General features: G+C 32.2%; 33 protein-coding genes, 1 non-coding gene and 3 pseudogenes across 71 annotated transcripts; 26 read left to right on the top strand and 11 right to left on the bottom strand.

Moving 5' to 3' along the window:
- The first annotated feature begins 1,583 nt into the window (after nucleotides 1–1,583).
- LOC113861131 (pentatricopeptide repeat-containing protein At3g05340) lies at nucleotides 1,584–3,616 on the top strand. The gene has a single exon (XM_027493748.1). It carries the CDS (start codon nucleotides 1,584–1,586, stop codon nucleotides 3,537–3,539), a length of 1,956 nt encoding a protein of 651 aa, XP_027349549.1. The 3' UTR covers nucleotides 3,540–3,616.
- A 469-nt stretch (nucleotides 3,617–4,085) lies between these two features.
- On the top strand, nucleotides 4,086–5,861 carry LOC113863313. The gene is made up of 6 exons (XM_027496849.1): nucleotides 4,086–4,367; nucleotides 4,444–4,559; nucleotides 4,652–4,731; nucleotides 4,815–4,898; nucleotides 4,993–5,101; nucleotides 5,327–5,861. Exons 1-6 carry the CDS (start codon nucleotides 4,164–4,166, stop codon nucleotides 5,466–5,468), a joined length of 735 nt encoding a protein of 244 aa, XP_027352650.1. The 5' UTR covers nucleotides 4,086–4,163; the 3' UTR covers nucleotides 5,469–5,861.
- Nucleotides 5,862–7,336: 1,475 nt separating this feature from the next.
- On the top strand, nucleotides 7,337–11,684 carry LOC113863720 (kinesin-like protein KIN-14S). Its single transcript, XM_027497397.1, has 11 exons — nucleotides 7,337–7,403; nucleotides 7,964–8,115; nucleotides 8,242–8,338; nucleotides 8,435–8,698; nucleotides 8,848–9,127; nucleotides 9,512–9,673; nucleotides 9,907–10,122; nucleotides 10,212–10,249; nucleotides 10,477–10,640; nucleotides 10,729–10,842; nucleotides 10,944–11,684. The coding sequence occupies exons 1-11, from the start codon at nucleotides 7,337–7,339 to the stop codon at nucleotides 11,682–11,684; spliced, it is 2,295 nt and encodes a 764-aa protein (XP_027353198.1).
- Nucleotides 11,685–12,690: 1,006 nt separating this feature from the next.
- Nucleotides 12,691–14,662, top strand: LOC113861130 (microtubule-binding protein TANGLED). The gene is made up of 5 exons (XM_027493747.1): nucleotides 12,691–12,771; nucleotides 12,986–13,128; nucleotides 13,601–13,665; nucleotides 13,893–14,506; nucleotides 14,543–14,662. Exons 1-5 carry the CDS (start codon nucleotides 12,691–12,693, stop codon nucleotides 14,660–14,662), a joined length of 1,023 nt encoding a protein of 340 aa, XP_027349548.1.
- Nucleotides 14,663–17,891: 3,229 nt separating this feature from the next.
- Nucleotides 17,892–23,603, bottom strand: LOC113861282 (mitogen-activated protein kinase kinase kinase NPK1). Its single transcript, XM_027493994.1, has 17 exons — nucleotides 23,319–23,603; nucleotides 23,039–23,080; nucleotides 22,800–22,865; nucleotides 22,599–22,709; nucleotides 21,989–22,069; nucleotides 21,828–21,905; nucleotides 21,638–21,720; nucleotides 21,050–21,134; nucleotides 20,878–20,978; nucleotides 20,479–20,518; nucleotides 20,244–20,300; nucleotides 20,090–20,139; nucleotides 19,781–19,928; nucleotides 19,473–19,703; nucleotides 19,025–19,359; nucleotides 18,867–18,934; nucleotides 17,892–18,067 (listed from the first exon to the last, which is right to left on the bottom strand). Exons 1-17 carry the CDS (start codon nucleotides 23,601–23,603, stop codon nucleotides 17,970–17,972), a joined length of 1,959 nt encoding a protein of 652 aa, XP_027349795.1. The 3' UTR covers nucleotides 17,892–17,969.
- A 1,645-nt stretch (nucleotides 23,604–25,248) lies between these two features.
- LOC113861281 (aminopeptidase P2) lies at nucleotides 25,249–31,221 on the bottom strand. 3 transcript variants are annotated; one of them, XM_027493992.1, is made up of 13 exons: nucleotides 30,832–31,221; nucleotides 30,636–30,761; nucleotides 30,446–30,565; nucleotides 29,973–30,248; nucleotides 29,629–29,801; nucleotides 29,178–29,432; nucleotides 28,680–28,831; nucleotides 28,005–28,195; nucleotides 27,695–27,803; nucleotides 27,423–27,577; nucleotides 26,784–26,876; nucleotides 26,130–26,210; nucleotides 25,249–25,632 (listed from the first exon to the last, which is right to left on the bottom strand). In XM_027493992.1, exons 1-13 carry the CDS (start codon nucleotides 31,099–31,101, stop codon nucleotides 25,555–25,557), a joined length of 2,079 nt encoding a protein of 692 aa, XP_027349793.1. In that variant the 5' UTR covers nucleotides 31,102–31,221; the 3' UTR covers nucleotides 25,249–25,554. The 3 variants fall into 3 exon arrangements, 2 of the variants coding, with proteins under 2 accessions (XP_027349793.1, XP_027349794.1); XM_027493993.1 differs by having other exon boundaries at nucleotides 25,412–25,632; nucleotides 26,130–26,173; nucleotides 30,832–31,158; XR_003504180.1 differs by lacking the exon at nucleotides 25,249–25,632 and having other exon boundaries at nucleotides 26,134–26,210; nucleotides 26,784–26,883; nucleotides 30,832–31,158.
- Nucleotides 31,222–33,132: 1,911 nt separating this feature from the next.
- On the top strand, nucleotides 33,133–36,712 carry LOC113863007 (protein AUXIN RESPONSE 4). The gene is made up of 2 exons (XM_027496368.1): nucleotides 33,133–34,478; nucleotides 36,002–36,712. Exons 1-2 carry the CDS (start codon nucleotides 33,288–33,290, stop codon nucleotides 36,263–36,265), a joined length of 1,455 nt encoding a protein of 484 aa, XP_027352169.1. The 5' UTR covers nucleotides 33,133–33,287; the 3' UTR covers nucleotides 36,266–36,712.
- Nucleotides 36,713–42,602: 5,890 nt separating this feature from the next.
- On the top strand, nucleotides 42,603–49,135 carry LOC113863959 (probable linoleate 9S-lipoxygenase 5). The gene is made up of 9 exons (XM_027497766.1): nucleotides 42,603–42,804; nucleotides 45,439–45,728; nucleotides 45,826–46,066; nucleotides 46,311–46,649; nucleotides 46,786–46,871; nucleotides 47,039–47,146; nucleotides 47,287–47,591; nucleotides 47,886–48,149; nucleotides 48,310–49,135. Exons 1-9 carry the CDS (start codon nucleotides 42,621–42,623, stop codon nucleotides 49,061–49,063), a joined length of 2,571 nt encoding a protein of 856 aa, XP_027353567.1. The 5' UTR covers nucleotides 42,603–42,620; the 3' UTR covers nucleotides 49,064–49,135.
- A 1,616-nt stretch (nucleotides 49,136–50,751) lies between these two features.
- On the bottom strand, nucleotides 50,752–66,458 carry LOC113861467 (DNA polymerase zeta catalytic subunit-like). 2 transcript variants are annotated; one of them, XM_027494295.1, is made up of 25 exons: nucleotides 66,137–66,458; nucleotides 65,902–65,984; nucleotides 65,592–65,646; nucleotides 65,257–65,306; nucleotides 65,035–65,147; nucleotides 64,818–64,860; nucleotides 64,578–64,646; nucleotides 63,928–64,035; nucleotides 63,625–63,796; nucleotides 63,406–63,497; nucleotides 63,138–63,313; nucleotides 62,909–63,056; nucleotides 60,285–61,887; nucleotides 58,984–59,124; nucleotides 58,215–58,513; nucleotides 57,362–57,504; nucleotides 56,608–57,199; nucleotides 56,097–56,243; nucleotides 54,940–55,215; nucleotides 54,276–54,383; nucleotides 53,635–53,840; nucleotides 52,976–53,279; nucleotides 51,350–51,961; nucleotides 50,888–51,020; nucleotides 50,752–50,847 (listed from the first exon to the last, which is right to left on the bottom strand). In XM_027494295.1, the coding sequence occupies exons 1-25, from the start codon at nucleotides 66,435–66,437 to the stop codon at nucleotides 50,822–50,824; spliced, it is 6,000 nt and encodes a 1,999-aa protein (XP_027350096.1). In that variant the 5' UTR covers nucleotides 66,438–66,458; the 3' UTR covers nucleotides 50,752–50,821. The 2 variants fall into 2 exon arrangements, with proteins under 2 accessions (XP_027350096.1, XP_027350095.1); XM_027494294.1 differs by having other exon boundaries at nucleotides 50,847–51,020; nucleotides 58,984–59,128; nucleotides 60,289–61,887.
- Nucleotides 66,459–66,836: 378 nt separating this feature from the next.
- On the top strand, nucleotides 66,837–71,700 carry LOC113861569. The gene is made up of 5 exons (XM_027494483.1): nucleotides 66,837–67,533; nucleotides 67,785–67,902; nucleotides 68,364–68,716; nucleotides 69,070–69,168; nucleotides 69,435–71,700. The coding sequence occupies exons 1-5, from the start codon at nucleotides 66,950–66,952 to the stop codon at nucleotides 70,735–70,737; spliced, it is 2,457 nt and encodes an 818-aa protein (XP_027350284.1). The 5' UTR covers nucleotides 66,837–66,949; the 3' UTR covers nucleotides 70,738–71,700.
- Nucleotides 71,701–72,231: 531 nt separating this feature from the next.
- LOC113861129 (pentatricopeptide repeat-containing protein At4g20770-like) lies at nucleotides 72,232–74,574 on the bottom strand. The gene has a single exon (XM_027493746.1). It carries the CDS (start codon nucleotides 74,572–74,574, stop codon nucleotides 72,232–72,234), a length of 2,343 nt encoding a protein of 780 aa, XP_027349547.1.
- A 1,256-nt stretch (nucleotides 74,575–75,830) lies between these two features.
- LOC113861630 (sucrose nonfermenting 4-like protein) lies at nucleotides 75,831–85,051 on the bottom strand. Of its 3 annotated transcripts, none has more exons than XM_027494585.1 (14): nucleotides 84,820–85,051; nucleotides 84,380–84,733; nucleotides 84,120–84,207; nucleotides 82,531–82,713; nucleotides 80,677–80,784; nucleotides 80,151–80,210; nucleotides 79,912–80,001; nucleotides 79,281–79,415; nucleotides 77,861–78,005; nucleotides 77,614–77,787; nucleotides 76,893–76,956; nucleotides 76,719–76,788; nucleotides 76,515–76,632; nucleotides 75,831–76,407 (listed from the first exon to the last, which is right to left on the bottom strand). In XM_027494585.1, the coding sequence occupies exons 2-14, from the start codon at nucleotides 84,502–84,504 to the stop codon at nucleotides 76,316–76,318; spliced, it is 1,452 nt and encodes a 483-aa protein (XP_027350386.1). In that variant the 5' UTR covers nucleotides 84,505–84,733; nucleotides 84,820–85,051; the 3' UTR covers nucleotides 75,831–76,315. The 3 variants fall into 3 exon arrangements, with proteins under 3 accessions (XP_027350386.1, XP_027350387.1, XP_027350388.1); XM_027494586.1 differs by lacking the exon at nucleotides 84,820–85,051 and adding an exon at nucleotides 83,629–83,674 and having other exon boundaries at nucleotides 84,380–84,429; XM_027494587.1 differs by lacking the exons at nucleotides 84,120–84,207; nucleotides 84,820–85,051 and adding an exon at nucleotides 83,629–83,674 and having other exon boundaries at nucleotides 84,380–84,481.
- A 4,358-nt stretch (nucleotides 85,052–89,409) lies between these two features.
- Nucleotides 89,410–94,683, top strand: LOC113861876 (DEAD-box ATP-dependent RNA helicase 35). Of its 3 annotated transcripts, XR_003504363.1 has the most exons (3): nucleotides 89,427–91,416; nucleotides 93,971–94,071; nucleotides 94,409–94,683. XR_003504363.1 is itself a non-coding variant. In XM_027494963.1 (2 exons), exons 1-2 carry the CDS (start codon nucleotides 89,599–89,601, stop codon nucleotides 91,363–91,365), a joined length of 1,629 nt encoding a protein of 542 aa, XP_027350764.1. In that variant the 5' UTR covers nucleotides 89,444–89,598; the 3' UTR covers nucleotides 91,366–92,613. The 3 variants fall into 3 exon arrangements, 2 of the variants coding, with proteins under 2 accessions (XP_027350763.1, XP_027350764.1); XM_027494963.1 differs by lacking the exons at nucleotides 93,971–94,071; nucleotides 94,409–94,683 and having other exon boundaries at nucleotides 89,444–89,688; nucleotides 89,827–92,613; XM_027494962.1 differs by lacking the exons at nucleotides 93,971–94,071; nucleotides 94,409–94,683 and having other exon boundaries at nucleotides 89,410–93,133.
- Nucleotides 94,684–106,396: 11,713 nt separating this feature from the next.
- On the top strand, nucleotides 106,397–110,528 carry LOC113862736 (annotated as a pseudogene).
- Nucleotides 110,529–112,230: 1,702 nt separating this feature from the next.
- LOC113863429 (putative protease Do-like 14) lies at nucleotides 112,231–117,449 on the bottom strand. Of its 3 annotated transcripts, XM_027497006.1 has the most exons (12): nucleotides 117,341–117,449; nucleotides 116,824–117,183; nucleotides 116,613–116,734; nucleotides 115,654–115,865; nucleotides 115,196–115,277; nucleotides 114,941–115,083; nucleotides 114,609–114,760; nucleotides 114,396–114,520; nucleotides 113,436–113,647; nucleotides 113,150–113,231; nucleotides 112,907–113,049; nucleotides 112,231–112,315 (listed from the first exon to the last, which is right to left on the bottom strand). In XM_027497006.1, the coding sequence occupies exons 2-12, from the start codon at nucleotides 116,996–116,998 to the stop codon at nucleotides 112,309–112,311; spliced, it is 1,455 nt and encodes a 484-aa protein (XP_027352807.1). In that variant the 5' UTR covers nucleotides 116,999–117,183; nucleotides 117,341–117,449; the 3' UTR covers nucleotides 112,231–112,308. The 3 variants fall into 3 exon arrangements, 2 of the variants coding, with proteins under 2 accessions (XP_027352807.1, XP_027352808.1); XM_027497007.1 differs by lacking the exon at nucleotides 115,196–115,277 and having other exon boundaries at nucleotides 115,713–115,865; XR_003504539.1 differs by lacking the exon at nucleotides 112,231–112,315 and having other exon boundaries at nucleotides 112,994–113,049; nucleotides 113,150–113,336.
- A 1,265-nt stretch (nucleotides 117,450–118,714) lies between these two features.
- LOC113863428 (acyl-CoA-binding domain-containing protein 4) lies at nucleotides 118,715–127,096 on the top strand. Of its 5 annotated transcripts, none has more exons than XM_027497002.1 (18): nucleotides 118,715–119,065; nucleotides 119,769–119,839; nucleotides 120,106–120,169; nucleotides 120,267–120,341; nucleotides 121,809–122,003; nucleotides 122,129–122,206; nucleotides 122,408–122,503; nucleotides 122,637–122,703; nucleotides 123,237–123,298; nucleotides 123,534–123,673; nucleotides 124,002–124,128; nucleotides 124,205–124,319; nucleotides 124,655–124,743; nucleotides 124,890–124,973; nucleotides 125,062–125,244; nucleotides 125,710–125,850; nucleotides 126,254–126,313; nucleotides 126,668–127,096. In XM_027497002.1, the coding sequence occupies exons 1-18, from the start codon at nucleotides 118,907–118,909 to the stop codon at nucleotides 126,854–126,856; spliced, it is 1,995 nt and encodes a 664-aa protein (XP_027352803.1). In that variant the 5' UTR covers nucleotides 118,715–118,906; the 3' UTR covers nucleotides 126,857–127,096. The 5 variants fall into 5 exon arrangements, with proteins under 5 accessions (XP_027352803.1, XP_027352805.1, XP_027352804.1 ...); XM_027497004.1 differs by having other exon boundaries at nucleotides 118,723–119,065; nucleotides 125,062–125,194; nucleotides 125,711–125,850; nucleotides 126,668–127,022; XM_027497003.1 differs by having other exon boundaries at nucleotides 118,723–119,065; nucleotides 125,062–125,220; nucleotides 126,668–127,022.
- A 971-nt stretch (nucleotides 127,097–128,067) lies between these two features.
- LOC113863427 lies at nucleotides 128,068–133,336 on the top strand. Its single transcript, XM_027497000.1, has 2 exons — nucleotides 128,068–129,243; nucleotides 130,276–133,336. Exons 1-2 carry the CDS (start codon nucleotides 128,331–128,333, stop codon nucleotides 132,612–132,614), a joined length of 3,252 nt encoding a protein of 1,083 aa, XP_027352801.1. The 5' UTR covers nucleotides 128,068–128,330; the 3' UTR covers nucleotides 132,615–133,336.
- Nucleotides 133,337–135,749: 2,413 nt separating this feature from the next.
- On the bottom strand, nucleotides 135,750–140,754 carry LOC113863431 (putative protease Do-like 14). The gene is made up of 9 exons (XM_027497008.1): nucleotides 140,650–140,754; nucleotides 140,302–140,478; nucleotides 140,096–140,214; nucleotides 138,938–139,149; nucleotides 138,661–138,742; nucleotides 138,403–138,545; nucleotides 138,008–138,128; nucleotides 136,983–137,075; nucleotides 135,750–135,940 (listed from the first exon to the last, which is right to left on the bottom strand). The coding sequence occupies exons 1-9, from the start codon at nucleotides 140,744–140,746 to the stop codon at nucleotides 135,824–135,826; spliced, it is 1,161 nt and encodes a 386-aa protein (XP_027352809.1). The 5' UTR covers nucleotides 140,747–140,754; the 3' UTR covers nucleotides 135,750–135,823.
- Nucleotides 140,755–142,878: 2,124 nt separating this feature from the next.
- LOC113860756 (putative protease Do-like 14) lies at nucleotides 142,879–147,233 on the bottom strand. 2 transcript variants are annotated; one of them, XM_027493260.1, is made up of 11 exons: nucleotides 147,165–147,233; nucleotides 146,971–147,070; nucleotides 146,080–146,190; nucleotides 145,821–145,997; nucleotides 145,608–145,729; nucleotides 144,653–144,864; nucleotides 144,346–144,427; nucleotides 144,062–144,204; nucleotides 143,743–143,863; nucleotides 143,503–143,595; nucleotides 142,879–143,126 (listed from the first exon to the last, which is right to left on the bottom strand). In XM_027493260.1, the coding sequence occupies exons 1-11, from the start codon at nucleotides 147,177–147,179 to the stop codon at nucleotides 143,010–143,012; spliced, it is 1,293 nt and encodes a 430-aa protein (XP_027349061.1). In that variant the 5' UTR covers nucleotides 147,180–147,233; the 3' UTR covers nucleotides 142,879–143,009. The 2 variants fall into 2 exon arrangements, 1 of the variants encoding a protein (XP_027349061.1); XR_003504039.1 differs by having other exon boundaries at nucleotides 143,078–143,126; nucleotides 143,743–143,799.
- A 446-nt stretch (nucleotides 147,234–147,679) lies between these two features.
- On the bottom strand, nucleotides 147,680–148,214 carry LOC113861127 (probable histone H2A.5). Its single transcript, XM_027493745.1, has 2 exons — nucleotides 148,023–148,214; nucleotides 147,680–147,910 (listed from the first exon to the last, which is right to left on the bottom strand). Exons 1-2 carry the CDS (start codon nucleotides 148,212–148,214, stop codon nucleotides 147,680–147,682), a joined length of 423 nt encoding a protein of 140 aa, XP_027349546.1.
- A 1,143-nt stretch (nucleotides 148,215–149,357) lies between these two features.
- LOC113861124 lies at nucleotides 149,358–153,875 on the bottom strand (annotated as a pseudogene).
- A 744-nt stretch (nucleotides 153,876–154,619) lies between these two features.
- LOC113861122 (formin-like protein 11) lies at nucleotides 154,620–158,711 on the bottom strand. Its single transcript, XM_027493741.1, has 5 exons — nucleotides 157,468–158,711; nucleotides 157,033–157,223; nucleotides 156,639–156,871; nucleotides 155,762–156,432; nucleotides 154,620–154,944 (listed from the first exon to the last, which is right to left on the bottom strand). Exons 1-5 carry the CDS (start codon nucleotides 158,709–158,711, stop codon nucleotides 154,620–154,622), a joined length of 2,664 nt encoding a protein of 887 aa, XP_027349542.1.
- A 9,413-nt stretch (nucleotides 158,712–168,124) lies between these two features.
- Nucleotides 168,125–182,228, top strand: LOC113863898 (respiratory burst oxidase homolog protein B-like). The gene is made up of 12 exons (XM_027497666.1): nucleotides 168,125–168,516; nucleotides 171,176–171,323; nucleotides 171,621–171,669; nucleotides 171,874–171,987; nucleotides 172,259–172,690; nucleotides 172,819–173,205; nucleotides 180,444–180,539; nucleotides 180,640–180,755; nucleotides 180,837–180,939; nucleotides 181,200–181,258; nucleotides 181,398–181,909; nucleotides 182,004–182,228. Exons 1-12 carry the CDS (start codon nucleotides 168,234–168,236, stop codon nucleotides 182,108–182,110), a joined length of 2,406 nt encoding a protein of 801 aa, XP_027353467.1. The 5' UTR covers nucleotides 168,125–168,233; the 3' UTR covers nucleotides 182,111–182,228.
- A 9,117-nt stretch (nucleotides 182,229–191,345) lies between these two features.
- LOC113863896 (respiratory burst oxidase homolog protein B-like) lies at nucleotides 191,346–197,957 on the top strand. Its single transcript, XM_027497665.1, has 12 exons — nucleotides 191,346–192,073; nucleotides 192,715–192,874; nucleotides 194,331–194,379; nucleotides 194,619–194,732; nucleotides 194,948–195,376; nucleotides 195,508–195,894; nucleotides 195,987–196,082; nucleotides 196,185–196,300; nucleotides 196,413–196,515; nucleotides 196,647–196,720; nucleotides 196,865–197,379; nucleotides 197,474–197,957. The coding sequence occupies exons 1-12, from the start codon at nucleotides 191,578–191,580 to the stop codon at nucleotides 197,581–197,583; spliced, it is 2,649 nt and encodes an 882-aa protein (XP_027353466.1). The 5' UTR covers nucleotides 191,346–191,577; the 3' UTR covers nucleotides 197,584–197,957.
- Nucleotides 197,958–198,669: 712 nt separating this feature from the next.
- Nucleotides 198,670–200,235, top strand: LOC113862676 (heavy metal-associated isoprenylated plant protein 35-like). Its single transcript, XM_027495793.1, has 3 exons — nucleotides 198,670–198,926; nucleotides 199,012–199,087; nucleotides 199,313–200,235. Exons 1-3 carry the CDS (start codon nucleotides 198,858–198,860, stop codon nucleotides 200,227–200,229), a joined length of 1,062 nt encoding a protein of 353 aa, XP_027351594.1. The 5' UTR covers nucleotides 198,670–198,857; the 3' UTR covers nucleotides 200,230–200,235.
- Nucleotides 200,236–205,061: 4,826 nt separating this feature from the next.
- LOC113862675 (cell cycle checkpoint control protein RAD9A) lies at nucleotides 205,062–209,015 on the top strand. Of its 4 annotated transcripts, XM_027495792.1 has the most exons (10): nucleotides 205,062–205,187; nucleotides 205,475–205,594; nucleotides 205,954–206,062; nucleotides 206,667–206,918; nucleotides 206,995–207,107; nucleotides 207,294–207,358; nucleotides 207,654–207,904; nucleotides 207,974–208,130; nucleotides 208,452–208,492; nucleotides 208,574–208,764. In XM_027495792.1, the coding sequence occupies exons 1-10, from the start codon at nucleotides 205,083–205,085 to the stop codon at nucleotides 208,711–208,713; spliced, it is 1,353 nt and encodes a 450-aa protein (XP_027351593.1). In that variant the 5' UTR covers nucleotides 205,062–205,082; the 3' UTR covers nucleotides 208,714–208,764. The 4 variants fall into 4 exon arrangements, 2 of the variants coding, with proteins under 2 accessions (XP_027351593.1, XP_027351592.1); XR_003504475.1 differs by having other exon boundaries at nucleotides 207,031–207,107; nucleotides 207,974–208,492; nucleotides 208,574–208,672; XR_003504474.1 differs by having other exon boundaries at nucleotides 207,974–208,492; nucleotides 208,574–208,672.
- Nucleotides 209,016–216,624: 7,609 nt separating this feature from the next.
- On the top strand, nucleotides 216,625–218,033 carry LOC113863717 (annotated as a pseudogene).
- Nucleotides 218,034–220,128: 2,095 nt separating this feature from the next.
- On the top strand, nucleotides 220,129–230,058 carry LOC113861721 (ATP-dependent Clp protease proteolytic subunit-related protein 3, chloroplastic). Of its 4 annotated transcripts, XR_003504314.1 has the most exons (15): nucleotides 220,129–220,543; nucleotides 220,710–220,811; nucleotides 221,031–221,153; nucleotides 221,313–221,372; nucleotides 223,012–223,108; nucleotides 223,196–223,269; nucleotides 223,918–223,971; nucleotides 224,065–224,148; nucleotides 224,253–224,379; nucleotides 225,124–226,514; nucleotides 226,592–226,669; nucleotides 226,758–226,900; nucleotides 227,019–227,089; nucleotides 227,381–227,476; nucleotides 229,734–230,058. XR_003504314.1 is itself a non-coding variant. In XM_027494717.1 (10 exons), exons 1-9 carry the CDS (start codon nucleotides 220,241–220,243, stop codon nucleotides 224,346–224,348), a joined length of 993 nt encoding a protein of 330 aa, XP_027350518.1. In that variant the 5' UTR covers nucleotides 220,144–220,240; the 3' UTR covers nucleotides 224,349–224,379; nucleotides 225,089–225,468. The 4 variants fall into 4 exon arrangements, 2 of the variants coding, with proteins under 2 accessions (XP_027350518.1, XP_027350519.1); XR_003504315.1 differs by lacking the exon at nucleotides 229,734–230,058 and having other exon boundaries at nucleotides 220,145–220,543; nucleotides 225,849–226,669; nucleotides 227,381–228,733; XM_027494717.1 differs by lacking the exons at nucleotides 226,592–226,669; nucleotides 226,758–226,900; nucleotides 227,019–227,089; nucleotides 227,381–227,476; nucleotides 229,734–230,058 and having other exon boundaries at nucleotides 220,144–220,543; nucleotides 225,089–225,468.
- On the top strand, nucleotides 225,932–230,059 carry LOC113861722. 5 transcript variants are annotated; one of them, XR_003504317.1, is made up of 8 exons: nucleotides 226,064–226,514; nucleotides 226,592–226,669; nucleotides 226,758–226,900; nucleotides 227,019–227,089; nucleotides 227,381–227,529; nucleotides 228,738–228,830; nucleotides 229,734–229,774; nucleotides 229,913–229,923. XR_003504317.1 is itself a non-coding variant. In XM_027494720.1 (8 exons), exons 1-8 carry the CDS (start codon nucleotides 226,086–226,088, stop codon nucleotides 229,931–229,933), a joined length of 972 nt encoding a protein of 323 aa, XP_027350521.1. In that variant the 5' UTR covers nucleotides 226,064–226,085; the 3' UTR covers nucleotides 229,934–229,968. The 5 variants fall into 5 exon arrangements, 2 of the variants coding, with proteins under 2 accessions (XP_027350520.1, XP_027350521.1); XM_027494720.1 differs by having other exon boundaries at nucleotides 227,381–227,476; nucleotides 229,913–229,968; XM_027494719.1 differs by having other exon boundaries at nucleotides 225,932–226,514; nucleotides 227,381–227,476; nucleotides 229,734–230,059.
- Nucleotides 230,060–232,604: 2,545 nt separating this feature from the next.
- LOC113863263 (tafazzin) lies at nucleotides 232,605–237,808 on the top strand. The gene is made up of 7 exons (XM_027496786.1): nucleotides 232,605–232,852; nucleotides 233,017–233,135; nucleotides 233,224–233,289; nucleotides 233,374–233,571; nucleotides 233,958–234,076; nucleotides 236,599–236,704; nucleotides 237,038–237,808. Exons 1-7 carry the CDS (start codon nucleotides 232,618–232,620, stop codon nucleotides 237,587–237,589), a joined length of 1,395 nt encoding a protein of 464 aa, XP_027352587.1. The 5' UTR covers nucleotides 232,605–232,617; the 3' UTR covers nucleotides 237,590–237,808.
- A 667-nt stretch (nucleotides 237,809–238,475) lies between these two features.
- LOC113862640 (F-actin-capping protein subunit alpha) lies at nucleotides 238,476–242,250 on the top strand. Its single transcript, XM_027495735.1, has 10 exons — nucleotides 238,476–238,704; nucleotides 238,787–238,902; nucleotides 239,069–239,158; nucleotides 239,656–239,720; nucleotides 240,270–240,431; nucleotides 240,562–240,640; nucleotides 240,734–240,811; nucleotides 241,078–241,152; nucleotides 241,242–241,277; nucleotides 241,734–242,250. Exons 1-10 carry the CDS (start codon nucleotides 238,596–238,598, stop codon nucleotides 241,839–241,841), a joined length of 918 nt encoding a protein of 305 aa, XP_027351536.1. The 5' UTR covers nucleotides 238,476–238,595; the 3' UTR covers nucleotides 241,842–242,250.
- A 1,239-nt stretch (nucleotides 242,251–243,489) lies between these two features.
- Nucleotides 243,490–246,576, top strand: LOC113862924. 6 transcript variants are annotated; one of them, XM_027496227.1, is made up of 7 exons: nucleotides 243,490–243,744; nucleotides 243,833–243,877; nucleotides 245,323–245,448; nucleotides 245,539–245,700; nucleotides 245,781–245,894; nucleotides 245,991–246,084; nucleotides 246,219–246,576. In XM_027496227.1, the coding sequence occupies exons 4-7, from the start codon at nucleotides 245,665–245,667 to the stop codon at nucleotides 246,383–246,385; spliced, it is 411 nt and encodes a 136-aa protein (XP_027352028.1). In that variant the 5' UTR covers nucleotides 243,490–243,744; nucleotides 243,833–243,877; nucleotides 245,323–245,448; nucleotides 245,539–245,664; the 3' UTR covers nucleotides 246,386–246,576. The 6 variants fall into 6 exon arrangements, with proteins under 6 accessions (XP_027352028.1, XP_027352024.1, XP_027352025.1 ...); XM_027496223.1 differs by adding an exon at nucleotides 244,130–244,336 and having other exon boundaries at nucleotides 243,501–243,877; nucleotides 245,556–245,700; nucleotides 245,778–245,894; nucleotides 246,219–246,508; XM_027496224.1 differs by adding an exon at nucleotides 244,063–244,336 and having other exon boundaries at nucleotides 243,501–243,877; nucleotides 245,556–245,700; nucleotides 246,219–246,508.
- LOC113864102 lies at nucleotides 244,111–244,297 on the top strand. Its single transcript, XR_003504706.1, has one exon. It is a non-coding gene; the product is annotated as a small nucleolar RNA snoR127 (small nucleolar RNA).
- Nucleotides 246,577–247,887: 1,311 nt separating the features above from the next.
- LOC113862890 (heparan-alpha-glucosaminide N-acetyltransferase) lies at nucleotides 247,888–252,717 on the top strand. 6 transcript variants are annotated; one of them, XM_027496166.1, is made up of 14 exons: nucleotides 247,888–248,270; nucleotides 248,624–248,644; nucleotides 248,882–249,023; nucleotides 249,147–249,228; nucleotides 249,604–249,680; nucleotides 249,780–249,895; nucleotides 249,973–250,090; nucleotides 250,553–250,669; nucleotides 250,773–250,864; nucleotides 251,408–251,474; nucleotides 251,550–251,631; nucleotides 251,747–251,838; nucleotides 252,073–252,216; nucleotides 252,357–252,515. In XM_027496166.1, the coding sequence occupies exons 1-14, from the start codon at nucleotides 248,107–248,109 to the stop codon at nucleotides 252,501–252,503; spliced, it is 1,461 nt and encodes a 486-aa protein (XP_027351967.1). In that variant the 5' UTR covers nucleotides 247,888–248,106; the 3' UTR covers nucleotides 252,504–252,515. The 6 variants fall into 6 exon arrangements, with proteins under 6 accessions (XP_027351967.1, XP_027351968.1, XP_027351970.1 ...); XM_027496167.1 differs by lacking the exon at nucleotides 248,624–248,644 and having other exon boundaries at nucleotides 247,888–248,235; nucleotides 248,886–249,023; nucleotides 252,357–252,717; XM_027496169.1 differs by lacking the exon at nucleotides 248,624–248,644 and having other exon boundaries at nucleotides 247,888–248,221; nucleotides 248,886–249,023.
- Nucleotides 252,718–253,347: 630 nt separating this feature from the next.
- LOC113862891 (26S proteasome regulatory subunit 6A homolog) lies at nucleotides 253,348–257,409 on the top strand. Of its 2 annotated transcripts, none has more exons than XM_027496172.1 (10): nucleotides 253,348–253,536; nucleotides 253,695–253,811; nucleotides 254,365–254,472; nucleotides 254,642–254,833; nucleotides 254,930–255,121; nucleotides 255,536–255,654; nucleotides 255,767–255,854; nucleotides 256,261–256,380; nucleotides 256,461–256,601; nucleotides 256,836–257,409. In XM_027496172.1, exons 1-10 carry the CDS (start codon nucleotides 253,429–253,431, stop codon nucleotides 256,911–256,913), a joined length of 1,263 nt encoding a protein of 420 aa, XP_027351973.1. In that variant the 5' UTR covers nucleotides 253,348–253,428; the 3' UTR covers nucleotides 256,914–257,409. The 2 variants fall into 2 exon arrangements, with proteins under 2 accessions (XP_027351973.1, XP_027351974.1); XM_027496173.1 differs by having other exon boundaries at nucleotides 253,409–253,536; nucleotides 253,699–253,811; nucleotides 256,836–257,244.
- Nucleotides 257,410–265,400: 7,991 nt separating this feature from the next.
- Nucleotides 265,401–270,713, top strand: LOC113861502 (E3 ubiquitin-protein ligase RFI2-like). 3 transcript variants are annotated; one of them, XM_027494353.1, is made up of 7 exons: nucleotides 265,750–265,847; nucleotides 266,445–266,610; nucleotides 266,733–266,914; nucleotides 267,700–267,758; nucleotides 268,931–268,956; nucleotides 269,047–269,431; nucleotides 269,660–270,614. In XM_027494353.1, exons 2-7 carry the CDS (start codon nucleotides 266,535–266,537, stop codon nucleotides 270,135–270,137), a joined length of 1,206 nt encoding a protein of 401 aa, XP_027350154.1. In that variant the 5' UTR covers nucleotides 265,750–265,847; nucleotides 266,445–266,534; the 3' UTR covers nucleotides 270,138–270,614. The 3 variants fall into 3 exon arrangements, with proteins under 3 accessions (XP_027350152.1, XP_027350153.1, XP_027350154.1); XM_027494351.1 differs by lacking the exon at nucleotides 266,445–266,610 and having other exon boundaries at nucleotides 265,401–265,847; nucleotides 269,660–270,713; XM_027494352.1 differs by lacking the exon at nucleotides 266,445–266,610 and having other exon boundaries at nucleotides 265,401–265,847; nucleotides 266,733–266,902.
- A 1,229-nt stretch (nucleotides 270,714–271,942) lies between these two features.
- Nucleotides 271,943–273,471, top strand: LOC113863045 (60S ribosomal protein L22-2). The gene is made up of 3 exons (XM_027496427.1): nucleotides 271,943–271,998; nucleotides 272,277–272,527; nucleotides 273,059–273,471. The coding sequence occupies exons 2-3, from the start codon at nucleotides 272,298–272,300 to the stop codon at nucleotides 273,201–273,203; spliced, it is 375 nt and encodes a 124-aa protein (XP_027352228.1). The 5' UTR covers nucleotides 271,943–271,998; nucleotides 272,277–272,297; the 3' UTR covers nucleotides 273,204–273,471.
- The last annotated feature ends 6,438 nt before the right edge of the window (nucleotides 273,472–279,909 follow it).

Here is a 279,909-nt window from a genome sequence, read left to right as displayed (position 1 = left end):
ATTAAATAATTTTTAAACAAAAGTTAAATTTTATTAATTCATCTTTTCTTTCTTCTCCTAAACATGACATCTAAATATCGTTGCCAAATGTGAGTAATAATCATTGCAATTGTAAATCGAATGATACACTCGTGCAGTCACTATAGATTGTATTCTTGTAAAGATCGGATAGTAAGCAAGTTTGGAATAGCTTAGAAACGGCGAGTCAGGGAACATCATAGCGTTACTAGATAAGCGGATGAAGCTGGTCTCATGGTTTCCCCTTGCTTCTTTGGCATGGTCAACAAATAACTCTTCCCTCAACTCGAACAAATGGTGCCACAAGTTGGGCTCCCATATCTTGAATTGCATAGCGGCTTATTAGAGAATTATTCCTTTGCCAATTCATATCTGTCTCACTAGCTGTACCCAACTTCTGTGCCAAGCATGGCCTGCCCCAGCAAGACCTATAATAAAAGGAACCAAACCCCCCCTCAAAGATATGCAATCTTAATCATATTACTAATATGTTTTCAAAATTCTTGCTCACTTCAATGTTAGAATGTTTCTTCTAAGACCATCTCATTGCATTGCCATTAACCATCACATCAAAATACTATTATCACCGTCCAAGGTCCAACAAATAGACATTAACTTTATTGTACTATAGGATCATATTAATTTTATTAATAGATAACAACATAAAATATTGTTGATAATGTATAAAATGGAACTATTTCTTTTTTTATATATTTTTAGTAAAAAAATGGACTATGTTATTTATCTAAGTATTTGTTATTATGCCCATTAACTTAAAAGGACATCTCATACTTTTTTAAATTAATGATTATAATTATTCTAACATCTTAAAAATTTAAAAATATTTATATATTTTTTAAAAATAGACCACTGATTACCACTATATATTATACATATTGAATATAATATTAATGATCATAATTATTTCATATATGAATAATATATAATATCTTTTTAATTTTGAAGATACTATAAAAATTACTATTTTTATAATACTTTTAAAAAATATTTTTATTATTACATCACTTATCTCAATTTTCTTTTTTTTTTATTTTTAAATTGTACAAAAAATTTATATGAATTTATTAAATAAAGAAAATTTCTTAAAAATATTACTAAGTGAATGATCAATTCAAAAAATGAGAAAGTTTTATCCAAAAATATTTTTTAGTTTTTATAAATAAATAAATATTTTAAAGTTTTTTACGATTATTATTTATTTTTACTAACTATTGAATAATACACATTTAAATAAATCATCATATGCATTTAATAGACAAATTTAAAAAAAGAAAACTAAAATCAAATTTAATTATATTATAAAGAGTGAAAACTATACAAACTTGATAAAAATGCATTTATCTAACTCTAGTCTCTTCTTTGAGCCGAATCACAAATCCTACTTTTTTTTTATTTCGTATTCCTCCCAAAAAACGAAAATTGCAATGAGCATGTTTGTTTTCCATTTTAAAACGACCCAAACTAGTTTTTTTTAATCCGCAGGGTTTAGAATTTTTCAGTTAACGGTGTCCTCTCCATCCTCCTCCTTGTTTTCCCTTTCATGGATGAAATCCAGATGGAAACTCAATTCTCATCTCCCTTCTATCAATATACCCTTCAACGTGAAGGCACTAACTTTTCAAAACCCACTTTCTGCAACCTCAAAATCTGTCCTCAACCATGCTGACTTGAGTTCTCTTCTCTCGGTTTGCGGCAGATATGGAAACCTTAATCTTGGTTCTTCCATCCATGCCCGTGTCATCAAGCAACCCCCATCATTCCATTTTGACAACTGCCCCCGTAATGCCCTCTTTGTTTGGAACTCACTCCTCTCCATGTATTCTAAATGTGGTGAACTGCATGATGCCGTTAAGCTTTTTGATCATATGTCTGTAAAAGATACCGTGTCATGGAATGTAATGATTTCTGGGTTTTTAAGGAACATGGATTTTGATGCGGGTTTTAGGTTCTTTAGGCAAATGAGTGAGTCAAGGACAGTGTATTCTAAATTTGATAAAGCAACTCTGACTACAATGTTGTCAGCTTGTGATGAACTGGAGTTCTCTACTGTAACAAAAATGATCCATGGTGTGGTGTTTGTTGGTGGTTTTGAGAGGGAAATTACAGTGGGGAATGCTCTTATAACATCATATTTTAAATGTGGGTGTTGTGGTCAAGGAAGGCAGGTTTTTTATGAGATGCTGGAGAGGAATGTTATAACTTGGACGGCAGTGATTTCTGGCCTCGCACAGAATGAATTTTATGAGGATAGTTTGAGATTGTTTGCTCATATGCGTTGCGGGGCCGTGATTCCTAATGCTTTAACATATTTGGGTGCACTCATGGCCTGTTCAGGTTTACAAGCACTGGTGGAAGGCTGTAAAATTCATGGCCTGCTCTGGAAATTGGGAATGCAGTCAGATTTATGCATTGAAAGTGCTTTGATGGATTTGTATTCAAAGTGTGGTAGTTTAGAAGCAGCTTGGCAAATTTTTGAGTCTGCTAAGGAACTTGATGAGGTTTCTTTAACCGTAATACTTGTAGCTTTTGCTCAAAATGGACTTGAGGATGAAGCTATCCAGATATTCTTAAGGATGATAAAATTGGGGATTACAGCTGATGCCAACATGGTTTCTGCCATTCTTGGTGTATTTGGTGTTGGCACTTCTTTGGCTCTCGGTAAACAGATTCACTCTCTAGTTATAAAGAAGAACTTGAGTCAGAATCCTTTTGTTAGTAATGGACTCATAAATATGTACTCCAAGTGTGGAGATTTGTATGACTCGCTCCAAGTCTTCTATCAAATGACTCAAAAGAATTTGTTTTCGTGGAATTCCGTGATTGCAGCTTTTGCTCGCCATGGGGATGGTTTCAAAGCACTTCAATTTTATGAAGAGATGAGAAAAGAGGGTATAGCACCGACACATGTTACATTTTTGTCTTTGCTTCACAATTGCAGTCATACTGGCCTAGTTGAGAAGGGAATGGAGTTTTTGGAATCTATGACTAGAGATCACGGGTTAAGGCCCCGGTCTGATCATTATGCCTGTGTTGTTGATATGTTGGGCAGGGCTGGACTTCTTAAAGAAGCTAAAAATTTTATTGAGGGGTTGCCTGAGAATCCTGGCATACTGGTTTGGCAAGCATTGCTTGGTGCTTGCTGCATACATGGTGATTCTGAGATGGGAAAATATGCTGCTGATAAACTCTTTTTAGCAGCACCAGATAGCTCAGCTCCTTACGTTTTGATGGCAAATATATATTCTAGTGAAGGGAAATGGAAAGAGAGAGCACATGCCATTAAGAGAATGAAAGAGATGGGAGTAGCAAAAGAAGTGGGTATAAGTTGGATTGAGATAGAAAAGAAAGTCAGTAGTTTTGTAGTAGAGGACAAAATGCATCCGCAAGCTGATATTATATTCTGGGTTTTGTCCGGGGCATTGAAACACCTGAAAGATGAAGGCTATGTTCCTGATAAAAGGTGTATTCTCTATTACTTGCATCAAGATAAAAAGGATTAATCTCTCTCTGCATTTATTCTGACGGTTCATTATCTAGTAAGAACGCTATTGGCTATCGGTGTTTATCCCTAAAATTAGCTAGCCTAGAGCTTTGTTTGTGTCGTGTGAACATTTCATCTGCTACAGGAATTTTATCTTCACATGATTATATACTATATATGGTTGCATGACCAATATTAAACTCCTCTTATGGTATCACATTCTCACTCAATATGTTTCTTCTCCCGCGTTCAACTATCATGAAGCGTTATACTAGGGAAGGGTTATGGATGAAAAAATCATACATCGAATGCCACGGCCAATCCTTTGTTTCGGTATTTGCAATTTGCATGAAAGAAATCCCTAATTAATCCAAAACTATTCCGTTGACTTATATAGAAGCAAGCTTGGAAAAACTAATTATAAGAGAAATGTTCATTTTTAATTTTTATAAAAATTATCATTAAAATAAACTTACTTAAACCCACACATATTGTTGAAAAAGGTATAGTTCCCAGCCATGTTTTCGCTATTTTCTTATTTCACATTTTCCTACCACAAAGTTCAATTAAAAATAAATAAATAGAAGGAAAAGAAAAGGGGGAGTGCAACACGCACCTTGCGACCACAAAAATAGTAGCGAGAATGAACAGCTTGAGCATAATGACAACCTACCCGTTTGGAAATGGCACTCTTGCGTTGTTTCCGAAGAACAAATCAATAGCGAGCTGCAGTTGCAGTTACAGAGACAGAGACGATGGTCCTCTATCAACTGCTTCAGCTTACACCGTCCTTGGAATCCATCCTCACTCTTCCCCCGCCGATATCAAAGCCGCTTTTCGAGCCAAAGTACCAACGCCATCTTTATTATTCATTTTTCATTCATTCATTCGCCGATTGAAATTCTCTTCTCTTCCTTGCGAAGGTGAAGCAGTTCCATCCAGACCACAATAGAGATCCCAATTCTGATACTATCATTCGTCGCGTAATTCAGGCCTATCGGCTTCTATCCAATTACACCCCTTCACAATTCATTCAAAGGTAAATAAATATATAAAGCTTCTCTTTTTCTTTTTCTGAATTCCAATTTGCTAGATTTTTATCATTCAATTGATTCCCTTTTTCGTTTATAGTGAATGCTTAGATCCTTTTGACACACCCGAGTGTGAAGCTTTTGATCTTTTCGTTAACCAGCTTCTCTGTGTCGGCAAAGGTACCATTACCATATATCACAACTCTGTTATATGTGTCACATTTATTTTTCATTACGTTAATTTAATTTAAATTTTTATGCAGCGTGTTCTAATTCCTGTGTGGAAAGAGCCCCTCATGCTTTCACCTATGACTCTTCAACTGGAACAGCACGTGCATCTTCTCAAGGTTCTCTTTTCATCTGTCAAGTTTTAAATGTGTTCTTCAAATAACATGCGTTTCATAATTTTATAAATACTGCTATTCTCTTTAAATATTTAAGGTCATGGGGAAGATTACCAAGTTCAATGTGCGGTTGGACAATGCCCTAGAAATTGCATTCATTATGTAACCCCATCACAAAGAATTCTCTTGGAGGAGCTACTTGATAGGTAACCTCATCCATCCACCAAACCCTTTCTTGTTGGGCTGTGGGATAATTTATCAGATTAACCGTCCTCATTATTGATGTATTGTTTCTCATATAAAACTCATAGGATACAAGGTTGCATGATTTTCCCATATATCTTCCTTTAGCATATGACATGCCATTAATTTCTGGAGTTTAATTTGTTCTTTTCGTTGATTTCTTGTTTCCATTTGATTGATGTTACCAGTATAGTGGATGCACCCTATGATACATCAGCTGAGGCAGACTTGCTCTATTCACTTATAACTAAAGCTAGGTTTGAGAATAACCGATATCAAAAGCCTAAGAAGCAACCTAAAGCTTCAAGCGAGCATGTCGATTGGTTTTAACATTTATGGGCCTATAGCACTGTGATTGGTGAGCCATGGTTTACAATACTACTACCACTAGAAGGCATAGCTATTTCCTAGATATCAGATGCTATTTTCTCTCAAGGATTGGAGCCTTATACCTCATTTCTTTGAAACATACGAGAAGAATATAAGCTACTTACAATTTCTGATGTTCTTTGTTTTATTTTATCTACCCCCTTTTTATATGATTTCAGTAAGGGATGGAGGAAGCAGGTAGGGGTGTCATTTCATAACACAACATATCTTGCAGTGTTGCAATGCAAGATGCCTGTTTTCAATGTATAAACAAGTTTATCTAACCGATGACAAATTAGAAAAGTACTTGTATGATTTCTACTATTTTTTTATTTTTTATTTTTTATGTCTTTTTTCGCACACTCTCTTTTACATGCATATGCCTTTGAAGTTTGAACTTTGGAATGTGACCTACCTTTCTAAGCTACTTTACAGTATAACTGGGAATTAGATTTTGAAATAGAAGAGAGGTGACCCTAAATATTTTTAAATTTAATTAAGAGAGTTAATAATATATATATATATATATATATATTCTTACCCCGTTTTTAGTGTGTATTTGCAATATTAATCTAGAATATTATAGAGGACTTTTTACTTCGATCTCTATTCTTTGTTTACCTTCAAAATTTTCATTATAATTCACTTGTTTAAATATTTACAAATAAATCCAAAAGGGTCAAATAACAAATGCATTTTCTTGTGTATTTAAAAATTTTAAGATAAATGTTAAAAGTTATAAAAAATATATTTTCTAATTAGCGTTGTCTTCAAACATTTTTTTAAATTTATCATTCTATCTATCCATTATTGTTATATAGGGAAATTTTCTTTTTTGTCTCCAACTTTGTCTTTTATTTTTCAAAATTCAATCATTTGATTCATTTCTTTATTCAAATAAAAAAAGTATAAAAAGGATAATAGTATAAATATAATTTATTCAACAAATTTCAGTTACAATTGTTTTCAAACATCGCAATTTTCCATTTGGCAATTACATTTGTTTTACAATAGATATTATAAATTTATAACCCACACGAAATCATCTCAATTATTACTATTATTTATTTTATCATATAAAATATATAAAAATAAATAAATTAACTCATACATATTGCCAATCAATATTAAATATTTGGAGAAAAATATGTCATCTATAATAATTTTATCCAACTTAAACAAAATTACTTATTTCAGCAAATATAAATGGTCTAAACAATATATATTTATGGATGATAACACATGTATCATTAAAATTAATTGTTTATTTAAAAAATGATTATTAAATCATAATGTTCAACTATTATGTATCGTGTGAAACCAATTAAATCGTGATAATATTTTACACATTTTTTTCTTGATCATTGGTCCAATTGAGTTATTTATTTGTAAAAAAAAAATTAACTTTGAGAAATTAAATTCTGAAAAAAAAAAAAGTGGTGTAGAAAACAAATTTTGGATATTTGTGTTGTTGTCCATTAAAATTGAGTGAGGCCCAGGCCCAAATAGTTGGTAGATTGAGTTTTGTAGCCGTTACAAATCCTTGTCCGATCCCAAAATTCAAACCCTTTCCTAAGTTTCCTTACCGACTAATGACCGTTGCTTTAACCACTCTACAGCGAAGCAAATTAGCAAAACTCTCTCTATCTCTCACGCGCTCACACACACACACACAGCTCAAAGACACAGTGCTCCTCTCATCTTTCTTTCTCCTTCAAGATCTGCGTTGTCATGGACGGTGCTCACTATTTCTCTCATTTCCCTTCTTTCTTCTAATTTCCCTTTCTCTTTCAGGAAATTTAACACATCGCATGCTTCTTGCAGATCCAATGATTGAGATGCTCACACAAAAATTTAATCAATTTGTTATTCACTGTAATTTGAAGCCCTCCTCAGGTTTCCATTCTTTTACTTCTTTATTATTATTATTTTATATTGGTTTTTTTTTTCAGTTTTCGACTGAAAAGAGAAGCTTATAGTCTAAATGTGTTGGTAATTGTTGGATTTTTCGCTTAATTTCAGAATCGCAGCCAAACATGGAAGATAAGGCTTGTGAAATAGGTTTGTCTTGGCGTCATTTAGTGTGTTTTTATGTCATCATTTATAATTTATTTTATTATTTTTTTTGTTTGATAAAATACACTATGCAAGATTATTTCTGAGACAATTCTATATCTTCTTGCTACTATTATAATCTATTCAGGAATGCATGCAACTTCTTTTTGGTTGAATCTTTTTGTTCAAATTTTCTAAATCAGTTTCCGCTTTTATATATTCATGCATCATGTGTGAATGTGATTAAAACCCAGTATATATTTAAAAAAGAGAACGTGATTTTGGGTTAAGATTTCACTTCTATCCCAAAAGGTAAGAAAGAAAGTAGAAGATAGACACAGAAAACTGGTTTCCATTTTGCTTCTGCCGTCTGATTTTTTTGGATCTTGGTGTGTCATCAGATAATGCACCAGCGCAATTCAATAACGAGACCCCTGAACCTGACAACAATGATGAGAATAGTATTTCCAATAGAATCCATGAAAGTTCTCCTGATCAGGGTCATACACTCCCAATATTGAAAAAGGTTCTTGACTTGAGTACCCAAGTTCAGGTAAATTTTGAATGTTAGTCATGTTTTGATCAAACAAGAATTAAAATCCATCCAAGTATTACTTCCGATCAAATTCCTTCTGGTTATTGCTTTCGTTGATGTTGGTTTTTATGCATCATGTATCAGAATTTGAAGAAACAACACGTAGCCCTATCTGATCAAGTAAAACTCACTATAGAGTCATTTCCAGGCCTGGATGTTTTGAAGTCTGTTCAGCTACTTGGTAAGGCTATAACATTAACCAAAAATTCAATAATAATGATATCTGGCTCCTTACAATTACTTTATACTGGATGTTTATGTTTTTGTCTGTCACTAGGTGCTGAATACGAAGTCTTGAAGAGAAAGTACCTGGAGGAGTCCTTTGAGCGTAGGCGGCTTTACAATGAAGTGATTGAACTGAAGGGAAATATCAGAGTTTTCTGCAGATGCAGACCATTAAATCAAAATGAAATAGCCAATGGATCAGCAGTGTCTGTGGTCAATTTTGAGTCTTCTCCTGATGAGCTCCAAGTCATTAGCTCTGATTCTTCTAAAAAGCAATTTAAATTTGATTATGTATTCAGACCTGAAGATAACCAAGGTACACGAGAAATTAAAACTTTTGCTGGTTAAGTGTTTTTTTAGGGTTTAGGGTTTAGTTTTTTTTTAAGCAGGTTAAGTTTTTTTTAGTGGGTATTTTTTTCTTATGCTGGTTCATGATTTATAATGTGCGGATTATTTATCATGCAGAGGCTGTTTTTACACAAACAAAACCTATCGTTACGTCCGTATTGGATGGGTACAATGTTTGCATTTTTGCATATGGTCAAACTGGAACTGGCAAGACTTTTACGATGGAGGGAACACCAGAGCACAGGGGAGTTAACTATAGAACCCTGGAGGAATTATTTCATATATCTGAGGAGAGACGTGGCATAATAAAATATGAATTACTTGTTAGCATGTTGGAGGTTTACAATGAGAAGATAAGAGATCTCTTGGTGGAAAATTCAGTTGAGTTTACTAAGAAGTGAGTTCTGATTCAACTTTAGCTATACTCTAATAAGCTATATAATGTAATTAAGTTTTCACTTTTACACTGTTTTACATGAGGCTAATGTAAGAAAATCTGAGTGCGGAACACATGTTGCTTTTGCAAGATATACTATAAAATTAACCATAATTTTTCTGAAAGACATTATTTACTTTAATTGATTATCTCTGTACCTATCTATCTTCTGTGGTAGCATAGTTGGGATTGCAAATAGCGGCTACTAACATAATGTCTTAATCTTCTTTTCCTCCCCCTCCATGGTCAATCCACTTCAGCGTGAAACTTTGATGTTTTAACTGTTTCTTACATGACATTATTGAAGTGGAGAACATATTGTAAGCTTTATCTAATAAAATGTAGGTTGGAGATAAAGCAATCTGCAGATGGAACCCAAGAAGTCCCAGGACTTGTTGAAGCTCGTGTTTATGGAACAAAGGATGTGTGGGAAATGCTGAAATCTGGAAACCGAGTCAGATCTGTTGGATCCACCAATGCTAATGAGCTTAGCAGTCGTTCTCATTGGTATGTTTGGTTCTTTTGGATAAAATCTGTGTTTGTTCATTTTATATTTTTTAAGTGCTTAAATAATTCAAATAGTAAAAGTAGCAGATATTTTACTTCAATATTGACAGGCATGATTCTTTGTATCAGTAAGTGTATTTCATCATTTGAATGAAATTATTGGGAAAGCCAGGAGTAGATATTACTTTTCATCATTGAAGATGATGACACTGGTGGTTTTATTTTACATGTAGTTTGTTGCGAGTGACTGTTTTGGGGGAAAACGTAATCAATGGCCAGAAAACAAGGAGTCACCTTTGGCTAGTAGACTTAGCTGGCAGTGAGCGTGTGGGGAAAACCGAAGCCGAAGGAGAAAGACTGAAGGAATCTCAATTCATAAACAAGTCTCTATCAGCACTTGGTGATGTAATATCAGCCCTTGCATCCAAATCAGCCCACATACCTTACAGGTAATTCACTTTTATCTCTCATCCCTAACATACTTTCCTACATTAAGGATTCTTTATCTCATTACTATTTGTATATTTTTTTTAAATAGGAACTCGAAGCTCACCCATATACTCCAGAGCTCTTTAGGTGAGGATTCATTTCCCAGCATGATGTGCTCCTTTCTGAACAACTCCTCAATGATTTTATTTACATCTAGTTCTTGGTGCTCTTCATAACTGATATTTTCATGGATTGAAAAAAAAAAAAAAAACATTAATTGGAATTTCAATTTCATAGCTGTTTTATTATTTTGAAAGGGCCCTTGGTGAGTGAATTTTCTCTATTAATGATGTTGATCTGGGATTGAAATGCAGGAGGTGATTGCAAAACTTTAATGTTTGTCCAGATAAGTCCAGGTGCAGCAGACTTAACAGAGACACTTTGTTCTTTGAATTTTGCCACACGTGTGCGAGGAATTGAGAGTGGCCCAGCCCGCAAGCAAGCAGACCTCACTGAACTGTATAAGTACAAGCAAATGGTATGCTACAATGTCTATCTTTTCTTTTAATAAGAGCAACAGTCTTTCTTGAAACTGGTTTTAAAATTGGGAATTTCATCACAAACAGGCAGAAAAGCTCAAACACGATGAGAAGGAAACTAAAAAATTACAAGATAACTTGCAGACAGTGCAGATGAGACTTGCTACCAGAGAACTCATGTGCCGAAATCTTCAAGAGAAGGTATAACCCATGACTGCTGTTATACATGCTATCATTAACTTAGAAAAGGTTTCATTCATTTTGAAAATATTATTCATCAAATGTGTGGTGATTCTTAACAGGTTCGGGACCTTGAGAACCAGATAGCCGAGGAGAGAAAAATTAGACTGAAGCAAGAAAGTAGATCGCTTGCTGCTGTTTCAGCTCAACCTTCAACAATGTCATCGTTAAATCACACAGCAGTTCAGAAAGCCACAAAGAAGCCACCACTGGATCCTTCAATAAGACCCCCACTAAGAAGAATTACTAATTTCTTGCCTCCCCCACCTGAGAGAAGGCCCTCACGTTGCTCTTCTGTAGATGGAAAAGAAAACATTGCCAGAACAACCTCGATGACTACAAATACACAAGTTGGCCTTATGAAACCAAGAAGAAGGGTATCCATTGCTGCAAGGCCCCCACCTGCACCATCAACAACACAGGTCTTTCAGCCTAGAAGGCGAGTTTCCATGGCTACACTCCATCCTGACTCAACATCTGGCATGTCAACAACTCCACTTCACAGCTCCTCTCAATTCACTTGTGCAAGCAGTGTTCAGCAATCACTGATAAGGAACCAAAGGAAAGCTCGATATTCAAGGTTGTTTGCTCCATTGCCAGAAATTAGAACTTCAGTTGAGACAACACCAACGTTGATGAGGAGCAGCAGTAAGTTTGCAGGCAGTCCAACACAGGTCGCTTCGCGGATGGCAGCTAAGCATCCAACTGTCCTTGCACTGCAACGAAAATCTTTAGTGTGGAGTCCTCTCAAGCAGAGAGGCTTGAAAAATAGTAGCAGAAAGTCATCAATCTTGCAGGCTTGAACTTGGCCTTCCACCAAAATGCATGATCTTTGTTTTCTCAAACACCAATAGCAAACGCCAGAAAAGTGATCAATCAATCACTATCACTCTTGCTATCTCGGCCTTCACCGAAATGTTGGCACTAAATTGATTCCTCGCGACAGAAAAAAATCAAATTGAATTTTGATGATCGAAGTGTTGGTTTTGTAAATTGAAATTATTTTCTTCTATAAACTCTACATTCCTATCATCGCCTTATACTTCTAATACTTGTTTTTGTTCATTCTAAAATCAAATTTTTTGGTGCAGTGTCACTAGTTCATGTTTTTCTCATTTGTGCAGCGCCCCCCACCCCCCCCTAAAATATAACACTATTTCGCACCCGTATTAGTGCTCGATTCAACTTTGGCATGCTCCAAATAATGTTTCGACCAATAAGAATACAACTTTAAATTTTTTTCATTATATATCATTGAGCTCATGTACAAAAAGCCATGATCATAAAACAAACAACCATTTGTTTATTCATTTCATTGGTCTTTGTGATATTTAATATTGTCAAATCAATTGATTTTTGTCCCAGATTTGATACAGCTAATTTAGTTCTTAATATTAAGAACTACATTAATTGATCCACATTAAAATTAAAAATTAAAATAAGTAGTTATTAGAATTTTGAATTCTTAGAAGGGCTGAAATGATTCATATTACTAATTTCAAAGACTTTTTTTTGGTAATTTTGAAAATTAAAATAATCAGTTATTGTAATTTAACGACCTTCTATTTGAGAAAAAATAAAAGCGTTGAGTCAAAAGTGATTTATTTTTTTCAAAAAAAGAAAACAGAACGGTTCAATAACAATGGTTGCCAATTGCCATCGTTCGCTTTGGATTGACTCCCGTTGCGAAAAAAATGGAAGAGCGTTACCATCAGTTAATTTTTCTAACTTATGTTCATACTTCGGAATCCAAGACAGAAAGAAATTGTGTTTGCTGCGAAACAAAATTTTTAGACCCACCTTTCAAAGATGGTTGAAACAACCCCACCACAGCGAAACAAAATGTTTGCTGCTCTCAATCCTGTTCTGATCGAAGAAACACTCAAGAAGGTAATTAATTTACATAGGTAATTACAATTAGTGTGTGTTTAGTTTGAAATCAAGTAAAATTGATCTTGATTCATTAAATATGATTAAGAAGAGTATATAAATTAATCTGAACTATACAATAATTTCTTTTTTGAAGAGTGAAAATTATTTTTTCATACTATAACCAAACCTGTCCTATATCCTCTCCACTACCCTGAAAGTGAATTCTTTGAAGGTGGATCGATGCTTGGTTCGGCTACAAGAACTTCAATTCACGGTGGCCGGTGGAACGAAGGTGGTCTCAGGGGTAAGTCTCAGTCCTGGCGGCACCAGAGGGTATCTCAGAACCAGTCTAAGGTGCAAGCAAGAATCAATCAGGTAAATTTTTGTTTTTGTTACATTCTAATATATAAAATTTTACTGCTTCTCACTAAGGTAAATTGCATTCACAATTTTTTTACGTTTAAAAAAATTTCACTCAACCTGAATTCATATAATTACATAAAATATTAGAGATAATTTGTACAAGATACACCACCTAACATGTGATCAACTGATAAGAGTCTCTTTCTGCTCAACCTTTGGTATCGAGTTTTGTTGCCTATAATGGTAAGTGAACATGATTAATTTTGGTGGAAAATACTAGGTTGTTAAACAAATTAGATGAAGTTTGTATAAACTAAAAAAGAAATATATATATATATATATATATATATATATATATATATCAAATAAAATTTCATTAATCATCAAGCAATATGAGTGTAATTTGTCCTTGTATTATGATTACTGGTAATAATCACGTTTTAAATTTGAAATTCATTGTTTCTGTTGTCTCGACATTTTGAAGGATCAAGAATGAAGCACCAAAGAGATCTCCGCAGGGAAAGTTTCCCAGGCTAGTTAATTCAGAAGGTATTGTAACTTGCTCTTTCAAAACCAAAACCAATTAGCTTGTCATGGATGGCATTAACTAAAGAGTTAATATATATCTTATCTTTCTTAATCATATATATTATTTTATCTCACGGTTCTCTATCTTTTCCATCTTATTTCCCACCATGTAATATGAAAGATTGTATGAGAAAATTTTCTCTCAAGTCTTAAATAATAATGTGCAATCACTTGTAACCTTTGTGCAGGTGAGTGGAGGCAAATGTCATTGCCTGCAATGATCGTAGGTGAAACTGTTGGAGAAATTTTACAGGCAAGTCAATTTGCCAGAGAAATAGTTTCAGCAGTTGGTAAAACTACCAACAAGGAGCCAAAAACTCCACCACCCCAATGGTCAAACCAGAAAGTTGACCCTGAAAACACACAACTCAAGGCTAGAAGGAACAAAGAGAAGCAAATTAAACTACGCTATGATTCCCCACCACCTCAACGGGCTCGTTCAAGAATCAATTTCAAAGTAAGAGAATCTGATAAAGAGAATAACAAGTATTTGGCCAATGGGGTATATGCAAGTAATAGGCCATGTGGTAGCAACAAGACAGTACTATTCGCCAACCCTTTATTCTTGTCAACATCTTCTTCACGTCAACAACAGTTTAGCAAGACAAGATCACCTGTCATATTAAGAAACGAAGGAACACAGCACAAGGTTTTGATCAAGTCCCCACCTTCAGCTTCAAAATTTCAAGTCAAAGTCAAAAGCCCACCAAATGTTTATACTTCTTCACCCACAAGACCTACATGTTTGAGCAAGAAGAAGTGTTCTCCAAAGAGATGGGTTCGACCCTTCTCTCCTTCTAGAGTGGCAACAAGATTAGCTTCAAAATTAAAGAGCAAGAAAAGTGATGGGCCAAAAAAATCAGCTCCATCAAAACTATGTCGATCTTTCTCTCCTTCAAGATTGGCAACCAAGTTGGTTTCACCATTAAAGAGCAAGAAAAGCAAAGGGATGGGTTAGTAAATGGAGTGAAAAAGCACCCAGCAAGCATGAACAATGAAAATCCGTGCTCCAAAGAGTCAAATTAAGAACATAAATATATGTTTCAGTTACCGCAATTCTTTGATGTGTCGATATTTGTAATTCCTTTGTTTTCTTTTTTAATCTTTGTTGAGGGCAATTTTATCTCAAATGTCCGAAGGTTATTTATAATTCATGATATTTCAAATATCTTTTATTGAAAATATATAATCGATTATTAATTTATACCTTAGGAAATACAATTTCAAGTACAAAGTATAAAAATTAAAACTAGTATTTCATAATTTTTAATGAATATTATTAATGTTTGACGAAGATGAGACAAATTAGTCAGCGTAAAAGCGTAAATCTATCAAACCAAGCTCGCAGAAAAACATCAACCTGCATTTTTTTGCATTTTTTACTTGTAGGCAGCCATGAAATTATTATTTTTACTTTAAAAAGTTAATATTTTAATATGTTTTCATCCTTATATTTTAATAATTTTTTATTTTAATCTTATTAAATAATTTTCCTGTAGTTGCTAATATTAATTTAGTCTATTGAGAATGTTGTTACATGTCAATTTTTGCTTGACTATTTTAATATTAAAGACTGAAAATATAAATTTATAAAATATAGAAATTAAAAAATATATTTAATTAAACTAAAACAAAACATTTATTAAAATATGAAAATAAAAATATATTTAAATTAAATAAAAATAATATAATTTTAAAATTATTTATTAAAATAATACACTTCAAATAAAGTTTAAGATATTTTTCTTACCGCTAAATTACTTTTTTTACTGCTTAGTACTATTTTTCTTACCACTAAATTATTTATTAAATCAAGTTTTCTATTATATCACAAGATATCAGATCCGTATGCATGAGTAGTAAGAAATCGAGACTTCAAATTAACATTGAGTAGAGAGACACTAGTAGCAACAGATTCATAGTAATCTTGCGCCGCATAGTTCTAATTATTTCTATTTCTATATTACAAAAGGTCATAAAATTGAGGCATGTGTCATTTGGTAGATGAAAAAAATAGCAGCTTTAGAAAATTAAGTTTTAATTTGAATGAAATGTGAAGTGATTAAAATTTTATTTATTTTTATATGAGCAAAATATTAAAAAAAGATTTTCTAAGAGTTTTAAGAGTTAATTACAAATAGAGAAAATATTAAAAAAAATTCTAACTTCGTTTTCTCTCAAACTCTTGGTCAAGCTCTTCTTTCTTTAAATTACAAGTACTTAAATTACTTTCAATTTTTGAAAATAATTGAAGTTGAGAATAGCATAGCAAGGCAAAAAGACTAAAAAGTTAATATTTTAATATGCTTTTATCCTCATATTTTAATAATTTTTTATTTTTGTCTTTTTAAACATTTTTTTTGTAGTTACTAATACTAATTTAGTTTGTTGAGAATATTGTTACATGTCAATTTTTGTTTGACCATTTTAATATTAAAGACTAAAAATATAAATTTATAAAATATAGAAATTAAAAAATACATTCAAAGAAACAAAAACAAAAAATTTACTAAAAATTCAAAAAGGCAAAATATAACAGCTTTAGAAAATTAGGTTTCTGTTTTCACAGTACAAAAGAGCATAAAATTGAGGTATGTGTTACTTGGTGGAAAAAAAATAGTAACTTTAAAAAATTAAGTTTTAATTTGAATAAAATGTGAAGCTGTCTCAGAAAAAAGAATGTGAAACCGTCATCAAAATTTTATTTTTATTTTTTATAAGAAAAATATTAAAAAAAACTTATAAGAGTCTAGAGAATTAATTACAAATAGAAAAAGTAAGTTATGAATAAAGAATGCATTAACATACGGTATATTAAGATTAAATTAATTAGTATAATTAATTTTAAATATTGACTCTAAATATTTTTTTTTCTATTGTCTATTTTTATTTATTATTAAAAATAAGCCTCAGTTATAAGTTGTTATAAGTAAAAACAAGATTTAAGATTAAAAGAGAAAGGAAGCAATGACTTACCAAGGCGATGATCAGTCATACTAGGACGACTCCTAAGAGAGGCAGTAGTGGAGAATTTCCTGCAATGAGTGAAAGACTGACAGAGTAATGCCACGTGGAGGTAAAAGGCCCACGGGTTATGAACTTCTTTTCCTAGAGAAAAAGCAATGACGATATCTAAAAAATAAGTATTGACTAACTCTGTGCTATCAGCTGCAGTAAGAAAGAAGATACAAACTTTATCCGGAATAATTGAGCGTAAAACATTTGTAGGTAGTCAAAATACAATTAAAAAGAATATTGTAAAAGCATTTTGTTGGGTCAACAATGAGAGACGAAAGTTAGGAGAGCAAATGAGATTCATTAATCTCAAATCATATATTTTTTTTAAAGTAAAATAATTTTAAAAAATAAATTTTTTTATATTATTTTTTGAAAGTTGACAAAAAAAACTTAATAACTTAAAAATAGATTTTTATATATATTTTTTAAAATTATATTTTAATTTAGAAAAAAAGAGTTAATCACCTAAAAAATTTATAATTAGAATGTTTTGATTTAAAAATGATTCTTTTTTATTTTTTATATTTTTAGCACAAAGATAAAAAAAAAGAACAAAAATAAAAAGAAAAGAAAGAACCACGTACAAAAAAGAAATGAGAAAAAAGAAATAAAGAGTAAAATAATAAAAAATTAAGATCAATTTTTTGCAGTATCTATCTCTTTTTATATTTTTATGTAAAAATTCTGTGTAAAAAATTCTCAGAAAAATATTTTTTTATATTTTTATGTAAAATTCTGTTTAAAAATTTTCTTCTAAAATATTCTCTCAAAAATATTTTACTGTAAAAGAAATGTGTCCTTAGGTGTGTAGATTAATCATTATTTATAGTAAAATTAGTATCTAATAAAAGGAAACTATATATTTTTTACACCTAAATTATTTTGATTCTATTCTATATATCTTTAAATTAATTAAAAATTAAAATTAAAATTATTATTTACAAAACATCTTTATAATTTATATTGATTAAATGTCTTTTTAATTTCTCTTTTTTATTTTCTAAAATTTATTATTTAATAAAATTTGCCACAAATTCACAACCAAAAGACAGAAAATTTTCAAGCAACGCGGGTATAAAAAGCTTTACATGGCACAAAAACACAGCATGTGAGATATTTCAAATGGTAAAATGGACAAATTGGATATATAACATTAACAATCTCAACAAAACTGCAGTAAAACGTGTTTGCAATTCCAGTGGTTAATAAAATCCATTCAGGAACGCAGGAACGCTCTGACGAATCTCTTATTTGCCTGGAGAAGCAAATCTTGTCCGCTCCCTCTGTCGATGTAAAGCTCGATCCTTTGGTGAAGATGTCTTTCCTCCCATCTGGCGCATCATTTCTGCAACGTTGTCCAGGCCACATGTAAATAAATCAGTCATACCATAATTTGTCTAAGTTAGCCTAACAAAGAAATAACTTTATGACATTAAAAATTGTATCAATCTCATTAGTTCACTTAGGATGAGATTATTATCCTATGTGACTTACAAAAACCCGTTATACCAAATACTACTGGCATATTATATTTCGTTTTGCTAAAGTGTTTTTTCAGTTATGCATAAGATAAAGATTTGGAGCCTCTCCATGCTTCTCGCTTACATAAAATTGTAAAATTTAATACTGTGCCGAGAAGCAAACAAGCAAAAAAAAGAACCTTAGTAAAACATCGATTTAATCCTTAAAATTGACACTTACCAATCAATTTGATTCTTCATATTATCAAATTAATCAATTTAATTTGACGTCAATCATAATTTTTGGTCCTTCATGAATCAACTTGATCCCTGAAATTGATACTACTGACCAATTTGATTCTTTATATTATCAAATCAGTCAATTTAATTTTTGAATTAGTGAAATACTGTGCAGTTGGTATTTGAACTTAACAACTATCAACCTATTTGATCCCTAATGTTAATGACCAAATTGGCTAATATAAACTAAATTCAGGACCAAATTAATTGGTGCACGACAAAATTAGGATCGAAAATGAATGATAATTGCAAAATAATGAAACCAATTGACAGGCCCAAATGCAACTTATCTACGAATATTAATTTCAAGAATTTTTTTTAGAAATTAAATGACTAGAAATTTTAGAAATTAATTAGACATTTTATTGTTAACAAAATTCTAACCTCGTTTTCTCTCAAGTTCCTGGTCGAGCTCTTCTTTCCACTTTTTCTGTCTTTCAGAAAAGTTTAAACTGCAAGTACAAGGTATAAAACTTAAATTACTTTCAATTTTTGAAAATAATTGAAGTTGAGAATGCATAGCAAGACAAAAAGAAACAGACCTTGGGCTACTGGGCTCCTGCTGGGAGTCAGCTATCAGTCCTTTCCATTCATTATTGGGGGATGCTGGAATATCCTGCGAAACATAGTTATTTACATGGCCAACAGTTGATGAAGACCTGCCATTACTTCCAGGACTGCCAGCATTGTCAACGGCTTTAGATGGAGTATTAATTGGTGCCCGACTTGGTGACCTGCTTTTAGGAGGTAATTTCAAGTATTTTCGAGCCGCATTATCATCACTTGAGCTATCAATCACATTGGGAGAACAAGATGTATTTAAACTGTTGTAAAACTCTTCATATAAAGGTGTTTGCAGTTTTTTCAGTTCCAGAGCCTGCCATAAATGCATACAGTCATCATTATGACACAGCAGTTGGTTCTTAGTAGACTTCAAGATTAATGAAGTTACAGCAGAACAACTAACTTGATTCTAACTAAAAGCAATACCTTCTCGTCTAAAAAGGCTTTAATTTTTGACTCTGTTAATTCATCATCTTCCTCTGACAAAGATGGCACACCTTGAAAGGAAAAATCTTTCTGCACGTTATCAGCCCCCGACTGATCTGGTGGCACGTAATTTTCATCGGTGCCAAAATTAACTCCTCTATTTTCCAGTTCTGGACTTGCATCAAATTTACACCCCCAATCATCAGAGGGGTCAGACATCGGGTTGAAGCTCTACATTAAAAAAAATTCTTGGAAATCATTACTCATGAATTTCATATTGAATAAAACAAAGACATGAATGCAATCACCTCAATATTATTTGACATCAATGATTTGAACTTGACATCACTCTGCGAGAACTCTTGGTCATCAATCTCACACATGTCATCATCATCACTCATTCCCCACAACTGTTTATTTCCCGAGTCCTGAGGATTTACTGTCGAGCAAACGAGGCTACATAAATCACAAACATTTGTTAACCAAGATCATATGACCATTTCACTTGCATCAACAAATAATATACAATTAAAAAAATAGCTCCTCCATAATCCATATGTTACACAGAAAAAACTGCCAAATCTTACAAGTCCTAGAAAGAAATTTTCAACACTTACAAAGATTCAACATGTGGGACACATGACGGTGAAGAAGCTTCAAAATTTTCCTGACAGATGGGAAAAGTAATTTTTCTTAAAAAGTGGTTTATAAAAGATACATGCAAGTTGCAACAGCATTTTAAACCTCTCTCGAATTCTACATACTACGTACCGTGACATTAGAAGACAGAGAAAGAGAATTCATATGTTCCCCAGTAACAAAGGGATGCTGCAGCAAATATCAAACTTAAGTTAATTTTAGGGAGAAGTGAACATTTCATGCAAAACGCTGATAATAATAATTAGACTCTAAACGTAATCAATAGCTTATAGCAGTATTAAAATTGCTACTCAAAATGTTCTAGCTTTCATATGTGCAATCTAAATAGAAATGCCCATAGAATCACCTGCAGCAGTTCTGATGCTGATGGCCTCAAAATCGGTTCCCTACAAAAGGATTATATAGTTATACGAGACATTTGTAATCTAATAATGAACAGAAGTCTGAAAGGGAAGCATGCTACGCATATTCTCTCTCTCGCAGGCGCGCACACACAAATTCAATATCGGAAGTCCTCTTTTTTTGAAAAATTAGTTGATAATACAAAAACATGCGCAGAATTCTTTCTCCCACAATCCCGTTCCCACCCCCACTTCACCCAAAAAAAAAATCAAACTAAATAATTTTACCAGGATCAATTTTCCATCATATGTTTTAAGAGATAAACACTAATTGGGTACAATGAAACACACAAACTAGGAATTGAGGATACAAGCAAAGCAGGAGAAAATTAAAAGTAACATACTTCTGCAAACATTTTAGCAGAAAATCTTTTGCTGCAACGGATAGATGCTCAGGGATTGGTGGATGAGACTTGGTCGTCCCTATATGGAAGAGAGCAGCAACCTGAAAGTCCATTTTTTTCAGTAGATGTTTAGAGAGCATCTAAAACACAATTTAAGGAGTATATGAGATACCTCTTGTTGATATTGCTGACTCCAGGGAGGCTTTCCCGTGGCCATCTCAATCACAGTACAACCCACACTCCATATGTCAGCAGAGCTGAAAACGCATCAACGTATGAAATTAAAAAAATATTTATTTAACTTCAAATGAAACACTGTTACAAAAAGATATTATACACATACGTAGAAGAACGTAAATAAATCCAAGCAATGCCCCAAGTGGTATATAAGAATCACCTAATTGAATTTTGAAGGTCTTTTACCTTGAATTAGTACATTTCATTCATTTAAATCATATAACTATCTCTACTAGACAAGGAAACCAATAATAACCCTGCTTCAAATTGCTTAAGACGAGAAACTTTAAAAGCCTAGTTAACCTATGCGTCTTGCTGAGAATTCCTTCCTGTAACTTTTTCGATATCCAAAAGCAAAGACTTCTATTTTCTAACAGAAACCATCATTTTATAATTAAGCCAGTTCTAATACAACTCTAGATATACAACACTGTTACATAGAATGGTCAGCACTTGGAATCATAAATAGAGTCTCGATTACAATACCAAGTGTAAAATATGTGAAGAGGGTTAATGTCCTTACAAGCTATGCCCAGTCTGGAGAATAACTTCGGGAGCCATCCAATATGGAGTACCCTTCATGGACTTGGCACCAGAAATTGTGGCCTAGATCAAAACAATGCACTCTTTATCAATGCAAACAGAAGAGGCCTCACAAAGGTGAAGGCTTATATTATACATAATAGTAGAGCAACAGATAAGACTAAGATTACCAGCTCAACGACTTGTTTGGATGCCCCAAAATCTGCTAGTTTTATGCACCCTTTATTATCTACAAGAATATTGGCCCCCTGAAATTAATTTATACTAGAACATCAGCCACCAAAGTGAAGAAAGCTCAAATACATATCAAAGAGATGGTAAGAAAAGTCACCTTAATGTCTCTGTGCATGATTCCATTTTTGTGCAAGTACTCAAGTCCAAGCAGCAACTGCTTCGTGTAAGTCCTTATGACCTGTTGAATGAATGAATTGGTGGAAATAATGTCAGATAGAATTACCGAAGTACATCAGTTCAGCAGCTAAAACTTAAGTGTGTTCGGTTGAACTGCAAAAAATTAGATTATTTCAATAATCAATTATTGTGATAATTGATTATACAAATTAAGTGTTGGGTTTGGGTATGTTAGATGAAAAGTAGTTTTAAAAATAATCTATTCTGTTTAAATTGTATAAAGTAATATTTTTTGTAGGAATTAAATCACAAAAAAGTAAGAAGTTGTGTGTAAAAGTTAGTTTTATATTAAAAAATATTCAATTATTAAGGATAAAATGAAAAATAAAAGTTAACTTGAAATAAATGGATAACTTTTAAGCACAAGCTCTGAAATTTTGCTTATCTTACACTAGTTATCTCCTTTGTTAAAAAGCTAATAAAAAATTATAACCCTGAATTTCTAATATTTACTAAACCAGAATGAATAGTATTTTTTAAAAAAATTTCGTATAATCACAAAAAGTAATTCAATCCAAATACACACTTACGGCCTCAGGGAAAGCCCCAAACTTCCCCAACAGGGATGATATTGATCCACCAGGAACAAACTCCAGGAGAATATTTAAAGTGTCCTCTTCTCTGACTGTACCCAAATATCTCTACAGCACAAAAACCTATTCTGTCAATAGATGGTTTGGGCGAACTAATTGGCTTGACAGTATCATCCACCAATAGAGTAAAATACTCACAACAATGTTGGGATGCGAAAGATCTTTAAGTAATTTAACTTCTTCCTCAAGCTCCTTTATATGAGCCTGTTAGCAGCATGAGAAAACATTCATCAAACAACAACTCTGTTTATTATTAGGAACTGTATACACGACTAACGAACATTTGTTATCTACAAGTTACAACAATTTACACATCAAATTGCCTTGATCGATGCAATTAGAAGTAGGTGCCAACAAAATTTAATCGAACAACAAACCTGTGCCTTCTCCTTCGAAGCACTACTTGCCGCAATCAGAACCTAAAAACCAGACAAGAAAGCGAAAATCAGTTCAAGCATTAAAGCTAAAACCACAACTAGTTCAAATAAAAGTGAACCGCAAGAACAGACTCGAAGAAAACAAGAGAATATATAACAAAGTCAAATTCCTAATAATCAAGCAAAAGCAGAAATAGATAACTAAGAACTGAACTCAAATTAAAATATGTATATAGGAATGAAGGTAAATACGAAACGAAAGAAGAATGAAGGAATTGACCTGTTTAACTGCAAGAAGCTCTCCGGAATCGAGATTCATTCCAACGTAAACTTGGCCAAAGGCACCGCAACCGATTAACTCCCCCTTGCGCCATCGGATCGGAGGCGCAGCGTCCTTAGGAATGGAAGGAGACGGCGGCGAGGGTTTGGAGAAGACTCTGGAATTTCGGATACAGTAATTGATCTTATCGACAAGGCTTCCTCCGACTCCGAGCGAGGTTTCTTCGTTTTCCGGTGAACCACGAAATACCAGTGATCGGCGAACTGATCCGAAAATGTCTTGCATTTGTGATCTCTCTATTTCTGTCTCTGCGAGTGAGAGTGAATGAAGAGCGATGCGAATGCGAGAGACGTTGCGTCGGCAAACACAGAACTGAACTATACAAATAGAAAGGAGAGTGAGAATAGAGGGAAAAGAAAGGAAAGGGGGTCGCCGAGATCACTTTTCAAATTTTGGGTCAGCTGCAATATAATTAAAATAATTTAGGGACCATTTTGTTAATTCTTCGATTTTTTCGTACTCGTTAGTTAATTTGGAGTATTTTTGTTTCCTTTTCACCCCTTTTACAGACACTATGTCCACTCTTTCTTAATGTCATCATTATTATTGACTTGACTCCAATTTTACTGCTTCACTAATTTATTTTCCATATTTTATTTTTATCCGAAAAGACAGCAACGAATATTAATTGTATAATAGTATTAAATAATTACAATTAAAAGTTATTTAAATCACATAATTATTTAAAAAACTCATATAACTGCTTTAAAAACTTATGACTTATGTGTTTAAATATTTTTTTTTTGCTATTTTATTATATAATTTATTTCTTTTGCGGGTAAATCCAATGATTCCATACTTGAGATAGGTTAATATTTAAGTTGTTATTGTGAAATACTGTATTTAGGTGTCAGTTGCGTCATTTTATTAATTTTGAAATATTACGTTGTTCAATATCTAGTGTGTTCTTATTCTTATGGCCCATGAATGTACGCAATAATTAAATGTATTTTCTTTAATATAAAAAATGCTAAAATACAAAAAATATTACTGAGAAGGTTTTTCTTTAAAGCGCTGAGAAAATTAGAAGGGATAAGTATTTTATATTTGGATTAATTTATTTTCAAGTATATTTTTTCAATAGTTTATTGCTAGGACTAGAGCTTTTTAAAATTTATTAAAAAACATAAAGGTACTTACGTGAAAAAAGTTTCATTGAAGCTCTACGAAATGAATGCTAAAATTGAACAAGATGAAGAAGCAATCCGACTAGTGTTACCAAAAAAATTACCGGTTGATCGAATGTCAATCAATCAATCCAACCGTAGAATAGCAGTGGCAGTGCTAGAGCTTTAAAAAATGATGTTTTGGGGAGGCATATTTAAGAAATTCAAAATAGTTATAAATTATCGTATTTTAAGCCTTTTAACTACGTCCTGCCCCCTCAATAGATCAATTGCAGCCATAAAATCGTATTTCGTTTAATTCTTGAACCGATAATTGTCATTGTCCCCATTTACACGAGTAGAAATTTGTGGTTACTGAGTTTTTCTAGTAAAAAGAATGTTTACTTATACTCTGGAAAAGCATAATTTCATACAAGTTGGGTCATAATTCATTTTGTTGGCAACAAGGTCCATGAATTTTTATTTTTGTCTAAAAAGTTAAGCTTCAGTTATTGATGACAAATTTATATATTAACAGGCCCAAATGCCGGACCGGTGCATACCAAGAAAAACCACTCTCCAACGCCAAAAAAAAAAAAAACACTTTTTGGTGGAGCAATTGAATTTGAATGCCAAAAGTATCTTCGACATCATTAGGGTCCATAATAATAGCATCAACTCAATATGCGCAAGTGTACTGGTGTCTGGAAAGTCTTCATATTGTTCTATTGTAATTGATACCATGGAAAGAAAGAAACTATAGACTTTATATCATTACATTTTTATAATTACTAAAATGAGTTTAATTTTAATACACTATCATCTAATTTTAAAATAACTACGATAAAATTCAATAACTTTTAAAAATATGATGATCTATAATCAATTGGTTGATTATGTGTAAAAAACTTTAACATCATATGTATGATCAAATTCATGTAGTTCTTATTGACAAATTTATTCACAGCCTTACCTATATGGATTTTGTAAGCTACTGTATATAGACAAACAGGCGAGGAGGCAACACGCCACGAGAACCTCAAGTACCGTAGCAATCAACATGAAAATCATTAAATTCTCTCATGGATGATAGGTCGAGTGTTGTTCCAAAGCCATTGGCGAGCTGAGCCATCCAGCAATGGTGAAACCTGTGAAGCATCATATCATATTAGTTACAAAACAATCAACAATACAAGATTATAGAGTAGAAAATTGAGTGGGAGTAGTTATAAAAGGAAAAGCAGCAGCTGGAGGGTGTGAGAGTGAGGGGACTGGCTGAACCGCATAATGCAGGACTTTTTGCAGTAGTTCTTTCAGAGGGGGGAAGGGGTGGTTCCGTGAACACACCAAAGAGAGGGTGGTCTGGTCAGTCAGATAAGATAAACACAAGCATGCTCCATCACCTTTAAATATTCTTAATCTTAAATTTCTGAGTTGCTTTGGCATTAAAATTGATATTTTAAAGAAACCCAAGACCTAGGATCAGACAGGTAATTACAAAAGGCCCACACAGCATCCAGAGAGAATGCAGTTGTGTAAAGGATTAGGGGAAAAGGACTAAGTGAGAATCAGAAGAACAAAAAGAAAGTCAAGCAACAAACTAGAAGGCAAATTGAATGTTACTAATTAAGTCAAAGCAAAATACCTTTTCCCAGACTAACGAGTGGTAGTTGTTAAGCCAAACAATTTCTGCGGCCGAAAACAGAGACAAATCAACCAATTTAATCTGCAGTATATGCCCAGGTTAGTAACAGGGTATGAAAGAATACATGGCTAGGAATAGAACATTCTCAAGTTCAGGTGAAAACTGAAAACATCAAGTCCTCAGATTTAAAATGAGCAGCCAATTCCAAGTAAAGATGAAATTTCCCATGAATACTTCCAGCAACGCAGGTACGGAAATAATAGATTAGTTCTAGTTTTCTTTACTATTTTACTTGTGCTTGTGTTTTATACAGGATCAATATTCTTTTAAAAAAAGGTTTCATAATTGATTGACCAAAAAAACCCTTTCACAATTTGTTGTCCCCCATCAAATAGGCCTTGACGAACTCTGTTGGTCTAAAGATCCCCTCCTAAAGAAAGGACTTGCCACTAATATATTAGTAGAAAAGCATAATCAGATCCAAATTTATGGGAGAATAAGCTATTTTACTGCCTAGTGCACTTGAAACATCCTGTATCTCCTGATGTTGAACTACAACAGGAGTTTTGTCTTTCAAAAACATCACCCCAAAAAAAAATAAAAAAACACTATCAACTGCAGCAAGGTCAGAATGACTAAAAGGCAACAGCATACCTGAATTGGTACATATGTAAGTTTTTCAAATCCTAGGTATTCGATTCCTCCAAAACGATTTGGTGTCTCAACATTTCTCACATACAGGAGATTCTGAAAGCTAAAAGAGTGTTATCATCATGCAAGCCAGAATATAAGACTAATAAAATATTATTTTAAAAGTTAAGCAGAGAAAGAAAGGAATAATGACATGTGTAGAATGTATCCTGGCATATTCTGTTCAACAAGTGAAGGTATGAATATTGAAATATATAAAAATCATTAATCAAGTAATCCACAGCAAGCCTCTTAAGACACTTGTGATTGAAGGAATGGAAGGCTTTGCAATCCATCCATGAAAGTTGAAATTACCACTTCTTAACCAGCAAGACAATCTGGAAAATAGCAATCAAGCTTCAAAAGATCCCAAAACACAGCTTCTTTCTTTAGAAAGTCAGAATACTTCTTGGAATTACTTGCACATGCTTTCAACTTACCTTAGGTGTAAAGGATGAGTTTTTAAGGAGATAAAATTAATATGACTAATAAGTAATAACAACACCTAATAAAACTAGTAGACTGCTTATCCAAACAATCCAGAAACATTAGGAGCTAAGGGTACCATTTTACAGCATGTAAGATAGCTGAAGAGAACATTACCTCAATCCGAATACCAAAGGCGTGGTCTTCATAATAGCCAGGCTCATTGCTAACCACCATGCCATTTACTAGAGAGGTCAAATTTCCATAACGGTGACTAATACTTTGAGGGCCTTCATGGACATTTAATGCAGCTCCTACACCATGCCCAGTCCCTAAATAGATAACATTGAGAACAAATATTCAATCAATCAATAAATTCATTAATTACATTTGGTTGATCAAGAAATAAATAACAGGCCTCCACTTGAAGTACAGAAGTAGGAATATACCATGCCTGTAGTCAAGTCCAACTTTCCAAAGAAAGGAACGGGCAAACGCATCCAGCACAAAACCAGGGGTATTTTCTGGGAAAATCGACTGATCAAGAGCTATATGGCCCTGCAATTAGATATATGAGTTTAGACAAACAATTGTTTTAAGGCCAAATATTTAAAAGAAAGGAATTGTACACATACTTGAAAGCTCAAAATGAATAGATTTGCATGTTTAACACGGTAACCTAGTTGCTGAATTGTACAGGATACTCTAGTGAACAAAATGCAGAAATAAACTCTGGGAAAAAGCACACATGCGAGATACCTGCAAAACGCGGGTAAAACATTCTTTCTCTCTTGCTGTAGGCACACTAAAATGAACTGTCCGTGTTATGTCAGTTGTGCCATCAACATATTGAGCACCACTATCCAATAAGAATAATTTATTGGCATGCACAATACTACAACTCTCTGGTTCTGGTTTGTAGTGTATGATGGCACCATTTGGACCAGAAGCTGAACCAATGAATTAACAGGTTATAGCTCAAAACAGAAGAGGAGTCAAAATGAAGCCAAAGAAGAAAACTAAAAATACTAAATGGAACTACTGGTATTGGTAAACGTATGTACCATGAAGGAATAATAGGTACATAATTTCATAGAATTACCACATTCTTTGACATAGAGTCACTAAATGGTGTTCCTTTGCAGTCTGTATTTTTAGCAGTAGTTGTTTTAAAGTTTTTTGTAATTTCCCTAAAATATTTGACTGATAAACAGATCTGTGGAAAAATCACAGCAGTATCTTTTCATGTTGTTTTAAATTTTAACCATAATTTAGTGAAAATTTGTCAAAAAACTCTGCCTATAGTCCCATAGCCAGTCCCAAGCCTAGCTAAGGGATAAGGGTTGTGTTAGGCTTTTGACAACCAACATAAAATTTGTCAAAACCTATAGATAATTTAGTTAAAAATAGATAATCATCAGTCTGCCACAGTACCACTTATTGTTTCAAAGCTATTATCCAGGAAACCAGCTTGTTTTGAGCGAAACTCAAGAAGTTTGTCTGAAACTTCTACTTCTGTTAATATCCTATCCTTAGTAATTTCTGTCTCTAGCCAATCCCAGAACTGAGCAAGGGCAGCAGCATCCCTGGAAGCAATAAAGATGCACAATTATATATATGGTAAAGCAAGCTTCCATATCTGTCTCTTATATGAGAATTTAATTTCACATTCTTATCAATACGAGTCACATTTCACTAAAAAGAATTAAGAATGTATCAACCCACTAACATTTGCATAATAAAAAGAAGAAATTATAACCTCTCCCTCCCTAGAAAAATCATGATTCAACAAACAAAAGTCCGGTGCATGGCTTATCTAGGACATTATATGGTCTCTATATGCAAGACATTTTGAAGAAATCATTAAAATACAGAAATCAAAACATGCAAAAACATCAACATTTATAATCACGATGGGTAAAATATGGTAACCTTAAGTGACAATTTTGCATTCCTTCTAACTCTGCTTCATTTTTTATGGCCTTTGCCAGAGAAACAGGAGAGACTTTATGAACAGCAAAGGGTATATCTGAGTGATCAATGGAACCATCAGAACCTTTTTTCCTAGTTTTGTGCCTACTCTCCTGATTCTGATAATATCTGTTGCAAGCAGCCTCATAGGCATTTACAATAGCAGCATTAACAGATGAAGTATCCAACCAAAGGGAAGCACCTCGTGCTGCCAAACTGAAAGAAAATCAAGCTCAGTTCATCAAAGCCATGCTGCTTTTACAAACAAAGTAAGCAAGTATAAGCAACTGACAGAATGAAAGCTACCATTTTAGAAAGCCATCTTGACCAATCTACTACAATATTCTGAGACATTTCCAGTATAAAGATGCAAAAATTGGGAGGGGCATAATAAATGATTCTCCATAATTACCTTTCAACTTCAGATATAATTGAATTGTATGGCCTGATCTCTATGTTTGCTCTCTTCAACAGTTCACTGACCTCTTCAGTAATTTTGGAATCGTCAATAAACAACTTTGCTCCATTAATCTCCACAATCAAGTATGCATACGCAACAGGTGAATGAGGAATATCACTGCCTCTCTTCAAAAGGAAATGTAAACAGAGAACAGTTGGAGAAAAAAGGAAACCAGTAAGTTACTTATGTTAGATGCAAGCAATTTGAATAAGATATTGAAAAAAGGTTTTAAAAGATCGGCAATTGCATATAAATAACCATCAGTACATAAGGTTAAAGGTGTAGAGATACACTACCAAGTTCAACAACCATGCAATCTCATCAAGCATAGAAATTACAATTGCAGACGAACCAGCATCAACAAGTTCTGACCTCAAAGATGACAATTTAGATGGTACATCCAAACCAGCATACTTTAAGCTATGCACTCTAACCGGCTTATTTGGAGACTTTGGCCTAGATTCTTTCCATATTTCATCCACAAGATTAGTATTGTACAAGTAAACGAGCTCATGGTTATTCTTAGAGATGACCCCCTTAAGTTCCTCTGCAGCATCCGATGTAAAAAGAAACTGCCTCCTTAACAATACGGAAGATAACACCCAATCAGGCACACACACACACAAAAAGAAAAAGGGAATATACAAAACAAAAGACTTTGACCAGAATGTTAACGATTTAGACAGCAATTAGAAAAGATAAAAATGCATACAATACAACATTGTTCACATAAGAAAGTGCATATATATGACTAGTATTCATTACTGACGGGATCAATGCCAACTCTAGCACCCGGAGGCAAGACATGGTTGAGCCACTCGCTAGTAGTAGGGACTCCTGGATTTCCAGCTCGCATGAGAATCCAATTGGAGTTCAGTTGCTTCTCCGCCTGCAAGCAACAATTGGAGTTGAGTTGATAACAACAAAATGAAAAGACAATTGAAAAGAGTTACGAAAACCTGCAGAAAATATCTGCCATCTGTCCAGAGAGCAGCTTTGTCCTTGGTAACGACAGCAGTTCCAGCACTGCCAGTAAAACCAGATACGTAGGCTCTCCTCGAGTAACATTCAGCAATGAACTCGCTCTAAAAAGTGTATACAGAATCACATTAGTATTTGTTTAGCGGAAGAAAGAAAGAAGGAAGCGAAGAAAACCTGATGAGCGTCGTGCGAAGGGATGACGTAAGCGTCGATGTTGACTCCAGGTTCGGAGAAGAGGTGTCGAAGAGCGATGAGCTTAGGCTCGGCATCGAAGTCGGCGCGAGTCTTTCTGATTTGAGAAGAGGGTTTCACTTTGAAGGAAGCGCAGTTGCGAATGGGGAAGAAAATGTGCCTCTGAGATTTGAATTTGAAGAAGATTGGGTTTGGGCGTGAAAGAGAGAGAGGGAGGATTGAAAGAGTGGGAGCAACCAGTGCTCGCTGCATAGTCACAAGTGTTCAGTTCAGACTCAGAAATGGAAGAACCCGCGCTCTAAAAATGCACGTATATTGCCCCGCAATGCCAATGCCAAATACTCGTTTTCTTCTCTTCGGATAACCTTCTGTTATGAAGTTCATCCTTTTGTGGTAATTTTAACGGTGTTTAAAGATTAAGAGATTTGGAATAATCATATTGTTAATGTTTTATTAATTATATATAATAAATAATGGAAAAGTGGATTTGAGAATGTAATTACTCGTCTTTAAATCTGAACTTACCCTGTAATGAACATTAACTGAGATGTAATTGGATTTAAATTTTTAATTTGTCTCTTCTAAACCTTACAGGAGTGGAATTAGGGAGAGCTAAACACGATCTCAGCCTCTCCTGATTACAAACATTACTTTTGGCTAACTCGTATTTTATCTTTGCCAACCATAATTTTAGTTATTCAAAATTTTTACTCACTAAATTAATCTATTCTTTTAATGAAATAATATAGTAGCACATACAATCTTGAGGGATTTTTATTTTTACTTTCGTAGTATTCTCAATATTCAAATATTATTTAAATTTTAACTAATGACATTTTTTTTTAATTTACAAATCTTAACATTAAGACGTCAATTAAGACTCAATTTATGTAAGTTTGTAAAAAATTTCTTCCAAGAGAATAAAAACAACATAAGTAATAAATAAAATTCTTCATAATTTAAAAATAACTTAATAATTAAAATTTTAGTAGAATTAAATATTAATAATTTATTAATAAATAAATAAATTTAAATTAATTTAAAATTTTTTAAAAAGTTTAATTTATGTCACTACTCAATTTTTCACTCATACAAATACATATAAAAAAAATTATCCAAACCTAAATAAAGTCACATGTATTATCACTTGAATCAAATCATTATATTTATTTCGATGCTGCATAATCTTATATTAATTTTGAAGTTGATAGTATAAGTGTTCTAAAATATTATTTTATCTTCTAAAATATTAATATTAAAAATTTGAAAAATAAAAAAAGGTTATTCAAAAATTTGTTTGTAATTATTTATTATTATTATTATTTTTAAATCGTGAGTATTTTTTATAGAATTTTTTTTAAAACAATAGAAATAAAAATATAAAGAATGGTTTTCTTAACTGGAAACAATCTTAAGTTAGTTTTAAACAGATAAAATATCATTTAATTTAGTCTAAAAAATAATAACATATTAAAATTAACCCATGAATGTAGAATTTGTTATTTATTTTATTGTCATTCCTTAACTGTGTCTAGTGAAAAAGAAGTGATGGGACACAATAATATAATTTAACACATTGACATATTTTAAAATAAGATAATTAAAAAATAATTTATTTTATTTTTAATTGTAATTTTTAATTGACATTATTATGAATATGTTACGTTACACTTAGTATATACATCACTATTTGTAAAGCAACATAACAAATTTGAATAATAAAATAAAATAGACAATAGACGTTACGTTAAAAAACTAATTTTAACATGTTAGTATTTTCTAATTATTATTTACTAGAATAATAGATAAGAAAAGAAAAAGTTTACATTCGCTTGGTAAATCAATTGGATGGCTAATGATCTTGTCAATTAAATTATTTGAATAAAAAAATTACTAAAAATGTTTAGTAAAGGAATTAAAAAAAAACACTAACTTGAAAGCACTGACTTGATAATAAAAGTAATCTATGGTTTTATAAGTTAGGAAATGTTTTTTATTTTCATTTTTTTCACCTCTATTCATTTCTAAAAACAACTTGTTATTCACTCTTAATTAATATCTTCATTTTCAATAAATTATATAAAAACAATTTTCTTTAACTCTCTCAATCTTACTTTATTTAATTTTTAATATATTTAACCCTCTCATTTTTATTTTTCATATTTCCTCTTTTTCTATTCTATCTACGATGCAAATCAGAATGCTAGTTAGGAAGTTGTGTTTATTTTTCTCAGTACTTTTCTTTTACGTCATAAAAAAAATATTTCATTCTACACTGACCTCGGACTCAGACACACGCACTCACTCACTCTGGCAATGACCAAAACAAAAGAAAAAAATCACACTCACCCATTAACCACGCAATGATGATGTCCCCTTAACCCGCGTGATCTACATTCAACTGCGTTGTAACCATACCCAAGCTTGAAGAACCGATCATGGCGATCATCACAGAAGAACCGGACCAACAAGAACCCACACACTCACGCTCACAGATCCCACCAACTAATCCTCGCGAACCCAAATCACCCTCAACCCCAACACAGCCCCCTAACAACACATTCTCTTTCTGGTTCTACTTCACACTCTGCGTCTCTCTCATCACTCTCCTTTTCGTCTTCACCTCTTCCCTCTCCCCTCATGACAGCAAAACCTGGTTCCTCAGCTTACCCAACTCCCTTCGCCAACACTATTCAAAGGGCCGCACCATCAAGGTGCAAACGCGGCATAACCAACCACCCATTGAAGTTTTCACCGTCGAAGAGGGTCCCACAGCTTCGGAAAACGTTGTCATTGTACACGGGCAGGGTCTCAGTTCATACTCTTACCGCAAAGTTACAAACTTTTTAGCTTCCAAGGGAGTGCACGTGGTTTCTATTGACCTACCCGGAAATGGTTTTTCCGACAAGACCGTGGAAGATTCCGTTGAAGGGGTGAACGGGATTTTTGGGAGGTTTTGGTACGTGTACAGTGAAATTCAGGAAAAGGGTATTTTCTGGGCTTTTGATCAGATGGTGGAAACTGGTCAGATTCCGTATGAGGAAATTGTAGCTCGGATGGCTAAGAGGAAGGTGAAAAAGGCTATTGATTTGGGTCCCCAAGAGATGGGAACAGTGTTGGGACAAATTGTTGATACCATGGGGCTTGCTCCTGTTCACTTGGTGTTGCATGATTCAGCTTTGGGAATGAGTGCCAATTGGGTTTCTGAGAAGCCTGAATTGGTGAGAAGTGTGACGCTTATTGACACAGCAGCTTCTACCGTGGGTGCTTTTCCCATTTGGGTTCTGGAGTGGCCTCTGATTAGGAACATGGTTTTGGGGTTTTCTTTGGTGTATACAAAGGTGGTGAATTTGTGCTGTTCTAAGAGGATTGGTGTTTTGGATGTGGATGCTCAGAGGGTGTTGTTGAAGGGAAGGGATGGGAGGAAAGCGGTTGTTGCTGTTGGGAAGAATTTGAATTCAAGCTTTGACTTGGCAGAGTGGGGTGGTTCTGATGGATTGAAAGATATGCCAATGCATGTGATATGGTCTGCTGGTTGGTCTGAAGAATGGAACAGCGAGGGTGATCGGGTTGCAAGTGCACTTCCACAGGCCACTTTTGTTGGACATTCTGGAGGGCGGTGGGCTCAGGTGACCGCAAGATTTATTGCTTCGCTTATCTTATTTTACTTATCTTGCACAAGCTTCCGTCGTTGTGTGTGATTTTATTTTGTTATGTTTTCTGTCATGAAGAGATCGTTTGATTGGATTGAAATGGATGCCTGGAATAACATTCGAATTGAGTGGTTTGCTCTGAGAATTTAGGAATTCTAAAGCAGTTATGTTCTTCCTAGTTAATGAGCTGGTTTGGTACTCCTGTTGTTCTTAAACCTTGATCAGATGCACGTTAGTTTCATTGTTAGATTTTGTGATGCTGTGAGATGTTACCATGCTATGCTACCATGATCTAAACTTACCTGAAAACTCTTGCTTCCGATACTTCGATTGAATTTTATTTTAATTATTCAAGCTGCCATCAAATATCGATTTTACTTTTCAAAGTGACTATACACTTAGTAAAGAAGCTGTCAACTATCAGCTATGTGTACATTTGAGCTGGTTTGTGTTGTTTTCTGCATGATCAGTTTATGTGGATTTTTTCTCCAATCTGGTGCAAAGCACGATGTTATGATCTCTAGTCAATCAAACTTGGTTGGTAGATTAGTGCTTTTGGATAAGTTTTATCAGCAACGGTTAAAAAGGAATTGAGGAACCAAGAGTCAACTATTATGCTTAGATAATAAATTACTTAGAGTAGTTGATATGGTCCAATGCATAATAAGATGGTGCGATGCTGGAATCATGAACTCCAATTTGATTAATCTGGCCATACAAACCTCCTCCTTTTTTGTATCCACAGAGGGTTTGCTGATTTTGAAGTTCTGGTGAAATTCTATATTGTTTTTCAGATATCTGTCTGTTGTTTGTCTAATCTGGATAACAAGTTTGTTTGCTGTGTGTTACAATAAATTTTTTTTTCCTTGCAAGTTCCCCCTTCCCGCATATGTATTAATACTGTATGTATATACGAATGCCTATTAAGATCTGGTGGGGAACACATCCAGGATCAGTTGCTTCCTGAGAGTGGCAATGAACATTCTTTACTAATGAAGTGATTATCGGGAAGAACTTAATTGGTCAAGTTTCTCTTCTACAGTAACCTTGTATTCTTGTAATATAAATTCAGAATGAGAACATAACATTTCCTTGCTAGAATTTTGTTTTCTTGAATATATCTGTTTCTTATCTTGTGGACTTTCTGTATAAAATAACACAAGTACCATGCAAATTTTTTCCCTGTAGTAGATTATTCATTCACATTTCAATGAGGAATAAGCTTGGTTCCTTTGGGAAGAGAATTTCCTAGTAGGATATCTGAGGGACGGGGAAGAAATATGTTGATGAGCTACTAAACTCTGTTTTTAGCTTTGCTTGAAGATGCAATAAGTGAAAGCTTCGGACTATTGCCTCTTCCTCCTGATTATTTTAATATACTGTCCACTCATACTATTTATTTGTCTTTCTTTCTACATCATGTAAATTACCATTTTTCCATGTGATGTCAATCTTCTTCCTTTTACCATTGAAACTAATCCAATTAACTGTGATCTCAGGAGGATGTAGCAGTTGAGATAGCTGAACAAATTTCTCAGTTTGTCTTGTCTTTACCAAAGACTTTTAGGAAAGTTGAGCAAGAACCCATCCCAGATCACATACAGAAGTTGCTTGATGAAGCAAAAAGTAATGGTCACGATCATCATCTCCATGCTCATGCTCATGATCATGATCATGATCACAATCACTATGGTGATGCTCACATTCATGGAGCTAATTATATGGATGCATATGGGCTTGGTCATGGACCTCATGGTTGGTGAGAATGATCACAGGATTGTATGTCACTAACGTTCACATAGTACTCTCTGCTTCACCTTGCTCATACGTTGCATTAGTTGGGAAGCTGAAGCTCATACGATAGAGTTCTTGCCAGCTAAAGCCTACATGTTGTATGTTATTTATTTTAACTGTTTTACATTTTCAAAATTGCTGAAGGGTGAGAAGACTATGCTCTAAAGAACGATTATGCACGAGAAGACAATTGTTCTAACAAAAAAACTAATTATGTCTTTGAGCTGATTGCTGTCGTATGGAGCTACTTTTTGTATTTGGATTCTGAAAGATGTTTGATGAGAAGAAATTTTAATCAATGTACTTGAGATATTTCAGTTACATAGATGATTGTGTAATACTTGATACGTTAATTAGAATATCATAGTAAAAGTAGTAATATGAAAATGCAATATAATCAATCCTCCATATATTTTCTAAATGATTTCCTTTTGTTTGGATATTGTAAATTCTTATAGTTAATGTCAGTGTAAATAAAGCTGAATTTTACCGGTTAACTATATGAATGGGTGTGAATCAGTTTGAACCGGTTACAAAGCAAGTTGAACCTGTGTGAATTGGTTTTGAAAACGGATCAATGCCCATTTGTAATTAAGTGTATTACATTTGTTGCATGCTGACATCCTTCTTAATTGTTTTTTATGCTTTTGGTATGCATTGGCCTTTGGTACTATTATTGTTGTTTATATTGTTACTATTTTAATGTTTTAACAGGTAATGAACATAAAGCGTCTGAACAGTATGATGAGAGATCATGACATAAACTTTAGGGAAATGTTATTGATCTAAGTTCTGATATTCTTAGCAGAACATGCTTTATTGAGCTGGATGTCTACTTAAAAAGAGAAGTAGCAGTGTTGTATCCAGTTCATGTACTAGACAGCAAAAGTAACTTTTTTTAGTAAACTAAAATTTATTGATAAGTGATGACAAGTACATGGTGTACTTCTGCCCTTATACAAATAAATACCTTCATACATAGGATTATAAATATCACAAGCTAACAATTTTCCCATTGAGGGCTGGTCCCTGTATGAGATCCACAGAGAAAACAAAAGCTGGTCCCTGTATGAGATCCACAGAGAAAACAAAATCCACACAATCATCTTGCTGATTTATAGTATGGCAACTCCCACTAAAGGACATATATGGTTGAATAACCATGTTAGGCTAAAAAGAAAGCATAACTATCAATTAGAATAAAAGGCTAAAAGTAAAGGTAACTGATTTTAGGAGTGTTCATAAATTGATCCAATCAAACGTAAACTGTAAAAATCGAATTGAAAATCAAATTGACAAAAAAAAACATGTTTTTATTGATTTTGAATCCAATTTTAAAAATCGATCCAATCTAATTCAAATTAAATTTTTGTATAAATGATTTTATTTATAAAATTAACTTTTTACAGCATTACCATAGTCACAAACAGCACGGTATAGATTAAAACATCTGTAGCATTTTCAATAATAATAATAATAATAATAATAGTAGTACACTCTTTAATACATATTTTGTGGGTAATCGATTTTTTTAAAATTCAAAATAATTTCAAGGACGCAAACACACAAAAAGAGATATAAAGATGTTGATATATAATCCTTTAGTGTAAATACAACAAATTGCATTTTCTTTGTCAACACATAATGGACATGGTTCATTTTAATCTTCAGCAAGTGGGTAAAACTATACCCTTGGCAAATAACTTTGTTAATTTTTATGAGTTCTAGCCTTTATATATATGTTTAAAAGTTTTATTAACTAATGTACATTTCTATGAACGTTGTTTTCTAATAAGTTTATTATCTCACATGTTTATCTAATTATAAATATATGTTAATTATGAGAAAATTATGTCCTTACACCCGTTAAAAGGGAATCCGTACGCAATTAGCCAAAGAGTGGCCAACAAAGTAAAAAAACTATATATAAAGACACACGATAAGTTATTTGTTATAGCTACTTACTATTCACGATTAAGAAAACCAAATGACAGAGAAAGAAAAAACATCAACGGTACATTCATCCCTGTTACTTCATAGTTTTGCTATCACATGCGCATGTAATATAAAAATATTGATAATAATAAATAAAAATATAAAAATATTTTAACAATTAATATATTTAAAATAAGTATTTTTTATAATTTTAAAAAATATTATTATTATTTCTTTTACCGTAAGAAGTAGATTAGAAGTAAAGGAGCTAAAGATAAGTGAAATTTGGGCACGCATCAAATTAATTGGGAAATTTGCGTGAACAATGTTTAGCCACAAAATATACATATCGAGTTTCAATATAATGAAAAAGTGGCAAAGTTTTGCACCTTACCTAGACCCGCAAAGAGAGAATGACATTAATTAACTAAACTATGCCAAGCTATCTTATGTACGTGTGTGAACATTTACTTAACATTTGGTGGGCTTTCTAATTCTTGCACCCTGTTATTTAGTGTGACATTGATTGATTGATTGTTGTTTTCAGCATTAAAGTTGATGCCAAAGTTATTTAAAGCAGAAGCAACAGATAAGAATTTAATGTATGTTGGTATTCATTCATTGTAAATTTTCATTTAGCTTGTTACTCATTGTATAAATAATAAATAGGACTTGAGAGTTTCCATATAACTCATTAGTCATTAATTAGTTAACTCTATATATTGCATGTTATTGTAAAAATATTACAAAAGTTTTTCTTTTTTATTTAAAATATTGAAGACAACACACATGATAGGATAGCGATAGTTCTCTACTTCTTAATTCGCTTTCAATTTCTCTTTCATTTTTCTCCACAATTTTTGTTTCAACATTTCTTTTTCTTTTTTTTATTTGCATTTTATTATCTCTTTAAATTTTCACAAAGATTTTGAGGTCAAAAATTAAAAAAACAAGGTGTTTTGGATTTGAAAACAGTCCAAAGTTCTCTTGATTAGTAAAACGAAGGGGAAAAATTATAAAGGAAATTGGTATGATATAATAAAAACTATGCTAAAAAAATTGTTAATTTTATAAAAAAAATCAAAAGTGAGAGAAAAAATAATAGAAACAAATGAATAAAAGTGAAATTATAATTTTACTTTGAATATAATATGTCATTTAAAATGAAATAGTCAAAATATATTAATCCATATAATTAAGGTTATTTTAGTATTTTTCTTAAAGATGAAGCTAGCACATGGTGAAAAGTATAATCATTGTCCCCGTAACTAATTAAATCTGTTTCAAAGAATTTTAGCCTCATTTTCATCTTTATGAAAAAAATTTATTCCAATTTTACGGCTTCAAATGAGACAATCATAGTTATGAGAATCAATAAAGACCTATTAAAGACAAAAGTTTAAAGGCATTGGAAAGGTTTTAAGGACTAATAATAAAGACAAAAAAGATAAATAAATACTTAGAGAAAATAATTATTGTTCTATTTGAAAAAAAGTTCAATTTAAAATTAAAAAAGTTCAAAATAATCAATTACATATACTTAAAGAACCTGTATTCTAATGTACTTCATTAGGATTTAGTTACTATGTTTAGTTTATTTATTTTAAATTTTTATTTAGTTTATTTATATTTGGACTTGTTACAAGAAACCCGTTAAGATTGTGTTTGTGTTGGTTTATGAGCTTAGACATATATAAGCTCTTGTAAACACACTTTTAATTAGTTTTGAATATAATTTGAGATTGGACACTCTCATGAGAACGTGTGACTCTAGATTTTTGAGTAAGCCAGTTTTCTTTGATCTTATTAAGAGACTAAGACTCTTGTGATAATTATTTTTTGATTTATCAATTTTACAATTGTGACGCCATTCTCTATTTCTATTTTGTTTTTATATTTATTATTTTTTTCTTGTTTTAATTTTTATTTATATTTTAATAATTTTATTTTTATTGTGTGAAATTTAATTTAAAATCATTTAATTCGATAATACAAACTGTGATTGTCATTACACAGTAAGTATCTCTAAATTTAGGAAAAAGTTATCATCATTCAATCACAAATTCAATGTATGTTGTATTCATTGACAATTAATATACTGTAGGATTGATTCAACATTAAGCTTTACATAGACTAATAAAAATGCTTTACGAAACTTTTTATAACTTTATTTACTCTTACCTTTTAAACTTTTTACAATTTAAATCGAGTCAAACACTACCAAAGCGTTTAGTACAAAAATTTCAGTAAAAAAAATAAAAATTTAGTTATAAAACGTAACATATATATACCATGTTTTTAGAGATTTTGATTTTAATTTTAATTTTTAAAAATATATTTTAATATTTATTTCTCTTAATCCCACATTTTTCAACAATGACGTAACTTATTAAGAAGTTTGTCACGTGTTGATTTATTGTTGAAACACATCATCATTAGATAAAAAAAAATGTTAAATTTTAACAATTAAAGATTAAAATTTGAAAAGTTAATATCCCATAAAATATGAAAACTAAAAATATGTTAAACTTAAAAAATATAAATTATGTTTATCCATGCTTGTCCCTAGACAATTAATTACATGTAAAATACATATTAATGATCTAAGAATTTGTAACCACAAATTTCATAATGAGTAGCAACTCTCCTCTACGTATTAAACTTTTAGATTGAAAACCAAACAACTAATCAAACATTTTTCAAAACACTTTGACAAAACGATGTGTATGATCATTAATATTATTGCCTGTGTATAGAAGGAAGATTCAAGCATCTCTATAAGGGAAGGACCCAACTATATATAAGAAACAGCCATTGCTCTTATTAATTACTGTAAAAAGAAATGAGGCAGCCACTTAGTTGAAAGGGAAAACCAACCTAAAAGCTTCAAAGTCTTACACGTACTGTTTCAAATCAAATCAAATCAAAGCAAGTTATTAACCCGTTTGATTAAAACCTAAGCCAACAAGCCTCAAGAAATTTATTAATTAAGTTAGCATTATTAGCAATCAAAATTGAAAAGGATTACAATTTTCAAGTATAGATATGTTGGAAATAAATTGATTGATGATATATGACTAGTTTGTTGATTTATACATGTATAATATAACATAATATGTCTATGCACAAAAAATGTAGTTTTTCTAATCAAACACGCAACATTGATCCTTGTTATACGAATTGACATTATAATAATTGGAACATGATATTCATGTAAACATTTTCTATTGGTTTCGAAAGGAAAATTGTGATGTTGAACAAACCAAACCTTCATTGATAAACAATGAACTATATATATACAAATTGTGCAGATTATATTAGTAAAGATGCAAATCGGTTAATATCTCCATATATAATCAGCCAACACATGACGATGCTGCCGTATCGTGCCTACCCTAATCACGAGTTGAAAGGTATAAGATGATAAAAAAATTAAGAAACAAATGAAGAAATTAAAGAAGAAAGTTTAGTTGAAGTGAAATTTACGCAAATAAAATAAAATAAAATCATATATTCACTTTAATAAATAGGAAAAGGAAAACTTATTGTTTTTTACATCCAAATGATTGGATATAATCGAGCACACAATGTTCTTCTACTCATTTAAATTTTTTTTCATTTGATACAATTCTCAAAGAAAATAAGGAGTGTTGATCAATAAAGAATAACTTCATTGAAGCTTGAAAATTTCAATAATATCTTAAAGTCTTCATTGATGGGAAGAGGGGCTAATTGCCAGATGTTAAAGTAATTTAAAATAATATAATAGTCGAGAAAAATTCATATGCAAAATAGTAATTATTGTAAAAAATTGCAAATTGATAATTAAATAACACCATAATATTAGTGACTTAGTCTATATCTTTCAGCGAGCCGCCAACGAGCAAAACATTTGAAAAGCGACCGAGATGATAGAAAAAGATAGATGGAAAATTTGAAAAGAAAAACGTTAATGTTATATACACGTGTGCATGTATACTATGGATTTGTTAATTTTTATTTATCAAAATGTTAATAAATTATAATTATATATTTTTAAATACATTAAAGATGTAACTTATATGTTTTTTTTAAAATCAAATTATCATGCTAAACACAAAGATGGATCCTTTTATATACAAGATATGTCCTGTTTAAATTTTGTATTTTATTTTTAAAAAAAAAGGCATTACATTGAAAAAGGAAAATAGAAGAAATAAAAATGAAGTGGCTAGTCTTGTTACGTAAGAAAAATAGCCATCGGAAACACATAGGTTGGCATCTATCCCTTGGGTCTATAAATACAGAACTTCATTTACAGTTCACGTCACAAGCGTTAATTTGATCGGAATTGGGATCTTCATTGTTACTTCTAACGAATACATTAATTAGGTGTTCTTGAAAGAAAGAATGGAAGACAAGTTTGAGAAGAAGAAGAAGAGCGATGGCAGCATAAGAGGGACAGTGGTATTGATGAAGAAAAATGTGCTTGACTTCAACGACTTAAGTGCTTCCATCCTCGATCGTCTTCACGAGTTTCTCGGCAAACGCGTTTCTCTTCAATTAATCAGTGCCCTTCAACTTCACCAAGCTGGTTCGTATTTACTCTTGCTTCTCTGTTTTTCTATTACATTTCTCTTCTTTCTGGTTTGTCTGCGTTAACGTTACCACATGAATAACTCTAATTCAATTAGCTGAAATATTATATTAAATTTTGTATTGGTTTTTCTATTTCATTTCATGAAATTTTGTTATTTATTTAATCTTCTCTGGGAATAATGTAATGGTAATATTTTTTTTAACATGGCTCTTTCGTGTGTTATGGAGTATATTTTTTAGACATGTATCTATAGAAAAAGATAAAAAAGAATTGTTATTCTTTTTATCATTTTTATTTCATATTATTTATCTGAAATAAAAATTTTGAACCATGACACGATATTTTTATATCTTCTCTATTCTTATGCTCTGTGAAAGCAGATCGTTAGTTCTTCTCCCATCTCTATCTGCCCATTTGGTTTCCAACTCTTGTCATCAAAACATGAAAGAATCTAATGCTGAATTTCCCAAGTCGTGACTTGAACACTTCCACATTAGTTTGTTTATAATCACAAAAATCCAGAATATTTCATATACTTTTATTTATTTTTTCTTCATAATTTTGAAAAGGACGTTTTATTTTCCTTCTTCCAGAGTTCAAGAATCAAGGTCATTCACTTAAAAAAGTGTTTTGATAAGCATAAAAATTAAAAGCAAAAAAATATTTATTGTAACTTTTAATACAAATTATTGATTTTTAATAATTATTTTAAATAAATTGATCAGTAAAACTGATATTTTATGACAATCCCTCGACAATAGAAGAATTAACAAAGAGTATGCTAAATAGTTAGAATGTTGTCAATATAAAAAAGGGAGATTTTTTCCTTAGTTAGAAAACTGCTTTTTATATATTTTTTTTAAAAGCAAAACATATATTCTAATTAAAATGTATTGTTCAGATTAATTTACGTACAAGTCTCAATTTTATTCAATAATTCAAAATAAATTTAATTACAAGTAATTTTGTTCAACTTTAAAGTAAACGGACACAAATTTTAAAATTAACCACCAAGAATAAGCATGTTGTGAAGGAATTTTAGTACTCTTTATCACTTTTGTTTAGCAACTTACATTATTTTAAAAAAAGTTGACAAAATGAATTTGACAACACGTGTAAAAATGGAAAAAAAAATTACATGAATTTAATAGAGCAATGGACTAAGTCAGTTATATTAAATAAATAATGAACAAATAACTACCAAAATTAATGATATGAATTATAGATTTATATAAGTATATTTTATAAAATAGAAGTAGTCAAGTAGATGCGAACTAGATGTGAAATAGATGCTGTTACATTTATCTATCCCAAAGGTCCAAACCTATATATGTTTTGGGCCAAATGTTATCTCTTTGGAAATAATTTTTACACCCACCTCTCTTTATTCATATTTTTTATTTTGAAAATTTAGTTTTGAAAGTGATTCATAAATTATTTTTCTAAAATTAAACATCTGAAATGTGTTAAATTCTCTTTTGAAATTTATTTATAAATTACCTCTAGAATTTTATTTTTAAAAATAAAAAAAGTTACAGCGAATATGAATAATAAAAATAGAAGGTGTGAAAAGAAATTTTCGATTTCCTTTTGCTGAAGATAGAAAAGTGACGTGTTAAAGGGAAGAAAAAGTTGGTGTGTAAAGATTGAAAACGGAAGAAAAGTCAAGGATCCCGAAAAAAAAAAAAAAAGGTATTGAACGAAAAAGTTTGTACGTTAAAAAGTGAAAAATAAATTATTTTTTACACCGTTTTTTTTATTTACATCATTTTTCTTATTATTTTTAAAAAATTTTAATTTTAGAAATAATATTTAATAAATTTTAAAATTAAATTCTGAGAAATATTTTAAAACTTTTCTAAAATAATATTCTTCTGAAATTAAATTTTAAAATAATTAAAAAATAATGGTGAAAACTTATCTCTACGCACAGACTCTACTAAAAATTATCCAATCAACTCTGATGGCATCTCTGCGTCGGCAACACTTTTTTTTACGCGTCACATTTTTAAGAGAGAATTATATTGAACTTCACCCAAATCAGTGATAATTATATTTACATTTTGCTTAATTGAAAATAATACTTTTATTTCTTATTTATTTCTATATTATTCTTACATATTCACACCCTTTATTTTTTTTAAATTAAAATTATGCATAACTTATTTTTATAATTACATCATGTAAGTAAGGTAGGTATGTCTTATAAAATATAAGAGGATATAAGTATAATTAATGCTAATTTTTAAGAGGATAGTTTTTTTTTATGATTCCAGATCATATCACGCAATAACATGTATGTAATTTATTTATTTTTAAATTGTAAAATTTAAATATATGGTATACTATGAGTCGTTAAAACCACGTAGTTCTGTACTACTTAATATTTTTTTTTTTCTTAAGAGAGGTTTGATTAATTATCTCTATTTTTAATCTAGATTCTAGTGCTTAACATGAGACATTTTCTTAAATGTTAGACAAGACATTTTAGGTGTTTTTTTTATGTTGAAGATACGTGTTAAAAAAATAAGTGAGAAATAAAAATAATAGTATAGAATATTATATACGAATGTTAATTTTTTTGTGTGGTCTAAATAATGGCACTGTTTTTGGTCACAAATGTTGAAGGGAATGACATGAAAGGAAAACTTGGGAAGCCTGCATATCTGGAAGACTGGATTACCACAATCACACCCTTAACAGCTGGTGAATCTGCATTCAAAGTTACATTTGATTGGGATGAGGACATAGGAATACCAGGAGCATTTTTAATAAGAAACAACCATCACAGTGAGTTCTACCTAAGAACCTTGACACTAGAAAATGTTCCAGGCCAAGGTACCATCCACTTTATTTGCAACTCTTGGGTATACCCTGCACATAAATATAAAAAGGATCGCATTTTCTTCAGCAACAAGGTAATGCTACAAACATAGCTATCAGTATCATGCAAGGACTTTAAGCGCTTTAAGTATCATACTAGTTACATATTTAATTACTACTAATGTATTGCAGACATACCTTCCAAGTGAAACACCATTGCCACTTCTTAAGTATAGAGAAGAAGAACTAGAGAATTTAAGAGGAGATGGAAAAGGGACCCTGCAAGAGTGGGATAGAGTCTATGATTATGCATTCTACAATGATTTGGGGGATCCTGATAAGGGTCCACAATATGCTCGTCCAGTTCTAGGAGGGTCCATTGAATATCCCTACCCTAGAAGGGGAAGAACTGGTAGACCACATACAAAGTCAGGTTAGGCTTTTTTTATATTGGTTATTTAGTTGTTTTGCTATTCAGTTAAATATGTTTAAAATATAAGTATTTTTTTTTACAAGATTTGAACAATCTAAGAAATAAGTTTGGCCTGATTCATTTTTAGTATCATTAGAGTCTATTTTTATTGAGAATATTTTGGAAAATAAATTTTAGTCCTCTTGTTGTATTTTTAAATTTCTGATCTGGTGTTGTTTCTTTATTCAACTATTTTTTTTTTCAGATGTTAGATCTGAGAGTAGATTGAATTTCGCCATGAGCTTGGACATCTATGTTCCAAGGGATGAAAGATTTGGTCACTTGAAATTGTCAGACTTTCTTGCTTATGCACTGAAATCCATAGTTCAAGTTGTCAAACCTGAGCTAGAATCTCTATTCAACAGCACCCCTAATGAGTTTGATAGCTTTGAAGATATATTTAAACTCTATGAAGGTGGGATTAAGGTTCCTGAAGCTTTAGTTAACAATATTGTAGATAAAATCCCTGCTGAGATGCTCAAAGAAATTCTTCGAACTGATGGTGAAGGGTTCCTCAAATTTCCTGTGCCTCAAGTGATTGAAGGTACTTTTTAACAATTCTTATACTACTCACATTAACACGTTATCATTGCATGAAAAAGAACCTAAAAGGGTAATGTGTTTTGTGAATTGTTATTGTATGATAAATTGATAATGACAATCCTAATGATTTGGAGCAGAGGATAAGTCTGCATGGAGAACCGATGAAGAATTTGCCAGAGAGATGCTAGCCGGTGTGAACCCTGTTATTATTCGTTGCCTCCAAGTATGCCTAATGGTTTTAGCCTTAACATTTAGAATCAATTGAATTCAACTAAAAAAATAGTATATTTATTATAATTATCAAGTTTGTTTTCAAAACTTAGGCTTATAGTAGCTCAATGGATAATTGACTGTATTTTTTCCATGACAATTATCCAATATAAATTTCAGGAATTCCCACCAGCAAGTAAGCTGGATCCTGAAGTCTATGGTGATCAAACCAGTACAATAAGGGAAGAGCACATTGAGAGCAACATGGATGGGCTCACCGTAGATGAGGCAATTTTCGAGTTTGATATAAAATTGTGTTTAGATAGTAAAATATTATGTGAATTTAACCAGAGCTTTGTAGTCAAAGTCAATTCTTTCTTTATTTGATGGCCTTATTCTTACTGTTAAATCTGTATTTGGTTAAATAGGCAATCAGACAAAAGAAGTTATTCATCTTAGATCACCATGATTCACTAATACCATACTTGAGGAGGATAAACTCGACTTCTACAAAGACTTATGCAAGCAGGACAATTCTTTTCTTGAAAAATGATGGGACCTTAAAGCCATTGGCCATTGAGTTGAGTTTGCCAAAACCTGAAGGAGATCAATATGGTGTCACCAGTAAAGTTTACACTCCTGCTGAAAATGGCGTTAAAAGTTCCCTCTGGCAGCTGGCTAAAGCTTATGTAGCAGTAAATGACTCTGGTTATCATCAGCTTATTAGCCACTGGTATAACTTTGTCAATTAAGATAAAAAAAAACAAACACAAACGTAGTTAAGCTTTTACGGTTTTTCTAACGTGCTCAAGGACACATGTTAGAAAGTTAAAAAGTAAAATATTTTTACTAAAAATGAAAACATTTATCATCTCAAAATCATAAACATTCAAAACATACTTTTTATGGTAATCTAGAACATTTATTAGAATATATTTAATGTTTCTTAACATGTGCTTCGAGTACAGATTAGAAAAACCGAATCTTTTTTTGGAAATAATTTCTTATATCTTCCAATTTGTGACAGGTTGCATACTCATGCAGTGATTGAGCCATTCGTCATAGCTGCGAACAGACAACTTAGCGTGCTTCATCCTATTCACAAACTATTGCATCCTCATTTTCGTGACACCATGAACATTAATGCACTTGCGCGACAAATCCTCATCAATGCAGGTGGCATTGTAGAGGCAACCGTTTTTCCATCTAAGTACTCCATGGAGATGTCATCTGTACTTTATAAAAATTGGGTTTTCCCTGAACAAGCATTACCCGCGGATCTTATCAAGAGGTAAACCACACATGCATAAGAATAACATTGCTCTAAACATAAACTTATCCGATTAGCAAACGTATCATATAACCATAACTTATTTGGATGACATGAAAATAGAATAGAACAAAGAGAAACTTGTGATGTTAATGAGCTGATGCATAGTTGCTTCTTTCAGAGGAGTGGCAGTTGAAGATTCAGGGTCTCCATATGGCCTTAGACTTGCGATTGAGGATTACCCTTATGCTGTTGATGGGCTAGAGATTTGGTTTGCTATAAAAACATGGGTCCATGATTATTGTTCCTTTTACTACAAGGAAGATGATACAGTTAAGGAAGACACAGAACTACAATCTTGGTGGAAGGAATTAAGGGAAGTAGGTCACGGTGACAAGAAAAATGAACTTTGGTGGCCAAAAATGCAAACCCGTGTAGAGCTGATTGAAACTTGCACTATCATTATATGGATTTCTTCTGCTCTACATGCATCCACCAACTTTGGACAATACCCTTATGCAGGTTTCCTCCCAAATCGTCCAACTATAAGCCGTAGATTCATGCCTGATGAAGGAACTGCAGAATATGATGAACTTGTGGCAAATCCTGATAAGGCTTTTCTGAAAACAATCACAGCACAGTTGCAGACTCTTATTGGCATTTCACTGATAGAAATATTGTCTAGGCATTCTTCTGATGAAGTCTATCTTGGACAGAGAGACACTCCTAATTGGACATCTGATATGGAGCCATTGGAAGCCTTTGACCAGTTTGGAAAGAAACTGGTAGAAATTGAGGAAAGGATCATAACATTGAACAATGATGGCAAACTTAAAAACCGAGTTGGACCAGTTAACATTCCATATACCTTACTTTTTCCTAGCAGCAAAGGTGGACTCACTGGCATGGGAATTCCCAACAGTGTCTCGATTTGAAAGGGCTTGCATGTTCTCTTTTACAAGCTTTTGAATTCAGATTTTAGCTAGTATATCTTTATTCTGCCACTATTCTGCTTAAGGATACTTCAAATTTGTCAATTTCCAATCTTCTCTGTATGTTGTTATCGTGAATAAAAAAAGTAAATAATATTTAATATATTTTACTGAGTATTTATTATTGTTGTTGTATAAAGAAAACTAAAATGAAAAAGTAAAAGTATATGCTTAGACTTTTAGAAAATAAAACATCCTCAGAAAGGTAAAGTTTATTAAGGTAACTTAGTTAAGTTTGATGAAAAAAAAAAGATATAAAATAGAGTTTAAAAAATGCGAGTTTTGTTGATTAAGAGTTCTAGTTAAATAATAAAAAATATTTAAAATTATGTTAAGAATGTATTGGAAAATAAAAATTACGGTAAGTATGAATTAAAATTATTTTTAATAGTTTTTTTCTTTCATTATCTAACCATTCTTCTAAGAATAATGGCTACTGTTTTTTAAAATATATTATTATAATAAGTTTGAAGAGAATAATATATGCTTTAATAATAATAATAATTTAATATTTTATTTAGTGATCATATTATATTACTGTAAAATTCAATATTCTTATATCATTTAATGATTTTTTTATAAAATATAATTTTTATACACTAATTATAACTATTAAATCAAATATTGCAAAAATTTGGTGATAAAATACAATCAAATTATTCTTATTTATAAACATTTCATAAGGACATATACTTTAATCTTAATGTATATTGGTGAAGCACTAAATAATTTCATATTAATATTTTTTTATAAATAAGATTTATATGATTAAATTTTAATTGAAAAACAATTTATAAAACTAATAAATAGTGCAAGGACAATTTTGACTTATATTCACAACCAAAAAGTTTTGACCTGTATCGATTAGAATTTATTTCATTTCTAATTTTATCATATTTTTTATAATTTTTTATAATATTTTTCTATTATGGTTGTATTTTTTAAATATTGTTTTAAATAATGACTTACTTTCAATTCTTTGCATTTTAATAATATATTCATTATTTATATTTATTTATTTAATATTTCACATTGCTTTATATTTTAATCTTTAAATAATATACTGGAAAAAGTACTTAGATTATAATTACTTGTCTAATCTTAGTTAAGGTGAAGTAAAAGGAAAAACAAGAAAAAATCAATTTAATGCGAAACCCGCTGCATATATTCTCCCTTCGAAAAAAAGATGCTTTAAAGGAAAGCAAAAACCATTCTCGCTTCCTAAAAGCATTTTATTCAAAGATATTTAGAATTTCCTTTTTTTTTTTTTAATTCACATTTAACAGTTCAATATCTTCCCGTATCTTTATCTCTTCTCATCTCATTTATTAATAATATTCACATAACATCATCTTTTCATAACATCATTTTTGTTTTAAATAAATAATTTTAAAATTATATAAAGATATTTTTTAATTTTTAAATAAAAAATCTTTCACATATTTCAGAGTATATAATTTTAACAAAAAAAATTCGACCACCATGTTTTATTTCTATTGCTGTGTGCGTTGCAGATAATCGCACGAATATTCACCCCATACAATACACTGGTGAAAGAAAATTGAAAGAAAAAAGAAATGAAAAATATAATAAAAAATTGCTTGCGATGCTGAGTGCAGAGACGAAAACATATCAGCATGAATTAACTTAGCTTTACATTTGATTGATTACAACAGAGCAAAATATTAAATTTGATTTGGCTTAAGGCAAGGAGGAGATATACAATTCAGAACCATTCCATTGTGCAGCTCGGGTATAAGCCTTTACCTGCGGCAATATGGGTGGCAGCTAGCAGTTCTTTCTGAACTTTTCGCCTCTCATAGAACACCAAGCATGAAATGGACGTGCACTTCACAGCATTTTCGAGAAGCCTATCCCCGCCTCCACAGTGGTGACATATCTACAAGAAAAAGGAAAAAATAAAATAAAATCACAAAGCATCAAATTTAAGGGATTTACGGATAGGAACAAGAAAGACGACGTTGATACAATAATACAAACTTCCATCAAACCTGACCTGAGGTAGCATAAGTTACAAACAGAAAATCTAATGCAAACCAAAACTAGAAACTAATGAGACAGTAATGAACAACCTATCATATTCAAACAAATTTCACCCATGCATGAAATAACATAAACAACTCATTAGCAAGAGAAAGAAAGGATTAGAGCAACAGTCTCTAAAAGAATCCTTAAAACACTAAATGAAAAACATAGAAATATGCTTACAGCAACAAGATGTTGCATCTCTTGCTCTAACTTTGAAGTCTTGCCAATAACTGCTGCCGCAGAAGCTACTTCATTTTCAGAACATTGATTGCATAAATGGGCTGATGCCTGGACCAACCCACCACACAGTACACAATGTTTTGAAAGATAGTAATAATCAATTCTGGTTCGATGAATATTTGGATTGAATGTATGCTTTGTAGAAGCTTCTCTTATGGAGCGGGGCATATCTGAAAACCACTGGTTCAGGTCAGCACCAATAAGCCCAAATACCCGCTGTAAAGCGGGTATTATTTGTTTATTAATGTAATACAAATCATTTATTCTAAATGGGGAATCAATTGCCAAAACTTCTGATGGATCCACAACCATATCAACCAGGCGGGCTCCAGGCTCTCCATGGATTACAACATAAGGTACTCTCTCAGCATAACGTGGTTCTGCCCTAGGGTCAACCCTCATTGCCTTAGTGGCCACAATTGCAGCAGGAGGAAGTGACGAAATTCTTGCACTGTAGGTACCCAAGCGAACCTCCTTTGCAAAGATAAAATCTTTAAGGGAAAATCTGCCAGAAAGAATTCTCTTCCACTGACGTTGCAAATAAGCCTTCACCTGTAGGCAGGATTAAAAAGTGATAAGCATGAATTCAGATTTAACCAATATCGTAATTTTTCAGATGAAATATACAGAATACTTAATTGAAATTCAATTGTTTCTTTGCATCTTTTCTTCCTTACAAAGAAATTGTTTGAACAAGGGGGGAGATTAAAAGGGCATGAATCTGACTGGAGAATCCCAGCAGAGAGACTTTCCACTAAGTTTCCATTATGAAATTTTCCCCAAAAAATATACTCCACCTCACAAGACAACGAAGAAATATAGGGAGATGTAGACCATTTCAGACTGAGTGCCTCAGGTGTTATATGTGTTAAAAACGTTTATAATGTTGTACTGCACAATGATAAGACTTGCAATGCTGTATGGAACTGAATTGGGCAGTAAAAAGTCAACAAGAGAATAAACTCAATGTAGCAGAAATAAGAATCTTTGCATTGGATGAATGGACATACTACAACAAAATAGGATTAGAAATGAATGCATTAGAAAAAAGTTGAGGTGGCACTTATTGTAGAATAGATAGTACAATCTCGCCACAGTTAGTTTGGGCATGTGTGGAGAATGCCTGTAGAAGTCCTAGTATGGAAAGTAGATCAGATCAGATGGAAGATGGCCTAGTAGTTAGAAGCAAGATGAGACCATAGAAAACTATAATCAAAACAGTTAAAGGATTTAAAGGTCAATCTTTTATCTTTAAACATGTTGACAACAGATTACTATAGTGTCAATTGATTCATGTAGCTGACCCACCTAGTGGGAAAGGGTATTGTTAATTCTCGTGGTATGCAAGTGAGCTGAAAGTGAATTTCCATCCTCTTTCGAGTAATGCCGAGTGAACAATACATCAAAACCTTTCTATAAAACCCAATTTTAACTCCTCCCTCAATTTTTTACCTTATTTTCCACACAATCAAATATGCATTAGCCTATATTGGGGATATCATAATCATTTTTAAACAACTATTGCATTCAATATATAGGAAAGATGCAATCTGCTAGCATTTATACCTCCAATAAATCTTGATGCTCAAAATAGAGTCTCAAAGACTGCTCCATAATCTTTGCAACTGCACCACATGTGTCCCTGCGTACTGTCTCAATACCTTTAGCATCAAAACCAGGTTCAATTTGATCAGGGCGTTCATAACTGTAGCCAACATATCGTTTTTTAGTAAGGAGGAAACACGGGTGATAAACTTTCTCCATCTTCAGGGTGACAGGACTAGGATTCATAGCAGTGATAGCAGAAGCAATCTCACTCCCAATTTGGAAGGACTCTTTGATGGTGCGTCCTTTAAGCAGGACAAACATACTGCAGAAAATACAGACACCTTAATATTTTGTCTTTTTCTTTACAGCCCTGACACTTTACTAATCATTGCTTGATAAAACAAAAACAATCATGAATCCTATTTTGAGTTTTCCCTTAAATTACTCACCTGTCCTATTTTGAGTTTCCTATTTTGAATTTTTACCAGACAAATACCCCCAGTCAAACTTTATCCAGACACATACAAACCCTGTAGGTGCTAGGTATCCTCTTGTTCCAACGAAAATTTGCAAACAGAGATCAGTGTACTATTGAAATAAGAGAGCTGAGTATGCTTTGGTCAAATCTCAGGAGAGATCATTGCAATTTACTCTAATTAGTGATATACTAGTGTTACCTGTCAGTATCTCCATAAATAACTTTAGCATTCCACTTTTCCTGTAGATTTACAAATGATATAGCATTTTCCAGTGTACTACGGCCACATTGAACAATACTGTCTGCAAGTTCTGCACAAGGCATGCGACCACTAAATCCAGCAGCAGTGTAACCATATGTTACATTTGATATGAGCTTCAAAGCAAGCTGTCTTGCATTATATATCTGACAAGAAAATTGCACTACTTGGTAAATCCTTTTAAATTATGCATATAAAAGAACCATATCCTACATCACACAAAGCAAACACAATTAAATTCAGCCGTAACCTATGAAGGTAAAAATATTTAGCATGCATTTGGTCGGAAAATTTTCATAAAATTTCTGTTCTATTTTTTAAAAAGATTCTGATGCTTTTTGGAAAATTTTCCAGAGTCCAGATCAAAGGAAGAATCATAATTTACTTTTTTTTTTTTTGGTTCTGGGCAATCAAAATTACAAAATAGAAAAAAAGAAAAAAGATGCTTTGAGAAGAACATAGATTCTAAACATTTATAATCATATGGACATGGTCTTCAGTTCTTTACATTTTATATTAATAGTATTGAATAAACTACTGAGCACAATTAGAAGACATTCAATTCCTATTCACATCCATACCCGCTGAAGAATTTGCTCTGAAGGAGCCAACTTTTTTATTGCTTGTTTTACCATTATTCGAGTTGTTAAGATTTCCTCCAATAATCGGGGCAGTACACCTCTTCGAACCTGTATGACAGTAAAGTTAATCCATTCTCTTCACAACGGATACTTTAAGGTATACATGAAACATTAATTGTGCCATAAAGATACAAATAAAGTATATAAAATCAAATTGAGTTGTTGGCAAAGGTTGATATAACAATTTGCTGAATAAAGAAAGACAAACAATGCTTCCACTACTCTTGATGAAACAGAATGCTGTGGGTATGGTCTTTGGGATTAGGAAAGTAACCAGCTAAACCAAAACTGGCCCCATATTTTCAGCAAGTTACAGTTCTGAAAATATATGTCCTTCATTCAATTTCATTAAAGCTCAATCTGTACAATGAAATAGAAAAGAGATGGACGATTGTGGGTAAAGAATCAAGGCTACTCAATAGAAACATCAAGATTAACTGAATTACAATGATCTGCTAAAGAGAAACTAGCCCCACATTTTACAGTTCTGACAAATCGACCATCTTTGGCATTCATTCAAGTCCAGGACTCCAAAATATATATAGGGGTGGGTCAAGACATCATTAATGACTATTTATGGGGGAAAAAAGATTGACTGAATTACCTTGGAAGGCACAAACATAACACCATTTGGAGTGAGCAATATTTGATCTTTTAAACCCTGCAGAACGTGTTGCTCTGGTGAAAATGAACTAACCCCAAGTGTGTTGGCCTTTGGTGGCACAACTTTACCAAGACATGTGCAAAAGCATAGATTGTATGCAATTATCATGGATGGATATAAAGACTGAAAGTCAAGTACAACAACAGGATCTGAATAAAATCCAGACTCTGGTTCCATTACTAGGGGCAGGCACTCCATGGCAGGCTGAGAGGCAACCTGATTGAAAAAAAGAGTTAAAATGCCCTTGGTTACTGGTGAAGTAAACAAACAATAAATAGACCAAAAAAGAAGCTCCGGAATAACAAAAAAAAACTAAGGAAAAACTTGATAATTAGAATACTAGTACATACTGAACCTATTTCAATGGGTAAATAACAACAAAAAGAAAAAAAAATGTTGCCAGAGATATAAACTTATTGTACAAAATGATTTGGTGAATTCTATTATGATCCCTGGTGATGCACTGAACACAAAACCCACCCAAGAACAATTTTCGTATTTTATAAATTTATCACATTCAATCTCTTTTGTCAAAACTAAAAGAGCACATCTAGAAAATGGTTGGCCTATTGCATTCAATATTAGTAATAGACATGTTATCCTATGACCACCATGTCAGAATCCATGCTTCATATATTATTATCAGAGCCTTCCACCATGTCTCTCAACTCTAAAGAGCAATGCAGGTGGTGATATCAGCATTGCAATATTCAACCAAGACTAGTCAAAGTACCAGTGCATGGCTAGCTTGCTTGGGCATTGAGGCTACAGAACATGGTAGGATGCTAGGATTCAATCACAAGGTGGGATTCCTGTACGAGATTATAAAGGCTTTAGATCTCCAATTACAATGGTTGCTTTTGTAGTATAATTCTTCCAAGGTTTTTATTTAAGTCCTAAAAACATCCTCTCTGCTTGCAAAGGTAAGGATGTGTACATTTACCTTCACCAAACCGCACTAGGTGGGAGTCTCATGCACTGGACAGCACTTTTATATAGTCTTATTATGATTGGTTTATGACAGCATTACAAACATCAAACATCACAATCAGTTATATGTGATAGAAAAGGAGAGGATGGGACAATTTTGTGAGAACCTGTTGATTTCCAGGTGAGATAGCAAGATAATTTTGTGAATGGGCCAACCTCAGAAACATGGATTCAACACGGTATTGGGAGCCTCGAGAGAGAACAGAGAAAAAGTCTATGCCAAAGACACGAGCAAGTTCTGCTGTTCGATTCACCTGCAGCAGAAAAATAAATAAGAAATAAGGAATGCCAACAAATTAGTGAACAAGACAAAGAAAATGTAAATGCTACTTATTTTGGACCCCAAAAAATAATTTAGCTAATTAAGGAATCCAAGGAGACATGACTTCATAAAAACACAATAATCTATGTTAGCAAGAGAACCTTAAAATAACTTGTGAGAAAACTCAAAAGTATGTGCAAATAATTGCAAACATATGTTTAAAATTTACGCACCCACACAAGCCTGAAAAATAGATTTTGGTAGTATTATAGCCAAAATGTGAAACCAATCCATGTGCATTAAATAGCTGTGAAGAAAACCCTTATTTTGGCAATAAACTTATTATGATCCTTTACCATATCAAGTTGGTTTAATATTTCAAGGTTCAGCTTTGCTCTCTCTATAACATATTTGATACACTGATATCTTGCTCGTCCAGGACCACTTGAAAACCATTTTGCCAGCACCTTGTGGTGAAATGAAGGAATTTTCCGCCTCAATACAGCTTCAGCTACAGCTTCAACTGTATATAAGTTCAGCTTAACTTCTCCACGGATCAATCGCCACATGTTAAGGACAATTCTGCCTCCTACATGAACTCCGCTAGCATGTGTTCGTCCCCACTCATCCTCAATTATTGAATTTTCTTGCATATAACAATCTAGAGTAGGGGAATCATGGATGTCCAGTCCCAAGGTATCTTTTTCAGATGCTTTGGTATCTTTAGAAGCAATCCAAGACTCAGATGGAGTGCGAGACAGATTATTAAGTAATCCTAAACCAAGATGTGATGCCCTTTCTGCCAGAAAACCAAGAGAACTCCCTTGAATATCCCAACCCATCAAAATATCCGGGTCAGATGAAGACACAATCTTTATAAATTCTTTCAACATGTGCTTCTCATCAGTGAAGACCAACATTTTGCAGCCAGATAGACCATCAAAACTTCTACAAACCAATGAAGAATAAACATGAATAGCAATTTTTGAAACATAAGATTATCCTGTAAGAGATCTAGTAGTGTATACTGGTGTACAAAATTTGTCAACAATAGGAAAACAATCAAGAAAGAGAATGAGTATCCAAAGATACAGAGAGACATCACCATACCTCTGAGAGGGTACAGATTTACTATGCAAAAGAACAAGAACTTCAACAATAGAATCACTATCATTCTGAAAACCAAGAGCTACAATGTTGATGCCATCAAATTGAGGATCAGGTAAAAGGTCTCCTCTAGATTCTGCAAGAATCTACCAGAGTAGCAGTCAAGTTAGACTAATTTGAGAAACAAAACTACAAATTCATTTAAAAACGACAACAAAATAAGCTTATTTAAAATTTTAAAATGTAACTCAAAGATAAAAGTCCAGAAGACCTGTACTTTTAAATAACAAGCAATAAAGGCCAAATGGATTCCAAAGTTCCTATTATAAAAAGATTCGGGTCAATAGTTACAACTTACAAGTATTAGTCTCAGACTCCAGGTAACAGTGACAAGTACCTTTGAGTTTTTAACTCAATATCAATAAAAAATAGTGGATGAAATTTTGGATATGGAGAACTATGACTAGCAAGCTGATTTGATAACAAAAGCAACATGATCAACATAAAGCATCTAATAATAATAACAACAACAACAATAATAACCAGTAGTAAAAGAAAAAATCAAATAAAAAGAAATCAACAAGATTGTTGGTTGGTTATCAACATCAATTTCAAGCATGATCAGTAAGAGGGATTGGTGATTTGATGCTTGTGTGTGGATGCTTGAGAATGTGTTCATTGTCACCAATGTTTAAGAATCTACCAAGACAAAAATTCTTTTAAACATCTTATACCTAAAATAAGGTATTCAAATCAGAATCCAACATGCAAATTTGAGACATAAAAGAATTTTCAAAGTTATACACAAATTTGCTGCGAAAAAAAAAAAATAGGACATTACAATCGTCTCTCATACCTCTGTACTAAGTAATGTTAGTTGCTGTCCACAGCCAACACTAGCAGGGTCACGAAACCCAATTTGACTTAGAGGGGTAAGACCTGATTTTCCATCAGGGCCTGATATCTGAGAAATATCTTGTGAGCCATCTAGCCATGCTTTCGCTCTTTCTGTTTGTTCTTCACCAATGCATGGAAGCTTCTTTTCTGTATCAGCATCTTGATACAGCTTTTGCCTAAGAGGAGGTTCAGAAGCACATTTAGGTATATCCTTGTCCTCAGCATCAGTTTCTTGATGCATTTGATCAGGAACATGCCCTGATGAGAGAAGATTAGTATAACCAGATTCAGGTATTACCTTGTCATCATTATTAGATTTATGTGGATAGTTTTGTTAGTCTTAGTCATATGTTTGAGTTCTGTATCTTTAGATTTATGTGTTATTTTTTAATTTTCTAAAGCTGTAAAAAATTAACAAGCTCTCTTTAATTCCTAAAATTAAGAGCAGTGTCTAAATAAGACATGAACTTCTCCACCTTTAGGTCTCTCTTCCTGTTAACAATAATCAAATGGCTGAAGAAAAAACAACATTTTGCCAGAAGATTTGCCAATGAATAACTCATACACCAATTTGAGATTTCAAACTAGGTTTTTCAAAAAAAAAAAAAAAAAAAACTGTGCCCATAAGATATAAAGGCAATTTTTTCCTTCAGTGAATTTCAGAGAAAATAATATGGGTAAAAACAAATCACCAATCAGGTATCAAATGCGGATATTTAAGTAGATACCTTTTTCTTCACAAAATAGCCATCTATGCACAGTAACCGCAGAAGGAGGCAAAATATTTGGTGTTAATAGATATAAGTAAGAGCCATCATTTTGATAGTGAGTGGTGACACCCTTTGTCCCTTTAGATGTAAGGGTTTTAATTGGAATATGCTTATTGCCAATTTCCATCTCCTTTTGGGAAGCCCTTGCACAAACAGGAAGAAAGACATCCAGAGCATTCCCTTCAAGAAATAATCACAAGCTGGTGTGAAGTTTCATCAAACACCCAGTAAGATCAGACCAAAGAATATAGAAGACATAACAAACTAAAATAAAAAACCATCACAAAGCCCCATCTCAGTACGTGGGATCAGCTACAAAAGAAACCAACATTGAGTGTAGAAATGTCATAAAATGCCTTACTTCCTAGGTCAATTAAGCCACCACAATTCATCAGGACAATAGCGCAACTATACATGTGTATATGATTAAGATGAACATTTAAAAATGAAATTCTCCAATACCATGGGGAGGGGACCATGAAACTGAGAACTTTGTAAAATTTTGCTACCCTCACGACTCATGAGTTTCTACCAGATATTAATTATTAACATTCATAATACTATTTCCACATCCAATGTTTCTGCTTCCACATCACTTTCATGCCAGACCCATGTGTCTTCCAGGTTCCAGCAAAACCTGCCAAAATGCAGTCATCTGGCGTTGAAAAGAAAATATTTCTATCAAGGATCATTTAAAATGTTAAATCAAATCCATATAACTCTGCCTATGGTCCCATAGTCAGTCCCAGCCTAGGTAAAGGAAGATGGTTGCATTAGGTCTTCAACAGCTATATATGGATAGTAATTTCAAATAAATCACCATCCAATTCAAACAATGAAGAGTGAGAAGTCAATACATAAAAGGATATCTGCTATAAATTTTTATTAAATGGTTAGAACTCCAGAGAGCTTGAGCAAATCAAATGAAAAGCACTATCTCAGATTGCTTTGAAAGTGTTGTATACTGGCCATTTCAAGAATGGCAGTTTATGTGCCCTCCGAAAAAAAAATAATAAAGACTAACCAAGCAAGAGAGAGGCTCAAATACTTAACAAGGCATGAGACTGAATCACATATTCACCCAAATGCCTCTGGAGAAAAATATACCTAAAAAAACCCATTCAATGTATATAAGAAAAATAGAGACAAATCCAAATAAGGGAAAAATTTTGGGAAAATTGGGTTAAAGAAGACAAAGTTAAAACCTGGCATTTCATCAGAGTTGTCATCATCCAAATGTAAATGGGTATTAGAGGTGGTTGGCAAGGACAAATTACTTTCAAGATTCTTATCAGCCAAGCGGTCATCCCCTGTGGTTATTTCAAAGAATTTCATGGGATTACCCTTCAGGTCAGTGGGTTCAGAGCCAACAGTCTCGCATAACAACTTTTCTCCCAACTTTGGATTATCCATTTTTTTGCTTAACAATACTTGCACGTCACTTGCAGCACTTTTGCCCACAGAATTCTCACAAAACTTCACCTGATCATCTCGCACAAAAGATATGCTCCCATAAGAACTTTGATCCATGCAATTATATTTGCCAGACACTTTATCATTGATGAATGAGCTCTGCACACTACATGAAGTAGAAGATTCAGTTTGGTGACTCCTCTCAGGAACTCTGACTTTATAATCAGCACCTGTTATCAACTGAGTGTCTAAAAAGGGATGAGGGGACGCAGGCTTTGTAAAAGCTGCACAAACCCTAAGATCTTCACCCCTGCAAGTCACAGATTGATCTGTGGAATCAATAAAATATTTTTCAGGCTCATGGAGGTCTGGTCCTCCATGCATTAAGGAAGAACCTTCATTAGTACAGTTCCTCAACACCATGCTTGCTTCTAAACCCTGCATTTCATGTTGACCAAAACACTCATCTTTTGGCTTACTAGCTTGTAAAAAACTGCCGCTGCCAGCTGGAAGAGGCAGTTTGTTACACATCAAATTATCATGATCACTAACAATTAGATCACAGTTCTTCTGGAGTTCTGTTTCTTCTTCATCAGTTTGCTTTGTTTTCAAATCCAGTTGTTTTTGCTGAAGGCATCTATTTGGTTCCTCATGCCTGTCTAAAAGAAGCTTTTTAGTAGTTTCAGCCTCGCATTCAGTTTGTTCAACTTGATAAGATCGCTTTCGCCTCATCATATCTCGCAAAGAGCAGTTTACCAATCTATATACTTCTTTTGAATCTGAAGCACCTTTGTCCATATTTCTTTTAATATAAGCACTATTTCTCACCTCATTTCTGTTTAAGTAATCTGAATGAGCAGAATCTCCAGTTGCACTTCCAAATGGATGAGTTGCAAGTAAAGTGACATGTTCTCCATCTTTATTAACCTTATCAGTCATGGAAAATGGCAAAGAGCCCCATTGTTTATTCCTTTTATCTTTACTAAGAGTACTTGTGTCAGTATTGTGCAGTACATGATACTCAGAACCCCTTTTGTATTCACTGCTTATCTCTAATGGAGAAGAGGTTCCAGTCAGACTAGAAGAGGTTCCAGCCAAACTAGCATGTGGACTTGAAAATTCATCATCATTTGAACCGTCAACTTGGGGTAACATACTGTTTGATGAAGCTTTGATAGGAGAATTGTGATCAAAGGAACTAGAAGGCTTCTCCTTTGCTAACTCCAACTCAAGCATATCATCAATTGAATCTAGAATATCCTGACACTCCTTCTGGGACTCACTCTCATAAGCCATATTAGCTTCCTCCAGCACCTTATGAATTGTTGCAGAAGGTACCAAGGGAGTCAAGATCATTTCATAAGCAAGTTCATCATCTGAGTTTATATCCTCTGCAGCTTGAGATGTTGCAAGCCACTTAAGGAGATTTTGTGCTTCCTTATCCGCAGCCTAAAAAGCAGGAAATACAGAAATGCAAGAGAAAATTTTAATAGCTAAAAAGAAATCAAAGGTTGAATTGTGGCATGATAAATCCAACAATCCTTTTGGCTCCATTTAGCCAATAGATATTGTTCTTGGATTATTTTAAAGAAAATAAATAAATAAATTTATATGTGAGCACATTATTTTCTTATTTCTTTAGGTTCTTCTGAAATTTCTAATATTTCACTATAAAGTATCCTTATACAGTTTAAGAAAACTAAAAATAGTACCCCAAAAATGCATATATTAGTAAAAACCTAAAGAAAATATTTCCTGCATAAAAAATTTCAATAATCCTTATTAACTTTAATTAAGGAGGGTAAGCATGCACCAAATCATTGGGTTTAAAATGTAGACATATTAATGCATGTGAATGTGCACCAGCAGGACAGTAGCTTTGGTTAAATTCAAACAATTTTAGTAATTAAGATCTAGACAATCAGCAATATAAAATATTAATGAAGGTAGGTTATGTCAATATCTAGAAGTTTGTTAGAATTTGAATCTATCTATTTTTAATTAATTGCATTTACAATTATTTTGTCTTTCCTATTTTCTCTTTAATTCGCTTGATTAATTGGTTGCATTTAAATATTTAAGTTGTAATTATTCAGTAATTAATAGTGGAATCCCTCTAGATCTAGATATAATAACTCCTTATATTACTTGACAATAACCATGCACCTCTGGCTCTATCAATAAACCAGTCCTTCTGAATAGATCTTCCATGAGATTCTGACTACATGTAGAGCAACTGATCACAAGAAGATATATTTTGAGAAAGGGGAGGGAGGAAAAGTGCTCTTGCAATTTGTAGGTAACCTATGACATACATAGGGAGAAACATACATGCATACAGAGAATCCATGAAATAAACACCACACATCAATACCCAATCCTCTCAAGATTATTTTTCCTTAAAAAAAGTAAGGCATAATTATGAAAATATTTGTATGCATGGAAGATAAATCATGGAAAAAGCCATTGCCTTTATGTCCAACATTCCAATAATTTCAGATGATTGCATTTCACCCAAAGTCAACAATTTGGGATTTAGGTCAGTTCCTTCCTCATGAAATTTGGCATTTTCACATAATGAAGCTGGTGGTGATGCCGAGCCTATTATGTCTGTTTCTCTGCAACAATTCAAGGGTTGTTATGCTTCACTTGTAAGATTTACTAAATTTTCCATCATGCAATAATGGCTGCCTACAAACCTCAGTTCCTTCTCAGGAGTACAAAAAAAAGAGGTTTCAGCTTCACTGCACATGTGAATAAGTTTTCTCTCAAAGTCAAAACCAACAGATAGCAGTTTCATAACATCTTCTGGAAGTGGTTTACCAGGATCAGAAGGCATAGTAGCCTTGTGAATCCCAGTCCGTTTCTGCTGTTCCTGAAATAATATGAAGCAATTAATTTGGATAAAATCTAGACAACCTATCATGTAAGGTGAACATATAGAGAGACAGATTAACAACAGGTTACCTCCCATATTGGTACAAGTGACTGAACCATGTAGACATCAGAGCACGTTTGTGAGAGAGATGAATACATTTTAAACTGCTGATTAAGAATCTCTGCCACAACAGATACATTTTCATAATCAGACAAATAACAGTAGCAGAAGACACCATTGCATATTTAAGTATGCATGTGAGCATGCACATTTGTGGTTGTGTCAGTATGTCCTGAAACCAGACAAACCATTTACAGAAGTATCTCCTTCAAGCTCACATATGCTTTGGCGTTTAGGACAGTGAGCATTATCATTTGACGAAGCACCAAAATCACTTGGAGGTGGCCACATCCAATCAGATGGTATCACAGAAGACATCCACAATTTTGATTCTAAACATGCATCTGCACCTGGATCTGCCTAATCAAAAGATTGAAATATCAAGTATAAATAAGGGGCGTATATCACTAAAACAGATAACAGTTTGATAATTAAACAAGAAAAATAAATTAGGGGGACTTTGAAATCTGAAAGCATGCAAGTCAACACACCTTTCTATGCTGGCTATCAATATTTAACTTCTTGCAAGTGGGTATGGGATGGCGGAACTTCAAATTTGATAGGTGCAAATGGCCCATGCCATATAAGTTATAATCAACCTAACACATTGAAACAAGGTTTATTTATCAACAAACATGAGACAAACTTAAGCAAAAATGTGCTAAAGGATTTTGCAAGTAGACTATGAGGCAAACAAATGAGAGAACAGTGATGGACAAACATATTCAGTTGATCAGTTCACATAAAACTCAAGCAACCATAAGAAATGGCACAAAATTAATTGAACATCACCAGAAAAAATGTCACTTAAAATGAGTACATGATAAATCAATAGTTTTTTAAATGCATCAAATTCACAAATAATATAATGTCCAAGCGCAAGAGACTAGCTGGATATTCGAGACCCATCCAAGCTAATCCAAACCATATAATATATAAACAATAAGAAAAAAAAAACATAAAATCAGATTGATCAAATTCAGCGTAGTAGGTGAACGCTGCCAGATACATAAAATTCTGGGTGTGTATAATGCCATGTAAGAAAAAGAGCCTAACTTAATCAGAAAACCATCTTATCATGTTTACTTACACTTTAACTACAATATGCTTCAGATGTAATAAATTATACGAAAGCACATACCAGAAACTGAAGAATAAAGGGTATATGTGATTCATAAGGCTGTAAACTTTTATCAAGAACAGCACCAGCCTGAAAAGGAAATGTCAAGATGAAAGCTAATTTTTTGTATCATCAAAGTAAGCTGTACTAATTTCAATAAGGACTTTCCACTTGACTACAAAAAATTGAAGCATTCTGAACAAATTGATAACTGAGGTACAAGCAGCAAGCTAAAGTATATGTAATGTCCAGAAATTGTACCAAGAGAAGATTAGCTGCACGGGAGACATCTTGAGGATAATATCTAATTGCCAGTCAAGGCTTACCCTTTTTTGGGTAAGAAGGTAATTCCCACAATTTAAGCATGCTATCATCCTCTCTTGCACATACAAATGGCACATGCATGCTGCATAACTGTGCTTGTGAAAAAATATTGCAAATAAAAAAAAAAATGTATAAAATATCTGATAGTGGATACAGGTATATCTTTACAAATAAATCCTCAAATGAATGATAGCCATAAAATTTCTTTGCTCGTACAAGGCTGCATCCATGGACATGCTGTCTCGTTGAACCAGCACTGCCTTTAAGCTGTAGAAGTTGCAACCAAATTTGAAGCACATTTCTAATTTGAAGACAAAAGAAGAAGAAAAAAAACATAAAATAGAGAGTACAAAACATATTCTAACTCATGCAATACCTTTAAGGCTTTCTCAAGAGAAGCAGCTACGTTATAGGTGTAAGCATCACCTGTGCAACATTAAGGAACATATATCCCAAGTATCAAGTCAATAAATCAAAATGTGAGATTTTTTAAAGCATAAAAACTGAAGAAAATTAGATAAATCAAAAACATCATCCGGATGGTTAAAGTTGGCCTACAAAGGAAAAAGAGAAAACAAAAAAAATGGAATTGGCACACAATATAATAAAAAAACTTGAAAATAAGTAACCTACTAAAATCATGAGAAAATTGAAATCAAATAATTTCAAATATATGAAACAGGGGCAAGCCAATACGACTTGCTTTATTACCTTGGTCAGGCAGAAGTGGTATGTCTGAACAAGGGACATACAAATAAGGTAAAGCCTACAAAGAAAAATACGGATAAACAATTTAACTTTAACCATAGTAATAAGATATGAAAGATAAAGAAGCAGTAACAACTTTGCTTATTCCAAGACGGTAAAACTCTGATGTTGCATTTATGATAACAAAATTGCCAGCACCCGAACTCAGAGAGGTAAATCACAGGGAAGTAAATACGAAGCATAACTAACTACACATCTTGTTTCTCAACCAAAACGATTTAAAAGACAAAAAAAAAAAAACGTTTGATCTTACTCTATGAATGTGCAAGCAAGTTTTCTGGCCAGCAGGAGTAGAACCATATACTCTTATTACAGGCACCTCGTTCACCTTTTCACCTTATTATAAAAACGAAGCAATGAAACGCAACAACTTAATAGGATAAACACTGAAACTTTGAAACGCAGAATGAAACATAAATTGTCGTTTGTTCTTAGGTAACTCAATTTTACATAGAAAGTGAAAACACTTAGGGTTGCTGGTGTCGTACCATGGAAGCTACTGTAACAGATATCGGTGCCTGGGATTGGCGGTGCCATGTGATAGTCGATGGAGACAATCCGAACACTGAAAATCTCTGAATTCGACCGTGAATCTGTCATTTTGTTTTTCCCTCGCTTTTTGCAGAAAGCGTTCGGTGAATGAGGGGTGAGACTTGAGAGTAATTGAAAGTGGAGGAAACTTTTTGGCGCTAGGTAGTTGGGACAAGTTTTCAACTTCAAAGGCTTCTCCCTCACGCTTAGCTTTTTATTTGGAATCGGGCAGGCCCATTTCGGCCTAAAAATGATCATCAAGTTCAATTTTCGGCCCAAACAACTGTGTTATGTTAAAATGCCAATGTATTAAGTCAGGATTAAAGTATTGATAAAAAATTTAAAAAATATATTTACATTTTTTAAAATTTGTTATATTATTTTAATTTCTCGTGATTCCTGTACTTATCGGTAAAAAAATCAGATAAATATTTATTAACTCTTAAGGAATAATTTGCCCGAATATTTACTTAAAAATTATTATACATAAAATTATCGGTTTAATTATGTTTTTATGAATTTAATTTTTATAAAAATTGTTTAGATTTAATTTTTAATATTTTTATTAATAACTAAGTTGTGGTTAACGAAAGTATGATTGATTAATTCTGCATTATTATTATTTTAATATATTTTAATAATAATAGAATTGAGGTTAGAGGTGGAAGCTTTGACGAAATGAATGTAGGGTTTAAGCTTGGGAGAGTGGGGGCATGGAGGTTTGAAGTTTGCAGGCAAGTGTGTAAACTGCACCTCTTCTGCTCTGAACAATGGCTTATGGTCCTTTCTCTCTTCTACTAACCAGACGCTTCTCTCTCTCTTCTTCCATAAACCCTAAACTTTCAATCTCACTCCTTCACCTTCTCAGCAAACCTTTTTCTACCTCTTCAGACTCTGCCTCCACCACCAACCCCAAACTTTCTTCACTTTCCGCGCGCCTCAGCTTTGTCTTTGACCAAATCGATGCCATCGAAAAAGAGCGCTCCCAAAAGCACGAAACGCTTCAGCGCATTCGAGCCTGGCGCGAATCCAAAATCACTCAACCCCCTCAAAACGAAGCTCAATCGGAATCGCCAGTTTCCGCCGATGAAAATCCTATCCCTTCGGAGCCGATGAAGAAGGAGGTGGAGTTGGTGCACCCGTGGCCGGAGTGGATCCAATTGATGGAGAGGCTGGTGCACCAGAATTACTTCGACCACAAGAGGAGCGATGAGGATAAATTAGTCCACGACTTAGGGTTCAATTCCCCCGAGGTTGCGGATGATGACGTTGCTGGATTTGATCTCACTAAGGATTTTAAGAGCGTTCACGCGGCGTGTCTCAATTTTGGGAAAGACCGTTTCGATATATTGAGGTTTGTGCATTTACGGGACTTGAATTCGTTGTTTGTGTTAAAAAAAAAGAGAGGGGGGGGGGGGGAACTAATCCAAGTTCAATTTGCGATAATGTCATGTGTTTTTAATTGAGTAGTGTGGCAGAATAATGTTATGGCTGTTATTGCTGTGTTTTGCTGAGTATTATGTCTGTGGGGATGTTGGCCATTCGGTGGTGGCTTTCCACGTGCTACTATCCATTACAAATACTGAAACGGGAGATTGATTTCAGGTCCTTGTCGAGGAAGGATATTCAAGTTTTGGTTGGTTTTGGATGCCCCACTGTGGACAAAAAGGTGGTTTTCTCTGCGAAACTGTTAAGGAAGCATGCTCACCTTGATGAAGGAGATGTAAGTGTAACACATTTTGTTCGGTGTTGGACATTACGGTTGATTTCTTTGTTGCTTCTTGAGATGTGTTATGGCAATTATGGTTTGTGAATTCTGAAAGTTTCTCTGTCTGAGCTCTTTGATTATGTCTTCTTGGGTACAAGTGTAAGTGAAGAGGAAGTATAGTTGAGATGTTGGAGATGGGAGGCTGTTCAATCTACTCTGCTAGTGTACTGAGATGTTTAAATCAGTATCTGTGTGTCTATGTTTGTGGTTGGTGGCAAAGAAACTCAGATTACTTTTATTCTGCTAGCATCCTTTTTATCCCTCATTCACTCACACACATCACTTTTTCTTTGTCAGACCCCCCTCCACCCATTTCATGTCTCTCGTAGTTGCTCTAGTTCTTCAATCTATAGCATACGTTACTCATCATTTGAATTTATTTTGTATTTTTTGATGAAAAAACTCATTGATATCAGGTCTGTAGTTCCTGCAGCTTGAGAAACAACTGTGAACGGGCATATCTGCTAACGAACAAAGAGGATGAGGCACGGACTATTGATGTCATGCGGATGCTACTGACTTTTGGTTTTGATCCTGTTAATGGATCAGTCCTCAACAAGTCACTTCTAAAGCAGAAGTCTGTCAAAACAGTGATTCGTAAATTGCTTCATGAGGTTGTCAAGCTTAGTTCAGTTCCCATTGATCCAAATCTCCCTCCTCCTGTGATTAAAAAGCCTCCACCAAAACCAAAACAACCTCCCCCTCCTCCAAAGAGACGCATTGGACGGGATGATGTCGAGATGAAAAAAGGGGACTGGCTATGTCCTAAGTATGCCCCCCTGGATCTCTCTGATTTACTTGCTATGATAGTAATAGTTTTACACCTGGCTGCTGTTGGTTTCAAGTGAATTTTCCATTTGAAAACTCCCTTGTTTTTTTTTTCTTTACCATTTTATCATGCTTGGTAGTACCCTTTGAGCCAGGTGGATTTTATTTTTGGGCATACCCCTGAATAGGCATCATAATGAGAATTTTTTTTTAATTGTTCCTTCTTCTAGTAAATGAATATAATAGGATTAGACTAGGAAATCAATTATTTATGAATAAGTTGCTATTGAATGCATCACATATATACTATTTGATTTTTTCGGCTATTGACTGAAGATGCTGAATACTTCTTAGGTGTGAATTCATGAATTTTGCCAAAAATACTGTTTGCTTACAATGCGATGCCAAGCGTCCTAAGAGACAGTTGCTGCCAGGAGAATGGGAGTGTCCTGAGTAAGTTAGAGTCCTTCACTTCTACAATTACATTTCACTCTCTCTCTGTCTCTCTCTCTCTCTCACACACACACACACACACAGATGGCAACTATAATAATCATATCTGAAGTTTAGGACATGAGTGTAAAGCATGCTGTTTTGATATACATAATACAAACAGCATGCACAATTATGTTCCCAAAGATTCGCAAGGCTTATGTTTCCCTTGCAGCATCTTTTGCTAAAATGCTTTTAGCTTGACTTGTTTATTTCTTATCTGGCAGGTGCAACTTCTTGAATTACAGGAGGAACATGGTATGCTTTCATTGCGAGTGTAAACGCCCACCTGATGAATTTCTGGAGAATAAAATGCAAGATAGAAAACAGAGTTCCAAACCTAAGTTAGATAAGATGGGCAGCCGGCAAGAGGTTTCCAATGCCTGGAATTTTGACTTTGATGACAATGAATCAGATGGTGCAGATGTTGCTGCTTTTGAGTATGCTGATACGCATGCTATAGATGAAGATTTTCCTTCAGATAACCTTGCCCCACATAGAAATCACAAGGAGTGGGAAGATGATTTTGAGAAGAAAAACAGAGCGCAAGGGTCCCCCGGTGGAGAATATACTAATCCTGGTCTTTCTAGACCTAGAATAGGGTTTGATGATTTTGAGGATGAGGATGAGGATGATATAGATTGTTATGAATTAGAAACTCAAACTCAAAATAGTATTACAAGAATGGAAGCATCTAAAAACAATTTTTCAGAAGCTGAAGACTCTTCAGAGTTGGAAGATATTGAAGATACTAATGATAAAATGTATGCTCGTAATAAAACAGCTTCTGGAAGAAGTGTACGATCCCGTTCAATTCGCAAGAATACCTCTTTCTCTGGATCCAGGGATGATGAACTTGATTTTGGTACAGATGAACGGTCCATTCTTTCCAATTTCAAATCTGACCATGTTTCTGCTGCTGATGGAAAAAGAAAAGGCAGAGGTCCAACCAAGAAATTAAGCTTTGGTTCTGAATCTGATGAAGACCTTGATGCTGGATTATACTCAGACGAGGATGATGACTTAAATGAGGCATATTCATTCAGAAAAAATAAAGGGAATAAAAGTGATCTATCCAGACAAAATAAGGGAAATAGACATGTTTCTGGCAGAAGGAACTTTACCAAAGACAGAAAGTTGGGATCTGTTGGTGGTCGCAATGCAAATATGTTCAGGGATGATTTTGATAGATCATCCCGGCAGTCTTATAGGAATGGTAGGGGTTCTCAGAGGAATGACCATAATTGGAAGGGTTTTGAAGATTTTGATGGATCATCCCGGAAGTCTTATAGGAATGGTAGGGGGTCTCAGAGGAATGACCGTAATTGGAAGGGTTTTGAAGATTTTGATGGATCATCTCGAAGATCTTATGGTAATGGCAGAGGGTCCCAAGGTAACACCCGTACTGGATCATATCAACAGTCTTATGGGAATGGTAGAGGGTCTCGAGCAAATGACCATAATAAATATAGTACGGATGAAAATGGTTTTGGTGAATTTAGAAACAGTAGGCGTGTAATTGAAAGATAGCACCATAGCTCCATGAACGAATATTGGTTGCTCGGTTTGTTGTCGCACATAACTATTGTTGATTGCCAAACCAAAATGTGGCACCAGCCTCTAAAGGGTTCGGTATTTATGAGATCATTTGATGTTAGTTTTGCGGAAATGACTGGAAAGCTTAATTAAACCTTGGAGATTTTCCCCCCTCTAACGTACCTATGCCTAGTCATTTAAATAAATAAATAAAAAGTAACGGTTCTTGTGAATTGACTATAAATATTCAGTTAGGCGACGATGTTATGTCTTCTTAATGCTATCAAGGTCAACCTGCCATGTAAGTGGCTGGGCTCTACCATACTAGGTTCATCCAATGTATGGGCCGCGAATATCAGCGATATCTCTCTTATTCAAATACTCGTCCCGCCGATTGCAGGGTCTACTTTCTTAGTAAGTTCTCAAAAACAATACTGTTTGTATAAAGTATGCCTTTTCGAGAATCACCCGTACAATTGTGCGGGATAATGAATACCAAAGTTGTTTAGGTAATATTACCAACGGTTTAAGTAGTTTCACTTTTACTTTTGTTATTGCAGCTTAATATTCTCAATTTTTAATCCGCTAAGTAATTAATATATCTTTCATTGTATTTTTTTCAACAAAATTGCTCAGGGTATATCAAGCATGAAAGGGAGGGGGAGGGGGGGGGAGAGAGAGAGAGAGAGAGAAAGTTACAAAGGAAACAAAAATGATCATTTGCAGAATGTTCTCTCTTAAATTTCTATCCTAAAAAAGCATACAAGGGCAGCATCCAAAGTTGCCCCTCCAACCAAGGACTCTAAAAAGTACACAGGTCAAGAAGGCAGGGGATAAGCTCGGAGACCAGTGCAAATAGAACAAAGGAGTCCCTTTCAATGCTGTTACTACTAACGCGATTCCTTTTATATAGAACTTTTTTTTCAATTAATTTTATAAGCGTTACCCCTTCCATTTGACCTCTCCATTGTATTACGGGAAATGAAGGGGTTTACAAAATTGACATGCACAAATAATCAACATGTAACCATCTATTACAACAAAAAGTGTCTACATAATAGAGACATGAAAGGTGTCAATCGCCAATAGTATTGCAGCCTATAGGACATGATATTCCTGCATGAGAAGACTCCTTAAACTGTAAAACTGGTAGTTTTTACACTCTGTCTTTCTAAATTAGCATGACAGTAATTTTTACGTGATAGAGAAACCCGTGTTACATGAAAATTTTCAATGGACTTAAACGTTTTATTACCTCACATCTCAAAAATATCATCAAACTGTAGTTTAGTAAGCATCCAATACGATTTCCATGATAGTTGTCAACGAGTAGAATATAGGAATTTAATAAGAGTGACTTTAACCATTATTAACTTGGTGATAGTTTCTCTCTATAACTAGAGCTCATTTCTATAAGTTCTGTACAGAGGTGATTTGATTTCAACAGTCATTATAATGAGATCTTATTTCTTAATTGGTCATATAAGATTATTGGTGGTTTTGCAGAACAATTTGCATACCATTCTTGCACTCGCTCTGGCTATAACCAGGTTCCTTACGGACCTCGCTATTGCTCATTAGCTCTCTAACAACATGTGCATCATCCCATCTTCCCAAAGAAGAATACATGTTAGCAAGAAGCACATAAGAGGCAGAATTCTGTGGGTCTAGTCGATAGAGTTCCTCAGCAGCTCTCTTTGCTAAGCTCAAGTTGGCATGAACACGGCATGAGCTTAGCACAACCTCCCATACAACTGCATCATCCTTGCAAGGCATGGTATCTAGAATGACTTCTACTTCATGGAATCGCCCTGCTCTGCTCAGACAATCTACAATACAAGTATAATGATCCAACTTTGGCACAACTCCAAAATTTTGAGGCATGGCATTGAATATTTCGAGTCCTTCATTGACCAATGCCGAGTGGCTACAAGCAGTTAAAACAACAACAAATGTGATATCATCAGGTAGAATCTCACCAGATGAAATCATGTCATTATAAAGACATAGAGCCTCGTGACCATATCCATTTTGTGCATAACCATGTATCATTTCATTCCATGTAACAGTATTTTTACCTGGCATCATATCAAAAAAACATCTGGCACCACCTATATCCCCACATTTACAATACATTTCTATGATGGAACTCCCCACAAATATGTCATCTACAAAACCATCTTTTATGATCTGAGCATGAATCTGTAAACCTTGAAATAAAGAAGAAAGTTTTGCACAAGAACTCACTACGGTGGCAAAGGAAAACTCAGAAGGAAAAAAGCCAAGTTGTCGCATCTGTTTAAAGAAAAACAGAGCATCTTGTTCAAGAGAATTGATTGAGAACCCTGCTAACATTGAGTTCCAACAAACAACATCTAGTTCAGGCAGTTTACTGAATACATGTTTAGATAGCTCCATTTTCCCACATTTTGAGTACACATTAATGAGACTACTAGCGACATACACATCATCATAAAATCCAAACTTTTGAGATACAGCATGAATCTGTTTTCCAGCCTCAAGAAGTCCCAATTCAGCACATGAACTGAGGATAACAGCCAAAGTAGTTCGATCGGCACGTTGGCATTGAAACTGCATTTTCCTAAACAATTTAACTGCCTCTTTGTGATCTGCACTCTGGTTATAACCTGACAGTATAGCATTCCATGAAGTCAAACTTGGGCAAGGCATGCAGTCAAACATTTGACGACCAGTTTTAACATCCCCAGACTTGACACATGCTGCCAGCATATTAATATAAGTAACATCATCTGGTTCATATCCACAACACTGCATTCTCTGAAGATACTCTGCAGCTTTCTCACTGTTGCATCTGTTCCCATACCCAGCTATCATTATATTCCAAGAAACAACACTGCGCTGATTCAAACTAACAAAAACCTTCTCAGCACTGTCCATGTCCCCAACTTTTGCATACATATCAAGCAAGGAATTGCTTAAATGGAGGTCTCTCTCAAATCCCAGTTTAATTGAGAGTGTGTGTACTTGTTTTCCTTGTGCATTCATTGAGAAGCCATGACAGTAATCACAGGAACCAATATCTCTTTCCTTGAATCCTCCTTTTGCACAGACACCCAATATGCTGGACAATGAGACAGAGTCAACATGAACCCCTTTTCTCAACATGAGTCTAAACAATTCTGAAGCTTCCTTAACTTGATTTGTCTGCGCTAATCCACTCATCATTGTAGTAAAAGTAACCTCATTTGGCTCAGGAATGTCCCGAAAAACACGAATTCCATCCCCATTAAGCCCACACTTAGCATACATGCACAAAAGAGCATTAACCACATATATATTACTCTCAAGACCAGCCTTGACTACAAGCCCATGATTTCTCCTTCCACAATCGGCATCCATTAAAGCACCACATGCACTAAAAACAGTAGCAAATGTTATATGGGAGGGTTTAACTCCTTCTAGCAGCATTGAATCGTAGGTATCCAAAGCCTGGCGTTCATAGCCACACCGAACCATGGTGCTAATTATGGTGTTCAATGACACGGTGTTCCTTTCAGGCATTTGCAGGAACAAACGACACGCGTTTCGCAAATCGGTGGCTTTGCAATATGCAGCCAAAATCGCGTTCCAGGAAAAGATGTTCTTTTGAGGTAGTTTATCGAACACGTGGTAGGCATCGGCAATGTAATCGCACTTAGAATAGAGTTCGATGAGGTTGTTAGATAGAAAGGTGTCAGAGAAAAGGGAAAGACGGAAAATGCGAGCGTGAAGAACCTTTCCGGCTAGTAGAGCTTTGTTGCTGATGCACAATTGCACTAAATTTACCAAATTAGAACTCTTTCTTTCCATCAAAATCACAGTTATCGTACCCTACCACTTTATACCAAAGGAAATTTAACGTTGTACTGAAAGAATGATTGTGACTTGTGTTGCAGTTACATGTGATGTCGTTGTTAGGTTCACTTGGTCGTTTAAAGTAGTTGCTGACTATTTTATAAGTTTTTTTAAACAAATGTCTTGAGGTATTTATTAAGAGTTTATAAATAAACAATTTTTATTAAAATTTTACAATAAATCTGAATTGATTATATTAAGAATAGTTGAGTTTTTCATGCAATCAAGTGTGGTTCATGTGAATTCAAAATATTATTTAGTATGTAAAGTGTGGCGGGATACCACTTTATTCCATGAATTGCTGTATGTAAATTTAAGAATGTTTTGGCAATGAGTTTTTTTTATCTTGCCTATCAAATCATTATATTAATTACAATGTGTATAGCACATACTAAAATATCAACATTCAAAATGAAGAATTTGGATGACATGCTAGAGACAGGATTTAGGTATCAACAAAAGTTTATTTTCGTTTTCTACACAAACCCAACAACATGGCAATAGGTCCACAAAGCATGCTTATAGCAAGAATGCAATGATACAAATTACAGTAAACATGTAGAAAAGTAGATAGCTTAATTTCCAGAGGATGTTTGAAATAATCGAGCTTGTGCTGCATTTGGTGACTCAAAAATTAGAAAGGAAACAAAAATTGAAGGAGTGGAGTGGAGGTAGTATTTTGTTTCGTGAAATAGCAAGCTAAAAGAAAAAAAAAGTCATGACATTGTTTTTACTCTTAATTGTTTGGTAAATTAAAATAAGAAAAAATGGTATACCTACTGAAAATGGTAAAACAAAACCCAATCCTCTTGTTCCACCCTCGAGAAAAATCAAAAGCTACAATCGGGTGATTATAGAAACCTTAACTTCTGCTGCTTTAGACCTACAGGATATAGAGACTGGGCACGCTTAAAGGTGCGGAAGGATTGTTTTTAAAAATTAATTTCCCATCAGAATTGGAACCAAAATTTGTCTGCAAAGATCAAAGACAAATGTGAAATTCTCTAAGCTTACTCGGCAAGTGACGCATTTTAAAGAGGATGCTATGTCATCCCGATGCAGTAGTATTAACTTAAATCCTACTGATTATTAATTTATTGAAAGAAAGTATTATATTTTTATAGGTTCATGTTCTGCCTTTTCATTTACTACAGTACTTTCTATTTAAGTTAAATAAGGCAATAAAAATATCATTACTCTTCAGTGTAATGCAAGTGACTGCTCCACGTACAAAGCCATAATGAACTTGTCAGCAGAAATCTGGAGTTGTAGTGATCTGGAAAAAGAAGACCCTTAATTTACGAGGATACAACCAACCTACAGTATGCATGCTGCATACGGCTATATATTTCATCTTTTCCGAGTCTTTATTTTTATTTTTTTTTCCCACAGTTTCTCCTTGATTTCTATTAGCACTGGACACACGCATTCCAGATGTGCCGGCACACAGGAGAAAACAAGATGTTAAGATGTTTAAAGGAGAAAAATGATCCTCAATTTACAGAATTTTCTCTCTTAAATTTCTATCCTAAAAAAGCATACAAGGGCAGCATCCAAAGATGCCCCTCCAACCAAGGACTCTGAAAAGTACGCAGGTCAGGAAGGCGGGGGATAAGCTCAGAAACCACTGCAAATAGAACAAAGTAGTCCCTTTCAATGCTGCTAATACCACCGCTATTCCCTTCATATAACCCAACTACCCTAACAAGAATCTGAACACGTCAGTTAAGGAAATAATCCCTTCCACGCGCTTGCTGCCAGCCTCCACAACCACAAGTCTCCTAACCCCTGCAAAGTGAAGGAAATCGATTAACAAAGAAACTACTTCATTTTTTACACTTTCCCTTCCTTCTAAGAAAGGACAAGGAACATCCAGTAAAAAAAATATATAATACCAGGATTCGCCAACCGCTCAATCACTTTGTGCAACGAGTCAGACCTCAAACACATATGACATCTGTGGCCGTTGTAAAGCCCATGAGGAGAATTTGCATCTTGTCCTAAAAGCAATGCCTACAACCATATGTGCAAATATTTAGACTGGGTTTCTACTAACAAACGAGACGAAACAAATGTATTGTCCATCACATAGTAATTACCTGATGAATACTAATTTCATCGAGAGATATCCGTGCATAAGCTTTATCTTTTGCCAATGCAGTAATATCGCTGAGAAGAAAATAATAGGCACATATCATGTATACTTGAGGAAAGTATACACACGAGAATCACACAAATGGACAAAAAAAGGGGGAGAAAAAAAAATATACTACCTTCTTGAATATATGTCAAGCAATGAATCATTATCATCCACAATTGGTATTGAGCTAACCTCAGCTGCAAAGAGAGCATATTTGTTAAAAAGAATATAAATCTTTGTATTTATTGCTTTCAGTATAAATACTATATAATGCTGTGTAATTGACACAGATTCCAATACACTTCTCATTTCTTTTCCTCTCAACAATATTCACTTAGGATGCAGAAACGCTAGACAAACAATAATACTATGCAAGTATTCTGATACTGCATACTAAATCATGAATAAAAACATTTCAGTTCCCATGACAGCACTGAAAGCTATTCACCAAATATTATCCCTCTTGCCAGAAATAAAAATAATCATCATAAAAAGTGTTTATGAAATGAAACTTTAATTTGGAAAATTCTACGTGAAACACTGTACCACTTTGAACATTGGACAGACGAAACATATTTTTTGACATTTCAGATTTGAGTCCCAACATGCAATATTTGTCAAACAAACTGATTGTTTCTATTGATTCAGTGCACAAATGAAAGGTTCATCATGAATACATGAACCTCCGCTTCAATTCTGTGTTACCATTCTTCATTTTTTTATATTACAAAATGTTGCTGAAAGAATGCCCATAGTGACTTGGAATTTTTCACGAAAAATTGTGGGGGGAAAACCATAACTCAGCAACTAACCAGAACAAACACATTGATAACTTCAAACAGAAGAATGACCACCTTGAACAAACATCAATAGAGCAGCACTGAGAGAAGCATTTGGCCTCAGCATTGCAAGTGGCTGCCCGTTTGGTTCCCCAACTTTAGGCACCCATGTACCCAAAGGTATTGAACCAACCGGGAGTTGCAGAATGGGCAAAGAACTAGAGGAGTGCTTAAACTGCCTGCATATACCTGAAAATTAAGTTCATACATCAGCTCCAACTTCCATATCATTTATCAATAGCCAATAGACCTATAAGCTTACATTTTAGTATTCCTGATAGGGAAGCAAGATGTAGCAGTTGAGGAAATGAACCATCCTCTGAAGAAGAATGGATGATAGGGACGGTTGAAACCTTGTTTTGCAAGACCTTCAAAGCCACTCCTTTTAGACATTCGTGGGGCCCAGCCTGAAGATTAAAGATTAGAAAAAAATAAGAAGCAAGAAGTTCAATCACAAAAGACTGGAGTTAACCTCCAGTCCTTTTATAGACAGAAGGGGAATCTATAAACATAATAAGAATGATGTACAAGGCTAAAATGCATTTTCTTTAACATATGGATGCAAAAGAAGCCATTAAGATTTATAATAAACAAAATGATGAGCAGGGTAGAGGAAAAGGAATAACAGATAACTATGAGAAGGAATGAGGCAGAAGCATGGCCTATATATTAGAAAATCACTTGGAAAGCTACTGCTGCAAATCTATAGACAAATACAAAAAGGACAATGGTAGCTGACCAGTTCACTAAAAAATAAGTAGTACTTTTACGGAGGATAATGGAGAAAAAACACCTTAGAGGACCCATGGAAGAGAAAACTCAAAAAGAAGAAGAAGTTGCCCAAAAGGCTAAAACATACAATCAGTAACTGATTGAGTGATCTTTTATTTAGAGAAAAGTGTTGTTTCTTGAAATCACTTTAAGAGGAGGGCAGGGGACTTCTGAATATTGAGCTTTCTCTAAAAGCTCAAACTTTAAACTTAAGAGAAACTCTCTAAAGTAAGTATAACACTTTATAGCTTCAACAAAAAGCTCATCCAATGATCTCAACACCACAGTTTCTAGTCGCTGACTCACTGGAAGAACTAGAAAAAAGCATCAAGATACAAAGAAAAAACTAACAAAATAATCAACAGCAAAATGTAAGAAAGAAATAGGGAAGTCATGTGCCAATTTGAGGACCAAAAAACTGATACAGTACTCCCCATACATACTGCAACATGTGTATCATCCCCCTTTGACACTTCCTATTATATGTCTATACAAACATTTTAGACATACAAAACCAAACTTTTGGCTTTAAACTCTAGTATGATTCCTATAATATGTAATATCTTGTTGCTTTTTATTCACGTGTTCAGTTTGGTTCAGTACCCATTGTTTGGCTTGAAAGTCCCAGATCATGAACCATATTGTACAATTTTTCTTGCAAGTCAAACCAAACGAAGCCATGCATTAAATCAAAAAAGTAAATTGAACCAGTGGTATATACCTATATCTAAATGTCTTACAAGATATTTATATTGTCTAATACTCATCAATCATGTTGCAAATGCATTCCTGAAAATGTCACAGCTTACAACCCTGAACATATAAAAAGTTGACAACCTTACACAATGTGAAATTGGAGGAATAACTTACGAAACATGAAAACTTCATCAGAACTGCTCATGACCACTTACATGAACAAATCGCCAGGGATATGATCCACCATTATTATCAAGTGTTCTGCATCGCTGTAATTTTCCCTCTTTCCAGGCTGCTATAGTATGAGTCTCAAGTTGTTCTTGAGTCAAATTTGAACCATGATTCCCCAGCTGAAATTACACTTGTTACACAACTATTGAATTCACAGAAATATGCATCATGCATTGCATTATCAGAGTAGGCTATGAATCATATATTAGATACTGAAAAGTAACAATGAACAATCAATGATGACAACATGAAGGTTCATAAACCACATCTAACAACAAAAGCATCAAAGAGATTCCAGAATGCAAACATTTTCAAGGCTCTTCCCCGTAAAAAAATAAAAAATAAAAATAAAAAAATAAAATAAAAAAAAAACTCTCTTGAAAACATTCTTATATAAACCCAAATTATCTTATAGCAGTTCCACAAATGTTCTATCATTAGCCTAAAATGATGATGACAAGATTCTTTTTAAACTTTTCATTTTTTACTAGTTGCTAAGTATTTTTAATCAATTTGTAACCAGATGATAAGTAGCTTAAAATATCAACCCTATAAATTATGACATTTACCAAAAACTGGTACAGGAGAGTTGCATAAACGTTTTATTTCACAAACCTCTTTCAGTATTAGGATGAAGTCCATTGCACTAAGAACTCCAACAAACTGACTCCTGCAAAAATCCCATAGAGGAGCCATAGACATGCCCTGAAAGTTTGCGTTACAATACATATAAGGTAAAACTCAACCATGCAATGGACAATTCATACTGGACATACATTACATGGACATGGCCCCTCATATAAATTGGGAAAAAAAATGCATAGAAATAAGTGGAGTAAAAAGGGAGGGAATACCTGTTCATAAAGAACATGAAATGCTTGCTTAACTGGTAAATTTATATCCAAGGCAATGACCTGCAATTATAAAATAGATATCAAGAAAATGAGCTAAAACAAGTTTCAAATTCTTATTGCATGGTGGGGAAAAAATAGCTCAATTAGGGGTTGTTTGGTTTCCAAAACAATAACTTATTTACAAAATGGTTCCTTCTGTTTATTCTTCTTATTTGGTTTCTCTAAATATTACAAGTTTTTATTAAGTTTCTCATTTTAAAAAGACTATATGAAAAACTCATTATATTTATGAAAAGCAAATGAAAAACTTGTAATATTTAGAGAAATCAAATGAAAAATCTCATAAAATTTAAAGGGGCCAAATGACAAAGAAAAAATGCAAGGGAACCATTTAGTAAAGAAAAATATATTATGAAGGACTTATTAGGAAAAAAATTACAAATGAAGGACTAAATGAGAAAATTGCAAAAATTTTAGGAAGCAAAAACTCCAACCAAAAAAATTGACAAGATAAGAATATTCAAACCTTCCCCGATTCAGGAAGCAAATCATATGCAGTATGTGAGGTTAGGAATACAGATATACGATGGCGAGAAGCCTCCAGATCAGACACTGACATCCTTGGATTAGCATCCTGGTAAAATTTTCAAGTAGTTTTTTTATGTTGCATACATTTTAAGACTATAAGGAATCAAGAATTATGGCATGAAATCTGACACCATTTGAAATGAGATTATATGCAAGAAAAAATACAATATATAATTTCTCAAAGCAGAAAGAAGACTCCATTTCCATACTTTTCAACATCATTTTTTTTTTCATTTGTATTGAAATATTATTAAAGGGTGTTATGAATAACTAGAATAGACGTATTAGAATTAGGATTTATTTTAACATTATAATAATAGGCTTGGCCCAGTAAAGTTACATATGTATTCTTATAAATATAAGAGTCTCTACACATTGTAGAGTATCCAATTCCAGCACACTAATTTCTCTCTCTCTATGCTCTTTCTCTCTTAATCTCTACAAAGGAGAAGAAAGAAAATTTGCACACAGATACATGCATAAAGAAGGAAAAAGTACAATATAACCTTCTAAGAAAAGTACAAACAAAATCATGAATAGAATAAGGTTCTCTAATCTTTTTGTACTTCTATGGTAAAGACAGTGTTGAATTTTCACTTTAAGCCTAACTTAATCCCGAAAACTAGCTCATTAAGTAAGGATTGTTTTAGGCTTTTAGCATTTATAAGTTCTTATTTAGCTTAATCTATAGTCGATGAAGGACTTCAACACACACCCTCACTCTCAATATTGGACATCTAGAGCATGGAAATTGTAAATGTTTTTTTTTTTTTTAATATAGTGCTCCATAAGCTGCGGGACCAAGTAAGTTGCCCTAAAAAACCCATGGGGTCACATTAATTGAACTGAAAAAATTCATGGAGCTAGTTTTTTTCTTATTCCAGTCTAGGATTGTCCGATATCGAATCTACAATAGGTTTTGATACTATATTGAATTTAGACTTTAAGCCTAACTCAACCCTAAAAACGAGCTCTTAAGGTAAGGATTGTTTTATCCTTTATAAACTTTTTTTTAGTCATATCTATTGTTAATGTGAAACTTCATCAAATGGCATTAACTAGAACATGGGGCCAAAACCAAAGAGAGGATAGAAAAAAGATTCTATCCCATATTAGAACTAAAGGTTGAGAAGAATTAAAGGGCCAACACAGGACCCACAGCAGTTCATAACTTCGAAATGTCATTCATTCTGTCTTTTCCCCTCTACCCTTTTGTCAGACACAAACACTTCACTGTACCCCTTTTAAAGTTCATTTCAAAATTTAAAGGCAGGTTTCATGACAACAATGCATACAAATAGGACTACAAATGTGTTTGTGTTTATTGCTATGAAATGAATCCCACTTTGAAGACAAGGATGATTAAACCAGCATTAAAAACATAACATTAGCAATGCAGGGAAAAATCCACTCCTAAAAGCCGGTCTGTAAAAAGTGGAGAGCCTCTTTATTAAATTGGAATTCAGCTTCTGCCAGAGCCAAAGTGAGATTCAAGCTCCTGTGTCATTCCTGTCGTAGTGAGATTCAAGCTCCCGTGTCATTCCTGTTGTGTTTGGAAGACACGGGGAGGACAAACCAGGCACTATTGAGTCTACATGAAACTGGTTTCATGTAGACTCAAGTCCACCCCTGAGAGCTAGGTGGCTTAGCATAGCCTCTATTTCAAATGAAATTCTAAGTCGCTCACCCATTCAATCTGGGACTTAAGCCCCTGTGTCAATTAGAATATTATCCAAGCACTTAAATATATGCAACAGCAAAAGGAAACAAAAGTAAGAAGGGAGAAGCTTACCATATGCCTGTAGACATCATTATCAACCTCCATGTGGGATCTACCAGGCATTTCAGTACTTAAGATTGCAGGTAAAATATCTGGCTCTCTCGATAAATAAATAGTATTCACTACTCCGTAGTTCCCGCTTACAAATGGCTGCTGTTCATCATGCCGCCACTCACCATCTACATTAAATTTGTACTGCAAACAATTGAAATAAATTATGCTTGTCAGTATGAATCAGTTATCTTTGCCATATTGTGTTTAGCAGTATTTTAATATTTTCTAAATATCAGAAATTAAGTCAACAAGGTGGATACTGGATAATCATACTAACATTATAAGTGAACACAAAAGGCAAGAAACTAAATACTATATGAATGGATATTAAATAATATCTACTTATTAGCGTAAGTTGTAATGGAAGCTTTCATAAAATTTAACACAAACAAATTTAGATGTGCCAAAAAAATGTAAGTAAATAAGTTCTATCATATTCAATGTTTGTTCCATGATAAAACAAAATACGCACCCAACCTACTGAATTTATTCAATCTAGTTATCAAAATTTTTAGACCTCTCACAATAAGGACATCAGTTCCCAAGAAATGATGGAATACACCCAGACCGATGATAAATCAGTTATATAGCACCACAAATTTTGGTAGAACCATCATAAAATAATTCTTCCCCTTTTCTCCTTTTTTTTTTTATATAAGGAATGTTCTATACCCTACCCAAATCCCACCCCAACCATACCACTAGGGCCTAGTTCAAATGGTAACTCACACATAAAAATTGATAACTGTGTTTTGTCGTATGATTATATAAATTAGAGGAGGGGAAGTGGACAAGCAATACAACGTTTCAATCAATATGCAAGTGTAAAGCTTGATTATGTATGTTGTCTGTTGTTCTGATGTATAAATTAAAACGGGAAGAAAAATATACAAGCTTTCAATTTGACAAACAGGAAAAAGATGGAATCAAAATGAGATGATGTAAAATTTGATAGGTGACAGTTTCTAATCGATATGTAAAAGTATCAGCAATCTAGATCATAATAAATTTAAAGAATTACATGGTACAGCCGAATACATCATTAGTCAAACCTACCATCTAGTTGACCATTCTGTTTGAGAAAACAACCTTGCATGACTTCCTTCTTAGTAAAAATAATGTAAATTACCCAAATATTTTATCATTTCAAATCCAACGATCAATGTTATTTGTTCATTCTTTCCAACAACTCCAATGAGGGCAAGACAACTCTTATGCCCCATGCCAATTTTTACCGACCAGTTAGTAATACAAACTCCTAATGAAAGTCGAAAACCATCACAAAATTCCTTATTTGTTTCTGCAAATTCTAAGTTAAATTCTCAATCACACAACTTCAAGTTTAAAGTAATAAATTTACAAGCTCACTCTTCTTTTTCGGTTTTCATTTTTCTGGCAACAGAGGCAAACATAACTCAACGGGCTCATCCCCATACGCTGATAACCAAATGGCCATCAGCCACGTACAATTAAACAACGTAAAAGTGCAATCATACTGAAGATTATTTCCCCATGTTTCTCAGCTAAATTCACAGAAACCAAACAACCTGATGATATCCCGGCATTAAGCTGCAAATAACTTGAAACACTGCAGGGCATCCCTCCATCGGAGACATAGGTATATGTTCTGACCATCTGCGCACATTCGAATTAACATTGGAAACTAAATCCGATTTCCGAACTTTCAAAAAAATAAAAACAAAAATTTACAAAAAAAAAGTGGAAAAACAATGACAATCACATCATACATCACGTTAAATAACAAAGATCAGAACAGCAACTACCGGTGTAACGAGTAATTGGGTACCTCGTGAAAGAACCACTTAGAAACACCCTTCTTCCCCCATAAGGCCAAACAAAACGCTTCGGAATCAAAATGGGCCCTGAAACTCCACTCCCCTCACTTCCCGTATCTGATACAGAAGCAAACATTTCCCCCAAAAATTCAATACCTAAAACTCAGAGCAACGAATCTGAAGAAGCAACGTCTCTTCCACGGGAATCCTCCACAGCAGAGCAGAGGACCCCCTCTCCTCAACAATCGAACATGCAGTGTACCTTCGCGATCAACACCACACTCCTAATTGCAATACCAAGAAGTTTCACGCACGCCGAATCACGACGAATGTTAATCGAAGCCCCTCGATCGACAATTCAGCACCTGAAAATCAACGAATTACAGTTATGTCAATTATAAATAACAAAAATTAAAATAAAAAAAAGACTAATCGAAAGCGAAAATTTCACCAATGAGTCTGGAGAGCGGAGCACAGAAAATGAGCGAAGAGGAATAAGGTGAAAAGGAGAGAGAGAACAGAGAGAGGTTAGATATGTGAATGTGATTCAGAGATGGAGGGAATGAGAGAGAATGAAAATGGAGGAAGGAAGAGGAAGATGCACTAATTAATTATTTAATTATAAAATATAAAATAAAAATGGCAGGCAGAGAATAAAGGGAGAAGAGAAACAGAGGGCAAAAATACAGTGGGCAGTAATTATTATCTGGTGCTTTCGTTGGACACTCAAATTTAACATTTTGTTTAAAAAGTAAAATTAGAAATTTTCATTATTTAATTTTTTTATAAAATACAAAGTTTATGAATTTCTCAGTTGACTTAAAAAATTATTAAATAAATCAAGGATATTATTTTTTTAGTAATATATTATTTATATAAATAAATGTTAAATATCAAATAACATGTTTATAAATATTCAAATTACATTTAATTTAATATATAATTATAAAAAATATTAAATATATAAGCGGTTGAATTAGTAAAATTAATATTTTAAAAATATTAACTAAAATTTATTTTAAAAAATACAGATAATATATATTAAAAGACGTGTTGCTTACACTCCTCTAAATAATATGTGTACTTAGATTTCACTCATAACATTGACATATCCTAACCTATGTAAAATGTATCGACAATTGAAGTATGCAAAGCATTCTCCCACAAAGTCATTTCGTACTGTTAAAAAACAAATACTTAAACAATATATTCAAATAAATTAGCTATTTATAAATAAGTCAATTTTGGTAGGTAAATTTAATTTTAATAAAGTTGAATTTGAATAGTTTAATATATTTAAAACATCTATTCAAAACAATTTAAATTATATGTTTACATTAAAAACATGGAATTTTAATTGTAAATGTAAAATATATATATATTTCAAACAAATAAAAAATAATAGATTTTGATAACTTGTAACGTTTGACAGTAATTATTTTCGTGTATCATAATAATGACATGGCTTGAGTCTCGTTCAAATTACTCCTTTTTGTCCTAAAATTATAGACATTTTAACTATTTTGTACTTGCTTTAAACCCAATGATATTATTATTTAATAGTTATATGGATAATTAATAAAAAAAAATCAATTAATTTTATAAATTTAAAAATTTAATCATAATGTAAACAATCTTCAGACTAAATAATATTTTTTTTATCTATGTGCATTAACTTTAAAAGACAATAATATTATAATAGAAAAAACACTTAATCTCTTCACAACTATCTCAATGTGGATGATTTTAGCATATGCTAATAAACAAATATTCATTCATTTTTTAATAATGTAATTTAAACCACAAAGTTAAGATTATATGTTTAATTTTGTTTAATATAAAACAACTCTTAATAATCAATACAAGTATAATAAGTAATTGTTTGTTTCTATTAAAGTATAGAAGATCAAACCTAGTATGGGCTGAATTTGATCAATTATAACTCATCTTATTCAGTTGGATGGATTGAAATTTGATACGAAATCGATTGCATTTTTGTGGGTTCCATTTCAAATTTTAACTCATTGAAGCTAAAGGGAGACCAAGTTGGAATAATTTTAGATTTTCTATTTCTCTCATCTTCAAATTTTCAACTTATTTAATAGTAGGAAAAAAATTAGGGATGCAGTTACAAAATCTATATTGTTTATAAAATAAATAAAAAGGGGAGAAATCAACTTCCTTTAATGAATAATTTGCCTTCATATAGCAACTATTGATTGTATAATAAGAGAGGTTGGATGTATAGATGAAAAGGAGAAAATGCATAGACATTGTGAAGTGTGAACCCTAGTACAAAAGGGAGTAAAGTAACAAATATATGAAACTAAAGGGTATATGTATTTATGCTAATATAAAGGGTAAAATGGTATAGGCAAATTTCTAACTCTTTTTATTTTATTGTATTTCAATTCATTCCAACAACTATTGTTGTGTTTGGATATTAAAATGAAATTGAAGTGAAACAGGTGATCTTTAAATTGATGAAAATGTGAAAGAAGCCAATGTATTTAAACAAAATTTAATATCATGTTACCCTATAAATTTATTCTCAAAATAAATGGTGCAAATTTTTTGTGAGGGCAAAAATAATAGTTAAAATTTGGACTATTGTTATTGCTACATTTTATGGCAAAGGCAGGCATATATTCAAAATGCGGATTCGACTGAAATATTTAATTTATATCACTGATTTTAGTTGATCAATCAAATAGAGAAAGTGATTACTATTTCAATTTTATTAATTTGCAGGCTACTGCATTTTGGTTGATATAAACAAAACATACATAATTTTATTATTATTTTATCTCTATTTTATTCGATCTTTTTTCTTTCATTTTCCTTCCTTTTTATTTCACCATTTAATCCAAACAAAATGTAAAATAATTTCTTCAACTACAACTATAAACAATGAATTAATACTTAAGATAACTCATTTTATTAACACTGCTCATGAATTTTATATTGACTTACATATTTTTTAAGGCATGATACGGGTTTAGATACTTTCAATTTTTTTATCTAATTATAAAATTTATTACAATAGAAATTTCCATTTCTTAAAGAAAATGAAGAGGATTAATTTTTGCAAGATATATAGTGAGAGTTTACTTTTATAGCCGTGTTAGGTATTAGAGTCTATCCTCTTATGCACTAAAAAAAACAATAAAAAACTTTTAATTAATATAATTTTTTCTTAAATGGTGAGAATCTTTATTAAGATATTTATAAGCAATAAATGAAGTGAGCCCAAGGTGTAAGGCGTAGCTCTTTTTTTCTCTCTTTTTAATGTTTTTTAATTTTTGCGGGAAACAACAATTAATACAGAACGCGTTATATTCTCATTTAAAATATAAAATTATAATGTTGATAGAAAAAAAAAACTTCAAATTATTATTTAAACCCTTTTAATTAAAACACATGCTAACTATTTTTCTCAAAATACAAAAATGTAATCACAAATTATACTATTGAGTATAGGCCACAAGTTAGGGTGAGAAAGGAAAGCTATAATGTGATAGGGTCATTGATTTAACTGGGAACCAAACAGGCACAAGAATCTGTTGTTTTGTTTTTCCGCTGTTGCCAAGGAAAGGGAAATACAAACTAAAAGGCATAATGGGATCTAATCGTGGGACCCAAAATATTAGTAGCCTGATTAGGAACTTTAATTTTACTTTAGTGCTAATTGAGGATGTGATATTGAACGGACGGTGATAAACTCCTCGTCGAGTGGGACCATAGGATCAAGGACCGTTGACGGGCTGGGGATGTTGCCTACAGCTAAACGTGATTCTCGGATGACATTCTATGATTGCCACACACACATTGCGACATTGAACACTGTTCCTTTTTTAGATTGTTTTTTAGTGGAAAAATAAAAAATAATAAGAAATAATGATAAAATAGGTACTGTGAGGGAAAGCTTTGTTCTCGTAGTGATCTTCTCAAGTCAATTAATTAGGTGAAATTAATTCATTTATACTATCCCATGAAAAAGAAAAGTTATATAAAAAAAATCGCAAAAAGGACAACGTTACTAAATTTAAGTTAGTAGTTATTAAGGATTTAAATAATTTACATAAATTAAGCCACAACTTTAAAATTTTGTTGTCACCCTTTGGCATAAAAATAAACTTTCGATTAATATGTTTTTTTGTTAAATTATCTAAATGATGCATGATATTTTTTCTTAACCATATTCATAGTAAGCTATCAAAAACAACATCTCAACGAACAATAATAATAAAATACTCATTTGATTATTTTTTAACGATTAAATAAGACATATATTATGAATGTGTGAGTTTAATATTTTGAAATATATTTAGTTTTTCTCAAATTTTTATCTTTCTATTTTCCTCCTCGTAATTTCCCCCGTCAATAACAATAAAAAGCCTGTATTTAACAGCAACTCATATTCTTCACAAACCTATTAATCCATATTATTATGAATCACAGTTATTTAACATTTTAATTTTTAACTTTAATATCGTTTTCAAATTATTAAGAGTTGAGTTATTGGGTTTAAACGTAAATGAGCAAGCAAATTTAAGGGAATATTTTTTTTCTTCTTTTATTATTTTTATGCTATTTCTTCTCTTTTATTTTCCAGACTTTTTCTTTTATCTCATGTCTTAAATTTTTATTCATTTTCTTTTACATTGCACAAATTAAGAGTACATTTGTTTCTGTTATTAAAAAAAAATATGTTTTTAAAAATAAAATACAATACAAATTTATATTATATTATATTTTTAAAAATAGAAATTAAAAAAAATAAACTCTAAACTTCTTATTTCCTCTTCGGCTTTTCACAATCGGATTCGTTTTTTCAAAGCCCAATAAATGTGAGTTAAGTATAACATAAATATTCCATTTAGGTAAGTTTGTTAATAAGAAAAAAATTATAAAAGATGATAAAACTATTTTTATAAACTAAAAGTAACTTATTTTTTTTAAAAATATAAATTAATTTTAACTTGTAAAAATAGTTTTAAAAAAATAAAAAGTAATATTAGGTATTTCAGTGTCCGTGTCCATGCACTCCCTAAAATTGCAACTAAACCGTGGATACCGTAATCACATGTCCCCAAATTGAAGTTCATAGTCTGAAACCCTAGCGCTGTGTTCCGTTCTACTGCTACTGTACACGATTCCTACACTTTCTGTGTTGCTACACCCTGCTGAGAGTTGAGAGCATTGACACACGGTGGAATCGGTGGCAATAATGGAAGAAGACGATGATTACGTTGAGTACGTTCCTGTGGCGAAGCGTCGAGCTATGGAGGCTCAGAAGATTCTCCAACGCAAAGGGAAGGCCTCCGCTGCCATTGACGATGATTTAGAGAAGTTAAGAGTCGCCGAAACCAAGCCCAGTCTTCTGGTCAAGGCATCGCAGATGAAACGAGAACAACCCGAGATCAGCGTCACAGAACAGATCATTCAACAAGAGAAGGAGATGATTGAGAATTTGTCTGACAGAAAAACCCTAATGTCCGTTCGTGAATTAGCCAAGGGTATCACGTACACTGAACCCTTGCTCACTGGTTGGAAACCGCCTTTGCACGTGCGAAGGATGTCGAAGAAGGAATGCGATTTGATTCGGAAGCAGTGGCATATAATTGTTGATGGTGACGATATTCCTCCCCCAATTAAGAATTTTAAGGATATGAGGTTTCCTGAACCTGTTTTGAAGAAATTGAAAGCTAAGGGGATTGTGCAACCAACGCCCATTCAGGTTCAAGGGCTTCCTGTTATATTATCAGGGAGGGATATGATTGGAATTGCATTCACTGGGTCTGGAAAAACCCTGGTTTTTGTGTTGCCAATGATCATGGTGGCAATGCAAGAGGAGATCATGATGCCTATTGTTCCCGGAGAAGGTCCATTTGGTTTGATTGTTTGTCCATCGAGGGAACTCGCGAGGCAGACTTATGAAGTGGTGGAGCAGTTCTTGATACCTTTGAGGGAAGCTGGATATCCAGAGCTTAGGCCTTTGCTTTGTATTGGTGGAGTTGATATGAGGTCACAGCTCGAGATTGTGAAGAAGGGTGTTCATATTGTTGTTGCCACTCCCGGGAGGTTGAAGGATATGCTGGCCAAGAAGAAGATGAATCTTGATAACTGTAGGTATTTGACGTTGGACGAGGCCGATCGTTTGGTGGATTTGGGATTTGAAGATGACATAAGGGAAGTTTTTGATCACTTCAAGGCTCAAAGGCAGACTCTCTTGTTTTCTGCCACTATGCCTACCAAAATTCAGAACTTTGCTAGGAGTGCTTTGGTGAAACCTATTATTGTCAATGTGGGTCGTGCGGGTGCTGCCAATCTTGATGTGATTCAGGAGGTTGAGTATGTTAAGCAAGAGGCGAAGATAGTTTATCTTCTTGAGTGCCTGCAAAAAACCCCACCTCCCGTTCTGATATTCTGTGAGAACAAGGCTGATGTCGATGACATCCATGAATACCTTCTATTGAAAGGAGTCGAAGCAGTGGCCATTCACGGAGGCAAGGATCAGGAAGAGAGGGAGTACGCAATTGCGGCTTTTAAGGCTGGAAAGAAAGATGTGTTGGTAGCTACAGATGTTGCATCCAAAGGTTTGGATTTTCCCGATATTCAGCATGTAATTAACTACGACATGCCTGCGGAAATTGAAAATTATGTCCATAGGATTGGACGGACTGGAAGATGTGGCAAGACAGGTATAGCCACAACATTTATTAACAAGAATCAAAGTGAGACAACTCTACTTGATTTGAAACACCTCTTGCAAGAAGCGAAACAAAGAATTCCCCCAGTTTTGGCCGAGCTGAACGATCCAATGGAAGATAATGATGAAATCACAGATATAAGTGGGGTCAAGGGATGTGCATATTGTGGTGGCCTTGGTCATCGCATCCGTGATTGTCCCAAATTAGAGCATCAGAAGAGTATGGCAATTGCAAATAATAGAAAGGATTATTTTGGATCTGGAGGTTACAGAGGGGAAATTTGAAAGGCACAGATCCCCTGCGTACCAATTTTTCTTTGGGCGCTACTGGGTTATGTATTATATCTGCAACTTTTGATCTCTGCATGTGAAACCTGACAACTTCATTATATTCGAAATAGTGCTTTAGATATGTATCAGATTTTCTTTAAACTTGACTGGATTATGTATTATATCTGCCACTTCTTTTTTTGTTCCTTAATATCTAATGAATTTTATTGTATTTTCACCTGTGCTTTTGATATAGTTGAATTATAGTATAGTTTTGACTGGACTGTAGATTGATTTTCACCTTTTAATGCAGTCGTATGATTCATGTTAGAGTAGCATGGTCAGGTGATTTGTCAGGAGTTGATGCCTTCTGCTCTGATAATTGTTTTTATCTTTTCCTAGAATTTGTTATAATCTTATTATTGGACATTGTCACCTCGCAATAGTGCAAATCCAAATTCATTTCCAATGAACTAATGGTATAATATGCTTTAGATTAAGGGGCCCATTTGGATCCTGCCCCGAAGAGCTAATTGGAGCTTACGTCTCGATTAAGAACTTTTACTTCAAAGTGGTGTTTGGGTAGGCTTCCTGTACCAGCATTGAGTCAATGCCATTGAGGCATCTGTTTTGAATTTATATTTGTTTACTGTTGTTGTTCCTAGGGAAAATGGATGAAAGAATAACAAAATGTTAGAACTTTTTCATTCCAGAATCAAGACTAAAAAAAATTGTTTTGAAGTGATTTAGTGATTTTCTTTTTAAATTTTGAGTGTTCTTTATGCGTATATATGGATGTGACACCATGAAAGTGTTCCCCTGCTAAGATGATTCATCCTCCTATTAGTGTTTTTTATCTTGGTCATCTGGATTCCTAGTGATGTGAATATGCAAAATCCTGCAGAAAGCATTCTGGGATAGTAGATATATCATAGGAAGATAAAGTTAGGCTATATAGTATATAATATACGTATTGATATCATCTGAAGGGGTTCTTCCTTGTAACTAGTCTCTGGGGAATTAAATTTTAAGATGTTGTTCATCAGCATAGTAGGTATCGGTGCTATTATGAAATTGGTCATGAGGTCCTGTCCAGCCTTTGCTGTAAATGGTGAGAATGAGTGATTTGTGATGCTCTCTTTGTACTTCTAGTCTTGAATAAGTCTTAAGAATTGGAATGTAAGCTTTATGAGTTCCAAGCTTAATGGGTCTGAACTTCATGGACTGATTGTAATAATAGTATAAAATATAAAGATAATTTTTCAAGTTTCTTTTTGTAGACAATTTTGTGGTATCTGTGATCTGAATTTGTCTTTCTTGATATGGATTCACTTTTATGGCAAAGTACTTTCATTAAATTGCCCTGTAAGTCTTATATTCTATCTGTTTTGAGCTCTAAGTTCTTATATTATTTTCTTTTCCTTGTGATAATGCCCACCAATGATAAACTTTAGGCTGAAACATTGATGTCTCCAGTTTCATGGTAAAATCCTCTATTTTTTAAAATATTGTTGCTGCTATGTGTAGGCCTTGTTTCATATGATATGATTGGTTGTGACAGGCTCTTTCTAATATATATAGTTGGATATTGATGAGATTGCTAAGTAAGAATATTTTCACCACTTTTCCCCTCTTTTTTTTTTGGCTTAGCTCTATACTTCTTTCATTTGCTAATTTTCCATCTATTGATAAATCCCGCATTGTCTGAACAGTCTAGCCTTCAAATTGGATGGAAAAATAAAATATGCTCAGATTGAAAATTTACAGTTTCAAAAGGGATCAAGTTAGCCCAAAAAAAAAGTATGTGTGAAAATATCTTTTCACATAAACATAGATGCACTAGCTGAATAGGCGTAATAAACATCAACTTGCAAATCTGGCCCATCTTTGTTTCACCACAACATCTACTTTTCTCTTCACTGCGATTTTCCATAATACCACCTGTAAGTTCTTCTGATTGAACTTTCAGTCTTAATAATTGTAAATTTTGAGTGAGATGATAAAATTAGTTTTTGGCAAATTCAACTTGAACTTAATATTAATGTTTGGTAAAATCCAACCTTTGAGTGAAATAGTTGGTGCCTTCCTCAACCAACTATTTATTGAGTTAAATAAATTTGTATATGTGTGATCTTGGCCTTTTAAGAAGTAAGCCAAAGAGTGGTTTTGGCAAATATTATACATATGTTCTGTCAATTACAATATTTTTCTACCCCTTGATTGGTAAGGTTCATTGCGATGTGCAGCTCAATACCATTGGAAGAGCACTCCCAGTGCATATAGGTGATGGCTTCAGTGTTGGAAATGTTATGGGGCATGCTTTATTTATTTATTTATTTATTTTATTTTCATCATCTATCTTCTCTTTTTAACAACGTAATATCTGTTAGGCTTCCCATTGCATTGGTAATTCTGGGTGTTAACTCTACTGTTTGTTGGATGCTATCTCTTGTTACTATTGTCACAGCTTTTGTCATTGCAAAACCTGTACTAAATATTTAAATTTAAACAATAGAAGAACAAGGAATCATGAACATGCATGTATCATTCATATTTTTGAGTTTTATGTTCCTGGTCTCTGAAATTTTATTGATATTGGAATATTTATCACAATTTTTAGTCCTAGGTGAGATTCATTCATGCTTTCATGGATGTTACAAAAGCTCTCTGCCTCAAATTCCAGTTTAGTGCAATTAAAAAGTAACGGCTCTATCAAGACTGGTATATTTTCACTATCTCACGTCAATGTCTTATTGCAGTTTGCAACTTCTAATTTTTTACCATGAAATCTAATAATGACTTCCGTTACATTTGTTGTTCTTCAGATATGCACACCACTTTTTCTTTGAACGTATGTGTTATATCTGCAACTTCTGAATTTTGTTCTATGAAATCTAATAATGAATTTCAGGCATTTATACTACTCCTTTTGATATTGTTGAATGATGATATAGTTTATAGATTGTCTGGACTGAATTTGATACTGTTGAATTATGATATAATTTATAGATTGTCTGGACTGAATTGTAGATTGATTTTCACCATTTATGCTGTCTAGGATGATTGACATTGGAACAGCATAGTCAGGAGCGGATGCCTACTCCTCTGGTAATTATTTTCCTTGAACATTTATGTTTATGTTTATGATGAATGTAAATAATTTCTGCATCAAGCAGGATGCAGGAAATCTTTTATGATAATTTAACATTTATTTGTATGGAGAATACTGTAAAGAACACAAAGATGTTCTATTTTAAACTTGAGTTTTGCAACACCATTATAGCAAATCCTAATACCCTCCACCAACTTTTTCAGCACAATGCAAACTCGTCTTGAAATAATGCAAATCCAATATCATTTCCAATGGACTAATGATATTATAACCTGCTACCATGCGGAATCTTGATATCTTGTAGCCGAAATGGAATGGCTATCTAAGCTTTAGATTTTGTACAGATTCTTTTACACATATCAGCCGTCGAATGATCGAAATATGCCGTCGCTTATACTTTTAAAAATCACGTTTACGATTGCAAAATTTTATTAATAATTTATTATCACTAAAACCTTTCGTGTGACGTTATCTTAATTCCTTGGAACCCACGCTGTTGGCGGTTCTTATTCCGATCCCGGAGACAGTTTAAAATCGATGCTGCCAAGTCTAAAAAATTTAGGATGCATTCCCGTAGGGTGAAGCTGAAGAAAATTACTAAGGATTTGGTTGTATAAGTTTGTAACCCCATTTTTCAGAATTGAAGAACTTAGCTTCCACTGAATATGTTTCATAATTAACTATAATCTAAGTCTTGTCTCCTAATGCAAGCTCTGTTAAGTGAACGGTAATCCAAATGGATCCTAAATAATACACAACTTATTCAACAAAAACTGCACATCAATTAGTCGACATGATTTTCCGTGAATTCATAATTTTCTTTTCTTATATGAAAGCTCTTGGGGACCGGTCACCTTCCTTCTTTTAGTCGTTCATTGAAAGAGAAAACGTGACAGGAAAGAGAAATTTGTAAACAAAGGGATTTCAAGCATAAAGAATTAACAGTAACACTATTTTTTTATAACTTAATTTTTACTCTTCCCCCCTTATGTCTCCTTTGTAAAATTTTAATTTTAATAATTAAATATACTGATAGCCCAATAGATTGGCCTTTTACCTATACTTTCTACAATAAAAGGCTTAGTTATGTGGAGCATTACAGAGTTATGGGTGATTAGCATTTATCATCCGATTTCTTTCGACTCAGGCCTTTGAGTTTGGGTCAACTTTTTGGATTAGTACCAGATTTTTGCTTGGATACTTGGTTCCAGTTTTCAATGATGTAAAGTAAAATCTCTGCAACAATTTTGCATTTTCTTTTTCTATGAAATATTATTGGAATGGAATCATTTTTTTGACAAATAACAATAATGTTTTATTTTTAATATTCTCGTTTTTATTTAATAAAACCATCTATTGTCTTCATTGAAAGAGATTGATTTAAAACTATTAAGTAAAGTTAAAATGAAATTTTATTTGATAATTTTTTTAAAAACTATTTTGCTAATAATTTTTTATTCATTTTTAGCTTTAGTTAAATTATTCAATTATTTATTCATTTACTTATTTATCAATGAATTTATTGTGCACCGCAAAAATATTGTTAAATTAAATTTTTAGGATAAAAATTAAAGGTATATTATATGACTATTCTAAATTTAATATTTTTAAATATATATTTTAATTAATAATTATTATTTTATTATTTATGGAATACAGACTTCTTTGTATCTACCCATCTTTTTAAACCCCCATTTCTTTGGTGTAACTGGATTTTTCATGATTGTACCCTAAGACGTAACTTTCAGGGAAGTTTATGATTCTTTAATTAACAGGGGCAAATTTCCAACGTAATGATTTTGACAGTGACAGAGTTATGTATGAGAGGGGTGGGGGCAATTGTCCCCACAAGTTTTAAAGAATTTATGGCAATCCAACTGTATACATATATAAATTGAAGTATTATTGAGCAGTGTTAAAGAATATATTTTGTAACACTTTTTTAAAATATATTTGAAATTATTGATTAAATTTATTAAAAATTATAAAATTATGATATAAAAATATTAAATTAAGAGTAAGAAAGAGTGTAACTCATTTAATTTTTATATTTTTAATAAATTTTAATTGATAACTAAAATTGTGTTACTAGCATTTTTATTGTAGCATTATTATCTCATTAATTTTGTTGAATCGCTTCTCAAATTTTGATAAAATTTGGATTAATTTTAAAATTATGAGATTTTTCAATCATAAAATATCATTTTAGCATTTTAAAAACAAATAAACCAAACTTTAATAAGTTTAAGCGCTAGAGCTTATAAAGAAGTTAAATAAAAAGGTGTATAGAAAATATTAACCTCAACTTGAGTTTAAACATTAAAAATAGTTTTTTTTAGTTAAAAAAACATATTGATCTCACTTTTATGACTTTAATGTAATAAATTAACTATTTTCTGATAAAAGTTTATTATTTGTTAGTCTCCAAACCCAATCTTGAGAATTAAAGTGAAAAAAATAGATAAAATAAATTGAATTAATGCAAAAACAAAAAAGAGAGAGTCAAAGTAGGTCATGCAAAAGCGAATGGTATTAAAATTGAATGCGAAAAGAACAAACTGAAAACATTTCGAGGAAATTTCATATGTGGGAATGAAAAAGTAGTTTGTCTCTCCGCACTTGGCGCCTTTTTAAGTGTAAGTTTGGAGTGTAAATGAAGTGAAGTGAAGTGATGAAAGACAGTGGATACATGCAATACAATGCATTATGGATTCCACCAAGCAATTTCGTTAGGGTCCCATTTCCTACACTTAGCTCACAATCACACTCACATATCATTTCATGCCACTTCTTCCCTTTGTTTTTATCGCAAAAGTGAGAATCCCACTTTTTCAACTATCCAAATGTTTGCTTACATCAAACTCATCATATATGCCACTCAATACTATATGAATTTAAACTACACTTTTTCTACCATCAAAGATGTTCAATTACACTCTATTTCTTTTATAGATAAATAAATGTTACGGTTTAATTACTTTTGTCGTAGATGAATTTCTTGAACAACTATGAAATGTTGGGAAAAAGAAACAACTATGAAATGACTCTGTGTTTTTTCTTTCCCTACAACTTTCATTGTCAATGACAACTAATCTTGAATAGTATTTGTTGATTTTAAGACCCTAGAATTTGAAATAAAGTATCCCTTACTATTGGCTTTAAAATTCTATCTAAAATAATAAAGCTAATTTTATTTGTCGTGTGAGAACTTGAAACTTGTTAAAATCACCTTATGAATTAATGGAGTTGATTCGATAATGCATAAATATGCTTTAATTTTATATTATAAACATAAAATAAATGAAAATGAAGTAAATTTTGGTCATAAAATCGTACGCAAATGATCTAGACATAAGATTATTTAAAGTTACATAATGATTTTAAAAAGCACTTTTTTCTGTCATTAAGCTACACTTTATTGCTGTTTATTCTAAAATTTGAGCACTCGTTCCTTTATAAATTAAAAAAATAAAATTTGAGCAATTAAAATTACACATAAATTAAAAAATAATAGCATAATCAAGCCATTATATTTTCATAAATCAGGGTTGTTTGTGCATGTTTATTAGCTGTTTTATTTGTGTATATTCGTTTTAAAGCTTTAATCACAGAAGAAATAAAACATGACCTTGATTTATTTCTATGCATTAACATTCAAATGAAGCAAATTTCTCGAACCAAAATACAAATAAAATATACTGTTCCAGAAAAATAAAAGAAGAAGGGAAAAAACCACACATCATGCAAGCAAGTAACCAATAATTGCAAAAGACCGTTAAAAGCTACTGAAATTCCCCAAATGATTCTACTTTGTGGGAGTACTGAATATAATATGAGGTTCAATCCAAAAGTATGTGCTCTTTTCTTTTTCATTCATTTTTCTATCTCAAATTATTAATAAGGAATAAAAGGAGGACAGAAAAGAAAAAGGATTTCAAAATTTGAAATAAAAGTGGAACACAAAAGGCTAAAAGTTTAACCATCATTGCACATCCAACTCACCCATCTAGTTTTTCTTTTTATCACTATCTACCAAACGCCAACAAAAAGAACTCTACGAGGATCTAACCATGCCATAAGTTTTATTTTATGTGCAAAAGCAATCTTCATCACCTTCCTCCCCTTTTTACATGCCCAATCACTATTTTATTTTGAGAAATATTTATCATATGCATATTTACAAAAGTGATATACCCTTAAAAAATTGAAAACTAAGAGGAAAGTATAGGTGTTTCTTTCAATTAAAGTCAAGTAAACTTAATTTAATTTGAATATAATTAAAATATACATATAAATTAATTTAAATTATATATTTTATTAAAAAATACAGAAAGTAATATTTTAATTATAAAACAAACAAACCTTTGTAGTGAATAGTAGGTGTTTTTTAGGGTCGCACACCCTTATAAACGGCGTGGACCTAAGAACCTTATTAGGGTTTGGAAATTTGTTAATTAGCTCTTGTCGGCAAATGCATCATTTGAATCAGAAAATCATGTCATGATTTCTGTCTTAATTTATAGTCATATCTCGTGTGTTGATTCATACATAACGTTATATTAAAGCAAGAAAATGATGTACAACTTTATAATTATAAAATGGCTGTAACCCATGATCATGTGATTGACGTATTACTTTTATTTTTCTTTTCCTAATATGCTCACAAGTCCATTTAACCTTTCTTTTCACTTGATTTAATTGTCGATTTTAGTTATATCAGTATTTATAATTAACTTTAAGTATTTAAAGCTTTTTTTTTTTACAAATAATTTTTTTATTATATTTTTAATAAAACTTGCTAATTTTGATTATTAAAATAAAATGTAAAAAGTAAAATATTTATATATTTTTATGTAATTAATTTTCCATAAAAATATTAATTTTAATGTCTTAAAATTAATTCTAAAAAATGGTGTTGATATATTCTTTTAATTATGCTGTGCTTGTCTCTTGAACATTCACATATATGACTGTAAACCAATTGGTACCATTTCTTTAAAAAGGCGAATATTTAAAGATCTAAAACACGAGGAGTTCATGATTAATTGTTTGGCCCTTTTTAGAATAGGAGACAGAAAAAAATAGCATATATATTGTGTACATGTTTGGGGTAATTTAAGGGTGAACCTAACAAGTTATTAAGATTAACAAAGTCTTTATGATTCGTTCTATCTCATTAATTGGATCCAACCTGTTGTTAAGTGGATCTTAGAGAATATTTCGCATGATGATTGATGAATGCGATCTCTAACAATGAAAGAAGATGAATATACTCTAATATTTAAGTCAACAAAAACGTTTGTAAGTATATGAATCGGAGAAAACGAGAGAACAAGTGACATATTTAGAATTACCGCTTTATATACTGATAAGATAATAATTAATTAATATTACTTCTTAATTAAAAGCTTAATGTATTAGAAAAGATCTCTTGAGACTTGAGATTTATTCATATTATAATTTTTAAAATTTCTATTTTCTTCTCTAATTACATTATCTCTGGTGACTTTATATCTCTCTCCATGCATGTACCTGCGAGAAGTGTTCATTATTGAGGAATGAGAAGGAGTGTCCCACATGTACATGTATATATGTACTAAGTGCAACTTCCGACTTAAATTAAAATCTGAGTGATTGAAACTTTTGCTTAGAATGATTGATGAGAATCTTTCAGCCTTAACAATAAGGTTGCCTTTACAGAAATACAGTGATTTCAGGTTAAGAACGAGTTATTCCTTCCATGCACCCTCTCGATATGTGAACCACCCAAAACCTATAAGAAACCAATGGATCAAAATCCTCTAGTGTTCTTAAACAATTGCATGCACATCATAATCTCACTATTAATATCTGTTTAACCTTTTTTACTGTAATATTTTAATATAAATTTATGTTAGTTTAAGGGATCATGCATTTTAAAAAAATCCAGACAATGATGGTATTCTTTTTTCATAATATTTTATCCTTTTATGTAATTTTTTTTGTGACAAAACAATATTTAACATAACATTACTCCAGTATGTTCTATGATATGCAGATGATATCTTTTCTCTCTGTTTTAGTAAAAAAGAAGCCATGTTACATGACAAAATTTTAATAAATCGACTATTGAGACATTTGAAAGAATTTACGTGTAGTTTATAAAAATAATTTATAATTTACATACTTTTTAAATTTATTTTAATAAAATTTATAATATAAGTTTTCATGTAAAAAATTATTCGGTAAATTCTTAAATAAATTATATATCCAAATTTATCTTAAAGAATAATTAAGGTTAATAGATTTAGAGTTAAATAATGAATGCCCTATTCTTTGTATCATTACATACAAAAGAATATTATGATTTTTTTTTCCTTTTTTTTTGTTTGGGTTAAGAAAATTCTCGTGTATAAATTCTTTGTAACTTTCTAAACTTTTGAACTATGTATGAGTTTAGGCATTCCATATATCCATATTAATATTTTTGTCTTATTGAAAAAAGAAAGAGGAAATTAATAAGTAATTTTATAATATTAGTTAAAAATTAAAAGTAATTTAAAAAAAAGATATGACAGAGTTATCTTTATCATAATTTTTAATAATTAAATTATTTTAATGAATATCCTCAAACACAAACTCTTACAGAGATTGTACTTGAACGTTACTGTTTGGGACGTTCTTTCAACTTTGTATTGTTGTTTATATGTATAGTATAGACTGAGTCTGCTTTTTATTCCTTATGTCAGCTTCTTCAGAAGGGTCAATAAGGATCGATGATAACAATGCCAACCAATTGCAAATAAGTAATGACAAAGAATGAAAGCAACCAAACTACAAAAATGCCGTTGGTATATATATAACACAAATTTTACTATTATTTAAAATTTATTAAAATTATAAAAATTATGTGAGTTAACTAAACACACAAAGCTCTTACACACCATTGTATTGTTAAATAATGTTAGAAAAAATTAATAAAAAGTTTAAAACATAAAATAAGATATAAAATAAAACACTAACGTGAAAAATAGTTTAAAATTTTCATTAAATGAAAAATAAATTAAATTTAAATTATACTTAAGGATGAATACTAATTTTACCTGCATTTTTTAAAATATTTTATTGGTGGAGGACGACATTGACATTTTCAACATTGAACCACAGTGCCTAATAATACTCCAAGTTTGTCAGAATGCAGAGGGGACCATTCATGCTGGCTAGCTGGCCAAATTCCCACAACATATTTCACCATCTTTGTGGAGTAAAATTTCCTCACAAAAATAAAATAAAATAAATGATTATTTGTATGACTTGTGAACTATCAAAACAGTGATAATTAGCTTCTTCAAAACATATTAATGAATTATTTAGTTCAGGAAGGGAACTAGGAAAAAGTAACAAGGTTTACCCTTTACATGTTTGAATCGAGGAGAGAGAACATTCTTATAATTTAGGATAGAGAGACGAATAATTTGGGTTTTTTATTTTATTTTAAATGATTTATATAATATAATTATTTTTATTAGGATTTTTTTAGATTATTTTATTTTATTATGATTATCATAAATATTTATTTATTCTTTTTGTTAATCTAAATAAATCAAGAGATTTTTTTTATTCATTGAAATAATATATTTTTTAATTTATTTATATTTTCTTCTTCATTTTCCTAGTTCCCTGTTTTACTTATCATAGAGCATGAATGTATGATTACAATAGGCTAAAGACATGGACTTAGAAGAATAATAGAAGAAAAAAAATTTGCATTACCATTATTCAAATAATATTAATGAGTTATATAAAAACTAAATAGAGAAAACTGAGTGGAAGAGTGACAAATGGTTTATTTTGTCAACGAGTAGAAAATAACCCTCCAACCTTTTATTGATTGACAGATATGTTTTACATTTTTAATGATATATATATGGGCATAATTTTTTCACATATAGGTCTAAAAAATTTTATATTTAATATAAATTTTTTATTTAATTTATATTTAACAAGTTATAATTTATTATTTTACTAACCGTTAAATATAAATAAAATAAAAAATTAAAATTAAGTATATATATTATTATTATTATTATTATTATTATTATTATTATTATTATTATTACTACGAGACTTTATTCTTCTTCAAAATACATGAATTTGCAATAATTTAAGAATAATAATAAATTATAACGAGAATTATAATTCTTCTTCCTGTCAAAAATGTTTTTCTTGTATATTTTTTAACTTTAAATTTAAATGAGAAACTTATTAGTTTACAACTTTATACTTAAACATAGTCTTTAGTTTATAGACTATATATCAACATAAAACAGGTCTTAACTGGGATTTGTGCTGCTTATTTACCCATTAATACAAGTGTAGACCCGTGATTGAGGTACAGTTTCAGTTTGAATAATCAAGAAATGAAAAATATCAGCAATAAACTATTTCAACTCCCAGACAAAAATGAACGTTTTCTTTTGCTATTTCAATTTAAAAATTCAAATAAATATTCAAATTTAAAAGTGGCGAATAGTATTTTTGCAGAAAGACAAGTAAAGAGAGATGAAATTAACGTGTTCGATATTGTTAAAGCAGCAGTGAGGTTCCAAAGTCCCATCAATGCATAAAATTTCTTGAAAAAATGGTGCAAAAGGGAATGAAAAGACTATACATACACATGAGTTTGTCACATACTCCTTCGTAGTTCATGCTTCCTCTTTTAGGACCACTAGCAGTACTCACTGGGCTATTTAAGAATCGATCACAATCATTCCAAAATACTAAATTAATGAAAATGGAAATCAAGTAAAATGTTAATGAATAATAACCTAAAAGATATATATTGTGTTAGTCAATTCATCATAAACACGCATTTGTGTTTTTATAAAACTTTAAATTATTTAATCATATAATTTGTAATTTAAATTATGTTGTGATTTATGATGATTCCTTAAATGATAAACTGTTTGATCATATCTATTTTAAATTAAGGAGTAAAGTTCATAATCTAAACCTCTTCATTGATTGATCATAGTTACATCATTGTTGATGAGCTTGAAATTCGATAAAAATATTAAAATAAATATAATTTTAAGAAGTATACTTTAAAAATATATTCTAATATAATATATAAAATTATAAATGTGATTTTTTTAAATAGTGTATTATAAAGTGTACCTTTCTCTTAAAAATATATTATACTTAATAAAATCAGTAAACTTTTATTTCTTACTTACGTTCAAGTTGCAACTTTCTCTTCTATTTATTTCTTTCATATTTAGATTCACATCAACTTTATTCTAACATAAATATATTTAAACACTGTAAGTTGTAATTTTTATATTAAAATGTGATTTAACTTGATTTTATTAAGTTTTTAAATAAATACTTTTCACATATAATTTTTAAAGTAAGGGAGTCAATCAATTAAGTTTTAAACTATATATAAATAATTATATTATTTGTAAACAAAAAAGTAGAAAAAATTTAGAAATAAAGTTAAAACATTGAAATATTAAAAAAAAAAGAAATTTAAAATCACAATTTAGTCTTATCTTTTTCTCCTCAATTTGGTCTTCTATTTTATTTTTAAATAGCTTTGTTATGTCCTTAACAAAAAGTGACACCGATTTTTTTAATCTTGTTAAAACTTCATTATTTAATTAATAATTCCTTTTTTCATTTATCATCATCTTCTTCGTTGTTTACTTCCTCTTTAAGGTTCCCTAAACCACTGAATCAATAACTCAATCACCACCGAAATAATGCACCATTCTATTATCAATAGAAATTAGAAAAATCTACAAGTATCTACATTAAAAAAAAACACATATATTTAACATGGTTGACAAATTTTTTGCATTCATAAATTATAAATATAATTTTATTATTTTATAAGTTATGACCAAATAAAATTTCAAACTTTTTCACATATAATTTTAGATGAACATAAAATATAAATATTTTTTTATAATTTTTGAATGAACAAAATTATAAATTCTCTTTTAACATATAATTACTGAAATTTCCAATACACTTAATAAATAAATAAATATATATATATATATATATATATATATATTACATTCAACTAGTGTAAAAAACTTATAATAAATATTTTTTTATAAAAATTTCCCATTCTTTTATAAATTTTTTGAACGTATCAGGTGGCTTTAACCCAACACAAATTAATATCCTAATTTAGCCAGAAAATTATCCATTATGGCTGTGTTAATAAGTAGAATTCATGCCTTCAAACCGTATCATCTCTTCCCAAAACACCTTCATCAACCTCACTCCCATTTCTCCCTCCATTCTCTCAACTCATTATAGCAATTATATATATATAAACAAACACATGAGAACATCTCTCTTGACCAAATTGATAGTTAGTGCCATTTTTGTTAAGTGACACGAGAATTAATGAAAAGAATAGTGGGAAACTAAAAATTAATGATGAAAGACTAAATTGAGTAAAAAAAAATAAAATAACTGAGACTTTAAATTAATATAAAAGATAAAAAAAATTTGCTAAAAAATAGGAATTCAATAAAAAAACATTATTTAAAAGTAAAATATCTAAAAACATTTATTTTTAAGAATGAACGGTTTCATTTTCTGTGTTAAAAAACATTTATTATAAATTATTTTTAATATTTGTTTAAAACTTAAAAATAGTTTTTAGAAAACAAACTGAAACAAGAACATTTTTTTTTAATCACAAAGATGCATGATTTGATGGAATATTTTCTGAAAGCCTTGATCTTCTTGAAAGGCTAATTTGTATGTAATTAGTGTGTCATACCATTGTCATGCATAGGACAATAAAAAGGTGGTATAAAAAAATATAGTTTTTAACTTTAATAACAAGTTTGTAAAAGTATATTAATTAAATTTATCAATCTTAACTTTTTCTTAAAATAAAGTTACACCAACAGACTGCTAGCAGGCTAATGGCAATTTTTATTTTGTTTGAGTTGAAGGGTAAGGGCACCTTCGGCACAAGATTTTTCATATTATTATGCAAGAAGCAGACGAAAACCTTCGCTCTGCTAATATCTAAAATAATTAATAAAGTTAAAAAAATTTGCAACCGAAGTACCGATATTACCCTTTCAACTGATTAGGACAAGGAAACATTAATCAAGGAAATATTTTCATTTATGCTAGCTAATATCTAGGCAGTATATTGATCATTTGATTAATTTAAGTCAAGATAAAAAAATTATCACTAAAAAAATTCTTCTAAATTTTAATCACATATAGATTCTTAAAGACTCAAGCTCTTAACCTTAAAATAAATTAGAATAGTCCGGCCAACTTATATTTGTTAAAATATTTACCAATTTAGTGTTTATTTAATTTAAAAGAGAGAAAATAATTTTAAATTGTTAAATATTTTTGAAACATATCAAAATTATTTTAAATTATATATTTTTATTGAAACGTGTATTTCATATTAAAAATACAACAACCATTTTTCAACTATAAAATCAACAAACCCTTATATATTTCCAAGTTAACCAATTAATTTTTTACACTTGCACTCTCTGTCCTTCTCTTCCAATTATACTAAACAATTTTATTATTTAAACTTCTAAAAATTAACTCATATTTATACATTATTACTTTTATCCTTTATTTATTTGTATTTTTTCATATACACATTTTTAAAAGTACTCTAAATATTAAAAAAATGTAAAAACATTTATTCCTTATAATGAAACCTTTTTCTACATCAAATTATTTATCACATTTTTAGTGTCTCTATTTATGGGGTGTATAACAAGTAGCAACCTTTATCAAGTGAAGGGCATTCTAATAGTTAATATCAAGCAAAGCCAGGGGCATATGCGTAGCTTCAAAAAATAACAGTGCCATAAACAAGTAAAATAATACTATATATTTATTACAGTGCAAAATTCCTAAACTCATTCTTCAATTGTTATGCTCGCAGAAAATCTGGTGTCCACATCGTAGAGGAGGAGAGTTTCGTGGGTTTTGCTCTTCCTTGGTGAAAACGACCACTAGTTTGGAAACAAAGAGAAGGAGTATTTTCATTGTTCAAATTTTCAATGTCAAACATTACAAGTTGTGATAGTGGAAGCTTCTCTACGGAGAATAACAGAGAAGACGCAGCTGTTAAGCAGCAATTAGAGATGCTTGGGCAGCTTCATAGTCCAAATTCTCATACTTCAACTACAACAAATATTAGCAATGGTTCAAACGCAAATTCACAGCCACCTCTTAAGAAGAAAAGGAGTCTACCAGGAAATCCAGGTTTTTTTTTCTAGCAACTATTTCACTTCCTTAACTCTTTTGTTTAAATATTAATTGTTTAATTAGTCTTGTTTTTCCCTTTATCTATGTGAACATTACTAGATATTAACGTTCTCTGGTTACCGGGGTTTTCGATCCTTTTGTTCTTTTTCTTAGTTTAATGAATTATAAAATTAAAGTGGAAGCTTTATATGATTCATGGGGTCTGCATATATTTTTATAAAATTGAGTATTCTTATACTATCTCTGGTATGTTTATAGTATTCCCTCCTTGTTGATTCTATAATAACGAAATGATGTAGAGTTACTTGTATATTATTGCTTAAGATGGGATGCATTTATTAATTTAATCTCACACATGGGCCTCGCCAAATTTCTGGATAATGGCATGCTTAATTGATTGATTAATTAATTAATATGCTACATGTAAAAGTGGAGGATAATTAAGTAAGATTTGATGAGGCAGAAGGTGTATATGTGGAAGGTTAGAGCTGAGTTTTATTTTCTTGAATCTTCTTTGAAGAGGACAACAAGGATCGTCTGGGGTGTCTTAATTCAAAACTGGATAGCAAAAATGGTTGAATTATTGGTGTAGTTCAAAGAAGCTCAATTATTGCCTGCAGGGGTTTCGCAATCATTGGTGTTCACTGTTGACTTTGCTTCACTGCTGGCTCGATCTCCTACTTTTTTTTTCCCTTTATTTGTTTCACAACTGTTTCAAGTGAAGTACTTTGCATATGAAAAATATCCACTCTTTCTGCCTCCTTTGCTTCTGAGTCTTCTTGACGTGTTTGTTTTGTTTCCATGCGTGGGTGTGGCTCAAAAATGAAAGCTGTGGAAGACTTGAGGGAAATTTTGAATTTTATTCGGATTATATATATCTTTCTCTTCTTTTTCTATTTATGACTTCTCCATGTGAACAGGCAATCCAATATCACACATTTTTCTTCGTACTTTTGAATTGCATTATCTTGAATACTCTTTGGCTTTCTGTCACTTTCTTGACCCATATACATATCCCAATATTAACTTGAAGAAATTTAAAATTAAGTTTTTGGGTTCTCTCTCGGTGCATGTAAAATAACAATTGATGGTAAGCTTCTATATATAGTAGGACCAGGAAACCTATACAGATTAATTAAGAGAAAAGAGAAAAATTGAATGTGTAATATATATATGATATAATTAATGAAAAAAAAAAGTAAAATATAAAAGTGTTGTATGAATAATAAATTTGTTGAATTAATTTGAGTGGTGCTGGCACGTGTACAGATCCAAGTGCAGAAGTCATAGCTCTATCGCCAAACACCCTAGTGGCCACAAACAGGTTCATATGTGAAATATGCAACAAAGGGTTTCAAAGGGATCAGAACCTTCAATTGCACCGGAGAGGACATAACCTTCCGTGGAAGCTTAAACAAAGAACAACCACAGAAGTTCGAAAACGTGTTTATGTGTGTCCAGAACCGTCATGTGTCCACCACAACCCAGCTCGAGCACTGGGCGATCTTACTGGCATTAAAAAGCACTTTAGCAGAAAGCACGGCGAGAAGAAGTGGAAATGTGATAAGTGCTCCAAGAAATATGCTGTCCAATCTGACTGGAAAGCCCATTCAAAAATTTGTGGTACAAAGGAATACAAATGTGACTGTGGTACAATCTTTTCCAGGTAGATATCATCCAACTATAATATATCTATCTATATCAATATGACTTATGAGTTGTATTTGTCTTAATTAATTGCTATTAAATAATTTTATCTTAAATGAATAAATGAAGTTAAGATATTGTATTAAAATTTTATCAACTTTTTTATTAAAAAACATCTCCTTAATCTACAATAAAATTTTATTACAGTAATTTCTTTTCTATCGATCTTTTCATCACATACTCATTTTATTATCTCTTTCTCTCTCTTCTTTTCTTATCTCTCTAATTTATAAAAACTAGTATGCACACTTATTATATAATTATCATTTCTCTTCTGTGCACAATTAAGTTGCATGCAATAGCTAGGTCCCCCAGATCTCCACAAATAAGTGATTCGACTTTGACCACACATACGTTTAGCGGTTTATACAATTACTTATAATCGATGTTTTGTGATATATATATATATAGTTTTGCCATCTCTTTAATTTCATTTTCATAACAATAAATTGGTTCTTATCTCTATCTTCTATGTATTCTATTCCCCACGGCACTGATATGTATTTATATACTTATATATATGTATTTAGTCCAGTCAAATATTATTGTCAGCTCTTTTTATTCCATAACACTTATGTCATATATGTGAATATTTAAAATTTGATATTATGTATATGTATATATATATATATATATATATTACATTTTTTAAATTAAAAGAAATATCTCTTTAAATATATATATATATATATATATATATAAAGTATTTTTCATTTTATAAATCTTTGAACTCATTTTTTGTATCATTAAAAAAGATAAATTATTATATTTAAATTTTTTTAGTTATATATAAAAAAATAATAACATATAGTATCTCATGCAATATTAATTAAAATTTTTAATAATCCAAATAATGAAACTCGACGTAATAGTCATGCATGGTGTTCATGAGCAATATTTTACCTATCAACTACTCAACACAGCTCTCGTGCTCGCCTTTGTTTTAATTTTGTTTTTTTTTTTTATCTTATGTTATTATCTTTTTATTTAATTGATATTATTAGTAAACAAAATTAACTTACTGCATTATTCTCTATGATTGCGTATTTACGAACTGCAGAAGGGACAGCTTCATCACTCACAGAGCTTTCTGTGATGCACTAACTGAGGAGAATGACAAATTCAATGAAGGGCAATTGTCAAAAATGCATAGTTCAAACTTGCATCCGGACCTACTACCAATCCCAAACATAGTTCCATCATTACCAATCAATACCAATCATCAAATTAATAAACACCCATTATCACTCCCTCAAGACCTCATCACTCCAAAACCCTTCAACAATATGGCTGCATTCACGAGAACTCTTTCGTCTTCCTCTCTTCAACTGAGCTCAAACATGTTCGAGGAAAATGGTCTTCAGTTAGCTGCAGGTTCATCACCCCACATGTCTGCCACAGCATTGCTCCAAAAAGCTGCACAAATGGGTGCAACCGTGACGAACAATAACAACAGAATAATGGATAAAAGCTTTGTGACAAGCATGGCACCATCATCACTAGGTGAGGCACAACAACAATCATATGGGATGATGAACCACAACCAATTATATGTGCACAATGGTCAACAAGACATGTCTCATTACAATTTCGATGCGAATGGGATGGATGGTGGTGTCTTGGGAATGAGTGGTTTGGATATGTTTAATGTTATATTGGATCAAAGTAAGGCCTTGTCCAAGATCATAGAGCAAAACAATAGAGGTAGTACTAATGGTGCTTTGCATGGTGGATGTGCAACAATGAATGGTAGGTCCATAAGTGGCACCAATGATATTAATGGAATTACTAATAAAGGAAGTGAGGATGTGATGACTTTGGACTTGTTGGGGATAGGAGGAGGTGGTGGTGGTGATGGTGCACATAGTAATTTCTATATGGCGGTGCCCAGCAGTCAGAAACGGCTGCACGAGATGGAATTTGGAGGAATTGGTCAAACAAGAATGCAAGGTCTGAATCATTTTCGGCAACAAGCAGCATCTGAAGAATAATATGCATGTCCCTTCTATTTTGGAAAGGTCGAATTTTCATCTGAGTTTGGTCTATGAACTAGTTAATTAATTCCTTTTAGCTCATATATGAATTATATATATAGTGGGAAAGCCAAGACACGTTAATTAACATTGATCAGTTTAATTTATCCCTTGATAAGTCAGTGTGGTCCACTCTTTGGGTCCCTTAACTTAGTGTTCAATGTGTTTAAATGGCGAGTTAGAATATTAATTAGTTCAAATATGTACACTGCGACTTCACAGCATTTCAATTTCAATGGTTCCCTTTTTTAGTCATATATCTTATTAATTGGCATGCATGGAATATATGTTTGCGTGTGTACGTGTAGATGTTTGTAGTACTTTTAGACCTGAAAATTAATTGGTAGGAATATTTACACTTTAATTTAAATTGTTTATGAAAAATTTAGTTAAAACTTATTTTTTCACTCTTATATAAAAATACTAATTTCATATAATACATTTTTATATGTATAAATATTATAACATTTAATATTTTTTATAACTTATAATTTTTATTAATTCAATTATCGAATTACAATTATCCATTGCATATCTTGATTAATTATATTTTGTTTTATAATAAAGCAACAAGAAAATTATAAAAATATAATCGAATAATTTTTATTTTGGGACATCTCAAATGTGTTTATGACGTTACTTCAATTAAATTAATTAACGTAAAATTTTATTATTATAATAATATGCATGGTGGCAATTTGTAATATAACTTTTTTGAACAATTTGGTGTAAAGTTTGAAATTATTTATAAAAAAATGTGATAAAAATTAATTTGGAGTAATTTTTATTATTTCTAAACACATAAATTTTGTATGTGTCAAAAATAAAATTTATTAAAAGAAAGTGCTTACTATGCTACTCTTCAATTTAAAAAAGTATTAAATACTCTTTTTAGATTATACTAAAATATTAAAAAATATTTATATATTTTTTAAATATACTACTAAAATCAGTAGTTATGATTATTCCATTTATATAAAAATATAAAATACTCTTTCCCTTTTCAAAGCATCATAAAATTTAACTTAAAAAAAAAAAAAGGCCAAACTTGCGTCTCTTGTCACACATAAAACATACACCAACTTTCATATGTTCTTGTCTGGAACAAATTTGAAAAAAAAAATAAATACAACTAACCTAGTATATTTATAACACTGGCGATTTAATAACATTAAGAATTTTAAATTATTTAAACAAGCAAACAAATTCAACAACTCTAATGCTTTTGCCATTTTTTCCTTTTTGGTAAAAAACTTGAATGTATTTAGAAGCATTCAAATCAAACACATGTTTCGAACAATAGTTAGCATTTTTTTGTGGTTTAAGATTATAGCACATTTGTCAAAGATAACAACTAATCTATTTATATTAAAACAATTTGTAAGTTTTTATTATATTTTTCATCTCTTATTCATTACTTTGACATTTTATATATTATCATTTTTTTATTTTTTAGAAAAGTATAATTGAAAAATATTAACATACTAGAAGATTTAAAATAATGAATAAATAGATGCATAAATTTTCTTGAAAAGTAACAAATAAAAAAGATATAAATAATAGTATATTTCTAATATAAGTCAATAACAAGATTGGGAGAAAGAAACAATCTAACAAATAAGAATTGACAATCGTTGGTTTGGAAATGACAAACAAACTCCAACTGGATTGGAGAGAGCTGTACACGTTCTCAGAACAACACAATCAATCATTTTACTTGAAGAGTGTTGCAATGTTGACCGAAAAACCAAAAAGGAAAAACGTACGAGCATTGCAACTTCCAAGCACCCTTAAAGACTACGAGATAGCAAAGATGCCCTCTCAAACACGACAAATCCCCACGTTTCATCTTCTGCATGCCACAATAAAAATTAAAAATTAAAAAACCATCTAAATAAATATATGTACCAATGGGTATGGTCTATGGCGTTTGAAATGGAGAGTTACAGATTTGCAGAAGAGATAAGGTATTCTAAGGCATAATTAAGATAATATTTGATGTTTTTCATATATTCTAAAAAAATATTATAAAAAATGAAAATAAAAACAAAGTCAATTGCTATATTTTATGATAAACATTTTTATTCACATAAAGCTTTAAGAAAATCCTTTGAAAATGAAAGACAGAAAAGTATATAATTTTAATCTTTAAAATTTTTATTTAATATTAGAAATCAATGGATAATAAATTAATATAATACAAATATTTATGAGATTAAATAATTTTTTATTTTTATTATAATATAAAATTCTATTTTCATAGATATAAGCAATTTAAATAATATCCACTTAAGTACTATTATAATTAATAAACTTTTAATAATTAATATCATAAAAATAAAATTTATCTGTACATGTCTACAAAGCTAACAATATGTCATAACAAACAACTCCCACTTTCGAAACATGCAATAAAATAGTATGGATGAAACAAATCACTTACCGGCTTTTCTTGAAATGCTCTACAGTTTTACACACAAAGTCGATTGGTAGAGAAAAACAAAACCCATCAACATCCTTCACTTTCATGATGTTCAAGCCAATGACTTCTCCATCCATGTTGACAAGTGGTCCTCCAGAATATCCCTATACCATAAAAGCAGATAAAAATATATATGCAAACTGAACAAACATCTAAGATTATGTCCATGAACCGCACGTAACCTAGTTGAGGAAAAAGACATACCACATGACATGCACAATCTGTTTGTATAAACTTTCTTGGCATCCCACTAGAATGCAACTCCTCACTTGTGCGATCAGTGCAACTATGCAGAATATCATCCACGACGTGAATTTCATTAGTCCAAAATACAAACAGGAGCAACATTTTCTTTTAAACACAACAAGCATCATAGTTAAATAATGGGTTACTGCATCAAACAACCATATAACTTTAGCTTCCAAAATCTATCATGTGAAATGGCATAATTTAACAGAAAAGTAAACAGCTTAAAATAGGGGGGACACACCTTACAATACCAGTAGTGGCAGTTATCTCAAGAGTAGGTGGACAGCCCAAGCCTATTACCCAATCCCCAGGTCGGAGCCCACTAGAAGAACCAATTTTTGCTTCAGGTAGTGGGCTTTCAGGATTGATATCCACAATAGCAATATCCGAATCCCGGTCAGCATGTAGCACTCTCCCCTTAAATGTTTTTCCATCTTGCAGAGTGACTTCAACCTGTCAATATTTTAAAATCAACCTTTGTGTTGTAAGATGCGGGAAGTGTCGGGTGTCATAATTTTTCAGAAAAATGTCTAATATATTCATGCAGCCAAACTAACAGGAATGGGAAAATAAAATGTCATACGCACAAAAACTCACGTATGAATAGCCTCAAATGATCAGCAGGTAGAGATATTTTATTAAGAGATTTGCATACGCTAGTTTCTATTAAGAACCAACATTCAACCAAGCAACTACACGGCGAAACCTAAAACTAAATCAGTAATTAAATTGTCACTCTTTAAACTTGATAATGAATTATCATATGTAACAAGCAGAAGTTCGGCAAAACAAACTTATGAATGAAAGAAAGAATCACTTCCATTCAGTTGCGTAGGCAATCAAAACCAACTGAGCTGCAATTAGAAAAGCCCTGTTTTATTCGGAATGAAACAATGGATTTTTAAATCACAACCTAGAAAGTGCTAACTTACCCAAATATACCTAAAGCCACCCTAGCTTTGTGACATTCAAAGTTATGGACCAAGCAAGGACTGTAACATCTTCAACAGAAACTTGTATTAAAAAAATCTCATCACTCTAGCTTGAAGCAGGCTTCATGTCAATGTGATTGAGACATATGTTTGAGATATATCCAACTTGTACAAGATCTCATATTTGCATAACAGAAAGAAATAACAAATCTACCAAAACAGTATTAGAAAAATATGTTTGAGAGAAATATCCAAATATGTAGACATACCTTCCCCCTGCATGATCCTATCATGGATTGAAAATCAACCACATGAGCACTTGTCAAGATTATGCCATCCTTGTAGACAATCGTTCCTGTGCCTCTACTTGTTCCGGTAGGAATACCAAAGAAATCTACATGGTCATTGCCAAATCCTCAGAGTAAATTTAACCAAATGTGAAAATGCAGATGTTGAAGGTAAAAAGATCTGAAATTGGATACCCAGTGGAGCTGTAATACTGACAACAGAAGGCCCAACTTTAGCAACTGCACTTGCAATAGCATGTCTCCCAAAACAGCCATGTGGCTTTGACTCATCACAAAAAGCCCCAGAAGGCTCCTTAGATATGTCAGACCAAGAAATGGGATTGATTCTATAAGAATACAGCCAACGGCCACAAATAAGAATTTGAACAGTGAATCTACACTTCGAAAAGTTACACAAATAAAAATCAGAAAGGCCACAAAGTAGGATTCCAAGATAGAAAGGATCAATAGAATAGCTACTTGCTTTCCAATGCAAATGCAATAAAATATTATTGATAAAAACATACCCACTTTTTTTGAATTGTTCTGTAATTTTATGCACAGCATCAATTGGTACAGCAAAACTGAACGCACGAGCTCCTTCAACTGTCATGAGGCACACACCAACAACTTCTCCATCCATGTTGACAAGCGGTGAGCCGGAACCTCCCTACACCATAGAAGCAGATAAATGCATACAACACTGAATAAGCATAAAAAATAAGATTTTCTCTGTACCACAAGTAAATCTAGTTGAATAGCTTAAAGAGAGAAAGACATACCGGGCTTAATACACAATCTGTTTGTATATACTCACTCGGCATGCCACTTAAATTCAAATCACTATTTTTGCGGTCAGGGCAACTATTCAAAAACTTGTACAAGACAATAACTTCATCAGTACAAAATACAAACAGGAGCTCCTTTTAGCTACTGCACTAAAGAACAGTTCAAAAGACTGTAGAACAGATATCTTACAAATTTGCTTGAGTTACTTGCACTCAGCCTACTTAGGATTATACATACATCAAAGATTTAATTACAATATCTTATTTACAATAATACTAAATAAAAGAAAGAATTTCCTAGAGTATTAAAGTTCCAATACTCCTTCAAAACAGATACTAATTTAATACTATGTCAGTATACCCAACTACAACCATATAGCTTTAACTTCCAAAATCTATCAATGCATGGAAAAATCTAAAACAAAAGAAATTAGCTGAAAATAAGGACACACCTTACAATGCCAGAAGAGATAGATTTCATAAGAGTATTATGATTTCCCAGGCTTATCACCCAATCCCCAGGATGAAGCCCACTTGAAGAACCAAGTTTTGCTACTGGTAGTGGGATTTCAGAATTGATCTTCAAAATAGCAATATCAGCATGCATGTCAGCATCTAGAATATTCCCCTGAAATCTTCTTCCATCTTGCAAAATGACTTCAATCTGAAATATAATTGAATTAACATAAACTTTTTATTGTAAGACCCTCAAGTAAGCGTCCAAAGTCATAATAAGAGAAATGTGGAAATAAAATGCCATATAGACGGCAACTTACTTATGAATAGTCTCAAATTACTTGCATGTAGATATGCTGGAATAAGAGATTGGAAATTCATGTTAACAATATTGAGAACCAGCTATTAAACCAAGCAAGTTCCAGCATGAAGCCTACAACTAAATGAGTACCTTACCTGTCACTCTTTACACTCAATAACAAATCATCATATATGCTTGTAATGAGCTGTGAGCAGAAATGCTGATGCAACACTAAGGTATCCTAAATAAATGAAAGAATCACTTCAATTCAGTTGGTTAGGAAATCAAAACTAAATGAGCTACAGTAAGGATTGCCCTATTTTTGTTGGGAATGGATCAATGAATTATCAAATTGTGACCAGTAAAATGCTAACTTACCTAACTCTTATTTAAGCAACCCTAGATTTGTGTCATGCAAAGCCATAGACCAAGCAAGGACGGTAAAATCTTCAACAGAAATTTATACAAAAAAATTCTATCACTCTGGCTTGAAGCAAGCTACATGTTAATAAACTTGAGACATATGCTTGACATATATCTAACTTGTCCAAGATCTTACATTGTCTCATTTGCATCACACAGGACTATAACAAGTTAACCAGCACAGTATTCCAATTATAAATTTGAGAGATACATCCCAGCGTAAAGACAAACCTTCCCATGGGATCCCCAGTGGCGTTTAGGATCAAACATATGAGCACATGTCAAGATTGTACCATCCTTGTTGATGATTGTTCCTGTGCATTCTCTTGTTCCAGTGTAAATACCACGATAATCTACATGGTCAGAGCCAAATCTTCAGAGTAAACTCAAAGGGACATGAAAACTCAAAAAGTTGAAGTTTAAAAGGTCACAAATTGGATACCTTCTGGAAATGAAATATAAACAACAGCAGGCGCAACTTTAGCAACTGCATTTGCAATGGTATCTCTTCCAAAACAATTACATGGCCTTGACCCATCACAAACATCACCAGAAGCTTCCTTAGTTATGTGGGACAAATGAATGGAGCTGACCCTATAAGAATAGGGCGCAAGCATTCCTACAAATTTTCAGCTAAGCTCAGCTCTAAACATAATACAAACATATACACAAACCCATAAGGACAGACCAGGTTGGTGGGAAGAAAACAGATACTGAGGAAAGAAATGAAGCAATGGCCATGTCAAGGACGAGGAATCCAGTGATTGTAATGATAGAGGGACTTGCGCTGTGAGCAATGCTCCTAAATTTGAAGTCAAGTTAAGACGGAAAAAAAAATAAAAATCAAAACGGCATTTTACAGTGTAGTTAAGGCAGTGTTTCGTCACAAGTCAAAATCTCATTGGAAGGTCGAAAATAATAAAAAAAGAGCGTTAGTTTAGGTTAGGTAATGTGCTCACTGTAACCATTGTCGTTATTGGAGCACAGAAGAGTTGAACCAAAAGCCGCGATCGCCGCAGCTCCAACGACGCAGCTTCTGTGAAAATGCCCAAACATTCTCTGTCGCAGATTGAAAACGAGTTTTAATTCAAGATTAGAAATATAATGCATAAAACAAACGTGAAAATCAACGATACCTGGAAATTGCTCGTCACAGGCGACAGCGTCAAACTTCCACCTTCTTCATTGCAAAGAGGGACGGAAGTAGAGTCTCTGTGTTTCAAAACCTTGCTCGGGGTAGAGTCGTAATTACAGTCACGAAAAATCTTACCAACAAACAGCATTCTTTTCCGTAAGATTAAGGTATTCTAAAATTATTACAATTTATATATTTGAATAATAAAAAATAATTTTAATATAATTTTTATGTTGAATATAAAAAAAAACTACTGACTTATTTTTTTTTTAAAAAATATTATACTTTAACTTTTTTTTTTATATATTATGTATATTTACTTCTGCTCTAAGAATGGTTTTCATACCGTGTTTTATAACTATTGATATGCATATTTATGAATTCTTTGATGCATCTTCTATATTCAACTCTGCTGGAGATATTAGTGACTTTGTTTTCAACCCTTTGTTGATAACAAAAACGAGTTATTGAAGAAACTCTACCCAAAGAACATGTCTTGTGTTCAAATGCTTTTGAGTTTAGATATCATAAGGCTCTGTGATGTCAGTAAAGTAAGTAGTATTACCAATGGAGTAAGAATCTAACTACTATATACAGCTTATAAACACAATTTGATTTTTCTTTTAAATTGTTGAGTTTTTGGCTAAATAGTATTATGAGAAACTCAGCAAAAGACGAAAAATATGTTTCACGACTCTCGTAATAGTGTTTGGAGCAGTTGATACATCAAAAGATGTACCATGAGTAACTCATATAACTCATTATAAAATTAAACTTTTAAAAGTTATGATTTATGTAAGAAAAGAATCATAATAAAATGTACAGTTTTTTTTCTTCAAAAATTATAAAGTTAAAAATGTTGAAACGAAAATTATTATGAATGTTACAAAAAAACCAAATAAAATTATAAATAGATATATTACAATATTGAATTACATTTATCATACATATAAAATATTTTTTTTGAATATTCATTCATATAATTTCAACATGAATAATACTAACAGCATTAGTCAAAAAATTTAAAATATTTTTATTAAAATATATTTTTTAACTAATTTAATGTAATTTTAAATGATTTTTATTATCTATTTGTTCCGTTAGTACGAAAAATTGGGATGATGGGAGTAAAAGACAAAAAACCCAGAAGTGGAGTGCTAAAGACAGATAAACTAAGCGGACTATGTTAAACTTTTGCATCAGAACAGAGTGGATCTATTAATATTTAATGCTAACCTGAAGAAAAAGAGATTGCATTAGCATCCTTATTTTTTGTTCTTCTCAATTCTGTAATCCCAATCCGTTCACGTAATTGTCTTTAATCTATGCATAAGAGTCTGTTTTGTTTCAATTGAACTGAATTGGTGGATCTGAAGCAGCATAGAGAGAGATGGCGATGGCGAGAGCAAGTTCTGGTCTGCAATACCCAGAGCGGTTCTACGCTGCGGCCTCTTATGTAGGGTTCGATGGATCCACCTCTCCAACCAAAGCTCTCACCTCCAAGTTCCCCAAGTCCACGGCTCTTCTTCTCTACAGCTTATATAAGCAGGTACGTTCTTTTCTTCATCATTTCCCTTTACCTGCATTTTCTCTTATGCTAAGTCTATGAATATGGATTTGACATCTTTCTAGTTTTTTTGTTTTTCATTATCTTGTCGGTGATGCCATTACAATTAATTGTGTATCTGCTACTACTTTGCGTCGGTGTTATTGTTGGTAGATCTGGTTTTCATTCGTTTGGTTGATTAATGGGATCGGTGGAATTGAAATGGAAAGGGTTTTTATATGACTCAGTGGTTACTTGATTAACAGTGTATAAAAAAGTCCTGGCCGATTGATTTGCCTTCCTCGAGGGGGAATTAAGCAATTCGAGTAGCGAATTAGGTTAATGTTAAATGTCACATTATCCGTGCTGTGAAGGTTCGACAATGTTTGGTTGCTTGCAATTGCCAGACATTCATAACTCGGCACTGGCCATGGAAAGATTTGTTGGTTGATCTATGTGGTGTTTATGAAATTTTGGTTTTCTGATAAAAGTCTACGGCATCTTTTGGGAGATTCTCATTGACAAAAGCTGGATAGGTCACTGTTTAAATGTGAAGGAATGAACCGATGGTTTATTCATTACTAGTGATTCCAAGAATTCTAGCTTTGGCATATGATTTATTTAGTTATTCTTTTGTCAAATGTGCTGATGTTTTTAAAACGGAATAGCGAAGTTCATATTAATTTTGTAAAACTTGCTATTTCAGGCTAGTGTAGGACCTTGTAACGTCCCAGAACCCAGTGCATGGAAAATTGTGGAGCATAGCAAATGGGCCAGGTTTGTTTGCTTTCAACACACATGCTGCCTTCCACTTTCTTAATGCTGCTGCTATATATCTCCATGACACCTCTGTTCTATATGTATGCGCTTGTATAGCATTCTGGTTTTACCATATATTTATATTATGCAGTTATTTTTACATGGATACTCCACTGTCTTTTTTCGATGTTATATTTAATAATATTATTGTTATACTTGCAATATTGAGTTCATGCTTTCATTATGTTGAGAACGTTATTCAAAGCAGTTAATTATTGATGCAGCTGGAACCAGCTTGGAAACATGTCTTCCACTGAAGCCATGCGACTTTTTGTGAAAATATTGGAGGTTGTGCAAATAATTTATTTAACCATTCTTCCTTAGTATAACTATAACACAGAATGTCAGCTGATTACTTTTTTTTAAAATAATTTCTTTTGTGCAGGAAGAAGATCCTGGTTGGTATTCAAGAGCATCTATTTCTGTTGTAGAAGAACCGGTCGTAGAGGTCCAAATGAATGTGAGTATTATTAAGGCTATGTATATAATAACGAGTCCTATGCTTGCTATGGTGTTTTATTCAAATGGTACAAGTTTCATCTCTACTTATGCTGTTGGCTTGCAATGAGCTTTACTTGTTTTATTCATGTATTGTATTCAAATTTTTATAGAGTAAATAATGAAGGATCAGAACATGGTCTGTATTGGGGTCAAATAATTAAAAAATCTGTTCTTTGGCAAATAAATTTTGGGATATTTTATAATCGCCATTGTATTCTTACTTCCCTTTCACCCACTAGGCATGCACATAATTCTTATATATCTCAATTAATTTAATGATTGAGTTGTAAGTCATATACATGACTCCCATGTTATGGCGTTTACACTTTCTTTGGATTAGAAATGAAATAAAGAGGAAATAAACAGAAAGGAGAGAAATAGAGTAAAAATAAAATGAAAAAACTTGTTGTTTGAATGGGTAGAAAGAAACAAAAAAGTTGTCTTCACTTGTTTGAATGAATAAAAAAAGAAGTGAAAAGAAATAATAAATTTTATACTTACACTTAGGTTCATTTTGGATAAACTTTTTAATAACAGTTTATAAGTGTTAAAAATTAAGTAGTAAAATGAATCAAACCTTTCTCATTAAGTTAAAATAAACTTATACTTTTTTATATTTATTTAAAAGTTTCTCATTTAATTTCTCTAAAAACTTGAAAAGATTAGTTGTTTTTAATTTATAAAAGATTTTTTATTCATTTTTCACATTTTTTCTCTCTTATAGACTTATTCATTAGTTCACACAAATTGATCCATAGTAAAATAATTTTTCTTATACCTTATTATTTTTTAACAACTATTTATTTATTATTTATTTTGGAATATTTAAAATATATATTATATTTTATAAATTATTTAGATTATTTTTTATTATTTTTATATAGGAAATAGTAAAAAAATATTTGCCAATAGATATTGTGAAGAATGACATAACATACGCCAGTTAAATGAGAAAGAAGAATGAAGTATTAGATGAAGGGAGAAATGAAGAACAAAACAATATTTCTATTAAATATGAATGAAAAGGAATGAAAATGGGATGTAGAACCAAAGTATCAGGGATAAAATTGTCATAAACACCCTTTTCTCTTTTTCCTGTACAAAATTCTCTCCCATATAGGTGTGATTTTTATTCTGGTGGGACCAATGGTCAAATTCTAGTAACCAAATGACAGAAATAAGCTATTTCAACTCTATTCTATCTCTCCCATATTCTTCTATCCTATTTCTCTTTAAACAAACAAAGTGTTGGGATTTGATCTATAGTTTCAGGTTAATCAATTAATGTAAGCATGTCAACGTGTCAAGAGAATTGCAACAAGAACATCTTCCTAGATATTCTTATCCACTTTTGTTGCCACTGTCAAAGTTGTAATTTTCACCTTTCTTTTTCTTGCTTTCCAATTCAATATTGCTGGTTTGACAGCATAATTCCAAAGTTGAACCAGTAATTGAGAATGGAAACTCTTATCCAGAGACAAAGACTATTTCCATTGAAAATGGAAGTCTAGTTGGAACACAGGTTAAAGATGTTGTTGTGGAAGGCTTTGGTTGTGTTGGAGTATACGATCAATGGATTGCACCTCCAGTATCTGGAAAATGTCCAAAAGCCCGATATGAGGTATTGGCTCTTGTGAAATCTAAAAATTATCAAATTCCATTCTTCTTAGTCTTTTATTTTCTGCTTTATTAGTTTATTCTCATATAGTTTATTCCTCCCTAATCCTAGTTTGTTTATATGTTCAGCATGGAGCTGCAGTTGTGCAAGATAAATTGTACATATATGGTGGAAATCACAATGGTCGTTACCTTAATGATCTTCATGTAAGCATATGTTCAATGTATCTGTTGCATGAAGTTATGCACTTTGATTAAGTAATAATCTATCTTGTGAGGTTGATTCAAGCCACCAATTTTGGCTAAGTAGTCATATATCTTGTGTTTCATCAATAAGTTTTTTGTAATCTGCCTCTCTGGTTAACTAAGTTATGTTTTTCACTTTGAACTAAATGGAGAAAAATACAGGTTTTAGATATGAGAAGTTGGACTTGGTCAAAGATTGAGGCTAAGTCTGGAGTTGAGCCCCCAATAACTTCAACCCCTTGCGCTGGCCATTCTTTGGTTTGTATTGAACATTAGACTCTACATCATCTACTGCTGTGTTCAATCTGTTTGTTGTTTGTTGTTTGTTGGCTGCTAGTACTAATTCTAGAATGTTTTGGATTTTGGTAATGGAAATGTTTTTCCACTACAGATTCCATGGGGGAATAAGCTTCTGTCAGTTGCAGGACATACAAAAGATCCTTCTGAAAGTATTCAAGGTATAATAATAATGTCATAATGTGTTATTATTCTTTTAGGGGTTGACATCATATCTGTGCATAAATACATGAAGAAATGGGAAACATTCAGAAGTATCATTTAGATTTTTTATTTTTTGATAGGCAAGAAGTTTCATTTAGATAAATCATCATAATATATTCTTATTCAAAATTTATGTTCTTTTTTCATCTAGTAAATTAAAACCATGAATCTGTTACTTCTTTCACTTCAAAGGAAAATACCAATTGGAGGGAGTGATGATTTTTTTGTGCATATTTAAATTGAACATTTAGCTTATATGTTTTGCTAAGTAATTATCATCACTTTTTTAGCCTTGAAATATTTCTTTAGTTGAAAATAAAAGCCTTGTAACAGTTTCCTCATTTCACTGGTTCAATCTATGTTCCATTTATTATGGCCTCCTCCCCCCTCCCTGTTTTGTCATTCCTGTTCTACTCCTGTACTTGTTGTTGTTGAATTTTCTATTGTGATTGCAACTAAGTATCTGCATTACTATTAAATATCATGACAGTGAAAGTGTTTAATCTTCAAACGGCTACATGGTCAGTTCTAAAGACTTTTGGGAAAGCTCCGGTATGTCTTACTTGTTGTTTATGTTTATTAACCCAAAAATCTCTTAGAAACTTTTTATCGCATTAGCAGTATGTGACATGTTGCATTTGCATTTTTTTAACTAGAAATGCATAAGTTGCATGGATTTTTAACAAACAACAACAGTGCCCCTCTCTTTTTCTTTCCTTTTTACATTTTGGAATAAAAATAATTTTAAGGGACTGTTAACTTCTCTTCAATCATGCACATTTTCTAGGTATCACGTGGAGGTCAATCAGTGAACCTTGTTGGGAGAAGCTTAGTAATTTTTGGTGGGCAAGATGCAAAGAGGACTCTCTTGAATGATCTTCATATTCTTGACTTGGAGACCATGACATGGGATGAAATTGATGCTGTGTAAGTATTTCTTCTCAAGCAACCCTTTTCAATCACCCTGGTATCTAAGTTCATGATTTATTTTTGGAGGGGGGGGGGGTTAGGCTTTATATGGTTGTGATTGGTAATGATTTATGTTGTAAGAAAGAGAAAATTTCTCATAAAAACTTGGTTTAGCGGGCATTTTTTGTTTATGCCATGATCTGGTTATTATTCATGATAAATTGTGTTGGTTGTTCTCATCAGTGGTGAATATGTAATATTTGGGTTTTCCATGCCAATCTAATGTGAAAGAGAAAATGAAAAAGAATATCTTAAGAATTGGTGCTAACTAAGTCTTAACTGGCAGTGGGGTGCCACCTTCTCCAAGGTCTGATCATACTGCTGCTGTCCATGTGGAGCGATACTTACTTATCTTTGGTGGGGGCTCACATGCTACTTGCTACAATGATTTACATGTTCTTGATTTGCAAACTGTAAGGTCATTGCTTCTTCTGTTAGGTAATGTACTGGAAAATCATCTCCATTTAATCATTGGTGTGAACTCTGCAGATGGAATGGTCTCGCCCCACACAACTGGGTGAAATACCAACACCACGTGCTGGACATGCTGGAGTGACAGTTGGGGAAAACTGGTTCATTGTTGGTGGTGGTGATAATAAGAGTGGTATGTATTTTTGCTGCTTGCGTCTTGGATTCATACCTTCTGCATTGAGGAATGGTTTTCCACCTTATGAAATATTTCTCAATATCTTGAGCAAATATTATCTGAACTCTATGAGTGTACTAGTCTATGCAGTGGGTCAAACTAAACCACAGAAACTATATTTCAATCTTGCTGTGAAGTTAATTGGTTTATTCTAGGTTCAATTATATATAAAAAATAGATATTGGTTTAATTATCAGTTTAAAAACATTAAAAAATAAATCTTATATGCATGCACATAAAAGTGCCGGTACTATATATGCCTTTTACAGTTTATATTCCATGTTATTCTGCAGGGGTCTCAGAGACGGTTGTACTGAATATGTCTACACTGGCTTGGTCAGTGGTAACTTCTGTTCAAGGACGAGTACCTGTTGCTAGTGAGGTACTTTATCTATGTATTTTAACAAGATTGCATGTGCTGTGAAATCTAACTAGAGTACTAATCCTTGTGAACTCCATACTGTGCTGTCATTAAGTCATTCTTCGAGTGCCATCTGATTAAGATGATTAAAATGTTTCCCATTGCAGGGATTGAGTTTGGTTGTGAGCTCCTATGATGGTGAAGATGTACTTGTATCTTTTGGAGGATACAATGGACATTACAACAATGAAGTAAAGATCATTTTAAAATTTTGCCCTGTTTCTGCCCTTTTTTACCTTGGTTTTATCTTCTTCATCTGATTCAATCTGCTGCATTCAGGTCTATGTTCTTAAGCCAAGCCACAAATCAACCTTGCAATCCAAAATAATTGAAAACTCCATACCAGACAGTGTTTCTGCTGTGCCAAATGCCACAAATGCTACCCGAGATGTGGAGTCTGAATTTGAAGCTGACCATGAAGGGAAAATTTGGGAAATTGTCATGGACAATGCTGACCCAGCAGTATGTATTATTGCAAAGGATGTACATATTTCTGTCTGGTTTTAAGAAGCCTCTTGTTCCTGCGTTAAGTTTTGTTAAAATCTATTGCTTTACTTTCCAAAAATCATCTGTTTGTGAATCTGATTTAACACGACATCTATTTCCCATTTGCATGTCTTTGGCTTACAATCCAAGATCTGAAATTTTGCCATGTTTTTTTGTTTCAGTTTCTGTTCTCTTCCATTTATAGCTTGCAGAGAATGTAGGCTCTATTAAAGTTTTTCTTTATAAAAATCTGCCTGTTTATTGGCCAAATCTGCCATCAAACTATAAAATGTAGCCTCCAGCTTGTTATTCCTGTTAGTTCAGGTCTATGGCCCCTCATTTGTACCCGGCCCCAAAAAAACAAATCATAGTCAGCATTTGTGCCATTTCATTTTATTTTTCCTGCTCATCACTGCTTTTCCATATTTTGATGACATACAGAAATCCAAAGGTGATCTTATATCAGTCCTGAAGGCTGAGAAAGAAGAGTTGGAATCATCACTCAGCAAGGAGAAGCTGCTGGCTCTTCAACTAAAGCAAGAGCTGGCAGAAGCTGAGTCTCGTAATTCCGACCTTTACAAGGTAACTAACTACTTTAACAGGTGAAGTTCCTTTTTCTATTTTGGAACCAGTCAGGAATGGATTCAGGAAGCAAGCACTATATTGGCAAAAGATTAAAATTTTTAATGATCAATGACAATTAAAAATTAGAATTCAAGGGGAACATTCTCTGTTATCTGTTAAGTAAACCAGTATTTTTGTCTGTCGGTCTCTTGGATTAATTGGGTTGAGACCTAAGCAGAACGTGGCATATGGTATAAGTTTAAAAGTTGAATATCTTGTATTATTTGTTGATGGGGTCTGAGCCATGACTTATGAGGGACCACTGTGGAAAAAGGTTTGGTCGTTGTATTTATTATGAGGTCTGAACTACATTGTTCTTAATGCTATGAAAGGTCCTTAAATTTGTTGACTGATAATGTAGGAGCTCCAATCAGTTCGTGGTCAGCTTGCTTCTGAGCAGTCAAGGTGTTTCAAACTTGAGGTATGCATTAATGCTTCTGAGAGTCTTCTCTTGGTCTTTTACGAGTTTGCTTTTGAATTGGATCTGCTGTTCAGGTAGATGGTTGCATAAAAAGTTTTGGAGCAAACATGGTGCATCATTCATCTTATCAATAACAATAACCTATTCATAGATTGACAATTCATCCATGCAATGACAACTTGATTTTCAAAATTTCTTTCTTTCAAAACTTGGTGCCAAATTGTAGTATTTTTATTAACTTATGCTGCTTGTGGGCAAATCATTATAATTTTGTCATTTGTCTCCATTCATGGATGAACGAAGTTGGATTTATTGTTAGTATTATTAAACTGAAGAAAATATTTGAGAACGCAGGTGGAAGTTGCTGAATTAGGTCAGAAGCTCCAAACAATTGGGACATTACAGAAGGAGCTGGAGCTCCTCCAGCGGCAAAAGGCTGCATCAGAGCAAGCTGCCTTAAATGCAAAACAGAGGCAGAGTTCAGGTGGCGTGTGGGGTTGGCTTGCCGGTACTCCCCCAAGCCAGGAATCAGATGATGCGTGAACCTCTTAACCGAATACCAATGCTACATTTGGTTTTATTTAACCAATTTTATTTCCAATACTTATTGTGTATTAATTCAGTTCTTTTTTTAGTGATGTAAATAAGATTTAGCTTCTATTTTGCCTGAAGATGAGGATGTTAGTATGGTATAGTGCATGTTATTTTTGCCGCCATTTTTGCAGACGATTGTATTCAAAGTGAGTACATTATTGAATGAAAATATAGAAATTCTTTTGTTTTGTGAGAGTTGCTCCCTTATTAGAATTTTGATTCAACCAATGATCCTGGTCGGCAAATCGAGAGAGAGGGAGAGAAGGCATTTTCAACGACATCAATTTTTCTTTTGGTACCCAATCTATCCCCATAATTGGATTTTAATTTATTTTAAGATTATTTTAGAATGATCACAAAAGATAAAAACATTGAATATATTTCTTTTGTGTATGATAATTTAAGAGTTTCATTTTGATGGTATGTTTTTATTTCCTAATATTATTTAACGGATTATCACTAGAATTGTAAAATACACAAAACTGGTGATGGAATAATAATAATAATAATAATATCATCGGTGTGTGACCTGTAACATGGTCTGAGTTTCGATAGAAAAATGTTAATTATGATTTGAATAAACGTCCATCTGTTTGGATGTATCTTGAAGAGCGCAGAATCCATTCATGTATAAAATAACTAATTAAGATGCTTTTGTACAAAATCCAAGCAAGGTCTGGGACCAATTAAAAATAACTATAAATATATTTTTATATTAGTTATTATATAAATTAATAATTTTTATTGATATAATAATTCATATAATATAAAAGATGTTTACAATGTAAATATATTTAAATTAAAATTTTAAAATAAGTACAATCTCTTTAAAAAAAAATACAATATTGAAATATACACATCAACACGTAAATTTAACTTTTAATGATTTTTTTATAGACAAAACTTGAATTTTAAAAAATCAGACATATATACACTTCAATTAAAAATAACCTTTTTAAAATATAAAGTGAGAATTTTTTATCTTTAATTTTAATTTAAATATTTACAAATACAATAACTTTAAGTTAACATTAAACAAATTCTCACTTTCATCATTTTACACTTCTTTTAATCTTAAAAGAACCGATTCGAGCATCCGGTGAGATAAAAAAAAAAAAAAAACTCTAATAAATTCGTTTTAATTTATTGGCAATTAAAAAAGATGAAAAAGGAGATGAAAGAAGGAAATCAGGATCCCGGTGTTTGTTGCAGTCCAAACGCATCTCTTGTTCGTGGCGCGCGCCGTGTGTTTATTATTAGGGTTTTATATCTCTTCCTCCCACCCACCCACCCAGAATTCGCATCTCTCTCTCTCTCTCTCTCCCAACCTTAGAAGCATCACGCGCGCTGCGCTGCAAGTGAACTTTTACCTCGCATGTTCTAGGGTTTCGGGAATTTCCCATTTTATTCGATCACACCAGTGATGACCGAATTCCCCTTACAAGACAATGCTGCGGTTACAGGAAAACCCGACGACAACTGTTCCAGCCCGTTAAGTGAGCCTCAAGCTAGGGTTTCGCGAATGGACGCTTCGACGGAAGAGTTTAGGGTTTTCTCCGAGGATGATGGTAATCGTCGAGATTCGGAGAAATTTGGGGGTTCTGATAGCAAATCTCTGTTATCGGAATTCGACGAGTTCGTGGCTGCTGAGAGAAGCGGGTCGAGGGATCTTGGATATGGTTTTGAAGTGGGTGATATGGTTTGGGGAAAGGTGAAATCTCACCCATGGTGGCCCGGTCACATATACAATGAAGCATTTGCATCACCTTCGGTTCGTCGTACGAAGAGGGAAGGTCATGTTTTGGTGGCTTTCTTCGGCGATAGCAGTTATGGGTGGTTTGAACCAGCTGAACTCATTCCGTTTGATTCAAATTTTGCCGAGAAATCGCAGCAGACGAATTCGAGAACATTTTTGAAGGCCGTGGAAGAGGCAGTTGATGAAGCCTGCAGGAGGCGTGGTCTTGGGTTAGCTTGTAGATGTAGAAACCCTGATAATTTTCGTGCCACAAATGTTGAAGGGTACTTTTGTGTTGATGTCGAAGATTATGAGCCAGGAGGGTTGTATTCTGATATTCAGATTAGGAAGGCGAGAAATAGTTTTAAACCAATTGAAACTCTTGCTTTTGTAAAGCAATTGGCCGTTGCTCCACATGATGGTGAACGTGGAGGCATTGGCTACACTAAGAATAAGGCTACCGTTTCAGCTTATCGGAAGGCCGTGTTTGAGCAATTTGATGAGACTTATGCCCAGGCTTTTGGGGTGCAGCCGTTGCGCCCCACTCATCCTAAGAATAATCCACTTGATCAAGCTGTGACTGTGAGGCATCCTCCTAGAGGTATATATATAATGATCCTTTTTGTGTTTCCTCACAGGCATACTGTTGACGATGAAATTGATCTCTATATCCTTGGATTTTTATGGTTATGGAATCAAGCAATTGAGTGATTAAGAAGAAACAAGTCTTACGACTTAATACCTGCCCTTAGATGTTTAAGCACTAGACCCAAGTGACTATGAGTGTTTAGATATTCTTTGTTCCAAAATTTGTGTTGTGGTTAGGTATAGTTGACATAGTGGAGATTGTAGGTCAACATTCTAATATGATAGAAGTTTGAATCATTATGATGTCTGTGCCCAGTCAATGAATTGTTTGATTATTGAGTCTGAAACATTGTAGGTTTTGTCATAAGAAATATGATTAGGCTCGGTTAGGAAGAAAATTGAGGTGAATGAGTGGGCATGCTGACAAAGAGAAGTTTAGTGAGACTGTATTTGGGAGAGAGTTAGAGTAGCTCCTATTGACAAGATGATGCCGGAAACTTGCTTAAGGCTAGGGTGGTTTTGGTGGTGTGAGAACACCACCAGAGGCTTTATTAGGAGAAAAGGATCAAATGGAAGATAATTAGATGGTAGACAAAGGCCAAAGTGATTTTCTGGAGAAACTTCTGTACCATAAATAACTCACTGTGAATGACTATTGAAAAATTGGATTCTTATAAAATCCACTGGCATCATTCAATCCCTGTAACCATTTAGTGAGGTTATGCTTGGTTGTTATTCTTAATAAATTTGAAAAAAATGTTTTTCACAGAACCTTGTTAATATGATTAACTTTTCTTTGTATCTTGGCAAATAGTTACATGAAAGGGGAAGCTTTCTATAATATCACATTAAGGTAACTCGGTTGTCTGTATTTTACAAGCCTGATTTGACAATTAACTTAAGTTTACATGGTGAGCTCTCTTAATTTATCCTTGCATTTATATTAGGATGTTACTTTAGTGGAATGAAAACTTATAGCAGTTTCTCAAGCTTATTCAAAGCTTTTTCAAATGTTAAGGATGCCTATCTTTTCCTTTGTTTCTAGCTCCTTTGAGTGGTCCACTGGTGATAGCAGAAGCCTTGGGTGGTGGGAAGAGTGCAGCCAAATCTGTTAAAGTTAAGGACAATTTGAAGAAGGATAGGTACCTTTTTAAGCGGAGAGATGATACAAGTAACTCTTTCCAATTGGCATGCAAGGAGGAGACACCTGATGCAGCTGCTCGTTATGTATTGCAGAAGAGGACTCCAGTTGAGCTTGTAACGCCGCATAATTTAGAAAAGCATGATGGTGCAGTTTCGACTTCAGATGCTAAAGAAGCTTTTAGAGGTCAGGTTCAAGCAGATTGCAGTGGTCTTACATCTCAAGCCATTTTCTCAGATGCAAAGCCTCATCTTGACAAGGGGAAGGAATATTCTGAAGAAGTGAATCATAGCATTGAACGGGATAATGTTTCAAGTAAAAGCATGGTTAGATCTGATTTGTTTGGTGAATTGGCTTTACAAAACACAATTGATGAGACATCTCAGCCATCACATCTGGAGAGAAAAGTTTCAGTTGATGTTAAACATGATGGGAATGCAAAACTGTCAGGACCATGTGAGGATTTGAAGCCAGGGGAACATGGACTTCTGGCTGTTGCAGATGGAGGAAATGACATGCATCAAGCTAAGAGTGAAAATAATGTATATAGTTCACCAGTTGAAGCAAAGCATCATGAAATTAGTGTGGTGAAAAAGATAAAAGGTCATAAGAGACCTGCAGATGACTTGAAGACTTCTGCTGTTGGGGAGAAAAAGAAGAAAAAGAAAAAGGATTTAAATTTACAACATACCTCAAGCTCTCTGGAGAAGCATTCTACTCCTGGAAAGTCGGTACACCTCTCTGGAAAATTGACAGGAAAAGATGTCTCAGGTGGTTTGGCTCCTAGAGAGGATTTGTCTGCAGAACAAATGCAGGTAGATGTTAATATCCGTAATTTTCCCATGGATACCATGGGAGATGCTAATTTTGAACTGCCGCAACTGTTGGGTGATTTACAAGCTCTTGCTTTGGATCCCTTTCATGGCATTGAAAGAAAGATCCCTGCAGCTGTTCGACAGTTCTTTTTGCTGTTCAGATCTCTTGTTTACCAAAAAAGCTTGTTCTTGTCTCCTCAGAGTGAGAATGAAGCTCCTGAAATTCGTGTTACTAAATCTCCAAGTGTCAGGACATCTGACAGTCCTGATGATCATGCCAGAGCTTTGCCAGTGGTAAAACCTGTAAAACATATAGTTCGTCCTGATGATCCTACAAAAGCTGGGCGGAAAAGGGCCCCCTCTGATCGGCAAGAAGAAATTGCTGCAAAGAGGTTGAAGAAAATCAAGGATTTAAAGGCACTAGCTGCAGAGAAAGCAGGGGCCAACCAGAAAACATCTGAAGCCCGGCGAGACGATAGCAAAGAATCCATGTCCCAGGCTCCATACAAGTTAGGGAGAGCAGACTCAACCAAGAAAGTGGACCGTCCAGCTAAGGCAGTTGAGCCCACTATATTGGTGATCAAATTTCCTCCCTCAACTTCCCTTCCATCTATTGCGGAGCTGAAGGCAAGGTTTGCTCGCTTTGGCCCAATGGATCAATCAGGTTTCCGTGTATTCTGGAAGTCCTCAACTTGCCGTGTTGTTTTCTTGCATAAGGCTGATGCACAAGCTGCATATAAATATTCTGTAGCAAACCAATCCTTATTTGGTAGTGCGGGTGTGAGGTGCTTTCTTCGCGAGTCTGGGGATTCCGCTCCTGAAGTCTCTGAAGGTGTCAAGGCTAGGGTAGATGATGGTGCCAATGAAACACCTCAGGTCAAGGACCCTGCAGTGGTTCATCGCCAGACATCGGTATCATCACTGCAACCTCTTTCACAGCCAATGATCCAGCTCAAATCCTGTCTGAAGAAATCAACCGGTGATGACTCAGGTCAAGTTATGGGTAATGGAAGTAGTAAAGGAAACCCTCGTGTAAAATTCATGTTAGGTGGGGAAGAAAGTAGTAGGGGAGACCAATTAATGGTGGGTAGTAGAAACAACTTCAACAATGCTAGTTTTGCTGATGCTGGTGCACCTCCTGTTGCAATGGATTTTAATAGTAAGAACATTCCAAAGGCCCCTTCTCAACCACCGTTGCCTATTCTTCCCCTTGCTACTCAGTTTACAAAAACTCCACAACATAATTTGCGTAATTCTGAACTGGCAATGGCACCCCGAAACAGTCCCAATTTTATTAACACCGCTGCATCAGCTACTGCAACCACAGTTGATATATCACAGCAGATGATGAACCTTTTGACGAGGTGCAGCGATGTCGTGACTAACCTGACAGGTTTATTAGGCTACGTGCCTTACCATCCACTTTGACTAAAAAAAAATTCGACGTTACACCGTATCATACACAAGAAAAATTAGAGTTAGATATTGTGGATGACTTGCTCATAGAAATGCAAAAAATAGCAGTTGTGCAAGAGGGCGCGAGGTCACGTTGGGGCCGAGAGCAATCCGAGAGGTTTTATTTGATGATGTTTTTGGGCTCCAAAATTGTAAATGCACTCGTATTATCATCGGCGTCTTATTAGCTGCTTTTTCCTTTTCCGCTTTCCTATTGGGGTGTACTCAGTTGATATATCATCGTTAATGGCACATGGATGCTCACATGTACTTCTGTACTCACCCTGTATTTGTATTGTACCTGAGAGGCTTGACCTTATTGCCTACATTACCTTAACCTTGCAACGACCTAAATTTGGAGTCCTCGACTCCCTTCCCTTCCCTTCCCTCTGCTTTCGGGTCCCCATTGCATAAGATTTGATAATTGCGCATCAATTTCAAATTTGACGTCATAGAATGGTAGAGTTTGCTGAACAATAACTATAACCGTATTTCTTTAGTAAATCGCATTACGCGACCTTTTGGAAGTTAGAATGTTATTTTTTAGGTCAAAAGTTAGATTTTGTTCCAAATATAAACATTGCACTATTATGCATGATATGGGCTTCCATGATTTGTGCATGAAAGGCTGCTAGTGATGTAAATAGCTAGTTCATAAATCGAAATAAGGAAAAAAATCGTTTGGTTCGAATTTTGCATTAATCGTATTGGGGGATCTTTTATGTTATAATTCTATTAATAAAAAATAAGGAACACTGTATAATAGTTATTTATTTTATGGTATTCTATTTCATGTTTGCTGAAATGTTATAGGAATGTTTTAGGCCGTGGAGCGATAGAAATTGGTGCAGTTTGCTGCGAATTGGCCCAATAGGTATTGTTAGAAGCAAATGTCCAATGGTGCACCTTCAATTCCCTTGTAGAATGAGTACCTAGTCAGTTCTATACTTTTATTAAAATTTCAGTCATGTGAGCTCTGTTTTTTATTTTTTATTTTTTATTTTGAATATAATCGATTCTCAAGAGCTCTTTCAATTTTAGTTTATTCTGGTTAGTAAGGATTTTGATTCAGTAGTCTTATTTTGAAATGGCAACACATATAACACACTATTTCTTAGCACAATTAGTTATTGACTAAAATTTATTAAAAATAATATTAGTCTCTCATTTTGTCTCACTTTTAATTTAATTTCTCTTATATTTTTTTAATTAAATTTTAACAAATAATATGTAAAAAAAATGTGCTTTTAATTTTTCTCTTGAAGTTGTTTAAATGTTTTAACTTAATTTTTATAATTTTAATAAACTTTAACAAATAATAAAAAAATGTTAAAAAGAATATGTTCTTAGCACTCCTTTTAAAGTTGTTTAATTGTTTTTGCCTGACTTTAATCAATTCAACTTATCACATTACTCTTGTTCATTGTTGATATATAAGTGCTTGATTTGTTTTACCACGATAGGCAAAAATCTTTTATGATATGAAAATTATATACAACTTTTTTGATAGATTATGTTGCTCGAATAGTTTTTTAGTGGACATAATTAGAATAGTAATTAATGTGGGCTATATGACTTAGTTCACCCCGTATAACCATTACATAGTCTTATTTTCTTTTTACATGTAATGTGTTTACTTTGATTTTAAGCTTTAACAGATAATAAATAATTTTTTTTATCAAATTATGTTGTTTCACTTTGAAAATAAATTATATAAAATTAAGAACAAAAATTTAAATTTATAAATATTCATTAATTTTTGTTAAATTCACAAATTATTTTTCCTCATCTATAAATTTTACAAAATTAAGTATCATATATTTATGATTTTTATAACGATAGTGTTGTATTTTTTTTTAATATATTAATTTTTTAATCAATTATTTTAAATATTTTGATAAGAGATGACATTAACAAAGTTTACGAGCATTTTTTTATTATCATTCTTGTGCCTATATTGTAACTTTAAAAACATTTATTAAGTACACAGTGTACTAATTTTATGAAAATAATAATTTAAAAATATTAAAATATGAAAATTTTATAATTAATACTCAAAATAAAATTTTAAACGAATGTAAAATTATGTAAATGTAAAATGTTACTATGATTTAATAATTATCAATAATATAAATAACAATTAGATATATATATATAACTTAATTTAATAATAAATTATTATATTTTATTTAATATTATTTAATAACAATAAATTATTTTATATATTTAATATTATATAAATTTAATTTTTCTTCATCTAATTTTATTTATCTGATAAATTTATAAGTAAAAAATTATATGAAATAAATATTTTTAATAGATTATAATTATATTTTTTAAGGTAGTTAACGTATGGGTTAATTTTAACTTACTTATCCTTGTAAGCTTCTTGATCGTATAGACTTTTCATAAAATGAAATTTTTGGTCCCGTAAAACCTTTTTGTCAATTAAAACTAAATTAGTTAATAACTGTGAGCGTGATAACTTATATATAATTTTGTTTACTTGTATATGCTTTATGACCAAAATTTTGTGCAATTGTTGGATTGCTCTGCTTCTATCGGTCCCCTAAAACCAAGGTCAAAACGAACTATCTTGCTTTGTCATTTTTCCACTTTCTAATAAAATTATATAAATGTAACACGAATTGGAAAGCCAATCTCTGTATGCAATACCGGGGAGAAGAGAAAACTGGAGACAATATATGAGATTGACTTTACCATTGACCCAATGTAGACAATATATTTACATCCACTGTGGTGGAGACATCAGTATATTTATATATGGTTATGCACCAAGAATATATATTTCTACACACATTATGGAGAAGCAAACATATTTTCTGTTTATGTATAAACTTAAGCATTCATAGGATTTACTACCTTGCAATATCTACATGTATGTCACGTTATATTGGGATTTTATATACGATATATTAAAAAAATTCATAATTGTTCATTCGTAAAAATGCAAATTATTTTATTATTTATAATTTATATAAAAATATTTTGAGCTTTTGACTTATTGAAAATGAATAAATCAAACACAAATTCGATGTTAAAACATGACACCAAAACAAACATTTTTTTGTAAACCTAACGGCCTCTTAATATCTTACTATCATCAACCGAAACACAGAAGAAAGCTCACCACCTTAGCATGCGTGTGTCCACAGCCTTTTTTACACATCAAGGTTACGTTCCCCCGGAATCACAGTTAGAGTGACCAATTCATCACATGATCTTTTAACTAGTACCATCATCGGCATCCCAATTTTGTCCCCCAATATTTCAATTACCTGCCATAATTTTATATCTCTAAGATCAGTGAGTTCAATTACACCTCTAAGATTCTCCATTCCAAGAACACAAGTTATTCACGTAAAATATACAATTGTACATTACATTATTTGATAGAATATATTTATTTTTCAAATAAAGATGGAAAAATTACTTCTACAAGCTATATGATGAACGACATGGATGGGCTAAACACAAGGAATGAGGGCTAAAATTGTAGCTTTACTGTAAAAGCGTTTAGGAGCATAACAAATGGCAAAGTAGTTCGACCAGAAAATATACCCATTGAGGTATGGAAAGGTCTAGGCAAGAAAGATATCGGTTGGCCCATTAATGTTCTACTTGAATGAACAGTGAAATATGGAAAAAAAGAAATAGGAGAAAAATAAAATAGAAAAGTTGTGTTGTTTAAATGAATAAAATAAAACAGAAAGAAGAGAACAAACTTTTATTTGTTTGTTTGGATAAGTGAAAAATAGAGTAAAAATAAATAAATGTTATAAAAAAAAATATTATCCAGTGGGACAAGACTCAATTGTTGTATAAAGAAAATTATACTAATTTGAAAATTTTAATTTAGCTTCAAAATATCTGAATTTTATATTATATATTTTTTTAATTTAAAATTATTTAAGTTTTTTTTATTTTATCTTATAAAAAATTGATTATTTTTAAACACCTAAAACAGAAACCAGATTGGGGTGATTTTGTTTTTCTCGAGTCTCACTCCCTATTTCTTTCTCTCCTATACTTCCAGCTATCCAAACAATGGAAAAAATGGTACGATATTATGAAATAAAATCCAATAAAATGCTAAAAGAGTGAGGGGATTAAACTATTTATAAGAAGATATATAAAACTGTGCAAAACATCAGGCTCATGAGTCATATTATATGAGCAAGGGTAATTGAGTGAAAATTAAGATAAGAAATCCACATCTAGAGACATTAAATCACAGTTTGAATGTTTTGCTTACGAAGTCATTTTACCTCAATAACAAAATAAAAAAATAAAAATAAACAGTGTAAAATATGGTAATACCTCGTCCACGCTTTCAACCGGCTTTCCATCAAATTCGATGACAACATCATCAGGATGAAACCCCGCACGATCACCAGGGGACGCAGGAGTTACCTAGTCAAAAACATTGAAGTTGCCTATAGTAACAAACGGGTAAATTCAAGTATTTTGATGCTTGACTTGCATTGGCGAGCACAATGCATTTTATCCTAGAAAAGAAACAATCTTATACTCCCGTACTAAGAATAATTACAGTGAATAGCACATATTAAGGGAAAATTAATTAAGCATTAGCACAATCCCACTCCCAAAACCTGTATAAATTTTCTCCACTAAACAAATTATGCATTGTAGCTCATGATAGTCTCTGTCCTTGGGGGCTATTTCATTGAAGAAAATGTGTTCTGTTTTCTTTTTTTGTATTCATAAATAAATTCAAAATTATTACTACCTCATTTTCACTTCGTTTCCTATTTTAAATATTATACAAGAAACTGTGATAACATATACAAATCTTTAGAAATAAGATATAAAATGCAAGGTAACATTTAGTGAAAACAAAACGCTTTCTCAAATCAAACAGGCCTAAGTTCTTCATTTTCTAGTTTTGTAGTTTATTATTTCATTCTCTTTCACAAATACACAAATTCCATCTAACTTTTTTCTCAATATCCACCCCTAATTCCTTGGTCCCCAGAATTACAGAGAACCACTGCTCAAGAATGCCGGCTACATGTAACAAACAAGCTTGTAACAGTGTGTACTGACCAAAGCTTCAACTAAACAGTCTGTCTGGAAAACTAACATCTCAAAAAAAAAAGGAACATAAGTTATTGCCCAAAGCATTTCACAACAGAAGAGGAAATTTAAACTAAATTCCTTCATTGCCATCGATAACCAGCTTTATAAAAAATTTTGCAACCATGTCTCAAACAAAACTTTAAGATTCCACACAGCAAATCTATAATTTGGAAGAATTACATAAATAAGAATATCAAGGGCCATACAGAAGTAGGATAGATAGAAAAGACCAATAAAAAACATACCATTGGTACAAGAATTCCTTTACTGACGTTAGGAAATGAAGCATCTTGTTTTTTAAGCTGTGCAATAAATATCTCATCAAGATCAAGCATCTGTAGCCCAAGCCAAGGCTGTACTCCTCTCCTAAACAACATTAAATGATGCTTATTGATTTATTCCTCAACGCGGCATAGCCCAACTACTCAAGTATGAATACAAAATAAATCAACAATTGCTTATGGAATATTTGTAAAATATGTTTAAAAATGTGAAAAATTGAAAAAGATTGAGTAATTTACCAGTATTCTCAGAGTAAAACATCATTTTCAAAAGTCACAACACAAATGGCAAGCTAAAATATTATCCTGCTTTCTAAGGCATATGCAACAAAATAACACAAATAAAACCAATAACATACCTACTTTTCTTGAAATGCTCTATTATTTTACAAACGAATTCAATTGGCAAAGTAAAGCTCAACTCATCATCATCCCTCACATGTGTGATGTTCATGCCAACAACTTCTCCGTCCATGTTGACAAGGGGTCCTCCAGAATTTTCCTATACCATAGAAGCAGATAAAAACAAGCAAGCAGACTGACCATTTAAGATTTGGCCTGTAAACCACATGAAAACTTATTTGGTAGCTAATGGGGAGGAAGAGAAAAAGACAAACCGGAGTACATGCACAATTTGTTTGTAAGTACTCTCTCGGGACTCCACTAAACCCCAATTCACTACTTTTGCGGCCAACGCGACTATGCAAAAAATAATGCAAGACGTGAATTTTTTTTTTCGTTAGTCCAAAAGATAACCAGCGGCCCCTTTTTCAAAAACACAAGTTTCACAGTGAAATAATAGATTACTTCACTAAATAGCTTTAACTTCCAAAATCTAACATGTTAAATGGCATAATTTAATACAGAAGACAACAGTTTTAAATAGGGACACACCTTACAATACCAGCAGTGACAGTATTCTTAAGATTAAATGGACAGCCAATGGCTATTACCCAATCCCCAGGAGAAAGTCCAATCGAAGAACCAATTTTGGCTTCTGGTAGAGCAGTTTCAGAAATTATCTTCACAATGGCAATATCTGAAGGCCGGTCAACATTTAGCACTGTCCCCTCATAACTTCTTCCATCTGACAAAGTGACGTTAACCTATAATATAGCTGAAATTTTAATATCAACTTTCAAATGTAAGACCTTAAAACGAGTGTCCAGAATCATGATAACAGAAATGGGAAAATAAAATGCCATATAGGCAGAAACTCACATTTGAATAGTCTTAAATTACTTGCAGGTAGAGAGACACTTGAATAAATGATAACACGTCATGTTTAGAACATTGAGAACCAACCATTCAACCAAGCAAGTTACAGCATGAAGCCTACAATTAAATGGGTGACTCACCTATCATTCTTTACACTCAGTAATAAATCATCATATATTCTTGTAATGAGCAGAAGGGCTGATGCAACACTAAGCAATCCCAAATAAACGGAAGACTCACTTCAATTAAGCTGGTTAGGCAATCAAAACTAATGAGCTAAGATTAGGCATGCCCTATGTTGTTGGGAATGGATTGATGAATTATCAGACTGTAACCAGTAAAGTGCCAACTGACCCAAATCATATTTAAAGCCACCCTAGTTTTGTGTCATCCAAAGCCATAAACTAGGCAAGGACAGTAAAACCTTAAACAGAAATCTATATAACATAATTAAATTGCTCAAGCTTGAAGCAGGTTACATGTAAATGAACTTGAGACATGTTTGACATACATCCAACTTGTCCAAGATCATACATAGATCTTTTTTAAAACATCTTACATAGGGATTGTTTGAAAGTCACAAATTATTTTTATAAATTGTCCATAAGCTCTTCTAAATGAGCCTAAGTTGTTTGCAGCTTTTTCCAATAAGTTGCATGATTTAAATTTATGGCACAAATCATAATTTAAAAAAAAACTTATTTAATAAGCATTTAATTAAACTGTGTCTAAACACAACATAGTCTCATTTGCATCACACAAGGCTATAACAAATTTACCAGCACAGTATTCCAATTATAAGTTTGAGCGATACACCCCAGCAAAAAGACAGACCTTCCCATAGGACCTCCAGTAGCGTTGAAGATCAAACATATGAGCACATGTCAAGATAGTACCACCCTTGTTGATGATTATTCCTGAGCATACTCGTCCCACTGTAAATGCATGGCCATCTATATGGTCAATGCCATATACTCGAAGTAAACTCAGAGACATGAAAACTCAAAACGTTAAAAGTTTAAAGGTGGCAAATTGGATACCTACTGGAGTTGAAATATGAACAACCGCAGGCACAACTTTAGCAACTGCATTTGCAATGGTATCTCTTCCAAAACAATCACCTGGCTTTGACCCATCACAAACATCACCAGAAGCTTCCTTAGATATGTGGGACAAAGGAATGGGGCTGACTTTATAAGAATACGGCGCAAGCATTCCTACAATTTGAGGTAAAGTTAAAACGAAAAAAAATCAAAACGACGTTTAGTTGAAAGAGAAAACAGCATTTTACAATGTAGTTAAGGCAGTGTTTCGTCACAAGTCAAAATCTCATTGGAAGGTTGAAAATAATAAAGAGAGTGTTAGGTTAGATTGGGTTATGTGCTCACTGTAACCATTATCGTTATTGGAGCACAGAAGATTCAAACCAAAAGCAACGATCGCCGCAGCTCCAACTACACAGCTTCTGTTAAAATGCCCAACCATTCTCTGCCACAGATTCAAAACGAGTTTCAATTTAAGATTATAAATAGAATATGGAATACATAAAACAAACATGGATGCATACCAAAAAGAAGCGATGCCTGGAAATTGCTCATCACAGGCCACACTCTTCACTGCAAAGAGCCACCAAAGGTAGAATCGTAATTCCGTGTTTTTTAATTTTTTGGGTGAATGAGTCGTAATTACGATGATAAGAGACAAATGAGGGAACGATCACATGAAAAGCCCATAGCCCGACAACTTAATAGAAAACCTAGTGAAATTCTTTGCGCAGGTGAAGGTTTTGTTAGAACTCGTATTAAAATGCTTTATTCACTGTGGTGGAATAAGAAAGAAAAACGTGCCTCAAAATACGAAGGTAAATAATGCTTCTTTTCATGCTTGTTTGATGGGGGAGAAAAACGTTCCAGTTATGCACCTAATCACATGACTCTTCATCTATGAATTGATAGTGTCACTGTTTGTGCTCAGTGGCTGACATGTTTATCGTTGAGTCCAAGAAACATTTACATGACTTGCAATTTAGCCCACGTGACTGATTGTTTGGTTCTTGAATCTTAATCGGTAGTAATAAGAAATACTTTTAGCCAATGAAGAAAATTGTGGTAAATAAGTTCGCACCCAAGACAATTAGATTCGGAAGAATGCATGCGTAGCTCCTATTGATCATAAGAAGACACAAACTTGCCCAAGGCTAAGGTGGGTTCGGTCATATGTGAAGAAAACAAAAGACGCTATGGGAAAAGAAGTATAAATGGAAGAGTGAAGAAGCCTTGTTAATAAACCTTAGGTTACTCTAAATGGTTTTACTAAAACAAAGTGGTCTTTTATACAATGCAATCAAGTTTTGATCACTTCGATACAAATATTTTCAGTTCATGAAAAGCCTTATTTTTCTTCGAATCTTAAAAAAAAGGAATATTAAATTAGGGTAATTCGGCTATATGCATTTTATATTTTGCACTATAAGTTGAAATTATAAACTCTTGACGTATCAACTCATTCACGAAAGGAATAATTGTTAATTAATGTGGAATTAATATCAAGCTTATTGCTGCTTCTCAAGCTATTCAAGGCAGTTTTGTGTGTCCAGGATAACAAGTCAGCGTTCATATCAAATAAAAAATATAACACTTATCCTCACAGTAATCTATATAGTTTAGAAATAAGTTCTCTTTTTCCATGATTTAAATGTTTAATTTTCTTATTTTGTAAATATCATAAAGTAAAAAATATGAAATGTACAAAAAAAACATAATGACTTGATTTTTAACTTTTACTAGTTATAATATGTGTATGCAAAGGTATGATCAAAATCATTTATTTTTAAAAAATAAGTTGATATAATTAAAATAAATATTAAGCATTTTAATTTTTTTTAAAAAAAGCACATCAAAATTATCATCTTTTAACTTAACTGAGTCTATCAGATATATTTATGGCATACTATTTTTTTATCTTGATAATAAACAGTAATTGGGTATCTTACAAAAATACAAAATGTAAATTTTTTTAGCTTATCATATAAACTACTTCTTGAAATTATTATTATTGTTATTATATCAAAAACTATAAATTTAAAGAGGTTAACTTGAATACACATTTAATTGATAGAAAAAAATATATTAAATAATTTATTCAAAACATGAGACATGTCTTGATATATAGATAAAAATCATTTTAAATTATTTATAATTCATATTTTAAACATAATTTTCTAAAACTAACATAATATTTTAAATTATTAAAAGTGTAAATATACAAAATGCGCATGGTAATTGGGGACGTGCATAAGAAAAGGCAGCAATGCATCAGCAGCCTATCCATACAAATAACTAGGAAACAAAATGCGAAAACACAAACAAATAAGGTGATTCTAATGTAAAATACAAGTTATAATTCTTAAACAAATTATTCTAAGAACTATTTTAAACAAAGATGCTGTTAAATGTTAGACCTCTTTCTAATTATATCATAATTTTTTCTACATTAAAGATTTTTAATTAATTTAAATTTAAAATTTTCATAACGTATTTTTTTTATTTTAAAAAGTCTCTCCCTTTAATTTAACCATATTTAATATAATGCGATAAATAGTTTTATATTAAGATCGTTACATCACCAACAGGCACCTTCCTTTGTGCATGTGTCTACAGCCTTTACACATGGAGATTCGATTTCGCCAGCATCACAGTCGAAGCTACCAATTTATCACAGTAGTTGGTGCGTTTGTGGCTACAGCCTTTTACACGTCAAGATTGGATTCCACCGGGATCACAGTTAAAGTCACCAATTTATCACCTGTTCTTTTAACCAGAACCTTAAAGGGCACCCCAACTTTGTCCCCCATTATTTCAATCACCTGTCATAATTTTATATCTTCATGAGAACATAAACATAAGAATATCATAAATTCATAATGAAGAAATTCAGGTGTCACTTGACAGGCGGTTTTCAGTACAAACAACAATTCAAAGATTCTCCGCACCAACACCACAAATTATTTGTGCAAAATATACATTATACTATTACATTAAAAAAAATTTTAATTAGATTCCAACTGATTCTTTTAAATCATGACTATTAATTTTAAGCTAAGTAAAAAAAAAAGCTTAAACTCGGCCAAACGCTTTCAATAGTGGACTCCAAAGGGGCAACAAATCACTACCAAATGATCCAACTTCAATAACAAAATCAGAATAAAAATTAAAATAACAATATAAAAACTAAGTCACTACCTCCGTCAAGCTTTTAACAGGCTTCCCATCAAATTCAATGACAACATCACCTGGACAGAAACCAGCCCGATCACCAGGGGACCCAGGAGTTACCTGATACATTGAAGTGCCACTGTGATAAATAGATAATTTCAAGTATTCTAATGCTTGCCTTGCATTGATGAATGCAAAGCACATTATCCCAGATAATAAACCACCCATGTAGCATACATAGATAGAAGGGTTTAATTAAGGACATACCATTGGTACGAGAATGCCCTCATTGACATTAGGGAACGAAGCATCTTTCTGTTTAAGCTGCGCAATAATCATCTCATTGAGATCAAGCATCTTTAGCCCAAGCCAAGGCCGAACTACTCTTCTGAACAACATAAAATAATGCTTATTGATTTATTCTACAATATAGCAGAACCAACTATACAAGTATGAATTTCAGAAGAAAATAATCAATATTTGATTTTGGAATATTAATTTCACAAAAGCTGAAAGAATGTAAACAATTTCCAGAAGATAAAACATCAAATGCAATAAAAAAGTACGGATAAAGCCAATAACATACCCACTTTTCTTGAAATGCTCTATAATTTTACACACAGAATCGATTGGTACAGAAAAGCTCATCCCATGAGCGGACGCCGCTTTCAAGATGTTCACCCCAATAACTTCCCCATCCATGTTGACAAGAGGCCCTCCAGAATTTCCCTATACCATAGAAACAGATAAAAACATATAAGCATACTGAACAGATGTCAAAGTTAAAATTTAGTCTTTACAACACATGCAAATCTAAGTGAGTCGATGCATAGATCAAGGGGAGAAAAAGCGGCAGACACAGTGACATACCGCATTAGTTGCACAATCTGTTTGTAAATACTCTCTCGGCAAGCCACTAAAACCCAAATCACTACTTTTGCGGTCAACACAACTAAGCACAGATCATAGAAATGAATTTGATTAGTCCAAAAGACAATCAAGAGCCTCTTTCTTTAAAACGCCACAAACTTCATGGACACAAAATAGGTTACTGCATTTAACAACCATGTAGCTTTAGCTTCCAAAATCTATCATATGAAATGGCAAAACTTAATGCGAAATAATTTGGCTTCAAATAGGAAAACAATTGTTATTGCCTAATTTTTTTTCTTCATACCTTACAATACCAGCAGTGACAGTATTCTGAAGAGAAAGTGGACAGCCCATTGCTATTACCCAATCCCCTGGACGTAGCTTACTTGAAGAACCAAGCTTAGCTTCTGGTAACGGGGTTTCAGAATTGATCTTCACAATAGCGATATCTGAATGAAGGTCAGCATTTACCACATTCCCCTCAAATGTTCTTCCATCTTGCAGAGTGACTTCAACCTGTAGAATGGTTGATATTTTCAGATCACTCATAGGTTGTAAGACCAGGAAACAAATTTCCAGAGCCATAATTTTTTACTTTTTAGATTCATGAAGCCAAAAAAAACTAACGAGAATGTGAAAAAAAAAATTCTATATGTACAAAAACTTGCATATGAATAGTCTAAAATGATAGTAGGTAGAAATATTTTAGCAAGAGATTTACACATTCAAATTAAGAATATTAAAAACCAATCATTCAGCCAACCAACTACAGCACAAAGACTATAACTAAAGAGTGATTCATCTGTCATTATTTTTCATATAACAGTATTACCATCACTTAGTCAAGTTGTATCTAAAGAGTGTTTGTGCAATACTAAGGTATTGCAAATAAATGAAATAATCATTTTCATTCAGGTTGTATCAGGCAATCAAATATAACAGAGACAAAATTTAGGAATACCCAATTTTGCTGTGAATGGATTAATGAATTTTTAAACCATCACATAGAAAGTTGTGGTCATCCAAAGCCATAGACCAAGCAAGAGGCTGTAACACCTTCAACATAAATCTACATTTGAAAGAAATAATCCTATCATTCTAGCTAGAAGCTGGTTTCATGTCAACACAGTTGAGATGTCTTTGAAAAGTATCTAACTTCAACAGGATCTCATATTTGCACCATAGAAAGCTATACCAAATCAACCAACACATTATGGCAATCTTATGTTTTAGAGATAAGCCACAGCATGTAGACAAACCTTCCCTTTGGTTAAACTTCTCGTGCCATGATCAAACACAACATGAGCACATGTCAATATTGTTCCATCTTTGTTGATGATTGTTCCTGAACCTATACTCCTTCCAGTAGCTCCATAGAAATCTATGCGGGGGTGGCTAATCCTCAGTCAACACAAACGGACATGAAAAATTAAATGTTCAAGGTTAAAAGATATCAGAACCAGAGTGAGCACCTTGTGGAAAAGCAATATTAACAACAGCAGGCCCAACTTTAGCAGCTGCATTTGCAATAGTATCTCTTCCAAAACATTCACTAGGCTTTGACCCATCACGGACAGCCCCAGAAGCTTCCTTGGATATGTCAGACGATGGAACAGGACTGACTCTATAAGAATACAGCGCATTTATTCCTACAAATTTTCAGCTCAAAATGTAATACAAACATCTACACCAACATGCATTTGCTGAGTTCAAAACAAAGTAAGCACAGACCAGATTGGTGGGGAAAAGGTAAACATTGAGGAGGCAAACCATGCTGCACTGAATATGTCAACCACAGGGAATCCTGTAATGGCTCAGGGACCCGCACTATAACCGATGCTCCTAAATTTGAAGCCAAATTAGTATAAAATCATTGTCACATCAAATTAAAAGAATATACCATTTCTTAGATTGAGAAATAACAAACCACTAAAGGAAGTGTGAATACCTATTTTTATGGTTCAGGGGAACAGCAAATTTTACAGTCGCAAGTATAGACCCCAAAAGACACAATATTACTAAAGTATGCACCCGTAGAAACAGGACTCTATCCTATGTTTAAGTTTGTAATTTTAATTATAGTAATACATTTTTTATTTTAATTATTTTTTATAAGAGGTAACTTCAATTCTTGTGCAGTTCCCATTGAAATGTAAAATGACCCCGTTTGTCTATACATAACAACGGGTCTTGCAAGATTTCCGAGGCGTAACAACGGAATTTATACAAAGCAGAAAAAAATTGCCTCAGCCTAAGAAGGTTGACAACGCACAGACAAACACTCTTATGCTCCAGGAGTAGAAAGTAATAGGAACTGAACAAACGTAAAATTAAAGTGGAATTTGACTACAAATTTATTTGTAAATTTGTCTGAAAAAAATAAAATCGGAATTTGCTTGAAAATGAAATATACTACTCCGCTAAAACCAAGCATATGCAGATAGACATTAGATTAGTCAAGGAGAGAATCAATGTGAAGTACGAAGAAATAAGAGAAGAGAGAAAACGCATTAAACTAATTGGTCCTCAAGGGACCAAGTAAAGGGAAGTATGTAATATGACTTTATGCTACGTTCACCGAAATATCGAATGAATAAACAATAGAGAGGGATAGATGCTCACTGAAACGAGCATTGTTATCGGAGAAAAAGATAGTAGAACCAAAACCAGCGATGGCCACAGCTCTAACGACGGAGCTTCTGCTAAAACGCCCTAAACTTCTCTGCCACGCATTCCATAACCCATTAAGAGATTAAAAGCGCGTTTCATTTTAACAATTAGATTAGCTAAACGGTGAATAGATCAAGTCGTGGTACCAGAAAATAGCTCATGACCGGCGCAGCTTAACTCTTCCCCGCCCTTCACCTCAACCGAGCGATGAAAACCAACCTTATGCAAAATCACGGGCCGAAGCCCAAGTTACATTAATAGGTCATAGGTCAGTATCAACAAAACGTTGACAACAATACCAAGGCCCAAAAGCCCATGGCCCAACATGAATTTTATTTATTCTCACCTTTCCATTTTTTTTAAGCTAACGTCAGTTAAAATCCCGGGAAAGTGAGTAAACCACCACTGAAAATTCCACATTACAAATAAGCGGTTAACAAATACGAATCACGAAAAAGGCTTCATCTTCCATATATGAATTGAAAAACCTACATTTATGCATCGTCATGTTTGATCGAACTATAGGGTGACCAATAAGGTAACAGAAGTTGCTATTCGGCAACACCACTACAACTAACTAAGAACTGTATATATAGATATATAATCTTCACGAAAAAAGAAAAAGAAAATCTAACAGGGAGATTTTACAAATGGAACACATCTAATTCTTAGATGGAGACTTAGGGGTTGAAGACGTCTCGGCAGAGGCGGTTTTATTCTTCTTAGGCAACAAAACAGGGTTGATATTTGGCAACACTCCACCGCTAGCAATGGTCACACCTTGAAGCAGTTTCCCCAACTCTTCGTCATTCCTAACAGCAAGTAACACGTGCCTAGGGTTAATCCTATTCTTCTTGTTGTCACGTGCGGCATTCCCCGCCAACTCCAAAACCTGCATCGCATTCCATCGCAAAAACTCGTTAGCTTAAAATCTACTTCGATGTTAGGATTTCGACAGTGCAAACACGAAACTTTATTTATTTCGTTGCACGGTGAAGAAGTACCTCGGCGGCAAGATATTCAAGAACGGCGGTGAGGTAGATGGGAGCTCCGGTTCCCAATCGCCGAGAGTAACGACCGTTCTTCAAGTACCTTGTGACTCGACCAACCGGAAATTGAAGGCCAGCTTTGACAGATTTGGAAACGGCCTTCTTTCTCTCGCCTCTTCTTCCACCAGCACCCTTGGTGGCCTCCATTGTTGTGTGATCCGAGAACGAAGCAAAACGGTTCGTTGGGAGGGAATGTGTGGAATCAGATTAATCTCTATTTTGAATTTGAAATTGAAACTGAAATTGAAAGTGAGTGGAGTTAGTGAGAGGAAAGGGCGCGTGGTATTAATACTAACAGTAAATGCCAAATGCTAGAGATCCCGTTTGTCTCTAGGGGTCGGATCCGACGGTTAGGGTTGTGCCACGATGGCGATTTGTGGCTGTCAGATCCAATCTAAAAGATGTTGAAGTTGGAAGTCACTTTTTGCCTTGGTTGCATTGTGGCTAGCTTAATCGGACGGCTGCTTCGTGTGACACGCTGGCTATCCGTGTTTTTGCCTTAGGTCTAACGGTGTTGCTTGATCGTAGTTGTTTAATACAGCATCAAATTACGTCACTGAAGGAAGTCGAATGCTCAACAGTTGCTTAATACCTTCTTCCTTCAAATATTGCAGGCGCCTTTGGACATTTTTTTTAATCATTTTAGACGATGTTCAAAGGTTCATTTTTTGTTTTGCAAGAAAAATATTAAAATTATTTTAAAAAACGTTGTTCATTCAATAATTAAAATAAATGCTTTTAAGATCATACTTGAATAGCAAATATTGCAAATTTAAAATAAAAGCAGGGGCGTATGATTTGTAAAGTTAGAAGAAATTTTTTATTTTTTATATTTTATTAGTGTTTGAAATATTTACAAATATTTTGAATTCAAAATTTATCCATAAATTAAAAAAATTAATTTTATTGTATTGTATACATCCTCACTTTGAATTTAATTTTTTCTTTTTTCTCTTTTAAAGCAAAATTTATCAAGTTTTATATAATTTTTTTTTCGCTTAAGCTAACATAATTTATTTAAACAAATTTATAAAATTCGTTTAAACTAAATTTGTATAAATTTTTTTTGTTATTTTATTCATTTTTTACTTAAATAAATTTATTTTTAGCTAAATAAAAATGAAACTGGACATCTAGTCTATATATTAACTGTATTAAATATATATTCAAATTATTTCTGTAAAATATACTTTATACTATTACATTAAATTTATTTATTTTCAATTAGATACCAACGGATTCATTTAAATTTTGACTAAAATTCTTAAGTAAAAAAAAAAAAAAAAAACCTTAAATTCGGCCTTCAATAGAGAACTCCAAATTGACAACAAATCCTGTGCATGCTTTGGCTACGGAATCATCCTACTTCAATAATAAAATCAGATTAAAAATTTAAAATAACGATTTGTAAAACAAGTCACTACCTCCATCAAGCTTTTAACAGGCTTCGCATCAACTTCAATGATAACATCACCACGACGGAAACCAGCACCATCAACAGGGGACCCAGGGGTTACCTAACCAAAAACATTGAGGTTCCCTTGTAATAAACAGCTAATTTATAGTATTCCAACGTTTGCCTTGCATTGAATGCAAAGCATGTTGTCCCAGAAAAGAAACGATGACATACCTAAAAAACTGAGGATGAACAACCCAGACTAAGAGCAAAATCTATTCACATGGAGAATTACATATTTGTCATAATATTGCTTTGGCAGAAACTGCAGGAAATAAAAGCATTAATATTCCACCTAAGCTTGCTCTAAACATCCATCGCTTTGAATTTACACAAATAAGAATCTAAAGGACCACACAAGTAGCATCCATAGAAAGTGTTAATTAGGGCATACCATTAAAACGAGAATGCCCTCATCGACATCAGGGAATGAAGCATTTATCAGTTAAAGCTGCGCAATAATCATCTCATTGAGATCAAGCATCTGTAGCCCAAGCCAAGGCTGAACAAATCTCCTGAACAACATTATATAATGCTTACTGATTTATTCTAAAATATAGCGCATATTGGAACCACATTCCAAAGCCTGTAAAAAACGCACAAACTATAACTAACAGTGTTAAAAGTAAATTTGCATCCAACAACGTCGTAATTTAAAACCAAACATGCTAATAAAAGAGCGCAACTACGCAAGTATGAATTTAACAAAAAAAAAACACTATTTGATTTTGGAATATTAATTTTCAAAAATGTAAAAAATTGCATACAATTTCCGAGTAAAATGTCACATAAACGCCAAAATGGAAAGATAACAATATTTTACAAATGAAATAGAGCGGATGAAACCAATAACGTACCCACTTTTCATGAAATTCTCTGTAATTTTACACACATAATCGATTGGTACAGAAAAATTCAACCCAAAAGCAGCAGCCGCTTTCAGGGTGTTGACCCCAATAACTTCTCCATCCATGTTTACAAGAGGCCCTCCAGAATTTCCCTATGACATAGAAGCAAATAAAAACATGCCAAGCAGACAGAACAGATATCGAAGTTCAAATTTAGTCTTTATACCACATGCAAATCTAATTGGGGTAGGCGGATAATTCAAGGGGAGAAAAAGAGGAAGAAGTACCGCATTCATTGCACAATCTGTTTGTAAATACTCTCTCGGAATGCCACCAACACCCAAATCAGTACTTTTGCGGTTTACACAGCTATGCAAGAAACGATACAAGAAGTGATTTGATTAGTCAAAAAGACAGTCAAGTGCCTCTTTCTTTAAAACACCTCAAGTTTCACACTCAAAAGATAGGTTACTGCACTAAACAACCATAGAGCTTTGGCTTCCAAAATCTGTCAAATCATCATATGAAATGGCATAACTTATTACAAAATAACTTGGCTTCAAATCGGAATTGCCTAATTTTTTTTCTTCATACCTTATAATTCCAGCAGTGACAGTATTCTGAAGAGAAAGTGGACAGCCCATTGCTATTACCCAGTCCCCTGGACGAAGCTTACTTGAAGAACCAAGTTTAGCTTCTGGTAACGGGGTTTCAGAATTGATCTTCACAATGGCAGTATCTGAATGCCGGTCAGCATCTATCACTATCCCCTCAAATGTTCTTCCATCTTGAAGAGCGACTTCAATCTGTAGTATGGTTGATATTTTAAGATCAGCCATTAATTGTAAGACCGAGAAACAAATTTCCAGAGTCGTAATTTTTAAGATTCGTGTCTGATGTCTTCATGAAGCCAAAAACTAACGAAAAGGGGAAAAATAAAATGCCATGTATACAAAAACTTGCATATCAATAGTCTAAAATGATATGTGGGTAGAAGTATTTTAGTTAAGAGATTTACACATTCAAGTTAAGCATATTAAGAACCAATTATTCAGCCAACCAACTAAAATAGAACTAAAGAGTGATTCACCTGTCATTATTTTGTATATACTGAGTAATAAATCATCACACATTCAAGTTGCAACTAAAGAGTGTTTATGATAGTAATACAAACCATATGAATGAAAGAATCATTTTTATTCAGTTGTGTAAGCAATCATACCTAACAGCTATAATTTAGGAATGCCCTATTTTGTTGGGAATAGATTAATGAATTTTCAAACCATCACCTAGAAAGTTGTGTCATCCAAAGCCAAGCAAGGTCTGTAACATCTTCAACATAAATCTACATCTTAAGAAGAAAGGTATTGTTAACCTCATCTCTTAGGATTATGTTTAAACATCTAAAAGTTGATTTTTTCAAGAAAGAATGCATTTATTGTATTAAAGTTAAAAATATTAATAAACACCTATAATTTTAATGAAATCTTATTATTATTTGTTGCTTAAACTCGGTGTAGACCGAGGTTAGCGTTTTCTTAAAAAAAATCCTGTCATGCTAACTTGAAGCTGGTTTAATGTAAATAGACATGGGATGTGTTTGAGAAATGTCCAACTTTTACAAGATCTCAAATTTTGCATCATATAAAGCTATAACAAGTTTACCAACACATTATGGCAATTATATGTTTGAGAGATAGGCCACAGCGTGTAAACAAACCTTCCCTTTGGATGAACTTATCATGCCTTCAAAATTAACGACAGCATGAGCACATGTCAAGGTTGTCCCTTTCTTGTTGATGATTGTTCCCGAACCCACAACCCTTCCAGTCCTAATACAAAAGAAATCTATGCGGCGGATGGCTAATGCTCAGAATAAACTAAAAGGGGCATGATAAATTAAACGTTCAAGGATAAAAGATACCAAAGCATGTAGCTTCTGGAACTACAATATGAACAACTGCAGGCCCAACTTTAGCAGCTGCATTTGCAATAGTATCTCTGCCAAAACTATCACTTGGCTTTGATCCATCACGGACAGCCCCAGAAGCTCCCTTGAATATGCCAAACGAAAACAGCGACTGTATTCCTACAATATTTCAGCTCGAATTGTAATACAAACATTTACATAACACACGCATATACCAAGTTCAAAACAAAGTAAGGACACACCAGATTGGTTGGAAAAAGATAAACATTGAGGGGACAAATCATGCAGAACTGGACGTGTCAACCACAGGGAATCCTGTAATGGCTCGGGCACCCACGCTGTAACTGATGCTTCTAAATTTGAAACCACATTAGTAGAAAATCAATATCACTTCTAAATTTAGAAATGACATTTCTTTAATTGACAAATATCAACCCACCAAAGGAAGTGTGGATACATGTTTTATGGTTCAGGGCAACAGCAAATTCTACACAATTATAAACGCTCCCTCGAAGACTCTAAATGACAATATTACTAAAGTATGCTCCTGTAGAAACAGGATTGTATCCTATGTTTATGTTTGTAAGAGTTTATTGAAGAAAAAGTTTCTACCAATACATTTTTTATAAGTGGTAACTTCAATTCTTTTGCAGTTACCCATCGAAATGTAAGAAGAGCCTGTTTGTCTATACAAAGCAATGGATTTTCCCAGATTTCCCAAAAAATGCTTTGGCCTAAGGAGGTTGATAATGCACAGACAAACATCCTCAAGCTCCAAGTGTAGAAAGTATAAGGAAGTGGGAACTGGTCAAGCGTAAAATAAAGTGAAATTAGACTAGAAAATTTATATGTAATATTGTCTAAAAACCGTAAAATGCGAGTTTGCTAGAAAATGAAATATACCACTTCTAAAATCTAGTATATGCGGATAGAAAGTTGAGGAAAGAAATATCGAGTATGAAGAAATAGGAGAATAGGCAAAATGTATTGAATTAGTTGATTTTTCAGGGGACTAAGTAAAGAATAGGTAATAAAACTTCATCACCAGAATAACTTTTAACTAGGTTTAATTATTTTTTTTTCTCTTTACTTTGACAAATATATGATTTTAATTTTTGTTAAAATTAATTAAATTTCTCAAATTTTATTTAAATTTATTTATTTCTCAAATTTTATTTAAAACATTTAAATTCTTATTTTTTATTCAAAATTTTGATTAATTGAATCTTTCAAGTTATTACAAATATTCTCTTTCTCAAAATACACTAAGCTTAACATTAAATTTCAGCCAGATACAGAAATAAAATCACAATTTTACTTTTAAAAATTCTTATACAATTTCTTTAAGAACACTTCAAATCTTGTTAATTTTAAAGGGGAGGCATATGACATATAGCTCAAACTATAAGGACCCCACCCTGTAAAGCAATAAATTAATAATAGAGGGTGAGATGCTCACTGAAACGAGCATTGTTATTGGACCAAAGAATAGCAGAACCGAAAGTCGCGATTGCCATAGCTCTAACAGCAGAGCTTCTGCTGAAACCTACAAAACTTCGCTGCGACGCATTCATCTCCCAATAAGAGTCTCTCACTTCAAAAATAAAATTGCATAAAACGATGAACGCATAAAATAACGATACCATGAAATGCACCATGACCAACGACGGCGTCAATCTTGCGCACCCTTCACCTCTACGAGCCAAGAAAAAATAGACTTACGTCAAAATGTCGCTAATGCGGAAGTTACAGAAACAAATAGGTGTGAGATAGCAGGAAACATTCACTACAATATGCCAAGGCCCAAAAGCCCATGGCCCCACAAGCCATACTTTTCATGCTTCCTTTCGTTTTCAACTTATTTCAGTTATTTCTACGTTCGGATTTTCACATGCAAACACAAATCGTTATTCATTTCATTGCATGGCTTAAGAAGTGCCTCTCTTCGTTGGTCAACTTTGTTTCTACATTTATAATTCTTCAACGTAAAAAGAAAAAAATTGTAATTATTTTTTTGTTGTATTATATAATATTAATAATTAAGAAAAAACTAAGCTAAAACTAGGGTGGGCATATAAACAAATTTTTTGAAAGTAATGAAGTTCAATTATCTAATTAAATCCTTAATCAATTCGTTCCTTCACCTTCTTGTCCTCTTCAGTCATTTCCTCAGCCTCCTTCACCATCCTATCAATCCCTTTAAGGCTCAAACGCCCCTTATCATTGGTGATACTGATAAAGAATCAAGGGTTAGTTTCAATCTAATTACAACACTAAGTCCAACCAATTGATAGGTAAGGTAATAATTAGAACCCTGATTAGATTGGGTTAGTACTTTTGGTTTCTTCCCCTCTTTCACTGCTGAGTATTCCACCTTGAATAGCAGCACCAATTGCAACAGCCTCATCAGGGTTGATACCCCTGCTCAGTTCTTTCCCATCAAAGGCATCTCGTATCAGTTGTTTCTCTATCAATTGGATGAAATAGTCCATGAGGCTGTGGTCAAAGTCCTCTCCTCCCAAGTGGGTATCTCCACTAGTAGCACGAACCCAAACAGAAGCAAAGCCGCCGTTATTTTGCTCTTCGCCATTGAAATCGATTGATTCGATTCCTATACCTCGCTGCGTTTGAAACAATGTGGAGCTAAAGCAGCAGAGTGTAGAAATTTATAGTTCATATTACGCAAGTTTAAAGTGATTAAGTTTGCCTTTGTATACGCATAAGATATTTATAAATTTAAACGCATCTTAATATTATAAATTAAATTATAAAATTTATTTTGATTATATAAATACTTATTCGAATTATAAAATTATAAAATTGTTAAAACCTATTAGACGATAAAATATTTGCCGTTTGGATTGAGTTTGTTATAAAACATAAGATGTTTTATCTTAAAAGTAATAAATTGAAGATTATTTTTCTACTAAACTATAAAATAATTTAATAAGTAGCTTTGAATTAATGAGCATCATAAGGGAAGCAAAAGTAGTTACTTTAAATCTGAAAATACAACCTCTCTAGACATATTTTAATTTAACAGGTGACAATTTCAAAAACTTCTGGCAGTGTTTTATATAATCCAAGAAGACAATAAAAAGTTGAGGATTGAGATTCCTTAAATTTAACTTTTCAAACTTCAAGCACGAAACATGAACAAAGTTAAAGAAATTCAAGTGGAATTAGCGCATGAATAACAGACTTATACTGATGAAACAAATATACAGAACTGGAAAACTTCACAAAACGAAAGGTATGATCAAGTAACGATAAGGAAACATGTTTTTTAATACAAAAATAAGATAATAGAAAGCTAATTACTCGAGACACGTGTATACAAAATATATGCATATAAGTTATTTTACAACATTAGAATAATGAAAGTGTTAGCATAATTCCAAATCCTATCATTTTGCATATTATACAAACACACGAGGGTCTCTACTCTGTCTATATAAACCTTCTAAGCTCATTACACACATTATCTAGCATGTCTAGAAAGTCCTTCACGATCATGAAGATTCCAAGTGGATTTGGGTCTTCGTTACTCACATCCCCATGAAAATACTCATTTATTTCCTTCACGCGTGTCAGGACTCTATCTTTCTCTCCTTGCAATTCGTGCACCTTTTTTACTGCATAATTCAGAAAACACTTCATAGAATTTACAAAGCTCTCACATTTTTTATCCTCATGCAACTGCCCCTTCACCAGCTTTTGCATGTTAGCCATTCCATCGGATAGGTTTGAGACAGATCTTGAAAGAACATCTAAGTCAATGGTAGCTGTTTTCTTAACGTTACTTAATTCAGTGCTTAGACCAGAAACAAGTTCAAGTCCTATTCTTTTATATTCTTCTTCTTTTGTTCTGTTTTCACTTTTCTTCCCTTTAATGCTATGATCTGATGAAGCTCTAATTCCTTCTGACCGAACAATCTCCTGAACAAAGAAATGGAGCAATGTGGTTTTACCATCGGTTCCTTTAACATCAGAAAGCTTGAGAAGGGCATCGAGCTTGAATGCTCTGGCACCTCCCCTTATTGTACCAACGTTCATACGGTTTCCCGTTTTGAGCACTGCTTCCAGTAATGTCAAGAAGAGCTTGCTTGACCTTAGTTCCTTGCACGCTTCCTTATGAGACAAATTCACAACATCAGAAACTAAAAATCCCAGGATAAATTATGTTTTTAATAGTCTTTAGTTATTTTCAAATTCTTAAAAATATTTTATTATCACTTGTTAACGTGACATGCGTTTAAATATTTTACTTTGAGACCACTCATGTCACATTATGTATAAACTTTTATTTGTAAATGGTAAAATATATATGTGGGTACCTCTATCGCTGAAAAAGAGTTATTGAGGTGAACAATTTCATCTTCGAAAGTCTCTTCGTAAAGCATGGCTTCCACTCGTTGAAAGGAAAATGGTATGCTTAGCATTGCTCTCACAAATTTTTCGGCTGACCCCAGTTCATTGACGTCTTTATAAGTTAAGAGCTTAGCCTCTTCTTCCTTCGTGGGTACCATTTTCAGCAGTGCCTCTAGTTGTTGCAAAGACAAACCCTTCCCTGTTTTATAAGTTAATTTTTAATAGGATAATTAATTTATCATTGAGTTTAAGGACGATTATCATTTATCATTTCTAACACGGATATTGAATAAGAATTTTCCTTCCTAAAGGTTATTTTTTATCATGTGGGAAATAATGCTTACAATATAGGACATTTACCTTGTATTAGGGCTTCGCAAACTTGCTCAGCTGTCATACTCAGAGCTTTGGAGAGTATTGTTATGTTCTGTAGCCGTTTTGGCTCAAGTACGTGCTTCATTGGTGATGGGCTTTTGCTCTTTGTTTCATCGTTTTTCATTGAATTTTGTAGATTGTAACCAAAAAGTGCCTCCATCATTTCCTCATCCAACCTGATTAAAATTCATCACGTGCTTAAGCTAAGAAATACAAAATACAAATAAACTTAAATTCTCTAAGTTATTAAATAAAACTATATGGTCACGTTAAAAAGAAAAAAAAACACTCTTTTTATCAAATAAATAATGATATATTTTTTAATCTGATGTGGTGATGATCATGTCATATTAAGAGGATCTAATGGAACAGAAAAGTGAAGTAAATGATATTGCTAGTGTTTGTGATTGAAGAACTTACTCAAATGAGCTTGTTTGTAGCTTATCCCAAACCATGATTCGATCTGGGTTAGCTCTTACTTTGTCCCAGTGAAGGGGTTTGAGTTTTGGGAGGGTGTTTCCATCCTTACCCAGTTGTTGAGGTAGTGGTAAAGGTGGAGGTGGTGGAGATGGTGGAGGGTAAGTAGAGGATTGTGGACACTGAAAATAAGTTTCAATCTTTCTTGGCCCTTCCTGTTTGGGACTGAATGGTGATTGGCTAGATTTTACCTTTGAAGTCGATGACAAAATTGAATTTCTTGGGGAGAGGGACAATATTTCATTTAGACTACCAGATGAAGCATTAGAAAATACGAGAATTGGTGAATGTGAATCAACACATGAATGAAAACTTTCGTTATCTGAATCTCCAAAGCAAGAGTTGCATCCATTATATTCGTATTTCACGGACTCCAAATCCTCGTGAACAGAGAGAATTTCCTTTGTGGAAGAACTACTAGCATTTTCATATTCTGGATTAATTACTTCTTGTTCTTGGCATGACTCTATCTCCTTCTCATAAATTGTACATGTTGGGGAGCTATGACTTGAAATGCTACTTTGTGATCTCTCACAAGTTTGTTTCAAACTAAAAATATTTTCATAGCTCAAACTCACATTTCTTGATGAATTTTGGTAAGTACCTCTAGTTCTTCCTTTCTTGCTAAAGAGTGGAATTGTCCTCTTGGGTTTCTTTTTCTGATTTCTGAATTTTCCGCAGACCCAGAAACACCCAAGTGCACAAATTAACGTGGCAACTCCACCAGATACTAAAACAGCCACTAGTGTTCTTTTAACTCTAGCTCTATCTCCATGTTGAACCTTGTTAAGTCGCTGTTTCTTGTGAGAGTCATATCTTGGAGGGTGGGAATGAAGGAGAACATGCAGGGCTGGAGCTAGAGCCTTAGGTTCTGGGTTGGGTGGAGGAGAATGTGATGGGGAAACAAAGTCGGAGTTGTCATAACTTGGTCCTCTTGAGTGGAATCTGTTGAGTCCAAGCAAAGTTCTAAACTTTTCCACCATGAAAGTTTGCTTGTTTTCACTCTCTTCTATTCCTGACATTTTCTTAATCTGGTTTTCATTTTCTTGATGATTCTCCTCGGTGAAATAGATCTTTGAAGGGTCGTGGACATGGAAGGTTTCTGCTGCATTCAACACTGCATGCACAGTCAAAATGTGGGTTCTTTGCAATGATAGGAACATCAATATGGTAACGATGAAAATCATGGTGTGAGCCTCAGAATCGAAAGTTCTCAATCCATCAATGCACCTTTCTCTTCTTTGAAATCTGAATTTCTTTTTGTCACATTAATTTACTTTATCTAATGAGACAAAAGAAAAGCAGATACGGCTGGTGCAGGTTATGCTGAAGAAGATCCAGGACTGTGTCTTTAATGCCACTCCAAGGAATCCACGAACCTGGCTGTTGCATTGGTTCTTTACTTCCTTCTTAGTGCACTCAATCTCTTAGTTCTCACCATAATCAATTCCACCATACATGACACTGTATCTTTCCCTTTAACTTGACTTAAGACTTTTGTCTTACATGCAATTTAAACCCATATATATTGTCACAAATTATATGGAAAGTATAGATTGTCAGTTAAATAATTTTTTATTATTAATATGGTTATAATATTTGAAAAAAAAAATGCTTAAATAAGGGTGATAATAACACTTACGAGCAGCGATAAATTCATTCCATACATGGAAGCTATTCACTTAAGCACTGTAGCCTACTCCCCTTTGGAGTGTTAATTTCTGGATCCAAAAGCTCAGGATATGATAATTGAGTCTTGATCGTTGCAGCTGGGTAAAGCATTTTGGTAGCTGAGAAGTCATCTATGTTTTTTTAAAACTACAAAATGTAGTTCAAAAGTCATCTAATCAAAACAACGTAGAAATGGATAGTGGGTCCCGTTTGTTGGGCTTGGCTAACTCTCTTCGGGTGATTCCACAAGATTTCTCCAACCCCACTAAAGAAGAGAGATGGGCTAGTATAGTAGGGGACCAAGAGTCCTACTAACAAATGTTTATGGATGCAAATATTTTATGATTTCACTTTCAAATGTTTATTGCCGGTTGTTTTCTTGGTTCCAACTTTCAAGTATGTTATATACTGTTTGTTAAGAAGGATGTCGATTTTTTTTACCATTAGAGGAATGTGATTAGACTCCGCTTTCCTAACCTAACCATTTGAGACAATCACACCCATTATATATGATCGAGAAATGAAGGGAAAGGGGATTGAAAGTGTCACACTAACAATAACATGCACATCTATGGATAATGATCTGGTTTTGACATCTACAATTGCCTTCGTGGAAGACCTTGTTCGTGTCGTATTCCCAATTTGTGATGCAATTGCATTCAAGAGGGCAAATCAATTGTATGAAAAAGTCTGAATTGATATCATTTAGACACAAAAGCGTAAGCCTTTCCTTTTTTTTAATTATTGGTTAAACCCATAAGCTCGTATACATATGTTGACTTCATGTTAGGTCTCGTGTTGTTTTTGTCATTATTTTAAAACGAGCCCTGTAGTTATTAATAAAAAAACTTAAAATTGGAAGAACTGAAAATAAAACTTATAAAAATATATTTAAATTAAAAAGCTAAAGTTGACGCGTCGCAAATTTTAAGTATTTACACATTGATAAACTAGGTTGGTGTTTGAAGTTATTTATCAAAACAACTAAATTTGTTAATTACACATTGAAATAACATATTGCAGTGGACTTTTCATGTAATGAAATTCCGAGCATAAAATATAACAAAAGCAGGGTACGTGGGTTAAAACTCCCCAAAAGGTTAATAAATTTTTTTCTTATAAACTAGATAATTCCTCACTTTTCTAGAAATTCAGTGAAACTAATCATACATAACAATGGATGCAGAATTCACCGTTATTTATCTAATCACATGTAGGCATGTTGCAATCAAGAGAATTTGCCAACGAGTTATTTGACGCATTTTGCCGTGGTGGTGACATAACATAAGCTTACATAACCAAGCATCAGCTGCACCAATTTTGGCAACAAATTACAGAATCAAGCCTCGACACCTTCTTTCACATGTAAGACTACTACTTTTAGAAGTTTTTGTATTAACCTCTCTTTTTTTTTTCCTCTTCTACCTTTTCAATAATTTCATTGTTACTTCAAACTCTCAAATAAACTCTTTAAAGTTCTTAATTCTCTAAAATGCCTTACACTACTCAGATTACGGTCTGAATCTCTGAGATTTGTGCCTTGCAAGAAAAGAAAAAAAAAACTTCACATTCCATTTTTTGCTTATCTAGCATGATCATCGTACAATTATTGACTTCATAATAATATACTTTGGTACAAAAATATCTAAAATAAGAACTAGAGAAAAATCACAAATATAAAATATTGTATTTCAAAACAGAACCTAATTATCAATCATCATAAATATAATATGCTTTGGAGAAAATATTTTATATGGGTCGCAGGAGAGTTATTTCTTTCTCTTTTATTTTTATAGTGCTCAAAAACAAGAAAAATATAATGATAATTATTTTTTTCTCTGTACTTTCTCTAGTAACAAATAAACATAAGAGGTCGTTTGAAAAAAAAAAGATTTTGAAAACAAAAAGGGGGAGGTGGTAATGTTAATAATTTTTTTATAATAAATTATGTAAAATAAAAAATTAATGCATCAAATTTATATTAATTTAATATATTAATTATTGATTTTATATCACAAAAATATATAATTTATTAAATTTAAGATTAAAATATGTATTCTCTTTTTTTCCTTTCCTTACAAAAAAAAAAACTTCGTCCCAAATAACCCTTAAATAATTATAATCCATGCCAGGGTGGACAAGAATGCCGACCGAAGAATCACTGCAGAAGTTGTTAAAAAGGTTAGTGTATGAAAAAAAGAAAAAGAAAATAATAGAACTATAGTTTCCTTCAATTTTTTCCTCGTATTTAAAGAAAAAAAACATTAAAAAAATTTAAAAAAACATGAGTCATATTATATTTATTTTTATTTTGATATATTATGAATATAATTTTTTAAACTATTAATTAATTATAAATTATTACAGGCATAACTTTTAAGATAACTATTATAAAATTAATAATTTTTAATAATATAATAATTTATAATTAGATAATAAAAAATATTCTTCACACGGTTAATATATTTATTTATTTTAAATTAATTTTAATATATATATATATTCCATTATCAATCAAGAAAAAAATAAAAAATGCAACTTTTTAAGTAGTTAATTGTTGCAAAAGTTAACACTTTTTGATAACATAATAATTCATGATTAGACGATGACTTAAAAATACAAATAATCTATTTATATGGTGTATACATATATAAATAATCATTTGAAACATGATTGTCTTAATTATCATATAATTAAGTCATTTTCATTTATAAAATCAATATATATATATATTCATTAAACTAATTAATTATTAATTTAATAAATATTGAAATTACTAAAAATGGCCCATGATTTTACTATCAAACCACCAAAATTAGCATACTCAAGGATATACTATACAATTTGAAACAACAGAAAGACGTAGAAGAAGGAATGGTAGAAAATGGAGTGAAGGACAAGAGAAAAGGTTTTGCCATCAAGCAGGCCTATTTCTATTGGATTACTCGTGAACAAGGTTCCTTTGAATGGTTTAAGGGTGTGATGGATGATGTTGTTGAATATGACGAGGATGGAATAATCGAACTTCATAACTATTGCACAAGTGTGTATGAGGAAGGAGATGCTCGATCAGCGTTGATTACAATGCTTCAATCCCTCCACTATGCCAAAAATGGTGTGGATATAGTTTCTGGCACAAGGGTCAAGACACATTTTGCTAGACCTAATTGGCTTAGTGTCTTTAAACATATTGCCCTCAAACATCCTAGCCAAAGAGTCGGTAAGTACTAATGTTGCTCTTAGTTTAATTGTTGAAATTCATATCATCATACCTTTGCTTGACTTATTTTTAATGTATTCAATTATTTTCAGGTGTTTTTTATTGTGGGGCACCCGCATTGGTTGGAGAACTTAAAAGCTTTTCTCTAGAGTTTTCGAGGAAAACCAACACCACGTTTGATTTTCATGCACTGGACTTTTTTGTGTAGCAAAACTAACGCTAATATTTTTTTATGATAGTTCGTTATTTTATTTTTTTTCCAACTGTAACATATTTAGTTAATGAAAATTTAATTAGCAATATACAGTGTTCACACCGAATTCCTGGTGACTGGTGATCTGACGGAGTAATCAAATATAGTCTTGACATTAAGCCAAAGTTTAAATTTTCTCAAAAGGAAAAAAATGCTTCTTTGGCACCCTTATGATTTTCTACTAGGGATGTATTAACGAGAGACATTTAATTTTTCCTTTTGCGGCTATCATAGAGGCTCAAGTGATGGGAAACCACCATACGAGTAAAGATAGAAGCTAGAAAATTAAGAGTGCTGTATTTGAGACACCAGGCCTCTGAGGAGAAAGAAATATGATAAATCAATTTTTCCTCCCCTTTAAAATGGTTTTTTACATTGCTTATATGCTATTTTTTCTTCTTGTAATATTTATTTACACTTTATTTTTATTTTATATATTACACGTAAATTATGTAAACAAACTAAATGGAAAGAGAAAATTCTCATTTTTGTTAATTCTAATACAATCATAAATTGCATATAAATAAACATGGATTATTGGAGAATTAATGACTTAATATGAATTTAAATGTTTATTTTTATAGTTTGATTAAAGTTGCCCCCATGATCCACCCACGCGATTTTGGCTAAAAGATTAAAATAATATATTTTTAAAAATAAAGTACCAAAATAAATTAAAATTTAAACAATTTCTCTGTCTGGGATAAATTTTTGCCAACTTAACACTAGTTTCGTATAAAAGTCAGATGAAACTAATTTTTATTTTTTTTTATTTAAGCATTTTGTCTAAAAGTGAGACGAAACAGTACTTGTTAATTTCGTCTGTCACTGGGACGTAATTGTAGGATGTTGACACGTGTCTTATGTCGGTAAATTCGTCTGAATTTTGGACGAAACCACTGGATGTTGACACGTGGTCCAATCTTGTTAATTTTGTCTTGACATTGGACGAAATCACTTACAAATCGTCTCAATCTTCGACGAAATCATAAAATTATGCAACGTGCAACAATCTTGCCAATTACCCCCGGTCCCTCGCCTGTTGTTGCCCCCAAAAATCCAGCATGCCATTTAGTATATTATGTATGCACATAGGCAACGAAATTGAAGTGTATCCAAACTTTCCAAGACTTGTTCTTCTCCAGATTTTAGATATTTTATGGGTTTTTTTGTTATTAATATTTTATTAAAATTATAATTTTTTAATTAATAAAATAAATAGAGATAGTTAAAATTTATGAATATTTAGTAAATATATTAGTATGAATGTTAAAATGAAAATGTAATTATTTAAATGTTATTAAAAAAATATAAAAGTTAGGAGATAGTTAATATTAACTTGTGTAATAAATAAAAATGATGTTATATTTGTTGTAAGAATTTATTTTATATATGTAAAATATGTATATAAACTATTAAATTATTTATAATATAAAATGATATAAATGTTGTAATATGTTTGTGTATGTTAATAAAGATTTAATAATTTATTATTTATATTAATAAGTATAGTTAAAATTGTTTATTGATATTTATTTTTGTTTTTTATAAATGCAGGATGAGTGAAATTATTATTATTGTATATTGGAATGAAAAAATTGTTGTTGGAAACAAAGGTGTGACATTTGAAGGTAACAAAAAAATAATAAAGATAAGAAGAAGGATAAGTTTTATGAATTTGAAAAAAAAGATTCATGACAAGTTGAATCTTAGTAATAATAATTTCATATCTAGAATAATTTTTCGTTTTATAGTTGATTCAAGCGCTAAACAATATACTGCATTGGATATATGTGATGATGAAGACATTGATTGTATGATTAGTGCGTATCAACAACAAAGTATTACAACTGTTATTGAATTATATGTACAGATTGCATTTGGTAAGAGTTCAAGAGGTGGGTCAAATATGTTGAACTTAAGCTTATCAATGTCACCGCCTAACCTTATGGAAATGACAAATATAAATATTACAGAAGGTATAAATTAAACTATAATTTTAATTTTATTTTATTTTTAATGACTACACATATTGAATAAGTGTATGTATTTTGAAGGATGTGCAGAATTATGCAATTATGAAGATGAAGATGAAGTCAATAGTGATTATGATGACATTGATGAAGGACATATTCTGTTAGACAGCTCATCGGACACAGATGTAGATGGTGATTTTGATTCTAATTTAAATTTACAACAAGAAAGTGTTGGAGGTATTATTTATAAAGTATATTGATTAAATAAATTATTTTTTATGGATGAATATTTACTATTTATATATAGTTGTAGGTGAAATACTTTTTTGGAATATAAGTCCATACTACAATTATATTAATTGGGACCACCCAGACCAAGAAATTGAAGCAGAAGAAATTAGTGATGACAATTCATGGGTTATTGGAGATGCGTTACATGTGGGTTTATTATTTGAATCGAAAGAGGAAGTGAAAAATGCCTTAAAATAACATGCAATGAAAATACATCAAAGTTATTATATTGTTGAGTCAAAATCAACAAAGTTATATGTGAGGTGTTTAAACCATAACAATGGTTGTCCTTGGAAAATAAGAGCATCATTGCTTAAAAATGCAACAAAGTAGAAAATAACAAGGTGTGGGGGTAAGCATACGTGTCTCAACCCAACAATATCTCAAGATCATACCAAGTTAGATTCAGATTTGATTTGTTCATGCATCATTGGTAAGTTTTCCATTAAATGTTATTTCGTGAAGGCTTTTGACAATAAAGGGACTAACCTGTTTTGTTTTTTGTTATGTAGGTATGGTAAATCTTGAACCATCATTGCCTATAAGTTTATTTCAAGAAAGGATGACAAGCCAATTTGGATATAAAATTTCATACAAGAAAGCTTAGAAGGCAAAACATAAGGCGATTGTAAGAATATTTGGTGACTGAGATGAATCATATGCTACCTTGCCAAGATAGTTAAAGTACATGTAATTTCATGCTCCAGGGTTTGTTTATAAGATTGAAACGAAACCATTTGTTGTTGGGCATCAACAGGATAACAGATTTAGAGTATTTGAGCGATTGTTTTGGTGTTTTCATTAATGTAAGGAAGCATTCAACTATTGCAAACCAATTGTTCAGGTAGATGGAACATTTTTGTATGGTAAGTATCGTCACACATTGTTGATTGCAACGACACAAGATGGAAATAATTGTGTACTACCAATTGCTTTTGCAATTGTTGAAGGAGAGACTTTGTCAGCGTGGGAATGGTTTTTTGCAATGATTCGTGTGCATGTGATGACAAGGTATGGTTTATGTTTAATATCTGATAGACATCAAAGCATCAAAAGTGCTGTTGCAAACCCACATATTGGTTGGCAACCTCCTAATGCATATCATGTTTATTGCATTCGTCATATAGCAAACAATTTCAATCATAGATTCAAGAACATTGATTTGAAAAAACAGCTGACGGCAGGTCTAATAGAAATTGACATACATGAGCAATCCCAGTAAATCCCGCAAGCTCAAAATGTTGAAGGATCTCCTGTGGAACACCATCCAAACCAGTTGAAATAAACTGACTCTTCCTAACCTTCAAAATGAGATGTTCCCGACCATCCCAAATATGTTCAGACACATAAATATTTTGTAAGTGTAATAATGAAGGATTCTCTGGTCCTGGATGAATAATACTATTCTGTCCTAAAGATGAAGCCATCTTCAGGAAAACAACATGGTCAAAAAGTAAAATTTAAACATTAATTATACAACAAAGTTAATAACATTGTCTCCTAAAGAATATCAATTTTAATTATTCACACTTAATTTTAAAAAAAATTGTAAATAAAGTTTCTATTTGCATATATTTTAACATTTTTTCAATTATTTGTATTTTTTTACATTAAATATCTAAATCAAATCTTAGTCCTAAATATATGAATGACCTTTATAAATGAGATTTATTTTTTCCTTTTTTTTTTCCATAACTAATTACTTTAAGTTTACTATATATTTTTTTCAACTAATGACATAATTTAAGATTACTAACTTTTTTTATTTTATTGAAAATTATATTATATGACAACATTTTTTATTCTCAAATAATTAGTATCAATCTAAAAATTTTATTTCACTAACTAAAATTGTTATTTCATCATAAATTAAATTATATATTTAAATTTATTTTTGTTAAACATTTAATTTACATAAGTAAATAAAACAATTTCATCATAATTAATTAATAGTCATTACATTATTTATTTTTAATTATTTATAATCTTAAATATTTAATAGTAGAATTTAAATATAAATTAATATATAGTCAATTATAATACATTTATTTTTTTTACTTTTATCATTTTTTTTAATTATCTATTACTGTTTTTTATTCATAAATTGAGTTATCATTTTACATTTTTCCATATTATTTAATATTAAAAAATGAAATTTTTATTTTCAAATTTTTATGTATTCTAAACATCATTTATTATATTATTAATCAACCAATTTTATACAACTATTTTTATTTTTCTATTCTAAATATTATTCAATAATTTAATCTAATGTATTTAATTTATTTTTATTTGTTTTTCAATTTACACCTCAAATTACTATGATAATTTTACATGTAAAATTTTATTTTTTTTACAAATTAAGATTGTTTTTATGTTTCTACAGAATTACTAAATTAAATTAAAATCAATCTTTAATCTAAACTACTCTATCTATATTTTTCTAATCAATTTAATTTGAATTATAAAAAATTAAATTACTTACAAAAAAATAAAACTAACTTGCTATCGATTTTTCCAGCCAACCACACTTTTTCCGGCAATAATAACCCCAAAAACGCTAGCAGTTTGTGCAATGGCGTCTCTCCACTACCCGACCTTTCTTCTCCAGCAAACGTTTGCAGTTTTTCCAAGTTTCTAAGACTTCCAGTCCAAAAACACTCCAAATCGACAATCAAAATGGATAAAATCACAAATCTGTAATGGATTAAGAAAATAACCACTTGCTCTCTCAAAAATCGCTCAAACAAATGGTAATGACTTCCACATCAAATCAAACGGACGAAAGAAGGAGAAGACAATTTGCAGTGCCTGTTCACTCTGTCGAGACGTAGACCAATAAGATAATTTCATCTTTGATTCAGACGAAATATTAAATTCAGAACTTTTTGTTTATTTCTTTTTAAATATGGGACACATGTCATTATTTTAGTAATTTCGTCTTACTCTTAGACGAAATGTTTAAATAAAAAAAATGAAAATTAATTTTGCCTGACTTTTATACAAAACTAGACAACTAGTGTTAAATGGACAAAAATTTATGTAAGACAAAAAAAATTGTTTAAATTTTAATTTATTTTGGTAATTTGTTTTTAAAAATATCTTATTTTAATCTTTTAGCCCGCGATTTTTGGCTCGTCTCACCTTTCACGCGGTACTTTATTATTATTTCAGCGCAACTTTCCCCTTAAGTCTCTCACACACGCTTTCTTTCTATATTATACGCACCAAACTACTGTAGTAGTTGGCTAGAATGTATAATTCAAAAAGCTTTAGCTAGCGATACATCGGAAGAGTGATGGAGATTCAAGAAAAGCAAAAGGAGACAGAGAGCACAAGCGCAGGATCGAAGAACTCGTCGGAGATAACGTTGGACACGGCGTCGCTGCCCAATCCCATCGATCCAGTGAAGTTGAATACGCAATACAGTTTCAACTATTGGGGTTCTCGTGGCCACCGAGGCCTCATGTTCAAGATCAATGGCCTCACTGGATCTAAAGGTTGGAACTATCTCGAGAACCGCTTTGACGAGTGGGCCGTCGATGAAAAACTCCCCAAAAGGCGCTTCGGCCACTGCATAGGTATCTATTCTGCCCCACACAATTTATTGGCTTATTTATTTAAATTAAAATAAAATAAAATAAAACAAAACAATTTTCCTGTGTATAATTTTTTTTTTCTGGTACATCAAAGATAGTTTTGTTTTTATTTTAGATAAAATTATTTTTTTTATTTTTAATTAATCAATTTTATTTAAGAATGAGACGTAACTCTCATTACCTCTGACACTTATGGTAGTTTTTGGTTTAATTATAGGACGAAATAATAAAATTTAAAAATTACACCATCTTTATATAACAAGTGATTTAATTAAATGATTTTATCTCACACAACCTAATATACTTATTTTTTTTTCTTTTTCTACCACTAATAAAATTTATTAGTTCATTATTTTTATTTTTGTAATTTTATAAGTTCTTGGCAATATAACTCTTTTTTTTCACCACTAACAAATATAATTAAAAATATTATATTAATCTTTAACTTTTATTTTTGTTGAACATTTAATTCTTTAGACTCAAATATCATTAATAAATAGTAATAGAATATTGACATATTACGTTAAGTGATACATGATATTGATTATGTGGTAAAATAACGTTGACTTGTTACGTGATACATGATTGATTACGTGACAAAAAACAAAGTCGTATATGGTATAGTATATACTTTTATTTTATTTTAGTCTTTAAAATTATAAATTGTTAAGTATTTTAGTTTCTGAGATTGTCACTAACAAATATTTTAGTCTCTTAAGAGAGAGAAAGAGGAGAATAGTGATGAAGGTTTTATTGAAAAAAGATATGGTAGAGGAGATGATAAAGATGGTTCATGTGGAGTTGTATTTGCAAGATGATTGGTGGCTCTTCAAGAAGGAGAAGGGAAGGAAAGAAGGATTGAGTTGGTGGTGGAGGAAGAGCAAGAGAATGATGATGATGAAAGAGGGAAAGGTGAGAGAAGTTGCAGCCAGAGAAGGCTCGTATTTGAAGGCATTAATATTGATTTGGTGGAAGGGAAGAAAAATTATGAGTTGGTAGGAGAAGAAGAGAAAGCAAGAATTAGCATATGTATTCCTCCAAAGAATGCTCTTTTGTTGATGAGGTGTAGATTTGATCCTGACAAAATGGTAGCTTTGGTTAATCACTTTTGGGAATCACCTGTTCATAAGACAAATATAAAGAAAAAGAACAAAATGAAGAAGAGTGTGTAATCACATTCCTACAAAAATAAGAAGAAACTAAAGAGGATGTGAAGAAAAGTTACAAAGATGAAAGCAAAATAAGCCTAAAAAACAACAAATTATTCTTTTAGGGACTAAAATGTTGGTCAATGACAATCTTACAGACTAAAATGGTCATAGATGACAATCTTAGGGACTAAAATAAAATAAAAACATATATTACACGACATACAACATTGTTTTGTCATGTAATTATCACACATGTCACTTAATGTGACACATCAACGTCATTTTGTCACGTAATCAATGACACGTATAATTTAATATGACTTGTCAATGTTCTTTTACCGTCTATTAATAGTGTCTAGGTTTAGAGACTTAAATGTCCGATGAAGATGAAAGTCAGAGACTAATATGACATTTTTAATTTTTTTAAAGACTAAAATGTATTATGCAAACTCTCTCGATGACTAAAATGAAGATTTAGAGTATGTTTGATTTCTCTTTTAAAAAGAATTTTTTATTTTTTTTCTAAATATAATATAAATTTATACTATTAACATACCTTTAGTCTTCATTATTTTATTATCCCTACTCTCCTAACTTTTCACAATCCATTTCTTTTTTTTTTCTCCACTACTAACATTATTTATTATTTAATTATTTTTATTCTCGTAACTCTATACCTTTTACACAATACAATCTATTTCTTTTTCTCTTTTGTATTGTGTTGAAAATATAAAATTATGAGAGTGAAAATAATTAAATAATAAATAATGTTTATAGTGAGTAGAGAGAAAAAGAAATGAATTAAGAAAAGTCGCTCGAGCAAAAATAATAAAATAACAAATGATGTTGGTGATAGAAAAAAAAGTGAGTCATGTTATATGAAAGTTGTAGAGTTACCGGTCAGAATAATAAAATAATAAATAATATTGGTGATAGAAAAAGAAAGAAAAAGATGAATAGATATGTTGTATTGTGTGAGACAAAATCATCTTATCAAGTTTCGTGTCACACAATTTTTAAATTTTTTTTATTTTATCTTACAATTAGATGAAACTACTTACTAGTGTAAGAAGGTTTCTAAGTTTCTGACTCCTTTTTAAAATGAAATTAGTTAATTAAAAATTAAAAAAATTAGTTTTGTTTAAAATAAAGATAAAACTATTGCTAACGAGATAGAAGAAAAAACTTCAAACAAGGAAATTATTTTTTTGTTATTTTAATTTTCCAATTTTTTTTTCTTACATTCAAGGCTGTATTATTTATTATTATTATTATTTCCAACAGATATTATATGCTGTACTAGTTTAATTGATAAGATAAAAAAATATAAAATTGTCCAAATTAAATAAAATAATATATGATGATAGGAAGATGGACTTTTATCTTATTTTATAATAATAATTTATGCATATTAAATAGCAATATTATGTTATTATATTTATCTATTTACAAACAGCCTGAAACTAAACGGAATCTAACGCTACATGTAGGCATGAACGACTCGAAGAAATTTGCTGACGAACTTTTTGACGCATTATGTCGTCGGGGTGGCATAACTTCATCTTCCATAACCAAGGATCAACTGCGCCAATTATGGGAACGGAGTTTTGATTCAAGGCTTCATATCTTCTTTGATATGTAAGACTTCAATTCATTTTCATTTTCACTTTCAGTAAATTATATATATATATATATATATATATATATATATCACATTTTTCTCTCCTTTTGTTGTAAAATATACATTCTCTTTAATAAAATATATCACGCCGCATAATACATTTATTGACTTTATAATATTACTTTTGTTTTCATTAATCTATCAAGAGAGAAAAAAAAAAACCCATGTTAAGAGATTAGATCATTTTAATTTAATTAATAATATTAAATTCATTTTGTTGTGAGTTGTCCCTATGTAATTTTAATTCATGCCAGGGTGGACAAGAATGCCGACGGAAGAATCACGGAGGAAGATCTTAAAAAGGTGAGGGTTTAGTATTGAAAAAAAAAAAAAAAAAAAGACTCCTGCAAGTGCAGATCATTCTTTCAACTAGCTTTTAAAGTTTTAATTGACTTATTCATTACTTTAACTAATCACATCCTTCAGAGTAGTATATATATGTTAAATTGCTCATCTTACAAGAAACTTGTGGGGATGTGAATATTATTGCATGATTTCACTTTACAGATTATCGCCTACTGCGCTTCCATTAATAACCTTCGGAAAATACAAGAACGTGCAGAAGAATATGCGGCCTCAACCATGGAGGAGTTGGATTCGGACAAGAGAGGATTCATTGAGGTTTATATTCTATCTATCCAACCCCCCCGTCTTGCTTAGTGAAAAATTAATCATGAGTTTCATTTTTCAAAGTTTTGTTTTTCCAAGTGCATCAAGAGTGGGTACACTTATACATGCAATTTTTACGAATTCTTTTACCCGACAACTCAATTATTTAAAATAAGAACGCCAAGCCCGTATAATTTTTAGCTAGATTAAGTTATTGATGTCATACATTGGAATTTTCACCTTTCATTTGTGGTTAAAAAAAACATTATTTTTGCTCATGCAGGTGTACCACTTGGAACAGCTTTTTCTGGAAGCAGAACCAGTACAATCAACTAACATGACCGAAGATGATCGGGTCTTAAGCCAAATCCTGAGTCAAAAATTAATTCCAACCAGAGAGTTCAACCCCATCAAGCGATGGTTCCGAGCAATAACCTGCTTTGTTGACGACAATTGGAAACAGATTTGGATTTTAGTCATTTGGCTTTTAATTTGTGCTGCCCTTTTCATTTGGAAGTTCATCCAGTACAAGCATCATGCCGTGTTCCATGTCATGGGGTATTGTGTCACATCAGCCAAGGGTGCTGCTGAGACACTTAAGTTCAACATGGCTTTGATCCTGTTACCTATGTGTAGAAAAACCATCACTTGGCTAAGAAGTAGGACCAAGCTAGGAATGGTTGTTCCCTTTGACGACAATATCAATTTTCACAAGGTAAAGTGTGTGCATGGATTGATTAATTTGGATGTTGATTTATTTTTCATTTTATTTCAATAATCTACCCATTTTATTTTACTTGATTAGCTTATAATAACTTCAATTTCATCCATCCTTTCGTTTAGATGATAGCTGTTGGCATTGCAATTGGGGTTGGGATACACGCTATTTCGCATTTAACTTGCGACTTCCCGAGGTTGTTACATGCAACAGACAAGGAATATGAGCCCATGAAAGCATTGTTTGGAGGTGAGAGACCCAACAATTATTGGTGGTTCCTGAAAGGGACCGTGGCTTGGACTGGGATAACCATGGTTTTGCTTATGGCTGTGGCCTATATGTTTGCTCATTCTTTGTTTCGACAGAGCAGACTAAAGCCCCCTAAACCTCTCAACAAGCTCATTGGCTTCAACGGATTTTGGTACTCTCACCATCTTTTTGTCATCGTTTATCTGCTTTTCATCATCCACGGGTACTACTTATACCTCTCCAAGAAATGGTACAAGAAAACGGTATGTTTTTAATTATATATAATAATTGTGATTCATATAATCGCATATTTTATTAGACATGTGCTTATATACGTTTGATTAATTATAGCTTTAACTGTTAATTTTTCAATTAATAACTATAATTATTTATTTTAGAAGAGTCAAATAATAAAGAAGATATTTTTAAAATAAAAAGGTATATATTTAAAATAATTAAGGCATACTATTAACACATGTTAAGAAATTTAAAATATAATTATTGATGTCATTTAGTACTAATATACATATCCTAAAAAATGTTTAGTTTTATTAATTAATATGGTAAAATAAATTATTAAAAGTGCACAAGTTATTGTTGTAGTTAGTTGACAAAAGTTATCTCTAATAAATAAAGGTATTATTAAAAATAATTAATACTTTTTTTATATTTTAAAATGACATAAAGTATGGCACCTAATATAAAACAATAGAATAACTTAAAATATTTAACATGATATATCTAATATTTTTTAACATGTGTGTTACTTAGTACATATTAAACAAGTAATTTTCTTAACTTAGCCTTTATGAGAACTTTTTATGAAAATAATATAAAAAATAAATAAAAATATTAAAATAGACTTCTTCTATAAATATTTACCAAATTAAACTTTTTTACTGTTGAATATAGAAATCATGTTTTCGACGACCGAATTTTGGTCTTCTATTTCACATTTTTAAAATAGATTTGTCGATGAAATTCGGTTTTGGGGCAACCGAATTCTAGACATAATTTTAACTTTTTTTGTTTTAATTTTTTTTGTTTTTATATAATAAAAAAATATTATGTAATATGTTATGTTTATATAATTATATATTGTCAAATTTAATAATAAAAAGATTGTTTTAAATAATAAAATAAAATTTATTATTTAAATTATATTTTTTTTATATTATGTGAAAATAAATATTTATATTATGTTAATTTGTGTGAAATAATAATTATATATTTATATTATGTGAAATAATAAAGAATATTATATTGAATATGTATTTGAATTTTAAAAAATATTTATATATCAAATTAATAAAAATAATAAAGAATATTTGGGTTTATATTTATTTGAATATGTAAATGATAAAATATTTTTGAATTAGTATTTTATTAAATTAAAAAAAATTGTATATAAGATGAATAAAAATAATAAAAAATATGATGTAGAAAATTAAAAGTATATTTAAAAGAAATTATAATTCATTAAATATTTAATAATAAAAATAACACATAACACAATATTGATAACAACATTCATTAGTGATTTTCAGTATCACTATCTCCGTAATGATGTCCAGTTTTACAACGAGGATGACGTCTGTTACGTGCTGGATTTCGTCGTTGTGGTTGATATTGTGGAAATTTAGGATGAACTTGTGGAGGATTATCAAGTTCTAGTTGTTGAAATGTAGCTGAAGAACTATCAGGTTCATTAGGAAAATCTGGTTGGTAAAGAGACTGCATGTAACTTTGTGCTGAAGATGGAGTTGTAAAATCAACTCCAAATAAGTTTGTAAAAAAATCCTCTGAAGTTGTTGCAAACAAATGTCTTTTGTCCATTATGTTTTCATGTGGTGTGATATCTAGTGGAGGAATTGATGTAGTCTCGTGATACAATGGTGTAGAAGTCGTACTGGTGGCAAATGTTGTGGTAGTGTTTAACTGTTGGTGGCTTTTCCTTGGATCTTGTAGTAGTGGTGACACAAATAAAAAATAGATAGAATTAACAATGTACCATTCCATGTAATCTCGTGTGTGACATAATGGGCCTAACATTGGATGACTTGTTAATGTCAGGTCACGTCTATTGTTCCACACATCGATCCATTGAGCATGTCTTGTGATCCAATTTTCATCATGTCTTCCTCTCATGTCAATTGTGTGGAGATCATGCAAATTATTGGGTGGACAAGGGACTTCTTTTAAGAGCCGAAATTGTAATTTCACTCTATCTGATTAGTGTCATTTAACAATTACAAAATAAAGGATAGCGGTACATGAAGTCCACATTCGGACATCTCTGTAAGCTTCCATAGGTATTAATGTTTGCAATTCTTGATATAGTGCCCATAAAAACTACAAATAAAATTAACTTTGTTAAATAAGATTATATATAAAACAAAATATCACAAGAAAAAATTAAAATTTTATTTATGAAAATTTACCTGATTAGGTTGAATGTGGTCAAACATTGATCTGTATCCCACACCATCATTATGAGGTTTATTCTGAAAGTTGAGGACTATACTCGTGCTCCATCTGCATACTAGAGAGTATGTTGGTGGATTATTGGAAATTGGCGCAATATATGGCATGCGATACCATACACAGGACATTAACAGTGATGCACAACCACTCATTGTTTTGCTCCCGACTTCTGTGGCCCTGCACATTTCCCTATATAACATAGCTAAACAAGTAGACCTCCAACTATATCTTCTAGCTCTTCTAATATTAGTTAATAAAGCTAAATACATAAGATGAATTTTGTTGCCTATTTTGTCAGGCATCAAAACACCTCCAATCAAACTCAATATATATGCTCTAACATGAGCGTGAACCTACTGTTCAGATGGTTCATTTGGTAATGGTAACATGTTGTCTCTCAGCCACTTCAATTTCACCATAGAGCCAATAAGTGTCTCTCCCTTGACTGCACACATATCTTCCCAGTCAAACATTGTTGGAGCAATGAGTGGTAATTCATCAATACTTAGCCCCAGTTAAAATGCAACATTCTTTAGGGTTATGGTGCACTTCCCTGTTGGAAAATGGAACATGTGAGTTTCAGGTCTCCACTTCTTAACCAAAACTGTTATCAATGCATGATCTACCTTAAGATGCCTTAGCTTTACCACCCAAGCAAAACCAAGTTCTTCAAGTAAAGGAACAATTAAAGAATTGGATTCTGACATTAAATGACAGAAAGATGAAATCATGTTCTCAGTTTTCAGCATTTATTAACAAATTAGTAACATGATACGTAGATCTTGAAAGTCATATTTATTAAAACTTACCGTTCTCCTAATGAAGGCAGACTTGTGTTTGTTTTGCTTCCACAACAACATTTTTAGTAATTGATGCAGGGTTGAATGAAAACATATAGCCTTGATAAACATATTTATAGATAAACTTTGGTATGAGAGAGGTGTATGTGGTGTCATGGAAAGGTCACTCTCACTCGTAAAACGTGTTTGGCAGAGGAGAGAGTTATTACTTGGGAGGAGAAAAAGCTTGTGCATGTAGTGTCATTGAGAGGTCACCATCACTTGTAAAACGTGTTTAGCGGAGGAGAGAGTCATTGCTTGGAAGGAGAGAAAGTTTGTGCATGTGGTGTCATTGAGAGGTCACCATCACTCGTAAAACGTGTTTGGCAGAGGAGAGAGTCATTACTTGGGAGGAGAGAAAGCTTGTGCATGTGGTGTCTTTGGCAAAGGAGAGAATCATTACTTGGGAGAAGAGAAAGCTTGTGCATGTGGTGTCATTAAGAGGTCACCATCATTCGTAAAGCGTGTTTGGCAGAGGAGAGAGTCATTACTTGGGAGGAGAGAAAGCTTGTGCATGTGGTGACATAGAGAGGTCACCATCACTCATGAAACGTGGTGAAGCTTTGAATGAGAGGGAACCCAATGCTACTGTTATAAATAGTCATGTAGGTTGTTCATTTTCTTCATTCACCCTTCTAAGCTTGTTGCTTGTTCTTGTGAACCTACTCCTTCTAAGTTTGTTCATCTTTCACTTGGTTCAATCTCAAAATGTCTTCAATCTATGTCATTGTTCACTCTGATGGTGCCATCAACTAATGTCCTAATGAAGGAGTCACGTTCACCTCACCATCAGCCAAATTGGTACATCTAAATAGAAGAGTGATTCTACAAAGGCTGAAGAAAGTTATCCACACTAAACTTCACCAAGATGAAAATGAAAGGGTGGAAACGATACATTTTTGCTACCCAATTAGACTTGACCCGGGAGTTAGCAACTACATATGTGTTTAGTTGAATGATGATGAGGACGTCGATGCACTCTTCAACATCCATGATTCTAATCAACTTCAATCAGGTATAGAACTATATGTTACATTTGCCACCAATGTAACCCAGGTACCACAACTTTCACCTTACCAAACTTTGGAAACCATTAATCCATTTTTTTCAACTTATGATATGAATTCTGACCTTCAGTCCTACACACAACTTTACACTGGTAGTTTCATATACCTCAATGAAATACCTTCCCAGGCAATTGAAGTAGAGCCCATTGAAGAACATGCTATTGTGGGTCTCCCAACAGAAGTTTTTTATCCTTTTAGCGAGGACGAAGATGAAATAATGTCACAACAGCAGAATGACGAAGAAGACTCTCTCCCAGTTCCAAATATTCGCCTGGAACATTATTTGTTGACCAGCGCTTCCTGACAAGAGAACAGGTGCAAGATGCCATAAACAGATTTCACATTGTCAATCACTGCACTTACAAGGTGAAGATGTGAAGCACAACTAGACTTGTCATAGAATGCGTTCAAAACGATTGTGACTGGAGATGTCGAGCTATATTGCGCATCAAAGAGTAACACTTAGAATAATGAAGCTTGAAGAGTGCCATACATGTGTTTCCTCACTCATTTCACAGGATCATAACAACTTGGGATCACGAATGATTTTTCAAACTATTCATGAAATTATTAAGGCTGATCCATCCACACCCATCACAACTATCATAGCTCACATCAAGTCCACCATGGGTTATACAATCAGCTATAGAAAAGGATGGTTGGGGAAACAACATGCCATTGAAAATATATTCGAAAATTGGGAGGAGTCATACCACAAGTTACCTAGTATGTTGCAAGCAATGCAACTGTATGTTCCGAGTTTCATCTGGAAATTGAGTATACAACCGGCGTATAAGGGTGGCTTGTTAGAGGAGGAAAATGTGTTCTTCAAGAGGTTATTTTGGACCTTCAGGCCATGCATTGATGGTTTTGCCTTCTGCAAACTACTTGTTCAAGTCAATGGAACATTTTTGTATGACAAATACAAAGGGACTTTATTGATGGCAATTGCGCAAGACGGTCGCAACAACTTAATTTCCATTGTCTTTGCTGTGGTTGAAGGTGAAACCAGCGATGCATGGTTCTTTTTTTTTTTTTAGAAACTTAAGGAGGTACGTAACCCTGTAGAAGGGGTTGTGCCTCATTTCGAATCGTCACGAGGCCATAAGAAGTGCATACTCCAGAAGTGGAAGTGGTTGGACGGAAAACAATTCTTTCCATGTCTATTGCATTAGACACATTACACAAAATTTCATAAGATGATTCAAAAATCTTGCACTTAAGAAATATGTCGTCAATATGGGTAATTTTAATTTTTTTCATACTTTAAATTATCATTAATATTTTTTACACTTGTTAATTTGACATATTTTTTTCAGCATATGGGATGACTGAACTGAGATTCTTTTACTATTACAACATAGTAAAAGATAATAATCCTAAAACTGCACAATGGTTAGACAACATTCCAAGGAAAAATGGGCGTTAGCATGGGACAATGGACGACGCTGAGGACACATGACAATAAACCTAGCAGAGTCAATCAATTCGATTTTGAAGAAAACTAGAAATCTGCCAATTTGTTCCATGGTCATGGCGACATACACCTGTTGCAACAAGTTCTTCATTGAGAGAGGCAGGGAAGTAGATGCAATGATTAATGCTGGACATGTGTACTCGGAGGTTGCAACTTAAGCAATTCAAGATGCACAGTTAAAGGCGAACACTCATAGAGTCATCACCTTTGACCGAACAATCACTAGATTTTTAGTGGAAGAAATGGAACATCCAAGAGAAGTTTGACCTGTAAGAAGATTTACAGTACAGTTAGATGAAATGTGGTGTAATTGTGGCAAGTTCCAAAAAGTTCACATCCCATGCTCGCATGTACTTGCTTTATGCTTACACGTACACCACAACTTTGACATCTACATATCTCCTGTTGATTCCTTACAACAAGTTTCTAAGGTATACGAATGTTAGTTTAGAAAACTAAGACACGAAGACTATTGGCCAACCTACACTGACCCAACTTTGTGTCTAAATCCAGAACTGAAAAGAATTTCAAAGGGTCGACCCAAGTCCAGCAGGATAAGAACAGATATGAACATTACAGAACAACAAAATCGTGTAAAAAATTGTTCCTATTGTCACACTCCTAGTCACACAAAGAAGACATGTTCAAACATTGGTTATGCATCTAGTTCTCGCCATTGATTTCTTTTTTTGTACTAGGTTATAAAGAAAAAGGAAAAGCTAACTAAAAAGGACGTTGTATTAATAAATGTCATAGTTTTACTTCCCAAGCAACAGCTCCTTCAATCACTTTTGCATATTAATATTAAAATTTCTCATATTGCATTTAAAATGAAATACTTATTCAAAATAATATTATTATATTAATATTCATAATTCATAACACATATTTACATATTCAAATAAATATATATCCAAACATTCTTTATTATTTTTATTAATTTGATATACAAATATTTTTGTAAATTCAAATACTTATTCAAAATAATATTTTTATATTAATATTAAAAATTCATAACATAAATTTACATATTCAATATAATATTTTTTATTATTTTACACAAATTAACATAATATAAATATTTATTTTCACATAATATAAAAATAAAAATATAATTCAAATAATAAATTTTATTTTATTATTTAAAACAATCTTTTTATTATTAAATTTGACAATATATAATTATATAAACATAAAATATTACATAATATTTTTTTATTATATAAAATAAAATTAAAACGAAAAAAAATTAAAATTATGTCTGGAATTCGGTTGCCCAAAAACTGAATTCCATTAACAAATCTATCTTAAGAACTTGAAATAGGTCTACGGAGACATGATTTCTATACTTCAAAAGTAAAAAAGTTTAATTTAGTAAATATTTATAGGAGAAGTCTATTTCAGTATTTTTATTTCTTTTTTATATTATTTTCGTAAAAAACTTCTTTTATGACTGAGTTTAAATGGTCATAAATAATAAATTTTTATTAAAAAGATATAATGTTCATTACACTTTCACATTTTTAAGATAATAAATTTTTTTTCTCAATGAAAATTTATCATTTTTAGATGTTTTAATTTTATTTTTTTAAAAAGAATTTCTTAGTTTGGTCACACAAAATTTATTGTAACAGACTTGGATGTATCTTGCCATTCCCACGATATTATATGCAAGCGATCGATTACTTGGTGCATTTAAATTTGGATACACAAGACTCCAAATTTTGAAGGTGCACATTTAATTCTTATGAATTCACCTTCTCTCTTTTAATTTTCATTTTGCATTTAATTTACTTGAACGTCTAACATTCTCTCTTACAAAAATTTCAGGTTGTAGTGTATCCAGGAAATGTCTTGGCCTTGTACATGTCTAAACCACAAGGATTTAAATACTTTAGTGGACAGTATATTTTTGTTAACTGCTCAGATGTCTCCCCATTTGAACGGTAAGAGAACATTCTTGTTTTTCTAAAATGAGGAGGGTGACGTTTAGCAAAGTTGAGAATTTTGTTAAATGGTATCCGTAGGCATCCTTTCTTTATTACATCAGCCCCTGGAGATGAGTACGTAAGTGTTCACATTCGAACTTTGGGTGATTGGACATTGCAACTAAAGCATGTTTTTGCCCAGGTGAATTTAGTACAAGACAACCATCTTTCTTTATTGTGAAAATTAACATGCTATTGGGATAATCTTTAGTACTATACATTTCTTTCAATATATTGACATAAATATTTAATTTTTATACTCTAAGATTATGTGACTCTGCTCACGTTGCAATACATATTTATTTTTTCATAAATTCTAAATTTAATACACATAATGCAATATAATTAGTCGAGATCAAGTCACCTTTAATCACCCAATAATTTTTCCTATAATTGATGTAGGCATGTCAACCAGCAAGTGGTGACCAAAGTGGTATATTACAAGGCAACAACATACAAAGGTAAAGCTTTTTTTTTTATGTGGTTTTCAATATGTAACAAATAAAGGATAAGTGATTGAGAAAAATGGCCCATGACTTTACTATCAAACCACCAAAATTGTTTCTTTACTGGTTATATTCAACATGAAACTGATTGCAGAATGCCAAAACTCTCAATTGAGGGTCCTTACGGAGCTTCAACACAAGATTACAAAAACTACGAAGTAATCCTTCTTGCGAGCCTTGGAATTGGTGCCACACCTATGATTAGCATACTCAAGGATATACTATACAATTTGAAACAACAGAAAGACGTAGAAGAAGGAATGGTAGAAAATGGAGTGAAGGACAAGAGAAAAGGTTTTGCCATCAAGCAGGCCTATTTCTATTGGATTACTCGTGAACAAGGTTCCTTTGAATGGTTTAAGGGTGTGATGGATGATGTTGCTGAATATGACGAGGATGGAATAATCGAACTTCATAACTATTGCACAAGTGTGTATGAGGAAGGAGATGCTCGATCAGCGTTGATTACAATGCTTCAGTACCTCCACTATGCCAAAAATGGTGTGGATATAGTTTCAGGCACAAGGGTCAAGACACATTTTGCTAGACCTAATTGGCGTAGTGTCTTTAAACATGCTGCCCTCAAACACCCTGGCAAAAGAGTTGGTGAGTACTTACATGTTGCTCTTAGTTTAATTGTTGAAATTCATATCATCATACCTTTGCTTGACTTATTTTTAATGTACTCAATTATTTTCAGGTGTTTTTTATTGTGGGCCACCCACATTGGCTGGAGAATTTAAACGGCTCTCTCTTGACTTTTCCAGGAAAACCAATACGAAGTTTGATTTTCATCAGGGCTTTTGAATACTTTTATAATAGTACATTTTTTCAGATTTGTAACACATACTTAAGGAAAATAAATTAGTTTATATTAATTTAAATGTGATTGCTAGTCTCGATATATTAATTTAACTTTTAACACTAAGCCAAAATGCTTCTTTCTGTATAAAAGTCTCACGTTAGATGAAATATGGATAAGTTAAAGAGTTTATAACGAAAAAAACTCAAAACACTCATTGATTGCATTACAACAAACTCCATTGCTAGAATTAAGTGTGAATAAAAGTTTATATGTAACGTGGTATCTTCAAATTTTGTTATGTGTATCATATTTAAAAAATTTATACTAATAAAAATAAATGCATGATAAGTTAAAATATATATTAAATTTTTATTTTATATTTTTTTATTTTTTTAATTAATTTTTAGTTTTAAATAAAATATAATTTTTATTTTAAGTAATTTCTATTTATTATAAATAAAAATAATTTAACATAATATATTAATATAATAATTAAATATTAATAATAATAAAATTAAAAATATAAAAAATATATTAATATAATATTATTATTTTATTTTTAAATTTTAATTCGTTTAATTTTAATCGTGTCTTATTTCTATTTAAAGACTTAATTGTTGTTCAATTTGTTTAATTATAGTAAATATAATAATTTATTATTTAAATATATATATATATAATATTTTTAATTTCAAATAAAATATAATTTATATTTATTATAATATAATATATTAATATAATAATTAAATATATTAAAAATATTATTAAGAATATAAAAATATATTAATATATTATTATTTTATTTTTAAATTTTAGTTAGTTTTGTTTTGATTATTTTTTGATTTATTTAAAAATTTAATCGCTCTTCAAATTATTTAATTATAAAAATATAATAATTTATTATTAAATAAATTTATTATTTAAATGTGTGTTTAAATATTATTAATAAAAAATTTCATGTGTCGTACTCTGAAATTTTTTTTAAAGTACCACAAGAGTTTCACATGAGTTATTATAAATTTAACATACTTGAATTTGTACTTATATTTATAAATTTTATTTATTTCAACATTACTAAATATAGTATTTACTTTAAATTCACATTTACAAATCTTTTAACATCTATTTAAACACATACTTTTTCAACTTTTCAAATCTTAATGATAAAAAACTAAGTTTGCTAATATTTAACGAGCTCTAACTATCAAAAAAAATTTCTAATTCAATGACCATGTATGACAATGGTCTTACAATTTTTGGATTCACTTTCACTTGACTTGTAATTAGAGTATATTCTCGATAAATTTTAAATTTATATTATAAATAATTTTTTTTTATAAAATTTAGTTTTTCTGTCAACTAAAATTATCTTTAAAATATGTTTGAGAGAGGATTTTTGGAAGAGAAAGGTGGAAGAACTTGTTTTTATATTTTAAATAAATATATTTAAAATTAATAATTTTTAAAAGTAAAAGATATAAATTAATATAATAATAAAAACTTAATATATTAATAATATATTTATTATTGTAAATAATATATAATTATTTAATATAAAATTATAAAATAAGTCCTTCTCTCTTTTTTTTTTTTAAATTCTCTCCCAAACATATCCTTAGAATATGAGATGTTGGAGTTTAAATTGGAAAAAAAAATAAAAATTTTTAAATTAAAATAAAATTTGATATTTTGGATAGTTCATTTTGAATAGTAAAATATTTAATCAAATCACTTTATAAAAATTGAGTAAAAAGTTAGAATTTGAGAATTTTAAGCAGAAGAAAATTAATGTAAAACTAAATTTGTATAATTAAAAAAAAAAAAGTTAACTATGTCAGAAAAAATTGAAAGAATAAAGATGCACGGGGACCTTATCCTATTATATTTTTAAGCAATGTTTAGTTAAGACTTCTACTTACGATCTAATCAGAATTCTTCGATGAACTCTAATTTATAAATATTTAGCAACATTACACTTTTTTTATTTTTTATTATTTATTTATTTTTATTCCATCACACTATTTATCATTTTTATCATTTCTCTCTCTCTTTTCTTATCTCTATTTAAATGACTAAACTAGCATTTTAGTCCTTGAAACAGTTTGAATCTAGTATTTTAGTTCCTAAGACATTTAAAATATCACGTTAGTCTGCAACTTCTTTCTCTGTTATGCATTTTAGTCCTGACATTAGACCCCGTTAAAAAACAGTCACAGAAGGCTGAGCTGTCATGTTAAGTGCTACATCAGAATCCTTATTGGCAGCAACGACGTTGTTTTGAAAGCTGGCGTGACACAAATAATTGCGAAATGGTGTGTTGTCATTGAAACCTCTTTAGCCTATGTTGGAATATGTGGAGGAGCGGCTAAGGAGCCTGCGACGAGCGAAAGGGAATAGTCTGGCACTCGTGGACTTGAGCCATGGTTACTTCGTTATCAGATTTCACCAGGAGGAAGATATAAGGGATGAAGGCCTGGATCAGAGTACCATGAAAAATAAACAACCTCAATATTTGGTTCTTATCTTAAAAGGTGGACATTGTCGGCCGGAAACAACAGTTAGGGGTACTCTTGAATGTACTATACAATAGGTTCTTAGTGCCCTAAGATCCCAATCCCAGATTGAGTTCCAGTCGCAGAATTGTTCTCAAGCGAATGACTTTTACTCAATGTTCATATAGCAAGTGTACCCATCGAAAAGTAATAAAGAGTTCTTAAATTAAGTTCCCGAAATATCATCCCACAAAGATTGTTTTCCAATTACTAAAAATTTCCTAATTCAACTGTTTAAACTTCAAAGATATGAGATTAATTAAAACAAGAATTTATAAAATTAATTATAAATTAAGAGCAAGGAATACAATGCATGTCTTGGTTAAACTTATCAGAGAGGAACCTAGGGCATATGGATTTTCTTATTCAATCTTTTATGTTATTTCTCTGTTTAATTCTAAATTCGATTTCCTTGTAATTACTAATCATTTATACGAATACTATTAATACTCAATAGTCATGCAATATTAATATTCTTTTCTCTAAATTAACATCCTCAATGATCATGCAAGACATCAATTTAAGAAAGTTTACGAAACCTATGAACTTGTTAATTTAATAACGATTAGAAGAGAAAGATTGGTTTGGTCCATCTAATCCTTTGTCTCGTTTTACCCTATAAATCTATTAATTAACTGAGGTACGGTCGCTTGACGATATAATTAATTAGAATTAAGAAAGAAACGCAATAGGATAAAATCTAATCACAAAACAGAAATCAAATTTAGATTCAAATATCAAAATTCCATAAATTCATGAACAATAGTTCTCATAGCCCTAGCTATGGACTTAGTTACTCATGCTAAAGAAAAGAACTAAAACAATCATAAACAAAGCCATAATCAAAAGAAATAGCAAACTAGAGTATGAGATGTATTCCCGATCTTCAAGTACGATCGCTTGAAGCTCTAAGTCTCGCCAAGTATGTGCTAATGATCCCGTGCTTGAGAGACGAGATAAGAAGTGTATCCGAAAGCCAAAGACTAGATGTAAAAACGGTCTCGCTTTACGATGCCTGAGATCTCCTTTTAATAGGGTTTGAAAATCCTAAAGACTCTTGATAATTGGACTTCTTGCAGATGAGCACGACCATGCAAGGCCTTAAGCACGACCGTGCATAGGCTCGAAGCACCCCCTGCTTGTTGAAAGGGTCTGGGCGTGCTGACTGTTGTGAGGCTCTAATCTTCCATCAATTTAGGCCCAAAATGCACCCAACATCCACTTGCGGCCTCTTTATACCAAACTGCACAATTAATATATAAATTAGTGTAAAATTCAAATAAAATAAAAGTCAAATATGAATATATGGGTTGTAAAATAGGGCCTAATTACAAACTTATCAGTCAACCTCAATTCATTCAGTTAGGATCTTGTAAGTTGGCTTATCTTAGGCCACCGACTGAGATAATGGCTTGAAACTCAGGTAGAAATAAGACCAATCCAAAACCTTGGAAGCAACAAATCACGGGGCGTAAGTTGTTGAATAAGCTGTGGGTCTTGAGGCAAATGTGGCATCTTCTGAACCACTGTAGTTAGGGGGAAAAAACTCATCTTTTTTCAATGCAACCAGAGGGCTCTTAGTACGCTAATGCTACTACCTGCCTAGAGGATGTTTTTTGGTTTATGTCGGCCAAAGAAAGGGCTTCCCTATCATCACAAATAAGAAATTCAATAAGAGAGGATTGTATTTCACCAAAAAAAGACAAAAACTGCATTGAGTGGGGCTTGCCTCAAAATGGCCCTTACAGAGCTTCTCTATCAAGAGCTACTAGTTGGTGGTTGAGGAATAATAGGTTCCGTATAAGCTACATTTCATGGGTGAGACACCTATCCAGTACTTCTGAACTCGTCTTTCATCTACATACATTGGGTCGCTAGAGCCAATAGTTCGGTGTTTGGGCAACAGCCACTCATCTTTGGTTGTAGCTTCGGCACGAATAGAATACTACTTAGTCAAGTAGAAGGGCCAACTTGAGAGGGAGGCAAGATGAGAACGGGTTGAAACTTACAATTCTAAGACCAAGTCAGAGATTACTGGACGTCTTGCAAAGCGACTCGCAACGAGGACGTTGAGACTTTTTGAAAAAAAAAAAGATTTTTTTTTGTGCCACGCCAATCTTCTAAAACGACGTCGTTGCTGTCAAACTGGAATTCTGACGTAACACTTAACCTGACAGCTCAGTCTTCTGTAACGATTTTTTAACAGGGTCTAACTTCAAGGACTAAAATGCATGACGAAAAAAGAAGTTGTGAACTACTATAATATTTTAAATATCTTAGAGACTAAAATGCTGAATTTAAAATCTCTCAGGAACTAAAATGCTAGTTTAGTTTAGTCCCATCTAAATGCATACATTCCATAAAGTGTTTGTGAATATTTTCCTTCATCGATCTTGCCACAATCGAAAACATGCCGTGTGAGTCATTGATTTGTAGAAATCTAGTTCCTGTCCCTTTGCTAATGACAGCTTAAAGATTTGTGTTTCTCTTCCGTACACAACAACTGCGTTTTTAATTTTCTATTTTCTTTCGTCTCCCATGAATTGCATTTAGACAATCCTAATTCCTTAGCTCGGCTCATCTTTCTTGCACTTTGACTTCTAACTAAAAATGGTGCATAATATATCAGTTTTATTATTTGGTGAAACTATAAAACTGCGTGACAGCTATGGTTCAGATTTCAAATGTACGTAGAAAGTTTCAGCTTTAGATTTTTGGTAAAACTTTATGAAACTGGGCCACTAAGATGGAAGGAGGAGAATTTTCAGAATTGAAATTATTTCTCGCACGCACATAACCAGAAAAGTCAAAGTCATACCTGACTTTTCTCGATCGGTCAGCGGATGCGGTGGTGCAATTTTGCCATGCGTGGGTGAAAGTAAAATTGAAACAACTTTATCAAACAACATTTGCATGTTTTGATTTAATTTATTTAAAAAAATAATTGTTCAATTTTATTAAAAAAATAAAGGATTTACTTTTTAAATAATCATGTCCAAGCATGCATTGACGAGCAAGTGTGGTGAATATATATACGAGCAAGATTTTTTTACACTTTTATTTTACTTTATCTAAATATTTTTAATTTATTATTTTATTAAATATAAGTTAAATAAAAAGCTAAAATTAAATGTAAAAAATTTTATATAAAACTTCAAATGTTTGATACAACTTGGCATGGTTGAAATATTGACTTCAAATGTTATCCAAAGACCACAAAAGTACTATATATATTATTAGATTAAGATTATAAAAATACAATATGAATGGCGGAACCTTACGTGAAGCTGCGCGAATTGCCGTTATCTGTAATTTTCCACAAAATGGAACCTGCAGCCTGCGGGGGAGCGCGCATGCATACACATATCCAAAGACTAACTTTTATGGATGTTTGCTTTAACTAATTTTTTAAAATAATGCAAATTTTATATATTGTTTTAATAGTTTTATAAATTTTATTGAAAGATAAAAAGTAAAAAGCTAATTGCTTGAATTAAAAATATTTTGTAAAGTTAATTTTAAAATTAATGATAAGTATAAAATGACATCTAAACATTATTAATTTCTAGTCAATAATTTAAGATCTAGTAATTATATATTTTTAAATAAAATAAGATAATATAAATTACTTTATATTATTATCTGAATAATTTATATTCTAAAAAATTAATGATTTAATAATATTTTAACAATTTAATGACAAGAGTGATTTAAAAAATTGAGCCGAAAAAGTAAAGATAATAGTTTTTAAAAATTAAAATAATAAAATATAAAATATAAAAAACTAGCAATTAAAAATAACGTTTAAGAAAATACTAGTTAATATATCTTTAAAAAATATTAATGATGACTTATTTTAACTACCTCACCAAGTAATTATTTTTATCTAACAAAATAAAATTTAATTAGTTGAAATGTCTTCTCGAACGAGTGAAATAGTGTTAACGGTGCTAACTCCGTCTTTTATTCAGAAACGTCAAATCCGTTATGTCTGTGACAAGAGTAAACAACAGTAAAAATAGCTTAGAATATAAAAATTAGGAGTCAATACTTACAAATATTCTGTGACGTTATCAAAACCGAAGCGATGATATTTGTATGTCAAAATTATTATGTTATCCTGATTTATTTTAAGAGTATAATTTTAATACATTGTTAGTATAAAAAATATTACGAATGTAATTTTTATATTAATATTAAAAAATTAAAAAATTTGTTAATAAACTGTTAATATATTTAACTTAAATTATTATTTTAAAGAATAAAATTATTTTTTTATTTTTCTTGAAAATGCAAAAACGATAAATATTAGAAGGGTAGGTATAACAAGAAAGTCCATAATCAATAAAGTAGCAGTGTGCCTCTATAGTCAAATGATAAACTTTAATATATGTGAGATACTAATACATTTCGTGGAGCTTAATTAGATACTTGTTAGTTAGGTCAAAACTTATCTAACAAAAAATTAATGAAAGAGACAAAAACATGATTAAGTTAATATAAAATTAGCCAGTTTAGATTTACTTGAATGGATATAGACACAACCCCAATCTTATTTAATTTGTCGTTTCTAGTATTTCTAGAATTCACATTTACAATTTTTTCATAAAAATAAAAACGTCAGCAAATGGCAAGCTTAAAGTACTACCAAGTGATGTGTTTTGATAATTTATATTCAATATTCGTTAAGTAAATTCAATTAAAATTCATACATATATATATATATTTAAATACTTTTATGAAAAAAACAATTTCATTATATTATAAATATTTTTAGCTTTAAAAAGCCTGTAATCATAAAATAATAAATAGCAAACCTTTATTGACAATTTCATACTGACAAAATTCACGAGACCTAAACTTTTGCCCATTTGTAATTTTGTTAATTATTTTGCTTCAAATTTCATCGTATGTTAATCTAATATGTCCATTTGTCTCAAATGTTTATCCAGAACACGTGTTTATGCTTCGTACGTCGATATTTTTAATAATCCAACGACTCTGCTGCAACACTTAGCCACAAAATACGGTAAGATTTAAACAAATGATAGTATATATATATGTAGAATTAAAATAACCTGTCTTATAATTCATTTTATAAGAAAGAGACAACGTAATGGAAACATAGGTTTTATACAACATTTTCATTGAAATGTAAAACTTTGGAGGCTTTTTTTTTTGCGGAAAAAATTAGAACACCAAAATATAAGATTTTTTAAAAATAACAAAAAAAAATATGAATTTTTTTAAAAAACTGTCAATTTTTACTTTGAATTTTTTATAATTTTTTTAAAAAATTATCATTAATAATTTTTTATAATTTGAATTTGTTAATAATTTTAAAAAAAGGTCATTGGCAATTTTTTATATTTTAAAATTCATTATAATCTTTAATTGTTTGATGTCTGCATTTTCTTAATTGCACCCATGACTTTTGAGTTTTTGTGTTTCTGTAATTTTTTTTAAAATTTCATATTTCAGTGTAGATTGTTTTCAAATGTCATAAAAAAATAAAGTAAAATAACCTAATTTGGAAACTCTTCAACCAAAAAAAAAATTGAATGAGGAAAAGAACGGTTTAATTGTGAAGAACCATGTTGGCATTAATAAGTATCAAATTTGGAATCCAGTGGCCCCAGCATTGCCGTTGTCCACTTTTGAACAAGGAACAAATGAACATATATTGTAAACAAATTAAGATCTCGAACCAGAAAGCCTCATCCATGCATGCATGTGACTCTCATTCAGTCATTTGCCCCTTTGCAGCAGTTGCCAGCACTTCACCTTTTTCATTCTTTTGCTCGTGACGAAAACCACATCACCATCTTCCTTAAAAGCAGAATCAACACTTCAATTTTTATAATTCTTGTGTCTGGAGGTCTCCATCTATCACAAATGATTGCTGTTCTGTCTCAATGAACTGAAAACTGAAAACGACTTCATTTATTATGCGATATTCCAATGATTCAACCATATAATTTAGTAATTTAACCATATACTTCATTTATTACGCGACATGAAATTCACATACAATAGATTATTGCTGTAGTAATTTTACTGTGACATATTTAATACTGAACCTGACATAAAAGTAACTTATTTTAATTTCACTATCACCAAACCAGTTCGAGTTATCGTGTAACTATTTCAAAAATATTTTTTTCTCACACTTGTACACCTTAAAAGTGACGTTGAGCACACGGATTTCGGGTTATATCTTAGTCCACATAATTTGTCAATGAAACGAATTGATCGATTCTGTGGAGAAAGATCGATAGGAAGGAAAAGTAGAAAACAAAAGAATAGACGTTTATTATTACAAATTATTTAGTGCAAGTACATAGTTAGAGAAAAGTATAACAAATTAAAGTTTGTACATGTACAAAGTTTAAATAAATTGCTTGGTTCTAGTCGAGAGGCAAAAAAGTTGTTGGCTTTTTCTTCATGCAAGAAATTAAGAATAAAATATAGGAGTTAATTCTTTGTTTGAAGAAGCATCGAGGAGGCTTTGAATCCCAACAACTCTACATCTCCGTCAACTAACGCGCTCAAAGCCCAAAGTGTCGACATGTGCTTTTGATTATAGTCCCTCCCATTTTTGACTTCTCCTACCTCTCACACGCTAGTTCTATTATTTCATCACCACTTTCTCCTATATATTCCTCAATACTATTACCCTTTCCCTCCCCAGTTTCTCAACACAACCTCAATCTCTTTTATTCCCAATAACTCATGCAAAATTTAGTACCCTCCAGGAACATTAACACATCAATGCGTAGCACATAATCCATCGAGGGTACAACCGTCAACACCATTATTCTTATTCTCCCTAGCTAATTAAGGTAATATAATTTTTATTTGCTCAATCATAAGCACGACTTTGGAAGAGGGATAGTTGGGTGGAATTCAGAAGAGAAATGGAGATTCAAGAAAACCATGAATCATGGTCGGAGACAGAGAGCACGGGAAGCAGAAGCACGAGAGTGGGCTTCAGTGGGCCTATGAGTGGCCCATTAGTGTCCAACAAAAGGAACAGCAGCAAGAAGAGCGCCAGATTCAAGGACGAGGAGGACTTCGTCGAGATAACGTTGGACGTGCGTGATGACACGGTGTCCGTCCAAAACATTCGGGGCGGTGACTCCGAAACGGCGTTGTTGGCCAGTCGTTTGGAGAAACGTCCTTCGTCGCTCTCGGTGCGCCTGAGACAGGTGTCGCAGGAACTGAAACGCATGACGTCGTCGAAGAAGTTCGATAGGGTCGATAGGACCAAGTCCGGTGCTGCTCGTGCCCTCCGAGGCCTCAAGTTCATGACCAAAAACGTTGGAACTGAAGGTTGGTCCCAGGTGGATAAGCGCTTTGATGAGTTGGCCGTTGAGGGAAAGTTGCCCAAAACGCGCTTCAGCCAGTGCATAGGTATGTATGTTATGTATTCTATTATTCTTCACGCCCCACTAACTTTGCTTACATCACTTACCGACACTTACAAAAAACCACAACCACTCTTTTCTTCCATTTTATTTTTACGTTTAGATATTTCATTATATCTATTATTTTAATCAGTCCTTACTTTCAATGAATATATACATTCTTGACAATGTAAAACAATGAATCTATTTGCTTCATCTTTATGAAAAAAATAATGATTGTTTAGTACATTTTTACGATTTTATTTTATTTACATGTATGAAGTGAGTGTAAAAAAAATCAACACTCTTTACTAAGTGATTCAACAGCATTTAGCCCTCCGTGAAACTGGTCCCGTATTAGCATAGTGCGTGGGACAGTGTCATTCGAAACGCTAGCAAATTAAATATAAAGCTTTTTTAGTATATATTTTTTAACTTGTATAGAATTTACTCGATACGACTGAGTTTGGCCAGCATTGCACGATTGAAAAAGTAGATAGCAATTAGCGCAGTAATTAACATATGCTGTGTTCTGTTTTTTACGACCAAAAACTAGAAGATATAACGGAAATGACTTACATTAGAGTTACTCCAGTGACTAAGGATGCCTTTCCTGAAACTAACGTTGTGGGAGGAAATGACATGTAGGCATGCACGAGTCCAAAGAATTTGCAGGCGAATTATTTGATGCATTATCTCGTCGTCGTGGCATAACATCAGCTTCCATAACCAAGGATCAGCTACGCGAATTTTGGGAACAAATTACGGATCAGAGCTTTGATTCAAGGCTTCAGACATTCTTTGATATGTAAGACTTCACTTCATTTCATTCTTTTTAGGCTGCATTCATGTTTTCGTTTCGTTTCGATTTTTTCATTAAGAATCCAGAATTAGGAATCTACTTGCCACTCAAATTTCTAAAATGCCCTCTAAACTGTAGGCTATCGTCAGAGATTGTGTGACCTAGCCATTATTTTTTGCTATCAAACGTTGACAAAGCAACGCCGCATTTCGTGCCTTTGCATGTGAACCATGCGTCATAATACAATTATTGACTTTATATACTAATCATCGGGTATTTGAACATGTACGTTAAAAGATATGTAATAAAAAATTAATAAATATTAAATTTTATTAAAAAATAAAGTATTTAATATTATTAATATGATTGAATTTTATAATTTTGAATAAAAATATTGTACACAAATTTTTCTTTTATATCATTAAACGTATACTAAAATTTATATTACTATGATATAAAAATAGTTTTTGTATCGTTTGATATCTAATTTTTTATTTTATTTATTTTCTTTTCTTTTTTATTATATTATCTATTATATTTTGTTGTCTTTCTTTCACTCACTTTATATTCATTTATTAGATGTTAAAATATTTTTAAAAATATGTTTAGTTTATACCTATTTTTATCACAAACATTTTGTGACTGAAAAAATATTTTTGTTTTAGTTATTGTCAACAGTCTTTTATTTATGAAATAGATATGAATATCATGTTGTAATAATTTATTTGAATTACATTTCTTTAAGTTTTGGTTTAACAAATTAAAATTCATCTACAATAAAACTCTCAGGGTTAAGTGTTTCTACACCTTTTAGTGTGGAATTATAGTTTTTACTTGGAGGCGGTCAACTTAGTCCTAGCCAAAATATTTTTGATGAAATTAAGAATGTTATATATGAAGTAGCATTAAAGAAAATGCTACAAAAATGTTAAAACTAAAATAAATTTCCTTTACTAAACAGTTTGATCAAACAAAATTTTAAATTAATTAAGTTGAAAATTTTCTTTATGTTGCTAAACAAGTTATATTAACATTATAACAGTTCTACTTGAAAAAATCGTTTATTCTTTAAGAATGTGAGTTATTTTATTCATTGGCCAAGCCTGGACATACTTTACTATACGGTTAGGTGTGGAATAGTCGAGGGTGGAACTACAATGCAATAAGAAATCATCAAATTGAATACACAGAGCTAAAAAAAAGTGAATGAATCAACGGTTGGCCCCTTTGAGAAAAAGAATGAGTCAACGAGTGGTTGGGGTGGGTTGGCTATTGAAAAATCTATGTGAAATCAGCAGCTATTTGAGAAAAATATTATACGTAGGTATATCGATCCAAGTCAAAATAGAAAAATAATTATGAGCCGAATGCCAATATTATTGAATCTAGCTCGAATAGATCTGCACTCACTCACTCACTCACTCCTCATCACTTTTTCCTAAATAATTTTAATTCATCGCAGGGTGGACAAGGATGCCGACGGAAGAATTACCCAAGAAGAAGTTAAAGAGGTGAGGTTTCTTTAATATAATAATTATATTAAATTTATTAAATGACTAGGTAACATGTCTTTTGATATTAGTGTATGTTTGGAAAAAAAAAGTTATATTAAAAGTTTAAAAAGATAAACAATTAGTATTATTTTAAATAAATTGAACCAAACACGAATTATTAGACTGATATTTCATTGAAGTTAATTTTATTTCATACTAGAGCAGATGTGAACATTCTTGTATGATTCATTTTACAGATTATCGCCTTAAGCGCTTCCGCTAATAAGCTATCAAAAATACAAGAACGTGCAGAGGAATACGCGGCCCTTATCATGGAGGAGTTGGATCCGGATAACCTTGGATTCATTGAGGTTTATATTCTATCTATCTAACTCTCTATAATGTTTTGCTCCAAAGCTTAATCATTATGAATTTTGGCTTGGACAATGTTATTTTCATGTCACCTTGTTCATAATAATTTTATATAACCTTCTTTAAAAAAAAATAACAAATTTAAAAATAGATATTTTAACGCACTACCTTTATTTCTTTTGTGGTAAAAATAATTTTTTATTTTCTCATGCAGTTGTATAACTTGGAAATGCTTCTTCTACAAGCCCCAGCACAATCAACCCATATAACCACGGATAGTCGAGTCCTTAGCCAAATGCTAAGCCAGAAACTAGTCCCAACCAAAGAGTACAACCCTATAAAGCGGGGCTTTCGGGCACTAAACTACTTCATTGAGGACAATTGGAAACGAATTTGGGTTATTGCCCTTTGGCTTTCAATTTGTGCTGCCCTCTTCACTTGGAAGTTCATCCAATACAAGCACCGTGCTGTGTTCCACGTCATGGGCTATTGTGTCACATCAGCCAAGGGTGCTGCTGAGACGCTCAAGTTCAACATGGCTTTGATTTTGTTACCTGTATGTAGAAATACCATCACTTGGCTCAGAAGTAAGACCAAGTTAGGAATGGCTGTTCCTTTTGATGACAATATCAACTTTCACAAGGTATGTATGTATGTGCATAGATTAATTAGTTGTTTATTCGAATGTTTATTTTATTTTATTTCAATAAATATATATACATATATATAATTTTAATTAGCTAATAAAAACTTTAATTTTACCTGTTTGTTTAGGTGATTGCTTTTGGCATTGCAATTGGAGTTGGGATACATGCTATTGCGCATTTAACCTGCGACTTTCCAAGGTTGTTACACGCAACCGACGAGGAATATGAGCCCATGAAGCCATTTTTTGGTGATAAGAGGCCCAACAATTATTGGTGGTTTGTGAAAGGGACTGAGGGTTGGACTGGAGTAACCATTGTGGTGCTTATGGCTATAGCTTACATTTTAGCTCAACCTTGGTTCCGAAGAAACAGACTTAAGCTCCCTAAGCCTCTCAAAAAGCTCACTGGTTTCAATGCATTTTGGTACTCTCACCATCTTTTTGTCATCGTTTATGCCCTTTTCATCGTTCATGGATACTACCTATTCCTCTCCAAGAAATGGTACAAGAAAACGGTATGCATGCACGATCCATTTTTACCTTTTCATTTGCTTTAAATAAAATTTTATTCTTATTTTCTGAATTGGGTCACAATTTTTTGGCACAGACTTGGATGTATCTTGCCATTCCTATGATACTATACGCATGTGAGCGACTACTTCGTGCTTTTAGGTCTGGCTACAAAAGTGTCAAGATTTTGAAGGTATTTTAATTTTGAAAAGTTTACCTTATCTCTTACAATTTCATTTTTTTTTTCATTTTTTCCTGTTAACTAAAATTTTTAACCCTCTTTGTTAAAATTCAGGTTGCAGTGTACCCAGGAAATGTCCTAGCATTGCATATGTCTAAACCACAAGGATTTAAGTACTCTAGTGGACAATATATTTTTGTTAACTGCTCAGATGTATCCCCATTTCAATGGTAAGTGAATATTCATGTCCTTGTCATGGTTAATTAATTATTACACATTACAATTAAAATGATGAGAGTGACATTCAATAAAGTTAACAATTTTGTTGCGTGGTATCTACAGGCATCCTTTCTCTATTACATCAGCCCCGGGAGATGACTACGTAAGTGTTCACATTCGGACTTTGGGTGATTGGACTTCACAATTAAAGGCTGTTTTTGCCAAGGTAAATTTTGCACTAGACAACAACATTTATTTTTGGGAGAATATGCTAATATGTAGTGCTGTGCATTTCCTTTAATTTTTTCATGGCATAAATGCTTACTAATTACTATACCATCCATATGATTGGTGCAGGCATGTCAACCAGCAAGTGGTGACCAAAGTGGCCTTCTCCGAGCTGATATGTTACAAGGCAACAACATACCAAGGTAAGCTATTTTTTATCTTGTTTTAAATATATAACAAATAGAGGCTATGTGATCGAGAACAAAGGCCCATTATTTTCTTATTTAAATGCCAAAATTGATTTTTTTATTTTTTACTAATTATATTGCAATTGAAATTAAATATAGGATGCCTAAGCTCTTGATTGATGGCCCTTATGGAGCTCCAGCGCAAGATTACAAAAACTACGAAGTAATCCTTCTCGTGGGCCTAGGAATTGGTGCCACCCCTTTGATTAGTATACTCAAAGATGTACTAAACAACATGAGACAACAGAAAGACATAGAACAAGGAATGGTAGAGAGTGGAGTTAAGAACAACAAGAGAAAACCTTTCGCTACCAATAGAGCCTATTTCTATTGGGTTACTCGCGAGCAAGGTTCCTTTGAATGGTTTAAGGGTGTGATGGATGATGTTGCTGAGTATGACAAGGATGGAATAATCGAACTTCATAACTATTGCACAAGTGTGTATGAGGAAGGAGATGCTCGATCAGCGTTGATTACAATGCTTCAGTCCCTCCACCATGCCAAAAATGGTGTGGATATAGTTTCAGGCACAAGAGTCAAGACACATTTTGCTAGACCTAATTGGCGTAGTGTCTTTAAACATGCTGCCCTCAAACACCCTGGCAAAAGAGTTGGTGAGTACTTACATGTTGCTCTTAGTTTAATTGTTGAAATTCATATCATCATATCTTTGCTTAACTTATTTTTAATGTATTCAATTATTTTCAGGTGTTTTTTATTGTGGGGCACACGGATTGGTTGGAGAACTTAAAAGGCTTTCTCTCGACTTTTCTAGGAAAACCAATACCAAGTTTGATTTTCATAAAGAAAACTTTTAAATTCTTTTATGATAGTTCATTATTTTTTGCACTAGAGCCAGGTAGATAAGCAGCACAGTTGTATTAGATTCATGGAGTTGTATACATGTATAAAAAAATTTCATTCACTTTAATGTAAAGTGAAGTGATAATGTTGTTAACTATCATACCATCACAGAAATCCTCAAATGATTATTTCATTCCCACCCAACTTCACTCTTCGATTTCTTCTCTTCTCTTCTCTTATTTGCGCACGTAAGTTTTTATTTATTTATTTTAACAAAATATTCATCAGTGGCGTTTGTATTGGCAACTTTTGTGGACAATATCAAAGTGTAGAAGTAGGTCAAAAAAATATTATTATGATTTGATTAAATATAGTAAAAGTGGTTTTTTATGTTTTTGCTTCTAATTCAAATAGTATAAAATAGTTAGAGTGTCATAAATATTTATATTATTACTTTTTATTTGTAGCATTTATTTGAAAAAAAAATTTAACATAGTCTTTAACATATTTTTAAATACTTGTTATTATTACAAAAATATAAATAAAAACTATTAAATTACTGATAAAACACTCAATTTTTTTTAATTTTAAATAAATTTCAAGACATCAAGCAAAACATGTCAAACCATGAGTTATGAGTATATTTCTATCAAATATACAAATAATTATTAAAGAAATAAAAATCCACCTTCAAATGGTACGTGGCTGACAAAAGAAGAAAAAGGGGAATTTGCATCAAATGCTATATTGATGTTCCTGACAAGTATCAGCATACAAATCAAATTCATATTAAATTAAAATCAATAATTCCATTATTTAATTAAACTTTAAAAAAATTAGCATCATATACATTTATTAAAAAAAATAAATATCCTTAAATTAGACAATATGTAGCTACCCCAAATTCTTATTTATGGTGTAACTTTTAAAAAAAATTGAATATATTGTTCCTTCCTGTATATTATTATTATTATTATTATTATTATGTGTATAAAGTGAGAGATATATAATTGGTAGTGGTACGAATAATAAATTTCTCTTTTTCTCCCATAAGATCTAGGAATTTTACCGTAGCTCCTTTGTGCCAGCGATATTTCCCCACCCTTTCACAAGGTCCTTTCTTTTCACGAAAGCCTCTCTCTTTTTTTTTCCCGATTTCCCCTAACTCTTTTATATGCTTTAAACTCTTAAAGCATCATTGTTTGCGTTTAAAACATTCTCACCAGTTTCAAAGCTCTCTTCTCTCTCTGTTACACCACTCTACCATATCCAGTTTCTGTCTTTCCAAATGGCTGCAACAGAAACAAAAATTGAAGTAAAAGAAGCAGAAGAGCTTTCAGAAACTCTCCCATGCAAGGTATAGCATTGCTCTCCCCCTTCTCTCATTTTTCTGCTTTACCAATCCTTTACTCCTTCAGATTCTAATCCTCTTTTTCAATCAGAGCTGTGTGTTAAAAGTCTCCATTCATTGTCAAGGCTGCACAAGGAAAGTAAAAAGACTTCTACAAAGCATAGAGGGTAACCATATCCAATACCTAACATCTTTTATTTCGTTTCATTTTTATTTTTTCTCTTTTCCTTTTCCATGTGTAATTTCATTGAAGTTTATCCATTATTATTCATTCATTATGTTTATTTGTTTCCTCCATGAACTGTTCCATATATTTCTAAGCTAGTAGTTATATTTTCAGTTCATTAAAAGCTTGTCTTAACATTATCCTTGTTAATTTCTCGATAAGTCAGGTGTTTATTGCACATCAATTGATTTGAGGCAACAAAAGGTCGTAGTAAAAGGGAACGTAGACAGCGAAACGTTGATTAAGAAATTGCAAGAGACAGGGAAGCGCGCAGAGTTGTGGCCTGAACAAATTGAACTGAAAAAGAAGAAAAAGAAAAAGAAAAAGAAAAAGAAGAAAAAAGGACAACAACCAGAGAACAAAGAGAAACAGAGCGAACAAGAAAGCAGTGAAGAAAGCAACCAAAGCGGCGACGATAACGACAAAGAAGGCGTTAAGGTTGCAGTTCAAGACGCAGCCAGAAATGTCGAAGGTGGCAATATCAAGTTTGGTGAAGGAAGCGTAACGGGCTTAACCGGGGTACAATTCCAAGAGCCGAGGCCGGAGCTGCGGCAAACCGTGATGTTACCACCCGGTTACCAGTCATCGCTGGCCGAAAAAAGGGTTACCATCGCTGCCCCAGGCATTGACGATAACGGAGCACCGAACGAGAGAATCGACGGTGGCATTGGAAGCAGAAAGAGCAAAATCAAGGGGCAAAAAGGGAATATCATCATCAACGGCGACGAGGGTGTTACTGTTGAACACTGCGGTGGTTGGAACCAGATTCCCAGTCATGGGCATGGGCCAGGTCCAGGTCCAGTTACAATTATGGGCCCACCCAATGAGAGCCCCCCACAGCATCTGTACCCCCCGCATTACCATGCACCAGCATCTCCGGTGTGTGCTGGAACCTTCCACACAGCGTATCCTACTACCAGCCGCTACGCTTCAGCGTATTATACCTTCCCACAACCGTATTCGTATACTCACGTGTATCGTAGTGGTGGGTCCGAGTCCGACTCAGAAACTTACGCTTCACCAACGTCTTGTTCATTCGAATTATTCAGTGATGAAAATCCTAATGCTTGCTTAGTCATGTGATGTGAGGGATATCAGTGGAATTTCAACCACCTTAACTAACTTTCTCTTTTTTTTTATTACTCAGTATTAATTGTTACTCCATTACTTTAGTGTTATTTTCGTTATGCTTTCAATTCTGAGTCGGGAATCTCATTTTTCTCTCCCGAAATCTCAAATTGTGAAAAGTTTATGCGTACAACACGTTTGAGCATGGAGTCATTTTTGTAGTGCACGGAGATGTAATAAAAAATTTGAATTATTAGACGGATTTTAGAATCTCAAACGAGTCAACGTTCCTATTTCACTTTACTTTAGTGGCATTGTGGTTAGATGCTTACGAGGTGAATAAATGTATATTCAATCAAGGGTTATACTGTTATATTCATCAAATACCCGCAGATCATTAGCCACATCCATCGTTGGCTTCTTAGGGACGAAAACTATGGACTTTTCGAAGAATTTCTAAAATCAGAATAAGATTCAGCTAAAAGAAAATCCAAATTGGATTAAAATTATACAAACCACTAATAATGCCTTCTTTAAATCCCTGAAAAGCTCTTTATGGCTTTGATTGATTCCCATGTCAAGTTGATGCTTTTTGGACATTCCCATTACCCGAACTTATTCTTATTCTAACATAATGTAATCATAATTCATTGGGAAATTTTCAAAATTCACTGAGAAATTGCTTGCCTTTTACGAATTTTTTTCCGATAAGGATTTAATTGCACGTCAGAGGTGGAATTAAATCGTAACATCAAAGCTCTCAAACTTTAGTAGTAGTATCCATTTAGCATTGTTATGGATTAAAAGACCATAGACTTTATATTATAAAATGATTTTGGTTAAAACTAAATTGATTTGTGTTTAAAAATATTTATTTAAAAGGTAATTTGACATAATATTTTAAAACAGTATTAATAAAAACACTTCTGCATGATTATATACTTCTGAAAATTTTATTACTTTTTATTGAAATATTATTAAAATAACATCATAATTTCGGAATAGATCTTGATTGCTGCAAACGGCAAATGGCAATCGACGACCATAGTGTCCTTAATGTTTAGATTATTAGAATCAATCAGTGTAATTTCATTTCAATGATGTCAGACACATTATATAACATTCGAGGCCATTTTTATGTTGCAGAAAATATTGAGTTGATTAACATCAACCAAACACGATATTAATGGTAAAATTAAGCTAATCACACTCCACTTTCTATCCATTCCTGTTTTCATATTCTCCCGATCATTCTGAGGAACCTGGTTCCTTCTGTGTTCTACACAATTCCAACGCACCTTATCTTTAAGCTTCGCAGCTGCATTCACACACTGGTTCCTGCCGACACATAATAATCGTTTGCTTCAATTGTAAATTGCAAAATGCAAATGTTAGCATGCAATCTTCTCAGTTACCAGCAATCTTTTTGGCGGATATAATGTATAAGCACTAGTTGTATATTTCTTGATGATCCAATACAAAGAACAGCAAGTATTTCATGTATTGTGTTGATGTTTATAACTACAAATGAAATGTACAAATTTAAAATATATAAGAGAAAACTATTTTGATTGATAGAATATTCCTCTGATGGTAATTTATAAATACTTTGTTATGGCTTATTATTAAGGGAATGAAAATTCTACATTGATTGAAAAAAAAAAGAAAATGTAAAATATTGTAATCTTAAATAATTAATTACACTGAAAAAAATGATTTAACTTAATGCCAAATATCAAAGATATGTGCCCAAAAAAGAAGGTAAATACAAAATTACACTACTAGAATTTTACTTATTACTTGCAATTTTTTCTTGCAATTTTTTTCTTGAAAAAATTTCTACAAAATTTCTAACAAATTTGAAGAAATTTTGTTTATTTTCTATGAAAAAATTTAGTATAAAAATTTGCAACAATTTATTAAGTTTCTTATAAAAATTTTTAGGAATTAAAAAGGTAAGAGAAGTTCATAATTTCCTATAATTTTTTTTGCCAATATTTTTATAAAAAAATTGAAAAAAAATTTGCAGCAATTGTTAAAACTTCCTACATTGTTTCTTAGTAATAAAAATGGCAGAAAAAACTTAATATTTCCTGCAAATTTTTGTGTAAAATTTTTTATAGAAAAAATTGTATGTAAATTTGTAGAAAAACTTAATAATTTTATAAATTTTATTGCCAAAATTAGTGTAAAAATATTTGCAACAAAATCTATAAAAAAATATATTTTTCAAATTTAAAATAAAAATATCATTTATTCACAAAAAATTAATTAACTAATTTTCTCATTACAAAAAAATAACTTTTTTAAAATATAAAACAATTTGAAGATACTTATAAATAATTTTAAAAAATTTATATTAATTTAAATAAAAAATATTTTCTATTAACAAAAGATATTAATTGATTTTAAGTTAAATAGAAATTTTATTTTTTTACATGATTTACTTATTATTTTATTATTTATATAAAAAAAATATTTTAACTTTCACATAATTTTGTTAAAATTAATATTTATTATTATTGAAATTATAAGAGAGTATTAATATATATTTTATTAAATATTAAAATAAAAAGTAATATATTATATGTTATATTAAATTATAAAAATAAAAAATTCTACTTAAAAAATAAAAACTCACATTGGAATAAAAGTTCCCACACCTCCCTCCTGCTCACACATTCTGTGTTTTTTTCTTAAACCTCCCTCCCACTCAAGCAGCTCTAGCTCAAGGCCATTTGTCCCAAATCTGTCCAGGCTATTTACTCACATATCTTCCAGCTTCACGTCAAGATTGAATACTAGGTTTCTTTCTTGTTATTTTGTTTTTTCTTGCAATGCTTTTACATTTTAGAAATTTTCAAAATCTATTTTATAATGTGCAAAACCCTACTCGATAATTTCATCCAAATGTGTATCTCATTGCATAAGTATTAATTGCAGTTTGAGGTCTTTGATGTAAAATAGAGATGTAAAAAACTGTGTTCTCACAACTTGGGTTGAGGTATTGAAACATTTAGTTGTTTTATATTTGTCCTTCAATTTTTTGAACTTTTCATTATACTATTAATTTGTTACAGTAAATTAATTATACACAACAATTTTGTGCTTGATTTTGTTTTTCATTGTACTGTTAATTTGTTACAGTACAGTGCTTATTATTCTATGACAATTTACATGTTTCTAGTTATTTTGTAAAAGCGAAATAGGGATAAACCCCAATTATAAGACAAAACTGCAGAATATCAAGGTTATGCTCCTCCCAATTCCCAAAGGCACCAATTCTCTAACTATTTATTAATTTTATTTACGTAACTGACTAACTAATTGTATGTATCAGTTTGATGCAAAACAGACTCAATTAGTTGCCTATTTATTTATTTTCGTATTAGTTATAAAATCTTATATAAAGATAGATTGGTTATTTCTGTTTATTGCCTTTTCCATAAAGTAGTGGATCTGGTAGCTACATTTTCTGAAATGTACAAAAAGGATATATATGATTGGTAGTATGAGATAAAAAGGATTTTATATTTTATTGTACCCCACTTGCCTTAGATTAATGACAGTATGAATTGTTATAAATATTCTTGTAGCTTCCATTTCTTTATGGTCTTTCTTTCAGCATCACAAAATGCACATTTAGTTGCTGGGAGATCTGGGAAACATCTCTTCCTCATGGACGGCGATAATGGAAAGCGTCCTCTGCTCCTGGGTAATGACTAAGATGATTTAAAGTTTATATTAGTATTACTATTAATGAATCAGTTAAACTCATCGGATGCTAATGTTTGTTTCTGTATTATTTGTCAATCTAATTGTTTGTGATGCTACAGGTAAGCTTTACGTGCATTTAAGCGTAAAAGTACCTGTTTAGTTGTTGTAAATTTTTTTACAAATTTGTCTTATTTTCTTAAGAAATTTTTTGTTGATAAATTTGCAAGAAATTGACTTATAGACTTTCTTGCAAATTTCTTTAAAAAAGTAAAAGATATTTGCAAATTTATTTTTTGAATTTTTTTACAATTTTTTTATGAAAAAATTACATGCAATTTTTTTTACAAATTTTTCTTAGAATTTATCTGTAAATTTATTTATATATTTTTTAAGAGATTCTATTGGAAATTATTTTTACAAGAAAGCATCTGCAAATGTATTCCTATTAAAATTTGTAAAAAATTACCGACAGACTTTATTTTTTATAGAAATAATTACTTACAAAAATTTTTTCTGTGACAATAAATTTGCAGTAAAATTGACATGAAATATGTTTTTCTGCAAAATTTTCATAAATTTTTATAAAAAATTTTCAAAAAAATCCTAAAATTCTAGTAATGTTAGTCTTATTCTTAAAGACGAGGACTTCGAGTTGTTATATAAAAATGAATAGAATAATTCTATTTTTTTTTCTTTTCTTTTCAACAAATATTCTTAGTTGCTATCGGAAGAAAGTATGAAATATTTTTATATTTTTACGATAATGTGCGTGTGTATATATGGATGTAAGTATAATATTTATTTTATAAATTATTCTTTTCAAGTTTAATAATTATTGTTTTTATAAGTAATTAATTGTTTCCGATATGCAATCACAAGACCGGAGTTAAACAATTGTGTTCAAGCAAGTTAAACACTCTCATTAGATGATTAAAATAATAGATTTGTTTCTTCTAAAATAAATATATTTATAATAATTATATTTACAAAATATTTAAAGTTAATATTAAATAAAATTCTACTTTCTCACTTAAATAATTAAAAATAAAAATTACAAGCAGCTAAGCACCAGGGAAACGGATTGTGGCCTTCCCGCCAAGGCGCGAATCCTAAATAGGAGCGTTGCGCACTGTGTGGTGTGGTGTCTAACAATGGAATGGACGTTGAGCGATAACGCTCTCAAAACCTTTGCACGATGCATCACTTGTCTCGCACGTGTCGGAAACGAGCTCGCAATTCAAGCCTCGTCCTCTCAGGTAACAATGAAATGCCTCTGCAACTCTTTCTCTTCAACTATGTTTCGCAATTTCTAATTCCAAACCAAATTTCATTTTACAATAACCAGCTTCACAAATTACGCTTCGATTAACGTGCCTCTTTGCTCGTTGCAAATTATATTTTCATTTCTCATCGTTTACTTTCCGGTGAAGCTTTTTACTTCTCGTTACATTTTAGTTAGGGTTTTTCAGGCATAATTGGTACTTTAAAATGAACTAGTGAATTAGTAACACGCTGCTTATTCTGGTTCATTGATTTGTGACAGCTTCTTTTCCACACTATTAATTCCTCACGCTCTGCCTATCAATCCTTAAGTTTCAATCCTGGCTTCTTTGATGCCTATGCGGTTTCCAGTAACCTCGTGCAATGCAGTGTGCTTCTCAAGGTGCGGAATGGTCGTTTCTTAAAGGCTTAAACATGATTTTGGTTCATACATTTTAGTGAATATTTGGTTTTAGTTCCTTTGAACAGTTTTCTTTAGTTCAAGTTTTTGTGAATTTTTGTTTTTAGTCTCTCTTGCTAACATGGTGCGACCAAAAATTAACATGTAGCAGCTTCTTAGTGAACAACGTCAGCAATGAGGATTAAAAACAGAATTTTGCAAAAACAAATTGTTGAAAGGGACAAAAACAAAAAATTTGCTGAAATATAGGGACTTAAAATTGATTTAAAAGCCTTTCTCAAATTTATTGAATTTGAATTGGGTTTGCAAATGAAGAATTCTCACTCACATGCTTTGGTTAGGCTGTTTGTGCTGTTCTTAGGACCCCTATTGCAAATATCGATCATTTGACCGTGAAACTGCCTGATCCAGATGCTTCCAAAGTGCAGTGGATTTTGGATTGCTATAGTGGTACACTACTTATTTAATGTATACACAATCTGGTGGTTGCCCTAAAGGGAACCAGCGGCTGTTATTGGATTTAATTTGGGTTACTGTGGGAGACTAATCGTTTACTTGTCTTTGTAACAAGCTTGATGGTGAAATTGGTTTCTGAACAAAAACTAGTTATATTTTTCCACTTGGTAACTGTTATGATATCAAGGGTGCTTTTAGATACTGATGACGTGGCCTTATTTTTAAGTGGGGCTAAGTGTAACATTTAATGTTAGCTAGGCTTTTTGTGTGTCAATTGCATTCTATATTTGGGTGAGTGGCTTAGGGGTTTGTAACAGCCCCTGACTAAATGTATCTCCTAGAGATCTTCAATTCTATCACACATGAAAGTTCTAATCATATAGTAGCAAAGTTTTCTTAAATAAACTAAAGGGTGTTGTGATAACTTCAATCTTTCTTTGGACTTAAATATCTATTAATAATTTGGTGTACTATGTATATGATGTTAGGCATCTCATCATTATGCTGTTATTTTCTTACCATTCAATAATATATGCGTGTGTGCAGTGCCTTTGATGCTGTTGTGGATTAAAAAGGATGTGTTATTTTTTAACTGCAGGTTTGAGAAAAACCTATTGGATTACTTGCAATGTAGAACCTGACATACAGCACTTGTCCCTTGATAGGCAAAAATTTCCAAGCAACTTTGTTGTGAGACCTCGAGATCTTAACAGGTTACTTGCTAATTTTCAGTCATCACTTCAAGAGATTACTATCATTGCAACAGAACCTGCTTCTCTAGCTTCTGATTCTACAAATGAAATTGGTGGAAAGGCTGTAGAATTTCGAAGTTATATTGATCCAACCAAAGGTAAAGAATAAAGGTGATACTTTTGTAGGTAGCTTTATTGTAAACAGTATATTTACGTGCAAAGATTCAATGGCAGACAATGATACCTTGCTGCACACCCAACTGTGGATAGATCCTAAGGAGGAATTTTTGCAGTATCATCATACTGGAGAGCCAATAGATGTAACTTTCAGTGTAAAAGAACTCAAGGTAAAGTAAGCCAAGTTTTATCCAAGTCTTTTGTTTTTTACTTTTGGGTTGAGATAAGTAGGTTTATTAACTGTTGTTGATATCTGGATTTTTAGTTTTTATTATTTTTTTTATTCTTTCTTTCTCCAATTCTAAGGCTAATTGACTTTTTAAAATGCATTTGATGTTTTTCTCATCAAACTGCAGGCATTTATTTCATTTTGTGAGGGCTGTGAAGCTGATATTCATTTACATTTTGAGAAAGCTGGCGAGTAAGATATATTTGATATCTGACACAATTTATACTCATATTCTAAGTAGTAAGTTGTATGATTGTTGGCATAGCTTTTCCTATGAATATGACAGCATAGGAAATGTGAAAAGATGCGAAGATGGATTTGTCTTATATTTTTAAGTGGAGAAACATGCTACACACACACGTATTGAAATATAAAGACCTCTCTTTTTTTCGTTTTATATAGTATATTTTGGTATTTGATAATTAATTAATTGATTGTTATGTGTTATTTACCGGTATTCTTGTATGGTACTGTGTTTGGCAAGCAGACCTATTCTTATGGCACCTAAATTTGGTTTGGAAGATGGGTCTCACTCAAATTTTGATGCTACCCTTGTACTGGCAACCATGTTAATATCTCAACTTCACGAAGGCACTGCCTCAGAACCTCCTGTTGAGGCCACCAGAACACATGCTCATACTGAAGAAAGAAATGGATCTGACATGCAGCAAGAGAACTGCAGAATGAATGCATCAGATCTTCCATCTGACCACACCCGTATTTGGTCGGACCTCTCAGGTATTTTGAATATTGAGTTGGATATATTTTTTTTTTGTCTAAATTCTCACTTGATTTTCCATTTTGCAGCAAGTGCAGTTAAAAATGTTAGTGTCTTAGAGGAACGGCAGGCACAAGGAGAAACAATTTTGAATGATAATCAGCAAAGAGAGATTCAAAGGATTAGCGCAATACAAATTTCAAGAGTAACATCAGTTGCTGGAAATAATCCCATTGGTTCCAATATGTATCCTCAATGTTACTGTTTGCCCCATTTTGTTAACATTTCTATCATGATTTACTGTCCCCAAAATGGTGTGGCCACAAATGTTATAATTGCTTTCTTTACATCGGTTTCCCGGTTGAATTATCAGAAAGCAGTTATGAAATATAGGATGCTCAAACCAGACCCTAGGAGTGAAACCTTTGATTTGAATTTTAGACTTGTTTGCATGCTTTATTCCCTTTCATTTAAAGCAATTTCTAAGTGCATCCTTCTCACTACTTTGTTGAGGTGGCTGGATTCATAAGTAATAGTTGTTAGTCTCTACCTTAACTGATATCTCAGCTGCCAACCAACTGAAAAGGATCATGGACGAGAGCCTCAAGGTTTGTTAATCAGGCTTGTTAATGGGCTGACCGAATGTTGTTGTTCCTTCAGCAACTAATATAATTAGTACATATCTGCAGATATGACGCGAGAAAACGATCAAGCATTTTCACAACATCACCCCAGTAATTGGGTAGATGCTGAAGAGGATGAAGAAGACGACGAAGACGAAAATGAGCAGTACATTGAGTCAACTCCACCATACTATGAAGAACAGTGATTCCGAGAACTCTGATGGTTCTCCTCCATCTTGGTAAGTGCTTTGGCGATTCTCAAAACATGCTGTCTCCTTCATCTTGAAGATTTTCCCAATTGAACCAGTAACCTATCATTTAAAATGATTGAATAGTCATATATTACTGAGTTTCATGTATGTATTATATATTATTAAATCTTCCAGGCAGAAACACTGATTCTTGTTTTCTGCGCCCATTTCCTTATGTATAGAAATACACATTAATGCGGCATCCCTGTATCATATACATATTTCTTATCCATAATTAATCTTACTGTTAGCTTCCCTTAAAGCATATGTTCTCTGTTTGTTTGTCCTTGAGTCCATTATGAACCCCAGAACTTCTACACTAATCAACGGAAAAATGGATGCCAGTGGCGATTGCATGGTAAAGGGCTCAATGATCCAAGTCATTGGCCATTTTATAACACCCGATGATATATAAAGAACAAGCTAAAGAAACGTTTTCTAACCGATAAATGTTGTGATCCGACAATGAAGAGAGCATTATTTCGGGAATTGGATGAATCTGATGTCTATTTTGAGCATTATGTGGGGAATTTTTTTGGTAACTTTAAATTTAAATTTAATGAGCATGCAAATTGTTACCGGAAAAAAGTGTAAATGATTTTAATTATTATTCTCTTTTTTACTATTTTTTGTGTTATTTTTTTATAATACAATTATTTTGTTTGTTACACTATTTATTTTATTCTTAATAATATCTTTATCCTAAAAAGTATTTTAAAAAAATAAATATATAAAATGATAATTATTTAAAATAAATTCCAATAATTAATAAAACGTTTTTGTTGACAAAATAAAAAAAGGGTTTTATAAAAAGATATATAAATAAATACTTTCTACATCACATTGCAGTTCTTATTTATCATAATTAATTTCATCAAATATTTTTAAACTAATTTATACATTTTAAAATTTTTACTAACAGCTTATAAGCTTTAAATTAGCTTATCAACTAATTGTACAAAAAATAGCCTGGATATATACACCTTATGGATGTCTAACAATTACTTTTCGGAAAAGTATAAATCAAAGTGAGCATGTGAAAGAACGGAACAGGAATATAATATTGGCATTCTAATATTTAAAAAAAAAAAACATTGGCATTGTTATAGTTCGGAAACATTTAACGTCATGGGTCGTTTTTGCGCTGCATATTTTACCAGCTAGTTTGGTTGACGGTTTGGAGGCGAGAGGGCTTGGACCACTCAACACAACACAACAAAACCACCAAACCCATCCAGAAAAGTGAGGTTGTACTACTATTTTAGTTGGATTTCACTATTCAGAGCAAAACTAATTGGACTCGTTCAACGGCTTATGCCAAATTCCGGAAATTCGTAAATTTGACTTTGATTTCTTGATTCATATCTTTGACTTTTTATGTCTCCAATGCTGCTTCATTCAATAACATACTGTTCAATCAAATTATCAAATGGTGAAATAGTATGTATACGCAAACAATTATCGTCATTAATTATAGTGTTTGAGTGTAAATGAACGCAACATTGATTGTGACGAGGTCTGAAAGTGAGGTTGTGATTGGAGACGCAGTCCCCGTTCAGTGAATTAATCAAAGCGTGGTGATTAAAAAATGGAGTATAAGGAACAGTGATTAGAAATTTGTGTCATTTTGTGGAACATTAGATAGAGGGGACGTTTCCCTCAAATAAAATAGCCATTAATTATTTGATTTCATCAGATGGCAGCTGGAAGTGAGAGTAGTTTTGGATGCAACGCGTAAACACCGTCTCCCGAGAGATGCATTGCGGGTCCCCTCTTCTTCAGCGCCCCTCCTCTGTCTCTTGGCAGATTTGGTATTATTATTAGAGTATTGTTTACAAATTTTAAAAATATATACATATATTATGCTTTTATATCTTTAATAAAATAAATATACTTTTTTTAATAAAAGCTTTCTAATTTTCCATATTTAAAATCAACCCAAAGATTGAAACTAACAAAACTCTAATTTTTTTATTCTTGAAAAGTATTCCAAGCATCTTTGGTGAACAATTCCAAGTATTTATATCCTCTCCTCGTCGAAAAGAATTCCAGCCTGTACAGTAATGGTTTTGGGTCAATTTAATTAGGTTGGAGAAATAATCCGTAAAGATGAAACTGTATAATTCGTAATAATAACAGTTTTCATGAAAGTTGACACTATATTTCGTAAAGATGTTCCTAAAGTCAAAACAGCGGGAAAAAAATTTGTAGTATAAGCAAAAAGAAATAAGAGTATGTCTAACGTATGTTTTAGTTTTATCTATATCTCCTCAAGCAGTTGACTAAACCAAAGTCATATTCAATCAAACTGCCTTTAATTTCAATTTGCATGTGGTTTAATAAATCACCCTAGTTTCAATTTCACGTTAACTATTATAAGGATATATTGCATTCTCCTTTTTAAGAGATGTTTATAATATATTCTTCGTTTTATATTCTAAAATACCCACTTCTCTTTTGTTAAAAGTTGTCTGTGTATTACATATGAATTTGTTTTAATATGCATGGTTGATGACTAATGCTAAATATTTACTATTAATTTTGTGAACTTAGAAGATAAAATAAAGATTCTAGACAAATTGTTAAAGCTGAAAAATATAGGCATTTAAGACTTTATTATATCGTCAAGATACTAAAATAGAAATAAGAGAAAAAATTATTTGCTGATAGTGCTGATAATTATACAAAAATATAAAATATCATTACGAAGAAAGTGTATTCATCTTTTAGGGAAAGGAAATGTATAGGTTAACATAAAAAAGAAGAACAATGTAATTTAAGCAATTCTTTTAAGAAGAGAGAGTAGTTCACTCTTTTCATTATTAAGTCTTTAATTTGTCACTTTTTTTTTTTTGCATAAAATTCTCAAATTGCCTTTTTTTTTACTTAAATAATTGGAAATTATGGACATATTTGACATAAAATGGTTTGAAAACTGTTGAGTTGAAAATTTGTTCAATTTTAAAAGGTTTTGTAAGATATTAGGTTATGGTAATAATTTTTTTTTAAAATTACATAAATATAAAGTTTTGATGGTGAATTTTAATTAAGTGGAAATAGATTTTACATGGTTTAATAAGTGTAGGTTTTAGAGTTTTTAAAGAAAAAATGATAATTTGAGAATTTTAAGTAAAAATAAAATAAAATCTCTTGATTGTAACAATTTAAAAACAAATGAAGAACTTATATATATTAATTTAAAATTGATCAGAAACTAAATTAGAAGAAATTACTATCAAGCAATTAAAATCACATTTAGAATAATGGAAAAAAAAAGTATAACTAAACTTATTGTTTTTCCTATACACACTTCTTGTGGAGGTCTAACATAAATGAAGAATTCAAACACTTTCTCCACTCATACTAACTAATGTCTAAATCAGACATTCATGTGTGTCACTGAAGCATTAATTGAAGAGCAGGAATCCTATAGCGTGGGTTGTAATGCATGTTGTCAATTTCTTCTACATAAGTTTTGCCATTTATGCCGCTTAGAAGCTTAACAAAACCTTGTCTCAAATTTTCCACTCTGCACCTAAGGTATGCCTTATATTTCTCACTAATGTTATTATGCCTATGATTAAATTTCAGGTATATCACACTGCTACTAGAGAAGGAAAAGTTCAATGATGTGTAGGTCAGAGTTCGAATACAAAAGATTGGTACGTGGTCGTTTTTTTTTCTGGTAAACTTTCAGATTCATGAGTGCACAACTGTGGAGCCACCTTAAGACAACAAGGGTTTTTTTCTTGGTGCCACTTGCAATCAGTCCACATTATACCTAGACAATTTTGTGCTTTGATGCTCACCTTATGTCTTTTTATTCTTTTTCTACCAAACCAAGTCGAACTAACATCCCTCACTCCCCCTTTCTTCTGGTCAAAATTCCAAAAGAAAGAACAACCCATCCTTAATTTATCATTCTTTTTTCCAAAAATAAAACCAAAATACCAAAATATTTATGAGGTTAAATGTCGTGTAAAATTGGCAAAACTTCCAAGGCCTCACCCTTAAATACGACCACCTGAGAACCATTTTTCTCTTCCTGAAAATTCCCCAAAAGAAACGAAAAAGACAAGGACAAATATAAAAAGATAATGAAATAAAGTTAAACCATAATCAATATCAATACAAAAGTAAAAGCTTGACGTGGTCCAACTCTTAATTAACTAAACATCAAATTGGCACCGAAAAGGGAAAACAAAAAAAAAGAAGGAATGATATTATATATTTTTTCCATCGTATGCAAACTATATATAATATTTGTAACTTTGCCAAAAGCAATAGACAACCGAAGAATAGCTATAACTAATTAAAAATCTGATTGAATATGGTTTTTTTAAACTTTGTTTTACATGTAATTAATGATGATGCATTATACATAATTAATGACCCATTATATATGTTCTGAAGCATCGTTTATTCATCTTAATTTTCAGTATGATTATGAGTATAAGGACGTAGAAAAGGGATGAAACGAGGCATGCCAAACGGGGTAAAGTAAAAAAGCTTCGAACCTAACAGACCAAAGAAAAGAAAACTTGCTTCGGTTATTGGAATATTGAACCAAACTTGAAAGTGGAGGAGTTGAATGTCCCCTTTCATTCTTCCTTCCTTATCTCCATGAAGAAGTAAGCGATTTGTTCGACACGAGTTGCATTTTGTCTACATGCAATAAAATACTTTTTTACAAATATAGTAAAGAATTCAATATTGCATGAATTGTTTTATCAATGTTACTTTTTTCTCCGGGTTGTATTGTGAATTTTTTTAATGTCAGAATTAATAAACTTGGGCAAAATTTAAATCTTTGTATTTTTTATTAATAAAACGACGATATTGAACAAGTTATTTTGTGATGAATCAACTACACCCACAACATGTTAACATTGAAGTTTAACCAGCTATAATGCAAATCTCTAATTTAAATGTTCATAAGTCATACACAAGAAATTGCAACCAACAAAATATCAGATGCACTTCTTATATATAATCGAAATAATATTTTGAGATCACTGTGTTTCCATTATCTTCTATATGTCCTTGTGTATATTCAAATATTTATTAGTTATTCTATTCTTCGTTTTGTGTCTTCTTTTTTCCCTACCCTTATATGTGACACTTGGCTGCTTTCCATCATTGATTTATAGGGAGCGAGTTTTCAATACTTCATGGCCATCCAGTAAAAAGTTATCCTATTAGTAGACATTCTTAAAAAGAAAAAAAAAAAAAACTTATGAAAAGGAGGATATTTCATTACACTTGATATTTGAAAGTAGGATCAGCCGGCGAATATAAAACTAACACGTTAAGTTTTTATTTTCTCCCACGTTTATCCTTCATGAAACTTAACTTAGTTGACTCTAATAATGATATTTACATTTAAAATTTTCACGTGTCTTAGGTAAAAATAAAGTAAAAAAAGAAAAACAAATATTTTTTATAAGTTTTTTAATAACTCTATATAATCATTGTTCTCTTAAAGAAATAATGCTAATAACATATTCTCTAGTATACTCTTTCTAACACATGATCAAAATTTATTAAAAATTAAAAAATATATTAAAAGTAAATATTAATTTAAAAATAAAACACAATTTTTATGATTTTAAATAAATCTTAATAATAACAAAGAATATATTAAAAAAAATATGTTAAAAAATGTGAGATTATCGTTACCTTGGTTCTACCGCAGTATATTCGAGTTTATCGACTATTGTTTTGTAATTTGAGATAAAAAAAAATTACGGCTTTTTTATAAAGAATCGTGGGTGAGGCTGGTGTATTAGAATTTTAAAAAATGGGTGACGGCAGGGGATGAAGAGTAATTTTTAAATTTTTAAAAAAATTTAAAAATACGGACGGGAAAATAATAAAAAGTAAGGTTAAATGGGAATGGCATGAACGTAAATAAATGATAGTCGAGTGTCATTGTGAAACACTTGAGGCTTTTAAACTAGATGCTAATAATGCTGCCGTTGCTCTGTGACTCATTCGCAAGCAAAACCAAACGAAGAAGGAAGAGAGAGAGAGAGAGAGATTGCAGGCACGGAGGTTGATTTCAGAAACTCAAACTCAAAGACAAAGAAACAATGGCGAGCTTGTATTCGTTCCTCTTCCTCGCGATTTGTGCAACCCTTTTGCTGTTGACTTCGACGCCGACAGCGGATGCAGGAATGGAAATGACGTGGCTACCCTCCAAAGCCAGCATCGAGGAGGAGGAGTTCCAGTTGGACAACGAGATCAACCGGCGCATCTTAGCCACAACAAAGTACATCAGCTACGGCGCGCTGCAGAGGAACACTGTCCCCTGTTCTCGCCAAGGCGCTTCCTACTACAATTGCAGACCTGGCGCTCAAGCCAACCCTTACAGTCGTGGCTGCAGTGCCATTACAAGGTGCAGGAGCTAAATTTTTCTCCTTTTTTCTTCTTTTTTTAATTTATTTTATAATGGGCTTTGATTGTATTTGTATACTTCAATATTGGATGTTAATCGATTTGTCACTCACCGTTGAATATACTTACTGTTTGTTCTTATTGTTATTTTTATTTACTTGTTTTTGTATAAATAAAAAATATGAAAAATAATTGTGCTTTTTTTTTTTACCTTACCCATTTGGTCCAGCTACATGCTAGCCTGTCTATGTATCTGTTGCCGTATTGCTGCTGAATAATTGAATGTCAGTGATTTATCCTTTTTTTTTCGCATTTTTTCTTATCCTTTGGATTTTTATTTATTGGCACTTGTCTCTCTCAAATCTGGCAGATTGAAAATTCAAACAGTTCCAAAACATTTGGTCAACGGTTAATGGCTTAATGCTTTGCTTTCCATGCTTGCCTAATATATAAATAAAAATTCAATTTTTCTGAGGTTTTTCAAATGTACATAATTAACAATGTGATTGCATCTTTATATATTTGTGGTCTTGTAAAAAAAGTTTATAATTAAAAAATATAAGGAATAAGATGAAACATAAACAAAGTTGCCGGCAGGAAGAGTTCTTATATATAAATTCCCAAATTTTATATATTTTTAGTGGTTGGGTTGTTAATGATGGGATCCATCAAATTCTAAGTTCTAACACTGTCCAAATTAAAGGTAAGAGTGGTCCCCTTCATAGGTTTATACATACAGGCCCCACAGATTTATCATTGTATATTTTCAAAAATGCAAAGTATGCAGTAAGATTTTGATTGCCTTTCTATGGAGTTTATTTTATAATATCGTTAAGAGGTGAGATTCCATCGGTTATGGAGACGAAGGGACCACAACAACTAGTAAAGCCTGACATTGGTAATGTGGAAGGTCAATAATTTGACAATTGCAATTTTAATTACTGGTTGTTCACCCAAATTTCTCTGAAACCTAACCAAACTAACTTATGGGGAATACCTTATCAAGACGGTGAATGGGAGTAGGAAAGTGAAGGTATCTTCATCTTCTACCCCAATTAACTTGAAACAGGGTTTCTTCAAAATGATCCAAGTACAGTAGAAACTCTTTAAATTAATAATGTCTTTAAATTAATAATGTCAAGACCGGAAAAATTTATTAATTTAGAGAGTTATTAATTTATAGATAAATTAATAATTATTAATTTAAAGAGTTTTTAAGTAATTATACTGTACATACTAAATAAAAAGGCAAATTAATCTATGTTTCTTAGAATTACGTTGCAGCGAACTTTGGGACTCAACGTACAGTAAATTAGTAACTACACTACATATGCATTGGAAATCAATAATGACTTTTGAAGTACAGTAAATGTAAACAAGAGGAACAAATGTGTTCAATGTATTCTTAAGCAAGTTTGGCATATATAAATTACATGAATGTGTTAGAGTATTCAAACCATATCTCACAAGATGGCTTCTCATCTAAAAGGTGTTGCAAAATTAACTATGTCAGATCAAATACGTAAGGAGTTGTGTGAGTATAAGAGAGATAATCCTGCAAGCACACAAAAAGACTTGCAGAGATGGCTTGAGGGAAAATTTCAGTTGAAAGTTAGTCAAGGAACAATATCAAACACACATAAGCGGTCAAATGACTATCTCTCTGCTAAAATAGAAAAGGAAAGAGCAGAGGTCAAAAGACACAAACTAGCAAAATATCTTGACATGGAGAAGGTTGTTTATGAGTGGTTTCTTCAGCATTCGTTTTGGCGAGAGTGGGTCTGTTGATATACAAGACATGGAGCAGAAATTGGTATCGATTCGGGAGAAAATTGATCAGTTCCCTATGAAAGATGTTTGCAATATGGATGAAACTGAGTTGTTTTATAGGCTACAAGCTAATCATTCACTGGCAACAAAACAACTTGAAGGAAGAAAACAAGATAAAGAAAGGCTGACGGTAGTTATTTGTTGCAATGAAGATGGCTCTGAAAAAATCCCTCTATGAATTATTGAAAAATATGCAAAGCCTCAAGAATGTCAACATGAATAGCTTGAATTGTCAGTATCGAGCTAACAAAAAAGCATGGATGATTAGTGTGCTTTTTTATGAATATGTTCGTTCATTTGACCAAATGATGCATGGTAGAAGAGTTCTACTTGTGGTGGATAATTGTCCAGCACATCCAAGAAATATTGAAGGGCTAAGAAACGTTGAGTTATTCTTCTTGCCACCCAACATGACATCAAAGATTCAACCTTGCGATGCTGGGATAATAAGAGCTTTCAAGATGCATTACCGTAGAAGGTTTTACTGCAAAATATTGGAAGGTTATGAGGTGGGACAATCTGATCCAGGGAAGATAAATGTCCTTGATGCTATCAATTTGGCAATCCCAGCTTGGACGATAGATGTTCGGAAAGAAACAATAGCGAATTGCTTCCGACACTGTAAAATTTGTTCAGATAGTGACGTTGCAAGAAATTTGGATGAATCCACTTTTGATGAAGAAACTCAAGACCTCGAGACTATGATCAATCAATGTGGCTATCGTAATAAGATGGATATTGACAATCTAATGAACTACCCAGGTGAAAATGAAGCATGTTCGGAGGTTCAGAGTTTAGAAGATATTGTGGGTACTATCATTGAGAACAATGCAGAGGATGATGACGAAGATGATACAGTGTCTTTGGAGCCTGTTACGCGAAAGGAAGCACTTATGGCGTCAAACACTCTTCACAACTTTATAATACAATACAAAAATACAACACCTGAGCTATTGGATGCAATAAGAAAAGTTAGAGATGAGCTCCAAATAGACTTGAACTTTAAAGAAAAACAGACAACTATTGAATCATATTTCAATAGAGTGTAATATATTTTTTTTTTCAGTTTCTATGAATTATTAATTTATGATTTTCTTGAGACCGAAAATTATAAAGGGATCTCCCGAAAAATTATTATCTTATTATTTTAGAGAGTTTATTAATTTATCGAGTATTAATTTAAAGAGTTTCTACTTTAATAGAGTCCTTAGTTTGGCACTCAAATTATTAACTTGAATCTCACACAGTTCTAATTTAGAGATCAAATTATGAGCTTTTAAGTTATATTTTTTTAAATAATTAATTAATTTTTATTCTTTATTTTATATTTTAATATATAATTAGCAGTGATAATTTTTTCATATATAAAAAGACAGAAAATACTTTTTTAATTTACAAGACACTGTATAAATATTTATAAAAGATAGTGCGTTTTCAATGGAAGAGCTTAATCTAAAAATATATAAATATGAATTTAACATAAAAGTTAATAATATTAAACTATACTTATAACTATAACAATTTAAATGTAAATCTAAACATGTTGCAAGTTGTTGGTTAATTTTATGGCTAGTGCCTCTGTCTCTTTGGGTTAATATTTTATTGAAAGTTAACTTTCATTTTCAAGCCATCTTATTTTAATGCTTAGGGTATGTTAAAATATTTAATAAAATAACGTTAAACTATGTTTAATATAAAAACTATAATTTATAATGTTAAAATATATTCACGCTTAAGTAAATTTAACACAATTCTAAACGCATACCGTTAATCAAATTATATTAACGAGTTAATTGTTACTTATTGGTACTAAGTAGCAGTCATGTTTAATAAATACTATTTTACGTGACTCCTTTTATATAAAAATAATAAGAAACAGAACTCGACGATAAGCAGAGGTGGATTATCCCTCTAAGGCTGAGTTTGGGCCTGTAAATGAGGATGAGATAGCCCATTTAGCAATGGAATCATCCACAGAATAGGCTTCACGAAACACGAGTGTCATTTGAAAATTCCACGGCCTCTGAATCATCTGAAAAATCTAATGGATCAGTACGTAAATAACTGCTGCATGCGACTCCTTCCACTTAGCTATATAAAATAGCGTTATTTTTTTTATAAAATTAAATACAAGTCGTATTATTGTTTTATATTATATTATTTTCTTTTAATATAGTATTATTATATTTCTAAAATATACATTTATTTATTTTACAATTATATATCGCTAAATCAGTCTAATTTTTTTTAGTTCTTAATTTCATGTTATTGTTTTTTTTATAACATGACCCTATTTTAATGAGATTTACTTTGAATCACATTTTATTTTATTTTACATTTTAAAAATGTATATATATTTTAATTTTATTTATTTTGACACGTTGAAGTAACTCCAATTAAAAAAACTCTAAACAAAATTGCAATGATAGATATAATTAATGATCTTCTAATACGTGTTGCTTCTACTAATGAACTGAATTGTGTAAAAATAAAATAAAAATATCAATATTTAATATGCATAAAATTTAATAATTTTAGTTCACAATTTTTACCTTTATCTATTAAAGTATTTATTTGATATCGTTGTTACTAAATAACTTTTTTTTAATATTTTATCAATATACTAATGTTTGTATATGCATTCAAGTAATGTTATAATGTTTTTTACATTAACACTTATCGTATATATAATTATTTATACATTGTATATTTAATATTTGGATCGTAGAAATATTTTTTTTAACATTAAATACTTAATCTCTACATCAGTGACTAATTAGTATATATTTGATTTAATTTTTATAAAGTAAAAAAAACGTAAAATATTTGGTTTTGTTTAAATAAAAAGTGAATAAATGCTTTTCTTTATTTCAAGTATTTTTATTTTTAGACGAACTAAACTTATACATGTTAAATTTGAGTGCTTATTTATAAATAAAAGTTTTTTTAAAGTTGATTTATTTTGACCTTTTCACACTAAATAAATTTTTATTACTTTTAAATAATTACAAATATAATTTTTTATTTTAAATTTATTTTATTTTATATTCTAAATATTGTTTCAATTTCATAAAATAATCACATAATAAATATGTTTAAAACATTGGATTTTAAAAAGAAGGCAGTTAAATACTTAAATAAATCATAACGAGACACTTGTAGAAGCACAGAGACCCTCACCCTTTTGAGTCATTTCATTTGGCTCATTCGTATCTCCGGCTTCTGGTTGAAACCTAGTTGAAGTGTTGCCCGCAACATGATTGGCCAAACCATGATGGTTGCAAATTTACGGGTACCCATGCCCATACCCATGCCCATGGCCACGGCCATGCCCACAAGGCGATGCAGAAATCTGAGAACATCATGCTCCGCTTTTGGCGCCACAAACAAAGCGAAAAATCCCATACCCCCTTTCAACCCTAAAGACCCCTTTCTCTCTAAGCTCGCTTCCGTCGCTGCTTCTTCCCCTGAAACGTTCATTAACCCTCCCATTAACTCCGATAACCCTCCTTATTTGGACATTTTCGACTCTCCTCAGCTCATGGCCACTCCCGCTCAAGTAACAATATCTATTGTTTTGTTTTGTTTTTGTTTTTGTTTTTGGTACATGGCACTTCCTATTTCAAATAAAAATTCTCTGTATGTTTTGTGCTTACGTGACTTTGTGTCAGTGATTAGTGTTGAAATGTGAGAGTGTTTTCTAATCAGTTTAGTGTTTGAAATAGGTGGAAAGGTCTGCTTCATATGATGAACACCGGCCCACGACACCGCCACCCGACCTGCCTTCGCTGCTTCTCAATGGTAGAATTGTTTATATTGGCATGCCTGTAAGTGTTTACATTGCATTCTTGCTTTTGGGGCCAATTATGCTCTTTATGTATGTATTACTTATACAATATTTCAAACAGCTTAATTTGGAATTGCTTATTTTTTAAAAGCTCTCCCTGGAAGCTTTGATGTGCTTGAACGTTGTTTTCCTGTCAATTCCCTTAATTAAATACTTTACTGTTGTGATTTTACTTGTTATGACTGGTTCTACCTCTCAGTTGGTGCCAGCTGTCACGGAGCTTGTAGTTGCAGAGTTGATGTACCTGCAGTATATGGATCCTGTACAACCAATATATATGTACATAAATTCCACTGGGACTACGCGAGATGATGGTGAAACGGTAAGTGGCTTCTGGTTTGTAAATTATATGAAACGTTTGGTGTACTATGCACACATTCTATGTGCAGTTTAGATAGTTTAAGATGCTATATTAATCTGCATGTATGCTTTGTTCCTTCCTTACCCTCTCAGCTTATGCATTTTGAGCTCTTGCATTCAGGTTGGGATGGAGACAGAAGGTTTTGCCATTTATGATTCAATGATGCAGTTGAAAAATGAGGTTTGTTTCTTTCCATTAAGAATACACTTCAAATGTCTATTTACTTGTAAGTCTTGTTGACTATTATTGATCATGATACTTGGTAGTAACATGCAAGGTTGTCAAACTTAAGAGTCTATGTAAACTCATGGAGCTGTAGACTTGGCTCATAAACTAGAAGTTTCCCAAATACAATAATAATGTTAAAAATAGTGACAGTACTATTTCTAGAGGCATTCATCCTAGTTTTAGAAGTGGATGCTTGAGGACTTTGACCCACCAATTTTAGATATATTATACAATCAAACAACACTGCACATATGAGGGGGGAGGGGCTTTACCAGGAAAATACGATGGCTTGATGAGACAACAGGGGAGGTTGGGTACATATTGGGACGTTCACAGAGGTAACACAGTACAACCGGGGATGTAGGGTAACTTGTTGCCATAGGGGAGGTTCAGCCAAGACGATGGAGGAAGGTCATTGTAGTTCATCGGGGGTTGCAGGCAAGGGTCTGCCACCACCTGCAAAGCCATCTGTTGTGTATATCATGGGTCATTTGCAGATCATGTGGGTTATGGGTTCTTTGTGCTGGAGATTGTGCCAGTTGTGGATGTCGGAGGTTCCTAATGCTGTCAGCGGAATGGATTCTTGAGGTGGGTCCAAGGCCTAAAACCTTGGGATTCTTGTGGTGTTATTAATGCAGAAAACAAAAGGAGAGAAACCCCAAACTAAAATGCTGTCGATTTTGGCATTTTGTGGGAAACTTTCGGTATTCACATGGACTTGTTAACTTGGAGTCAGAATTTCCAAGTTTGTCTGAGTTACTCAAGTGAAGTCTATGAGTCTGCTCCAAAGCAAGTTTCCATGCAATTCAACTTGAATTTCACGTGTAGAAATGTAAAACCATGTACGTAAATTCTCGTGTATGATTTTACAAGTTAATCTGTAAGTTTCACCACCACGGTAATATGAATGGACAAGATCTTGGATTGACTTGGGTTTCTGGAAAACATGAAGAATGTGATGTATTCATGCCATGGTATTTGTGACATTCTGGCATCAGTTGTTTGGGTGTTATATGATTGGCCAAGTTCTGAGGTAGGCAGTTCTAATCCTGTATTCAGAAGTTATTAAGCAGTTTATATTAATTCTGGATTAGTAAATTATATGTTATGTGACAGTTCTAATTGTGAAATATAGGTTGTGTAACAGACTTGTAGAAGGAAATTAAGGTGTCAGACTATTATTTCTGGTGTCTTGAAGGAGGAAACTTCTTGTTAGGGGGAAACCCTGTGTTTGTACTCAAATTTGGCCTGAAAACCAGATTATTTATATTATTTATCTAGAATCTCAATTTGTTTATTTCTCGAGTCCAACATTACGTGGATGATTCCTGCTGCTGGTAGCATGGTGGCCATACCATCTGCTTATAATCGTGTGCATTCATTTGATGTGCCACAATTTAGGGTTTATTGGTATATGACCTTGCTTTTATTTTTTAAGACTTAATCTTTGTAACTTATTTCTATACAGCTCTAATGGACAATGGATTGATTATTTGTCTTCTTGTTCTTCCTTGCTGAGCTGCATGCTTCTCTGTTCACTAATGTTTGAATACATCTTTTATCATGTATTTGGATTTTATGTCCTGAGCAGATACACACAGTGGCTGTTGGAGCTGCTATAGGTCAAGCCTGTTTGCTACTTTCAGCAGGGACCAAGGGTAAACGGTTTATGATGCCACATGCCAAAGGTACAGTGTGGATATATCATATATGTTTGTGGCTTGCTTCTTCAGTTCTTCACCGATGTGATACTTTCCTATTGTTTCATGTTTCAGCCATGATTCAGCAGCCTCGTATTCCATCATCTGGGTTGATGCCTGCAAGTGATGTTCTTATTCGTGCAAAGGAGGTTAGTCAAATTTGTTTTTACTGCGTTGCATTTTTCATCGCTGGAATGACAGACTTTGTTGGTTTCTTTTTTTTCCCATGTTATTCTTGTCTGTTAATGGGCATGTAAAGCTGCCATACTTTTTCTAGGACTAATTTTCTCAACAATAAAAGGCTTCGCAAGAACACTTCATTCATGTTGAAGCTTTTATAGTAATTTCAATTAGAGTTCAAGAATCTTAAATTTTATCTTCACTTTCATATTTTAAATATTATCTCTTGATGGAATTCCTTAGTTGTAGATTTGCCCCAAAATATTAGCAAATTTTTATTGATTTCTAAACCTAGTTTTCATAAATAGCTGTGAAGTGTGAATTTAAGTGCCTTTTACTTTAAAATCTCGTACTTTATCTTCACTCACATATGGTAAATGCAAATTTGTGATGGAATACCGAGTCACTTATTCCCCATGTGTTTGGGAGCAGTTATTCATTTTATCATTCTTACTCTTTAAGTCTATTTTCTATTATATATATAGATGCTAAATGCAAACTTGGACATCTTTGTTTTATTCCATCCTATCGCCTCCTTGCTATGTTCTTTTATTTTATTTCTAAACTGTGTCCAACTAGTCTTTAAAACCTTCGTTTTTCCTAAACATTTTTTGCAGGCAATAGTTAACAGGGACACACTGGTTGAACTGCTGGCCAAACACACGGGAAATGTCAGTATCATGCATAGGTACTGGATGTCATATTTATTCAGGATGAGGAAAAATCTAATATTTCTGTTATTTGCTTCTTTTCTAAATTAATAGTCACAGGAAACAGTGGCTAATGTGATGAAGAGACCATATTATATGGATGCGCAAAAGGCTAAGGAGTTTGGGGTCATTGACAAAGTAAGTCCTTATTTATGTTGTGTCTGTAGTAGGTTGTCTTCTTTATTCTATGCTCACGAACATGCTTTACTGAACAAACAAATGTTTGAACACAATGTTCGCAGATTCTGTGGCGTGGCCAGGAGAAGGTTATGGCTGATGTTATTCCTGCAGAGGAGTGGGACAGGAGAGCTGGTATTAGAGCTGCAGATGAATTTTAGCTTGTCTTTTGTGCATACACATCTTGTCAATGTAAGTGAATCAGAGCATCCGCACTCATTTTGTTATTGTAAAATGTGGAATCTTTGTTTGCTTATTTGTGGTGAATGGTGATGCTTCCTCTGTTTTAGGGGGTGGGAAGGGGGCTTGCTGCATGAGATTTGACAGCAAGAAGTAGGTAGATGATGTGTCCCTCATTGAAGTTACTAAGCTCCTCTGAGAATAAAATCTATAGGAGATTGCAACATGTATGGCACCGGTGGTGTTTGGAGAAATAGAAAATCAGTTCTAATTGTTTAAATTAAAATGTAAATCCATAAAAATTTGATCTAGTTTCAAAATGTTATAGTATTTATTTTGTCTTAAATTTGTTTTTGAGGCAGTTTAATAAAATATTGTTTGGTTTATCTCAATGAATCTTTGTTTAAATTATAGATAAAGTGAACAAGAAGGATATCGGGGGAAAATTAAGCAGCTTATGATTGGATAGGACCTAGTTAGTCTCTCTTTGGAACCATTCTGTTTTAAATGGCCGTACTTATTTAACTTAACCAGTTTTGGCACCTCTAGTGAACAAATTGCAATGCGATGTGTATCAACGATGTAGACTTTGTTGAACATCAAAGCCATAGCTTGATATATTCTTGTCCATACGGTCAATTCTTCTCTGTAATTTAATTTGCTCTGGCATGTTAGTTTTTCAAGAATGATAAGAGCAGTGTGTGTTATTTTTGTGATGTAGGATTTAATCTTAAGTTTTACGATGCTGTCCTGTAGGTCAAAAGTTTCGGGTCCTGTTACATAGGCAGGAGCTTTTTTTCATTGTCTACGGGTCGTAAAAATGTTCCACAGCTGTTCACAGAAGACTGGCCTGTAGTTTTTATGAGCCAATGTGCCCAGAAGACAGAGGAAATTAACTGTGACCATTCATTCATGTGGTCGTTGGTTCTGATCATTAGTCGGTCATTGATTGCCTACCGGCACTACACAGTGGTTGTGATTAACATTTACTAATACACAATTTAATATAGTACATGCATATTTTGTAATCGTCGTTTGATATCATTCGACCGGAGAGATCACTTGCCGCCCTTCTCTCAATACAAGTTAGTTTGTGCTTTGACATGAAGAATTTGGCGTAGCATATGCCTTTCCGTTTTTGAAATCAATAAACTGAAAAGAAGAAAAAAACATTTCATGGATATTTCGTGTGTTTAAACTAGTTTAAAATTATAGTTGATCGATAATTTAACCATAGTTCATTTGATATGTAGATTAGGATAACATTTCCTGAATCGTCGCAATTATTACATTTTCAATGTGTTTATTTTATTTTGAAGTTAAAGCGTTGTAAGCAATATTAATGTTTGGATTTTCTTACCATATCAATTAATACAATATGATTATGTCAAAAACGAAGGCATTTTTAATCGAACAAGAATCCATCATGATTAGTGACAGAATTTATTAGCTAATTTTAATCCAATGTTATTGACGGACAGAACCTTGTTATTTTAAAATGAAGTCCCGGATTCTTGGAGAAGGCATCTTGGGTCAAATTCTCTACAATTTTTGACTAAAACGCGACTTCTGGCAAGGCGACCATGTTAGGTCCATCATTCAAGTAGAGACGAAATATGCATGCAACGGCAACAATGGCCGTCCTTTGACATCAATGGTAACGCCAAAAGCATAGTATTATTTGTGTGGCGGTGCTGTTGGAGTGTTACTGGGTTACAATGTCAATGAGATGTACCTCAGCCTCTATACGATTCGCACTATTCCTCTCATTTTCTCTCACGGCCTCATCATCTTTACCACCACTGCCATTCTTTTCCAAGCGTGACGCTCCATCCATCCCCGAACCCAAAGCCACTCCCTCTGACTTATTATCTCTGTTGGGATCCAAATCTAACTCCTCAGCAGTCAATCCCGTGGCAGCACGCCAACTCAAATCATGCTTCAGATTCCTTGTTCCTTTCACTCCACTCGACCCTCCCCGCCACCGCAAATTGGGCCCCACCGAACCAACCGGCCCAACTCAGAGTCACGAGAACGAGCTTATTTGGTGGCCGCCTGGGCCGGTTTTGGAGCTGGCCCGCCTCGCCGTAGATTCCGGTGGGGACCCCGCTGCTATTCATCGCGCTCTTGACCCAACCGTTATCCCAGTCAGTTTCTTTTGCTCTTCTCCTTTGTTACCATTGCATTTCCTATCATATGACGGGGTGATTTTTCGATAACACAGGTGCCTGATGTTGAAGGATCAAAGGAAGATCGATGTGAACTCACCAGAACCCCTTATGGCAGACGCTTCATTTGTGAGGTTCGCTCCTCAATTCGAAGAATAGGTCACGGGAGAGAAAGAGTACTCAATTGCTGATGTATTGTTGCATTTCTCTCTGAAATTTCAGGAGCTGAATCTGTATCTACAGTTTTTGTTTGAACTCATTGTTGATCGAGGTCCATCTGTTGGGTTGAATGTTGCCTTGAGCCGGTTTGATCTGTTCCATGGTCACCTCTTTCTAGCCACAGGCTCTGGAAGACTCGGTATCTTGTATGTTTTATATATTTTTGTTAGTTTAACTTTCTTTGTTAGATATTAGGTGTAATCCACTTTTTAAGACTATTTGAGTTTGTCACAGTTAAAAATGCAACAATTTCACATTTGGCAGATTCCATGCAAAGGAATACCCAGCATATGATAAACAAGTGTTCCCATTCAATATGGGATTTTGTCAGAGAGGTAGGTACATAACCATCACCACATCTATAAATGTTATCTTCCAGTTTGTTGTAGGTTTTGTGTTTTGAAGTTCTGTACTATTTATTCTCTAAATCATGTATGTGTGTTTTTATTTTTTGTTATGTGTGTGAGGGAGGAGACATGAGATGGTGAGAGAGGAGAGAACCTTGATGATGCTAAGTTTTAAGACCTCTTTGTGAATGACAGATATTTAAATGTTTGATTATCTTTTCTTTTGATACTCAACTTTGAATAAGGCATTTGGTTTTTTCAATTCTCTGCTCCTTTCAGGATCCAATGTGACATATGATGATTCAATGAACCTGCGAAATATTCTTTGGCTGGCTCCACTGCCTGGCGATTCTGCTGAATCTTGGGTGGCACCAGGTACCTTCACTAAAGTTACTGCATCTGTGTATAGTTTGAAGGCTTTCTATGTGGTACATACTCTTAAATTTCACGCTAATTTTTATGATAAATAATTGTGTCAATCTATCGCTCATGCAAAGTCATCAAATGGTGGTGTAACAAATTTTGGATTATTATGGTTTCTGACATTTCGTAATCCTTAAAGTGATACCTTAGGTACACAAGCCTGAAGAATGGCAGCAATCAATGTTCCAAAGTTGATTAGTACTTTTTGCTTTTGAAGTTATTAGATATTGTGGTACTTGATAATTTGGAATATATATTTTAAGGATCCTATTTTGAAGTGTAAAGGAAAAATGGGAATCTTTGTCGAATGTCCTCTTTACCGCATTGTGTAGTCTGTACTCTTTTGTGGTTACTTTCAGAGAGTTCACATCAGTCTATCTGCATTGCACACGAGATTCCAAGAGCCCTTAACTTTTTCATATATAACTGATACCTATATAACAACTCCAGTCATTGGAAGCACACGTTAAAAATAAATGTTAAGTCTATAACTGTTCTTGTTTGGCTCTGTCACAAACCGATTATCCCAAAAGCCATTAGGTGAAAGCTCATGAATATTTTTTTGTTACATCTTTAACATGCCCCTTCATGCAGGAGCTTTTTGGGCATGAAGCACATTTTCACTTACCTTATGCTGAAATTCAACTGTTATTTAGAATAATGAGAGCGACAAGGATCCAACTCCTGACCACTTGGTCAAGGAGGCTCTAATGCTATGTCAAGAATCAACTATCGCAAAAGCTTAAATTGTTAGGTGAATGCTCATGAATAATTTTGTGACATCACTTACAGGTTCTAGATATATTGAGGGAAAATGATGCAAAATTTAGATTACTTGACCTTTAAACTTGTAGAAACTAAAACTCATGCAGGCTTTCAGTGACTACTTGAGCTGGCTACGTAGATGCCTGAAGAAATAAAACAACATCATTACTTTTTACTTTTTACATGTGAAGGTTTATGTCTATACTTCTGTTTAACTTGGGCTTTAAAGATGTCTTTACTTTTCTGTTCATATCCATTGATATGAATTATTTCCTGTTTCTTGTCGTGCTAGATGGCTGTTTATTGGTTGTCATAAAAATATTCAGTCTTCTGTTCAACAATTTTTTCTTTTATCTTTGTTTTATTTGAACTTAAACTGGATGTTGGGTAACCAACTTTTCAAGACTCGGGATAATTAATCTAAAGCTTAAAAATATCATTTGCACAGGTGTTCTGGTAGTGCTGGATGTTCGTCCTGATGGAATCATATACCGAGATCTAATACCTGATTATGTTAATTTTGCAAGGACTATATATGAAGGTTTTGGTTTCCATTTCTTTTCTGTACTGCTGATTTGTGAATACCTACCAAACATGGACTCTAATACGAATACCGGACACAACACGGACTCTGAATAAATAAACACAAAAAAAGAAAAACCTCAAATGAATTGAATTATGAGTAACATGACAAAAGATCGACATGTAATATATTGTGAATTCTTGTATTCACCTTTTCCTTGTGATAATAGGCCTCACAAAAAGACTGAGAGGTATATTTTTATTATTATTATTATTATTATTATTATTATTTTAAATACATTTTTAAATAATAATAGTTTGTGTTCTTTTATATAGAAGTGTTGACTTAAGTTTTCGAATTATATGAGGTTATTGGCTCAGGTATTTGAGTTAATAAAAAATAATTTATAGAGAGCATTTAAAGAGTTTATGAAAAGTTTATAAAAATAGTTTTTGGACCCATAAGATGTTTTTTAGTTTCGTTTAATTATCTTCTAAGTATAACTTGTTTAAGCTTATTCTGAGAAGTTTTATGGTTAAACTTACAAGTCTTTAGTGTCAGATATTTAATAAAGAATGTGTAACCTGTTGACGAGGCATTAGTGTCAGATATTAAACACTTAAAACAAGAGGTGTTTGTATTTCTTAAGAGAATACCGATTCTAGTAAATGCTTGAAATTTTATTTCAGAAAGGATGACTTATTGTGTTTCTACTTTTCTTTTCCCACTTGTTGATTATCTTCAAGTTTGAGACTAGTCAATTTTTAGCTTGAAGTTTTATTTCAGAAAGGATGACTTATTGTGTTTCCACTTTTCTTTTCCCACTTGATGATCTTCAAGATTGAGACTAGTCATTTTTAGCTTGAAATTTTGTTTCAGAAAGATTGACTTGTGTTTTCACTTTTTACCCCGCACTTGTAGATGACCTTGGGGATGTTGCTGTTGATGTGAACTACTTGAATGTAGGATCTGAATCTCGAAATTATCAAATATTCATATGCTGATCCTGGTTTGGAGATAAACTGCCACCCTGATTCGCTTCACAACGAAACTAGCTTATATGAACGAGGATTGCCGAAGCTTATACAAATAATGTACAGGTCGATTGCAATTTGCAATGAAGATTGTATAACATATTTCCTCCAATTTGTCAAGGTCAATTGATATCAATGTCAAGTACTGTATATGCTCATGCAATTGCCCTCAAACTTTATGAAATTATGTGCCCTTAATATATCACAAATTTCCTAATGACCGGTGCGACTAATGCTACTTGAGTTCTAGCACCCCCTAATTGATTTTGCTGCAATCATGAATGATTTTTTTCCCCCCATTTCTGGTCAGCAAAAAATCTAAATTTAGAAATCCAGTCCATAACTTAACCCAACTTGATTTAAAAATCCAAATTTTTAATAAAACAAGAGGTCCAGTCCATGGAAAAAAAGGATCTTGATATATTTTTAATCTAATTTATCAAAATTATATTTGATATACAAAAATTGGTTTTCTCCCTTTTTTAAAAAAAATATCTGATTTAATGGATAAAAACGAAAATATAAAAGTAACTATTTTTACAAAATGACAAAACTTGAAACTAGTTCTCTAGATATTGTTTTCGCTCGTATTCTCTCTTTTATTTCATGACATAGACAAAACTTTGATTAAATTAATTTATGAGTTTTTTCATGTATTTCATAATTATTATTAAATATATAAACTCTAAACAACTAATTTTGTTAATTTAAATTTTAAGCATTAAATTTATTGTAATTTTTTTGTATTTTTATTCTATTTTTTAAAAATATTATTAATTTTAATATTTCTATTAGCTAAAATAAGAATCGATCTAATAGAAATCACTGCCACAATAAATAAGTAGTCTTTGTTTTAAATAACTTTTTAAAGTTGTGTTTGAGATTAAAAAAATAAATTAAATTTACTTTTTTTAAAATGTATTATTAATCAAAATTAAATTTATATTATTGATTTTTATTTTTATAAGTTTTAATTTAAATTTTTATCATTAACTTCATTTATTAAAACTAAATTAAAAACAATAATAAATATTTTATAAACTCTTATAAAATATAATATAATTAACAAATATTATTAAAATCTTATTAAAACGTATTAATTTAATGTAATGATGAGTACAATAAATTAGTTTTATCTTAAAAATGAAATTTACAAATATATTAAAAAATAGTATTGCCTTGAAAAATAAATTTAAAATTAGATTTAAAACTAATTTAACATAAAACTAAATTTAAAACTAGTTTTAACAAAAAAATTGAATTTTAAACTAAATTCAAAATTTAAAACTACTTTTAAATTGATTAAATAAAATAAAATAAAATAGTTTAAAATTTAATCCGTATAATTAATTTGTGTAGTAGATACATGATAAAAAGTAGAATATATGCAAATATTTATTAGTTTAATATAATATAAAAATAAGAAAAATTATATTATTAATAGATTAAACTATATACAAATATAATTTTATATTAATTATTATAAAATTTAAATATTTTTTAATATAATAATTTAATTATAATATAAAAATGTTTATAATATATTTTTATTAGATTTAAAACCAGTTTTAACCTGAATCTAAATTTTAAAATTAAATTTAAATCAATTTTAAAAAAATTAAAATAAATTAATTTAAAATTTAATTCATATAATTAAATTTTAAATAAATCTAAATTAATTTTCTGAAAATCCAATTCATGTTAACTATTAACAACAATTATAAAAGATTCAATTAGCCGAACTAGCTGGTTCATTAAAATTACATAGGAAAAAAAGATTATATGTTTTTTAAAGGACCATTTCAAGAGTTGGGAAAAAATATTAAAATTTATAATACATCTCAATGAAATTTGTAATGGAAAATGATAAATAATAATAACAATAATTACATAAAAAGAGTTAATCAAATATAATAATATATTATTTTTATTAGAATATTTTAAATTTTTATGTATAAAAATTCATTTAAATCTATTTTAAATCTAATTATATAGATTGAATTTTAGAATTTTTTTTAAAACTAGTTTAAAATTGATTTTAAAATTTAGATTTGGTTCAAAACTTATTTTAAATTATTTATAAATTTATATATTGAATAATTTTTTTAGAAAAACTAAAATAAATATTAATTAATTTTATAGATAAAATAATTTAAAAATGTGTTTGGATAATTGTATTTTAAAAATAATATAATTAGGAGAAAGAAATAAAGATAGAAAAGAAAAAAAATAGGCTAATTTATTAAAATATTAAAATTATATCTAATAGTAAAATTATTATTTTATTAAAAATAACTATAAAAAGAAATTTTTTATTAAATTAATTAATTATTATTATGAATATTTTAGTATAATTTATTTATTTAAATGAGTACTTTTTTAATATATTTTATTTATATTTATTTAAATAATATTTTTTTATTATATCTAGAACCAGTTATCTCCATGAAAAGTTTTAGATACTATAAAATTTTTAATAATTTTTAATTATCAAACAAATTAACAGATCGCTAAGCAATTTATTTATAAATTAAGATAAACGATTTAGAGAGTGAGAGATAGAACAATCCAAAAACGTATAAAACATAGTAGAATAAAATTGGATTTTCATAAATTAAATATAGTTTTGTTAAATAAAATTAAATACACATCTGAATAATAAAAAAAGTAGGGTATCTGGTTATTTTAAAAATCTGGATTTTTAAATAGCGTTTCTGATGGTTAAAGATTTGCTTTTTTTTACCCACCCCTACTCTCAGTTCTTTTCACCGATGCCTCGTCTTGATCGCGTTGATGTTTGGAAAAGCAACGCTCGATCCCTGCAGCTCCAGCTCCGGGACCGGTTCAGAGTCGCCGTTGACCGCCATTGGCGCCGCCGCAACCACCATACCTTCATCCCTTCCGCCGATGGCTACTTTTCCTCTACGATTCAGCGCTGGCTTAGCAGATTTCGCGATTTTCGGAGGGACTCCTTGCCTTCTTCTACCTCTTTCTATCGCAAACGAGGTACTCAATCAATTATCTCTCTCGTTGCTTTTACGTTATGATCTCTCTATGCCGTAAATCCACATATATTAATGCTCTTGAATGTTGTGATAAAATGAAATTAAAACATATCATAGGCATCCGCTAGGTCTTTCACTTTATGATTGTCGCGTATGTGTCTACAGTGACTAAGGATTTCAGTTCCGAAGAGGATTCAACTCTCTTTCGTATGATGCAAGCTGTTGCTGTTCCTGTTCTTGGAAATGTATGTCACGTTTTTATGAATGGATTGAACCGCGTTCAGGTATGAATGATATGCCGACTATATGGTTTAGATTATCTTCTCTTGCCTTTTGATATATTTTCTGACTCGTGTTTGTATGGAAGAACAGGTTTATGGTTTAGAAAAATTACACTCCGCGTTGTTGCACAGACCTAAAGGCAAGCCTCTTCTTACGGTACGTGCTCTTCCGAGCTATGCAAAAGGAATCTGTGTGGGGATGTAATTCTTTGACGGGGCTTGCTTTTGATTTTTTATTCAGGTTAGCAATCATGTTGCTTCCATTGATGATCCGCTTGTCATTGCTTCGCTGCTTCCTCCTCATGTTCTTTTGGATGCTAAAAATCTCAGATGGACGCTTTGTGCAACCGATAGGTGCTTTAAAAACCCTGTAACCTCTGCATTCTTTCGATCTGTCAAAGTCTTGCCAGTTTCTCGTGGTGATGGGATTTATCAGGAGGTATGGATCCAACATACAATAGCTAATGACATTTAACAATTTTGATCATTTAATTTGAGGCATTGGAGTTTATGATAATAGTCGATCTTTGCTGAAATTTGTGGCTTTTCGTGAATTTTTCTCAGTTCTTTGTTTTTATTTGTCTGCCATGACTTGAATTATTCAATTTATATTCTTGTTGTGTCCTGAAAACGATTTTCTAAGTCCTTCATGTCCCCTGTTCTGAAGGTGTTTGTTTTTGGAGTTTTAAAAAAGGAGTGTATCTGTCTCTATCAATTTTTAATTGGTTTTTTCTTACCTTCCATTTGTCTCTTGCTTCCCCTGCCCTCTCTAAAATGGAATATCTGATGATTTTAATTTCAACTACTTCCTTTGCCCTGCTGTAGGGAATGGACATGGCCCTATCGAAATTGAACCATGGTGGTTGGGTCCACATATTCCCAGAAGGTAGTCGTTCCAGGGATGGAGGCAAAACCATGGGCTCTTCCAAGAGAGGCGTTGGCAGGTAACAACTTTCAAAGTATTTTCAAGTAGAATACTAACTCAAGGTTTTACTTTTCTTGTCATATAAACCTGTTCTTAAATGTTTCCATATTTCCTTGAAAAATTATTTTCTGATTCTTTAGGGTATTATAATTAGAATCATGAAAGAAATAGTTTTCTCTATAGAAAGCTGTTCCATCAGTAAGGCCAACATGGCAAAATTTCACAGTTTTTCCTAAGTTCTAACCTGAGTATTATTCAATTATATATTTCACAGTTATTCTTCACTTATGAATTATAAATTATTCAATTAATCCCTAGGGTCTCATTTTCTTTTCCTTCTTTGTTTCTTCAATATCATCCTTTTTTTGGCTTCAGTTTGATTGAAATTTAGATGATAGAATTCCTGAAATTCATAATTTATTTACCTATTGGTTCTTTAATTGTTTTACCTTTAATCCAAATTGGAACAACTTCTGTTGTCTCTACACTGGTAAATTCTGAAAATGAAGTAGTTTACTATTATCATTACTTGCAAAAAAAGTGTTATTTGCTTAATGGCATTAGTCTTAGGTAGTGTTTGGATGCTGTCCTTGGACACTAGAGATAGAAACGCAAAGACAACGAAGGACAGAGACACAGAGGGTAGTGTTTGTGTATTGTGTTTGGATTTGAGTACAAAACATTGTGTGTTGTGTCTTATGTTATATTTGGTTCTACGAAAATACCAAATTGTTTGAAATGTCTTAAATATCCCGTGATTATTTTAAAAAAAAAACACTAATCCATCCTTATGCCTCACACGGTAATTATATATAACAATTATATATTTTACACTACATTATATAACAATTAAATTTTATAAACACTAATTATATATACAACAACATAATTATATAATTTACATAACATCATATAACAATTAAATTATAGAAATGCTAATTATATATTTTATATTACAGCATATAACAATTAAATTATAAAAATGTTAATTATATATTTTACATTACAACATATAACAATTAAATTATATAAACAGTAATTATATATTTTACATTACAGTATATAACAGCTAAATTTTATAAACACTAATATATTTTACATTATAACATATAACAATTAAATTTTACAAACACTAATTATATATACAGCAATGCTAATTATATATCTTACATTATAACATATAACAATTAAATTTTATAAACGCTAATTATATATACAGCAATGCTAATTATATAATTTACATAACAGCATATTAACAATTAAATTATAGAAATGCTAATTATATATTTTACATTACAACATATAATAATTAAATTTTATAAACACTAATTATATATTTTACATTACAATATATAACAATTAAATTTTACAAACAATAATTATATATATAGCAATGCTAATTATATATCTTACATTACAACATATAACAATTAAATTTTATAAACACTAATTATATATACAGCAATGCTAATTATATATCTTACATTACAACATATAATAATTAAATTTTATAAACACTAATTATATATACAGCAACGCTAATTATATAATTTACATTACAACATATAACAATTAAATTATGTAAATAGTAGTTATATATTTTACATTACAGCATATAACAATTAAATTTTATAAACACTAATTATATATTTTACATTACAACATATAACAATTAGGAAATGGTTTTGCGGGTTTCTGGAATAATCTGAAAACTTTTATAAGATAGAGAAATTGAGACGTACGTTGGTAATGAAGGAGAAAGGAACATTACCTTGATGCACAATGACGGACATACCTCGAAGAATGCTGCCTTGGCTGCGCTAGAAACAGAAGCTGCAATGGATGGTGTGAGGTAGAATGAGAATATAACTTAGGGTTAAAGGTAGAAGTTGTCATCTTTAATAAAATATGAGGGCATTTTTGTCACACAAAAATTAGAGACACTAGTGTCTCTTCTTCTACGAAGTACACTAGTGTCCTTCGTTTTTTCTCTGTGTCTTTGTCTCTCAACCAAACAGCAGAATTTTTATGAATTTGATCCTTTTCAAATTTTAGGTATGGAATTGATAATAATATGTAAATTTTGTTAATTTTCTCCTTTAAAATTTCAATATTGGTTTCCAGACTCAGATTTATTGAGAAAGCATGATCGGTTAAATTTGAATACATTTTATCATTAAAATTATGAGTCCTGTTCATATATAACATGAATTTTAAGGATATGCTTATATGGTTTGATATCATATATCTGTCTGTTTTTATAGTACGTTTCAGTCAATATATTGGATTAGATAAGATGTTACTTATTTTCGTATGTGTGTGTTTTGTTGGGATAATGTTATGGTAATTTACCACATATTTATGCCTTATTACATCTGAAACTCTTGTTTCTGTTTCACCCCCAGCCATTTCTTTTACGTTTAGTAACCTGGTTCAGAAGTATGGGGTATTTCATCCATTATCTTTTACTTCTCTATATTTCTATTATTTCACAATTTGTTAAGAGAGAAACATTTTTCCTGATATAAATTTCTGCATCAGGTTGGTTCTGGATGGAGATAGCATGCCCCTTGTTGTCCCATTTGTACATACAGGGATGCAAGAGATTATGCCAATAGGTGCTAACTTTCCCAGAATAGGCAAGACGGTACTGTTCTTGATCTGTTTCCAAAAATATCAATGACATGGAGAATTAATGAAATTAGTCCAGTTTTATTCAATCTATGCTCCTTCAAAGGTTTTAATTGTATTGGATGGTGTTAGACATAGACTGCTAGCTTTAGTGGAAATACTGCACTCAATGCTCCTTGAATTTGGATCTCTCTTTTTTTCTTACTCAAAAGATCAAGATGTTTCAATTACATAGTAAAGATTCTGTATTGCATGGCATGTCTTTTATTGATGTGATTAATTTTAATTATTTGTAATTTTCAGTTTAAATTATCTTACACTGATTGGTTTGACCTGCTTGGGTTTCTAGGTAACAGTGCTCATAGGCGATCCAATCAATTTTGATGATATACTCAACATGGAAAAGGGCCCGGATGTGCCAAGAAGAAGACTATATGATGCAGTAGCATCGAGAATTGGTGATCGGTTACATGAATTGAAGGTCCAAGTTGACACCATAGCAATTGAACAAGAAATGCAGCTACAAGATCACTCCTCACAGAGCATGGAACGAACATCTGGTATCTTGCAGCAGGTTGATTGGGAATTGTTTGGAATGGATAGTCTTATGTCTGTAGATGATGATCCCAAGCAGAGACATGAAGCGGTTGCCCTCGCAAATACATGCGTTTCTCAACATCAGCAGTCTCATAGTGATCAAAGTTGGAGAATGAGTTTCTCATACAGGATGCGTGGTTATATAAATCAGATGGAACTCAAATCTTTTGCGGCGAGAGGCTTACTTACGAATAATGAAACTAAGAACTCTGTTGGCTGTAGTAGACAGATAGGTCCCTTGAGGGCATGGAAACAGTTTTTGGAAGCTAATCTATTACGGCAGTGGAATTACGTCCATTGCTGAAAGCATAGCTTTGGATGGTGTAAATTCAAATCTTTGCTGCTTGATTAAAATAATTGAGTTTTTGTTAGACCAATGGATAAAATTCGTAACTCAAAACTCAATTAGCTACTGTACCAGTTAGTGGCAGGGTGTAATTATTTAGTGGCACTCGGTTATTTTTCCTTTCATATAGTTAAAAAAAAATATTAACTTAAAGAATTAATAAATAGCTTCTTTTCTCGAAAACTGCGTTGGAGTGGGTATATTAAAAATTATGGAAAGTGTATTAATAGAATTTTTCACTTAATTTCAGTTTTGTATTGTTTGAAAAGCACTTAGGATGCCGTTTAGTAATTATTTATTCTTATATCAAGAAATTTTGTATCTATATTTAGATTGCTCATTTTACGAAAGAGATTTTTCCATTTAGCAACCAAAATGTTGTGTTTTGAAGAAGTTTCTACTTTTGTGTAAATTTTGTACGTCTGGCGTAAGCTATAAAAATACTGTTATTATAATGAATTGATGGATTAAACAAAGTAAGCTATAAAAATAATTGCCAACATTATATAAAGCCTATTCACCCGTTGATCAATAAAATTGTCTTTCTAGTAGTGAATGGTGGAAGTGAAGATTTTGGAGCACGAATATTATTAAGTGTTGGATTTTCTTTTGCCTCTTGAAGCAAATTATTGAACAGTTAAATATATCATCGATGATGTTGAGCGTGATTGTCGACCAAAATCATTTGAGCTGATACCGGGCGCCATGGGCTGTACTGTACTTTACAGATCAGACGCTAACGCCACACACTACCCAACGATGTATTAAGTATGATTATTAAACGAGGTTGGGCCCATTATGTTTCGATTATGGAGCCCACAGGGTGGACGGGCCTGGTTGGCGAGGAAGCATTCTCTTCACTATCTATCATTCAGAAGAGGCGAGACAAGATCTTCTTCATTCTTCTATTCTTCTTCACTGCAATTTGCAATTTAAAACCGCGTCTTCTCCTCTGGACAGAGATATGGCAGAAGAAGAAGAAGAATCAGAGCTTAGCGATAAGCAGAAAGTAGAAATCGCGAAATGGTTCCTCCTCAACTCTCCCCCTGGAGAAATCCAATACGTTGCCAAAGGTTCTTCTTCCTCCGCATTTGCTTCTTCCCCTTTGTGATTCGCTCTCTGATCTACAATTCAATCCCCCAATCGTTTCTGCAGACGTCAAATCCATTCTCAACAACGACGATTTGTACAATGAGGCGGCTTCCGAGGCATTTCCCGTTTACAACAAATCCCATTTGATTTCCCTTCAAATGCCCAACCGAAGCGGAGACGTAACTATCTCTCGCCAAACACCCTCACTACTCATTTCCTAGGGTTTCTTTCGTCGATTTTTAATTTCGAATTCATTGGATCGATTTTGGTTATGCTTTTATTGTGATGTATACTATGCTAAATCAATTTCTTCTGGTAGATACCTGACTTAACACGTGCATGCAGGTACTGGTTACTTCGTTTGGTGAGCTTGAGGGGAATGCATTTCTTGATCCTAGAACTACCCAAGTGGCAGTAGTTGATCATGTCAAACAAGTTAGTCCTCTCTCTTTCTCTCTGAGTCTTGTGGATCGGCCAAATACCGAGACAATTTCTTAAATACTGTTTCAGAAACTAATTTTTTATTTTTACTGTTTTAGTGTTCATGGTTCTGCTTAGCTTTTGGTTGTTTCTTAAGGAATGGGATAAAGTAACTAGACCTTCTATCGTACTCACTGCTTTTATTTTTCTTTAACTCTTCTAATTTGTGTAAACATGGAGCAAGTTAAAAATTATATTGATTGTAATCTGTGATTCGAGCATTGAGTTCAGTTTTAGTATTGATGTGGCGTAACTTCCTGCTTATAACTTGCTTGTTGGAACTTGCGTTTTCTGTGAATATATCAAGATTACATGGAAACTTCATTGGCGGGGAATAAAGCAAATCATGAAAATTTTGTTATTGCAATCGTGACTTCTTTTGATAAATAGGATGGTGTGTCTAGCTAAGTTGTATCGCCTGTTGTCTTATTGTAGTGTGACAAATGTCTCAGGTTTGTACAGAGGTGAGACCTGCACTGGATGAAGAACTTCCATCTCCATACATTGAAGAATTTCGGTAATGTTCTGCAATTGTCATGATTAAGATGTTGTGTGTCTGATTACCGATGTTCCTTTACTAAAGTGAGCTTCACAATGTATTCAGGGGATGCTGTTTCATGTTACATTTCAATGAATTTATTAATTTAAAAAAAAAAAAAAAAACTCTGTTGTTACAGTAATTTATTATTCCTCAATTTTTAACAGTGTGAACTCAGCGAGTGTTAATTGTTTTCTGTAGATCAATCAACTGAAGGAGGTTTATTCTTCAATTTTAAATCACAATCCTTTTAATTGTTAGCTCTAGATTTGTGGTTTCCGTGCAACTGTTTTATTGAGAATATGTAACGTATTCTAGTTTGGAAGCAGAGCAGACTCGCACGAGTGATTTTTAATATCTGGCTATCTACTTTTCTTTTTAAATAAAATTCTATATTCGTTAGCATTTCAGGATCAGAACATGAAATAGAGATTCACCTCTTCAATTAAGTAACTTGAGTACCACACTTCCATATCTTTCTCCTACTAAACAATATAGCTTGCATAACACAATATTTGTTTACTGCAGATGCAGTCTGGACGCTGAAATTCTTAAATATGTTGAAGAAGCCTATCCAAAAGGTGTCTGTTCTGTCTACTGCATAAATGGGAAGGATGTAGAGGGTCCGGGTTCTAATTTTGAGCTTGCTGTGGTGATTTCTGCTGCTAGGCATAGCCCACAAAATTTCTGGTGTGTGAAATTAATTGACTGAAATTCCAACTGTCTTTTTTTATGACTAATTTTTACTTGTTACAAAATAGGGAATCGGTGCATTAATAATGTCAATATATTTAAATTTTCCTTTGGTTTTTGTTCATAGCAATGGGAGTTGGTGTTCAATATGGAATATTCAGTTCAAAGACGATCAACAAACAGTGGAAGTAAAGGGTAAAATGCAGGTAATATTATGTTACATATATTTGATGCATTGATTGAAATATTGAATGATGCAAGGCAAACCTTTATGATGATTATTTTTATCCCATTTTCAGGTGGGTGCTCATTATTTTGAGGAAGGAAATGTGCAGTTAGATGCAAAACATGAATGCAAAGATGCAACTCTTTTTCAGGTGCCACATATCAGCATTACTTTGATTTGTTCTTTTTATTTGCGGCGAATGTATTGTTTAAGTTATTTTTACATGTCCTTCCATATTTTTTTGGCAATCTAATGTATTTGTATCCTGCAAACCTGAGAATAGTTTAGGAACATGTCAATGATATTAAAATGATAAGATTGAGATACAAATAGAAGATTTACAAAAATACAATAGTTATCTATTTTATTTCTGTCAAATTTTATCTATTTGTATTTTATCATTTTATTTTATTTCAGGCTCCTGATGATTGTGCGCTTGCCTTGTCAAGCATTATTCGTCACCATGAAACAGAGTACCTTGCATCTCTTGAGGTTCTGAATTTGTCTTCTTGTACTAGGGTCTTTCATTCTTTTTATTTTAATAATGTGCACTTGATTTACTAACGACCATAACTTGGCAGGCTTCATATCTAAACCTTCCTGATTCTACCTTCAAGGTACCCCTTATTATATCGTCACAGTTTTTTTTCTTTTCTTTAGTTTAGATGTGGCATTTCTGTTAATTCTATTGTAATTATTGATTCCCATTAAAGCAATAAAATATACCTAAACCTTCTCTCGTTATGCATCTTTGTCTTAACCAAGACCAAACACCTCTATGATGCGTTTCTTTGATCCTTTTACTAACTGGATGAATTCATTTTATCGGTCTCTCGTGTTAAGTGACACCTATGATCAGGCATGAAATTGCTAACGATTGCAACCGTGTAGTCAATTAAAAACATATATTATGGATGTCTAATTTATATAATTTTAAAGATTTTGTCTTAAATCACTCCTAGAGTGTACAAGCATTAGAGGTAATAAAAGGGGCTAGCTATGTCTCACTTTTCTTAATAAATCTATAACATTATCTGTTGAATTTGAAGCCTTTTGATTTCTATTATTTGCAGGATCTTCGGAGGAAGCTTCCAGTCACCCGCACCTTATTTCCATGGCATAACACTTTGCAATTCAGCTTGACAAGAGATATCTCCAAAGAACTCGGCATTGGAAAGTAAATAATATACTCACGCACACAACATATAAAAGTTGTGTTTACTCGAGCTCGGTGATGACAAGTTCTTCGCATATGCGCCATTTGTAGCTTGATCAAGTCAATCATTCTTCGGGTTGACTTTCTTTATCTTCACTAATTTGCTTCATGAAGCACCCTCCTTTGTCTGAGTATCTTCCACCCGTGTACTTTACTGTAATTCTTTTTTGACATTATTTGTATAGCAGAAAAGAGTAACTCTTGTTTCTAGCCATTATTCCTAAAGTTTCGTGACTGCAAATAGAAATATTGCAAGAAGCTGGATTCATATTCATGCAATATGGGGTCGGTATCTTGAAGGGAAAATGTCGAGCTGATTTCATATTCACAAATCACTATCACGAGGGGTGGTGTTGTGGTGCACCCTGTCGTTGCAATATTCTTTGGTTCTTCCAGAAGTGTAGAATGTTTGATATGGGATAAAGGAGTGGCTCTAGGAGTAGGAAAACTTTTTTAAAAAATTGCTAATAACAGTTTTTAATAATTTTTTATCATGCTTTTAGTTATTAATTAAAATTATTAAAAATCACAAAAAATGAGTTTCACTTGTAATTTATGATTTTAGTTATTTTTTGTCATGCTTTTAGCTCTTAATTTAATGATTATCTTTTATACTTTTAATTTTTTTTTGATAAAATTTAACTAATAGTTAGAAATGTGTTAAGAAATGTGTTTTTACTTCAAATGTCTAATGAGATTTATTGCTTAACTTGTATCGAAGTTGATTTGATTTATTTACTTTAAATTAAAATATTTATATTTTATATTATTATATTATTAAGATATTTTGAAACTTTTTCTTAATCTGTTAAAAAAGGTTTATATATTTATCGGTCTTTAGAGCTAAGCCTAATAACACATTTAAAAGTTTTATTACAGAATAAGCTTTCAAGTGAAGATAATTTTTTAATAAGCTATACATTAAAAAAAGTTTGTTTTGTATAAATAATGTGTATTTAGACCTTAAATTAGAATAACAAAAAATATTTAGGCTGGTTCGATTATTTGAGTTAAATTAGAATAACAAAAAAACTGCAACCTGACTATTAGTGGTTAGGAATCTGATCACGCGCTCTCAAATTTGATGAACCCAACGTGGCTTAAACAACTTAATCGTTTTTTTAATTAAATATATGAATACAGGTATACTATGAATTTTCATAGTTTAAATGCTATTTTAATTTCATAAATGTTATCTTAAAAAATTATACACACAGATGAAGACCTCACCTAAGTTTAAATAGATTGATTCAAATTATTTTAATCAAATTTTGACATATTCGATTCAACCAAACCTGTTTAAGTTTAATTGATTTGAAATTCATTGAGTCAAATTCGATTTCAGTCCACCTACATTAAAATGGAAGTTAAAGTTCTTGATTTGTGAAAAAAAATTTTTACAAATCATGATTTGTGAAAAAAAAATTTTACAAATCATGATTTGTGCCATTGATAAATTGGCACAATGACCAATGAAATATGAAATATTGTTGTAACTCGTATTTTACGTGATTATTAAAATCAGATTAATTGGCTCAAAGACTAATTATAACAGGAAAATGTGAAATTGCATTGTGGACCTTAATATAACACACTCGAACAAAAACACAGATGAAGCGGTAGGGCTCACAGTTTGGCGACATTCTGCCTCCAATCCCTTTCCCTTCTCTTCTATTTGGCAGAGCTTAACACGCTCTCTTCTATTCACCATTCTTCGCTTGTTTTTACTCTTTCCATTCCATTCTTCTCTTTTTCAATATTCCCTTCTCCCACTTTAATTTTCTCAACTGTTTTCCCTTCTCACAAATTACTACGCTTTTCACCATTTTATAAAGCGCAAATACCTGAGTCATTGTTATTCTTACTTGGTATTTACAAAACATTCGTTGTTTACCTGCATGTCAGTTCACTTATTCTCATATCCATGTTGGTATCTCACTCAGTTCACTTTTCTAGGTTTTGTTTCAGATGAAGATTAGATCTGTTCCGACATAGTATCAGGTATCTTACATTAAAGCTTCAATTAGAACTAGTAATGTTGTGAGAATCCAGGGCTATTTCATTGTTTTGTCTCTTTTCATATTTTCTTTGAAGCTCGCCTTGCCTGCAATAGACTTTGTTCCTTTTGCGAAGATTAAAAATCAAAATGAATGGTGAATGATAATTAATTTCATTTGTCTAATTAGCTGTAACCATTTAGTAATTAAATCCATGGCTCCCTTTCCTCTCTGGCTCTGGAATGATGTGACTTAGCCAAATCAGACATTCATGTGCTCCATGAGACACCAAACATTATCTTTAAAGCTTGCTCTCATTGCAAAACTTAAGCGTGTGGGTGGGCTTTGTTCGATGTTGGTGACCCTCATGTTGAAGCGCATTTCTCTGACGATTAACAAAGAGAATGGTTGTTTCCTGACCAGAACCACAACACTTAGTTTCGCCTGAGAAGGAAGTAGCCAATTAGGACTATGAGATGAGTTTCTCTTAGTCTTGTGTGACTGTGTCTTTTTTTTTTTTGGTTTTTGTTGGGTAACCTCTCTGGTTGCTTGCAAGTGCAACAGATTAGTATAAGACTTGTCAATTTTTCTTCTTCTGGTTTCGTTATTAGTAGTGATCCTATCAGTTCAATGCCATTAGAAGTTATCAATTTTGTTGCTGCATTATCACACCAAACAATATTTATTTCTGAAGTATACAAATGGAAAACCAAGCTGCTGTAGCTTAATCTTAGTATTGTGCTTAATCCTAACCAAAACTATCATATGTTAATGTTATTTAGGCTATTATTTTGGCTCTGGGATCTACAATCAAATCATTTTGTCATCAGAGAATGAGAGAAACATTAATTTAGGAATGAGAAAGAGTGAGACCTACATGATTTTTGTAGTTTTCAATAAATTTTAGTCAATAGTAGGAGGTGTGTTACAAAGAGAATGTTGTTAGCATTACTCGTAAAAAAAAAACGAGGTTTTGGACTTGGAATAGGAATTTAAGGAGGGAGAGAATTGGATCTCTTGAATACCTGGGAATTAGAGAGTGAGAGTTCCATTCTATTATTCTTGGCCTCTGGTTCTGTATCAGATTGATACTGATCAGTGATCATGATTTGGGACAGTTTCTGCAATAAAATCTCTTTGTTCATCCTATTTCTAGTTCCTCTAGACTCTTGCAGTAAAGATCTGCCACTTGCATATCAATAGTGTTGTTTATGCTTTGGGGATCTTATCTCAGCTTACAAGTCAGCACTTCTACCAACTGTAGAAAGTTTAATTCTAGTTTGGATGTTCTATCCCTGCTTTTTTAAGTGTGTTTCAGTTATGTTTTTTTATCCTTTGAAATGCACCAAGTTATCTAGTGACATGTGGCATAGTTCATGAAGAGTCTTTTGCAACATTAACCTAATTGGAAATGATTCAATATGTACTAAAATGCAAAATCTGCTGCAGGTTTTAGTTGAAGGTTTGGGTGTTGTCTTCATTATCAATCTGTCACACTTACACGTGAAATATGCTTATTCTGCTTGCCATTCTCTACATCATAGTGAATGGCCCGATCTTTTGTTTTGGGAATGTGTGAGTGTATAAAAAGCCTCAGTTATGAATTCATCTTAATAGGTTGAACTTTACCAATTAGAAGTCTCCTTGTTATTAACTTGGTTATAGTGATCAACTGCTCACTGTTACAGTGTTGAGGACAAAATTTTGAAGGTTGGAGAAGAGCTTTGGAGAGAGACTTTACCATTACAAGGTGGCTCTCGCTTTTATCAATTACAAGGTCTGAAACCCCACATGTGGTATGAAGTGAAGATATCATATCCAGCTTCTGTATGTATATTATGTCTCCTTTCAGTTCTTTGCAGGGGATCTTTCCTCTGGAAACTGACATACACTAAATAAAATACCAGATACCTGCTAGATTTTCCATAGAACTGAAGAGAAACAAGTTCGATATGATGCTGAACAATAACAGGAGATTGCTTAACACTGAAAAGCTCATTTTTAAGACCGATAGCAATCAGGTCCAACATTATTATGACTCCTTTTAGTCAAAATTCTGAAAAGTCTATGTGCTTGATTCTGTTATGTCTTGTTTTTACAACATTGACTTAATTCAGGATGAATCCAATTTATTATTAGTAACTGTGGAGGCTGAGGGGTTTCCAGCAAAACGGCATGTACCGGAGAGGGAGTTTATTATCTTTAATATAGGTAACTTTTTGCATAGTATATTAAAAAAATTTGTATAAGTAATGTTACATCCTATGCATTACTAGTTCCTGTAGCACTATAATTTCCTTTGTTGCTAATGTTCTATATTCTTTCTTCTTTTGTTGATACGACAGTATGTGATGAATTATTATTAGGCATACCCCACAAAGCTTGGTGGGTTGTGGCACTGGGATTACTCTGTCTCGGAATTGGATTAATCGTTCCTTCTTTTCTTCCCTTGTATTTGCTACCGAAGAATCAAGTTTCAAGATCAGATGATCGTGTTTCGAAAGTTTCTTGACAAGCTTTCAAGGAAGATAAAGTGGTTGTAGAATTGTTTATTTCATTTCAAATGCTGTGAAGCACACCTGCGTGTCGCTACTAATTTTTTGAGTGTTCTAAATGCTGCTCTACCAGCCAATGATGTTTGTGACGGCTTCATCTTTTCTTACTTCGCTTGACTAATCCTTAATAAGTACAGTTTGTTAATTTTTACTCCAATTTTTTTTTTTAAATTATATATATAGTAAACACATCGTTCTATCCATTGAGAAAGATATTCTATACTGACAACTTCATGTTAACTTTATTATGATGATCAATTAAAAGCTTCAACTTCAATACAAAAAGATTCACACACACACTATTAGTAATGACACTCTGATAAGAACCTTGGGAGAAAACCACCACAAAAGCTCCCTTATCAATTTGAGTTTTCTTTCACAAAAATGTCCCGCATTTATATAATCATAGGGAAGTGTTTGTTGAAAATACTCCCTTTCCTTCTGTGTTCAGGACATCTTTAATTAAATTATATAAACTAATTAAAGAAGTTAAATTAATTAATTTTTATAAATTTTGAAATTTTTTCATAATATGATAATTTTACCTTTATTTAACATATGACTTCATTCATGACTTTGCAAAGAAATTATTTTAATATATGGCTTTATAAAATAATATTTATTTTACTTTATTTTTATACAAAATAAAAACAATCAACTCTTATAATTTTAAGAATCAAAAGTATTTACTCGTTAAATAATTAAGAGAAATTAGTTAGATATAAAACTTTTAATATTGAAATTTATTGAATGGTTCACTTAAATTGAATCGCATCAAATAAAATGAATCAATATGGTAAAACTATTTTAATGTTTTTAATCATCCACAATATTTAGAATTGAATTTTTATTCAAAATATTTTTTTTACTTAAACTAATGACTGTAGGTAAAGAAGATTAGTTCAATTGTTTAAATATATTTTTTAAAAATAAAAACTATAGGTATTAAAAATATGTTTTAGGAAATTTAGACCTTTTTAATAGTAAAATATATATTAATTTAATTAACATGAAGGCTTTATGCCTGATAAAAATGAAAAAAAAAACTTGGTTATGTGAGAAAGATAATACATTTGAGAGTAATTTTATTTTTAAGATTGAAAAGTTATTTTTTATTTAAAAGTAAACATTTTGAATTTCTTTTAAGGTAATTAATTTTACCTTTCATCTATTATCAATGTAAAACTTTTAAAATACTCACATTAGTTAATAAATTTAACAAACATGCGTCATTAAATTTATTTAACAATATATACTAATATGATTAAATAAAATGAACAGTACCAAAAAAAGTATTGCGACGAAATACTAGATTCTAATAATTAATGTGTCTGATTGATGTGAAACCTGAAATAACGTCTGCAATTATCACAATTTTACATGTTATTAGCAGTGAGCATTTGGATAAGATTCCGGCGCCGTGAATGCAAGTATGATCAACAATTAAAATCAAAGTAGGCCACTGATTTATTGATAATGATGTTCCAAGAAACAGGAATCGAACCATTATTCTATTTTGTGAAAAGATACGAATAATATCATCATATATTATATATTAATTAAGAACAGGTTGTCGTGCACAACTCAGTTGGAGTGACACTGGATCTTCTGAACTAAACAACTCATATATATTCTTACCATTATTCTCTCTCCCCTGGAAGTTCAGAGTTTGGGAAGCATGGCTGAAAATGAAATCAAAGGAGACCACAGCCTCTATGTTTCGGAAGCGCTTCCTCTTTCCGACAAAAGGCTGCCTAAACCAAAGCGCGTTGCGTCTCTTGACATCTTTCGAGGTCTCACTGTTGCGGTATCTCTCTCTCTTGTTGACTCCACACTTTTGTTGTTCTGCAAAAGAAACATTCTTATGAAGAATATTTCTGTTGGTTGAAACATTAAAATGTTATAATACAAAAGTTGAGTACATACTTTAAATCAGTACTCATATCTGGTCTTATCACGTCTATTTTTACTTATATTTGTAATTAAAAAAAAACTTTTATATAAATAGAGACAGGAATGCTATAATAATTATATAAATGATATCATTTTATCATGTTTAAAATGACTCATGTTAAAATTAAAATCTCTTTTGTTATAAGATTAGTGTTTTTATATTATTTTTTGCAATTTGTCGTATTTCTGTGTCGTGTTGTACTGTATCCCTGTTGTGTGTCGTATGTATCCATGCTTCCTAGAGGGCTAAAGTATTCGGCCAAAAAGTAATACTGTGAAAGATAAACTATTAACCTGAATGTACGTGTCTGATTAGATTTGTATCAAAACATGTAACAATGATTATGTAAACCGTTGTTTTCCTTTAGTTTGCAGTTGTAAAGATATCACTTTGAAACCATCAAGGCACCAACAAAAAACTTAGCATTTTAATTTTATTTTGTTTGGACTTGTAAATATTATTTTTGATTTTACTGTAACATGTTCCGATAATATACTATGCAGTTAATGATCTTCGTTGATGATGCTGGAGGGGAATGGCCAATGATTGGTCATGCTCCATGGAATGGCTGCAATCTTGCTGATTTTGTTATGCCTTTCTTTTTGTTCATTGTGGGGATGGCCATTCCGCTTGCTCTGAAGGTTGGTTGTGAATGAGAAAATAGGGTGGTTAAGAATGATTATAGTATTAGTTTCTCTGTTTCTTTATTTCTTCTTATTTGGTTTAAGCTGGTCCTCTATTTTTTGATTCTATTTTATGTCCAGAGGATACCAAATAAACTTGTAGCAGTGAAAAAGGTGCTAGTGAGAACCCTCAAACTCCTCTTCTGGGGTTTGCTCTTGCAAGGTTAGTTTTTCTCCCATGAATTGAGGTAATCAAGTAAACAATATTCCATCTTTAAAGTGTTATAGATGATCATTTTTTGTTAGCCTTGGAAGAGGACTTGAGTTCCGAGTTCCCAACAGAACCCCTATTTTAGTGTGGATGAGGAAAATGAACTACTAATTAATTATAATACAAGCGTCACTAATTGTTACTCTCTTTTGATCATTAATATTGGTCTTGTGAAAGGTATTTTGCTGAAATGTGCTATAATAATTGAACCTGAATTTCATATTAGCGAATCTCCTGCTAGTGATAAATAAGCATCTTTGTGGTGTGAAAGACTGTACATCATTATGCCTTATTTTAATGTGATGGATGATGATCTCAATGATGAAGGTGGTTTCTCACATGCTCCGGACAATCTAACATATGGAGTTGACATGAAACACATAAGGTGGTGTGGCATTCTTCAGGTGATTTTGATCCTTTTTCCAACTTATTTTGATAAAGAAGATTTTAGCAAATACGAATGGGTAAATAAAGGCTAACACTCGTGTTGTCCCCCCTTCAAGAGAATTGCTCTAGCATATTTGGTTGTATCACTGGTAGAGATATTTTCAAAAAGGGCACAAGCTAGAGATCTGGAACCCACCCAACTCTCAATATTCAAGTTGTACTTTTGGCATTGGTTAGTCTCTGATACTCTGGTTCTGGTTGATTGCCAACACAATATGCTTTTGAACATTTTGTCTACTAAAATTTCAGGGTGGTGGGGGCATGTATACTTACTCTGTACATGGCTGTACTTTATGGAATTTATGTTCCAGACTGGCAATTCACTGTCCATAACCCGGATAGCATGTATAATGGCACAACTTTCACGGTAAGCTTTTGGTTACCACCTGCCTTTGATATCTCTCTACTCACACTAACACAATTTGGTTGCCTGTCTTTAACACCTAACTATCTAACATGGATTTTGCTTGATTTGAAATTTTTTCCCTTGTTCATGGATGCCATCACGTCGAGATGTCTTGAATTTGTTTATGATTTTTTTTTTCCGTTGTCTCTTGAAATTTAACTATTATTGTTTTAATGGGTTGTAACAGAGAATTAGTGATTATTATATTAAATTATAAGTGATTATATACGTGAACTTTACAAAACTGAAAAAAATACTTTTCTCTAACACAAAAATATAGTATTTTGTATTCACAAATTACAATTTCTATCATAACACATCACTTTGAAAATTTTCTTCCAGTTAGCTTTAGCAAATTTAAATATTTATTATTATTTCTCTTTTTTCTAATCTTTATAATTTGTTTTTCTTTGACAATTGAAGGTAACCTGTGGTGTCAGAGGGAAACTTGATCCCCCTTGTAATGCTGTGGGATATATTGACAGAGGTGTGCTTGGAATTAATCACATGTACAAGCGTCCAGCATGGAGGAGATCTGAAGTGTGTTGCTATATCCTCCCGGATACTTTTTTGTACAATAAATTTGAAACACTCGACGGCTATTGGAAATTTCAAACACTAATTGCCTTTTTAAGTTTTGCAGGCTTGCACTGAGAAATCACCATATGAAGGGCCTTTTAAAAAAAATGCTCCTTCATGGTGTTACGCTCCTTTTGAGCCAGAAGGAATTTTAAGGTCTGTATGTGGTCTTTAAATCCCCTTGCTGTCTGTTGGTTTAGCAGAAATCTCAAACATGCAATTAACAAATTTCTGTTAGTGCTCTAAAATTCTTCTGCATTGGTTTTGTTTGCTTGGAAGTAGATGCTATCATCATATATGATCAAATCATTGACAACTTGTTATAGCATGCCATAGACTCTGCTACTCTTTTTTATTTTTTAAGTCACTTTTTAAAATATTTTAGTACACACTTTATAATTTTTATGAATTATTTATTATTATTTTTTAATTGTATTTAATAAATAGAGTCGGTAGGAACTTAAGTTCAAATCAATAAAAATAAATATTGATAGTGTAAATAAGTTGAATAATATTAAATTAGGATAAAATTGACATGTAGTAGTTTGTTAAAAAAATCAACAGAGTTTTTTTTTTTTTCACACAATTTTGAAATGCTTAGACCCTTTTGAGGGCTGTACTGTGATTGTTGGGCACAATAGATGTATGTATAACCTTTCTGCGGATCCTAAGAGATTGCAATGTCACATGCAAATGCAGCTCAATATCTGCTATTCTCTCCACAATCATTGGATTGCATTTTGGACATGTACTCATACACTTGAAGGTGAATCCTGAGACTCAAAACTAATCAGTGCTTGACATTTCTCTAACCTCTACTTATTCACTTTTGTGATTTTAGGATCATCCTTCAAGGTTGAAGCACTGGCTTCTCCTGGGCTTAGCTCTCCTTACTTCAGGAATTATTCTACACTTCACTCATGGTGTGAACTCTTAACTCAATGTTGAATGGATCATGGAAGCTACCATGTAACTTTACATCTATCCTCACTTATTCTGATGATGCCTTCACCCTGTTCCTTTCTCTGTTTGTTGCAGCCATTCCTTTGAATAAACAATTGTACACACTGAGCTATGTTTGTGTAACATCTGGAGCAGCGGCATTACTTTTTTCAGCCTTCTATATTATGGTATGTTTTTGGCTCTCAACAGTGAATGCTGGAAATTGTACTGCCCTTTCTTTCTATCATAGTATATTTTGTCTTTCAAAGTTTTTATTGATAGATGTTATTAATGTACTTTTATTTCAATGTGATTTTTTATTTTAAAAAAAAAATTATTTCTTTAAAGTACTAGTGAGCAAGTATTATTTAGACTTTTCTCATCATGTGGGTTGATTTAGAATTGGCACTGTGCGATTGCAGGTTGATATTTGGGGTTTGAAATTGTTGTTCATGCCTTTGAAATGGATTGGCATGAATGCCATGCTTGTCTATGTCATGGCAGCTGAGGGAATCTTTGCAGGATTCATCAATGGGTGGTACTATGATGACCCTCATAATACACTGGTACATTCAAAAGTTGAATCTTTCAACTACATCTTTTTTTTCTAATTTCTTTTTTATGTTACTGAGCTGTCTCCAAACTTATGTAATTTTTAAATTTTGGGTCTAGAACTAATGGATGTTTGTTTAATTTTTGTTAACAGATATATTGGATCCAAAAGCATGTCTTCATTAACGTTTGGCATTCAAGGAGAGTTGGCATCCTTCTGTATGTGATCTTCGCAGAGATCTTATTTTGGGCCGTCGTAGCTGGCATTTTGCACCGATTGGGCCTATATTGGAAGCTCTGAATATTCAAAAACACCTGCGAACAAATACTTATCTACGTGCTATCTTAAGGTTAATTTAAAATATCTATAAATACTAACTTTTATTAAAATAATATTTATTGTTCCTTTAGTTATTTATCATCTCTCCTTAGCTTATGTTAACATTTTTCGTATTATTTTTAACTGTGTGTATACGTTTTGTTGTTGTATGTTCAATCTGATCAGCAATTTCGCTTAATTCCATTTTTAATATTTCAAGTCACCTATACTTATAGCAAAATAGTTACTTATTGTGTGATTTAACTGAAAAAATGTAATGGATAAACTATTACCCTTCAGAGAGTCCTCCTTTGACAAGGATATTCATAACCATCTCATTTTATTAACCCGGCAAGTTACTTTTAATGAGGTCAAAGCTTTTAAAGTTGGACTCAATGTATTTTAAAGATGAATCTAAGTCACACTTTAGTCGTTTTAATCCAACTTTTTATTTTATATGCTTTTAAAAATTATAATTTTTTAACAATTATATATGATTAATAATATTTTTTAACTTAATATTAATATTTTATATAAATATTATATTTATATTGTTATTTATTTTAAAATATATTATATAAAATACATCTTAATTTTACTTTTATATTTTTTAAATTTTATAATTTATTTATACATGATAATAAATTAATATATCATGTCAATAAATTGAGTTGATTTAATTTTATTTCATATATTATTATTACTCGATAAAAAATTGGACTGAAAATGGAGGGTGAAGGTGATTGCTCATATTGGGCCTAGGTCAAAGGCCACTCCCACTTCGACTGGCCCATGGTTTGTGTTTGACAATGTTATAAAAGAAAAGGGGAATTTGAGATTGCGATTACCTCTGGAACAAGTTGTGTGCATGAAAACTGAAAAGTAGTAGTAATTAGCAATTGAATTGATGGCGAGCGAGGACACGAACTTCGAAGACGATCAACTAGCGTCTATGACCACCGATGACATCGTTAGAGCTTCTCGTCTACTCGATAACGAGATTCGCATTCTCAAGGTATCTTCTCTCTTCTCCTTTTACCGTTATTTTCATTTAATTTTTTTTATTCATTCGTGACTCGCGTCTCCTCCTAGGGTTTCATTCAATTCGTTTTATTTCAGTTTAATCTTGCTTTTCACGTTTATGGTTTTTTTTATTTGCTTTTGTGTTTAAAGGAAGACTTGCAGAGGACCAATCTGGAATTGGAATCGTACAAGGAGAAGATAAAAGAGAATCAGGAGAAGATCAAGCTTAATAAGCAGTTGCCTTACCTCGTTGGCAACATTGTCGAGGTTGTTTCCTGCTCCTATCTGTTTTGTCTTGTTTGTTATTTCTGCTCCGTGGTGATTTATACTGTCGTGCAAATAGACAAATTAGTCCATGGAATAAATTGCATTTGAGAGTAATTACATGGACTGTGAATGTTGACATTGTTTAAACTCTAAAGTTGTCTTAACTAGTGAGATTGAATTCCCTGTAAAATTTGCAGACTCTAAATTTAAGGTTCCAAGACCTTTATCTTACATATAAACGTTGTTACCAGGGAAACTCCCACTTGACAAGTTGAAAAGAAATCTTTAGCTTTGGTGATTTTTCTTTTTCAAGTTTGTGGAATATCATGGTTTATTTTGTAGCTTTACTGCAATTGGCTTAGGGTTTGAGCGTGTATTTTGAGTTGATTGGCCTCTTTAATAATCTACTACTAATGTGTGAAGGATAATGAATGATTGAATTCTTCAGTGAGGATAATCAGCTGAGTGCGGGAGGTTTTCTTGTTGAATATTTAACTTGGTTTTTCCCTTCCCTAGTGATCTTTTAAATTCTGACATGGTTTTTGGTTTTCAGATATTGGAAATGAACCCAGAAGATGAAGCTGAAGAAGATGGTGCCAACATTGATCTTGACTCCCAAAGGAAGGGAAAATGTGTGGTGCTAAAGACATCTACTAGACAGGTGACAAGGCTATGATAATTTCATAACATTTGGACAGAAATTTGTTGTTTTTTGCATTTCTTTTGGGTCCCCAGAAAAACATAATGGCCTTGGAGTTTTGTTAGTTGGTGAAGGAAAGCCTTATTTATAACTTGCTGCATTAATAAATTATGTTTTCTTTTGAGTGCAGACGATTTTTCTTCCTGTTGTTGGGCTTGTTGACCCTGACAAGTTAAAACCAGGTGATCTGGTCGGTGTTAACAAAGATAGCTACTTAATCTTGGATACTCTGCCTTCTGAGTATGATTCACGAGTTAAAGCCATGGAAGTTGATGAAAAGCCAACAGAGGACTACAATGACATTGGTGGGTTAGAGAAGCAGGTATGCTCTAATTTATGGCAATTTGTCAAAGCAAATTTTTTTTTCTTATTTTAGTTAACAGGTCTGTGTGACTAGTAACTTGTGTTTGGCCAACAGATCCAAGAATTAGTTGAAGCCATTGTTTTGCCAATGACGCACAAGGAGAGGTTCCAGAAATTAGGAGTTCGTCCTCCCAAGGGAGTGCTCTTATATGGACCTCCAGGGACTGGGAAAACATTAATGGCCCGTGCTTGTGCAGCACAAACAAATGCCACTTTTCTGAAGTTGGCAGGTCCACAGCTGGTCCAGGTATGCCTCTTCTTTTTTTCCCTTTTAAATTTTTATTTTGAATAATAATTTGATTGTTGCTTAACTGTTACCCTTTACCCCTCTTTCTTAAATAACTTAATGGTTAGTATTTCCATTTGCTGATTTTTAACGGGTAGATATTTTCATTATCCTCCGATAATTTTTTGGCTAATAATTTTGTTATTTTTTTATGAAACATGTTGATTGTACATGAATTAGTTATTTTCATTTTATGTTCGCATATGGAGGATATAAATATGCTTGGATTATTCTCATATTATGTTTGTTTTCATAGGTTGTAATTTTTCCTGTTACATTTATGCAATTGTCTACTTGCTTTATATGTTTGTATACATGTCTATGTACTGCATCAGCATTTGGAACAGAGGAGTGATCTATCCTGGAATTTTACAGATGTTTATAGGAGATGGAGCAAAACTTGTCCGTGATGCCTTTCAGCTAGCAAAAGAGAAATCTCCGTGCATTATATTTATAGATGAAATTGATGCAATTGGAACCAAGCGTTTTGATAGGTATGACTGAATGAGCAGGCTGGATTTTAGATCTTCATTTCCTTTTGCCCTTCTTTTCTTACCTTTTCTGGAGTTCAGCAACCTGGTGATGTTATTGGATTGCTGATTGCAGTGAAGTAAGTGGAGACAGGGAGGTACAACGAACTATGTTAGAATTGCTCAATCAACTTGATGGTTTTAGTAGTGATGACCGTATCAAGGTTTATCTTCTATTCTTATCTAATTCTTTTTTTCCACTGATTGATGTGGTAAACAGTAAACTTTGATGTTTACTGTCTTTGGATTAAGCTTATAAGAATATATGTTCTTGAAAACCATCGATGGAGTTAGTCACCATGCTTATACTTTTGATTCGAAACAAATCAAATTATGATTATATATAAGGTCTGTTTGTTTTAAAGTTTTGCCTCTGCAATCAGACAATTTGTCGAAAAATGAAAATTCTCTGCGCAGATTTTTCTTTTTTGGTCTTTTGTTTAACGCATATTTCCAATTAAGTTTTTACTCAAAACACACATGATGTTGGCACAAAATGTTTTAACTTTTTATTCAGTTAGAAGTTGGGTGATTGAAATGTCATTTTTGCTCACTAGTTCTAAATTGCAGGTGATTGCTGCCACAAACCGTGCAGATATTCTTGATCCTGCCCTAATGCGGTCTGGTCGATTGGATCGAAAAATTGAGTTTCCACACCCAAGTGAAGAGGCTAGAGCCCGAATTCTGCAGGTTTGGTATCTTCAAACCTTATCTGCTGTTTATTTTTCCTGACAGAATATTTACATACCACTTTCATGTTAATCTTATAGATCCATTCCCGGAAGATGAATGTTCATCCAGATGTTAACTTTGAAGAATTAGCTCGGTCCACGGATGATTTCAATGGAGCACAACTTAAAGCAGTCTGTGTCGAGGCTGGCATGTTGGCCCTTCGCCGTGATGCAACCGAGGTTTGCTTGCTTCATTCAACCACCTAATAAATAATAATTCATGATTAAAACCTAGCTTGAAATCACTAGATTATCATTCCTGTTTGGATATTTTGTTTTTTTACTTTTTCTGTTTTCTGTTAACGTGCTTTTATTTCAAAATGTTGCGAATTGCTTTTGCGATTTTGTGGTTCAATTCAATGTCAAAGGTTTGGACCAAGTTAGAATTCAACAAAACATGTTGTCCAATTGTAGGTGAACCATGAGGACTTTAATGAAGGTATCATCCAAGTCCAAGCAAAGAAGAAATCAAGCTTAAATTATTATGCATAGGCACTCAACGCAATGAAGAACCGGCATTTATGTCTGACATTTATTTTCTAGTATCAATTTTACTCGAATCATATGTAATTTATAGCTTGCTAATTATCATCTTTAAAAACAGTAATGTAATCTTACATTTCACAGAAGTAGCTATATGTTGTATCTGCTTCCTGTTTTAAAATTTGTCGTGCTGGGTGCAAGTTTCTCTGTGTTCAGTAAACCGTTATGAAATATGTTACATTCGGTATATACGGGTTGGGCAATGTCAAGGCTGGAAGCTAAATTTGAATCTAACGGAGGATTATTTGAAATCGCGGAACAGTTGATCGAGTAATTGATTGCATGACATCAAGCAACTAAGGAGAGAGCATTAGAAAGAAATCTTAAAGTCTTGTTTCAAAGAAAAGTGCCAATCGTTTTATGATGTTGATTTCTGTTTTTCTTTCATTTTACACAACTGTGAAGTTATTTATAGAGTGAAGTTATTTATAGAACAATTTTATGGTCCATGTGTTCCATTTTTGTACTTTTAAGAAGTGTTTTTACAATTGATGGTATTTTGTTGAAAAATGTCATGTGATCATAAAAATGCGTAAGAACTACGGATAAAGTTGCTTTCATTTTCACTTTTTTATCCCGTGAAGATGTGTTGGAAGTATTGTAACTTGTTATGTAAAAATAACATTAGTTTAGGAATTTAAGTCATAAAATAGAAAAAGAGATTTGCATGAGAATTTTGTGAATATAAAAAAATTAATTAGAGATAATATCAATATTAAGGAAATAAATAAAAAATGTACGATATTTGGATTCTTACTAGAACTAAGGAGACACTTGTATTATAAATTACCAAGTAAGAATGTTTCATAACTCACTATATAATTTTAGTATTCTTTATTATTGATGAATATATGTCATGTCATCATATTTATTTTTGTAATTGTGTTTATCTATATCGAGTTTAGTTTATATTCACGATTCATTTGTTTAGCTTTTATTATTATAATTAGTTAGTTAGGTTAGAACTAACTAAATAAGAACAACATTAACACTAAAAAATGGTAAGAAACAATTTAATAGAGTCAATTTAATCCTCATAATTAGTCGCAAACAGTAGGTTAGTTAGGTTAGAACTAACAAAGGAGGTGGAAAGAAGATTTGGAGCTGGAGACAAAACACTAATTTAAACTTATCTGAAAGACAGAGCTGGAGGAAGAGCTTGAGACAAAGCGATGAGCAGTTTAAACTCTTATGAAAGATGTTAAGAAGAGCTTGACTTCTCTAGAAGGAAGAGAAGGAGGTGGAAAGAAGAGCTCGAGACAAAACGAAGAGATTCTTGCAATTTAAACTTATTCAAAAGAATTTTTAGAGCTTGAAACAAAGCGATGAAGATCTTGCAGTTTAAACTCTTATGAAAGATGTTAAGAAGAGGTCGACTTCTCTAGAAGGAAGTGAAGGAGGTGGAAAAAGAGCTCGAGACAAAACGAAAAGATTCTTACAGTTTAAACTTATCCAAAAGAATTTTTAAAATTTTTATTCATTTATTTACATGTTACTTGGGACAATGTTACAGGACTAATGCATCAAGCTGGGATGGGGAAAAGACATCTTCACAGCAGAGGCTTGGGACAATGTTACAGGACTAATGCATCAAGCTGGGATGGGGAAAAGACATCTTCACAGCAAAGGCAAATAAGAGCGTCTTACTATAATTGGGATTGCAAACACGTTTTAATGTTATATATATGGCGCCTGTTGTTGTGCCATGTTATATACACGTTTTAACAAAAAAACTAGTTTACTAATAAAATTTTACAATTTTGACAGATTTTTTTGCCAAAAAATACGTCACTAATCTATGTGCGATGAATTTTGTGACTAAACTTACTGTCTTCATACTACTTATTCTTAAGATTTAGGCTTGAGAATTTTATATTCATTCTCAGTAAGAGCAACATTAACACTAGAAAGGGCAAGGAACAATTTAATAGAGTCAACTCAGTCCTCATAGTTAGTCTTAGATAGGTTAGTTAGGTCATAACTAACTAAGTAAATAGTTAGACTCTTTCCTCTATATGCTTGTTCTCTCATTGCTTGGGTATATTTTTGACATCAGTAAACATATGGATTCTCTTTTTGAAAAATAGATGAGGTGGAATAAAGACTTGTAGCTAGAGCTGGAGATAAAAAGCAGTTCTTCCAGTTTAAATTGCTCTCAAAAATGGAAAGAAAAGCTTGACTTATCTGAAAGACAGAGGAGTTGGAAAGAAGAGCTGAATGAGGAGCCTGAGAAGAAACGATGAGATTCTTACAATTTAAACTCGTCTGAAAGATAGTAAAAAGAGCTCGACTTATCTGAAAGACAAAGTAGGAGATGGAAAGAAGAGCTCCATACAAAACAAACACGAAAAGTTTCTTGAAGTTTAAACTTATCCGAAAGAATTTCTAAAATTTCAACTCATTTATTTATATATGGCTTGAGACAACTTTGTAGGAATTATGCACCAAGCCGGGATGGAGGGAAAGACATCTTCACAATAGAGGCAGTGGACAAGATCTGCTTCTTCTGCTAAATAATTGCGTCGTAGTTTTGTTAGGATTACAAATATGTTTTAATGTTATATATATGGCGCTTGTTATTGTGCCATGTTGTATACACGTCTTAACATTAAACAAGTTCACTATTAAAATTTTACAATTTTAGACGGATTTTTTTGCCAAAAAAATAAGTCACTAACCTATTTGTATGACTAAACTTACTTCTTAGTACTACTTATTATAATGGTGTGAGAACTTTATATTCATTTTCAACAAGAGCAACATTAACACTAGAAAATGTCAATGAATAATTTAACAGAGTTAGCTCAGTCCTTATATAAGTTTTATTTCTGAAAGACAGGTGTAAAGAAGACCTCGAGCTGGAGCTAGAGACCTTGGAACTGGAGACAAATTGTCGTTCTTCTAGTTTAAACTCATCTGAAAAATGGAAATAAGAGCTCGACTTATTTGAAAGACAGAGGAGGTGGAAAGGAGAGCTAAAAGAGGAGCTTGAGACAAAATAATGGGATTTTTGCAGTTTAAACTTCTCTAAAAAGATAGTAAGAAGAGCTTAACTTATCTGAAAGATAAGGAGGTGAAAATAAGAGCCTGAGGAGGAGCTCTAGACAAAACGACAAGGTTATTGTAGTTTAAACTTATACAAAAGAATTTCTAAAATTTCAACTTATTTATCTTCACATGGCTTGGGACAACGTTGTAGGAATAATGCGCCAAATTAAGATGGAGGGAAAAACATCTTCACAGCAGAGGCAGCAGACAAGATCAAGATCTGCTTCTTTTGCCAAATAAAAGCGTCTTAATGCAGTTTTTGTTGAGATTGCAAACACGTTTTAATATTATATACACAGCGCCTGTTGTTATATACACGTCTTAACATTAAACCAATACACTGTTAAACTTTCACAATTTTGCTATGGATTTGTTTCGTCAAAACTTACCTCTTAATACTACTCATTCTTAAGATTGAGGTGTGAGAACTTTATATTCATTTTCAACAGGAGTAACATCAACACTAAATAATAGCAAGAAACAATTTAACACAGTCAACTCAGTCCTCATAATTAGTCCCAGATATGTTAGTTAGGTCAGAACTAGCTAAGTAAATAGTTAGACACTTTCCTATATATGCTTGTTCTCTCATTCCTTGGATAGATTCTTGATATCAATGAACATATGGATTCTTTTTCTGAAAATAGAGGAGGTGGAATGAAGACCTCGAGCTAGAGCTGGAGATAAAACGCGATTCTTTCAGTTTAAACTGCTCTAAAAAATGGAAAGAATAACTCGACTTATCTGAAAGACAGAATAGGTGGAAACAAGAGTTGAAGGAGGAGCTTGAGAAGAAACGATGAGGTTATTACAGTTTAAACTCTTCTGAAAGTTGGTAAGAGGAGCTCGACTTATCTGAAAACAAAGTAGAAGATGGAAACAAGAGCTCGAGGAGCTCGATACAAAACGACAAGTTTCTTTAAGTTTAAACTTATCCGAAATAATTTCTAAAATTTAAACTCATTTATTTACACGTGACTTGAGACAACTTTGTATGAATGATGCACCAAGCTGGGATGAAGGGAAAGACATCTTCATAGCAGAGCCCGTGGACAAGATATACTTCTTCCGCCAAATAATTGCGTCATAGTTTTGTTGGGATTGCAAACATATTTTAATGTTATATACATGGCGCCTGTTGTTATGTCATGTTATATACACGTTAAACAAGTTTATTATTAAAATTTTACAATTTTGCGACGGATTTTTTTTGCCAAAAAGTAAGTCACTAATCTATATACGACAGATTTTATGACTAAACTTATTTCTAGTGTTAATGTTACTCTTGTTGAGAATGAATATAAAGTTTTCTTTATTAAAATTTTACAATTTTGCGACAGATTTTTTTTGCCAAAAAGTAAGTCACTAACCTATATACGATAGATTTTATGACTAAACTTATTTCTTAGTACTACTTATTCTAAAGATTGAGGTGTGAAAAATTTATATTCATTCTCAACAAGAGCAACAGTAACACTACAAAATGACAAGGAATAATTTAACAGAGTCAACTCAATCCTCATATAGATTAGTTAGGACAGACCTAACTAACTAATCAATTAAACTTTTTACTATACATGCTTGTTCTCTCATTGCTTATATATATGTTCTTGACATCAATGAACATATGGATTCTCTTTTTGAAAGACGAAGGTGGAAAGAATTAGAGACCTTGGAGCTAGAGACAAAATGTTGTTCTTCCAGTTTAAACTCCTCTAAAAGATGGAAAGAAGAACTCAACTTATTTGAAAGACAGAAGAAGTAGAAAGAAGAGCTGTAGGAGGTTTTTGCAGTTTAAACTCTTTTGAAAAATGGTAAGAAGAGCTTAACTTATCTGACAGACAAAGAAGAAGGTGAAAACAAAATCTGGAGCTCTAAACAAAACGACAAGGTTCTTGCAATTTAAACTTATAGGAAAGAATTTTTTAAATTTTAAATCATTTATTTACATGTGCTTAGGACAACATTATAGTAATGATGCGCCAAGTTGGGATTGAGGAAAAAACATATTCACAGCAGAGGCAGCGGACAAGATCTGCTTCTCCTGCCAAATAGAGTGTCTTACAGTTTTGTTAGGATTGCAAACACGTTTTAATGTTATATACATAACGCATGTTATTGTGCCATGTTATATACACGTCTTAACATTAAACCAGTTTGCTATTAAAATTTTACAATTTTGTGACGGATTTGTTTTGCCAAAAAAATACGTCACTAACCTATTTGCGACGGATTTTATGACTAAAGTTACTTCTTTATAGTACTCATTCTCAAGATTGAGGTGTGAGAACTTTATATTCATTCTCAACAAGAGCAACATTAACACTAAAAAACTGGAAATAAACAATTTAACACAGTTAATTCAGTCCTCAAAATTAGTCCTAGTTAGATTAGAACTAACTAAGTAAACAGTTAGACTCTTTCCTATATATGCTTGTTCTCTCATTGCTTGGATGGATTCTTGACATCAGTGAACATATGTATTCTCTTTCTGAAAGACAGAGAAGGTGGAAAGAAGACCTTAAGCTAGAGCTGGAGATAAAACGCGGTACTTCCTATTTAAACTTTGTTGAAAGATGCAAAGAAGAGCTCTGAAAGACAAAAGAGGTGGAAAGAATAGCTGAAAGAGGAGTTTGAGACAAAATGATGAGCTTGTTGCAGTTTAAACTTCTTTGAAAGACAGTAAGAAAAAATTGACTTACAAAGGAAGAGGTGAAAACAAGAGCTTGAGAAAGAGCTCGAGACAAAACAACAAGGTTATTACAGTTTATACTTATTCAAAAGAATTTCTAAAATTTCAACTTATTTATTTACATGTGGCTTGGGACATTGTTGTATGAATGATGTGCCAAGCTGGGATAGAGGGAAAAACATCTTAGAGTAGAGGCAGCAGACAAGATCTATTTCTCCTACCAAATAAGAGCATCTTACTACAGTTTTTGTTGAGATTGCAAACTTGTTTTAATGTTATATACATGGCGTCTGTTATTGTGCCATGTTATATACACACGTCTTAACATTAAACTAGTTTACTATTAAAATTTCATAATTTTGTGACGTATTTTTTGCCAAAAAATACATCACTAACCTATCTTTGACGTATTTTATGATTAAACTCACTTTTTAGTACTTCTCATCCTCAAGATTTAGTTGCGAGAACTTTAGATTCATTGTCAACAAGAGCAACATTAATACTAGAAAATGAGAAGGAACAATGTAAAAGAGACAACTCAGTCCTCATAATTAGTCCTAGCTAGGGTAGTTATGTTAGAACTAACATATTAACCAGTTTTGTTGGGATTGCAAACAAGTTTTAATGTTATACATATAGCGTCTATTGTTGTGCCATGTTATATATATGTTTTAATGTTAGACCAGTTTCTCGTATCTATCTTTGACTTTCTTTCTTACCTTTTGGGATAAAAGGAAAATTTTAACCCAAAATTACGTTCTTGGTGACTATTATTGATCATAATACTTTGTAGTAACATGCAAGGTTGTCAATCATAAGAGTCTATGTAAACTCATGGAGCTGTAGACTTGGCTCATAAACTAAAAGTTTTCCAAATACAATAATAATATTAAAAAATAGTAATAGTATTATTTTCAAAGACATTCATCCTAGTTTTAGAAGTGGATGCTTGAGGGCTTTTACCCACCAATTTCAGAATATGTTTCTAAAGTTAAAGTGTTGTTTATGTTTTCCTTTTATTTTACACAACTATGAAGTTTCTTTTTTTTTTATTTTTAAGAAGTGTCTTTACAACTTATGGTATTTCGTCGAAGAATGTGATGTGATTATAAAATTATGTAAACAAGTACAGATACAATTGTAACTTGTTATATAAGAATTACATTAGTTTATGAATTTAAGTCATAAAATAGAAAAAGAGATTTGTATGAGAATTTTATGAATATAAAAAATTAATTTGAGGTAATGTCAATATTAAGGAAATAAAAAAAAATACACGTTATTTGGATTCTTACTAAAACTAAGTAGACACATATATTATAAATTAAATCAAATAAAAATATTTAAAACACTTCATTAGGAAGCATATTTTAGAACTCACAATTAACTTATAAAAGTAAGGAATATATACAATTCCATTTATATAGGTAGAATATTTGTTGTGCATCTTCATGTTGTTGTCTTTGTTAATCACTTTTTATTTTGACAATCATAAAACAATATATAATTTTAGTATTCTTTTTTATTGATATATAATCATAAAACAATACATAATCTTCATGTTGTTGTCTTTGTTAATCATCATATTTATTTTGTACTTGTGCTATCTATATTGAGTTTAGTTTATATTCACAATTTATTTATTTAGTTTTTATTATTATAAATATAAATGTTTTCCACTTTTGATATTAGATATTAGCTTTTGGGATTAGAATTTAACAAGGAAAAAAATAGGATCATGCTTTTAAAAGGATTCATATAGAAATAAGATTGAAAAACTCCATATTCAGGAAACAACATTAAATGAATATGTTGATGAATTTAATAAAAATAAATAAATTTGAAATAATGCTATTAAAAGATTTTGTATAATTAAGAGTCCAATGGATTGAGATATCAGTATATACTATGAATTATTATGACAGTGCTAATCAAACAAAGATTGGTAATTTATGTTTAAGTTTAATACTAAAAAAATAGGAAAATTACTATAAAATACAAATAAATTAAATTAAATTAAATATTATTTAAAGAAAATATTAACAAAAATAATATGAGAATTAATAATTTTATTTTTTAAATAAAGATAACCCTATTAAATGCGCTTATAAAATTATTATACGATTAAAAGGTACATAAATAAAGTATGAAAACATATCCCTTTTATAGAACTCAATATGGGCTTTATCTTTGAGACGCCTTTATTTATTATTTTCTTTACAATGAATGAATTGAATTCATATTTAGACAGGTTTGTTAAAAAAATTTATTGAATATTTTACATAATTATAATTAAATTGAATACTTGAATTTGATCAAAAGTTTAATTAATTAATTAATTTTGTTAAAAAAATAAAATTGATCAAAATTATGCTATTTCATATTTTTTATGATATTAAGTTACGAGTCATTTTTTAATTAAAAAATATTTGTTTAAAATAATCACATAATAAATTAAAGCATGTAAAAATTTAAAAATAAGTTACAATATTTTTTTTTATAAATGCACGATAGACAATTATAGTATATAGAAAAACGGTACAGAAGCTGATCAAACGCTTAAGTCGTGTAAAAAAAAAAGAAAAGGAAAGACGTGATCAGTTAAAATAAAATTCAATAAAAAAAAGTAAAAAATAATAAAATCTATAAACTTGGTTTATGGAGAGAACAGTTTTTACGCGTCCAATTACATTCTAAAATTAAATATTAAAAAAAGTGAAGAGAGAGAAGAGATTTTGATGACATTCAATTTCTTATATCCCTTTTCCCAAACTCCCCAAACCATCTTTGGTCCTTTCTTCTCTCTCTGTCTTTCTGTGTGCTGAACAAAAGAAAAAGAAAGAAAAGAGTTTGGAATTAAGATCTGATCTATTTAAACTGCTCTACTCACGCTTTCACTTTTACATTCCTAATCCGAACTGAAACCCGCACACGACGCAAATCATTCCGTTCCGTTCCTGTCTGAATGACGTGATTCCATCTATTAGGGTTTTCAATTGCGATGGGTCTCGGAAACGATGACGATGACGGAGACACAAACGACTCCTTCTCTTCCCTGCCTTGCTCTATTTGCCTCGACCTTGTTGCCGATAACGCCGATAGATCCTGGGCCAAGCTTCAATGTGGCCATCAATTTCATCTCGGTACGTATTCGTGCTTCCTCTCTCGTTTCAATGCCTCCAATTCGACGCCGTTTTTATTGTTAGATTGAACTTCTAACAATTGAGATCTGGTTTTTAATTTTTGCATTTGTTTCATTTAATCTTTTTATTTTATTTGAAAATTTTGTGCTCTTTGCTGGAGTGGTATTTTTGTTGAGCTAGGGAGAGAGTGCTTTGGGCTTTGTTTTTATTATTACACTTTTTTTTCCTGTTGTTATAATTTTGTAAGGTAGATCTTTCCTCATATTTTTCTCATCTGACTCAATATTTTGTTCTTCTGGGTGAAATATAGCAGCAAATAATGATTTTGAGTTTCTACATGCACGGGATTTCTTCTGTGCTACAGATGATAATGGTTGCTGGAATTTCATTGTTCTTGTTGAACTGATGGAAACTAACTGTTTTGGAAGACATGTTTAATAGTACTCAAATTGTTTGAAGACTTATATAAATTAGGCTAATTAAATTATGTCATAACTCATATGTTATGGTTATTAACAGCTATCATATAAACATTGTTTGTTCTCAACCAATGAAAGAATGATAGATTGATTTTGATGAGCTGGGAAAATTGTTTAGCTACATTAAGGTGTATTCCCTGTGACTTGAACCTATGGCCTTTACACAAACTACTGCACTCTCCCCAACAAACTGTTTTATAGTGATGGCATGTTGAAAAGTGAAGACGAAAAAATCCTGGCTTATACTAGGACTTTAATTTACAACAATTGGTTTATGAATACATGTTTTAAAAGTAATGCAATTTTGCTTGGTTTCATATTTCAACTTTTTTATGGGCTGATAGCTTGTCTGCATGGCATCGCATCATATTGCTATGCATCTTATTACCTTCTTTTTGTTGTTCAGATTGCATTGGCTCAGCCTTCAATATAAAAGGGGCAATGCAGTGCCCTAATTGTCGGAAGATTGAGAAGGGTCAGTGGCTTTATGCTAATGGTAGCCGATCATATCCAGAATTTAACATGGATGATTGGACACATGATGAGGATCTCTATGATGTTAGCTACTCTGAAATGGTAATAGAAACTGTACGTGTTCTTTCAATTTTTTCTTCCATTTTGTTTCTCTATTTCACAATAAGCATATGTTTGCATTGGCTTATTTTATAAAAAGCCATAAATTTAGCAATGGAAAATAGGTAGGTTGCTCTTTCTGAGCTTGACCTGCACATAACAAGTATCAGGAGAACTCGGGTGACACTGTAATAATGTCTATGAATTGGCAACATTTTGTTTGTATTAATCAGTGCTATTAAGTACTTCTGTCTAAATGAAAAACACCCAATACGGACATTAATCTCATATCATGCTAACATGTACAGTCTAAATTTTATCTTCTGCTGATGCTGGGCAACTTTATGTTGTCAACTGATTTTTAGTAAAATTAGGTGCTTATTTTTATGCATATGTGCGAGCTTGATTGTAAATATTACTTTACTAGATTTTGTTAAAAAAATTTACACAGAAATTGTTGTTTTAGGACAGTGGTTACTCAAGAGTAGGAAAGAAAAACTAACTTCTAGATTGAAGAATTAGATAATTTCAATATCTTTGACCTGCTTTGAAGTTTGAAGCTAACTTCTTCTTTCTTTTGCCTTCATTCATATGTACCTTCCCCAATCTTCCAAATGTACAATGAAATCCCTACTGGTGCATTTTTTTTTCCATTACTTTTGTAGTGCATGATTCTAGCCAAAATCCCTTTTCTATATATATATATGCTTAAGCAGCTGGAATTATCTAATTCTTTTCCCTCTTATGTGGGTAGATCTTACCATGTGGACTAAACTTTGGTTTCTAAATGCTTTCTGCAGTCCTTTGGAGTTCACTGGTGCCCTTTTGGTAACTTGACCCGACTTCCTTCATCTTTCGAGTAAGCTTTAGTATCATACAATAATATGCATGCAGACTATTCTCTGTTCAAATTCCTATTTGTGATATTCTTTTGTTCTGTAAAGTCCCTGTCCCTGATGAAACATGAATGTGGACTTTTTTGAAGGCTATTTCTAAGAAACAATGGTGTTGCTGATACTGCTCATGACTTCAATGACATTTTTGTTTACTAAATTTGTTTTTAGGTGACCCACATATTATAAAAGGTTAATTTTAGTGTGTTTAGCTTGGAACTAGATCAGGTTAATAAAGACAAATGTGGTTAAAGTGTTAATACCATCTGAAATCGTGACTTCATATTATATTTTAGAATAAGATCTTTTGGGAAATAAGAGAGGAGAAAGTGAAAAAAAAATGGATATCTTGACAAAGTATTGAGAATTTGAAGAGCTAATTTCTAATTTGCTCCAAGGTGTACTTCAATAAGACTTAATTTCCCATTGATTGAGGACAGAAGCTGCCATGTTCTCTTCTATAAGCTCTGCCACACTTGGGAGTCAGAGACTAGACTAGTCTAGTTTTGTTGGGAACTGCTCAAATTTCTGGTGAAATTGGCATGAAAAGTTATGTTAGATGTACTTGTTATTGAATATAATTATTCTCTTTTAAAAAAATTACAAATATGAATTGTTAAAGATATTTCAAATTGAATTCTAATATTCAAGCTTCCTCATGTACCGAAAAAAGGGTTTAGGGATATGTCTTATCCTCCTTGCAAATAATTCACCTTTTCTTGTGATCAAATATGTTTACTTTATTCAGCATAACAAAAAAATTAGTGTATGTATGAATGATACCGGTTTTGGTTATATTTCCACAGCATTTTAGCTGTTGCTATTTGCTAGTTGTTTCAAAACGTATGATTGTTTAAAAAGTTACTTTGGGGTTCCAAACTGATCACAGTTCTCAAACTGTTGTGGAACAAAAATCATGGTCTCAGTGGGCCATATTGAAATGGAAGATTGATTGTGTTAGTACTGCTACTATTATGGATGATTGAGGAAACATCTTTGGTAATAGTGTTTGGCAGTATTGTTCTGGCTTTTTGGTAATACATGTACTCTCCCTCCCCCCCCCCCTCTCTCTCTCTCTCTTCCATGCACACAAAAAATATTATGAAATGATAGCTCATGTTATATTTTTTTTTTCCAGGGAAGGGGAATTTTCATCAACTGCATGTAAGATCCTTTTTCCTGCACATCAGCCTCCTTTTCATCAAACTTGCATTTGACTGAATATGTTATCTCGACTGGAATTTTGAGATGCAGATCATGATGTACTGGGACAACATGCTTTATTTGCTGAACATACAGCTGTATCATCTGCTAGTCATCCTTGCCCGTATATTGCTTACTTTGGACCAATACATCCTTCCACCTCCAACACTAGTGGGGCTGTTTCAGAAGCTTCTACCTTCAACCATTGGCATGGGCCACCTGTACCTAGTGACATGCCAACCTCCTACACATTTCCTGCGGTGGATCTTCATTATCACGGTTGGGAACACCATTCCTCTCCTTTCTCTTCTGCCAGTACTCGACTAGGTGCTGGTGATCAGACCTCAGTATCCCCTGGTAGTCAAAGGCCTGCCAGGGGTGGGTCAGAGGTCCCTAGATCTGGATCCTTTGTGCATCCTTTCCTTGTTGGTCACAGGTAGTAGTACCTCTTTAGAGTTTGTGTACCTTACTAGGATGCTTTGTATTTTCAGAAGTTAGTACATTGCTCAAGCCTCAAATGCATAAGCTCATTGTTGTACGCTACCAAATTCATAATAAAATTGGGTTAAATTCAATTAGTAGATTAAAAAAATGATGGAACTAGGCATCTTTTGAAATTTGTTAAGGTCATGGGGATTGACATTTGATGTGTGTAATTCTGTAGTTCTGCTGCTAGAGCTGGAAACTCTGTTGCGTCTTCAATGATCCCTCCTTATCCAGGCAGCAATGCTCGAGCCCGTGATAGAGTCCAAGCCCTTCAAGCATATTATCAAACCCAGCAACCGCCCAATTCTGCCACAATACGAACACATGTTGCTTCTGGCACTCGAAGGTCCAGTAGTTACAGTGGTTCAAGTCCATTAGCACCAATGGCCTCGTCACCAGACCAGAGTAGTGGCTTCGTTTATATCCCATCAGCTTCTCCAGGACGTAATTTTCATGAAGAAAGCCATCTGCCAAGTCACTTCCATGCTTGGGAAAGAGACCACTTGCCTTCATTGTCATTGTCATTAAACCATGTTGGTAGAGAATCGAGTTGGAGACCATATCACCAGACTGCCAGTGCATCAGACCCAGGTATCAGATCCAGCAGCTTTCGATTAAGGCATGAATCAGAAAGAATGCCTTCACAAAATCGGTGACATACTGGTTTTATGTCAAACTACCGTTGTTATGGAAAATCAAAATTTGTGTATGCTTGAGAAAAGTTATGTAATGCTTTTAGCCTGGCTGGCGTGTTATGGCAGACTTTATATATGGCTAGCCTTGTAATTCATCTTTCTGGCAGCCGTGTGGCAGTGTGATGGACATTGGCCTCTTCTAGTTTCTTTGCCTTGGAAGGGCATAAAATAAGATCCTATCTAGTTGAAAAAATTAGCTTTTGGAAAGGGGCATTGTCAATTCAAGTGATAAATTAAGTGGATGAGAGCTGTTGTGGCAACCATTTGTTGTAGTGGGTGAATTTTTTATTTCTGATATCGACGCTCAAGCAAATGCTGTATATCGAAAACACGCTTAATCTTATCACCACCGGGGCAAGTGTGATCATAGACTGTTGTGTTAGAACTGGTCCTTTGGGTTCTGAACTCGTTTGAGAAATGGGAACCATGTCTATTTAGGATTTTTTTCAAGGCTGATTTATTCAAAAAAAGGTACTTTAACGAAATAATCTTTAGTCACCTTTTACACACCATCATAATAAAATATAATAACATGACCAAAATTAATTGAATGATATTAATATCATCAGCTCTTATATCTTTACACTTTCTTGTGCAATTATTTTTTATTTTTATTTTATCATATTATTCACATATCTTCTGACCTAGCCCTTGCAATACTGCAGAACATAGTCGATCATGTCAATTAATTTGGATGATGAATGTAGAAGGTCAACTAAGAATGAGTATCAGACATCAGTTTCCACAACAATAATGCTAGCAATGAAAGCTAGATCCATCCTGCTTACGTTTATAAAGAAAGGAATAATCATAAAGAGAAACTACGATCACTACACAAGATGATTATGGTTTCTGACCTACGAATCATTCTAACCTATAGGTAGAACATCAAAATTTGTGCGTGAACAACACTCTTAGTTCACCTTTACTTAAAAGTAATTACAACAGCAATGTTAAAAGTATGGAGAATACTAACAAGTGCTTTTAAGGTATCTGTTAAAGGAATAAAGAAATAATTTTATGAAAAATATTTTTATTATATTAAAAAAAAGCATTTATTCAACACTGATTTTTAAAAAAAAAATAAGAATAAAATAAGTTAATACACATTAAGCTTTATTTTTATGAATTTTCTTAGTAAGATCCACAAGTTATATACTTTAATGAAAAATGTTAATAATAATAGTGTGTGTGTGATATGTTAACATACACCTACCTGTTTTCTCGAAGTATTTTAGCAAGCTATACATTGAATGCACTTTAAGAAAATTAAAACTAAAACTTTCTAACACACTTTTTTTTTAAGTGTACGCTAGCAACTATAAGTATTAATATATATTTACTTATTTTTTAGTTGGGGTAGGTTAGCAAACGACATATTTTATATATTTAAAGGAAACATAATTATAGTTTATTAAAATATTCATTTTAATTCTGATACCTCCTCATTCTAGAAAAGTTCAATCCAAATATTCGGTAGGCCTTTTTTGTGGTCAATTTGGATAGTCCTAGTTCCTAAATATCAAGTATGAAAAAAAAAGACTACTCCTCCATAATCCCTTGTTGAGGCCCAATTGATGCCCCAATAGTGCACGTAGCCCGTTGGGCATGAGAAATATTTGGATTTTACAATTTTAACTCGAAAAACAACAGAAAACCCAAAAAAAAAAAAAAGAAAAAAAAAAAGGAAGCGCTTGGTGTTAGAAAACCAGAGCATGATGGCGGTCATATAAAACCTCAAATCCAAACCCTAAAATATCCACCGCCGTTCTCATCTGTCTTCCCAGTCCTCACAGCAACTTTTCTTCACGCATCTCTAACGGTAATACTCTTTCTAATCTCTATCTATCTTCCCCCAACAACAAACCCTACTGAACCTCTTCTCTTCACTTTCTTCATTTTATCCCCTTTTCCAATTGCTTGATATATTTGAACTTGTCAATTCAGTTTATTCGATCTACAAAAACTCGAATCCCATTCATTTTTTTAATTTAATGGAAACCCCAGATTATGGGAATATTTGGAGCCATTAAAAAAAATGATTTTTTTAATCGCGTGGAACGTTCTTAAGCATCTTCAATTTTTGGTGTGTGGATGCAGTTACCTAAAGTAAGAGTAAAAATGAGTAGAGGAGGTGCAGCAGGTGCGAAGGGAAAGAAAAAGGGAGCTACATTCACCATTGACTGTGGAAAGCCGGTGGAGGATAAGATCATGGACATTGCTTCTCTTGAGAAGTTTCTTCAAGAGAGGATCAAGGTTGGTGGCAAAGCTGGTGCTCTTGGTGATACTGTCACTGTTACCCGTGAGAAGAGCAAGATCACTGTTACCTCTGATAGTAACTTCTCCAAACGGTATTTTTTTTTTCCCCTCTTTTGCCTTTCATAGTTTCATTTATCTATAGTGTGCAAAATCATTATTTACAATTATGGATGCCATGTTATCATTAGATTGTATATATGCTCTCTTACTTGTTTTTATGTTATATTTTCAATCATTGGGTTGCTGGAGTTTTTTATATATTGGTAAATGGATAGTGCTTGAAATAATTGATTGTTTTTTCTTTCTTTCTCTATTTCCCTAACTATTGATTCTTTCCATCAGGACGTTTTGGTTGTTGTAGTTGTTGTCTTGGCTACATGTTCTATTGAAGTTCTACTATCGATAAAAGCAATTCGTGGAAGGCTCTTTTGTATTTTGTTTGTGTAGATTGCTAGTGTATGCTTTGTGTGATAACAATTTTGTTCCATATTCACATCATATGATCTGTGTTTTGGACTTGGATTATATTTCCACGCTTGATTTGATGTTTTTTGAACTTTCCTTTATTCATTTTGACTTCCATAAACTGAGGTCTGAGTGTTTAACTGCTCGTATGGTTCCAGCTATTTGAAGTACTTGACTAAGAAGTACTTGAAGAAACACAATGTTCGTGACTGGCTTAGAGTAATTGCTTCAAACAAAGATAGAAGTGTTTATGAACTGAGGTATTTCAACATTGCCGAGAATGAGGGAGAGGAAGAAGATTAATTGTCTGATAACCTTATTTATTTGAGAGAACATTGTTTATCCTTTTCCTGTAGCTAGCTTTCATTTGGCAAGTATTGCTTGAGATACGATGCTTTGTTTTGATCAGTTGCAATTTAACAGTTTTGATCATTTAAGAGTTGTGGCGCAATTGATGTTGAATTGGGAATAGAATTTACATATTTTGTTGTGTTTGTTACGTCTTTAGATACAGTGCATTGTGTTTCTTTCATTATATCTCATATAATTACACTTCCCCAGGTCGGCTAAATTCCCCCTTCTGTTCCCTAATTTTCCTTCCCAATTTGTTTGCACTCGAGGTAGATTGATCACACCTAGTATTTTTATAGTACCCATGCTTATTTATGTAATTTTTGTGGTCGAGGAAACTAATTCTTTGGTGGGATGACTAACAATTTTACTTAATCAACCGAACACATTTCATTCTTTTAATCTCACTTGTAAATGTGCCCGGACACATCAATTATTTCAAAATTAATTCTTTCATAATCAAATTTATCAAAATCTAAAACACGTGGTTTGAATTGCTTCATGGCAGTTACCATGTTTTCTTTTGTAGATTGCAGTGTGATGGGTGGTTGGTCGGACTCGTAGCAAAAATAGGGTCTAAGAATGTAATATATGTTATACAAAATTGAGAGGGAAACAAAAAAAAAAAGAGTTGGAGAAAGATATCATAGAAAATGTTTAAGAATGGAATAATATTAATTCTGTGTATATGTCAACATGTTAAGTTTACCACTTACCCTTTCATTTCTACCTTATTCTCGCGTCACAAAAAAAATCCTCAAATATGAAGTCATGCATACCAGGTAGTATAGAAAGGGCTTGTTAAGAATCTTATAGATGTACTTAAGACAATATAATTGTTACAGTATAATATTTAGTAAACGGTTGGAATGCAGTGGACAAGACAATTGTACCACTTGGCAAGAGGATTTGACACGACTGCTGAGGGTTGAAGTGAGTTGAGTTTGGCTTGTTTTTCTAAATAAAGGGTGTTAGTGTCTCATTGGTTAGGCGTTGGCAGCTTCAAACTATATTTTTATAATGAAAATAAATGCATCTATTTAACCAAGATTCTAATGTATTAGGATTCATGAAATTGCGTTAAGATTCGTAAAGAGAACTTGACACAATTTTCTTAAGTTTCATTTACAGCATGTTTATTAGATAATTATTTTATGTAAAAATTGAGAATTTATCACTATTATCCAACGTGTAATATATCGTAATTGCTATTTCTTAATTGTTAATATTGATCATCTTTTTATTTCTTAATTTTTTTAATGTCTATTTAAAGAAACGTTAAAAAAAACTGTAAATTAAATTGGTTTGGATTCTTCCATTTAGCTGTGAATGAAATTCACTACAAATATAAGACTATGTATCTATTTGACAAACACTTGAAATAAATTGTATCCACTATAACTATTGGTTTAATATAAAATTAACAATTAAAAATAATTCAAATACATATTATTTTATTAATTTAAAAATATTTTATTTTAAAATAAAAACCCATACCTTGTTATTATCAGATACTTAAATTCAATTCTAAAAATAAAATTGATATTATTATTCATTTAATTTTCTTCCTCCTAATTATCCTCACTTAAATATCTTAATTCCAACGAAGGGTAAATCCAACTCAAACACAGAAACAGCCAAAAATGTTTAAATGAGGCCCATAAAGATGTATTCGTGACTTTCAAGAGTTCAATAACTTCTCCCTCACTACTTCCATCTTTCTGGATTGCGTGTTCGAAACTTCGAATGACATCTAGACATTCAAAATGACAAGTGTTAATAATATTGTATTAGTAGTTTGCCATAAAATTTTGTAAGAGAACTTATAAAACAATAAGAAAGATAAAAGAACATATGATTTCAAGAATGTTTATACAACTTTATCGTATGGATAGGTATTTATAAATAATATTATGTTTGATATATTTTATTAAAGAAAATAATTCATTATTTAATGAATTTTATCAATTTTTATGTTAAAAATGAAAAAGAATGTATTGTAATAATGAAAAAAAATCATTATTCAATGAATTTTATCAAATTTTATTAAAAGAATGAAAAGAATGTATTGCACAAGTTGTTGGTACTATCAAATTCTCAGCATTAAAATGCCTTTTTGACTTTATTTTTTTGTCTCTCTCTCTCTTGCCATTGCTTGCTTCTGAAGGTTCGTCCACGTTGGCAACATTGTCTCCCCCATAAGTTACATTTCAATTTCCAACACACAGAAAATCCAAATGACATGCAGAACTAAAATGAGGCAGCAACACCCACAGAGCCCCCCCACTTTTTAAGGCAAACTTCCACTTCCAATGCTACTTCCATTGTTACTTATTGGGAAAGTATCCATACAAAACATCTCTCAACTCTCCCCTTTAAAGACACACAAAATTATACTCTCACTATTTCACATTAAACATTACTTTAATATATTTTTACTTGTCTTAACTTATTTATCATTTTAAATTATTAATAAAGTATTATTTTTTAATAACTGTAATACTTAATGTAAGAATGATTATTAACAACTAACAATTTTTATAATTTTAACACTTTTAATGTGCCAATGAAATCAATTTATTTTTTACTATTATAATTAAGCTGTGTATATTAATACTCAATGACACACAATATGAGATGTAGGGAATAATAATTATAACAAATAATATAAAATGAAAAATAAAAAAGGGTAAATAAATAGTAACAATGCTCATATTGTTACTATTTATTTATGTTTGCCTAAGAATTCACTCTGCAGATAGCAAAAAGGGGAGGCCAAGTACCACTTCATTACATCATCTTGTTCGTCACACTTGGTCAACCACTTCCATTGCCTCAGTCAAAAACCAAAAGGGTTCATCTCCTAGTCTCCTCCATTAATTACTGAAAATTGATTAGCACCGACTCCTTTTAAAAAAAATAATAGGAGATATTTTTAATTTAAAATTGGAAGTTTGAACCGTACAGTAACAGTAGTAGTTATTACAACTACAATAATAGAGAGTGTTATTTAGTGCTGATAATATAAACTCCATATGATTATGAGAAAATTACTATTTGAGTGCTGCTAAATTTGCACTGGAAACTTTGTTCTTGAATGAGACTATGGATTAAGGAGACGTTTAAATTAAATGGAGAATTGAATAGCAACCATAATAAAGCCTTTTCTCGATAAGTAAGATTGATTACGTGAATCAAATATTGATCTAGCTTTAAGATTAGGATTTGCTCAAACAGCCTTATGCATTGTTACTACACGCTTATAAAATTGATTAATTATATCCTGATTTTTCATTTGGCTATGGAGGCAGCCACATGAATAAACATTAGTATTATTGTTATTTTTCATTCCAGAAATGGCCTTTATAAATTCATTAAACAGGTGTAAACTGGAAATTACTGACTCGTAAAATTGTTCAGTCCTTACAATTTAGTTCTTAAAAGTGATTATGAACCCCCAAAACTACGAATTATCTCTTAAATTTATAAAAATATGTATTAACGCGATCATTTTTATATGTTTCACTGTATATCATATGGACTAATTTGATGAATTTTATAAATTTAAAAATCAATCCATGCACATAATTAAATTTAGAGATAAAACTATAAAAAAACAGGATAATCTTATGCTCTTAAAGAAATTAATCATTATCATGAATAACAATCTAAGTAAATTGTGACAAAATAACATTCAGAACAAATATAAAAGATCTTATCAACTTTTTGGGTCTAGTGAGCGAAATGCACCGTGCAATGAGTTGGTTAAACTAACAAAAGAATTGACAGTATATATTTGTAAAGGAGAAGCAGAGAATAATGTCAAGTTTTTAAAAACGGAAATATTATCAGTATTTCCCAATGCATAGCAGCTTATTACGTGTTCCTAAGCTGAATGAAATCAAGAGGCTTGGGCACACTGAATCAGAAATGAAGATAGCTCTGTATGTCAACCTTCTTCAACTCCTACTGCTTCCAACCATTTTGAAGTTTGCTGCAATTCCAATTCACCCTGCAAAATAAGAATCACAAGAAAAGCTCTTTTTTTTTAAGGTAATACTCAACAAATTGGCATTCAAGAATGTGCATGCAAGGATCTCCTCCTATAATTCACGTGTATAAAAGTTGTTTTACCTCAAAATTAAACATTTTATTATTAAAAAAAATGAAAAATGTTGAGCTCAACTCCTCAAGCCACAGAAAATAGACTTAATAATGGTAAAATTTTATTAAAAAATATTTATTTGTTGTTTTTAAATAATAATTTTCTACCTGATTAACTTGGAACTAAAGCTGCGGGATTATTAGTAGAAAATGCATGAGAGAGATAAAGAAAGGAAAGAGTGAGGGTAACCGTGGTTCTCTAATTACTTAGGATCATTGATAATCCTACCAAAAATTAAACTAAATTGGCTCATGTTGAGCTTACAAGAAGAAAGAAGATGGAAGGAAAATCATGTTGGAAAAGGAGAGCACGTGCAAAATCAGCTTGAGCAATGCTCGAATTTGAGAGATGATGAGTGTTGCACGTGCCCTGCTTCTCCAACAAGACCTACCCACCAATCATAAAAGCATGGTAGGAATGGTTCAGTTGAGAGTTGAGAGAGGTATGAGAAGCTCATGCAATCATGCATTTATATACCCGTTGTGAAGAGGGAGAGTAATTATTAGTAGATGTGTGAGTGTGGAAGAGAATTTAAGAGATTGAGTCTCAAAGTGGGTATTCTTTAAAGACCCATATGAGCTAAAGAAGCAATCATGAACTTCCCCGACGTACATTGCGTATTGTTTGGACTTTTGGAAGGTCTTCCCGTTTGAAAAACCTGATTGTGAGTAACTTTGATTATGGCTCTTCCACCAAGAATTTATAGTTGCGAGAAATACGTAGAGCAATATAATAATTTGCTTCTAGACATTTGCACGTTCTTGGTGATGGAAAAGTGTGGTTGCATCGTGGTTGTGTGAAGATTGGAACTGATAACAGTCATGGTATTCTAGATTTGACCTTAAATTTGACATGGCCCCACTGAATCTTATTCTTACATGCTCATCAACGTTTGAATTTGATTGAATAAAGATGCACTCATTATCGTTGCGTATGTGTCAGTTTTGTGGGACACTTTTCTGCCGCCCAAGGCAATCCCACTTTTTAAACAATGGAAAATCAATGTTAAACAAAAACAATTAGATCTGATATGCAACAACGAGGGATGTAAGATAGCAGTTTAAAAAATGCGTGGACAAAAAATGATAAATATATAATCTAATTCTTGAAATAGTTATACTGAATTTTTCTCTTTAATGTAACTTCGTTTTTTAATATATTATTTTACATTCTAGTTATATATATAAGTAAATTAAGAAAAACAAAGTAAAATTAACATATTTAGGAACTCAATTATACATAATGACACTCTTAAATGATTTTTAAAAAAATTGAAAAACGAGCAAGTTAATATATTTAAAGATCAAGTCGTATAAGACTAAATTTAAATATAAAAAAAAAAAAAAAAAACATAGATTGCCATCTTTATTTTTAGGGACCAAATTACATATCTAAGTTTAGACTTGTTAAAGAATTAACAAAAGATGGAATAAATAATACTAACAGATTAGCTGAAAGTACTTTTGTTCAGAGGAGTTGCATTTGTATTGAATTGTTTTATAACAAATTTTACTTACAAGAGAGAGAAATAGAAAAGAAAGAGGAACATATAGATAATAGGGTGATTTTGGAGTTAAGCGAAGAGAATACAAACACGTTTAATTATAGATGGCGCATATCATAAGTTAAACAAAGACGTGGAAAAGAATATATTAGGTGGCAGAAACACAATGGCTGCTGTAGTTGTAAAATGGTGCAATCTTTACACTGATAGTGGGACGCCACACAGACGAAAATTGCATATAAACACCAACGAAATGACCTTTGAGGTTGCGTGTGTGTCGCCATTTTTTTATTTTGGCAAGGAAAGGGAGTAAAGACGCATGCAGGAATACGCCTGGAGAAGTTTGATAAGCTTATATCACACCAGATACATAGACTGATATAGTTCCTCATTTTGTGTATGTATGCTCTACTACATTGGATTCCATTATTTGTATGATCATTTTTTCAGAATTTAATGCATGTTCAATTGAATTATGCTCCCCACTTTTCATAAATGTGATATTTCAACCTTAATTAAAGATGAATTTATTACAAGTGTTCACTGATTAGATTGAATTGGCTTTTTAAGAAAAAAAAAAAAAAGTTATTCAAACCAATCTCCAATTCAATCATGATTGATTGATTTACTTTTGTGGCTTTGCCAATCAATTCTATTTTATTTTGCAACTTTGTCAAATATTTTTTCATTTCTTACAATTTATCCAATTTTAAAAAATATTGTTCTTATTAATCTTTCAGTTTAGAATTTCAAGGTAAATATTAATTACTATTATTTTAAAATATTACAAATAATTTTAATACAAATAAACATATTAATTACATTTCTAATTGATATTTATAATTCAGGAAATAATTTAGCATGTTACTTTTTTTTCTGGGGGTCAAAGAAATCGCTGGTAAGTCGTTAATTTGGATATTTATTTTCAAGCTAAATAAAAGTCATTGGGCCCACACTATCTGCTGAATAGAAAGGGGCTTGGCAAAATC

The sequence above is a fragment of the Abrus precatorius genome, unplaced genomic scaffold (assembly GCF_003935025.1).
Source record: "Abrus precatorius isolate BTA unplaced genomic scaffold, Abrus_2018 Scaffold3, whole genome shotgun sequence".
NCBI classification, from domain to species: Eukaryota; Viridiplantae; Streptophyta; class Magnoliopsida; order Fabales; family Fabaceae; genus Abrus; species Abrus precatorius.
The sequence above is the reverse complement of the archived record's forward strand: the minus strand, read 5'-3'. Positions and strand labels throughout refer to the sequence as shown.

Coding starts and splice junctions, on each gene's coding strand:
- LOC113862676 (XM_027495793.1), top strand. CDS start 198,858: ATGGCTGCAACAGAAACAAAAATTGAAGTAAAAGAAGCAGAAGAGCTT. Junction 198,927..199,011: donor CAGAAACTCTCCCATGCAAG/GTATAGCATTGC, acceptor TTTTTCAATCAG/AGCTGTGTGTTAAAAGTCTC. Junction 199,088..199,312: donor ACTTCTACAAAGCATAGAGG/GTAACCATATCC, acceptor TCGATAAGTCAG/GTGTTTATTGCACATCAATT.
- LOC113861876 (XM_027494962.1), top strand. CDS start 89,599: ATGGAAGAAGACGATGATTACGTTGAGTACGTTCCTGTGGCGAAGCGT.
- LOC113863428 (XM_027497001.1), top strand. CDS start 118,907: ATGGCGATGGCGAGAGCAAGTTCTGGTCTGCAATACCCAGAGCGGTTC. Junction 120,342..121,808: donor TCGTAGAGGTCCAAATGAAT/GTGAGTATTATT, acceptor CTGGTTTGACAG/CATAATTCCAAAGTTGAACC. Junction 122,504..122,636: donor CTTGCGCTGGCCATTCTTTG/GTTTGTATTGAA, acceptor TTTCCACTACAG/ATTCCATGGGGGAATAAGCT.
- LOC113861502 (XM_027494351.1), top strand. CDS start 265,706: ATGGGTCTCGGAAACGATGACGATGACGGAGACACAAACGACTCCTTC. Junction 268,957..269,046: donor GGAATTTTCATCAACTGCAT/GTAAGATCCTTT, acceptor TTTGAGATGCAG/ATCATGATGTACTGGGACAA. Junction 269,432..269,659: donor CCTTTCCTTGTTGGTCACAG/GTAGTAGTACCT, acceptor GTAATTCTGTAG/TTCTGCTGCTAGAGCTGGAA.
- LOC113862891 (XM_027496172.1), top strand. CDS start 253,429: ATGGCGAGCGAGGACACGAACTTCGAAGACGATCAACTAGCGTCTATG. Junction 255,122..255,535: donor CAGGTCCACAGCTGGTCCAG/GTATGCCTCTTC, acceptor GGAATTTTACAG/ATGTTTATAGGAGATGGAGC. Junction 256,602..256,835: donor TTCGCCGTGATGCAACCGAG/GTTTGCTTGCTT, acceptor GTCCAATTGTAG/GTGAACCATGAGGACTTTAA.
- LOC113863007 (XM_027496368.1), top strand. CDS start 33,288: ATGGCGATCATCACAGAAGAACCGGACCAACAAGAACCCACACACTCA. Junction 34,479..36,001: donor CTGGAGGGCGGTGGGCTCAG/GTGACCGCAAGA, acceptor CTGTGATCTCAG/GAGGATGTAGCAGTTGAGAT.
- LOC113863313 (XM_027496849.1), top strand. CDS start 4,164: ATGAACAGCTTGAGCATAATGACAACCTACCCGTTTGGAAATGGCACT. Junction 4,368..4,443: donor AAGCCGCTTTTCGAGCCAAA/GTACCAACGCCA, acceptor TTCCTTGCGAAG/GTGAAGCAGTTCCATCCAGA. Junction 4,732..4,814: donor GCTTCTCTGTGTCGGCAAAG/GTACCATTACCA, acceptor ATTTTTATGCAG/CGTGTTCTAATTCCTGTGTG.
- LOC113863896 (XM_027497665.1), top strand. CDS start 191,578: ATGGAGATTCAAGAAAACCATGAATCATGGTCGGAGACAGAGAGCACG. Junction 194,380..194,618: donor CCCAAGAAGAAGTTAAAGAG/GTGAGGTTTCTT, acceptor TTCATTTTACAG/ATTATCGCCTTAAGCGCTTC. Junction 196,301..196,412: donor GATGTATCCCCATTTCAATG/GTAAGTGAATAT, acceptor TGGTATCTACAG/GCATCCTTTCTCTATTACAT.
- LOC113861467 (XM_027494294.1), bottom strand. CDS start 66,437: ATGATCATTTTTAGGCCGAAATGGGCCTGCCCGATTCCAAATAAAAAG. Junction 61,888..62,908: donor TTGGAATGTTGGACATAAAG/GCAATGGCTTTT, acceptor CCTGCTTTTTAG/GCTGCGGATAAGGAAGCACA. Junction 56,244..56,607: donor TATTAAACCAACTTGATATG/GTAAAGGATCAT, acceptor TTTCTGCTGCAG/GTGAATCGAACAGCAGAACT.
- LOC113862924 (XM_027496222.1), top strand. CDS start 245,384: ATGCTTATTCTGCTTGCCATTCTCTACATCATAGTGAATGGCCCGATC. Junction 245,701..245,777: donor AGATATCATATCCAGCTTCT/GTATGTATATTA, acceptor TAAATAAAATAC/CAGATACCTGCTAGATTTTC. Junction 246,085..246,218: donor GTTTATTATCTTTAATATAG/GTAACTTTTTGC, acceptor TTGATACGACAG/TATGTGATGAATTATTATTA.
- LOC113860756 (XM_027493260.1), bottom strand. Junction 146,191..146,970: donor CGATAACAATGCTCGTTTCA/GTGAGCATCTAT, acceptor CTTCAAATTTAG/GAGCATCGGTTATAGTGCGG. Junction 143,127..143,502: donor CTGTTAAAAGCTTGACGGAG/GTAGTGACTTAG, acceptor AAATTATGACAG/GTGATTGAAATAATGGGGGA.
- LOC113861131 (XM_027493748.1), top strand. CDS start 1,584: ATGAAATCCAGATGGAAACTCAATTCTCATCTCCCTTCTATCAATATA.
- LOC113863720 (XM_027497397.1), top strand. CDS start 7,337: ATGATTGAGATGCTCACACAAAAATTTAATCAATTTGTTATTCACTGT. Junction 8,116..8,241: donor ACTTGAGTACCCAAGTTCAG/GTAAATTTTGAA, acceptor ATCATGTATCAG/AATTTGAAGAAACAACACGT. Junction 9,674..9,906: donor CTTAGCAGTCGTTCTCATTG/GTATGTTTGGTT, acceptor TTTTACATGTAG/TTTGTTGCGAGTGACTGTTT.
- LOC113863045 (XM_027496427.1), top strand. CDS start 272,298: ATGAGTAGAGGAGGTGCAGCAGGTGCGAAGGGAAAGAAAAAGGGAGCT. Junction 272,528..273,058: donor GATAGTAACTTCTCCAAACG/GTATTTTTTTTT, acceptor GTATGGTTCCAG/CTATTTGAAGTACTTGACTA.
- LOC113861282 (XM_027493994.1), bottom strand. CDS start 23,603: ATGCAAGACATTTTCGGATCAGTTCGCCGATCACTGGTATTTCGTGGT. Junction 20,979..21,049: donor GTCAGCAATATCAACAAGAG/GTATCTCATATA, acceptor ATGGACTTTCAG/GTTGCTGCTCTCTTCCATAT. Junction 19,360..19,472: donor AAGCCTTTTTAGACGAGAAG/GTATTGCTTTTA, acceptor CATTTATGGCAG/GCTCTGGAACTGAAAAAACT.
- LOC113862890 (XM_027496166.1), top strand. CDS start 248,107: ATGGCTGAAAATGAAATCAAAGGAGACCACAGCCTCTATGTTTCGGAA. Junction 249,896..249,972: donor AAGTTGTACTTTTGGCATTG/GTTAGTCTCTGA, acceptor CTAAAATTTCAG/GGTGGTGGGGGCATGTATAC. Junction 250,091..250,552: donor ATAATGGCACAACTTTCACG/GTAAGCTTTTGG, acceptor TGACAATTGAAG/GTAACCTGTGGTGTCAGAGG.
- LOC113861122 (XM_027493741.1), bottom strand. CDS start 158,711: ATGATTTTCATCGTTACCATATTGATGTTCCTATCATTGCAAAGAACC. Junction 157,224..157,467: donor CTACAAACAAGCTCATTTGA/GTAAGTTCTTCA, acceptor AATTTTAATCAG/GTTGGATGAGGAAATGATGG. Junction 156,433..156,638: donor ACTCTTTTTCAGCGATAGAG/GTACCCACATAT, acceptor TTGTCTCATAAG/GAAGCGTGCAAGGAACTAAG.
- LOC113861569 (XM_027494483.1), top strand. CDS start 66,950: ATGGCTTATGGTCCTTTCTCTCTTCTACTAACCAGACGCTTCTCTCTC. Junction 67,903..68,363: donor CTCACCTTGATGAAGGAGAT/GTAAGTGTAACA, acceptor CATTGATATCAG/GTCTGTAGTTCCTGCAGCTT. Junction 68,717..69,069: donor GGGGACTGGCTATGTCCTAA/GTATGCCCCCCT, acceptor AATACTTCTTAG/GTGTGAATTCATGAATTTTG.
- LOC113861127 (XM_027493745.1), bottom strand. CDS start 148,214: ATGGAGGCCACCAAGGGTGCTGGTGGAAGAAGAGGCGAGAGAAAGAAG. Junction 147,911..148,022: donor TTGAATATCTTGCCGCCGAG/GTACTTCTTCAC, acceptor AATGCGATGCAG/GTTTTGGAGTTGGCGGGGAA.
- LOC113861721 (XM_027494717.1), top strand. CDS start 220,241: ATGATTGGCCAAACCATGATGGTTGCAAATTTACGGGTACCCATGCCC. Junction 220,544..220,709: donor TCATGGCCACTCCCGCTCAA/GTAACAATATCT, acceptor TGTTTGAAATAG/GTGGAAAGGTCTGCTTCATA. Junction 224,149..224,252: donor AGTTTGGGGTCATTGACAAA/GTAAGTCCTTAT, acceptor CAATGTTCGCAG/ATTCTGTGGCGTGGCCAGGA.
- LOC113861129 (XM_027493746.1), bottom strand. CDS start 74,574: ATGGAAAGAAAGAGTTCTAATTTGGTAAATTTAGTGCAATTGTGCATC.
- LOC113861281 (XM_027493992.1), bottom strand. CDS start 31,101: ATGCAGCGAGCACTGGTTGCTCCCACTCTTTCAATCCTCCCTCTCTCT. Junction 30,566..30,635: donor ATGGCAGATATTTTCTGCAG/GTTTTCGTAACT, acceptor TGTTGCTTGCAG/GCGGAGAAGCAACTGAACTC. Junction 30,249..30,445: donor CTAGAGTTGGCATTGATCCC/GTCAGTAATGAA, acceptor TTAAGGAGGCAG/TTTCTTTTTACATCGGATGC.
- LOC113863427 (XM_027497000.1), top strand. CDS start 128,331: ATGACCGAATTCCCCTTACAAGACAATGCTGCGGTTACAGGAAAACCC. Junction 129,244..130,275: donor TGTGAGGCATCCTCCTAGAG/GTATATATATAA, acceptor CTTTGTTTCTAG/CTCCTTTGAGTGGTCCACTG.
- LOC113862640 (XM_027495735.1), top strand. CDS start 238,596: ATGGCAGAAGAAGAAGAAGAATCAGAGCTTAGCGATAAGCAGAAAGTA. Junction 238,903..239,068: donor TGCCCAACCGAAGCGGAGAC/GTAACTATCTCT, acceptor ACGTGCATGCAG/GTACTGGTTACTTCGTTTGG. Junction 240,812..241,077: donor AAGATGCAACTCTTTTTCAG/GTGCCACATATC, acceptor ATTTTATTTCAG/GCTCCTGATGATTGTGCGCT.
- LOC113861130 (XM_027493747.1), top strand. CDS start 12,691: ATGGTTGAAACAACCCCACCACAGCGAAACAAAATGTTTGCTGCTCTC. Junction 13,666..13,892: donor CAGGCTAGTTAATTCAGAAG/GTATTGTAACTT, acceptor ACCTTTGTGCAG/GTGAGTGGAGGCAAATGTCA. Junction 14,507..14,542: donor GACCCTTCTCTCCTTCTAGA/GTGGCAACAAGA, acceptor TTAAAGAGCAAG/AAAAGTGATGGGCCAAAAAA.
- LOC113863429 (XM_027497006.1), bottom strand. CDS start 116,998: ATGCTTGCGCCCTATTCTTATAGGGTCAGCTCCATTCATTTGTCCCAC. Junction 115,866..116,612: donor ACTGGGGATCCCATGGGAAG/GTTTGTCTTTAC, acceptor ATTATATTTCAG/ATTGAAGTCATTTTGCAAGA. Junction 113,232..113,435: donor GCCACTACTGGTATTGTAAG/GTGTGTCCCCCC, acceptor TATTCTGCATAG/TTGCACTGATCGCACAAGTG.
- LOC113861630 (XM_027494585.1), bottom strand. CDS start 84,504: ATGTTTGCTTCTGTATCAGATACGGGAAGTGAGGGGAGTGGAGTTTCA. Junction 78,006..79,280: donor ATCCCTGGCGATTTGTTCAT/GTAAGTGGTCAT, acceptor TTTAATCTTCAG/GCTGGGCCCCACGAATGTCT. Junction 76,408..76,514: donor TGAGCGGTTGGCGAATCCTG/GTATTATATATT, acceptor TTCACTTTGCAG/GGGTTAGGAGACTTGTGGTT.
- LOC113861722 (XM_027494719.1), top strand. CDS start 226,086: ATGTCAATGAGATGTACCTCAGCCTCTATACGATTCGCACTATTCCTC. Junction 227,477..228,737: donor TGAATCTTGGGTGGCACCAG/GTACCTTCACTA, acceptor TCATTTGCACAG/GTGTTCTGGTAGTGCTGGAT. Junction 228,831..229,733: donor TGCAAGGACTATATATGAAG/GTTTTGGTTTCC, acceptor CCGCACTTGTAG/ATGACCTTGGGGATGTTGCT.
- LOC113863431 (XM_027497008.1), bottom strand. CDS start 140,746: ATGGTTGGGCATTTTAACAGAAGCTGTGTAGTTGGAGCTGCGGCGATC. Junction 138,129..138,402: donor GAGCATTTCAAGAAAAGTAG/GTATGTTATTGG, acceptor AATGTTGTTTAG/GAGAGGAGTACAGCCTTGGC. Junction 137,076..138,007: donor AAGGAATTCTTGTACCAATG/GTATGTTTTTTA, acceptor GTTTTTGACTAG/GTAACTCCTGCGTCCCCTGG.
- LOC113863263 (XM_027496786.1), top strand. CDS start 232,618: ATGCCTCGTCTTGATCGCGTTGATGTTTGGAAAAGCAACGCTCGATCC. Junction 233,290..233,373: donor AAGGCAAGCCTCTTCTTACG/GTACGTGCTCTT, acceptor TTTTTTATTCAG/GTTAGCAATCATGTTGCTTC. Junction 236,705..237,037: donor TTCCCAGAATAGGCAAGACG/GTACTGTTCTTG, acceptor TTGGGTTTCTAG/GTAACAGTGCTCATAGGCGA.
- LOC113863898 (XM_027497666.1), top strand. CDS start 168,234: ATGGAGATTCAAGAAAAGCAAAAGGAGACAGAGAGCACAAGCGCAGGA. Junction 171,988..172,258: donor ACAAGAGAGGATTCATTGAG/GTTTATATTCTA, acceptor TTGCTCATGCAG/GTGTACCACTTGGAACAGCT. Junction 180,540..180,639: donor CAAGACTCCAAATTTTGAAG/GTGCACATTTAA, acceptor CAAAAATTTCAG/GTTGTAGTGTATCCAGGAAA.
- LOC113862675 (XM_027495792.1), top strand. CDS start 205,083: ATGGAATGGACGTTGAGCGATAACGCTCTCAAAACCTTTGCACGATGC. Junction 205,188..205,474: donor TTCAAGCCTCGTCCTCTCAG/GTAACAATGAAA, acceptor GATTTGTGACAG/CTTCTTTTCCACACTATTAA. Junction 208,493..208,573: donor TCATGGACGAGAGCCTCAAG/GTTTGTTAATCA, acceptor ACATATCTGCAG/ATATGACGCGAGAAAACGAT.
- LOC113863959 (XM_027497766.1), top strand. CDS start 42,621: ATGGAAGACAAGTTTGAGAAGAAGAAGAAGAGCGATGGCAGCATAAGA. Junction 46,650..46,785: donor TGTGCCTCAAGTGATTGAAG/GTACTTTTTAAC, acceptor GATTTGGAGCAG/AGGATAAGTCTGCATGGAGA. Junction 47,592..47,885: donor CATCAGCTTATTAGCCACTG/GTATAACTTTGT, acceptor AATTTGTGACAG/GTTGCATACTCATGCAGTGA.